General features: G+C 36.5%; 3 protein-coding genes and 1 pseudogene across 8 annotated transcripts; all 4 read right to left on the bottom strand.

The window, feature by feature from the left end:
• Positions 1-28,550: 28,550 nt before the first annotated feature.
• On the bottom strand, positions 28,551-37,127 carry TAL2 (TAL bHLH transcription factor 2). Of its 2 annotated transcripts, XR_013759656.1 has the most exons (3): positions 36,989-37,127; positions 31,016-31,922; positions 28,551-28,847 (listed from the first exon to the last, which is right to left on the bottom strand). XR_013759656.1 is itself a non-coding variant. In XM_079113323.1 (2 exons), exon 2 carries the CDS (start codon positions 31,910-31,912, stop codon positions 31,586-31,588), a length of 327 nt encoding a protein of 108 aa, XP_078969449.1. In that variant the 5' UTR covers positions 31,913-31,922; positions 36,497-36,592; the 3' UTR covers positions 28,551-31,585. The 2 variants fall into 2 exon arrangements, 1 of the variants encoding a protein (XP_078969449.1); XM_079113323.1 differs by lacking the exon at positions 36,989-37,127 and adding an exon at positions 36,497-36,592 and having other exon boundaries at positions 28,551-31,922.
• A 33,623-nt stretch (positions 37,128-70,750) lies between these two features.
• Positions 70,751-143,595, bottom strand: FKTN (fukutin). 3 transcript variants are annotated; one of them, XM_079113294.1, is made up of 10 exons: positions 143,525-143,595; positions 131,434-131,620; positions 116,743-116,802; positions 112,597-112,800; positions 104,098-104,375; positions 100,960-101,092; positions 95,244-95,373; positions 92,699-92,832; positions 91,274-91,401; positions 70,751-71,081 (listed from the first exon to the last, which is right to left on the bottom strand). In XM_079113294.1, the coding sequence occupies exons 2-10, from the start codon at positions 131,536-131,538 to the stop codon at positions 70,868-70,870; spliced, it is 1,386 nt and encodes a 461-aa protein (XP_078969420.1). In that variant the 5' UTR covers positions 131,539-131,620; positions 143,525-143,595; the 3' UTR covers positions 70,751-70,867. The 3 variants fall into 3 exon arrangements, with proteins under 3 accessions (XP_078969420.1, XP_078969421.1, XP_078969422.1); XM_079113295.1 differs by lacking the exon at positions 116,743-116,802; XM_079113296.1 differs by lacking the exons at positions 116,743-116,802; positions 131,434-131,620; positions 143,525-143,595 and adding an exon at positions 114,823-114,945.
• A 5,613-nt stretch (positions 143,596-149,208) lies between these two features.
• FSD1L (fibronectin type III and SPRY domain containing 1 like) lies at positions 149,209-227,856 on the bottom strand. Of its 2 annotated transcripts, XM_079113292.1 has the most exons (14): positions 227,715-227,856; positions 213,112-213,207; positions 208,755-208,886; positions 198,911-199,012; positions 192,902-192,924; positions 188,355-188,476; positions 179,434-179,643; positions 177,696-177,794; positions 173,559-173,688; positions 172,880-172,912; positions 165,859-165,959; positions 165,139-165,390; positions 162,165-162,253; positions 149,209-153,368 (listed from the first exon to the last, which is right to left on the bottom strand). In XM_079113292.1, exons 1-14 carry the CDS (start codon positions 227,727-227,729, stop codon positions 153,246-153,248), a joined length of 1,527 nt encoding a protein of 508 aa, XP_078969418.1. In that variant the 5' UTR covers positions 227,730-227,856; the 3' UTR covers positions 149,209-153,245. The 2 variants fall into 2 exon arrangements, with proteins under 2 accessions (XP_078969418.1, XP_078969419.1); XM_079113293.1 differs by lacking the exon at positions 172,880-172,912.
• LOC306645446 (heterogeneous nuclear ribonucleoprotein A1-like) lies at positions 179,663-188,342 on the bottom strand (annotated as a pseudogene). Its single transcript has one exon. The product of its transcript is annotated as a heterogeneous nuclear ribonucleoprotein A1-like (transcript).
• Positions 227,857-234,501: the final 6,645 nt, after the last annotated feature.

The raw sequence follows: 234,501 nt of genomic DNA, 5'->3' as shown, positions 1-234,501 counted from the left end.
CTTTTTCTATAAAAATCATTCACACCTCTAATACAAACAAACAAGCTGGGATGGTGGCATACACCTGTAATCCCAGTGGCTAAGGAGCTAAGGCAGGAGGATCACAAGTTCAAAAACAGCCTCAACAATTTAGCAAGGCTTTAAGCAACTTAGTGAGACCCTGTCTCAAAATAAAAAATAAAAAGGGCTGTGGATGTGGCTCAGTGGTTAACAGCTCTGGGGTTCATTCCCTGGTACCAAAAATATAAAAAGTTTCTTAAAAACTATTAAACTAAAAAATGTTCCCCATGTGCAACAAGTGCAAGTTTGCCTAATTAAAAACCTGTTGTTATCAAGGGGAATATCTAACTTTTATCAGTGAAGGACTGCCAACACTGCAGTCACTTGCCAAAGCCACAGCTGCCCATTGTCTGTGGTTATTGGCACTGCCGGTACAGTCTATCTCTGTTCGAGAGTAACAGGCATCATTAAGTCACAGAATATCAGAATTCAGGAAGTTCAATGGACACTTTAAAAATGTACCTTGGAATACAATAGAAAACCATTCTGAGAAGCTTAAGTCAAGTGAAGAATATACTGAAAGGCTATCTCAAGAAAGCAAAGAAGAATTGAGCAATCAAATACCAAGCAGAGCATTTCTGGGACCAGCAACAATGGGTGGGCATGGTCACTAATGATGCTTAATGCCAATATCCCTCAGCCTCTGGTCCCACTGTTCAGTACTGACATGGGCCAGATGTCCTCTTCTAGTTGATCAGCTCTGAGGGGAAGCTGGACCACATGGTTCAGATCTGAAGCATTCCTATGTATCCACACAATTTCCTGAGAAAGCAGGAAGCCAGGCAGGCATCCCAAGAGGTGTCCAATATAATCATTTTATTTAACCCATTTTAATGGCCAGAAAGAAGTTACAAAGGCAGTGAACAACAGACTAGAAATTTTTATTATGTTACAGTCAGTCTAGCCTAAGTACGCCTACTGGATTTTCTCTTTTTCAACAAACCTAAATATTTCTAAAGTTTTCCTACTGACAAATCTAGCATCCCTATAGCAAGGAAAAAGCCTTCCACCAGATAAGAGCTAGGAAAACAACTTAGTAATAATTGGTAATGTCATCCTATCCTTTTAACATTATCTCAGCAGATCTCATTGCTTCCTCATTATTTAAGATATTTTGAAAAGAAAAAAAAAAAAAAAAGACCAGCATAGTTAAAATGTTGATCTTCCATCCAATTTTAGAACTTCTCCCTTCCCATCAGCTACATCTACCTCTTCTAAAGACTCTCCTTTTTTGTTTTCTTTTATTTTGATTTGGTTTCGTTTGTGGTACTGGAGATAGACCCAGGGCCTCACACATGCTAGGCAAGTGCTCTACTACTGACCTACATTCCCAGATTTCCCCCTGAATTTTTTTTCTTTGTTTCTTTCTTTCTTTTTTTTTTTTTTTTTTTTTGAGACAGGTTTTCACTGATTTGCCCAGGCTGGCCTCCATATTTCAATTTTCCTGCCTCGGCCTCCCAAGTAGCTACAAATGTGCCTGGTCCAGAAACTTTCGGTGGGGGAAAAGTATGTCAAGCTTTTCAATTTTCCCCAATTTTGCCTCTTTCCACCTTCTATATTCCCTGTGGTCAGGACAGTAGGTGTGCTAGGGCAGAGAAAGTAGAAAAAAAGGAGCAAAGAGAATTTCTACTTGGCAAGTGTTGGTTATAGTTTTGAGTTTGAGTTTTTTATTTTGTTGTTTAAGCTATTGATACCCTTTATGGCAAGCCCCCATTGCTGCCTCGTTGATACCATGAACATCCACATAGCAAGGTTTCTTGACATCTACACTCCTGGCTGACACCATAAGGTGCCTAATGCACAATTCTGCTGCAATGCTTCCTAAAACAAAGTGAAGAACAAAGTGGGAGGCCTAACACTATCCAACCTCAAGGTGAATTATAAAGCTGAAAGAACAGAAAAATAGATCAATGGGGAAAAAAAAAAAATGTGACTTCCTAATAAAAGAGACCTATGTCCTTGACATTGGTCCTTTTCCAACCCTGGCAGGGACAAGCATCTTGTGACTGTGGAAGAAAATATTAGATAACCAAATTTGCCAGTTATGTCTCTCAGTATTTCTGTTATAAGAGAAAATAATCCTCCATGTGTTTTAAGTAGCTGGGGGAAGGGAAGCACATCTTTCCTCATAGAGAGAAAAGTAGAAAAGCAAAGAATTCTGCTCTCCGAATTCATTCCATGAATTCCCTTTCCATGTTTTAACCACTTGGGCTGTTAGTTGAAAGTGAACTTCTCTGGGCCAGTTGTTATCTTTTACTGAGTCCCATATAGACAGACTCCCTTCTCTTTTTAGAATATGGAAGTAACATCTTTTATCTTAGGGGTTCTAGCTGGAATTCTAAGATGTCATTATCATCTTACTACACCAGAAGACAGAACAGAGATTAGCAAACAAGGTAGGTGGATGAGGTTTGAAAGAAAATGTACATGAATGTGCCTGAGAACCCACAAAATGTCAGTGATTTGTGGAGGTGGCTTGATTACACAAACACACCAGTGATAGACTTAATGTTTGAGCAAACAAAAGAAATCCAACCTAGGGATTCATGAGGTATCCATATAACTAAATAATGCATCATCAGGAGGATCCATAAATACAGAGCAATCAAATGCAGCTGCAAGTGAGTTCTGGCCTGAAATGATTACAGAGGAAAATCACTCCAATGCAAGCTGTCTCTGTGACAATTGACAAATGACAACACATACTCCATTGCTTGAGCCCAAAGTTGCATAGCTTTCATACAGAGTGTGTCTGTGTTGCATACCTCCCAGGTCTATCATTAGTGTCAATGTTCAGTTAGTGGAATTGTGTTTACGTGTATTATGGACAAGGTCTTGTATATTACAAGGACTGCACCAATCACTGTATGGTTTGTTTGGGTTTTTGTTTTGTTTTGTTTTGATTTTGGATACTGCAGATTGATCCCAGTGGTGCTTAATCACTGAGTCACATCCCCAGCCCTTTTAATTTTTTATTTTGAGACATGATCTTGCTAAGTTGCTTAGAGCCTCACTAAGTTGCTGAGTCTGACCTCAAACTTGTGATGCTCTTGCCTCAGCCTCCCAAGTCACTGGGATTACAAACATACACATGTTTTTAAAGTCTCTGTAATCATGTAAGATATTAAATCTATTAAATTTAAAACTATTCATATTTTATTTATTACTTATGAAGTTTTGTACACAGAAGTTGGTGGTAAATTTCCTTAGCCTAAGAAAAATGCCAAGAAGAATATTTTTAAGGAGTACTTCCTATAGGTATTATGCTTACCTAAGGGATAATTTCCCAGAGTTATTTAACCTTAGAAATCTTTTGCCAACAGAGAAACAACATGTATCCCATTTGTTTACAATTAAAAAAAAAAAAAAAAAGAAAGAAAGAAATCTTTTGCTTCCTTCCAAATAATTCATGAAACTGGAAAAAAAAAAAAACTTGGATAACCCTGTGTAAAACTTCTATTTCCAGTATTTCAGCTGAGGTATCAGGTTATTTATAGCATTCATTTACTCCTTAAATATGTATCTCATCTTTCAAGTGGGGCCCACCAGTCATGACACTAAAGTTTCTTCCTCTACCTCTTCAGCTACCTCTGTTAAGCTTCCCCAGAATATTAGCAGCATATCGAATTGCCTTCCTGGCTACACCAAGGAGTGCATTTGGGAAATTTTTTCATCTCCAGAGGCAGTGCTGCATAGTGGTAATGTAAAACATACAGCGTGTCTAGACTCAGGCAGTTCTGTTGCATAACCTCACAGAAAGTGGTTGCTAAATCTCTACAAGCCTGAGTCACCCTTAACATAGGAATGACAGCATTGTTTCTAATGTTTTCAAATTAAGATATCATGCATAGAGATCAACTGGCACAGTGCCTGCCACATGCTGCATGCTTTATAAATCTTAGCTATCATTCTTCTCCTATGATACTCAGATCTCAAAGAAGTTCCTTTCCTTCTGCTTTCCAACTACTAATAGTATATAGGTTATGTGGATTTTAAAACACAGTGGTTAAGAATGCAGGTGCTCAAAGGTCAGACATCCCGACAAAAATTCTGACTCTTCCGCTTGCTAGCTGGATCATCTTGGGCAAGTTTCTCTGTGTTTTTCTGTCCCACTTCTAAAATGGCAAAAATAATATTCTAGACCCCATGGTTGTTTTTGTTTTTGTTTTTTTTGTGAAGATTAAGTATGTAAATGCATGTAAATAATAATGCATAGCACATAGAAAGCCCTCAATAAATATCAGCTATGATCAATACTTGACATCATGAAGACTTTCTGAATTATTTTCTCTTGTCATGAATAGAATTCAGTTTGGACCTAATTACATAGAAAATACCTGCCACATAAAGGTCTCAATTTTATATTCTAGTGTAGTTACCTGTTTGACCTGATTGAAATAATGAACAGAATGATCCATGTGCAATTAAAAAGGATGCTTAAAAAAAAAAAAAAAAAAAAGGATGCTTAGATACCAATAGACTTTTTAGGAAGTTCAGTAAAATAGGAAGTTCAGTAAAATTGTCTATAGCATTCCAAGATATGGGGATTTTTCCATGATTTTTCTCCCTTTTGCTTTAGCGTTTTTTTATTTTCATTTTCTTTTCATTGCTCTATGTGCAAATAGTGATATATGCCCAAACAGAAATAACAATAATATTCCCTAATACATGAGGATGATGCTTTTGCTTTGACTAAAGCCATGTTCTTGAGCTTTCTACAAGTTTTCATATTCTCTCAATTAGAAATCATCTATATTGATAAAACTAGTTCAGTGCAGACAAGTCTTTGACAGGGCCTCCGATCCTCTAAATTCACATAAGTTGTAGATGCCAAAGTGAAGAATGGGTTAGGCAGGGCTCATTCTAAATAAGGGGATGTTCCCTGCTAGACTAAGGGTAGGACAACTAGGCCAACAGGTGCTGCAAATTCATAACCAGAGAGAAGCTGATGATAAAATTAGACACAGGGAGGTGGAGACTGGCTAATTACAGGGGGTGGTTGGCAAGTTTGGTCAGTTAGATCACAGCTAAGACTAAGAAATCCAGCCAAACGACAGAAGAGGAATGGTCTGCTGGCTAAAGCAGAACAAAGTCATATGTTACCATCAAAGAAAAGTCAGGTGAGAAAAAGTCAAGCCAATAAAACAAGAAGATACCTCAACGACAAGGTTTGAGTCACAAAAAAACTACTGATGCTAGCTGATCCTTGGCATTATTCAAATAAGGATTTGTCCCAGACAGTAGAGTTGAGCCAACTCAAAACAAATGTTCACAAAAAACTGAGTCTTAGGAGAAGAAAAATCCATAAACAGGATTATATTAAAATTAAGAATTTCCAATTATCAAAAAACATTATTAAAAGAGTAAAAAGACAAGCACGACAAGCACAAAATAGAAGTGTGTGTGTGTGTATGTACATACATACTCTCTTCAACAAAGGACCCTTACCCAGAATATATAAAGTAGTCATATAAGTCAATAAATAAAAGATAATTAGCTTTTAAGAAAGCTTAATACAAAAATGAGCAAAAGACTTTAACAGGAATTTCACAAAAGAGGATATAAAAGCTGGGGATGTAGCTTAGCATTACAGGCCTTAGCATCATGAGAATCCTGGGTTCCATTCCCAACACTATAAAAAAAAAAAAAAAAAAAAAAAAAAGCAGAGGATATTCAAAAAACCAACAAAAATATAAAGAGGTCTTTAACTTCAGTAGTTATTATGAAAATGCAAGTTAAAACTAAAATAAGGTAGGTTTATCAAAATGGCTCAAATAAAGAAGGTAATACCAAGTACTGGTGAAATATAAAACAACTTGAACTCTTACACTGTTGGTGAGAATATAAATTGGTACAACCATTTTGGAAAGCTGGTGGAACCTGTTAAAAGTGAACATATACACATTCTCGCACCTAACAATTCCAATCCTAAAGGGGCATATGTTCACCAAAAACGTTGACACAAATGTTCATAGCAGCACTGTTTATATTAGCCCCAAACAAAACAACCCAAATGGTCATCAAAAGTAATATGGATGAATAAATTCTGGTGTAAACTTGCATATATTACATACACACACACGTATATATATATATATATATATATATATATATATATGAACACCCCACAATAATCCATGAGATTGAATGAAATCGTTGGGTCTTTAGGCCAAAGTAACCCCATTTTGAAAAACAGCACCCGCCCACCCAGGCATGACCTTCCCAGTAGGTCCACCTCAAAAGAGTCCCTAACTATCCAAACCACAGCAAAGATGTCAAGTAACAGTCACAGGGCCAGACTAGTTATTTTTTAACTACTCCATTGTATGTGACTATATAGTTTAGAAGTTTTCTCCTGCAGGCTGCTGCTCCTTGCAGAGAGGCAACCTGGAAGACTCTCTCTGTCAATAAACTTCTGCTTGAACTTAGAGTGGATATTTGCACCAGCTACGCTAACATTCGGGTGCCGAAACCAGGGACAGGATCCACGGTCATTGCCTGCTGGCTCTCCCCTCATGGGGATCTGAGCCACCTTGACCATGCCCCCTCCTTCCTGGCCGATATCCACGATAGTGCATTTCTGCCTCTTGCCCTTGCTGACCTCCTCGCCCACCACAGAATTCAACACTCGAAAGCCTTCTCTCTACTAGACATGAGTTCTCAGAGCTCTTCTACAGTGGCCCTCAACTCACACTCTCTTTTTCTCTCCCCCCCACCCCCCAGAAATCCCAGTGCTGGGTCAGGGTCTCCCTCTGCTTCAGTCACAGCCCTGTAAGGGACAGTGACGGCCCTCACTGACAGTCTGCTCCTATGTGGGAAATCAGAGAGGTTGTGGGGACACCCCTTCCTCTCCTGTTTCCCTTCTCCGGGATCCTGAGAACTTTTAGCCATGGGCTCAGCCCAATCTAAAATTCCCTGCAACTCCCCTCTTTGCTGTCTCCTCAAAAACCTTGGACCTCTCCATTTGACTCCAGATCTCAGATCTGACAAGCTCATTTTCTATTACAACACAGTCTGGTCCCAACATAAATTAGATAATTCATGGCCACAGAATGGGACTTTCAATCCCACCATTATACGGGATTTATACAACTTGTGTCATCCCAGCAGCAAGCGGATAGAGATTCCTTATGTTTGAGCCTTCTCTTTTCTTCACTCTCGCCCCTCTTTGTGCCAATCCTGCTCCCCTGTACAGGTCCTCCTTGCTTGTTCTTCCTTAACCCTTTCACCTCCCCATCCTAACGATTTTCTCTCTTTTGACCCACAGATCACTCTTCACTTTCTCAACCTTCGCTCTGTGCTTCTTCATCTGCTCTCCCAGCCTCACCTTCATCACCTCACTCAGTCACACTTTTCCTAAATAGGAAACCATCTTCCCAGTCTGGTCCTGTCCTTAACCCCCCTTCCCCTTCTCTTGACCTCGACACCACATCCCCCACTCCCGCCTCTCCTTCTCCTTTCTCTCCTCCTCATACCTGCTCTTGTGGGCCCCACCCAGATGCTCCAGCAGCCCCCCTCCTACCATTGCAGGAAGTAGGTGGAGCAAAAGGCATTGTGAATGTTCATGTTCCCGTCTCACTCGCTGACCTCTCCCAGATTGAGAAATATTTAGGTTCCTACTCTACTGATCCCGATTCCTATACTAAAGAATTCCAATATCTTACCCAGTCCTACGATCTGACATGGTACCACATCTATTATCATTCTCTCTTCTACCATCCTCCCCAATGAGAGACAGAGGATTTGGGCCACTGCCCAAGCACATGCAGATGAGACACGTAGAACCTAATGAGAATCCAGCCCAATTTCTCTCCCATCTTACAGAGGCTCTTCAACACTATACCAAAGTTGACCCACAACCCCCAGACAGCACTATCATCCTAATGACCGATTTTATCTCCCAATCTGCCCCAGATGTTCAGATAAAACTTAAGAGATTAGTGGAAGGCCCCCAAATGCCCCAGTCAACCATCCTTAATGCTGCCTTTAAGGTTTTTAATTATAGAGAACAACAAAAAATAAAGAGAAAAGAGATAAAGCCAAATTTCAACTTTTGGCACAGGCCCTGCATGGCAAACCCAAGGGTACAGCTTCCAAAGGGCACACTACAAGTCACCTCCTGGACCTTGTTTCAAGTACAAACAGGAAGGACACTGGGCTGCCACCCAACCTGTGCCCTAAAAGCAAAAGGGACGGACACTGGGGTGTTGATTGTCCCTCCACCCAAGGAGATGAGGGGCCAATCCTTCCCTCTTCCTCCTCCCTAAGTAACCTCATAGGGCTAGCTTCTGAGGATTGAAGGTGCCCAGGACTCTCCACCCCCACGACAATCACCCACTGGGAGCCCAGAGTAACTGCCACTGTAGAAGTTAGGACAATTTCTTTTCTCATTGATACAGGAGCAACTTTTTCAGCATTGCCAGAATTTGGGGGACCAACTTGGCCTTCCAAAACCTCTATAGTCAGGGTAGAGGGAATAACTTCCACTCACGCATAACCCTCTACTCGGCAGCATTGAAGGAATTCCTTTTCCCCATTCCTTTTAATTATACCTCACTCCCTTAATGGAAGAGACTTCCTCCCTCACCCTTCATTTCCCTTCCATAAGTTCCAATATGGAGCAACCCACCCTGGTGGCTATAGATCTCTCTCCCTCCTCTTCTTACCCATCCCCTGTTTTCCTCTGCACACATACCACTTGCTTCTTTCTTTGGTCCCTAGTAACCCACCTCCTCCACCCCCTCTGCCTCCACACTTGGTTGACCCTCAAGTTTGGGATCTGACAAATCCAGCTATCGCGGCTCACCATACGCCCATCCACATACCCCTGAAGGACTCCTTCTCTTTCCCATGTCAGCCTCAATACCCAATCTCCCCGACTCATCTCCGAGGGCTAAAACCCATCATAAGAGATCTTTAAAAAGGACTACTTTGCTCTACACATTCTCCTTTTAACACTCCCATCGTATCCATTAAAAAACCCCATGGAGCTTATCGTTTATAGACCTCCGCATCATCAACACGGCAGTCCTTCCAGTTCATTCACTTGTTCCCAACCCATACACTCTATTGTTTCTCACTGCTAATGACACCTCTTACTTTACAGTCTTAGATCCTAAAGATGCCTTTTCCTCTATCCCCACACATTCCGACTCACAATGTATCTTTGCCTTTACATGGACTGACCTGATACTCATTATTCCCAACAGCTCTCCTGGACAGTCCTCCCCCAGGGATTTTGAGACAGTCACCATTTCTTTGACCAAGCACTCCCTAAGGATCTCTCTTCTCTTTCTTCTTCTCTCTTCTACTACCATCTGTGGATGATCTCCTTCTTTGCAATCCCACCTTTCGGGACTCTCAAAATCACACTATTATCCTCCTTAACTTCCTGGGGGGAAAGGGTACATTGTTTCTCCATCAAAAGCACAGATATCTAGAACCTCTGTCCTCTACCCTGGAGTCCATTTCACTCCTCACGTCGAGAAATCACCACCCATCGCAAGTCAGCTATTGCCCACCTACCTATCCCCACCACAAAGGGAGACATACTTTCCTTCCTGGATATCTCTGGTTTCCTCTGCCTTTGGGTTCCCAACTTTGGCCTGCTGACCAAACCTTTATATGGGGCAGCAAAAGGAGATCCTACAGAGCCCCTTGATCCTTCTAAACCCATCTCCGCCCCATTCAAAGCCCTAAAGAAGGCCCTCCATACTGCACCTGCACTTAGTCTCTCCAATATCTCCCAACCTTTTTCTTCTCTATGTTACTGAGAGACAGGGCTTTGGGACAACAGAAAGAACCCTCCTTTGCCCCTGTGGCATCTCTCTCCAAACAACTCCACCAGGGGCTGGGCTCCCTGTCTCCATGCTCTCTCAGCAGCTGCTCTCTCAGCCCAGGAAAACAAGAAACTCACCTTTGGATAACACACCAGCATTCTCTCCCCGCATCACCTTTCTGACCTCCTTACTCATAGGCTCTTCAGGTCACAGTCCCCTCAGGCATTCTACTCCTCCTTTGTTGAAGACCCCGCACTGTCCTGCACTCTTGCCCATCCCTAAACCCGACTACCCTTCTTCCTAATCCTCAACTACCAGTTACACACTCGTGCCAGGAAGTCCTGGCTGAGTTTCTCCCTCAACCCTCCCACATACAGGAAGGAACCCTACTCAACCCCGACCTCTCACGGTTCATGGACAGGAGCTCCTTCACCCACCAAACACAGCGACATGCAGGCTAGGCTATTGTCTCCTCCACTGATGTTATAGAGGCACAGTCTCTTTCCGGGGGCACAACCGATCAAAAGGCTGAGCTTGTCGCCCTCACCCGAGCCTTAGGAAAATTCTATCGACATTTACATGGATTCAAAGTATGCTTTTCACGTTTTCCTATCACATTCTGCCATATGGAAAGAAAAAGGTTTCCTGTCAATCAAAGGCACTCCCATAGTTAATGGGCCACTAGTCCTTGAGCTGTTTAAAGCAGCTCACCTTCCTTCCAAAATAGGGATCATTCACTGTAAAATCACCAAACTGACTCCTCTCCTATTACACAAAGGAACAGCCAAAGCAGCAGCACTTTCTGATCCTCCCAGCACCCAACTCCTTCTCACTCCTTCAATAACCCTCATTACATGCCAGAGGAACACAATTTATACCAACAGCAGGGTGCCACAACACAAGGCCCCTGGTTAAAGATTAACGGAAAATATGTGCTCCCACAGGAACAACTTCTCACTATTCTCACTCAGATCCATAACTTGCTTCACATCGATTTCAAACCTCTCCTCTGCCTCCTTCCGTCCCTTTGCTTTTACCCCCAATTACTCCCAACTCTCCCTGAGGTTACTCAAAAATGCTCCCTGTGTGCCATCACATCACCACAAGGGGGCTCCCGACCTCCCCGCTTTCCCACCCATCAGGCCCGAGGCCATACTCCTGAAGAGGACTGGCAACTTGATTTTATTCACACGCCCTCCCACAAAAGGACCAAATACCTCCTCACTTACACTTTCGTCTGTACATTCTCAGGAGGGATAGAGACTTTCCCTACTAGCTACTGAAAATTCGGCCATTGTTACTAAAGTTCTTTTGGAAGAGATTTCCCCATATGTGGCCTCCCCTGCTCACTTCAGACTGACAATGGTCCCTCCTTCGTATCTCAGATAGCCCAACAGGTGGAATCCACCCTTAACATCTCCTGGAAGCCGCACATTCCCTATCATCCTCTGTTCTCAGGAAAAGTAGAAAAACCTAATTCTCTCCTTAAATCCCAGCTCACTAAACTGTCCTTAGAGTTAAAACAGCCCTGGACAGTTCTTCTACCTTTAACCCTAATGCATTTGACAGCCACTCCACATTCCCCTTCCTTTATTAGCCCTTGTGAACTTATGTACAGCAGCCCTTTTCTCCTGGAATCTGCCCCTGTTTCCCCAAGTCCTCTCAGTGACTACTTTCCCACTCTTTCCCTATTGAGGCATCTGCTCCATGAACATGTGGACAGGCTTCTAACCCACACCTAGACCCCCTCTGCTCACATTTCTCAACACAACCTTAGAACTCCTCAACAATTCTAACCCATACTACACTTCTCACTGCTGGCTCTGTGTCCCTCTTACCTATGGCTCATTGATAGCAAACCCTATCTCTTCTCCATGGACTACCAATCTAACTTCTCTCTTCACCCCTTCCTCCTACAATTCCTTGGAACCACTTTATTCCAATGTCTCCTACTTTGCTGCACCCTCCCCCACCCTATGTCCCTACCCCACAATGCTACCTAACAGTTCCCTATGCAACACAAAGTACAATGTCACTTGGCCACTCCAGAGCCAACCTGGCATCTTATTCCTCTGTGGAAGCTCCATTCTTCACAGACTGACATCCCCTACTTCCACTTTCTGCCTCCCTGTCCTTCTCACACCCAATATAACCATATACTCTGAGGGGGAGGTCAAATCAACCCTTTCCTCCCCCTCCTGGGTTCCATTTCAATGTTCCATATGCAAAAAAACAATCCTTGCTCCAATCATCCTTGGGTCAGGCATATTGGCAGCAGCAGCTACGGGGGTGGCAGGAATAGATACAGCCACCCATCTTTACTATAAACTCTCCCAAGAATTGAATGAGGACTTTGAACAAGTGGCAGACTCCTAGAGTGTCTTCAAATCCAAGTCACCTCCTTAGCCAATGTGGTTCTTCAAAATAGGAGAGCCATTGACTTACAAGCAGCAGAGAAGGGAGGCACTTATGTCTTTTTAGGAGAGGAATGCTGTTACTTTGCCAACAAATCCGGAAGAGTCCAAGGAAAAATAACAACTCCGGGAGAACATTGAGAAATGCCGCCAGGAATGGCAGCAGTTGCCTCTATGGAACCTTCTGGGCCGGACTCTCCCCTGGATCCTCCCATTGATGGGCCCTCTCCTTACAATCATCATACTACTCTTAATAGGACCTTGTCTTATAAATTACCTGAATTTTTTTTTTTTTTACAAGATCAAGTAAAGGTACTCACTAATCAGACTGTAAACCAGCCCTTTATGAACCAATATAGCTCCCTTCCTAAAGTTCTGGCCTAAACCTTCTTCATCTCTGTTCAGCCAAAGAAGTCAGAATGAATGAGGCCCCTAATGGTTATAAGACAAAAGACAAGAATGTTAGATCTTTAGGTCAAAGTAACTCCATTTTGAAAAACAGTACCTGCCCACCCAGGCATGACCTTCCCAGTAGGCCCACCCCCAAAAAGTCCCTAACAACCCAAACCACAGCAAAGACGTCAAGTAATAATCACAGGGCTAGACCAGTTATTTTTTAACTACCCCATCGTACATGACTACATAGTTTAGAAGTTTTCTCCTGCAGGCTGCTGTGCCTTGCAGAGGGGCAGCCTGGCAGACTGTCAGTAAAGCTTTGCTTGAACTCAGAGGTGTGACTCTTATGGATATTTGCGCCAGTTACCCTAACAGAAATAATGTCACCTACCTCAACATAAACGAATTTCACAAACTTAATGTTGAAATAAAGAAGCCAGAGATTTCAAAAGAAACAGTCAGCGTGATCCCATCTATAAAGAGTTCAAACAGACAAAACTAATCTTTAGAGCCGGAAGTCAGGATTGTGGCTGTTCTTGGAGGCAGGAGGGGGCTTCTGGAGCTTTGGTGCTGTGTCATGATGTTGGTGTGTTCACTTTATGAAATTCATAGATTTATACTTTTATGACTTGTACAGTTTTCACATATATATATATATATATTCTATACTTCAAAAGATATATACTTGACTTTTTAAAACTTTTATATTAAAAAAAAATTCATGAGAGGAGAGGAGATGAGATCTTCTAACAAACTTACCATGCAACTTGAAACTTGTAGGCAGTCTGACCCTACCTAGGATTTCAGTTTGTCCAGGGAGTAGCATAGTGAGCCAGGGGTAAGAGCCTATCCTAAATCATATTTGGTTTGTAATCTAGTCAAAGGCATTGTTATGTCATCGGTTCAGTCAGATATTTCTTCTGGAACCCTGAGACACAATAGCTAAACTACAGGTAATTTCCACAGTTCTGTACTCTCCTGGAGCCTATTTCTCAAAGAATTCCCTCCAGGACAGATGAGGTTAATAATAATCAGCCTGTGACTTGTCTTTAGGTGCCTGTAATCCAAGGCTTTAGAAATGATCAGTTTTTAGTGTCAATTGCTTTTTTCTTTCTTTCTTTCTTTTAATTTGAGGTGGCAGAGCTGTTTAGAAATTACAGGGGAGTATCAATCACCATATTGCCTCTGGATTCCTCAACTATATACCTGTGCAAGGGCTCTCCTCTTCTTCCTGAAAGGAGAAAATTTCACCTAAGCAGGAGTAAGGTTCTTGTCTGGTGGTGTTTCTTGAGCAAACATATAATTCGAGCTCCAGACATGTCTGGAAGTGCCTGGCTAGGAGCTGATATGTGTAATCTCACCAGAACTCAGGCATGGGTGGCAAGGCTATCTAAAACCAGGCTAACAATTCATTAAACACTTAATCTCCACTGGCTGCTTGGTTGTGAAGGTAGAGATGAAAACACATCAATTCCCCTAGAGACTGCAATTCAGAAGGCATGGCATGGCAAAATGTTCAGTGGTTATAGGAAAAATGACCTCCAACTTCACTGCCTACACTAGGCTCTTGTGAAATATTTGAGGGAAAATTCCAAAAGGCTGGTTCACGTGTCCTATCAACCTTTTGTCCAGATGAAGAACACCTCAAGGCACTCAGAAATCTTTGCTCTGGAAGCAGCAAAAAAAATGAACAAAGATTGTCTAACATAAGAAGTGCTAGAGTAGCAGGAAATGCACAGCATTGTAGAAGTTCTCAGAGGTTGAGCTGCTAACCTGAGTCAGAGGTGAAGAGAATCTGGGAAGGGGCTACGTGGCAAACGCACTAGAGTTAGAACCCCATTTTGTTAACCACAGTGGTTTGCCTGCTCTCCCTGGAGTTCAAGAGAATCTGGGAAGGGGCTACGTGGCAAACGCACTAGAGTTAGAACCCCATTTTGTTAACCACAGTGGTTTGCCTGCTCTCCCTGGAGTTCAAGCAGGGGATTTCTTTCAGGAGCCTTCTAGCAAATTACATGGCAAAAAAATTGACCACTAAGCAATAGACAGTCTCCCAGATTTTGATTCACAGGTACCTACCTCCCAACTAAATGGAGACACTTAGAAGTTGACCAGTTCTGTGGTCTACAAATCTTATAACAAATGTCTCCTAAAAGTTCAAGTTCAAGTCCATGAATGGATACAATAATTTCTGGTTAAAATATAAGTTGTCCTGCAGACAAGGTAGCCATTATTTGATGGACTATTCTCAAGTTCCTGTTTATTTACCTAACTACAGTAGCTTGGGCCAAACATCCCATGCATGCCTTCTCCCAGCATTATATTAGGAACTCAAGGCACATTCTTATATCCATTGGTATATCATGAGGCTCCTGGTCCCTGACACATGCATCTACCAAAGCCTAGGCTCAAAAAGCAGATAATCTTTTCTGTTCTTCAGGATGGTGAACAGCTCAAGAACTCCCCCTGGTATCAGAGCAACCACAGTTTTTAATGGACAGGGACAGACGATCAGGGAAATGATCAAAGAGTGAAATCAAAAACTTGCTGCCAAATTCTGCAATACCTTAGATATATGGCATCTTTCCACACCCACCTTCCCACAAAGTCTAAAGACCAGTTACTACTCAGACTGGAGAACTGGCAGAGGGTTGGAGGAACAGGGTGGGATTGCACATCAGTTCATAAAGTTGGCTCTTTGTGAATAATGAGAGAATCACAGAGATGGAACCCCATGTCTTTATAAGAAGCCTGAATACACTGTAGGGACACAAAGATGTAAAGGTCATGGCCAACACTCCTATAACAAAAGGCAGTTTAATGAGAGAAATACCTGACAAATTTAATCAAGTTTTATGTGACAAGAGAATTCAGAAATGAAGATCCAAAGACCCAGGGAAAACTGTCTGTTTTTATGCTTATGAAGAATGGTCAGCTGTACAGAAATTTGATTGGGCTGAAGGTACAATCTAATGATAACAGAAGGGGATGGTGATATCCAGCAAAACCTGTCCATCCTAACTCTTCTTGGCTTTTCTGTGCAGTGTTCCTTCCTCCAGGAAGAGAAAAGAGGACTGAGTTTTCTAAGTTTTATGCCTTGCTTTAGGGAGAGGGTTTATTGTTTCTTGGAGAAGAATTCTGGTTTCTATGATTCACTTGGCAAAGGAAGAGGGACAAGAGACAAAAGTGTAGGGGAAGGTCAGAGAGATTGTTTGAGTTAGTTTTTCATCACTATGACCAAAAGACCCACCAAAAACAATATAGAGAAGGAAAAGTTTATGTGACACTCATGGTTTCAGAGATCTCAGTCCTAGACAGCACAGCTCTGAACTAGAGGTGAGGCAAAACATCATGGTGGAAGGGTGTATCAGAGGAAACCAGCTCAGGACATGGAAACAAGAAAGGAGAGAGAGAGAGACAGAGAGAGAGAGAGAGAGAGAGAGAGAGAGAGAGAGCGTGCGCACTCCATTCAGGGACAAAACATAAACCCTAAAGGCCCACCCCCAGTGATCTACCCCTCCAGCCACATCCTACCTGCCTGCAGTTACTGCCCAGTTAATTCATATCAGTGGATTAGTTCACTGATTAGGGTAAGGCTATCATAACCCAATCATCTAACCTCTGAGCTTTCTTGCATTATTTCATACATGAGTTTTTGCAGGGGATGCCTAATATCTAAACCACAACTGACATCTTGCTTTTAAGGCCATCCAATCTCCTTTAGTACACAGTATGCCAAAGTGCCATACTTTGGGGTATCGTGTTCTAAGCCCCAACAACACTGTACCACTGGATCTGATAACCATCTGGTTTTTTCTGTTTGTTAGCTTTCTCTGGCTTTAATCCCAGATGTGACAATGAACTTCGATTCTTACATTGCATTTGCCTTTGGTAATTTCCATTGTGCTACCTAGAAACTGATCCTAGGCAAAACACCCAAGGTATTTGGACTTGCTTTTTGGCATGCTGCCCATTGTAACCCAATATATAACTCCTTTTTCATTATTTGTTTTGTCTGTATTGGGCTCATCTTAGTATAGTATACACTAAGTAGCAGCTCTTAAGAGAGTACAATGCTGTATAACTGGAGTAGGGAGGCTCATTCACAACATATTCTGCATTCAGTGATTGCTGGGTTCTGGCTTAGGGGGAATCTTGCCATGTACATGACACAAAGGGAATAAACTGCCAGAATAAATTCAGTAATATACTTTGTGACTTAATATTAATGTCTATTAAGTTTTATGAAACTACTAAACTTATGCAATATGAGCATTTTCTATTTATCAAGGTTTTTTAAAAATATTAGAATTTTAAATCTTCTAGGTTTAACAAAACTATATCACTACTGTTCTCATAAAGAAGTCATCTTTTTCACAAAGCTATGTCTGTGATAATTGGAATTCGGTCAAATTTGGAATTTGCATCTTGGCAAACTCCCAAGACCGCAGCTCACGTTTGCCAATCCCTAACCTTAGTTTATGAGGAGAATTTGACAAAAGGATGTATGTAGATGGAGCACCAGAAACCTGCCAGGGCAGCACTACATCTGCAAAACAAAGCCATTTTCAGAAAAAGGAACACTCAGACTTAGTTGTTCATGTTAGGTTGGAATTTGGGCGACTATATGAGGGAGAGTGGAGCAGCTGAGGCAAAGGGCAGCGCAGCACACGGCGACCAATCAAATGGGCAGGAAAACTCCACTGACCCTTACCTCCACCTGTCACTCAGCGGGACCCCCGCCCATTCTGGCCTATAAAGACCCTGGGCAGCAGAGACCATGTGCGATTTTCTCCGGCTCCCTACCCTGACCTGTACCCAAGCGGGCTGGGAATTTCGCCTGAGAGCCAAATTCTAATAAAGCTTGCTTCACAGCTTTCTGTCCAATTTTATTTGGCCACTAGTCGTGCCCCCGAGCTTATAGTTCAAATGGTCATTATTGTTTAGATTGCTACTATTAAACTAGCAACAAAAGAAGGTTTGAAGTTGACCCAGAATAGTCAACCATCTAAGGAAATTAATTTAATACAACTAGGAGATAACTTTTCAGACAAAAAACCATAAACAAAACAATCACACATACGAAAATTCCTCACTCAATTATAAATTTAATAAAGACATTTAAATGGTAAGAAAATATTTGGGTTCAACTGTAATCTTCTACCTCTAACTCTGCAGTTCCAGTCTTCATCCGAACCAGGATCTGAGGTTATGAGATTATAAAAATGTTTCCTAGCTTTATTTAAAGAGGGGAGGAAAGAGAGCAGAAACAAAATCGTCCTTTCTTTTCTTCTCTTGATGGGAGCTGATTATGTTGCATGTTCATTGCTGCCCATTTACCCTAATTATGGGTCAACCGAGTGAGCACCCAAGTGAGAAGTTCTCCCTCATTTATTAATTTTAGGATAGGTAATCTTTTCAGCTCCTTAAATGAACTGTGAATTACAAGAGTTTCTTGGAACAGATACTGGAACTCAATGAAAGGTCCCAGAGGGAATGGGGGCTCTGAAAAAGGGGCTTCCTCTGCAAGCTGTGACAGGGACAGGTGTGTGGCAGACAATCTCCAGGGACAATGTCTCCAACTGCTGAGGCTTTATCACCCAGTTTAGGAACGAATTAGCAAAGAGCTGGGGGGGTCTGGCTTAGTGGTAGAGTGCTTGCACATTGTGAGCCTCTGAATTCTATTCCCTGTACTGAAAAAAGAAAGAAAGAAAAAAAAAAAGGTAATTAGCAAAAGTGCTGAGCTCCAATCAGCCAAGACAGTAACAACCTGATGAAGTGTCAAGACTCCAGACTAGTGGCAGACATCAATTCAGGGAGTTTATTTTAACATCTTGACCAAGAGAAGAAGGCATCCAATGGTCTAAACACACAAGAATAGTGACTGGAAAGTTCAAGGCTAAAAGGGAGCTGAGGTTTATCAGAACACTTGTCTAGATCATTCCATTAGCACATTTTCACTTACCCATTTGACAAATGAAATTAGCTTTTTCAACTTCACAATGCATGAAGGTCTTTCAAAGGCTATTTGTCTAAAACTTTACCATTTTGTGTACAGTTCTACTCAGATGTGAAAGAATGTTGTTGATGTCCTAAGGTCTCCTCCAGACTTTTGTGAGAGACGGAGGAGTGTTAGATAGATATGGAGTCAGAAGGCCAGCTTCTAACTGGAGCATTCTTCTTGGATGAGCCCTTTAACATCTCTGAGTCTCCATTTTAATATTTGAAAGTAGGGGGTTGAAAATACCAGTCTCATTTATCTTACAATCTGTTATGAAAATTAAGTTATATACTAATGTTGTATATTTTGATGAAATATAAAACTTTATACAAACAATTTAAAAATCCATCTGTGGCAAATCATGGAGCATGGCTAACAGAGTCGACCAACATGAGGGAAAGAAAGCAGCGGAATAGCAATCACCACACTGAGGTGTTTTCTAACTTCTGTCCCTACAGTATCTTTCCTACTAGAGTATAAAGGCTGAGGCACAAAAGTAAAATCTCAGACAACTTCACACATCCCAGGGCACAAAGCATCATCCTTAATGGAGAGTAGCTGCCAATTAATATTTGTTGAATTGTAACACCGACTGACTGTACCTTCCACATTTTATGTTGATTAGTCAAGAGGGTAAATGTAAGGAAATTGGGAAAGGGAAGAAAAAAGGAACCTTACTTTATAACAGGGAAAAACAGCACTGTCATTGTGGTCCTTGCTGTACCCTGGCTGTGCGGCCTGTTCCTTCCTGAGGGCAGACAGCCCCGGCCACTCTAAACTGTCAAGAGCTCTGTAGGCTTCCCAGAGGAGCAGCTTTGTGCGGCTGAACACAGGACCTGCATTCTTCATGCCCTTTTGAGGGGTAGTTTTACTGACAAAGTCATTGTCCCTCTTTTCCTGGCCTTAGCTCTCTGCAGATCTAGTTATGCTGTTTAGGTTCATGAAGTACAAATTAGCATAATCCGATTAGATTAGCTGCTGAGGGGTCTTTGGTCTGAAAAGCAGAGAGAAGAAAAGTGTCTCACAAAGAGGGGAGCCTGGAGGATGGGGGGAGGGGCAACAATTGCTCCTGTGCCCCTGGCCTGAATGCTTGCACCTGCACAAGCCCTCTTGTAAATAAGGACTCTCAGATGGTATTAAACAGGGACTGAGGAGTCCAGGGAGCTCCAGGAGGTAAGCATGGTGCAGAGAAAGGCAAGACAGCAGCTCTGCATCCCATTAATTGATTTATCTGGATTGGCAAAGCAGGGGTTGCTGACAGAAGAGAATGTCCGTTTGATTCCTACTCAGCATTGAGAGTGGTCAGCCCCATAATCTGATCTATTGAGATAACATCTTAGAATCCCTGCAAGAGACTGATAAGGGGTTTACTTACAGGGAACAAAGTGCATTGGATGTTTGATTTCAGCACTTTCTGAATTGGACTTCTGTATCTTTCCTTTATTTCTGGAAAAGAAAAAAGAAAGCTAGGTGATGGTTAGTTGTTTTAGGCCTTTGGGTAACTTGTACTTAAATCCACAAAAGACAAACCCAACAATCAACTGTTAGGATAGGTGAAGCTGGGGAAATGTTTGACTGCCCTTATCTTAACTACAGTTTAAAGGGATAATTGAAGTTTTCACTAGTTTGAAAATAAGAAAAGAACTCTAACCTAGGTGTGGAGTAGATGTTGAGTTTCAAGCAAGTGGTTTTGTTTTTACCATCCTTAGTGAAAGACTTTTCTTCTCTAAAATCTTAAGGAGTCTTGAGATAGACTTGCTGGGGACCAAGCACCAAATGCAACTGTTTACGTGATTCTCAGGGAACATCTAAATGTGTCTAACTCCATGGGAGCAACTGAAGCCTTCTGTGAGGCCTGACCTATGAAGTGATTCACATCCAAAGTCAGGAGAAGAAGAAAAGGAGTCACCTCCAAGTAGAGAAGGCTCTTTTCTATTAAGCAATCTTCCTAAATGCCAGTCAAGGTCATTTAAATTCTGAGTGCAACAGAACCCATCACTACCTTTGGATAATTTTTCTTTTACCAAAACTTCCTCTGATAAAAAAGCCCAGAACACCAACTAGATTACTCAATTTTTTTTTTTTTCAATCATTGGCTGCCTGCTCTGAACATTTCTGTGACAGGTGGTTTCTATCCTTAAAGACAGAAGAAATAGTAAAGGAAATTTGGCTTTTGCTGCCCAGCAGACCTGGGTTCAGAGCCTAGCCTTCCTTTTCACTAACTGTGTGCTATCAGGTTTATCTCTAAGAATCTTCTAAGCCACAATTTCCCCAAATTGTAAGCTAAAGCAAATACCTCCAATAAATAGATGTTAGAAAGATTAAAGACTGCATTTATAAAATATCTGACCCAAAACAGACACGCAATGAATATTAACGATCCTCACTTGAGGCGTTTGTACTTTGACTTTCCTCTCAACCAAAACCTTCTATATTCAGATAAACACACGTCACATGTCCTAGAAAGTCTTACCCATGATACCAAGCACAGTGCACAGAGCTTTTTAGTTCCAAGGGCTAAGTTTTCTCTACCTTATCTTTCCTGTTGTTTTACCAGTACATCTATCCTTCTCAATTTCTGTGATGGAACATCTTTATTCCTGGAGTCCAGAGCCATACAGCCTCTTGGAGAAAAACAAAAGAGAGGTTGCAAGGTTGTTTCAAAAGGTCTAGAGCCTGGGGAAGATGTTTAGTCTGTGAAGCAGAGAGGAAAACAGTTTCTACCTGCTAAAAGCCAATATAGGCCTGTAGAATACCTAAGTGTGAGATGGGGGCCTTGAGACCTCATACCCAGAGGAAAGAATAAGAAGCAGACCAGAAAAAGGCTTGGGAAACTCATTAGCTCTAACAGCCCTTATCTTCCTTAGGCTTAGGTGAAACATTGCATTTCACGCATCCTCTTGTATAGAGCAGCTGGGTGGCATAAAAGGAAGTGGAGCAAGGTGTCCTTAGCAGACAAGGTACTCCACCTATATCAATTAGTATTGTGTCTTCCCACATAGATTTTACTAAAGTTCCTTGGCAAAAAGTCTAACTTTTAAGCAGATTTTTTTTTTTTTTATCATATTCAAGATGCAGAAGAGAAACATAATTTGACTCTATGAAAACCATGACCAAATAAGATTTACCTGAATGGTAAATGGAAATATACTAATATTATATATCTCATATCATCTGAATAGATATCAAACACCTTTCATTAAAATTCACTAACTAGTCCTTATTTGGGGGAGGGACCAGTGAAAACTGTCCTACTCTGTGCCCCAGGAGGTTGACCCATACAAACCACTCTAGCTTCCCTCAAAGACAGGGCCTAACAGCCAGAATCCAAAAGGACAAAAGTCTCAAGAGTGAAGGGGAACTTTCTAACTATGACTGAAAATACAAAACCATAAACTAGATAATTTTACTACATTAAAATTAAATTTGGGGTTTGTTTTGTTTTGGTACTGGGGATTTAACCCAGGGGCACTTAACTATTGGGCTATATTCCCTGGCCCCGGCCTTTTTTTTTCTTTTTCTTTTCTTTTTTTTTTTTTTTTTTTTTTTTGTGGCGCTGGGGATTTGAACCTGGGGCCTTATGCTTGTGAGGCAAACACTCTATCAACTAAGCTATATCCCCAGCACCCCCACCTTTTTTATTTTGACAGGGTCACTGAGTTGTTCAGAACCTTGCTAAGTTGCTGGTGCTGGCCTCAAATTTGCAATCCTCCTGCCTCAGCCTCCTCAGTTGCTGGAATTACAGGTGTGTGCCAACCAGCCTGGTGTGAAATTAAATTCTTATATATGGCAAACAAACACTATAAATAAAGATAGTCTGTAGAAACAGAAATTAAAGTGACCCATAAAGCCCCATTCATAATTTAATTTTTTAAAATTTATTTATTTATTTTTTTTGGGGGGGGTGCTGGGGATCGAACCCAGGGCCTTGTGCTTATAGGGCAAGCACTCTACCGACTGAGCTATCTCCCCAGCCCCCCCTTTCATAATTTTAAAAAATACAAATTAAAACTACAGTCAGATAACATTTTCACCTATCAGATTGGCAAGTATTCCAGTATTTGTCAACATACTCTGTAGGTGAATTTGTGTTTAAATAAGAATGCCCATAGTGGGGTGCCCTGGCACACGCCTGTAATCCCAGTAACTCAGGAGAATTGCAAGTTCAGGACCAGACTCAGCAACTTCACAAGGTCCTAAGCAACTCAGTGAAACCCTGTCTTTAAATAAAATACAGAGAAGGGCCAAGGATGGGACTCAGTGGTTAAGCGCCCCTAGGTTCAATCCCCAGTACCCAAAAAAAGAAAAAGGAAAAAGAATGCTTGTGTAGCTGCTAAAATAACCTAGTCTTACAGATATATAGGTATAGCACCTTCAAACTTGGAAATCAAATGTATTGAAGGATATTCATGACAGTAGTGTTATTGTTAGTATCAGCAAAACCAGAAATATCCAAAGAGTCCCTTAATGAGGGACTAGCTAACATGGTGCATCTACATGATGTAATACATATAGATGTTAAAAAGAATAAGAAAGTCTTCTATGACTTGGGAAGACTTCTAGAAAATAGCATTAGGAGGGATAAACGGCTGGGGATGTAACTCAGAGGCAGAGGGCTTGCTAGCATGCATGAGACCCTGGGATCAATTCCCAACTTGGGAAAAAAAAAAAAAGAAGAAGAAGAAGAGAGAGAAAGAAATGAGACTACATAGTTATATTTGCATAAAAAAAAACTGATGAGCAAAAATAAGGGTAGAAGAGGTAGGTTGGATGGATAAAGGATAGAAGTAAGATTTTTCAACATGTATTAATATCTTGGCATTTTGCCCAGGCCGACCTAGAACTCCCGGACTCAAGCAGTCCTCCAACTTCAGCTTCCTACGTAGTTAGAACTGAGGAACGCATGTATCCACCTGGTTTGGATCAAAAATTAGAGGTTTTGAAACATTTATATATTCTGTCATTTGTGGTTATATAGGTATACGCAATTAAAATGATTTCAGTTCTGTAAGATATAAAGCCATCTTTCTCTCCTGTGACAGGAATTTCCCACCTCCCAAGGATCTGTCAATCTGCATTTCCCCGCCTCTCACGTTTCAGGAATTTCCGGTTTATGTTGCTTCCTGCCTCCAGCATTACGTCCTAATATGTCATTGGCCCATCAGTCAGTCTGTAAGAATTCTCCTCCATGATTGGTTCCTCTCACCCAGAGAAATTCCTATGTCTGAGATGAACTGGGCGCCATTCTTTCCTTGCTTTTTCCCCTTCCCCTGTGCAGACGTGAACTCGTCTGCGCAAATAAATGGTTCCTTGTATGAGACCTGTATCTGTGGAGTGTTTCTGGGAGCTAGCGATGAACCATAACTGCGTGCCTCTTTTTTCCAACCTAACAAGTTCAACTGCCATGCTTCATAAATTATTACTTCAGCAGCGGGGGTGGGGGGTGACAGTGGTACCAGGGATTGAATTCAACCACTGAGCCACATCCCCAGTCCAATTTTGTATTTTATTTAGAGATAGGGTCTCGCTGAGTTTCTTAGTACCTCGTTTTTGCTAAGACTGGCTTCAAACTTGTGATCCTCCTGCCTCAGCCTCCTGAGCCACTGGGATTACAGGTGTGCGCCACCAGGCCCGCAAGAATATATAACTTTTAATTATTTATTTATATACTTTTGCGGTGCTGGGGATTGAACCCAAGGCCTTGTACTTGCGAGGCAAGCACTATACCAACTGAACTATATCCCCAGCCCAATATATAACTTTTTAACTTATACATTTAGACATTTGACACTTTTAGCTTATACATTTACACATTTGGCCCATCCACTTCAACATTTTACCTGACCAGATGACACTTATTTTACTTATTTAAACAGAAATACATAGGGGAAAAATGATGACAATTTTGAAAACTTTTTTTATTTTAAAGTTTTGCTTAGAAGTCCCCTTTTCAAGTATAAATGTGACTGTCTTCTGACACAATTTCCCAATTTTTTTTGCCTTTGGTAGTGCTGGGGATCAAACCTAGGGCCTGTCAAATGCTAGGCAATAGAACTACCACTGAGCCATATGCCCTAGCCAACCCTTATTCTAATATAGTTCTATAATCTATTTCCTATGTAAATATATTTTCATAGGGCTCCAGAGTAAAACTGGTTTTTAGAAGATGCCAGTCCCGATTGGGTAAATACTATGTTTATTTTGTCCTTAGCTGCCCCCTCCACTTCTTTTTTCAAAATCTACTCATCCAGGGACAGACAGCTAGAGCATGTTTGGCTTTACTCATATTCTAGCAGAAGACAAAGAGGAGCATGTCCAGGGCCTGTCCCACTGGAGTATTACCATGCCACACAATGAGACAAGCCCTGGGTTAAGGCCCACCCCAGGTTCCTTCTTCATGTGGGACTTGGATCTGGTGATAAAACTATGATCTCCATTGTCTTGGCCAGAATATTAAAAGAAACCAGGAAACGAGGTCTGAGCTCACCTGTTTCTCTTTTCTAACCTTCTCTAGTTACTCACTGGTCCTAACTGAAAGGAGGAAGGTGAATGCTGGCAGATTTCACTGATAAAACACTCACACTTCTCTTAGAGACTCAACAATCTCTTGTAACGTTCTGTCCAGTTCCTCCCAATTTTTCAAGCACCATTGTCTCATTGACATTTCCTTCAAAATTGATTCTCCGTGCAGTGCGTACCTGTAGTCCAAGGGGTGGTCTATCTATACATCCCCCTCAGAGGCACAATTTCTGGTGCAATTGTACCCTCACGAATGCACACTTCATAGGAGGAAAGAGAACATGGGGCACACCTATGCATATGCACACATCATAAGGTAAAATTGAGTCTTTATGTGTTGAGTGAAAGATATCAAAAAGACCCTGAGGCCATCTGCCTTCCGGAGCAGGTGCAAGCTGTGTCAGCACAGCACTCCACTTAGCTCCAGGTAGAAGAGGATATCCGTGGCCAGAAGACTGTGCAATGTACATAGTCTTGCTGAATCCAAGAGCTTACCTCCATGCTGTTTCCCAGTCTTTTTAGATCTGAGATTTGTAGATGACTATTTAACAAGTATTGATATAAAATGTCTAAACTGAACTGCAAAGAGAAGAATGCAATCCAAACCAAATGACTAAAACCCACTGGGTGCATTTCCTTAAGCCCTCATGCCTCCTCAACTCCAGAGGAGCTAAAGCCAGGAAATGTGGAGGAGCCAGGGTTGGGGTGCAGATGGGAATGAGATGAGATGGGCATTTTGAATTGGCCTGAATTGACCCATATACCATAAAGGGACAGAAAGGGAAGACTAGGTAGAGCATGGTAAATGGAGTCACTGAAACAAAAAACAAAAGACAAAGCTATTTCATGATGACAATCTACCAAATCCAGCCCATGGAACTAACCAGCTCCACTGACAGCCATCACATTCAGTGTGACTCATGAAGTCTCATTGTGGTGTTAACCCCAGCCTGGTGCTTCTAAACAGAGTCTCTTTTTCCCAGGTATTATGTTGTTTCTTTACCCAGTGGCAGTATTTGGGTAGCATACCTGGTCCATGAGTTTCCATTAAAGTGGTGGGAGTCAAATGGAATTAATAACTGATGTAAATAAAATTTTGACTGATTTTGACTGAAAACAACAGTGTCAAATGCTGATTCTGTAGTGGAAACTTGGCCAAGTTAGTTATCCTTCCATACTTCGATTTCCTCATCTGTGAAATGGGAACAATAGTGCTAATATGATATGCACATATAATTTATGTTACATGTAAAATATATTGTTATGAAGATTAGATAGGCTGATACACTGGACACCCTTGGTATAGTACCTGATAGACAGTAAGCACTATCAATCTTACTCTTAATAATTTCATTCATATTGTAAATAACTCTGAAATAGAAACTTAGGTACAAATATATCAGGGATTGGACTCAGGGGAACTCAACCACTGAGCCACATCCCCAGTCCTATTTTGTATTTTATTTAGAGACAGGGTCTCATTGCATTGCTTAGTGTCTTGCTGTTGCTGAGGCTGGCCTTGAACTTGAAATCCTCCTGCCTCAGCCTCCTGAGTCACTAGGATTACCGGCGTGTGCCATTGCACCTGGCAAGGCATATTTTTAAAGATTTTTTTTTTCCCTCCAAAGGCAGGGCCTCACTATATTGCCCAGGCTGGTCTTGAACTTGTGGGCTCAAACAGTCCTCCTGACTTAGCCTCCGGAGTAGTTGGGACTATAGGTGCATATCATGGCACCTGGCTCCTAATTCTTTGAATACTGATTCTTCCTTTATATTAGGTTCCTTGAAGGACAATTGCATAGGTCCAAGAATGTGAACCTGTTGACTACAGTCACCCATTTTTAAATTTCTTCAGTAAAGACAATTTAACAGCTTCATTCATTAATTTACCAGGGAATTCTTAGTTCTGAAAATTAAATTTTTAGCTTAAATGTTACTGGTAGATTATAGACCTAATTAAGGCTTGTGTAAAAATCTGGAGTGCTTCAAAATTTTTGTGATAATTTTTCAAAATTTTGTGATAAACCATTAGCATTAAAGAGAATATAAAATGGCAAGTCTCCCTGTTCCTATTTCAGTCCAGCAGGAGGTGGGCATGTGGCTCAGGAGACCTTGCCTCTTCCTCTCTGACCTCCTGTAATCCTTTAATGACACCATTCCTTGGCATTCCTTTCCTGACACCTGCTTTAAATCCCTCACTTTGCATTGCCATTGGACTTTCAGATTCCCTCCATATCTCTGACCTCTTTATCTAAGGATGTGACTTTCCACTAACCTTTGGCCTGAGGGTCAGCAGTTAAGCTGTCCATTCTCCAAACCCCTTTCATCTTCTGCCTTTTTAAGGACAAAGACAGTCGTGCATAACTTATACTTGATTTGGTCATCTCAAGCCATTCTTAGGTGACGAAATTTCATAAGGCAGGTGCTAGAGATTTCTTGAATGGAAATTATGAGAAAAAAACTTTTAAGAACATTATATAGACTTTGGGTTTCTCAGGAAAATTCAACCAGTTCAAGGTTCACTTTAATGCCATTTTTTTTTTTTTTTTTTTTTTGAAGGAGGCCAAAGAATACTCTTAATAGAATCAGTCTTGGTATTGTTTTAACATTTTTAAAGTGGGAACCATTTGCAGGGTTATGGTGAGGACTCGGTGTTAGAAACTGTCGCTGTCCTTAAGTAGATTTTAGCTTTTTAGGAGGAAAAAGAATATACACAGATGTCTATAACACAAGGTAGAGGAATTAAGGGTCAGAAGTCAGATAAGGAAATTCTAAGGAAAGAGAGATTAGATTGAGTAGAGACATCTAGGAGGACTTCACATAAGATACGGTATTTAAGATCCATCATGATGGTACAAGTCGAGGGGTGAGTAGGAGTGAGGATGGAAATATTTAATCCAAGCATTTGGAATAAGAAGAGTAAAGTCAAAAGTGGAAAATGGAGGCACAGTGGGTATCATCAAGTGGGTGCATGCAACCCACGTAGAATTGTGAACGGACAGGGAAGGGCACACTGTGGTTTCGTGGACCTGGTTTGCAGGGCTATGGTGTTTGTCTCAGTCTGAAGGTTTGGTAGCCAGGAAATGATCTGACCACAGCTGTGAAATGAGAACAGTTAGGAAGCTTTGTGAAAGGTGAAGTGAAGTGGGCAGGGGGAGAGAGAAGGGGAGGGATGCCAGGAGATGTTGGATTTTTTTCTAGACTAAAGACAATGGAAGTGGGGTTATCAAACCCAGGCCAGTGACCGTCCAGATGGAGAGAAGATGAATCTCCTTAGCAAACTTGTGAAGTTATTATTAAAAAGGAAAGAACAGTTTCTTTTCTTAAATAATTTATTTGCAATAAATTAACGATTAAATAGCAAATCATAATCAATGATTAAAAACTCACAAAATGCATCAACAAATAAAAATCTTTGGTTGATACATCTACTCACATATTACAAAGCACAATAATTCCAGTTCAATATATAGTCATATGAAGAAGATTTCTGAATGCTTTTGAAAAAAGGCAAGTATAATGATAAGGGCTTGTTCATTTTGAATCTCCAAATATTTGGTGGCTGGACAGGGCTGTGCAAAGTCCGCATGCAGGGTCAGGAGACCTGACTCTGCCTGGGGTTTCCACTCACTGTCCATGTGACCTTTGGAAAGTCACTTCAAACCCTTCTGGACCTGTTCTCTGTAAAATGAAGGACTGGAATTAATCAAGAACATGGTATATATAAATCCATGGGTCTCTTTCTGAAGTTTCCAGTGTTATCCATAGCATACCAAACATTTATTTTGTTCAAATAATAGGATGCATAGGTTAGACAGTTTGTCTAAACTGTTTTGTTGGGCTCAAATGAACTCATAAAAAGATGCACTATCCAGTGACCTACAATGTGTTTAAATCATAAATTCTTTTTGGGGGGTAGGGTACTGGGGATTAAACTCAGGGGCACTCATCCACTGAGACACATTCCCAGCCCAATTTTGTATTTTATTTAGAGACAGGGTCTTGCTGAGTTGCTTAGTGTCTCATTTTTGCTGAGGCTGGCTTTGAACTCGAGATCCTCTTGCCTCAGCCTCCTGAGCTACTGGGATTACAGATGTGCTCCACTATGCCTGACTGAACCATAAACTCTTATTACTGCAATTACCAAGCCTTAAGTATAGTCACCAAAGAAGACACTAGAATGATTTTTGAATTAATTTCCATTCTTATGGATACCTATGAAGGTTTTGGACTATATGTAATTATAATTCTTTTGGACAGTTACTCTAATATAATACAAATTGATATACAAAAATCCAAACCAATAAAATAAATATTTTAAGAAATGAATTGGAGTAACATTGTAAAGTTGTATTCATTTATCAAAGGATTTCTCGTCTTAACTATCCCCCTCACTCAACGTCCTCGTGTCTTTGCAAAATCTCTAACATTTCAGTGGAAAGACCCTCTTTGGGCACACAACTCACAGACCCAGCAGCGGGAAAGTGAACTCAATCTGAGTAGAGGAACAAAGTCCTAAATTCCGGCACAGAGGTGCTCTGTGCTTTCCTTGGCAACATGCTAAAATGAAGCCAAAATAACAAGTGTTAAAAGTGTTTTGATTTTATGCCAGATGAGAGATTATGTAATGTTACTCAACTGACCACTGTCCTCAAAACTTTGAAATCTAATTGCCTGGTAACTGTAGGACAAGCTTGAGTTCACCCAAGCTGGTGAAAAAGAAATGCACATTTGGGGGAAAGTCCCCTGGTCACTGCTTCTGTGTTTCCCTGAAATATACTGAATCTGGAAGCTTACCGAATGCAAGTTAAATAAAGAACGTAGGGCTGGGGTTGTGGTTCAGTAATACAGTGCTTGCCTCGCATGCGTGAGGCACTGGGTTCAATACTCAGCATCACATATGAATAAATAAATGAATAAAATAAAGGTCTACCAACATCTAAAAAATATTTAAAAAAAAAAAATAATAAAGAACCTAGAAGGAAACCTTACTAGTTCAGAAAAACCCACTGGGCTATAAGCACCAATTCTGTTTATACCAAATGACATGATGATCTTGCTACTTTGGGGAAATGAGATTGAGATTCTCACCCAGATTTCTTCTTGTCCTCAAAACAAGAAGGCTCATTTCAACCTTTCATTTACAAACTTCTTTCTAGAGTGGCAGGAAATTTAAATTCTTCTATTGTGTGTACCCTGGAAATTCCTAACCTCAAATCCATAGTTTTCCCACCCCTGGTTCAGAAGACTTTAAAACCAACACATGGACTAGAACTTTGGGGAAATAAAAAGTTCCGGAGATGATTCAATGACACTGTTTGCATTTCTGGGCTCAACTACAGGATTTATCTTTGAATTTAAGTGTCATCAGGATCAAGATGGCATGTGGTAATGAGTTCTGTAAAACCTACACTGTTTCATCGATTTGAGTTCCACACCCGTTCCTAGCATAAGACTGAGCTAACGCTCCAAAGCAAGGAAGGCAAATTACAAATTCATTTATTCATTAGAGTCTGGCATTACATTTCCATTGTTTACTCTAAATGTTTTGTTTAAACTAAACTCTGTTAAATGAGTCATTAAATGATAATGTTTGGATTTTCATAATTATAATAGAATCTCATGGTACTTAAGTCAGCAGGAACTCAGGCTGAATTAAAAGTTTTAATACCTGACATGTGAAACCAAGGGGTTTGCTAATTTAGTTTAGCTAAGTTTTTTTTTTTTAAATAAGAAAACTATGAACTCAACTCATAAATTATCAGGTCTTTCTCCTTTCACAGATATAACCCACTGTTTGACTTTAGGTATATCATATGTATTAATGGCTCAATATGAATAAAACTCACATTTCCATAGTGTTTAAAGGATACAAAACTCTTCCACAGCTATGCAATCCTTGCTCCTCAGGGGGGCTTTTTTCCAATGATTTCCCCACACGTCTCTCAAGTTGGTTCTTCAGGGGCTCTCTTTCATTCACCAGTCTTAAAATTCATTTTGTTTGTCCTTGACCAAATATGTCTCATTTTTCAAAACCTAACTTTTAAATATGTTGTGAGGAAAACATATTCTGTTCATTCATCTGAGATCCATTACAAGAAAACTTCTTTCTTCTTATTAAATATATTGAGTAAAACAGTGATTTTTAAATCCATGGTTTTTTTGCAAACATCCAAGGCAGAACCTGAATTTGTAAAACAGACGGAAGCACGGTTCGGCCTGAAGTTCTAGGGGCGATGGGTTCCAGGGAAACAGTCCTTGTGGCCTCCTTTCAGCTCCCTGAAGCTGTCTGTGAGCCACCTCCCTTGAGGCTTACTTCATGCCTCACATTCATGAGTTGACTCTGGAACCTGTATGAGGCTGTCCACAGTGGGTGACTCTGACAAGTGCTGCCCTGGGCGATGACAGCTGAAGTCACACTACGGAAGGTGGTGGTCTGGGCCAGGTGAAGAAACACAGTAGTCATCAAGGACAGTCCTGTTCTCCAGGCCTGGCAGGTGGGGTCCTGGGGGGAAGAACCCCAGAATGTTTCCTTGAGCAGCCACTCCTGCTTGCTGCAGGCTTTGCTCCCCCAAGACCTTGACCAAGAAGTTGATATACCTCATTGCCAGGCGAAGTGTTTCATTTTTGCTCAGCTTTTTGTCTGGAGGATGAGTGGGAATCAGTTTCCTCAGCTTAGCAAAGGCACTGTTGACATTTTGCTGCCTCCATCGCTCCCTGGTATTTGTGAAGATCTTCCTGGTCATGTCTGAGTTCCTGAGACGGGAAAGAGAAAGGGCCTGGTCGGTATCACATGTCCTGCCAAAAACCTAGGATGTTAGATCTTCTCCACTCAGCTCTTGGGAAATTCATTTCCTCATTTTTAGGTTTTTAGAATGTCCCTTTTTTTTTTTTTTTTTTGGTATTGAGAACTGAACCCAGAGGCACGTTATCACGAGCTACATCTCTAGCTTTTTTTTTTTTTTTTTTTTTTTAATTTTGAGACGAGATAACACTACATTGCTTAGGGCCTTGCAAAGTTGCTGAACCCAGCCTAGAACCCGTGATCCTCCTGCCTCAGCTCTCTCAATCACTAGGATTACAGGCACATCTGGCTAGAATCTTCTTTTTAATAAGAGAAGAAAGGGTAGGGAAAGAACAATGTCCTTCAGACTTTTTCTCTCTGTCTGATTTGAAGCCCCCAATTAAAAAGTTGCTTTATTCTAATACTTAGTCCATTTACTTCCTTTATAACCAACTCTTCTTAACTGATCAGTCAGGCATAGTATAGGATTGAGTACATGTGTGAATAGAATAAATCTGTATCTGTATTTTCATAATACAATTGATTCATACCCAACTCTCTATGGGTTTTATATTATACATAGTATGGTTACTATACTATATTACATATTATATGTAATATAGTATAGTTTATACTATATTACATATTTATATTATATAGCTTACTTAACATATATTATAACGTATGTATATGTGTGTATATATATATACATACATATAAATCCTATAGAGAGTTAGGTATGAATCAACTGTGTATTATGAATTCTTTGCAAGAAAGAAAAAGCTATGATCTCAGATTTTGTGAATATATTGAAATATGGACTGGCGAAGATAGGATAGCTCTTTTGCCAGTATTAGACCTCACCTAGAGGATTTGGCTTTACTCTGCAAGAGGTAAAATGTTGAGACTGCATCACATTTGGAGGAAGAAGAGCAGGATGAGGAAGGGTCTTGACACCCTGATGTATGAAGAACAGAATCAGGGATATTTAGCATGACAAAAATGAACAGACAAGAGGCAGGTAGGGACAATCTTTTGGCACACCTGCTATAGAAGACACCTGGGCTTCTTGGAGGTTACATCAGATGACCTTTCCAACAGTAGGAGAGTGGTTTATCATTCTATGCTGCCAAATCTTATTTTGTCGTCGCCATTAACCCTTAGCAGGTGGGCTCTTTTTCTCCAGGTGGCTCGGATTAACATGCATTAATGGATTTTTTTTTTTTTTTTTTTTTTTTTTTTTTTTTTTTTTTGTGGTGCTGGGGATTGAACCCAGGGCCTTGTGCTTGTGAGGCGAGCACTCCACCAACTGAGCTACATCCCCAGCCCTGCATTAATGGAAACTTTCAGCATACATTGGCAAACAAGCCAAAGCCCAGTCCAAGGCAGTTGAGTGCTCTTGGCTCACTGCTATCAGCCTGCTGCATGCTTCAGCCTCAGCTCTCCTGAGCACTGGGCCTCCTCTTATTCCTCCAAAGGGAAATATCTATTGCTAAGTCCATCCTTTCACACATGCCATTTTCTCTTCCATGAATCCTCTCGCCATACTCTCCTTAGCTATTTCTACACATTCTTTAAAGAGTTACTCTGTTCTTCCCTTTCTATCAAGGCCTAACTATATAGGAGTCTTCAGGCAGAGTACAATACTGTCTCTAAATGCTGGGCAGTGATACTGGACGGTAGACACCAGTCAGCCTCCTTATGACTAGGTTAAACAACCCATACTGCACAGTGTACTGTGTTGCCAGAATTTTTTAGATATAGGTGTTAAATAAATTGCACGAGATTTTTGACACTTTATTATAAAATAGGCTTTGCATGGACTTGGTGGTAGAGTGCTTGCCTAGCATGAATGAAGCCCTGTGTTTGATCCACACTAAAAAAAAACCAAAAAACAAAAAAAGGCTTCATATTAGGTGATTTTGCTCAACTGTAGGTGAATGTAATTGTTTTGAGCATGTTTAAGATACAGGCTAAGTTATGATGTTTACTAGGATAGGTGTATTAAATGCATTTTTGATTTACAATATTTTCAGCTTACGGTGGGTTAATTAGGACATAACCCCATTGTAAGTTGAGGAACAGCTGTATGGTACATTAGATGCCTGTGTTGAGATGGGGGAAGGAAACACAGGTCTGTAGGAGGGAAACAACACCTAACTAGGCACTCTAGTGGGCTTTCAGGCAGGCCATGTCTCCCAAACCTGATGGGGGGACCAGGTGATCCCCAAGGTCTCTTTCTGCTCTGAAATGCCACAATGTATAATGCCCATTGCCTTCTGTTTAACCTAAGTAGTTCTGAACATTCCAGTCTTTAGTTCTACAATAAAAATATGAGTGTTGTCAGAACTATACCCCGACTATACTTAAAATAGCAAAGTTTGAACCCAAATCAAGGGAATTTTAAGAGACAGAAAACTATCAAGTTTTGTTCATACTGAAACTGGCCAGGACTGTGGAGCAAAGTTACTTTCTCGCTTCTCTTGTGCAAAGAGAGTTTAGCTCATTCATGGAGTCAACTCTAATTCTGTGGGGGGTCTTCTTTCAAGCTGGGAGGAAAAAAGATTAGCCAGGATAAACTGACTGCGGTGTTCTCTTCTTAGTGTGTGCGATCCTATTGTACTAGAAGCAGACAGAAGAAACAGAAAGAAGAGGAGACTGGCTTCTAAAATGCAGCCTGCCATCCTAGGGGTGCTTGATAATTACTTGTTGATTTATCCTCAAGTGTATTACTCTCCTTCTCCACAGGGGGAAATAGAAATCAGTGATTTAACAAGCTGGAAAAGCTCAAAGTAGAGGTCACTGGAAAATTACTGAAGTACTTTTTAAATCAAAGGAAAATTGCATTTAGTGTTTTTCCAGTTGCAAGGACTGATTGCTGCTAATCTTGATTTCAGAATAATGTAAGAGCTAAAACACACACACACACACACACACATATACATGGAGCCCAGATGCCACAGAATCAGAACATTTTATAGATGCTTAAACAAGGTGAATTTTAGGTCACACAGGGAATCAGTGGCAGGGTCCCAAAACCCAAGCCTGGGTATTCACACTGAGGACTCCCACTAGGGTTCAAAACCTTGTTTTGTTCCATGGACCCTTCTGACAGTCTGGGGAAGCTTAGGGACATAATTCTCTCAGAACAATTATTTTAAACATATGAAATATAAAACCTTCAGCTCCCTTCTCAGAATAATGATTTTAATGTACATAGAAACTAATTAGTTATGCTTAGTATTTATTAAAACAATTAAAATGCAATGTGTTTCATTTTAACACTTAAATAACTAGACTTATTACCATAATTTCTAAGAAGTGATATTTAAATTTTTTTCTAAAGATTTGCAACATCTGTGATGTGAGGGGCAAGTACCTCTAATTTCTATTGGTAACAAATTCTCTGAACGACATTGTCTCAATACAATACTATATTAGTCTATTGCACTTTAAGTTATAACATTTTAATAACTGCTAAATATAATTGGTTATTTTTGTCTATGTATTTTAACTTATGAATTTAAAATTGTTACTTTTGAGAAGAGAACCAAAAGCTTTTTACTTTCTTTATTTAAAACCATGCTAATCCTACTGTACACTATTACTCATATTCATAAATAAAGCAAGTGTTATCTTTAAAGTTTAATGGAAACAAATATGTAATTTTTCCCCACCCAAATTCACAGAATCCCTGAAGTCTATCTATATATCCCTGGGTGGGTAGGGTTCTTGGACCCTAGTTAAGAATTGTATTGTAGTTAAGAATTGTATTGGAGGAATGTCATGGCAAATGCAGAAGGAATGTGGGTGTGCACAAAAGTCCCATCATCACTAGAAGTAACACACCACTCACATCACTGGAGAGAAGAATGACAGAGAAGGTGACAGATGCTATCAACAGGAGCTGCTGCTCCTTGGTGCCAGGTTTCTGAACAAAAAGCCCAGGTCAGCTAGAAAGGATGCAGCAAGGGTCAGCAGTTCACAGTCCTATGAGGTCCTCCTATTCCAGACTTTCAGACCCTTTTTTCATAAGACTTCCTATCTCTTTTACTACATTTGGTTCTGTGTATTTGTCTCTTCTTTCATCTTTCTCTTTCTTTTGAAACTAATTGAACACTGTCCAGGAAGAAAAAGACGAAGGACCTCCAACACTAAGCAGAACTCTGCCTTTTGAGGTTAGAAATAATGCATGCATATTTAAGCGAAAAGTCCAAGTACCCAAGTGCATGAAGTAAAACGTAAAAAACTCTCTACCCGCTTACCTAATTGGTCTCACTCCCTAGCCACAGCCAGTTTGGAGTACATATTTCATACGCATTTTTAAAAATCATTGTATGTACCATTATGCAAGTTACTTTTCTTAATTAGGAAACTTCACATGAAATATTCAATCAGTACACACATTATGAATATTGCTCTTTAGGAAGACCCCAAAGTAGGCATGCTTAGCCCAAGGCTATGCACGGGGGCGGAGGGAGCCACCTGTTAGAAGGTGCACTCTACACCTGCGCCTCGCGGCTCCGATCCACCTGAAGTAACTTACCCTGCTCTTCCCGCCCAGCCTGCTGGCTGCCCCGGCGGACGCTTCACTTCTTGACTTTTTCTTTTTTATTACTTTTGTTTCCCAGCAAATCACTGCCCTGCCTAATCAGTATTTCAGGAATCCAGTAAAGAATCTCGTGGTTGAAGTTTCGCATCTACAAACTGCCCAGGATCGCTCGCGGAGTCCCACGAGCTATCTAAATGTCTTGGGAGATGCACTTGGGAACTGGGGGCATGTCCCCCGCATCTCGTATGAAGCAGAAGCTGCTATAGCTACACCGATTTGGGTATCAAACTGATTCCCCGGATGCCGTGCCAGTCCCTACCCACCGAAAAGTTCCCAGGTCTTCCCAGCAGTCGCCTTGGTGTCCTACCAAGTCGCCCCTAAATGCCTGCCCTCTGGGGCAAATGGGGCTCGGAGGACCAAGCGAGGGACCTGCGGGTCCACAAACCTGACCCGGGTGGCGCCCACGTCCCCCTGGAGTCGACGCACCTTCTTGCCAAAAATCGGGAGCCAGCAACGTCGCCTTCGCTGTCGCAGTCGCCGGTCGTGTGCGCCCTCGCCTGGACGCCGCGTCTCTGCTGCCGCCTTTATAGGACACCGCCTTTGTCTCGCGGGGCACCAGGGCCCCTTCCCGCTAAGGACTCCCGCGGGTTCCTCCACACTTCCCGCGCCCTGGCTTCCGGGGACCAGTTCTCCCGGGTGCCTTGGAAAGGGATCAGAGGAGGAAGAACTCTGATTTGTTTAAAGCGTATTTGGGAGCGATGAGGCAGTGGTTTACCAAGCTCGCTCCCAAACATGGACAAACATCCTGGTAAAGTTCTTATCCCTTGTTAATACAGTTGTTTATTCAAGCCCCAGTGATTGTGGACTCCCAAGAACCACCTGCTTCCGAGGTATGGGTGGGGAAAGACAGATCTCAGCCCACAACCCAGGCTCTCTCAGGGTTTGGAAGGGTGGAGTCTGCAACCTGCATTTTATTAAGTACCCCAAAGTTGAACGATCATTGCATTGGATTCCCGGATTAACTCGTATCAGTTTCCACCTTGCAGGACACAGGACTTGGTTATTTCAGTGACGGAGGGGTCTCCTAGTTGGTCTTTCTGATTCTGCACTTGCCTCCTTCCATATGCACTCCTGCATCACCCAGAAACATCACATGAAATCCCAAGTCAGGCACCATCACTTCTTTGCTCAAAACCTGTGGGTGGCTCTCCATTTCACTCAGTTAAATGAAGCCTTTAAATGGCCCCCAAGATGCCCTTTATCCTCCTCTGACCTGTCTGTCCCTTCTCTCCCTGGGGTTCATTCAGTTCCAGCATTCTGGCCTCTTTGTTGTGTCAAGAACACACCAGACACCCTCCTATCTTAGGACCTTCATACTGTTTCCCCTGCCTGAAACACTTTCTCCAGGTCATCCACATAATTCCTTTACCTCCTCTTGTTCATCCAAAAAGTTATTCTAGAGAGCCTACAATGAGTCAGGCCCCATTCTAGATGCTTGGGACACAACTCCAAACAAAATCGGACAATTCCCTGCCCTCACATCTTACCTTCTCAGTGAAGAGCTTCTAACCACAGTTTCTAAAATCATACCCACACACATACTGCCTGCTGTATTCCTCTTCTTAGTGCTCACCCTCACTTAGTAATATTTACTTATTTATCTTGTCTGTCTCTTTTGCACCCCTCACTACCTCACTGATGAACATCAAATATTAGTTGCTAGCTATATCAACAAGTAAAGAATTTCTAGGCATCACTTTCTCTAAAGGACCCAGTATAGGATTTGGTGCAATAAATACACAAATGCATTTCAGCTTGGCGTATAAGAGCAAAGGGCTCTGAAATGTGTTACCCGGGTTGAATTACCTTGTCTATTCATATGTGTGATCCTAGGCAAAATTTTAATTTCTCCCTGCCTCAATTTGCTCGTCTGTAAAATGTGTACAATAATAGGACTATGGAGATCAAATGAAAAAACAAAAGAAACAGGTAAGGTATGTTGCTCAAGACCTAGCACATAGTTAGTATAAATTTTTATTTATATAAAATTTTTTTATATAGTAGTCTTATATAGTAGTTGATTATATTATTCTTACAACTATGTACTGACCCCCTACCTGTGAGATTATCTAGCTCCATCTATTGCCATGTGACTGGCAGTGCCTTCAGGTAGATGGAGGGTGTACACTTCCCTGCCCCATTGCCAGGCTTGGCCATGTGACTTGCATCAGCCAATGGAATGTGAAATTTGACATATGCCATGAGGGAGCAGAAGCTTTAGCAGGAGTCTTTGGGCCCAGCCAACCCAGGTGTCATGAAGCAAACTCAAAGCCAAATATAGCCTTCATATAACATGAGTGAGAAATAAATGTTGTTGTAAGCCACTGAGACTTTGGGGATGTTCATTACACCCCAGGCTCTCTTCCCACCCTACTCCACCCAAACAAATTAGTACAGTTTTATTACAAATCAAAAAACCGTTGTTTGAATTGCTAAGTTCTGGGTTGGGGGCAGGAAGGAGAAGAAAGCTTATATTTGCCTTCAAAAAGTTCATGACCTTGAGAAGAAAGAGGCCATGACAAATGGATCAAATACATGACAGTCTTGTATACCAGAGGATATGAAATTGGAGTTAGAGAGAGAGGGGCAAATGATTCAGACTAGAGGATCAGAGGTACTTATGAGAGAAATGGCATTTCAACTAGGCCTGAAGCATGGCTGTGACATTTGTGAGATCCAGGACAAAGTTACAAATGCAGACTACAGACCCATTCCATTTTTTCCCCTCTACCCTCAGCTCAGTTCTGTTTTGTAAAGGGCCTTGCGCATGTAATGTAGACTCCCAACCACCATGGACCTAAGGAAGGCCTTATGCAAGTCCTGAAAATGAACTCAGGGCCATTTGAACAGAAATTCACAGGTCCCAGATACCCATAGTGTGGTCTAGAAGGTGGGGCATGGCCATTGGAGGAGGCCAGAGCAGAGACATCTATAGCACAAGAAAAGTCCTGGGTGCTTGGGTTCTTCAGTAAAAGGGTGGTCAAGGCTGGGTAGGAAATTACAAATGTAAGGTGGAGGATAGGAAGATAACTGTGTGCTGTGATCATGAGAATAATACATATGGCTGCAGGTTGCAGGACTCATTCTGGTGACAGTACCGAGGATGGATTGGAGGGTGGATTGAAGAGAATTAACTTGTCAATTTGTGGATAGGAACATAATCTAATATTTGCAGTAACTCTTCTTTCTGCCCTTCTATTTTCTTCGTGTGCAGTGGTGTCATAGTGCCTGGGCTTTTTCTATCCTAGCCTATTCAATCACAACTCTGCTGGAGTACATGTTAGATTTTAAACCAACAACCTATATTACTCTTCATTTTAGGCCAAAACTATGTGAGGCAATGTATTTTCTCAATGGCATATTTTACAGTTGTGAAAAAGAATTGTGGCAAGTGGGTAGCAAGGGTGGAAATGATGTATGATGCTAAATGAAACAGTGAATTGTAAAATAAAATCTGGGCAAGTGGACAAGGACTGAGAGAAAGGACCGGACTACAGAGAAAGGAGCACTATTGCATTGGCACACTGGAACCAGGGTTGACTTCTTTTGTGAAACCTTCTTAAATGTTATTGTTGGCTTATACTTTTAGAAACAGTTTTGGTGCATAATTCCACTAGCGTTGACCCTTGAGAGTGATGGGCCACTCCCAGCCCCGTCTCCCAGTGTGTAGAGAATTTAGGGGCTACGTCCTGCAGGGGAAGAGGTTGAAGTAGGAATTTACATAATCCGATTATTGAGGGATTAGGTTTTGGCAGCTAAATGCCTCTATGTGCTTGAGCTAAAACCCTTACTATTCATGGCTCTCACTGACCCCTGGAGAGACTGCACCTGCAGGCTCCTGGGGAGGGAACAGGGAACTGGGGAGGGAAGGGCAAGTCCCTAGAAGAACTTGGGTGCTGTCAGGCTCTCAGTTTCTGCTGCTTTAATTGATCTGTCTGGATTAGCCTGGGAACACTGGCCCTCTAGTCCTCTATGCAGGGGTTGTCAGCTTCAGGAAGACCAAACCTGGAGATTTCCGTAGGAATATCTGCCAGCCCAGGTGGGTGTGGGCCAAGGTCATTTTGGCTAGAGGTCAAGCATAAGCCTCATCCAATCTTAAAACCCCCTTCCCTGTCCCTTCTTAAGTTTCCCCTATTTATCAATCCCCAATTCTGTGTATCAGACCTCAGTGCATTCATGCATATCTGCATTTATCCAGTTATCTACCCATCCTTTCTTCCATCCATCTATTTACATGTATTCAACAATTTATTCAGCATATAAATTAACTGGTTCTTGATATTTAATTTACTAGTACTAGGGAAATATTTTTACTTCATGTATTCTATATCTTAAATCAGTTTTGGTACTTTGACATAAATTTTTACATTTTCAGATTTATTAATTGAGTGTAATATACAGTTATTCAATTTTTAAAAACTCTATTATCCTTTTTCTCATGCTTCATGTTATGACCTCTCTCTCTCTCTCTCTCTCTCTCTCTCTCTCTCTCTCTCTCTCTCTCTCTCTCTCCCTGCTTAGTTTTATAGAAGTTTGTTCATTTTATTGCTCTTTAAAAAACCTGGCTGGCTCTGGGATTTATCATTTTTATGATTTTTCTAATGCATTAGCTTTGACTATATCTTCATTGAATCTGTCCTCTTTGGTTATGTTTATTTTACTGTTCTTTACCCTCCATTCTTGGGTTGAACCCTTGTTTTTACTATTTCTTCTTTATTAATGAATGCATTGCTTTGGGTGACATTCAGTGTTTGGGTTTGCAGTATCATTGCCATTAATTCCTAAAGTCTGATGTTTATTTTTTCTTTTTAGAAAGTGTTTTTGAAATTTCCTTATTGTTGTATTTTTGGTAGCTACTTGCTATTAATTTCTAATCTTACTGGGGTGTTGTCAAAGATTATGTGGTATGATTTTGTGCTTTGGCATATTTATTGAATTTTTTTCTCTTTGGTAGAGCATAAGACCTGCTTATATAAATACTTCAGAGGTACTAGAAAGGGAGGTATATCCCCTGTTTGAAAGGTAAAATGTTTCTGTACATATCCATTAAATCAGTCTTTTGTATTCTTAGAAGTTTTGGTCTATTTGATCTATTAAAAGAGAGTATGTGAAAATCTCCCTCTACTATCTTGTGTCTGTTTCTTTTTGTTTTTGCAGAAGTGTTTGCTTTAGATCTTTTTATCTTTTGATGTACTGCTTGTGAGGCATAAAGACTCAGAGAAGTTTAGTTGAGTTAGAAAAATATACCTTATGTCAATATACAAGCACCCTCTTTGTCTTGCTCTTTGTCATGAATTCCATTATATTAATATTACATCCCAGGTTTTAAATTTGCATTTTTAAAATTTTTTTTAAATTTGCAAATTAAACTGTCCCCATTATTTTACAGTTTATTAGTCAGGAGAAGGATGGCTCTTGGTCATATGACATTATTTTGTTAAATTTAAACTCCTTTTACTTTTTTTCCCTCCCCAAAAAGCCCCCATCTCCATGATCAGTTCTTCAAAACCTCATTTTACTTCACTCGTTACATTGCAAACTTCATGAAGGCAAAGACTTCAGTTTCGGTAATCACTAGATCCCAGGACCCTATGCTGTCTACGCATAAAACTGCTTCAGAAGACAATTGTTCAATAATGCAGGGAAGCTCTGGCTTTTTTCTCCAAACAGCTGCTTCCAGCCTGTCCTACTTTCTGTTAGCAGACACATAACTTGTTTCTGAGAGATGACTGTTTCCAAGGCCATCAAAGAGGTTTTGTGGTGAATGCTTGCTTTTTAAGAAGAGAAGAACATTTTGACTGCTGAATGGAGCAGGCAAGAAAATACACTTGGGGGACTAGTTAGGAGGCTTGACCTAGGTGAGTGGCACTGAGCACCAACTCTGGACCAGAAAACCTAATTCTCTACCCTTCATTATTTAACCCTGAGTACTAAGTGTTATGCTAGGCATTTCACCCAAGTTTTCTCATTTAGTATAAGAAATTACATATGTAATTTACATAATGAGTTATCATTGTAGTGAAAACAAAATATTGCTCCCAAACAAGTTAGATACTAAAACAAAGAAACAAGGCTCTGGCTTATAGCTGATTCAGTTTCACTAGTGGTTCTTAAATATTTTTCTACAGCAGCAGAGACTACAAATTCTTACAAATGTGACTGCTACTCCATTCCAAGTCCACAGGGAAACTTAGTGATTAGCTCACATTCTCAGAGGCTCTTCCTGTCTTCTCCCATTCCAGCATCCCCCAAATAAAACAACGGTCAATCAAGTAGCTTCAGTGAAAGCAGGTGACCCTGAAGACCAGGACATTTGGAAGACAGAAGAACACCAACATGGCCCACATCTCTGTGAGCATTGGGAGGGGAGTTGGAGGGTGAGATCTATTGCCTTCTCTTATAAGGAAAGGGAGATTTGCTTGTTTCATCATTTTCAGAAATCCCTGAGGTCATTCCCTAGTCGTCAAAGAGAAGTAGAGAGTGTTGAACTCCTGGACAGGTAGTGGTATCCTTCTGAGCTTGTTTCCTATAAGATGGGAATAATAAATATTCATTAATTTTCTAGGGATTGAATAAGATATTAAGAAATACCAAGCTGGGTGCGGTGGTGCATGCCTGCAATCCCAGCAGTTTGGGAGGCTGAGGCAGGAGGATCATGAGTTCAAAGCCAGACTCAGCAACTCAGTAAGGCCCTAAGCATCTCAGTGACACTCTGTCTCTAAATAAAATTTAAAAAGGGCTGGGGATGTGGCTCAGTAGTTAGGTGCCCCTGGGTTCAATCCCCAGTATCAAACCCCTCTCCCTCAAAAAAAGAAAAAAGAAAAGAAAGAAATGCCAAATGGTAGATGGGAGAAGACCTTTGACTAGTTTTTAGAGGCAGACTGACTGGTATTCCCCTACTCTGATACCAGCTGTCTTCCTGGGCAAATTACTTAACTTTTCCCAGTCTCAATTTTCTTGTAATAAGTTGTAAACAATAATAACTTCCTGAGTTATTGTGAAGACTCAGTGAGCTAATGTAAGTAAACTTAGTAATTTGGAATAAATGCTAAGAAGTGTAAGGAATAGACTTCTAATTAAACTATTGTTAATAGATATTTATTTTTCTTTTTATTATTGGAAAAAATTTTATCTAAAAACTACATGGGCAAATCTAAATACATGTCTCTAATTTTCCTCCAATCTAAAAATATACCTCTAATTTCCTCCAAAAGGCACTTTAATCGCTTTTTCATCTGCTCAATCTAGTATTCTGGCTCCCACCTATCTCCTTGGAGTTACTTTCATCCTGTGCTGCTAAGAAGCAATTATTTATTTCTTCCCAGTATTTGGAGCAAACAGAGCCCAGGACTGGATGAGGGAGATGTCAGAGGGGAAAGAAAAGCTTCTCATGAGCATCTGGCTTTTCTCTTACAATTAATGTCCACTCCCCAGCACCCTGGGCCCAGGATCCCTTGGTAACACGAACACCTACTCATACACAATTCTTCTGCACAACACCTGGTGTTAAGGCCAGCTGGGTGTTTCTGTACAGAGCAAATGTTGACCTTTGAAATAATAAAGTGCACCACATAACTGCCTCAAGTAGACATTTCTTCCATAGTTACCAGAGGGACATATAGCACTGGGTGTGCCCAGCTGCTGACCTCTTGAGACCAGGCTGGCTTGGCCTTGACTTTGTAGGCGTGAAGCTGTGGGTTCTTCTATTTTGAGGCAATAAACCCAAGGGCAGTGGGGAAAGCAAGAAGCGGGTAAGTTGGGCAGGACCAGGTACTGGAGTACAGAAAAGGGTGGGAGGGACTCCCTTTTCCCTCTTTATTCTCTGGTCTTTGTATAAGGGACATGACTCATCAGCGGTCCCCTAGACGAGGATTTAGATGTTCTGTGGGCAGCAGATAAGAATGCAGCCTACTTGCAGAAAGTAAATTCATTGAATATTCTCCATAAAGTCAATACTGCCAGGCTTATCAGCTGTCCTCATTTTCCACTCAGCCCTCTGGGGACCAGACTTGAAAATAAAGGGCACAGCTTCAGGGGCTGAGAGTTGAGGTGCTGATTGGGCTGGGGAGGGGCCTCTGCCCCGCTGAGCTACATTTCAGGCAGGTGGGGGAAATCTGCCGGGCTCAAGCCACCCAGAGTCCTCAGCTTTCCAGACTGACAAATCCCAAACCAAACACACACACCCAGGAGGGATGAAGGAGTCACCCCCTTATCCCTCAAATCCAGCAGATGTTTTCAGGAAGCTTCTTAGGAAAATTAGAAGATGTCACTTTAAATTCAACCAACAAAAACCTACAGAGGAAAACTTGTTTTCCAACCACTGTCCTCGCTTTTGCTTTATGTAACACAGATACTTCTGCATTACCTACTGAACAGCACATCCATCTTTTTAGCTAGTGAGGATTTGGCTTTTTTGCAAACTGTTTGAAATAAAGAGATTGTCAGTTGGGGTTTCAGATAGTTGAAGGAGAATGATTTAATGAAACACAACCTGTGCCTGGGTCCCTTCCCACTCACCCTATGATCTCTACAGGGACTCTAGGGTGGCCCACGCCTTGTAGGCCAACAGAACCTACTTTAGCTCTCTGGGTCAGGTAGCAGACTCTCAGGCTTGGAGGAAATGGGGAAGAATGTCTCTCTGATATGTGAATGCTAACACAACACGGGACAGGGAATAGAAGTTCAGTGGATTAGACAAAGGAGAATGAAAGGAAGGGAGGGGGATAGAAACAGGAAAGACAGTGGAATGAATCAGACATAACCTTCTTATGTGCACATATGAATACAACAGAATGACTCTCCACATCATGTACAACCACAAGACTGGATTCTTAATTAGAAAAAAAATACTCCATGTTTGTTTTAATATGTCAAAATTGACTCTATTGTCATGTACAACTAAAAAATAAACAAAAACAATGTTTTAGGTCATTCCTAGTTTAACTTTGGAATCTCCTATTTGTACCAATTCAATTTCCTTTGATTCCCCAAGCAAATAATTAGAAACTGGTTTTCAATAAATTATTTGCTTTTATTTAGAGAAAAAAAAGAAGAAATAGGGAAGAATGAAAACATGATGAACTTGCCCTACCTGATTTAGTATGGACCAGAAAGCTAGTGCAGTCCCAAGTCTTTTACTAGAAATAGAAGGTAAGGTAGGGGGAGTGGGTCATTGTTAACATAAGCTCTCCGCTTGGTACAACTAGAGCAATATTCCCTCTCCTCTTTCTCCCTGTGTGCTGGGGATCAAACCTAGAGTCTCACACATTCTAGGCCTGCACCCTAATACTGAACTATATCCCTACCTACAGCAACTCTTTTACCCTTTGGATCCCATTGTCTTGTGATAAACAAACAACAGGGAAATGAGGACTAATTAAGATCCAGAATTTAAAATCTCTTCTGGCTCATCCCCTTTCTTGGCTTCTGCTCTCCCCAGATCCCACAGTTAAGTTTTGTGGCATCCCCACCTGGAGAGTCCATCCTGTCCTGGTTTCAAGTTGAAGCAGCAGGTATCAAAGTGGCTCCAGCCTTTTCTTCACATCTCTCATATTGCCTACACCAAGGTGCCCAAACCTAGCATGGACCACTGGTTCCCATGAGTCTCCACTCCCCCACCATGTTCCAAAAATTGCCTTCATGTCTTCCTCAGAATCCAGAATCTCATCACTAGCTCTCTTGCCGAAATTCATCTAACTGAGCTTTTGTCATGACTTTCTAGGGCCTGTTCAAATTCACTGAAACCCTCTGGATAAGCCTTGCCTTATCCTGCCACACTTCTTTTTGGTGGCCTAAAGCAGTGCTCTTGAACTCTACTTGCCAGACCACCACCAGAGTGCTCCCTGTCTACTTGGTTGTGAGCACTTTCTGACCCTGGGCTCCCAGTGTATATGGCTGGTGCTGACTGGATATTTCTATAAGTGACCTTACCTGAGCCAACAAGGGTGCCAGTGCCCACCTGACTAAGCACCACATGGGGTTCCAGGTCTCTGGGATCAGTTTTGGCAAGCCTGAATCCTCCCACATCCCTGCTATATGGCCTTGAAGGGGCTTCATGAATGTTTGTTGAACTTGAGTCTTTAGTCCAGTTCCAGTGAGTAGTAAGCAAATACTAAAAGAAACATGTGCCTATTTACATCTCTTTTCTATTTACCTTTATCCAAACTTCACAGTTGGTGATTCGGTGCCCCCTAAGCTGCTCCTTGCCCACTCTTCTGTATTCATCTCTTATGTAGGCAGTTCAGTCTGACTGTCTCAGAAAGCTTACTGTGTGACTTCACCGCTTTCTTCAGGAATGCTTTCTTCCCTTTCTTCATTTATTCTCATTTTATGTTCTCTAAGTCCTAAGACTCAAGTGAAACTTTTGCTGCTCTTGTGCCTGCCCTCCTTCCTGGAGCTTTAAATAGTCTTTTGTGCTCAATCTGCCATCTACAAAGAATGGGGCCCTTGGTACCCTTGTCTAAGCCTGGCTTTGAGGCTCATTTCTGTTCTGTATTGTTTTAACCCTAAGTTCTTTCTCTCTGAATGACAAGCCACATCTTATAGCCAGTTCTCAAGATAAAGCTCTCTACCCAAGAGTGCTTCGAAATACCAATCTTACAGAAAACTGTTACATGGGATTATCATGAAAACACAAATTTATCACATTTATGCCAAAGGTAGAAATCAAAGTAAATAAAGAAAATACTATTAACAAATGTAAATAAAGTAAATACTATTAACAATAGCTATCATTTAACGTGATACACCAGATACTGCAGGTTTCCTATAATTCTTATAATACCTTTAAAGGTAGGTATTAATTTTAGACCCATTAGTTGAACGAAACAGTGGGAACTAAGAGTTTAAATAACTAGCCTAAGGTCATAAAACTCGGAAATAATGAACTATGAACCTGAGTCCATAACTTCAAATTCCTTGCCAACCCCATCAAACCCTCTAGGTCGGTGTTAAGTATGCTATTTAAATTTAAGTTTTTTAAACACTTGGTTATTCAGCTACACTTGCCACATTTCAAGTACTCAGTAGTCGTATGTAGCTAGTAGCTACATATGGTTCATTTCCTGTGTAACAAAATGCTCCAGATATTCTCTGGGTTACTGTGGCTCTTAGCACATTATGAGAGATATGACAAAAAGACAACGTCATAAGAGGAAAGTTCTACACTTTGTTTTTGAGATCACATGCCATGAATTTGGCTTTCTTGGTAAGCAGAATCTGGTTAGCTGTCATGGTTGCCACATTTAGGCTACAAAATAAATTCATGCACCCTAACTATGAGACTGTCATTCTTCTAAGACACCTGAAAGACATTTGGTGGCATAAAGTCTCCAGAAAATTGGCCACCCAACTACCTTTCCTACAAAATTCACTAGGAAATATTCTTCAAACTACTGAGACTAAGTAGAAAATATATATTTTGAATTTTATGATTTTTTTTTTAGTTTTAGAAAAAAACCTTGTAATAAATATTAAATTACTTAGTTTCAGAGTCTTAAGAACAATGCTGCTAAAAGTTCATTGCTAGTAAATATAATTGGGAAAAGCTCAACTACAAAGGAAACAAAAGAAAGAGAAAATAAAATTTTAAAAAGGTATTTAAATAGTAAATAACTGATGAATTGGAGGGGAAAAGGCGAAACAAACTAAAAACTAAAAACTTATGTTTCAAAGATTGAGACAAGATCATTTCCTTTGATTTTGTTATGAAGAGTGTTAGCTATTATGAATGTCTATAAAATGTTTAAGGAGACCCTTAAGTAAAATCAGAGTAAAAACAAACAACATGCGTAGTACACATTCAAAAGAAACCACAAAAGTAACAACTAACAGGATTTTATGTCATTGTTATTTTAAATTTTAGTCATTCTATTAAGTTTAATCTCATTGTGGTTGTAATTTGCATTTCCCTGGTTGATGATGTTGAACTTTTTTTTTTTTTCATGAATCTGTCATGTGTACATTCTCTTCAACAAAATGTTATCATTTTACTCATTTTCTAATTGCTTATTTTAGAATCTGTGGCATGTTTAGGTTCTTTATATGTTCTAGATATAGTCCTTTGTGAGATATGCAGTTTGAAAATATTTTCTTCTGGGTTTTCAAGATGGCGGCCTAGAGGGTGGCTGCATTTCATGTTGCTCCAGGACTCAGAATTCAAAAGAGGAGATATTGGGACACTTGGGACCAACTCAAAGCAGCCGGGTGAGTCTCTCCCGTTGGGGAGGTGTCCCGGATGGGGCGGTTGTCCTGGAACGCAGGGAACTTGTGAAGTAGAGCTGCCGGCGAGACGCCCCTCCCCCCGCTGGAGGAGTGAACTCAGACAACTGGGAGCATCGTAGAGGAGGCCGCTTAGCACAGCGCTGGGACTCGGAACAACCACTGGGGCTCTGGTGGCTGCCCAGGGGAGGAGTGGCAAGGAGAGCTGTGTGGACTCAGAACACCGGGGCCTGCCCTGAGGAGGAGGAGGAAGAGTGTGGCCGCTTGGATTCGGAGTGACTACACCAAAGCTACAGGCGGTTGCCAGAGGAGAAGCTCCATGGCGAGCTGTTTGGACTTAGAGCAACCGCTTCTGAACACTGGGGCCTGCCCTGAGGACGAGGAGGAGGAAGAGGAGCGCGGCCGCTTGGATTTGGAGTGACAGCACCAGAGCTACAGGCGGTTGCCAGAGGAGGAGCTATGTGGCGAGTTGTTTGGACTCAGACCACTTCTGAACACCGGGGCCTGCCCTGAGGAGTAGGAGGAGGAGGAGGAGGAGGAGGAGCGTGGCAGGTCGTTTGGACTCGCAGTGACTGCATTAGAGCTCCAGGCAGCTGCTCAGAGGAGAAGGCGATTGGTGAGTTGTTTGGACTTAAAGCGACAGCTCCTGAACACAGGGGGGCTGCCTGGAGGAGAAGCGTGGGGGGTCGCTTGGTCTCGAGTGGCCGCACCAGAGCTCCGGGCGGTTGCCCAGAGGACGCATGCAGCGGGTCACGTGGATTCAGAGCCACTCAGAGCGACCACTCCTGAACACCCAGGGGGCTACCTGGAGGAGGAGGAGGAAGGGGGAGGGTCACTTCGACTCGGAGTGATTGATTGCCCAGGGCTACGGGTGGTTGGTGGGAGGAGGAGGCAAGAAGTGAGTTTCTTGGACTCCTAGTGACCGCACTGGAATACTGGGCAGCTGTCTGGAGGAAGAGGCGTGTGGCGGGTCTCTGGGACTCAGAGCAATTGTATGGGGCCCCAGGTGGCTGCTCAGAGGAGGGGCCGCACAGCCAGGCAATTAGGTGCAGAGCAGGGTCCCAGGATCTAGGAGGCTTCTTGGTGAAAGACCGCACAGAGACACGCTTAGGGGCGGAGTGAAGGTTCCAGGACTGCGGGCAGATTCTCTGAGGAGGGGCAGCCTAAGGAGATTCATCTGCGAAGGGTGAGGCTCCCAGGCCCAGGAGGAAGGGCCGGGCCCCTGAGAACTTTTCAGAGGAAGGCAGCCCAGCCCAGGCGGTAGCTGTAAATTGAGGGGAACCTCTAGGAGGGAACTGACCAGCGAGACCTCCCCACCGGGTGAGTCTTCCCTGCTGGGTGAGGTTTCCCCACAAGGACGGTAAAACCAGAGACACAGGCCCAAACAGGCCTTGCCTCAGCCTGCAGCCTAGTTCCCCTTTGGATAACCACTGATCAACAAGTGGAGGCACCTCTGCCCACTAGCAAGGAATATACCCCACCTGAAGGCCACCACAACTAGAGAGGCAGCTTCCTTGTGGAGCACCGCATTATCAACTTCCTCCAAGACTTCAGCCTACTGAAGGCTAAGAGGGGATATATATAGAAATCTTCAGGGACATTGTAAGTCAATAGAGGAAATCTGCAATATCTCAGCGGTCCACTGATACCTGAACAATATGAGAAAACAAGGAAAGAAAATGCTGCAAACAAATCTAGATGTTACATCAATAAAACCCAATGACAGCATGGCAGAAGAAATGACAGAAAAGGAGTTCAGAATGTACATAATTAAAATGATCAGGGAAGCAAACAATGAGATGAAAGAGCAAATGCACGCACTGAACGATGAGATGAAAGAGCAAATGCAGGCACTGAATGATCGCACCAATCGACAGTTAAAAGAGCAAATACAGGAAGCAAAAGATCATTTCAATAAAGAGTTAGAGATACTGAAAAAAAAACAAACAGAAATCCTTGACATGAAGGATACAATAAACCAAATTAAGAACTCCATAGAAAGCATATCCAGTAGGATAGAACACCTGGAAGACAGAACCTCAGACACTGAAGACAAAATATTTAACCTTGAAAACAAAGTTGAACAAACAGAGAAGATGGTAAGAAATCATGAACAGAATCTACAAGAACTATGGGATATCATGAAAAGGCCAAATTTAAGAATTATCAGGATTGAGGAAGGTCTAGAGAAATAAGCCAAAGGAATGAACAATTTATTCAATGAAAAAATATCAGAAAATTTCCCAAATCTGAAGAATGAAATGGAAAATCAAGTTCGAGAGGCTTATAGGACTCCAAATACACAAAATTACAACAGACCCACACCAAGGCACATTACAATGAAAATACCTAACATACAAAATACAGAATTTTAAAGGCTGTGAGAGAAAAGAACCAAATTATATTCAGGGGGAAACCAATACGCATATCAGCAGATTTTTCAATCCAGACCCTAAAAGCTAGAAGGGCCTGGAACAACATTTTTCAAGCCCTGAAAGAAAATGGATGCCAACCAAGAATCTTATACCCAGCAAAACTTACCTTCAAATTTGACGATGAAATAAAATCTTTCCATGATAAACAAAAGCTAAAAGAATTTACAAAAAGAAAGCCAGCATTACAGAACATTCTCAGCAAAATATTCCATGAGGAAGAGATGAAAAACAAAGAAGCAAATCAGCAAAGGGAGGAATTATCCTAAAGGAATTGTCAAATAAAGGAGGAAACAAGTTGTGTCAAACAAATAAATAAACAAAATTTAAAAAATGAACCAAATGACCGGGAAACCAAATCATTTCTCTATAATAACCCTGAATGTTAATGGCCTGAATTCATCAATCAAAAGACATAGACTGGCAGACTGGATTAAAAAGAAAGATCCAACAATATGTTGCCTGCAAGAGACTCATCTCATAGAAAAAGATACCCATAGACTAAAGGTGAAAGGATGGGGAAAAACATACCATGCACATGGACTCAGCAAAAAAGCTGGAGTATTCATCCTCATTTCCGATAATGTGGACTTCAAGCCAAAGTTAGTCAGAAGGGATAAAGAAGGACATTTCATACTGCTTAAGGGAAGCATAAATCAGCAAGATATAACAATCATAAACATCTATGCCCCAAACAGTGGCTCATCCATGTATGTCAAACAAATCCTTCTCAATTTCAGAAACCAAATAGACCATAACACAATAATACTAGGTGATTTTAACACGCCTCTCTCACCACTGGACAGATCTTCCAGACAAAAATTGAACAAAGAAACCATAGATCTCAATAACACAATCAATAATTTAGACTTAACGGACATTTATAGAATATACCATCCAACCAGGAGCGAATACACTTTCTTCTCAGCAGCACATGGATCCTTCTCTAAAATAGACCATATATTAGGCCACAAAGCTAATGTTAGCAAATACAAGAAGATAGAGACACTACCATGTATTCTATCAGATCATAATGGATTGAAGTTAGAAATAAATGAAAGAGTAAAACACAAAAACTATTCCAACACCTGGAGATTAAACAATATGCTATTATATGATGAATGGATAACAGAAGATATTAGGAAGGAAATTAAAAAATTCTTAGAGGTAAATGAGAACAAAGAAACATCATATCAAAATCTCTGGGACACTATGAAAGCAGTACTTAGAGGGAAATTTATTTCATGGAGCGCATTTAATAAAAGAAGTAAAACTCAACAAATAAACGACCTAACACTACAGCTCAAAGCCCTAGAAAAAGAAGAGACCAGCACCAAAAGTAGTAGAAGACAGGAAATAGTTAAACTCAGAGCTGAAATCAATGAAATTGAAACAAAAGAAACAATACAAAAAATTGACAAAATAAATAGTTGGTTCTTCGAAAAAATAAACAAAATTGATAAACCTTTAGCCACACTAACAAAGAGAAGACGAGAGAACACCCAAATCACTAAAATTCGGAATGAACAAGGAAATATCACAACAGACAGGATTGAAATACAAAACATAATTAGAAGCTATTTTGAAAATCTATACTCCAACAAAACAGAAAATTTCTAAGACATCAACAGGTTTCTAGAGACATAAGAATTGCCTAAACTGAACGAGGAGGACATACACAATTTAAATAGACCAATTTCAAGTACTGAAATAGAAGAGGTCATCAAAAGCCTACCAACAAAGAAAAGTCCGGGACCAGATGGGTTCTCAGCCGAGTTCTACAAAACCTTTAAAGAAGAGCTCATTCCAATACTTCTCAAAGTATTCCATAAAATAGAAGAGGAGGGAACCCTCCCAAACTCATTCTATGAAGCCAATATCACACTGATACCTAAACCAGACAGAGACACATCAAGGAAAGAAAATTTCAGACCAATATCCTTAATGAACATCGACGCAAAAATTCTCAACAAAATTTTAGCAAATCGCATACAAAAACATATTAAAAAGATAGTGCACCACAATCAAGTGGGTTTCATCCCAGGGATGCAATGTTGGTTCAACATCAGGAAATCAATAAATGTAATTCACCATATCAATAGACTTAAAGTCAAGAATCACATGATTATTTCAATAGATGCAGAAAAAGCATTTGATAAAATACAGCGCCCTTCATGCTCAAAACACTAGAAAAAATAGGGATAGTGGGAACATTCCTTAACATTGTAAAGGCCATTTGTGCTAAGCCCATGGCTAATATCATTCTAAATGGTGAAAAACTGAAAGCATTCCCCCTAAAAACTGGAACAAGGCAGGGATGCCCTCTTTCACCACTTCTATTCAACATCGTTCTTGAGACTCTAGCCAGAGCAATTAGACAAACCAAAGAAATTAAAGGGATACGAATTGGAAAAGAAGAACTCAAACTATCCCTGTTCACTGATGACATGATTATATATTTAGAGGAACCTGGAAATTCCACCAGAAAACTCTTGGAACTCATAAGTGAATTCAGTAAAGTAGCAGGTTACAAGGTCAATGCTCATAAATCCAACGCATTTTTATACATAAGTGATGAATCTTCAGAAAGAGAAATTAGGAAAACTACCCCATTCACAATAGCCTGGAAAAAAATAAAATACTTGGGAATCAATCTCACAAAAGAGGTGAAAGACCTCTACAATGAGAACTACAGAACACTAAAGAAAGAAATTAAAGAAAACCTTAGAAGATGGAAAGATCTTCCATGTTCTTGGATAGGAAGAATTAATATTGTCAAAATGGCCATACTACCTAAAGTGCTATACAAATTCAATGTAATTCCAATTAAAATCCCAATGACGTACCTTACAGAAATAGAGCAAGCAATCATGAAATTCATCTGGAAGAATAAGAAACCCAGAATAGCTAAAGCAATCCTTAGCAGGAAGAGTGAAACAGGGGGTATTGCAATACCAGATCTTCAACTCTACTACAAAGCAATAGTAACAAAAACAGCATGGTATTGGTACCAAAATAGAAAGGTAGATCAATGGTACAGAATAGAGGACACGGACACAAACCCAAATAAATACAATTTTCTCATACTAGACAAAGGGGCCAAAAATATGCAATGGAGTAAAGATAGCCTCTTCAACAAATGGTGCTGGGAGAATTGGAAATCCATATGCAACAGAATGAAACTAAACCCATATCTCTCACCATGCATGAAACTAAACTCAAAATGGATTAAGGACCTCGGAATCGGACCAGAGACCCTGCATCTTATAGAAGAAAAAGTAGGTCCAGATCTTCAACATGTTGGCTTAGGACCATACTTCCTTAACAGGACTCCCATAGCACAAGAAATGAAAGCAAGAATCAATAACTGGGATAGATTCAAACTAAAAAGCTTTCTCTCAGCAAAGGAAACTATCAGCAATGCGAAGAAAGAGCCTACAGAGTGGGAGAATATCTTTGCCAATCATACTTCAGATAGAGCACTAATCTCCAGAATCTATAAAGAACTCAAAAAACTCTACACCAAGAATACAAATAATCCAGTCGACAAATGGGCTAAGGAAATGAACAGACACTTCACAGAAGAAGATCTACAAGCAATCAACAAACATATGGAAAAATGTTCAACATCTCTAGCAATAAGAGAAATGCAAATCAAAACCACCCTAAGATTCCATCTCACCCCAATTAGAATGGCATTTACCAAGAATACGAGCAACAACAGGTGTTGGCGAGGATGTGGGGAGAAAGGTACACTCATACATTGCTGGTGGGGCTGCAAATTAGTGCAGTCACTCTGGAAAGCAGTGTGGAGATTCCTTAGAAAACTCGGAATGGACCCTCCATTTGACCCAGCTATCCCACTCCTTGGCCTATACCCAAAGGACGTAAAATCAGCATACTACAGAGATACAGCCACATCAATGTTCATAGCTGCTCAATTCACAATAGCCAGACTGTGGAACCAACCTAGATGCCCTTCAATTGATGAGTGGATAAAGAAACTGTGGTATATATATACAATGGAATATTACTCAGCCATAAAGAATGATAAAATTATGGCATTTGCAGGCAAATGGATGAAATTGAAGAATATCATGCTAAGTGAGATAAGCCAATCTCAAAAAACTAAAGGACGAATGATCTCGCTGATAAGTGGATGAGGACGTATAATAGGGAGAGGGAAGGGTTAGTGTTAGGGTTAGAGTTAGGGTTAGGGAGGGGGGCAAGTATGGAGGAAGGAAGCACTGTATAGAGGTAAAAGAGGGGTGGGAGGGGTGGGGGAAGGGAAAAAATAACAGAATGAATCAAACAACATTACTCTATGTAAATGTATGATTACACAAATGGTATGCCTTCACGCCATGTACAAACAGAGAAACAACATGTATCCCATTTGTTTACATTTTCTCCTAATCTGTGGCTTGACTTGATCCTCTTCATGTGGGCTTTTGCAGAGCAGCAGTTTTTTTTAATTTGATGAAGTCCAGTTTTTCCACTTTTCCTTTCGTAGACTGAGCTTTTGGTACAAAGACTAAGAAAATTCTTTGCATAGACTGAAATCATAGAGCTCTTCTCCTATTTCTTCCTTAAAGTTTTACTAAGTTTATATTTAAACATGTGATGCATTTTAAGTTCACTTTTGTATTAGGAGTAAAGTTCAAATCAAGGTTTTTTTTTGTTTGTTTTTCTGTTTTTTCTTTTTAAACTACTATCTTGCCTATGGATGTCCAGCTGCTCTAGCATCATATGTTAAAAAGGCTATTTCTTCTCTATTGAAATGCTTTTGTGCTTTTGTAAAAAACTCAGTTGGGTTTATCTGTGTGAGTCAATTTCTTGACTTTTTTTTTTCCTTCATTGATCTATGTGTCTATCCCTTATTAATATCATAATGTCTTGGTTACTGCATAAGATTGTGAGGGCTGCCATATAAAGTACCACACACTGGGTGGTTTAAACAATAGAAATTTATTTTCTCACAGTTCTGAAAGTTAGAAATTCAAGCTCAAGGTATTGGTAGTGCTGGTTTCTTCTGAGGACTTTTCTCTTTGGTTTGTAGATGGCCATCTTCTTCCTGTCTTCACTTGATCCTTTCTCATCTCATCCTCCTGTTACGAGGACTTGCATCACCTTTGGAATGAAACTTACATGCATAACCTGGATTTACTTTAATTAGCTGCTTAAAGGCCCTATCTCCAAATACAGCAATATTGTGAGGTATTGAGGATTATAACAAACATTTGAATTTTGAAGGGTGACCATAACAATTAGTAAGTCTTAATATTAGGTAGTAATTCTTCTCACTTTCAGCATAAGAAGTTGGATTCAAGTTACGATTTTTAAAAAATTTTGTTTGTTTTTTCCATATTAGAAGTTAACTAGATTTGGCAGAGAGTAGTCACTGAATATCAAATTAGAAGACAAAAGTTTTAGATCTGTTAATGCTAAATAGTCACTTCCTCATCTGCAAAACAAAAGGTAATAACATCTACCTTATAATATCAGATACCAACTAGGCATGGTGGCACATGTTTATAATTCCAGTTGCTGAGACTTAAGAGCCTTAGGCAGAAGGATCACAAATTTGAGACCAGCCTCCACAACATTGAGATCTTCAGCAACTTAGTGAGACCCTGTCTCAAAATGAAAAATAAAAAAGGCTGGGGATATGGCTCAGTGGTAAAGTATTCTTGGGTTCAATCAACTGTACCAAAAATAAAATAAATAAAAATTTAAAAATCAGATTCTTATTAAATTATGAAGCCAAACACAGATCCACTGACTGCGAATTCTTCTACTACTTTTTTTTGGTCAAGATTGCTTATTTCAAATAAATAAATTCAGCACATGCATTTTAGAATAAAGTTTACAGAAAAATCTTGATAAGATTGTCATAGAAATTGCACTAAATCTATAGATGAACTTTTTGATAAATTTGACATCTTTATTATATTGAATTTTTCAATGCATGGACATGGTATGTATCTTGATTTATTCAGGTCTTCTTTGAATTCTTTCATCAGCATTTTTAGCATATAGATTCTTTCTATAATTGTTAAGTTTGTACCTAAGTACTTCATTTTCTATGAGTGACTAAATATAATTGTTTGTAATTTCAGTTTTCATGTTTGTTGTTAGAATACATGAATGTAGCCAGGAATGGTGGCATATGCCTGAAATCCCAGCAGCTTGGAAGGCTGAGAGGCAGGAGGCCTCCAAGTTCAAAGCCAGCATCAGCAATTTAGCAAGGCCCTAACCCTCTCAAAAAAAAAAAAAAAAAAAAAAAAATTAAAAGGGCTGGGGATGTGGCCGCTCAGTGTTTAAGTGACCCTGGTTTCAATCCCTGGTTTAAAAAAAAAAAAAAAGTGAAGTGTTGACTTTATTTTCTTCTAATAGTTGCAAAGTTTCTGGTCAGGTTTTTGATCCACTTTGAGTTGACTTTTGTGCAGGGTGAGAGATAGGGATGTAGTTTCATTATTCCACACAGGAATATACAGTTTTCTCAGCACCATTTGTTAAAAAGGCTGTTTTTTCTCCAACATATGTTTTTGGTATCTTTGTCAAGGATCAGGAGACTATATGTATTTGTCTCTGTGTCCCTTAATCTATCCCACTGGTCTATGAGTTTTTATGCAAGTACCATGCTGTTTTTGTTACTACAGTCGTGTACTATGATTTGAAATCTGGTTTTGTGCCTCCAGCACTGCTCTTGATTAGAACTGCTTTGGTTATCATGGGTATTTGGTTATTTCATACAAATTTTAGGACTGTATTTTCTAGTTCTGGAAAGAATGTCATGCTGTTTAGATGTGGGTTACATTGAATCTTTATAGATTACTTTTGTTAATATGGCCATTTTAACAATATCAATTCTGCCTATCCAAGAACTTGGGAGGTCTGTCCTCTAATGTCTTCAATTTTTTTCTTCTGTATTCTATCGTTTTCATTTAGAGATCTTTTACCTTGGTTAGATTCATTCCTAAGTATTATATTTTGGGGAGGGGGCTATTGTGAGTGGACTTCTCACTTCAATTTCTTCAAGCAGATTCATCACTGGTATATAGAAAATTTATTGTGTATTAAATCTGTATCCTTTTAAATTGCTGAATTTATCAGTGCTAAGAAGTTCTTTGGTACAGTATTTGGGTCTTCTTATTATAGAATCATTATCATCTGCAGATAGTGAAGATTTGACTTCTTCTTTTCCTGTTTTCCTTTTATTTCCTTCTCTTGCCTAATTGCTCTGGCTGAAGTTTTCTTTTCTCTTTCCCTTTCCTTTTCTTCCCCTTCTTTCTTTCCTTCCTTCCTTCCTCCCTTCCTCCATCCCTCTCTCTCTCTTTCCCAGGGATTGAATTCAGGGGCACTCAACCACTGAGCCACATCACCAGCCCTATTTTGTATTTTATTTAGAGACAGGATCTGGAATTGCTTAGTGCCTCATTTTTGCTAAGGCTGGCTTTGAACTCGTGATCCTCCTGACTCAGCCCCCAGAGCAGCTGGGATTCCGGGCGTGCCCCACCACTGGACCTGGCTCTTGCTAAAGTTTTAAGAATTACGTTTAATGGAAGTGGTGAGAGTGGACATCCTTTTCTTATTGCTGGTTTCAGAGGAAATGCTATCAGTTTTTCCCATTCACTATGATGTTGGCTTTGGGTTTGTCATGTGTATAGCCTTTATGATGTTGAGGTAAGCTCTGAATTTTGGAGATATTTGTGGTAGTATCTTCTTTCAAACCTATAATTTTTTTAAAATTGAGTCTTTTCTCTCTTTTGGTTAATTTGGCTATGAGTTTATCAATCTTGTTAAGAATCAACTCTTTGTTACATTGATCCCTGACATTGTTTTATTCTCTATCATTAATCTCAGCTATGATCTTATAGCCTCCCTATTCTTGGTTTTAGAATTGGTTTGTTCTTGTTTTTCTAAGATCTCAGGATGAATCATCAGGTTCCTTCTTTAGGATCTGTTATTGTTTGATTATACTGTATCCCTCCAAAGCTACTGTGTTAATGCATTCAGAGGTGAAATGATTGGATTGTGAGAGCTGTGACCTAACCAGCTTGTCCTAGTTTGAATGGACTAACTGGTGGTAACCATAGGCAGGAGGGGTGTGGCTGGAGATAGTGGGTCAGTGGGGTTGTACCATGGAAGGATTCATCTTCCCTGTGGGCCTTTCCCCGACCCCCTCTCTCTGCTTCTTGACTTCCATGGTGCTCCTCTGCCATGTCTTTTCACCATGTTATTCTTCCTCACCTTGGGCCCAGAGCAACAGAATTGATTGACTATGGACTAAACCTCTAAAACTATGAGCCCAAATAATTTTTCCTCCTCTGAGTTGCTCTTATTGGGTATTTAAGTCATAGCAATGAAAAATTATGCTGCTTTTTTAAAATGGGCACTCATATGCTTTCCTCTCAGGACTGCCTTCATAGTGTTCCAGAGATTCTTGTATGTTTATATTTATTCTCATTTGATTTGGGGAATTTAAAATGTTCTCACCTGATTTCTTCTATGATCCTTACATCAGTCTCTGTGTTATGTATGTTTGTATAGTTTTTCCTATAGTTTATTTCAATTCCATTCCATTTCTGTTTTAATAAGATGGGATTATATTTATTTTTGTATTTGCTAAGACTTGCTAGGTGACCTAAAATATGATCTCTTTTGGAGTAGATTCCATGAGCAGCTGAGAAGAAAGTGAATTGGACTACATTGGATTGAATATTCAGATGTCTGTTAGGCCCATTTGATTAACTGCAATTTTTTAGGTCTGAAGAGTCTTTACTGATTTTGTTCTAATAACTTTTCTATTAGCGAGAGAAGTATGTTGAAATCTCCCAGTATTATTGAACTTGGATCTGAGTCTTTATGTTGAGTAGTGTTAGTTTTATGTAATTAGATGCACTGAAGTTTGGGGGATAAATACTATTGGTCTATCTTCCTGTATTGTTCTCTGTGCCAGTATGAAGTTTGATCTTTGTCTCTCCTGATTCATTTTGGCTGAAGTCTGCTTTGTTGGATGAGCAGCCCTTCTGCTTATTTTCAGGCTTCATTTGCATGGAATATCACTTTCCATCCTTTCATTTCAGCCAGGGATGTCTTTGCCTGTGAGATGAATCTCTCATAGACAACACAATTGGTTATTATTTCTTAATCCTCTCTGCCAGTCTATGTCTTTTAATTGGAGCATTAAGACCATTTGTATTTGGTGTTCTTATAGAGAGGTTTATTAATTCCTGCCATTTTCATTTATTGCTCAAGTTTAATTTGGTCCTAATTTTTATTTGCTTAACTACTCTTTTAATGAGGCTCATCCTTTCATGAGCTCTGGAGTTTTTCAGTTCTGTGCATAGGATTTCTTTAAGTATTTTCTGTAATGCTGGCTTAATAACCATAAATTCTAGTTTATGATTAGCTTGAAAGGTCTTTATTTCTTCTTCAACTCTTAAGGACAGCTTTATTTGATACAGCAATTGTGGGTGGCAGTTTCTTCCAGGGCTTGAAACACATCTTTCCAAGTACTCCTGGATTTTAGTGTTTCTGCTAAGAAAGCAGAAGTTATCTTAATTGGTTTACCACTAAATGAAACTGGACAATTTTCTCTTGAGGCTTTTTAAAACTCATCCTTGTTCTGTACATTGTGCATTTTAATTATGTCTTGGAGAGGTTCATCTTTGATCTTTTCTATTTGGGGTTCCTAAATGCCTGTATTTGAATATCCATCTCATCCCAAGGCTTGGAAATTTTTTTCTGTTTTGTTTCTTTCAATGAAAAGGTTATTTCACTGAAAATGGTTATGCCTTTAGCCTGGATCTCAGTTCTCCTCTCAATTGCAATTATTCACACATTCAGTTTCTTAACCTTTCCCTAGATTTGTTATATATTCTGATCATGTTTCTTCCCCCACCCTTTTATTGTTGACTGAGTGTTAGAGTTCATATACCTTGACTTCAAGGTCTGTAATTCTTCCATCTCAGAGATCTATCTTACTGGTGACAATTTCAATTAAATTTTCAATTAGATTTATTGAGTCTTTCATTTCCAGGATTTGTTCTTTTTCAGAATATCTCTTTATTGACATCTCTTTCCTATCTTATCTTTTCTTAGTTTGTTCCTTAAATCTTCTTTTAGTTCATTGATCATTTTAACCATTAACTGAGTTCTCTGGGATTTCATCTACATCAACATGTATGCATTCAGTTTTTTGGGGGTTATACTTTTTTAGAGGTATCTTGTTGGCCTGTTACCTCATGTTTTATGAGGCTGTATATTTGTGCATCTGTTTCAACTCATCCTTGCCTGGCAGCCTCTGTTGGGGAAGCATTATCTTATTCAGAACAGACTTCATCCTCCAAATGGGTTTGTCGTTGTATCTGCGGGCAAGAGTATAAGTCTGGAAGGACTGCCGGTTAGTCCTCTTGCTTGCTCTCCCTATCCCCATCTGGATAATGTCACATTTCTTATTCTGAAAGCCTCAGTCTGTGTGCTAGGGGAAAGTTGTAGAATTTGACAGTCTTTACTCCAGCCCCTCTGGGCATGGGAGGGATTTATCCCGGGTGGGGGTAGATTTACCATTTTCTTTGTGACACTGATCCCAGTCTCCCTTCCCATCAGCCATACTCATTATCCCAGAGATTAGGTCACCACTTCCACATGACAGCACCTCTCACTCTTTTCCACTGTCTGATAGACCAGCAGCTGCAGCTGCAATGACTATCCTGTTTCTCCCAAGTTTGTGCTATAGTATCACTCCTGTTACAGACTGATTCAAGGAATGAGCACCCACAGATTCACTGAAAAGTACAGCCTATGGGCATCCAAAAAGCAACTATTCCAGGAACAAGACAAAAAAAGATAAAAAAAAAAAAAAAAAAAAAAAAAAAAGCAAAATGTGAAGAACAAAGGTAACATGCAAGGATTCTTACTCTCACTCATGAAGTCCAGTCTTTGTGATCTATTGCCACTTTATTTCCTCTGGTCAATGCTAGGGCTTTCTCCAGATGGAGAGTGCCAGGACTTTCTCCTAGACTGCTTAAGAGCATTGTGTTGGAGTTTATTTTCTGCTCAGAGTGGGAATTTGTTGGATAGATTTTTCTTAAACTTTCTTGGGAAAATTTCTTTTGGTTTTTTGGAGGGGAACTTCCCCTGTTCCACTGAGTCACTGCATGACCACCATCTATTGCTTTTATTAATTCTCTTTCTACTTTGGAAACATAGCATTGATTTTCATCTGGTCTGTAGCTCTCTGAGTTGCCTACTGACTTTTTGCTGGTCTTCCTACCTCCATTGGTCACTGCAGAACTGTTTTAATTCATTCCGGGTAGCTGCTACCTGGAATGAATCCACCATTTCTGCCTCTTCAAAATCAACCTTCTTTTAAAAAAAGTTAGTCATTGTTAGGTAGCAGCAGTCCCTTCCATGAGGTTGTTTCCTTTTTTAAATCTCATTTAAAAAAAAAGAAAAAAGATTCCTTGGTTTTATCTAGGTAGACAATCATGTCACCTGAAAACAAAGAGTTTCATTTCTTTCCAATTTATATTTTTCTTGCTTTACTGTAGTAGTTAGAATAGTATTAGATTGAATAAGATCAGTATGAGCAGCATTCTTGCCTTTTTCCCAATGCTAGTGGGAAAAATTCAATTATTTAGATGCTATTTATCAAGTTGATAAGTGTTTGACTATCAACTTGTTCTTTAAAAAAAAATTTTTTTTTTTTTTTAGTTGTTGATGGACATAATACCTGTATTTTATTTATTTATGTGGTGCTAAGGATCAAACCCAGGGCCACATACATGCAAGGCAAGCGTTCTACCAATGAGCTACAACCCCAGCCCCTCAACTTGTTCTTTATTGAGTTGAGGTCATTCCTTTTTTTTTATCTTACTATTTTTTTAAATTCACAAATGGGGGTTAGATCTTGTTAAACCCTTTATCTGTGTCTATTTATATGATCATATAATTTTCTTCAGCCAGTTGATATGATATATTATATTGACTGATTTACAGGTTGATATAGCAATTTATATCTGGAATAAATATTACTGGGCATAGTGTACAATTCCTTTTTAGACACTGTTGAATTTACATAAACTAAGACTTCAAAACTCCATGTCTTATGGTATTTTTTTTTTACAAGAATGTTCAGTATGATTTAATTTTAACACCCACAAATTGGAACAATCCAAATTTTCATCACTACATGGTCATATAAATGAGCTGTAGAATAGCAACAGAGTATAATAAAAGAGTGAGCTATTAATGGACATAAAAATATGGATAAATTTCAAAATAATGTCACTAAATCAAATAAATCATTTCAGAAGAGTTCTAGAATTCCAGTTATAAAAGCTCTAGGAAATGCAAACAAATCCATAGTTATAGAAAACAGGCCAGAAACTATTTCTGTATAGCAGAAATTGGCAGTGGCAAGGAAGAAGATAATATAAAAGAAAATTTTAGTGGTGCTGAATACTTTAATTATCTTAATTGTTGCATTAGTGATCGTGTGCTCTTTAACAAATTACTATAATGATCAGTAATTTGAAACATAAATCTTGATGTGGGTTAGCTAGGTTCTTAGGCTCAGGGTCTCTTCCACAGAGCAATCATGGTGTTATCAAGTGACACAGTCATCTCAAGGGTGAGTCAAAAAGGGATTGGCTTCTAAGCAAAGTTTGGTAGTTGGTGCCAGGATTCAGTTTCTTATAAATAGTTTGGCTGAGGGAATCAGCTTATTGTTGATGGTTGGCTGGAGGGTACCCTCTGTCCCTTGAAAACTGTGTATTTCCAAAGAATGAACTATTAAGAAAAGAGATAACCAAGAAGGAACAGTCTTCTTTCACAACTGTTGTAGTGATTTAACAACAGCACACATACCTACACTTCAAACTGTGTACTTTAATGATATTAAAAAAGAACCCTAGAGAAATCTAATTGGAGCAAAGAATGAGTCATGGATTATATAGCATTCAGATTCAGAAAAGTTACAGAGAACTCAATCTGTTTCCAACAACTCAGATGAGTTTTTAGCAGTAAAACATTTTAAATTAAGGTATGTAAATTTTTTGATGCAATACCATTGGACATTTAAAAAGCTAGAGGATAGTATAGTGTAAATATGCTTTTATATAAACTGGGAAAAATATGCAAGTTATTCACTTTGTTATCACATTGTTTACTTCAATGACCTGAAATGAACCCACATTGCCTGTAAATTGAGAAATCTCCTGATTGGGTACAGGTAGATATTTACCTAATTTGAGCAAGTTGTGATAAGGCATTCTCCATATTTGTGTGTGGTTGGATCCATTGACTTACCTGTGATTGGCTGAAATTCACCTGTTTATGAATGACTTAAATCTGGCTGTTATGAAAAAAAAAAATACAAAAAACATACTTCTAAATTAGTTGTAGTTTGTTATGAAGAAACTACATATATAGAGAGAGTCTCAGGATGGTGGTCTCCCTGTGGTATTTCTACTCCACCAGAGTTACTCTTCACAATTCTGTCTTTAGCTCAAATTCTATAAAAGATCTTTCTAGTTCTTTCCTTCAGAAATATGCTATGCTTCCCCATGGCAGGTATTTTCTTTTGCTACAAAGCTGATAAACCTTTGTGATTACAGGTGTCTTCATTCCTGGAGGTCTCTGGCTGGCAAACTTTATCCCTGAAAACTTTTAAATCCCCAAGTATATGTGTGCAGACCTCTGGACTTAATTTTTAGAAATACTGTGCTGATGGCAAAATTACTATTTTGCCAGACTATTTATGAAAGTTAGTGGCTGTTATTTTTACTTCAAGTTTTGAAAATAAATACGAGATATTTCAAGAGATTAGAAAAATTTTATTCATCACCTCAAAGTGAATTATATGTTACAAATTTTGGTCAAAATAATAATATTAAAGGTATTTTCAGTAGTACCACAAAGTATCTATACCGGAAGATAAAACCAAATAGTAAACTGGTAAGCATATCCTGAAATCTACTCATGTTTAAAATAATACTCTTTAGAAAATTCATACATGTTTTATAGTTATCAACTGGAAGGAACACACAAAGAGCTACATGATTTTCAAATAACAAACACATAAAGTATTCTCCATGCTCAGACTAAATCACTAGAAAGATGTAAAATTTTTCATTTTTCAAAAGGCATGTGAGACATTATCTCCTTTATACAACAAAATACAATATTTCCAGTGTTCTTTATAGCCCCTTTTCAACACTTTGGTGGGAGATGCTCATGAGTATATAGAAGCTTGGCTGGTTAAAGTCTTCTTACATACACTCTACTGGATTTAGGAGTTATGAGACTGGTGGGAATTCTATGCTAGATCTGAGAATTCAGAAACAGATTTCTCATTAGAAAATTTCTACTTGCCTTCTTAAGCACTGATTTTGTATAAAAGGTATCACCAATGAATTGATCTGCTTCACTTATAAATTATATTGATTCCAGTCTGATGTAGAGTAGCTTAAAATGGCATCATATACCCTGCTGATTCTTGCCTAGTTGAGACAGAACAAATTTTGAGGACAGTGAACATGAATATTTTCAATTCACTTTTATCAACAATAAAAAGGCATTGATTATCTCCCTACCCACCCCCCATGGTGCTGGGAATTGAACTCAAAGCCTCATACATGTTCTCGGCAAGCATTCCGTCACTGAGTCATACCCATAGCCCATCACAGATAATTAAATAAAACTAAATATTCCAAATTCATGACTTACAGTGTAGTGTTACTTCTGGGTAAAGCTAGAATATTGAAAAAGGAGTTCAGGTCAGAGCAGGCACTAAATCAAAGAAAGTAGAGTGAAGTGCTTGGGATCAAGGAAATAATTGCATAGGAGATAGTATTAGGTAATAATAGCTTAACCAACAAAATGATAATATAAGTTCTATTTAGAGAAGGAGGCAATGTAGTAATGTCTCTGAATTTCATAAACTACACAATTTAACTTGCATTGAGTAGAAAAAAATATATTTTTTCTTAAGCAAAATCAGTTATTTCATCTTCTAAGTAGGACAGTTTATCCTGATCTACAATTTCTATAATCCCATTTGAATAAGTAGAAAAAACAACATGGAAATAGGAAATGGCACATTTCTTGAATATTTACTTAATCCTAGGCCAGAGGCTAAGTTCTGCACATTTCATTTAATCCTTCTAAAAGCCCTTAAAATTAGGCATCATTTCCCCCAATTGACTCATATATAAGCAGAAGCTGAGAGCCCCCCGCCCCCCAAAATCCCACATAATAAAGCCAGGATTCAAACTCCAGTGGTCCTCAAAAGCTTGTGGTCTTTTTGTTATTATACCTTCCCTAAGTGAGATGATAGAGGTTACCCAGACAGCCCAGGTTTTAAAAATAGAGGAAGACAAGGAAGGTAGAGAAAGTCACTGTGACTTCTTTTTTGGACTTTTTATTTATTTATTTATTTTTTGTTGTGATAATTAGTATGTTTTCTTTTTCTTTTAAAGAATTTAAAAGAAAATTTGTTTTTATGTGGTGCTGAGGATCAAACCCAGGGCCTCACCTATGCTAGGTAAGTACTCTACCACTGAGCCACAACCTCGGGCCCGTTTTCTCTCAGTTTTTTTAAAAAAATTGTTCTTTTTAGATATATATGGCAGTAGAGTGTATTTGGACATATTGTATGCATGGTACATAACTTATTCTAATTAGGATCCCATTCTTGTGATTGTACATAATGTGGAGTTTTACTGGTCATGTATTCAAATATGAACATAGAAAAGTTATGTCCAATTCATTTCACTGTCTTTCCTGTGAAATTCTTTCAGTCAGTAACTGGAGTTATCCCATGCTTGTAAGCAGCTAAAATATGGGTATATGTTAGAAGGTGGGAATGCATAACTAGGTTTTTGAGATAAGACCTTCCCTAGGGATTTACAACATTTAGGATGAAGGAATTGTTTGTTTTTCAGAAGGAAAAAGTAGGGGAAACTTAGAAAAATTTGTAGGCTTAGGCTTGTGATATTGGATGAGATTTTAGACTGCAGTTGGGAACTCATTCCAAGTGTGTCTTTCAGATTTAAATTTAGTATCCAATATACAAACCCCTGCTTAGCTATGCAGTATTCTGCCTATGTGTCATTTGAAGCTTTGTTGTGTAAGAATCAAAGCAATGGTTTGGAGTCACAAATTTAAAAAGAAATGAGCAATGAGCACAATCTATTGTTAACTACTTGCATTCATAAGAGAGTTTCACTATAAATAACTAAAAACAGAAAGAAACTAGATACTTCAATTTCCTTTCCAGCCAAGAAGGGGTGGGGAAAAAAAAAAAAAGTCCTGAAAAGTGCAACGTACTCTGGTTACATTTACTACTGTTCTCTTTGGAGGGTAAAGATCTTTCAGGAAGAAAAGGGCCTGAGACAGAAAGAGCCTCATGAAAGGTTACTTCATGAAGGGGAGGGACTCTTCAGAGATGGGCACTTAGCAAATTGGTGCTGATTGTTCTCTGGGGAAATACAAGGGTAAAGTAACAATGGGATACGTCTTGATCTCTGGAGAATCTGGTACAGAAGGCTGGTATCTCCAGGCATGAACAGTTTTATTTTGGGGACATAAGGTATTTTTCAGATAAAGAAGGTAGTCTAAAAAATCTGGACAAGAAAGAAACATTCCTCCCTTAACCTCTTTGTCACTTCAGGATTTCAATCTGAGCAAAAAGATATTAATGAGGAATGGCAGAAATACCCTGACACTGTCTCACGGAGCACTGGGTAACTCCTCTGTCAGGCATCGTGAAAGGGTCAAAGATGTTGTACTGGGATGTAAGTAATGAAAGAAACACTGGATTAGATGTCATGGCACTCGTGTGTTTAAGCCTCAGCTGTTTCTTGCTCAGAATATTCCTTTCTCTGCTTATTTACTAGTTATAAAATAAGAGGGTCAAAATGAATATTGCACTAAAGTCCCATTTAGCTTTCAAGAGCAGGGTGATTTTTACTTAAATGTTAAGTTGTTTTCGGAGATGCTGGCATGTATTTTATTACCTAGTGGTCATTTTTCAGGGTTTGTAGCTAGGAAATTAGGGAAACCTGCATTCCCACTGCTCAGCTATTCTTAGGGATACTCAGTTTAGGAAACTACTGTTTTATTCCAGGGGCCAGGTGTCAGTTGCTGCAGTAGAAGGAGGATAAGGATAAATGCTCCAAGTTTAGAGAAGGACTGAATGGCTTTCTCAAGGACTGATTATCAACTTTCAAAGTCAGTTGACTGATCTTGCTTCTTAGGATCTCTCTAGAGACATTCACAGTGCCTAATTACCATTAAGTTAATATAAGAGGTCTTCTTCAAGCAAACCAGGCACACTGGACCTGAAAACAATCAGATTAGGAAAATGACTGCTGAAATACCTAGATAAGGAAAGAAAAGTGATCTGACGAGATATTGATGGGGGATACCCCTAACTCAGGGTCTCTGGACACTCAGCCGAGCTCAAATGTTAAGAAGCACAGATTGAAGTAAGGCTGAATCAGTATCAGAGGTAAGCCCAGCTGTCTTCATAGTCTGGGGAAAGGTTTTCATTTTCCCAAGTTAGAGTGAAGCCCAAGAGCTAAAGCCTATAAAAACAGAAGGAAGAAAAGAGAGAGATTTCAGCAGCCTGTCTCTGTAAGGAAGAATATGGAAAATCTGCCAACAGGACCAAGACATCTTTGATTTTGACATTTCCAGATCTCATATTTTTGAGACAGATACAAGAGAAACAACCTGAACAGGGTGGGTAGGATTTCCTAGCAAACAGTGGGAGCCCCAATTTGGGCAGGAATGTGAAGAATATGTAGTTCCAGATGTCAAGCACAAGCAAACATTACTCTCCAAGTAGGGTGGATTTTACCCAAAAACAATTATTATCTGTTATATTGTTTTGGGGTGTGCAATATGTGAAATTAGAGTCAGATATTTAAAATTTGGGTTTACAGTCTACAGGCTGATTTTCTAGCAGAGAGAAAGATGATTATGATGACCTGTCATTTGGGTACAAGTCTGCTAGTAATCTACAAAGATTCCCCAAAACCTATTTATTTATGAAAAGACCCCAACGATTTTGCATTGAGAATGCATCCTAAGAGAGACAGAATGTTGGTTACTTTTCATCAAAGAAAACTTTCATATTGTTTTTCAAATTGACTCATTATTCTTGTTTTAGAGAAAAGTCTACCATGCCAGTCCAGAAGACAGTCCTAAGTAGCACAATGAGATATAAGACTCAGCTTCTTTTCCCAGTGCTTCCTAGGCCTGCATTTCCCTTTCTCACTCAGTGAGAATACATAATTCAAGTGACTAGTAAAGAGACAGGGGAGACAGTCATCCCAACCCACTCGGGGGTGTATCTTGAGGGGAAAAAGAAAACTGAATGGTTCCAGAGTGGATGATGCTTGAGAAAGCAGAGAAGTCTGAGTTCTTGCCCCAGTGACACTGCAGATTGAACAATGAGAGAGGGACACAGCTTTATAAACACTACAGGCTGAGGGTGGGGAACAGTTCTAGGTTCATTGTTCACCTTTCATTTTGGAGATCTGAAGTAGTTTTAGAAGAGAAGTAACAGCTTTTTGCCACTTAAATTAGTTTATAGTCTATAAATTAAAGAGAAGGAGCTGTGATTGATGAATAAATACAAAGAAGAGTATATTTAGAAAAATTAGAGGTATTTCTATTAATATCTTAGGGTCAACATTAAATTGGGAATGCAAGGGTTATAAACTGAGAAAATATAAAATGTTAATGAATAGCTCATATTTTTAACCTAAGAGAGTGGTTGGGAATGAAATAGGAAATTAAGTTTTGTAAATCACATCTCTTCAAAATCACATCTAGTAGCATGGACTTGCTTGAATGATATGCCAACAAGTATACCAAAGGTCAATGAAAATATTCTCAACACAGTTGAAAATTTAAGCATCATAAAAACATCAGCTTTCTTCTCACTTCAAATATGAAAACAGTAAGTGTATGGAAAGTTACTTATATGACAAAGCCTGAAATAAGCTCCCACCTTCTCTTATAGAATAATGCCCTGTGCTCTAAATCAATTCACTTCAGAAAGCTTATCAAATGAGTCTGCTACAATCTTTTCCTGATGCACGTAAAGTCTGATCACTTGAAAATTAACTGAGACGCCGCATTCTTAAAGGTAGCACTATTACACCAGCTTCAACACCGAGGACAAGAATACATTATTCTTTTTCATGAGTATATCATTCGTTAGCTTTGCTGATGAGCTCATCTTCCAGCCTAAGAATAACTTAACATTTAAAAAAACCATTATAAAATATATTATATTTTACTTCAGCTCTTCAAAAGGTGGAGAGTTTCCATCAAAGGAAAACTGGGGTGCTTACCAGAGGGACAGGAACAAGGCAGGCATTTGATCATTTGTCTCTGCTTCTCCACTGTAACCTAGCATGTTACCTGACACACAGAAACTCAGTGAATGCTGAATGAGAGAATTAAATTGGATGGCTCAAAAGTCAGGATTCTTTCTGTCTTCAAACTTGTCACATTTTTCCTTTGGCTTCTGCTTATGTTTGATAAATAGACATGTAGTTTTTCAAATAGTTACCAACCTTTTTTTTTTTTTTTTTTCAGGAGAAAGTGTCTCCTATTTCCACTTATTATTTCAGTACAACTGGATGACCTCATCCCACTCAGAAATAGGCCAGATTCCATTGGACTGCACATTGGGGGGAGAGTTCTTCCAGTCCCACATCTTTACAGGAATCTTCCAGGTCTTGCCATAGTTGGCTTCAATGTATTCGATGGTTTCACAGGGCACATGGACCTTCATGTCTACAAACTCAGTCCAGCACAGTGTAAACTTGGGAAACAGGTATCTGTGGTAGAATAGAGGCAATGTGTGGAGGGGTTAGACTTCCACAGTGAAGGGTTCAGCTGAGAAACCCTAGGGCATTCTTGGTTAAAGGACAGCCCTTTCCTATTGAGCAGCTTTGGAAACACAGAGAGTGGACATTTAGTGTTTTTAACTATCCAACATCCCTTTCTCTTCAAATGCTAACACCACTTCAATTTTACTCCCCTATTCCCAGTCCATATACACAAGAGCTAACCCCTACTCCAAGATTCAGAGATGAGTAGGAAAAAACCCAATGGTAATTTATAGTAATTGGTTCAGAGATGGGGATGTATCCAAGTTATACAAAAGAAAGTCAGTCCTAGAATTTGTTGGGATTACTAGGGAAAGAGGTATCAAAGAAAAGTTACCAAAAGATAAAGGAAAATTATTATTTTCTTATACAACCTAAATTTCCTTAGGATATAGAATAAGCATAACTCCAAGTTGCATTCCCAGGTTTCTCCTGTGGTTCCATATCTTCATGATCCTACATGTAGTTTGTCTTCCTTACTTTTCCCTCAAATGCTACAAAACATCTTTAAACTAGTCTAAGGAATGTTAGTTATAATGAATATAAGTATATTTATTGCAGAACTACATCAATTAGTAGTTAAGTTTCAGTAATTAAACCAAAACATGTTTCTTAAAGGTATTTTGGATCAAGAAGATTAAATTCAATGTATTACAAAGGAAAGCAAAAACTAGAGGTCTAATTAAAGTAAGCTGTGTGTGTATGTGTTTGTGTGTGTGTTTGTATGTGTGTGTGTGTGTCTGTGTGTCTGTGTGTACACACACATATATCCCTATATTCTGTGTTGGCTTTTTTTCTGAGAAACGCTACTTCTCTTCACAACATGGAAGGAATTTTTATTAAGAAAGCTGAAGTGGCAACAGAAGAAATCACAGAAATTTAAAACATCAGAGGATTAGCCAGGCATGGTGGTATACCCCTATAATCTCAGCTATTTAGTAGGGTAAGGCAGGATTGCAAATTCAAGGCCAGTCTGGGTAACTATCTCAAAATAAAAGTTCAGCGATAAAAAGCCTCCTGGGTTCAATTCCTAGTACCATAAAATTAGAGGATTAAATGACATTGTGGGAACAGGACCTAACTGAGACGTTCTCCAAGGAGAGGTCATTTCTTGTATATTCTGCTTTTGAATATCATATTTTATCATGAAATGAACATAAAGTCATACAAGAAAATGAGACTGAACAAACTCAAAAGGCAGCAGTAAGTGCCTTCTACAAAAACCAATGGGTTTTGGCAGTTAAAGGGCTATCCCAGCTGTCTTCTGTGAAAAGATAGCCACAGCAAATCTCACAGCTGAGAAAGAAACAAGATACATCTTAGACCTACCATCTGCTTGTCCCAGTTTTACTCTGCACACTCATATTCAAGGAATTGCTTATTTTGTCATCAGACATTTCCACCCATAATTAACTTCCACCCTCCCCAATCAGATGCTGGTCAGCAGAATAGCCACCTGTCCTGTCCTATCAAGTTGTCACACTAAAATTGAGTTCAGGCAGAGATCATGGTCTATCTAGTAAGTTTAGTTCAGAATACTCTATTAAGTATTAGTTTCTATAGTCTCACCAAAGAGCTGGAAGAGAAAAATAACAGATGTAGGATAGAGAGGATAGAAGATAATGCTAAAGATTTTATAAAAGTCATGTTTTGGACAATGAAGGATTTGTGAGAATAACCACACCATTTTAAATATATAAACAATGTGAAAACAACGTGAAGACAATTTAACTCAAATGTTAATTTTTGTTCCCAAACAGAAATGCCTCTAAATTTTCTGTTTTTTCCCCCTAATTATTTTTCAATCCATTCAGAAGCAAAACGAAACAAACAAAAAAAAAAAAAACGAAAAAAAAAAAAAAAAAAAGAAAATCCCCTAGTTTCCTAGGAGAAGCGATAAACAAACCATAAAATTCAAAAACTCATCTTGAAATAGAATTGTTGAGAGGGAGTGGGGTGAGTGGCACAGAACAGTACATGCCACATACCCTGTCAGGTTACCAGCAAATAATGTCTAAGACTAAAATACACCATGGTCTGCAAGTCTGCAATATTACCTTGGGCTTTAAAGCTAGGATAAGTTTGGTTGATGAGTTTGTACTTTAAAGCTCTTGGACAGGATCCAAAATGTGATTTAAATTTAGAGTAAAGCGACCCTAAATGAGAAAACAAGTTTAGGGGATCTTACTATCACACACAAAAGAGTTTTTAATCTATTTTTTATTTCATACCATGTTTTCCTTCATTTGATTTTTGCTGAAAAGAGTAGTTAGAGTTAGAATCAGGACTGGAGTTGTGGCTCAGTTGTAGTCTTTGTTGGGCATGTGTGAGGCCCTGCGTTTGATACTCAGCACCACATACAAATAAGTAAAATAAAAAATCCAATGACAACTAAAAAAATATTATGACAACAAAAAACTGTTTGGAAAAAAAAAGAATTAAGAGTCAATTGGTGTAGAACATATTTTTTCTTCACAGATACTCTTAAAATTCATAGCTACTTTGTGATGGTTAAAGTAATTTCATCAGTTTAATTTTATAATATATGGACATAATTGCTAAATGAAAAAGAAGTTCTTCCAGCATCCTAGAAGACCACTGTTTACTATTACTAGTTAACTAAGCTAAATGAGATAGAGACTCCATCTGAACCTGACCTTTTTAAATGTTAGGTTTTCATTAAACTCTTGAGTTGGAAGAGCAGCCATATTTTCACAGGAATTTTCTGCAAAATATAGTTGGGTTATTTTCATTAGTGATCTTATCTCTTCTAACTCCTAATTTCTTTTCCTTGTGTTATTCCAGTGTCTAAACCCTCCAGCAAACTGTGTCAAACACAATGGACTAGCAGACACTCTGTTTTTTCTGATATCATTAAATATGATTGCTCACTCTAGGCTTTTGTTATATTTTCTTTATATGTTGAAATAAATTCTATTTTGTTTAAAATATTTTTTTATTTCTTTTAAGTATAAAACAAAAAAAATTTAATGTCATCTATTAAAATAATCATGCAGTTTTTTCTTACTTTAATGTTTTAATACTTTAATATGGAAGATTACATTAATATACACTGAAAAATTTTTTCATTCACTTAGGATATTTTCATCTGTGTTCTCTGGGATTATAATTTCCCTTAAAATTTTCTAGGTTACCCATGTTCAGAATTCAAATTAGTCTCATATAATGAGTTACTTAATTTTCTCTTATTCTATTTTCTGAAATAGAATATTAGGTTATTTAATATAGAATAGGTTAGAATAGGTTATTTAATATAGGGGTAACCTATTTTATGAAGGTATGGTAAGACTTTCCTGTACACTTTCTAGGTCTTCGTGTCTTTTAGTAGGAAAAAGGAGGGGAAAGAAGGATTTTTGATCACTAATTCAGTTTCTTGAATGAATATAGACTAAGTGAATCACCTTGAGTTGATTTTGGTTAATATTTTTCTAGAAAATTATACCATTTCACATTTTGCCTAATTGTTGCATTATTTTCTGAGAGTCGGTGTAAAAGAGTTAAGAACAGAAAGAGTAAGACATTATGAGTCTGAACACTGCATACTGTCTTTATTTTTCCTCTTTTCTTCTTAATCAGTCTTGCTACATGCCCATTTATTTTACTATTTTTAAAATTAAAATTTTAAGAACCAGTATTTGGAATTGTTGTTTTTTCCTATTTCATTAATTTCTTCTTTCGGCTTCTTTCTTCACTTTACTCAGGCTGTCTCTATTGTTACTTAATTTTCTCCAGGTGAAAGTCTTCATTTTTTTTTAATGTGTTTTTGACATTTAAGTGGTTTTAAGGCTATGAATTTAGTTCTACCCCTTTAACTATAGCTTGTACATTTTAATATACAGTACATTCATCATCTTTGAGTCCTAAGTGTTTTATAATTGCTATTATAATTTCTTTCTTAACACTTTAATTATTAAGGAGTGTCTTTAAAAGTTTCCCTCAACTTAAAAAATTGCCACAAAACAACAACAACACATCAAGGAAAGAAAACTTCAGGCCAATATCTTTGATAAACATAAAATTCTTAATAAAATACTGGCAAACCACACAGAAAAAGCCATTAAAAGGATACTGCACAATGATCAAGTGGTTCTCATCCCAGTCATGCAAGTTTGGTTCAATATGTGAAAATCAATAAATGTAACTTACCACATAGAGTTAAGAACAAGAATCACATGATTTTCTCAATAGATGCAAAAAAAAAAAAAAAACCATTTAACAAATTCTAATATTCATTCATCTTTAAAGCACTAGAGAAACTAAGGATAGAAGGAATTTATTTCAACATTGTATTGGTTATATATGACAAACCCAAGGACATCATCATACCGAACAGAGAAAAACTGAAAGTATTTCATTTAAAAACAGGAACAAGACAAGGATATCCACTCTCGCCACTCCTATTCAACACAGTCCTTGAAATTTTAGCCAATCAGACAAGGAAAAGAAATTAAAGAAATACAAATAGGGAAAAAAAGGGTTCAAACTATCCATTTGCTGATGATGTTTACATGATCCTATTATTTAATAGACTCAAGAAACTCCACCCAAAGATTCTAGAGGTGATAAACACATTTAAAAAAGTAGCAGAACACAAGATCAACATACATAAAGCAATTGCTTTCCTACACTCTAATAATGAATCTGCTGAAAAAGAAATTAGGAAAACTATTCCTATTCATAATAACCTGAAAAAACAAAACAAAAATGGGAATCAAACCTAATGAAGTACCTCTACAATGAAAACTATAGAACTCTGAAGAAAGAAATGGAAGAAGACTTTAGAAGATAGAGAAACTTCCATGTTCTTGGACTGGCAGAATTAATATCAAAATGGCTACACTAACAAAAGTGTTATACAGATTCAATGGAATCCCCATCAAAATATCCATGACATTCTGCACAGAATCAGAAAAAGCCGTACTAAAATTCATCTGGAAAATAAGAGACCCAGAATAGCCAAAGCAATTCTGAGCAAAAAGAGCAATGCTGGAGGTATCACAATACCAGACCTGAAATTATACTACAGAGCTTTAGTAACAAAAACAACATGGTACTGGCACCAAAACAGACAAAAAGACCAATGGAATAGAAGATACAAACAAACCCACAAGAATACAGTTATCTGATACTAGACAAAGCTGCCAAAAACACATTTTGAAGAAAAGATTGTCTCTATCAACTGGTGTTGGGAAAACTAGATATCCTTATGTAGAAGAATGAAGCTGGATCTCCTATCTCACTCAGCACAAAAGTCAACTGAATGGATTAAAGACTTAGGAATTATGCCAGAAATCCTGTAACTACTAGAAGAAATTGTAGACTCAACACTCCATCATATTGGCACAGGAATCAACTTCCTTAATAAGATCCCTCAAGTGCAAGAAATAAAAAAGTGGGATGCCACCAAACTAAAAAGCTTCTTTCTGCACAGCAAAGGAAAAAATTAGGAACTTGGAGAGAGCCTAGAGAATGGAAGATCTTTGTCACCTGCTCCTCAGATAGGGTATTAATATCCAGACTACATAAAGAACTCAAAAATCTTAACACCAAAAAAGCAAACTAATTAATAAATGGGCAAAAGAACTAAACAGACACTTCTCAAAAGAGGAAATACAATTGTGAATACATATATGAAAAAATGTTCAACATCTCTAGCAATTAGAGAAATGCAAACCAAAATTACATTGCGATTTCCTCTCACTCCAGTCAGAATGGCAATTATCAAGAATACAAATAAATAGTAAGTGTTGGCAAGGTTATATGGAAAAAGGTACACTTGTACATTATTGGTGGGACTGCAAATTAGTACAACCACTCTGAAAGGCAGTATGGAGATTCCTCAAACTAGGAATGGGATACTCTATGACCCAGTTCTCCCACTCTTTGGCATACAGCCAAAAAATCTAAAATCAGCATAATGTAGGGACTATATGACCCAGTTCTCCCACTCCTCGGCATATAGCCAAAAAATCTAAAATCAGCATAATGTAGGGACACAGTCACATCATGGTTTTTTTGTTTGTGTTTTTGTTTTGTGGGCTATTTTTGGTATCAGGGATTGAGCCACATCCCTAGCCATTTTTATCTTTTATTTAGAGACAGGGTCTTGCTCAGTTTCTTAGGGCCTTGCTAAGATGCTGTGGCTGGGCTTTGAATTCTCGATCCTCCTGCCTCAGCCTCCTGAACTGCTTGGATTACAGGCATGTGCCACCATATCTGGCATTACATCAGTGTTTATTGCAGTACAATTCACAGTAGCCAGACTATGAAACCTAGGTTCCCTTCAACAGATGAATGGATAAAGAAAATGTGGTATATATACACAATAGAGTACTACTCAGCCACAAAAAAGAATGAAATTATGTCATTTGCTGGTAAATGGATGGAACTGGAGACTATAATGCTAAGTGAAATAAGCCAGACTGAGACAGTCAAAGGCTGAATGCTTTCTCTGAGATGCAGAAGCTGGTCTAAAGTTAGGAGGAAAAGAGAGAAAGAAGGGGGGGAAGGAAAGGAGGGAGGGAAAGGAAGAGAGAGTAAAATGGGGGGATTCCATCAAAAAAAAAGAAAGATCTGGTGAGCAGAAGAAGGCAACTAGGGGGAAGGGAGGCAGGACAGGATAAGGGAAAAACAGTAGAATGAATCTGACCTAATTTTCCAATGTGCATATATGAATATACTATAGCCAATCTCTCCATTATGTATATCCATAAGGCACCAATTTAAAAAATGTAAATAAATAGATCCATAGAGCAAAGGAAAGGGAACAAGGGGAGAGAGGAAAGGAAGGGTAACTGTATCCACTAGAAAATATAATTGGAGCAATTATATTTCATGCTTTTATAGAAGTCAAAATGAATCCTAATGTTATGCATAACTATTATGAACCAATACAAAAACTGTCAACTTCTAATTTAATTCAACTGTGATATTAGAATATCATCTATTAAAATGATCAAGTACTTTTTTTTCCCCTTTAATTCATTCATTTGGAAAATTATACACATACACACAGAGGAAGAGTTTTATTCTTTAATACTTACTAAAATATCTTCATGATATAGTACATGATAAACTTTTGTAAATTCTGTTTATAGCTGACAAGAAACTATATTCACCATTGTTCAGTGAAAATTTTTATGTATCAAATACTAGCAAACTTGTAAACTTTGTATCATCAATATTTTTCTTCTTTGCTTGAACAAGTTTTAAAAATAAAGCAAAAAAAAGGCATATCAACATCTTCTACCACAATTATGAATATGCCAAATATTCATTAAATTTCATTGATATTTAATTTTTAAAGGTCATACTGATAATAAGCTCGTGAATAGCATTTCATCCTGGCAAACTGTTTCTTTTAAAGATTATATAATGGATCTTCTAATACTTTATTTTTCCCCCTTAATTCGATCTTATCTGACAACAGTATTATAGTACTAGTTTTCTTTGGTTAATAACACTACAGTATATCTTTTTCCATCCCTATAATTTTCAAACTTTCTGTGTGATTTTGTGTTGGGTATGCCTCTTAAAAGTATTATACAGCTGCATTTTGTTTTTCCATTTGAATAATCTTTGAAGTTTTGAACGTTATCTCAATCTGCTTACATTTACTGTACTAAATTATATAGTACTTATTTTGAACTAGTCTCATGCCAGAATACCTAGGCTCAAATTCTGGCTTCATCAGTAATTGTGTGACACTGGCCAATCTCTTTGTACCTTAATTCCCTCATTTATAAAATGAGGATAACAACAGTACCAACACCTCAGAGGGATATTAGTGTAGAATGAATAAATGTAAAGTATTCATCATGATATCTAAGACACTGTTGATTAATTATTTTTACATGTTTTCAGTTTTACTTTTCCTTTGATCTCCTCCTCTACTTTTCCTATTTTCATTTGGATTAATAAAGGTTAATATAGTCCCTTCTGTTCTTTGCTTGTTTGGACACTTTAGATAATTATATTCTAGTTACTAAAAATACTTACTTCACTATAACATTTTCTATTAAAGACCAAATTTATGTGGAATCTCTATCCTCTTCTTAAACATGGGACTTAGTGTATATACTTTACTCCTTGAACAATGACAAATCAACTCCTCCTTCTCCTCAACTTATTGTCAAGTGTCTTCCTTTTTGACCTTCTTCATTTTAATACATTAGTCGTTAATATAATTTTTATAGGCAATGGCAAACAAATTAATTGGCATATTTTACTCATTTTTTGGTTCACCACTATTTTATATGTATCACATCTTTCCTCTGAATTTGTTAGTATGTCTCTAAGTATGGGTTTATGAGGCATAAACTTTCTTAGTCTTTGTATATATGTAAATGTCTTTTTTTTTACCTCATACCCGAATGTTAGTTTTAACTATACATAACATTCTAAATTGGCGATTATTTCTCTTGACTTTTAGAAGATGTTACTCCACTATATTCTAGCCTCAGTTATTGCTAAGGTATACTTGGTACTTCTTTGTAAGCAATCTATTTTCTCAGGTAGCATGTATAAATATTTTTTAGTATTGGTTTCCTTAAGATGAATCTCAGGTTTATGATTTATTCTGCTAGTCTGTTTTTAATTTGAAAATTATATTTAAATACTACTTCATCATTATTTATTCTTTTAGCCCAGCTATAACCTTAAGACATATTCAGAGTGCTTTGTGTCTGCAGCAAACAGAGTATGACAAAGTGAAGTATTACTGTCACATTAATTATAAGTCATCACTCCAATCCTGCTCTTAAACAATCAGGTAAGAATTAAATTCAACTCCTGAAAACCAAAGTTATAGTATGCTGCCTTGTATTAAAAAAAATCATTCCCTGTACTAAATGCTCTGCAATCCCACCACAGACAACATAGAAGCAAAAGGAGTTATAGGGGAATTACTAACATACTTTGCAGAGTCTAGGCTGAAATATAGTATCTCTAAGATCTTTACTGATTTCATTCTCCATTTCTGTATCTGTATATATATATATATATATATATATATATATATATAAACACAGATCAAGGAGAGAATGGATGTGTTTTATATGGTGAATTTCTACCTAGTGAACTTCATTTTGCCACTGACTTCCACTGTAAATTGAATGGTCCTACCTACCCTACTGTCCAGTATGGAATCTGCATAGCAAACTCTGCTATGTGATCCCTTTATGACCTCTGCCCCAGGGATAGAATTAGTAGTCACCTGTGCTACAGGAGAAACAAGAAAAAATGTATATCAACAAGCAGACAAATTAAAGCCTTTAAAATTAGTTATCATTTAGTTACCTATTTTTACCTGAATGCAGATACATAACAATGACATTGAAAACAACTACTTTAAAAGGTACATAAAAATTAGTCTTCAGTGCCAGAGGACAAAGTCTCAGGACATTTTTATATCTGCTGCATAACTTCCAAAAACTGCATTTATAGCACATAAAAATCAGACTTCAGCTGTGTTTATTTTCCATAAGATAATTTTTATTTATTTATATTTTTGGGTACCAGGGATTGAACTCAGGACCATTCAACCACTGAGCCACATCCCCACACTATTTTGTATTTATTTAGAGACAGGGTCTCACTGAGTTGCTTAGTGCCTTGCTTTTGCTGAGGCTGGTTTTGAATTCACAATCCTGCCTTAGCCTCCTGAGCTGATGGGATCACAGGCAAGGACCACCGCGCCTGGCCTCCATAAGATAATTTTACTAGCATTTCTCTTAAGAGAAATAACTTAAATACCTGAAAAATGAGATTAAACTTATGACTTCAAATTTCATGCTAAGTACAAAAGGCTTATTTTGATATCAGATAATCCAGTTTATCTAATCAAATACAAAAATCTTGAAGTTTATCTTTATAGATAGGTCTCCCCTTATCAAATTCACTGTTTCTGGTCCCATATATCTCTGCATTTTAATGTAGATATCTTGGGCTGTTTTCTCTTAGTATCAAAGTAAAAAAATATTGTTTTATCTTTTTAACCTAAGTCAATTTTTGAGGTGTAATTTACATAGAATGATATGTACTCATTTGAAGTGATAAATATCAATAAATGTATAATCCTATGTTGCCACCACATTAAATCAAGATAGAGAACATTTCTACCACCCAGAGTTTCCTGTGCTCCTTGCCAGTCAGGTAGTCAACCCACCCCGTCCCTAGGCAACCTCCAATCTTACTATACTCATCACAGGTTTTGCCTGTGCTACAATTTTAAAATAAAAGTAAATACATAGTGTGTTTTGCTCCTGACTTCTTTTATTTAGCATAATATTTTGAAGATTCATCCATGTTAGTATGTCAGTAGTAGAATTCCATCATCTGAATATATCATAATTTGTATATCTGGTCACCAGAAGATGAGCATTGATTTAGGATAATGTTACTTTTTTTGCTAGTATGAAAAAAATTGGTAGGAACATCTGTATATAAGTATTTTAGTAGAAATGTTTTTATTTCTCTCAGGATACTACCTAACTTAACACCTTAGAGAATTATGTGCAAACAACAAAATATATATCAGTTTCAAAAAATGTAATTTTTACTTTACACAAATGAAAGATTTGCTGTTTATTCATTCCAAAGGCATCTTCTCTTAAAAAAAAAGAAACACCAAACTCACTATATAAGTAACTATCACTTCTTATGATGTGTAAGTATACAATTACCATGTAACACGCATTCACAGTTCTTCCCTCAACCCTCAGTTTTGCACCTGCTACTCACTAGCAGTTTGGAGGTGTAATTAAGGAGACCTAAGACATAATCTGTATGTTACAAAATATAAAGACATAGATAGGGAGGGAAGAATGAGATCATTTTAGGAAAGTCAATGTTTTAAATATACTCATTTAAAGAAATTATTCAAATTTGCCTTTTTAGCTCTATGTACTAGAGACAAATGTGATTTTTAAGAGCTATAAATATAGTAGAATAGTATCAATCTATAAAGCTGAGAGACAATGAGGGAGGACTCTACATCTAACTCAAGTCTTTGGAAGCAGAGCATGAAAATAACTAGTAACTTAATTTTATGGTTTTAATTTTCCAAAGGTGCTGGTTGGATCAAGTCATCAATCTGGTATCACCCTATCATCCTCACAAAACAGAGTGGAATAAACTTAAGAAGCTTTGATTTGCTTTCGAGTAAGGCTCAGGTCTCACTCAGTCCTACAGATATACAATGTACCAAGACTGATTTTATCTATCACTTAGAAAGACCAGACAAATCAGCAAAAGTACTTCAAGAAAGCAGGAGAGAGGCAAATGGGAAAAAAAAAAATATAGACTTAGAGCAAGAGATTACATCCAGATAGAGGTACCAAGGAGTAATTTAAAGGAGGGGCAATCCAATGCCTTTGACTGGGCAAACCTAGGAACTGTGATGATGGAAGACAATCTGGTACTACTAATGACTTATTTAAAATCGTGAACTAAAATCAAGTTTCAAAAGGTAGGGTGTCTAAAATGGACACTAACAGAAAACTGGTGAATACAAGTTGGGAGATTGATCTTTCTTTTTCTTTTTCTTTTTAAGTACTGGGATAGAACTCAAGGGTGCTTTACCACTGATTCACATCCCCAGTCATTTTTAGTTTTTTATTTTGAAACGGTCTCACTAAATTGCTGAGGCTGGCTTTGAACTTGCAATCCTCCTGCCTCAGCCTCCCAACATACTGGGATTATACCTGTGTACGAAGGCACCTGGCCTTAACTTGATCTTTACTTCACATAAAAAGGACACAAGAAATATCAACCATAAATATAATGACATACTGAACTACATTAAAATTAAGAACCTTCACTAAACAAGTTACCACTAAAAGAGTGAAAAGAAAAAAGAACAAATTGAGAGAAGCTATTTTCAATATAAGCTACAAACAGTAAGAAAAAGACTGACAACTCAAAGAACTGACAAGACATTTAACAGGTACCTCACAAAAGAGAGTAAATAAATAATCTATAAACATGAAAGAGTGATGGCCCTCACCAACTCATTAGGGAAATGGAAATTAAAACTATAATGTGGTAACACCACACATCCTCCAAAATGATTAAAATGAAAAAGTCTCACAATGCCAAGTGTTGGCAAGAATGTGGGTCAATGAAAGTACTATGATATATTAATGGAAGTGTACATTGGTACAAACAACTTTTGAAAACTATTTGTAAGCAAAAAAATTAATACTTGTATATCCTATGATGAAGCTATCCCACACTATATCACACTCTTGCTATGACCTGAATGTTTCTGTCCCCTCAAAGATCTTACATTGAAATCCTAACCCTCCAAGGCCATGGTACTAAGAGGTAGTAACTTGAGGAGATGACTAGGTCATATGAGTGGGTCACAGGGATTAATATCCTTATGAAAGAGGCCTGAGGGACCTGCTTGCTCCTCCCACCATGTGAGGACAGAGGGAGAAGCTGACAGTCTGCAAGCATGAGGAGAGATCTCACCAGGGTCCAATTATGCTGGAATTTGATCTTGTACATCAAGCCTCCAGAACTGTGAGAAATAAATTTGTTCTTTATAAGCCATCCAGTTTATTGTATTTTAAGGGGCTAAGACAAACATGCACAAGGGTACTGGAAGACTTGTGCAGAATGTTTACTACAACATCCAAAATAGCCTCAAACTGAAAACAACTCCAATAGCCAACTACAGTGGACTTCATGAATACTTATAGTACAGTCAGACAGGAAAAAAAATAACTGAACAATAGCAACAACATGCAAGAACATGAATGGGTCTCAAACATAATGTTCAGTGAAAAGACACCAGCAACACATGATTCCATTTATGCAAAGTGAAAAATCAGGTATAACTAAACTCATATTAGAAGATAGGATGGTTGCAACTTTGTGGGAGAAAGGAGCTATGATTGTGAGGGCAAATGATATAGGCCTCTGGGATGTTGGCAAGTATCTTTTTTTGTAGTACTGGGGATTGACCCCATGGCCTTGTGAATGCTAGGCAAGCACTCCACCTTTAAGTCACATCATCAGCCATTTGTATTTTGAGATATGATCTTGCTATGTTGTCCAGGATGGCCACAAACTTGTGATCCTCCTGCCTCAGCCTCCTGAGATTACAGGGGTACACCACCATGCCAGGCCCAAGTATCTATTTTTTGACTGCCTGATTGCTCATTTGATCATTCTTGGGGTTATATACTTTTTGTGTGTGTACCTTTATGTGTACGTGTTACGCTTCAATTAAAAAATTAATGATTATCTTCTATTTCCTAATTTTCTCCAGTTCTAAGATTATAAACTTATGTTTTACTTTGGATCCTTGGAGTTCTTGGATTCCCTTTCAGGTTGAAGACTCCCTTGTTCATAGCCAGGTACGGAGGGGGTTTTTGTTTTTGTTTTACTAATTTTTCCAATTACCTCCTGTTTAGCACGGGTTCTTATACACCTAAGTCTAGCTTACTATATCAGCTTTTTTTGTGGGTTTCTGTACTAACAGTCTTTCACTTCTTCATGCCTACACATACTAGCTATAACAATATTCCTCAACAGGGCTCGTCTTATTACATTCCCCACCTAAAGCCCTAAGAGATTCTATTGTTTATTACATTAAATCAAAAACTCTGCAGTCCAACATTAAGTCTTTCCATCAATTAACTGCTTCACCAACATTGCTCAACATCATCTTTCTACACTCAGATTAAATCTCCTTTCTTAAAGCCAACTCAATCTAATTTAATAGAAATCCTGTGTTCAACAATATTCATTCAAATTGTGCTGGCTCAACCCTTTCCTCAGCATTCTTTCTACTTGTTTTATTCTTACAAATTCTCTGCAATTACATAATAAGGTGTGTATTCATTTTTTATCTGGTAGGCTTTTATTCACTATAATGTGATTTTTTTTCTAATTACTACATGGCAATGAACCTTCCTAATTGAACTTCTAGGTTCTGCTTGCTTAATTCAGAATCAGTGCAACTGAGAATTTCTTATGTGCCAAGCACCAATTCAGGTGATTTCATGATATTATTTAATCTAAGCATTATATGCTACGAGGTATGCAGTGTTACGAGGTATGCAGTGTTATCTTCATTTTATGGAGGAGAAACCTGAAGCTCACTCAACTAAAACCACATATGTATAAATATTAAATATAGATATAAATCTCTAAATAATAAGTATCTAACAAACATTTTAAATGAGATATTCAGATATACTGCAATATTTTATAGCTGAATTTTGAAAATGTAACTGAAAGGTGGGGAAAAAGATGTGCTATGCAGCACTAAAAGCCAATGGATGTTTGGAAAAGTTAACAGAAAGGTAATATATGTTAATAACTTGCCACGAATGACTGACCCATTTTTATGATGCTTCAAAGATATATTGGATTAATGAAAAGAAGTGAAAAAAGTTACTTAAAGGAACTATCAGGGGAGTCATGAATGACTATAATTAAATTGCAAAACTCAGTAACATGCAGTAGTTGACACTCTCATTCATTGCTGATGACTACACAAAAATCTGTATTACTTTTTAGAAAGGCAATCTGGCAATATGCATCAAAGCTCCAAAAGGCTCACACTTTTTTTTTTTTCAGAATTAGTAAACATCAATCAATCCACATATACATTCATTAATTCATTTAACATATTTACTGGGCATGGGACTTAGCTTGGGGTAAATAATAAATGTGATATATGATTGCTTATGACCTGAGTGGCAAGGTTATAAAATTTCTATGTAGGATGATATGGCCAAAGGAAGACAACTTGACCTTATTTCCTTTTGTTTATTTTTATTAATGTATTAACTGTACATATTAGTGGAGTTCAGCATGATAGTTCAATACACACATGATGTACAATGATCAAACGTCGTCTCTCTTTATCCCCCACCTCTTTCCAAACTAGCATAATCAGTATTATACACTCAGGTCAACTTTTTTAAAACTTTCACATAAGCGAGAACTTGTCTTTTTTGGGTCTGGCTGACTTAAAAATATGCTCTAGTTCCATCTATTTTTTGTTACAAATGACAGGATTTCATTCTTTTAATGGTTCAATAATATTCCTGTGTGTATATAAATAATCCCTAATAAAGCTTTTATTTTATGTATAGAGATACTGTCAGACTTTATTAAATTTTAAAAAAAAGGGGAACAGAGTTGAAAAATAGTCAACTAAACCTATTATTAGGACTTCCTCCATATTCCTTCTAAATCTACCTAACCAATATGTTTTGAAGTCACACTTCCTTTGATGTTGTTTCTACATAGGGTTGATCCTGCACCTCAACTACAGATTGCACATAGCTCATTACTATACTGCTGATAGAGTATTTTAATGTTTGCTTTATGGTCTAGATTATGAGATCTTTGAGAGCAGAAATGAAGTTATATTTACATCAGTATCCTGAGAACACAGTAATTAGAAATAAGTTTTATAGAAATTAAGTAATAAATTACAAAGGAGTCACACTCAAATGTGAATGTAGTCCTCAGACTAAGAATCCAAATTTTCTGAAGATCTATCCAAGAGGCAGAAAATGAAAATGTAAGAAGGTATAAGGAACCCACTCATAGTCTGATAGGAGATTTCCTATTTGAGGATGTTGCAGTAGCTGTATTACTGCAACTATGTTTTCATGGAGGGTTTATTAATCATTTTACAGAGATCACAGTGACGCTAACAGCATACAGATAAGGGCATGGGCTCTGAGTGATACTGATCTAGGTCTGACTCTTAGCTCTAACTAGATTCCTTGTCTATTAAATAAAGATAACAATATTAAAAATTTCCCTTATAAGCCTATTTTGAGGGTTAAATAAGATGATGGATATAAAAGTGTGGTACAGTGTCTAACACACAGTAAGGATTCAATAAAAGTTAACTATCAGACTGGGGATGTGGCTTAGTGGTAGAGAGTACTTGCCCAGCATGTGCTCAAGGCCTTGTTTGATCCTCAGCATTACTTTAAAAAAAAAAAAAAAGTTTACTATTATGATTACCTCTAAAACTTATGCCAGCTGATTCAGATGGACAGGTAAGAAATAACCCCAAGAAACCTAAGCAGTAACTGAAGGAACTATAACTGTAAAGTTGTGGAATAAAAACTTCACATTCTGGAGGCACAATTTTATATTCATCACTTTTTATTACTAGTGATCTGAACTCTTGAGAAGACAAATAGATGTAGAAAATGAAGACAACAGTTAAAAACAAAATTTGGAATTTGGACATTAGGTTAAAGGAATGACTTTAAGTATAGGAGTAAAAAGAGTGAATAGAATGAGTATTATGACACCTATAAAAATTGTTTGCCCAGCATAAATACATTCATGTAGGCACTGTGTTGAAGTGCTATGTTTTGTGCCTATATGGCACAGCAGTAATTATAGCAACAGTAGTAATAGCAACATAGCAATGACGGTAGCAGCAGTACTAATACTGACACAGTACGTACACTGTGCCAGGTGCTATTCTAAATGCATTACATAGTTTAACTCGCTTACCCTATTAACTCTTAGCAGAAAGCATTTAGGTTTAAGATAAACAGATCTGAGATTAAATTTTGGCTCTGACATTAATGGCCAATGATTTTGAATAAAGTACTTTACTTCTTTGACTATAGTTTCCTCATGTCTAACAGTGGGTGAGAATATCTAACCCACAGTGACAATATACGGATTACCTAAAATTAAATACATAAAGTACCTATCATGGTGCCTGCTACCTAACAGATACCCTGCTAAGCTATATCTTTATTTTTGCTGTTGATATTAAAATTATTATTCAATCTTATGACCAAGACATCATCCTGTAGCATGCAGAGTAAAGTTTAAAAAGAGAAGAATCTTTCCCTTCCTGAGTTCCTTTCAGCCTCTTAAAAAATGGTACTCTATCTATGATTTTCCTCAGCATGAACTACACATGACTAAAAAATAGAGTATTATAAAGATAAAAAGACCCTTACATTAGTATTAAAGGTTTGGGTTTTTCCCCCCCAAGAATGGTAGTGTTAAAAATATATTTCCTTAAAGTAAATAGTGCTGAAAAGAATGAAAATGGCATATGGCTGAGGGAATCTTCCAAAGAAACTATTCCACTCAGCCATCTCCTGTTCTTTTCTCTGCCTTTTAAGGTCACAGTAACATGATAGAAAATCTGGGACTCACACCATCTGTCCAGACAGTTCTATCACTGCTCATTTCTCTTGTTAAATAGTTAGAACACTTCACACTTCCCAAACACTGCTACTATAAAGAGCAGTAGAAACAGAATGAAAGAAGCTTTTTCTATCCAGAAATGTAGTGGTTGGAAATGAATAGTTCTTTTGAGGTTTGTGAGTTTTATATCATGTCAGTGAAAAGAAAAATTCACCACTTAAGAGGAAATTTAAGAACAAAAGGACTCTAATACTAGCTCTAGAAATTATCTTTTTTTAAAAAAAGGGTGGCACTCTTATATGAGTTCTCTGAGAACAAATGTGGCACTTTTATACTGAGATAATTACACAGGTCTCCAATCTGTACATTGCTCATAAGACTAAGAGGAGGAATAGTTTACTACTATTACTACTACTACTGTAGTAATATTAATAATAGCAGGTAACAGTTACTTAGTATTCATGACACTTTATTTTTGATAATGGTGATTGAACCCAGGGATGCTAAGTCGTATCTCCAGCCCTTTTAATTTTTTTATTTTGAGACAGGGTCTCACAAAGTTGCTTATGGCCTCACTAAATTATTGAGGTTGGCCTCAAACTTGCTATCTTCCTGACTCAGCCTCTTGAGTCACTGGAATTACAAGCATGTGCCACAATGCCCGGCTACTTGGGACATCTTGTCATTCTTCAAAGGATTTTTGTGAATTACCTGTTTTAATCCTTGAAAAAAAAAAAAATCACTTTATGTGGCAATTTCTCATAATATTTTCATTTTACAGTTGAGAAAACTCAGGAAAAAGATAAAACAACTTGCTCAAGGTAATATAGGTGGTTAAATGTAGAGCTGGAGTTCTAAAGCAAGCACACTGGCTTCATGCAGTATTTATTTTTTTTCAATATTGTTAGCTGTAGATAGACACAATTCCTTTATTTTATTTGGTTTTATGTGGTGCTGAGGCTCAAACACAGTGCCTCAAATGTGCTAGGCAAACACTCTACCACTGAGCTACAACCCCAGCCCTAAGCACTATTTTTAAATGTTATACTTTAAAAAAATTTTTTTCAAAAAGCCCCCAATTATATTTTAAAATTGGCATCTCTATCATATTTTAAACAAATTATAGCTGAATGTCTAAAACATTAAACTCTCAGTTCATTTAGCCACAATTACAGTCAAATATTTACTCATTAATTTACTTATTTCTAAGTTTTATTAATTTACTCATTTCTAATTCTTCCAATCAGAGATTACCTAGCATAAAGGAGTTTGTTGTCATTTAGAAAGCAAAAACAAAACAAAACAAAACAAAAAATAAAAAAAACTTCAAGAATGTGCTCTGGGATTAGCATCAGTTTGGGGATACTTTATGACTCCAAAAATAGGTTTGGACTACTCTCAAACTTCCAGAACAAGTTTAATCTTTGATGGGGACTCCTTGCCTTCAGATAAAAATTCAGGGATCCCAGGAGGATGGGTCAATGTATTCAGGAGAAATTAGGATCAGTCTGGACATCCTTCATATTTATAGACTTCTCTTTTATGTTTAATGACTCAAATTTATTTACTAATAGAAGCCCCAATCTCAGGTACATTGCCATGATAATGGCAATAATGATAGTAACCACACTGTAATCATAAAATTAATAATATTAAATAACATCAATAAACCCTAAATACTGCTAACTTACTAAGTGCTAAGCATTATGCTAAGTGTTTTGTACTATCAGGTATGTAAGGGAGACTGTGAATAGTGGTTAAAAGTATGAACTCTAGACAGACTGCTCTCTGACTGTTTCACTAACTTGAACAAATAACATTTAAGTTCTCAGAGCCTCACAGATCATCTACCTCCTAAGGCTGTGTACATTGGATGGGTTGTACCTGTAAGAGTGCTATAGTAGGGTTCAGAATAGTGACACAGTAGTTTTTATATAAATTTAATAGATGAGGAACTTCATAGGCACTTCATTTTCAGAGAAGATGAATGTCAAAAATTAGTTAGGGTGGACAAGAAATTTCTCAGGTCTGTCTGACTCATGCCTATGCTCTTTGGGCTAGTGTGCTCATGTGCGTGCTTTCTCTTTCCCTCTTTCCATTCTACTCCACTCAGTGGATAAAGTGCATTATAAAAGAGAGCAGGTACTCTAATGTCTTTGTGTGTGTGTGTGTAGTGCTGGGGATTGAACCCAGGGCCTTGTACATGCGAGGTAAGCACTCTACCAACTGAGCTATAGCCCCAGTCCCTCTAATGTCACTTTTGTCTTATCCAAGAGTTTGAGTAGGAGAGCATTTTTAGAAACTTAGGTATTAGTAATACCAATCTAACATACTAAATTTCATCAATTCTGAACACATCTCTTCCCAACCTATGAAACATGTGTCTTATAACTAACTAGCAGTGTTTCTACTTTATTAGTCACACGTAAAATACTGTTACGTTATTCGTTTGATAAAATATGGTAGCTCTTATGCCCAAAGTATATTCTTTTTGTCTATATTACAGGCACATTTTTAAAGCTTTCCCAGCACTCATGGACTCATCCCCATTCAATCTCAGTTTCTTCACTTAAACTTCACCTTGACTATCTCCTTCTTAACAACCCTAATAGTTACGAGACTCCCATATAGTTATCAGACTCCTATAACTGTGATTTTCATTTTAGGCTCTGAGCTTGATTTTTGTGTTCCTTGCTTTGATATTCTCTTTTTGATGACTCAAGAGTTTTGACCATGACTCCTTCAACTGACAAACCTAGGAACATTTCCTCCTCCCAGACTGTCCCCATAGGAGGTTCTCACTTCACAGGCATAATTAGACTCTATGGGGTAGTTAGAAAAGCATTAGCTAAACAATGGAGCCTTGACAAATGTTCTTTTTTCTTTATGTTATTCCCCTATTTTTTCTTTCTAAAGTTATTTCTACAGCCCCTTCTAATAAGTACTTATCTGATTCGTACTTAAATTTTTTTCCTGTTTTGGCCTGAGTGCCTCCATTCCACATATGGTCAGTCTCTTCATAGAAGAAAAAAATGTCAAGTTTTACATCATCTTTTCCTTGGAAGGATAGTTCCAAGCTGTCTTCCACCTAGGGTGAAGATGAAAACCTTCAAAGATTGAAATAATAGTAATACATTTTAAAAAAATTTTTTACAAAGATAAAAGGATCCTTATCTTTACATGTACAGAGTATTAATTTTAAGATGAATGTTTTTTCAAGTTGGAGTACCTCTGAAATTAGAAGGTATCAGTGGCAATGATGTTTAAATTTTGATGAAAAATGTTTAATTTTTCATCATTTAATGAAAGATGTTTTTCTTAAATGCACATAAAAATAATGTTTCTTACAACAGATGACAACTCAAAGTAAATGACTTATGGTAGTTAAAATTATCACTGCAGAGAAAATGGAAAAATTCTGCTCCAGAGTCCCTTTCTGACTAAAGAAGGAAAGAATCCAAAGAAAAATTACATCTTTATATTACATCTTTATAACCAAGAAAAGCAATCAGGAAATAAGTCTCTCATCATAATCAATCGATAAATAAAAAAAGCAGTATTACACATAACCACATGCTAGCACAGATCATTACATTATATACATGATAGAAGAAGAAATAAAAAATTTAGGTACAGAAAAAAAAGCAAATTAAGAGCAAGATAATCACCAGGGATCATGGACTTAGGGGTATAGGAATCAAATTGTCTGGAGCAACATTTATCTATACCATAATGACCTATCTCTGGTAGACCTCTGAGGAAACTGCTATAACTTAGGACATGCAAGATAAACTAGAAACTGAAGTACTTCTTTACAATGATTCTATATTTCCACCCCCTAATAATCAATGAAATGTTTTGTGTTGATAATTATAATGATATCAATTCATAGGTAAACATAAAATTAAATAACTCACAAGAAATAATATAACTTCAGATAGGGTAGGTAGAATTACTTTTTGCATTAATTTTTTAACATATTATTGACTAGTAAATTAACAATAAATTTATTAACTAGAGTTCAAGATGCTTCTTTCCTCATTGATAGATTAAAAGCCAGATTTTCTAGCTTTTCCTTAAATAGTGCAGAAATCAGATGTGGTTGAACCCATCAATACTGAGTGATAAAATTATGTAAGCAGTGCTAGCTGCAATAGCACATATACTAAAATCAGAATGATACAGAGAAGATGAGCAGTTTTCTTAGGCAAATGTAGTGGTCTACTCAGACCAGGATCAACTATATTAAAATGTTTCACTCACTTCACCTATTTAAAAAATAAACTATTGCTATTAAAACAAAAAAATTATGTCTGAGTTGCTTTATATAAACTCTATAATTGAGACATGTCACTTAAGAAATAAAGCCAAGTTTTGTTACTGACCTTCCCAAACTTGTGTTTGAGTGGAAGTCCTGCATCCTGAAATGCTATAATAATATCAGATTTGTAATCTTGTATAAAAATCCCTAGGTCAACATCTTTGCTATAAGGAATAATATTGCACTGCCGATACCATCCTAAAACAAAAAGCATAAATTTTATTAAAAATTTAAATTTAAAAATTAATGATCTCTTTTAGCAATGAACTTTATTTCATAGGATTAGACTTAGGATACTTTACCAAAACCATTTTTTAGAAAATTAAATTTCAAATGAAAAGACTTGGTTATAGGAGTCTATCAATCTATTAGTCTGTCTATCTAGCCTATCTAAATTTTGTCACTAGTCTGAATACTCAGCTTCCTCCTAAGCTTTCATGACATACTTTAATTTCTGTATAAATTATTAGCTTTAAAATGTGTTAACTGGGTCATTCACTTTATATTCATTTTTAAAAAATGAGTAATTAATGGCCCTTTACTGAGTATCCAACCCATAATGGGCCATCCATTTAAAAAAAATTAAGTTGCTATTCAGAATGTTTAGTCATTGACATTTAGTGATGAATGCTGCCTTTAGGTGTGCTAAAAACAATTTTATTAATCATTATATCTTTCCTCAGTCAATATTTATAGAATTTACCAGTTCTGAATAGCTCATTCCTGATGGACAATATTAAAAAAGGAGTAATATTAGCTTCAATTTTCCACATACTACCAAAAGATATTTAAGTGTTTACTATATGTCCACTCACTTAGATATTAGAGCACTGTCCTAAAAAAATAAAACTTATATCTTAATATTACTATGAACTTCTGAGTTTTCCTTATTATCCTACTAATCTTTCCATCCAAATCATTTTAAAAGTAAACAATATTCTACATTTCCCTAGCAGACATTGCTAAATAAGTATTAACAATTATCCTAATAGGCATTGCTATAGGAATTCTAAAATAATTCTATTAAATAATTATAAACTATAAAAAATGGAAAGCTCATCTAATTCAACCCTCTTATTTCAAAAATGCCCTTAAATCAAGAAATCCACAGGCCTAAAAACTCAAAACAAACTATGACAAATGTTTGTTTTTGTTTTTTGAACCTAAGAGTACTTTACTACTGAGCTATATCCCCAACCCTTTTTATTTTTTATTTGAGACAGGGTCTCGCTTAGTTGCTGAGGCTGCTATTGTGCTTGCAGTCCTCCTACCTCAGCTTCCTGAGTTGCTAGGATCATATATGGGCTAGGCTACCATGCCCAGCTATGACAAATGTTTAAGAAGTGTATTTTTTTGCAGGGGGTGCTAAGGATTGAACTCAGGGGCACTCAACCAATGAGCCACATCCCTAGCCTTATTTTGTATTTTACTTAGGAGACAGGGTCTCACTGAGTTGCTAAGAACGTGTTGCTGAGGCTGGCTTTGAACTCTTGATTTTCCTGCCTCAGCATTCCAAGCCCGTGTGCACTACTGCACATGCCTTAAGAGGTCTTTTTAATGACACAGACTATAACACAACTTTGCTTCTAAAAAGTTAAATCTTTAAGCAAATATCACACAATTGTGTGAACAATGTTCCTCTTTGGGTTTATTCTAATTGTAAGCCTTGATAGGAAGAACTGTATAATCTTCCACATGTTCCAATGGAAGGATAACCCCACATCCCAGTCTATACCTGTTGTACCAGAATAAATAACTATGGCATTTCCTTTCACTTTCAGATTGAACAACAAATTATATGGCAACTCTTTATAAAAGTAGGAGCTGAAGTTACTTTTGTACAAATTTTTTTTGTAAATTTTCTTTTTTGTAAATTTTTTTGGTAGATTTTTTTTTTGTAAAATTTTGGACAGTTCTAATCAAGAAACAATGAATACAGCTATAATCAGCCATACTTTTAGTCAACAGGGAACAAACAAAAACAGAACATTTAAGATTCTAAATAATTCTAAATTCCAAAGAAGTTTGATCTAATGAATAGTTATCAGAAATCTAGAAATTTTTCTCAGATTCTAATAGCAACTTGTCTAAGGACTATAGAAAAGTCTGTAGTTCTCCCTCTCAGATGAAGAATCAGTAATATTCTGAATGATCTGGAAAAGGTCTGTGGTACCTTATGACACCCCTTTCAGTCTTCCTCTTATTAGAAACTTTTGGTGCAATGCAGACTGATTATATGATATATAAATTAAAAAAAACAGTTTTTTTTAAAGACAAAAATAGTCTTTGGGATAGAAATAATAAAATGCCAGTTTAAGGATTACCGAAAACCAACTATAGTCTACATATTCTGATGTAAATTTTCTACATATTACTTACACAGTTTGGTAAACACAAACATCATCTTCCAAAGATTCTATTCTATATTTCTGAAATTAATTTCTTTGAAAAAAAATCAATAGATCTTTGCTACATGCAGAAATGTTTACTCTGTCTGTAAATATTACACTTTGAATGTTACTGATGTTTTGTCAACTTAATTGGTCATCCCTAAAGACAAAATGGATAGATGAAATAACAAGACAAACATAAAGCAGCAAGAATTTTACCTAAACAAGTTCCACTGCTCAGCCAAAATCGTACTCCCAATTTCTTTAACGTTTTGGCTGCTAGTTGCAATAATTCCTTTGCACTCTTCCGAAAGGTCATAGCTTCCACAGTGTTATCATCAAGGTACTGCTACAGATTTAATAAACAGTAGTCAGCTACTGTTTATTTTCAAATTGCTGGAAACATTTCTGTGACATCTGAATTAAATCTGGTAATTAACGTCACATTATATACATTTTCTACAATAAATATCAAGTTTTACAGTTACTTCTTAGTCACACATTAAAATACGAATATAGGAGTATTTTCTAGAAGAGATCAGTTAAAAAAGAAGGAATACACTTACACCTTTATCAACTTCTCCCTGTCACAATTTAGCAGGCTGGGCAATTAGGAGGAAAGAAGGCTAATTACCATAGCTACAAGCCTAACGGAAACAAAATAAACTAAATGATGTTTCATCATTCATTGATGCTACTGTTCTTTATAAACAGTAGTAAAGTACAAAGAGCTGAGATTTTGAATCAGTTTATCTGTGTTCAAATTTATGATCATTACTTTTTAGCTATGATCCTGGGCATATCGTCTTGGAAGAAAATAAGCTCAGTGAAGGAAAGTTACTTTATGCTATTTATGACATATTTCCAGTGTCTAGAACAGAGCCTGCATTTTTGTTGAATCAATGACAATGAAAGAATAAACAAACCTCTCTTAGATCTAATTTTCTCCTTTGTAACTGAGTATAATAATTACACTGTGCATGATTGCTGAGCAGATTTAAGGAGGAAAATGCCTTGCAAAATATGAAGTTTTACATAAATATTATCATTTACTCAGTCATCTTGCTTTTCTGATTTTCTTCATTTTTAGAGTTTTAGAACTGAAGAAAGTTTTAGAACTGAATGAATTCTTCAGTGATGCTTCACTAACTAGGGGGACAAAGACCTAAATTATTTGGCCTAGGAGACAAGGACACTGTGTTCTGGTCCCTATTGGTCAGTCTCACCTCCACCCTCCTTACAATTCATTTTGCAGCAATAAAATGTAACTTTCCAATTATACTACAAGTTCTCTAGCCTCTGTGCCTTTATATATTTGCTTCCTTTGCCTGATATGTTCTAGTCCTCTTGAAAAAGAAAAAAATTAGCATCATAATTTAAATATGTCCTTTTGGGCTGGGGATATAGCTTAGTTGGTAGAGTGCACAAGGCCTTGGGTTCAATCCCCAGCACTACCAAAAAGAAAGGTCCATTTAATTTTTCCTGTTTAGCCAATGAATGGACAAGAATCCTGGGATCTGGAAGGACTCCTCCAAAATATCAAAGAAATATAACATGATAGGAAGTACCTACTCATTTCATAGATGAGGAAACTAAGGATCAAAAATTTAGTGAATGAAGGAGAAGAATATAGCTGTCTAGATATTCCTAGGTCAGGTATCCAGATATTTCCATACTCCCTTCTGGTTTCTCACTGAAATTCAACTGGTGAAGCTCATGAATTATTACGTAATGTGGTTCTTTTTCCCTGTGAAACAAAATCAAGTTCAGAAAAATGTATAGAATCCTACTTCTGAAGCTCGTGGTTTATTTATGAAAATAATTAAAAGTAAATAAAGTCAGGAGAAAACTTGCCATTCTTCCCTTCCTTCCTGAACCAATAAGACCAATTAGGTAGGGTGGAGTAATAGAGGTTTTTGTGCACAGGGGTGGCCTGGTATTATGGGATGTCAGAGCCAAGCAGGGTTGAGGAGAGTCTCCCTGCAGATGAGCAGACAGATGTAGGCATTTAGAGCCTTAGTAGGGTGACAAGGGTGTCATACAGGGGAGTAGCCCAACAAGGGTAGCAATGTCTATGCAGGGTGAGAAATACATCCACATGGGGAGGGGGATCTGTTGAGATATCGGTTACATATGGGAAGATTAAACAAATAATTAATATAGCTAAGAACAGTGGAAGTCAATTTTCTCAGTTTGAGAAGGGAGCCAGAAATATAAAAATGAACCCTACGTTGTTCGATTAAAACTTATAATGTACCTGGATATACTGTTACCTCTAGATAATGATGCAAATTCAGATTTCAATAGAAAAAGATAAAATATAGACATACACACCATATCCCTGTCCACTTAGAGGGCCTGTGTGCAGCAAAACCCCAATAGCAATGGGTACACCTGATTTCCAGATCTTGGCTTCTTTAATGAACAAGGAATCAGAGAAAAAACTGATCCCAGGATTGGGGAAGGGAAATTATATAATAAGCCTAGAACATCTTGTTATGTTAAAATCTTAAGAATATAATCTAATCCCTTAGATAAAATAGGAAACCTTGGATCCACACTGATAAAAACAAATGAAAGTTTGACAAGGAGGTCTGGGGATGTGGCTCAGTGGTAGACTGCTTGCCCAGCATGCACAAGTCCCTGGGTTCGATGAAAGAAAAAGTTTGAAGAGGAAAATAATACTTACATAGCTATAAAGTAATTTCACATTGAATACTTATTAAGTACAAAGAGAAAAACAAACAACGTAAGGCTGGCAGATAACAAATCAAGTGTGTGATAGGAACACCAGCAGTAATTGGACAAATCAAAATCAGGCAGCACCTGATGGCATAAAACAAGAGCACATCATCACTTCTGTGTATTCCTTTTAAAAATGTTTAATCTGAATCTAACATGAGGAAAAAAACAGATAAATTCCCAAATGAGGGATATTTTACAACATATCTGGACTATAATCTTTAAAAGTATCAAAGTCATAAAAGCAATAAAAAGACTGAGAAATCCCAAACAGAAGGAGATTAAGGAGACAGGAAAATTAGTACATGTGATTCTAAGTTCCTTTTTAATATAAAGGTCTTTATTGGGACAATTAGTAAAATTTCAGTGGGAGTAAGTGGTAATAATCTGGATTAATTTCCTAAAAATTTTTTTAAGGTAGTAGGGGGATTTAACCCAGGGGCACTTAACCACCAAGCTATATCCCTAGACCTTTTTTTATATTTTATTTAGAGACAAGGTCTCACTAGTTGCAGGGCCTTGCTAAGTTGCTGAGGCTGGCTTTGAACTCGTGATCCTCCTGCCTCAGCCCCCAGAGCCACTGAGATTACAGGTGTGCACCACCATGCCCAGCTATTTCCTAATTTTTATATTAGGAGTTATAGGAAGATGTTTTTGTTTTTAGAAAATGTTAAATTATTTGAGTTTGTACGGCATCTGATCCATAGCATACTCAAAATGCTATTTGTATTGTATTCACAACTTTTATCTAAGTCTAAAATTGTTTTAAAAAATCGTTTTTTAAAAAAAGAAATTTAGGAGGCAGCTGTGTAACTTTATTTTGATTGGTTCATTGCTTGTGTGTTTTATAGTGGGCATTATATATAAGACTATTTGGCGCCATCAAGTGTTGAAATACATACATGTACACTTCAATTGGAAAACAGACTCATTTTTTTAAATCATGGTTCTAACATAAAAATAATCAAGAAGGAAATATTTAAGAGGATAAGAATAAAAAAGGAGTTATCAACCCCATTAGGTATATCAGTAATATCAACACGCTAGCAGAAGAGGAAAACGAATTAGGAATCACAAGACTGCCTCACTGTGAGTGAATGATATAGAAAAAACATCGTGAATGAATACAGTTCCATCTGTTTGTGTCACAAATATGACCTACAGACAGCATTATAGTCTTGCTGTTGGATGGTACTTTAAACACCCAAAGGATAAGGCTATAAGCTGATTTGCACTCTGAGCATCCTTTATCCATGCTCTTTACTCAAATCCTGATTAAGTGTTCACCTTAACATTTCAAAACCAGGAATAAGAAATATAGACTTAGAAAGTATCAGCTGTAATCGCACACCTGTAATCCCACACCTGTAATCCAGTGGCTCAGAAGCTGAGGCAGGAGGATTTCAAGTTCAAAGTCAGCCTCAGCAACTTAGTAAGGCCCTAAGCAACTTAGTAAAACCCTGTCTAAAAATAAAACACAGGGCTGGGGATGTAACTCAGTTGGTAGAGCGCTTGTCTTGCAAGCATAAAGCCCTGAGTTCAATCCCCAGCACCACCAAAAAAAAAAAAAAAAAAAAAAAAAAAGGGCTGGTTATGTGGCTCAGTGGTTAAATGCATTTGGGGGTTCAATCCCTGGTGGTACCAAAAGAAGAAGAAAAAAAATGTATGATACTATCTACATGATATTTCAGTTATTTTGAATCATTTTGCATTTTATGCTGCCTTTTCACAAATTGAGAAGGGCAAATGCTTGTTAAGTAGTTCCAACCTTGCTGGTGAATTAGTTCTAATAAGTGTCCTCAAAAAAATCATTTGATTCATGGGCTGGGGTTGTGGCTCAGTGGTAGAGCACTTGCCTAGTATGTGTGAGGCACTGGGTTTGATTCTTAGCACCACATATAAATAAATAAGTAAAATAAAGGTACATCAACAACTTAAAAATATTTTAAAAAATCATTTGATTGAGATAAGCACTAATTCTTGATGCATTTTTGCATATTTTCTTTGTGCCACATACTGTAATAGATATTGGGGCTCTAGAGGTGAATAAGAAAACTGTCGTCAAGAAGAACACATAATTTTACTAAATCCCCTACTGGGTGACAAGACAGACATTTGTAATACACTGTGATAAATGCCATGACAGAGGTGACAACCACAGCAATTCCTTTAAGGCAGGAAGAGTGAGTGGTTGTTTAAGTACCAAACTCACTCACTCTTCTGCTTCTTGTTACCATGTGCTAGGATAATGCCAGGCAGCCCTTGCCTACTAGAGTAAGCCCAACCACACATATATTTTTCTAGCTTTTCAGCCAAGAGGCTCAATAAATTTTATAACCCTGCTGTTACAATTCTTAAAGAAGAGGGCTAGGAAGGTCCACTTAGGCCTAGGTTTGGGTGCCAGCAGATCATATCAGAGAAACCTGGCATTTGTGGTCTTAGGCACTTGGCAACAACAATAAAGCTGGTACTTCATTTTACTATTATGTTCCCACCTTGCACATGCAGCTTTTTTTTTTTTCTTTTGCATAGAACCCTAGAAAATAAAGGGCATTGGGGTACCAAAACCCCACTGTCATTTTGCCCATTTTCACTTTATCTCTGGTTTCATGTTAGCTCTTAAAGTTGAACTTTCATGCCCTTCAAAATCACCTTTATATCCCCAGGGCCACAAGCCTAGGAAACAGGCTTTCAATAAATGTTCATTGAACAATAAAGTAAAGTTCAAAAAGCACTTGGTCTTTGTGTAGCATTTGCCTTCAAAAACGCTTTATGAACACAAAAATTCATATTCAGCAGCAAACCTCTGAGAAAAATTATATTTTCCATGAAATATTTTCTAAATCTACATGGTCCATCTTCTATAGTAACCTCTTTCTTCCTAGATTGCTTCAAAAAGACAATCCACCATCTTCTATCAAGTTTATAAGCTATTACAACTAAAGGCAAAGACCAATAGTAACCCCATCAAAATCTACATGAATAAAACAGTAAGTACTTATTTATCTATTTAGGGATTAAATTGTTTTTTAGGTTAATTTTTAATCTTTTTTTTAATTAAAAGAACAGAAGCTAGAAGAAAATAGATGAATTGAAAAGATAATTTTGCTTATTGTCCTTCATTTCCCCCTAAAATATTAAAAATAAACATATTTCCTTTAATTTAAAAGTATATTATTTGGTTATCTCTAACCTGAAAGAATGCTCGAGCTTCTTTATACCTGCATTCAATAAACCTTGAGTGTGGTATTTCTTCTAGAAAGTGCACTGGATTTTTTGGAATACGCACTTTTAGTCCATCAATAGTAACCTGCTGTAACTCTGGCCTGAAAACAAAAGTTAAGATTTATTATAAGGAAATAATCCAGAATACTGGCAGCCTCTTTACAATATTAAACATTAGTAAAATAGCTAAATATCAAGTGTATTTTCTTTCTCAGATATCAACTAGTAACTTTAGTAAGACTTTGAGAATCTGACATCAATCAGCAACTGAGTTTTAAGTATTTGGTTCATATATTTTAAAATATTTTTATACTTGTTCATATATACTTTGGTATTTCAGGCAAAAAATAAAGCTTAATGATTTAATTTTAAACTACTGATTTACTTCTGAAGAAATAAATGTTCTTAACACTTAAGACAAAAGAGTAATTAAAAGAGTCTAGAACTCATTAACAGGCAAAATGCTATGTGGGAATCAATCATGTATATTTTGGATATCCCCATTCTAAAAATATTCCTTGAGTTTTTCCATTTCTCTTTATATAAAATATTACAATGTAGTGATGGTTTTTATCTATTGGCACACATTATCTTTAACAGGTATTTTCTGACTGACAATTTTGACCTTCACTAAATTATTAATGAAACACTGAAATAAACTCACAAGACTTTACGAAAAAGATAATGTTTTCCTAAAAAACTTATTTGAAATATATAATGAATAAAGTATGCATAGGAGTGGTAAGAAAACCATAAATTATTATTAGAACAATAAAAGGAGCAAATAATAACAACAAACTATTTTCCTCCACTCCTATAATATTATTGTTCATTTTATTACTAAAAACCTGGTTTGGTTTAGGAAAGATTTGACTTTATGTAAACAAAAAATGTAGACAGCTCCAGTTTTGAATACTTTTTTCAGTGGTTTCTCAAATACATGATTTTAAATACTAATAAGAGGGCAAGAATAAACACTCTGATAGTTCTCAAGTGTGATAGATAAGTATTGCCTCTCTGAAAGTTTCTAAGAAGGGTTTACAATTTGAAAATCCTTATAAGAATGTCAAACTTAAGGCAAATGATAAATATTTATTGCTACCTACACATAAGATTATGGTATTTAAAGCATCACTATTAGTGACTTCAAAAGGGGAAGAAAAGTGTAACTCTAGATTAGAAACTTCAAATTTATTATCCAATTTCAAGGGTTTTAATTTTCATTCTGTAATTGCCAATATCACTGTCAAATTTTACATGAATCCCTTCAAATAACTTTCTCATTAGAAACATTTTTATTACTGAGATAGCAAAGGACATACTTCTATACATAGTTGAACTGTAGAATGAAATGACCCTTATGTATATGTATATATATAAAGCTCCAATTAAAAAAAAAACCACAACAATAAATAAATAGAAGGAAGACTAGTAGTAGAGTAGAGTAAAGGGAACAGCAGGAGGGAGAAGGGGAAGGAAAGAGGAGGTACTTGGGATTGAAATGGAACAAATGATATATTCCATTCATGTATGATTAAGTCAAAATGAACCCCACTATTATGTACAACTATAATGCACTAATGCATACATAAAAATATATAAGAAATCACATAAGACAAAGGTACAAAATAATGAATTATAAACCCCCATGTCTCCACCACAGAAACTGAATCTTGCTAGCTTCCTGCAGTTCTCTATGTATCCAGTTCTCTATGTATCCTCTTCATTCATCTTAGAAATAAACTCTATCTTGTTTTTTTCTGGTACCTGTTCCTTATTCTTAATACTAAGTATAAGTAGTATTCTTTGTTAAAATATTTTTTTAGTTGGCAATGAACCTTTATTGTATTTATTTGTATGCAGTGCTGAAGAATCGAACCCAGGGCCTCGCACGTCCTAGGCAAGCACTCTGCCACTGAGCCACAACCCCAGACCACTGAGTCATACTAAGTACATATCCATGAACATAATTTAGCCTGTATTTGAGCTTTTTTTTTTTTTAAATCAGAGAAATAAACACTTCATTTTTTTATTTTTATTTTTTTTGCGGTGCTGGGGATTGAACCCAGGGCCGTGTGCTTGCAAGGCAAGCACTCTACCAATTGAGCTATATCCCCAGTCCAACACTTAAAAAAAAAAAAATTTTTTATAGACTGCATTGATTCACTGTACACAAATGGGGTATAAATTTCATTTTTATGACTGTATACAATGTATACCACACCATTCATGTAATCATATATGTACATAGGGTAATAATGTCTGCCTCAGTCCACTATCTTTCCTTCCCCCTCCCTCTTCCACCCCATTTTCCTCTAAACCATCCAAAGTTCCTCCATTCTTCTCTTGCCACCCACCTGCCACCCCTCTTTATTTATCATCATCTACTCATCAGAGAAAACATTCAGCCTTTGGTTTTTTGGGCTTGGTTTATTTCACTTAGCTTGATATTCTACAACTGCATCCATTTACCAGCAAATGTCACAATTTTATTAATCTTTATGGCTGAGTAATATTCCATTGTGTATATATACCACAGTTTCTTTATCCATTTATATTTGAGCTTTTTATACGTAACATTTGTATTCTTTTCTGCCTTGTCACTCAACATTGTAGGATTTAACCATGCTGATGTTTAGAGCGGTAGTTCATTTGTTTCTATGCTGTATAATACTTCATTGCATGAATTATAGACATAATACATATATACATAATACATATAAATTTATTATTTTATTGTTAAAGTATATTTAGGTTGCTTTTCATTTAGAAGCATTAAGAACAATGTTACTAGTTGGGTGCATGCCTGTAATCCCAGCAGCTTGGGAGGCTGAGGCAGGAGGATCACAAGTTCAAAGACAACCTCAGCAAAAGTGAGGTGCTAAGCAATTCAATGAGATCCTGTCTCTAAATAAAATACAAAATAGGGAGGGGAGGTGGCTCAGTAGTTGAGTGCCCCTGAGTTCAATCCCTGGTACCCTCTCCTCCAAAAAAAAGGTTACTATGAACATTCATGTGAATGTATTAGATTTCATTACAAAATGAAAAAAAGTATAAAAACTCACATGTGGACATTTCACACTTCCCCTTTTGGCTCTAAACTTACCTGTCAAAAGCTCCAGGATAACGACCAAACTGTAACTTTTGGAAAGGAACAAATTTCTTGTCAATGTGTCCTTTGAGTCGTAGATGGCCATGCCAGAGGTAGTTGCCACTCCTCTCATGAAAGACCACCAAATGAATGGCATGAGTGGCCAATTTACAAATATAGTGCAGGGGGATTTCAGTTCCAGAAAGTGAGTCTATCCCATCTAGCCGAGGATCTTTGCTTTCAATCTTCAGGCATTGAAATCCCATATTTTCAGCTATCCGAAACCAGCCTTCCTATGGGAATTGAATGAACATCAAGCATGATTATTCAAAACAAAATATAAGCAGCAATACTAAAGTGACTGTTACACTGAGTTAAGCCCTATTTTTGTGCTAATCTTCTCTTTGCCAGAAGATTTAGAAACGAGGATGTTTAACAGATTAGTAATTTAAAAAAAAATCTGTAGCATAGAAGTTATATTCAAGAATTCTATCTAAATTAATACATATTTCTTCCTTGGAATGAGAATGCTCATTCTAGTGTTCTCTGTTTAGTTTGTGTAAAGTAAACATTAATATTAGGACAGCTAAAATTAAACTTGCAATTCTTACATTCCAACATTTTAAAATGCTACAATAGAGCCCAACCTAATGCAAATCTTAAGAAAACAGACTGAAACATACTATAAGACAAAGCACATTTTCAACATCTTAAGAGTATAAATCTTTCTCTCTCTCTTTTTTTTTTTTTTTTTTTTCTATTAGGGATTGAACCCAGGGGTGCTGAACCACTGAGCCACATTCCCAGCCCTTTATATTTTTTAAATTTAGACACAGGGTCTCATTAAGTTGCTTAGGGTCTTGCTAAGTTGCTGAAGTTGCCTTTGAACTCATGATCCTCCTGCCTCAGCCTCCCAAGCCACTGGGATTACAGGTGTCCAACGTAGAATATGAATTTTACATAACAAGATTAACCTACATGGTAGATTTTTTTATGAATCTTAACAACCACTGTTATAGATGGTTAAATATTAAGAATATCTTACATTTAAATAGGCATTTATAATTTTCAAAGAACTTTCATTTGCATTATTGAGTTTGCCCATGATATCTACCTTATAAAGTAAGTAGCACAGGTATTATAGGCAACACGATATAGATAGACTCATAGCAGTTTTTCTGTCTAAAGAAACATAGCTAATAAGACCCAAAGCCACTATAAGCACTGAGGTCTTATCCAACAAAATTAAAGGTCCTTTCAACTATATAATATTACCTCTCTGGTTTATATAATGTGAACAAAGTTTATTAAATTCATCTTTCATTTGATATCCACAGAAACCATATAAGATCAGCAAGGGAGTATTTTATCTAGTCCATTATACAAGAAGAAAGAAGAATAAAGCTCAAAGAAGTAATGCCAGATATTAAAGTTTGTGATGATGTGCATCCTAAAGTTTGTCTTACTACCCATGGCATTCAGAAACATTTTTCAAGAGTGCTTTCTTTGGGTTTTTCAATGTTGTCATTTGAATTAGTTCTATCTTCATCTATGCTCTCATAAAATAAACCTCTATTGCACTACTTATTGTAATGTCATTTAATAGCTTCTTTAAATGACTAAATGCAATTAACAGACACAAACAAGTTCCTCTACCACAGGAATCAGCAGTGTCTAAATACCCAGAAGGTAGTCAAAAGATATTTTGTTGCTTTTATATTGTTAATTGAGAGAAAGTGATAAGTCTGGTACAGAATATTAACTAGTACCAATAATAAGTGTTCTCTCATTTCTCTATATAGAGCTAACTTGTGTTTTGGTCCAGTATCATACACCACTTCTAGGACTGGCCTCACAATATCCCAAAGGATCTTCCATGCACTTCTTCCATCTGCATGTGTGAAAGAAAAGAACTCCAAGATGAGAAAGCCACATAAATGAAACAGCCTGGATCCCTGAGTCACCAATGATAGGAAAGCTGCCTAGGAATACTCATGACCAGGAATATCCACAACAGATTTTGTATAAAGACAAATACTCTTTGTGCTAAAGCAATGAAATTTTAGAGTTGTTTTTTTCTTTTTCTTTTTTTTTTTTTTAAACAGCAACCAATGTAGCTTATCCTGGCTAATGAAATTGCACCTGATTTTCCTTATATTAATTAGAATTGTCAACTACAGAGCTCCTTTTCTTTTCTTTCTTGTCTTTCTTGGTATACCCAAGAACTGGAAAATACTGACAGAGGGTAAGGGTTGCCAATTCAAAGAAAAACACTACAGTATAGAAAGAAATTAAAGTATTATGAGTTGGTAAATTCAGGAAAAATTAAGTAGGTTAGCCAGATCTTAAAAGAAATCTGACTATGGTTGAGGGAAGAAAGGAAGACTGACAAACTAGGCAGAATGATAAGCCTTGCGTTTTTATAACCCTGGGAGAGAAAAGTGAAGAATAAAGTGGAGAGTAAAGGCCTAGGTCAAGACTGCTCTAAACAAAACTTCCATTTGCCTTGGCAACAGTTTGCTCACTTGGTAATGACATTAATAAAGAAAAAAAAAATCACATGTAAATGAAGTCCACAGTTAGTTCCATCTCAGGGGAAGTTTTAGGGAGGACTATCCAAGGGCTCTGTATGTCATCTGCATAAAAGGATAAACTTGGAATGGGGAACAGGTGTGCTTATTTTGCAAAGTTGACCTTTTGCTTCTTCCGTTGACTCTGATCATATCAGTTTTGCCAGCTGTAGCATATTTCTTTTCTTCCAAAGTAGTAGCTCTGAAGATATTAGATATTTTGGAAATTTGTGGGTATATTCCTGATTTATCATAATGGTAAATTGACATTTAAAGGCCTATGCCAGGAACACTAGACATTCTACCATCCAGAATATGAAAATCTATCTTGTGTCCTACATAATTTCAAATGTCCTATCAGATGATCACAGAAAACATGTTTACAATGGTCTGCCCTTATTTCTCAACAATACAATAGCCATTTTAGTGAAGATACAATTTTATTTTTTTGTTGTTGGAAATTTGTTCACTGCTTTGAAAAATCAAACTACTAACAACAATATTATTCACAGTAAGAGTTTGTATTTGTGATCCTACTTATAAATACAAGCATCTGAATTGTTTTATTATGTCTTACAATGTAGTCATGCTTGAGCATTTACACACTGAAACATACATTAGTTCTTTTAATTTCTACATTATATTAAGACATTAGATTGATTTGGGGGATTATGTGTATAGGAATTATAATGTCTACAAACTTCATTTTGGGAAAATAAAGGGACATTATAGAATATTCTTTGTATTGGCTTCTAAGCCTTGTAAAGCTTTTCTATGAGAAAATCAAATAGTCCAAGAGAAATGACCTACAAATACTGACATTTAGGAGTTTCTCCAATGAAAACATTAGTATACTCTTATTATTCCATAGTATAGTCCACTAGTTAATGAGGAATGACCATTAAAAAAAAGATTCCAATTGATTTACAATCTCTTATTTTTAAACATGAACAAAGATCAACAATTACATTAAATTTGTGTCATAAAAAAACACAAACAAAATAAGATAAAAATACCAGAAAACAAATATCCACAAAGATGGGATTTAGCAAAACAAAATGCAGCAGAGAGCAAAAAACATTTTAGAAAAACTAAAACTTTAAAATGCATAGTCCTGAAGCAAAAACAGAATGCCATAATAAGGAAAAGAGCCTAAGAAGCTTTTAGAAAACATGAATATTTCAAACAAAAATGTGACAAATCCAACAAATACATGAAAAAATGTTCAACATCTCCAGCAATCAGAGAAATGCAAATTAAAACTACACTGAGATTTCATCTTATTCCAGTCAGAATGGCAATTATCAAGAATACAAGTAACAATAAAGGATGGCAAGGATGTGGGGGAAAAGGTACACTCATATGTTGCTGGTGGGACTGCAAATTGATGCAACCACGCTGGAAGGCGGTATGCATATTTCCTTAGAAAACTTGGAATGGAACCACCATTTGACCCTGTTATTCCACTCCTTGGCATATACCCAAAGGACTTAAAATCATTATACTATAGTGATGCAGCCACATCAATGTTTATAGCAGCTCAATTCACAATAGCTAAGGTATGGAACCAACCTAGGTGTCCTTTGACAGATGAATAAAGAAAGAAAATGTGGTATATGTACACAATGGAATATTACTTAGCCAAAAAGAAGAATGAAATTATGTCATGGGTGGAACTGAAGACTATCATGCTAAGCGAAATAAGTCAGTCTCCAAAAACCAATGGCCAAATGTTCTCTCTGATGTGAGGATGCCAACACAAAAAGAGGAGTGGGGAGAACAGATGTTTATTGGATTAGACAAAGGAGAATGAAGGGAAAGAAGGGAGGATAGGCATAGGAAAGACAGTAAAATGAACTGGACATAACTTTCCTATGTTCATACATAAATACATGACCAATGTAACGCCACATCACGTACAACCACAAGAATGGGAAGTTATACTCCATGTATATAAAATATGTCAAAATACACTCTACTGTCATGTATATTTAAAAAGAACAAATAAAAATATGACAAAATCAATGGCACTATTAAAGATTCTGTTAAAAAAATACAACAGTTGGGAAAAGAGAAAATCACAAAGATAAGAAAATCAGAGGATCAATTCTGGAAGTTCAACATCCACATAAAAAAGTTTGGAAAGAACATATTTTCAACACAACTGCTAGAGATCCTACCTAAATCAGTCAAAAAAAAAAAAAAAAGACCAAGTTATCTGTCTGTCCAATATACTCATCTGATCAGTCTTGAGGGAGAGAAAGAGAGAGAAAATGTATAAACTACTAAAGCGTACCTACAGAGTTCAGATCAGCAGCTGGAAAACAAGATCTAGAAACAAAATCTAAATACAAAAGACAACAGCATCCCCCCACAATTAAAAACGACAAAGTAGCAAAAAATAAATCATACAAAAATGAGTAAAATCTCTAAGAAAATTATAAGATACTATTAAAGAACATAAAAGAATTAAAGGAGATATATTTAATGTTCATGAATGAGAAATACTAATGTTGAAACAATGTCAGGAAACCTTGCATGCTTTTGCTTTCTTAGTGCTTTGTGAAGAAGTTTGAACTAGCCTGGTTGATGAAAGACACGTGGCCCCATCACCTCCACTGCCTCATTTGACAGCCAGCCTTCCTGAAGCAGATACATGAGTGAGCTTAGCTGAGATCACAACTGTCCAGCTGAATCCTACCCAAATTGCTAGGTCACAGAATTTTGAATTAAATAAAAGGTTGCTTTTAGTCAGTAAATTTTGGAGAGGTTTGTTACACAGTAAAAGCCAAATGATACATAAATTAAATTAGAAATCAAATATGAAGGCAGAATAGAAACATTTTCAGAGATGTACGGTTTCAACCTTTCTTAGGAGATTATAAGAAAATATGCTTCCCTAGAGTGATGAAGCAAACAAAATCTAAAAAACAGACGTTTTTAACCCAGGAGAGATGAAAGGATTTTCTGGGAAGCTATGAAGGAGAATTACTGAACAACACTGGCACAGAAGACCAGTCTGCATTATAGTAAAAGGACCAAGAGCTCAAGGTGATGTCTCCAAGGGGAGGGAGGATCACCTGATATGTTAGATCTTACTGAGAGAGCTTTATGTTTCTGTTGCAAAGTTCACAGAAGGATTATTGATAGAATAAAAAAACTAGCAAACAAAAAAGAGAATAAAAGATTCATATGAAAAAGGAAAATTTGCCAGAGTGAACTAGGTGTCTTCCATATGAATCTCCACACATTCATAATATGATAAATACTGACCATTCATTTAACTACAAGATGTAGTCATTTTAAGATGATGAGCAGACATATAAGTGTATGTATGAGAGAAAAAGTAAATACAAGAGCTAAGCTCTTATAACTCATGATCAAAATGAGATATTAACAGAAATGTAAAATTTATAAATGAGAAGATAATCAGGGTATAAAGAGTTCAAAGGGGTTGGATCTAGGTGTGGGAATAAGAAGCTTTTTTATCATGAGCTTCGAGTTAAGTGACTTTTTTTTTCTTCTTTTTTTCAGTACTGGAGATTGAACCCAGGTGTACTCTACCATTGAGTGTCCTTTTTATTTTTTATTTTGAGACTGGCTGTCCTTGAACTTGGAACCCATCCGTCTCAGTCTCCTAAGTCACTGGAATTACAGGCATGCACCCCTACACCCCCCTCTACTATTTCTCTTTTTAAACTTAGTATTAGCATTATTTTGCTTAAAACCAAAAACTGAATTTAAATACCACATTCTAACTTTTTCATAAGTTTAACACTTTCAAAATATAAACTTAGGAGGAAAAAATAAGCAAGCAAACAAAAATGATGTATTTATCTATTTTAACACTTGTATCATTGCCTGGAAAGAACCATGGGCCAGAAAACAGACAATTCATTCTCCTGATGTCTTATGTAAGAGTTTGGGGCAATCAAGGGTCTGAGCAGCTTATAGTGTTTTTCCCAGATATCCCTATCACTCTGGAAAGTAAGCCCTGCCTACCAGGGGTCAATACAATCAAAACAGATCCCACAGTGGCTGACTAGTTATGTTCATTTAATCTGATACTCATTTTCTTATTTGCATAACTCCTAGGAATTAAGAACAAAGAAATCAGGAACTCAGAAGTTATATTAGTCTATTTTACATTACCATAATAAAATGTCTGAGATAGGTCAACTTTACAGAGCTGGTCTGTTTAACTCACAGTTATGGGAGCTAGAAGTCAAAATAGCATAGCTCTGGCTCTGACAAAGATCCCATGGCAAAAGACAAGAGTGTGTGTGAAAAAGAGAAAACATTATAAAACAGGAAGCCAGAGAGCTGGGTGGGGCCAGACTTGCCCTTTTTATTACAACCCTCTCTTAAACACTAATTCAGGGTCTCACAAGAACCACCTAATTTCTTCTGAGGGCAAGACACTCAATAATGCCCAACTAGGCCTGACCACTCAAAAGCTGCCCACCACACACATCAACACCCTGGAGATCAGGTTCCAAAACTTGAATCTCTTAGAAACACATATAAATCATATCCATACTATGTCAGAGATATTCCAAATAAAGAAGTAATCAAATTTTTGGCATATTTGGTCTTTGAGACTTTTTTTGCTGACTGCTATCTGACTTTAATTTTGTTAACCATAAAGCAGGTTAAATTCATAGTTTTGAGCACATCTAAAAAGCATTTCACTTGAGTATCAAACAAGTATTACACACTTACAAAATGGGAAGAATATAATCTTATGTCTACCTTATATAATATATACTAAAAATTAATCACCAAATCTCTTCCTGCTTGCCTACACTAATGGATACTAATGGATACTAAATTAAATACCCATATTTTAAGGCTCTCTCACAACTAGGTGACATAGGATTATAGTTCTGAATAGTGAGATATTAATGGTAGTTTATCATAAGCTTCTTTGAAACATTTTTTTTTTAAAGATGGTATTACCATTCTTTCCTCTCATTTTGAAAATGGATGTGATACCTGGAACTGTGATGTCAATCTTGTGATGATGAGGGAAAGAAAGGAAGACATTTAGCCCTGACATCAGCAGTCAGTAAAACTAATTGTTACTACCAAGATTTTACTTCTTGTTATTCAAGAAAAATAAATGCAATATTTGCATTAGCCATTATTAATTATATTCTATTACAGCTGAAAATATTCCTGATAAAATTTATCTTATTTTTGGTCCTAGGGATTAAACACAGGGGTGCTTTACCACTGAGCTATATTCTAGTCCTTTTTATTTTTTATTGAGAGATGGTCTCAGTAAATTGCCCAGGCTTGTTTCAAATTTGCAATCCTTCCAACCCAGCCCCCAGAGCTGATGGGTGAATGCCACTGTGCCCAGCTCCTCATACAATTTATACAAAGTTTTAAGAATGATTTTAGGTGTTTTACATTTTAAACTAGTTTAATTCAATACTATTTTGTAAGAGACAGAAGCCCTTTAATTGATGAATGGATAAAGAAACTGTGGTGTGTATATATATATACACAATGGAACATTAACTCAGTCATAAAGAATAATAAAATTATGGCATCTACAGGTAAGAGGATGCAGTTGGAGAATATCATGCTAAGTGAGATAAGCCAATCCCAAAAATCCAAAGGCCGAATGAGCTCTCTGATAAGTAGATGATGATACACTTATCAGAGGGAGACAAGAATGGAGGAAGGATGGATTGTATAGAGGAAAAAGATGGATGGGGAGGGGCTGGGAGAAAGGAAAAATAACAGAATGAGACAAACATCATTACCCTATGTACATGTATGATTACACAAATGGTGCAACTCTACTTCATGTACAACCAGAGAAACAACAGTTGTACCCCATTTGTGTACAATGAATCAAAAAATAAATAAATAAATAAAAAAGAAAAAAAAAAAAAGAAACAAATGTTACATTATCTAAATGCGATCAACTTACCTCATTCTTCCACAGGTGATACTGTAGTGCAAATGCAGTAAATTCTCTTGGAACACAGAAAAACTTGCATTCTGAAGTGAAGCCATGAGAAGTATTTTTGACTTGTTCGAAGTTTTTATTAATCAATTTCAGAATCAACGGATCAATAAGGAACACTGGTACATTTTGGTTGGATGTTAGCATAATAAATTTTTTAACTGCACGCTGTTTGAGAGGAAAAGAATACCCTCAATAACAATCAATACAACAACTTATTATATTAAATTTGTATTCATTGATTTTATATAGTGTTATACACTATACAGAGTGTTTACCCAATAGACACCATGTTTATCACTGCACTAAAAACAAACAAACAAATAAACATGATTCCTGGCCTCAAACAATATAGTCTTCCAGGGAAGATGAACAAATAGTTACAAGGTGAAACATGGTATAATAAAAACATAACACACACTATGAGTACAGAACAGTAAATCATTAATTAACATCAAAAAAGAAAATCTTCATAGAAGAAGTGGTATATTTCAGATGAAAATTTGAAGCTTAGAAATTATTCTCTTGGTTTTAGTTGAATTTTTCAAGCAAAACTCAGTGAAGAAATATCAGGTCTGTTTTTAGAAATCAGTAATGTCAGTCTTTCAAAACCAAAAATTTATTGTGTGTCACTTTGCTTCATATTTGTAATGCTGTTTAATAATATTTCTAAGCAAAAGATCCAGACCAAAACACATTACCTACTTGATCATCCCCCAATACAGTGAATTTTTTAACATCATGGCAATATTTTAAAATATAATATACTGCTGGGCAGTAAATAGGATCCTCTACTGAAAAAAGAGAATTTCAAAATTTGAATGAAAACAGACTAAATCACATTTAGGAGTAAATATCTAAGAGCAGCAAAGAGAATAACCAGTATACATCATTGCTAAAGACACTATTTCATTGAAAAGAATACTAAATTTAAAGAGATGTATGCACATCAAAAAGGTGTTTCATGGAATTAAAAATAAACTCTTCTTCACAATATCTGAAGGAACTTCTAAAAATACATATAAGATACCAAATATATAAGAATATCAAGAATTTTTGGACAGAAAAAAATGAGATATAGCTAGGAATCAGTTTCATCATTTGTTTTTAATGTAGAGTATTATACAAATGCCAAGAATATAATTATCTCTGCCTCAAAGAGGTTTGTTATCTCTTGGAAGGAGAGACATCTAGGTTAAAAGTTAGAATAAACAACTGTATGCCAAAAAATTCAACAACTTAAGTGAAATGGATATGTTTCTTTTAAAACTACCACAAGATGACAAGAAATCTGAATGGTCCTATATCCATTAAAGAAACTGAATTTGTTATAAAAAAAAAAAAAAAAAGCTGCCCTCAAAAGTACAAGAAAAATGTTATACTTAGATGGTTCACTTGTGAGTTCTATGAAAACACTTCCAAAAAACTGAGCTAGAGGAACTATTTTCTGATTTTCTGAGGCCAGTATAATACTAAAAGCAAAACCTAAAAGATATTACAAAAATAAAATAAAAAGAAAGAAAATTATAGACCACAATTACTCATGAACACAGATGCAAAGATACATAACAAAATATGAGAAAGTCAATTCCAGTAATTTAAAAAAAAGAAAGAAGTAAATATAACCAATGTTCATCACAGGAATTAGAGGTTAGTTTAATATTGGAAAGTCAATCAAAGAAATTCAACACATCAACAAAGGGGAAAACCTATGATAATTTCAATATGTAAAAAGCATTTGGCAAATTTCAATCCCTATTTATGATTAAAAACTCTCATAAAACAAGGAATAAAATACTTCCTCAATTTGAAAAAGGCTATAAATGAAAAAAATCTATTACTGAGTTGTAGGAATTCCTTGTTAATCTTTGATATCACTCTTTTGTCACCTGCATGTTTTGCAAATATTTTCTAGTCTATGGCATAAATGGAAGTTCTAAATGTTGATAGTCTATTGACTTTTTTTTCTCTTAGGGTTAGCTTTAGATAAGAAAAATGAAAGAGAAATGAGGTTTAGAGAAAGACAAGAAGATGACAGAAACTAGTACATGAAAAGTACTGAAGTGTTAAATGAATCTCAGGTTAGTATTAAAAATTTGATGAACACATTTATGGCTTCATTACAATTACTAACAAATATAGCTTAGGATAGGATCAAGGGGAGATACAATTTATCTTTTAAAAATATACCTTTCCAGTCATTATCAATGCAATCATCATTACTCCTTGGAAATAGGTATCCAATTGATTTTGAATCCAATTAATTCTAAATCAACATGACTATTATCACCCAGTCTTCAATAATTCATTTTATTTGTAAGAATGAAAAATGTCCTGTTGAAAATAGGATGTGCTGAGACCATAATATCCTATTCATCTGCCTGTGTATTAAAATTTTATCAAAACCTAAAAGAACTTGACAGGACTTGTTCTTAGGCAAGCATACTCTACCACTGAGCTATATTTTTAGCCCACAACTTGTTCTTCGCAAAAGTCTGGTTTCTAATTATCACTTTTCCCCCACTAAGTGTGTCAAGTCATCTGCTTAATTAAGAATTCATTCCAGAATTTTATCAGGACTCAATATCACACTATTAATCAGATTTCACTTTTTATTTCTTCAAAAAAAATAGGAGAAAGGCATTTTAATACTTCCCCCTTTCCTGTGATTTTGCAAATATTGTAGTGATTCAGTGACCATACTTAAAATACAAAGAGAACTCACAAAATGTAGTGAGCTGCTCTTTAATTTTTTTTTTTCTCATTTATTTTGGAAGTAAACCTTTAAAAAAAAACTGCTATTTTTCCCATCTCATGGGGTCACCCTACTAAGGTATGAGGATATTGTTAGAGAGCTGTCACTTAATCCATAAAAAGCAAAATCTTCTATCCCACTGAAGCCATTACAACTTTAAATTTTTCCTAAATATGCTCTTTCAGTGTACATATGAAGACTCTTAATAAAGGCAAACTTGAAAATTGTAGTTACTGCATCACCACATCATAGAATGTTAACATTTATGATAGACCATTCCATTGCCTTCAGATCTCATGCATATTCCACTGTTAAAATCTGAACTTTAAATCTCAATAAATTGTTTCATCCCTGGGATAATAATCTAGTTCAAGTAGTACATATCTATTTTTCTTAAGACTGAGAAGAAGTTAGAGAAGTGCTAGAGAGAAGTGTATGAAGTACCTCTTTTATTTAATTGAGACTCTTTATAATTGTGACAGGCAGTATCAATACTAAGAACATTGTGAGTCCCTCCCCGCTCAGATAACCCTAAATACACAGAGCAAAACATCTAAAATTTTTGATAAGTTTAAAGTTCATATTTATATTTCTAGACTAGATAACTAAGATGTCTGCTAAGAGGATGGCTCAGGCTTCACCTTTAAAACAGTAGTTCAAATCTAGCTGGTATCAGCAATGACTTAAAATACTTGGTTACTTGAAAATTCTAATCTAAAGTCTTTCACATCTGGGGTTACAAAGTGTATCCATAGGAAATATCTGGTCATTTTCCACAATGCATACAAACAAGATAAATAGGATTTTTGTTAGTTATCCAGCATTGCTTTTCATTCTAAGTTTAGTTAGAATAAAAGGTAAGAAAATACATTTTATAAATATGCAGGCTCTGAAATGAGTAAGACAAAATAAGGATATAATGCATGTATTACTAGTTTAGTTCATCTCATAAAGGAAACATGCTAAATAAATTTTTATTCCTGATCACTAATTTTTCCTTATTCATTGTTAAGTTCTGAAACATATTCATTCATTTGGGAAAGCAGCACAGTTCAGTGAAAGAGAGTTCTAGAGACAGGCAGTTAGAATCTGGGCTCAGTCACTTATTAGTCAACTAACTTAAATCTCTCTAAGATAAATCAAGAATAACATTATATATTGACTTGTTAAGGTTTCTATAAGGACTAAATGAGATACTCTAAGTACTTGGTATAGAACTTCCTCCTTCCTGGCCACTACCTACTCCATTCCCAAGGTAGCTTTGGTCATTGTATTCATTAAACAAATACTGAAAAAGAGTACATAAACGAATGAACTAAATGTACATTGTTAACAGGGAACTTTATTGTACATACCCACTGTATGCTATCAAATCCAATTCTGCCTCCTTTGGATTTTGATAAACCAATTCCATTCTAGGAAGATAATAAAAGAATATTTTAATAAATTCAAAGTCCAGCAAGAAACATGACATTTAGGGATGAATGTGAGAGTCAAAATACATGTTAGCTCATTGTCATTAGAAAGCATCACCCACAAACTTATTTTCATGTAGTCAGAAGCTAAGAATGCTATGATTTAAAAAAAAAAAATTTAGCTGTCGATGAACCTTTATTTATCTATATGTGGTGCTGAGAATTGAATCCAGTATTTCACACACGCTAGGCAAGTGCTCCACCCCTGAGCTACAACCCCAGCCCAGAATGCTGATTTTATAATACAAATACCTAAGATGTAAAACACCAACAGATTACATTAGTTAACTACATTATTAAATAGTAAAGTATATGTGGTCCAAATCTCAGAACAAATTAATGTCCACCAATGAACATCAAATTCTCTGCTCTCTCTCTCAAATTAGGGTTTGTCAATTTAGCTACATATTTCTAATTCAGCTTATCTTCATATACTGAATTAGTATTTGTAGTTCTTGGCAAAGAGATGAGAAAGTATAATAAAATTTACTGAGCAGCTCCTGAATGTCAGGTACTATATTTGACACATCTACATATGAACTATATACTTTTGTCTATCTCTTACAATAATCCTACAAAGCAAATATTATTATTTTTGGTTCACAGATAGCCTCAGTATCAATACTTTTCTAAAACACACCATAATTTAAAATGCTGAGTTATTTTAAAAAAATATTTAGGTCCAGAACATAAGAAGAAAGGTATCACTTTTCATCTGATAAGCTCCAAAATATTTTCAAAGTAACAGGAAAAAGAACATCTTATGGAATAGAGATAAGAGGAAGAATGTTTTAAGCTCAAAGAAGATTCAAAGGTTTTTATACCTTCAACATGGTGTTTTCCTATAAGCCATAAATGGTAGGATGCTGAAAAAAAATTTAAGTAAAAAATGTACTCCAAGTTCCAAAAAAGGAGACTCATCTTCCCACTATACCACACACTCAAGGGCAGGGACACAAATTTAGTCCATTTCTATATCACCACTGCCTATCACAGGGCTTGGTAGGTAGAAAATGCTTTATCCTTTACATCCCATCATCCTATATGGAATTGACAATTTGGGACTTACTGGTTTAATAAGGGTTCGTTAACTGGAGAAAGAAATGAGAAATATACTGAGATATATGAGAAATTAAGGTAGAGTCACACAAGCTCTGGAATTTAGCCAATAACATTTTAATATATGTAGATGTTTGGAAAAAAGCAACAAAGACACATGGTGGTAATCTTCAGCACCGAAAAAGAGACTACTGCAATACAGTCATTTGTTGCTCAACACAGCCTTATATTAGTAGAGAAGACTGAATTTCTGCACTGTTTAACTTATGGCATTTGGGACAGTGAACCAGTAGACTATTTTTATAATAGGTTCAATGAGAAATAGATCACATTACCATAAAAGCTACCTTTTTAAAGTGTAGAATTCAGTAATTTTTAGTATATTTATGGAGTTGTGTAACTATCACCACTATACAGAATATTTTCATCATGCTTAAAATAAAACCATGTTCCTACTAGAAATCACTTCCTAATCTCCCTCTCCTCAGTCCCAACCATAATGTTAATATATACTTTTTTCTCTATGGATTTACATCATGTGAACATTTCATAAAAATGGAGTTATAATATATGGCTTTTTGCATCTGACTTTTTTCACTTAACATAATGTAACAGTTCATCTATGCTATAGCATGCATCAGTATTCATTTATTTTTCCTGTGGCTGAGTAATATCCTATTGTATATTCAGTCATTGTTTGATGATCTGCCTATTATGGGTAAAACCAGCACAATGTTTTATATCATGCCTGACATGCCTGATTTGTACACTCATAATCTGCCTCTATTTTACTTCCATTTTCAACTCTCCACTTATTCTACACTTGCAACTGTGCAGCTAAACATGGGTACTCACTGGTGTCACTTTAGATTCATGACTACTAGCTTCCAGGAGGGTCTAAATTCTGCCAGCAATCATCCTACATTTCCCTGGTCTACTAATTCTCATTCTCCTAGATGATTTTTTCTGCTCCTTTCTCTTTTCAGCACCCCTTCCCTCTCTAACCTTCAACTTCTGGCACTGCTTTTCTATTTCCCAGAGAAAATAAAAGAAATCAGAGAAGAAACTTCAAGAACTTCTACCACATTTCTCTACCTAGTCAAACAATATCCCTATAGTCTACCTTACCTCCTCTCCTGATAGATGAGCTGCCTACATTCCTATTAAAAGTTAACCTCTCCACCTATATACTAAATCTTATCCCTCTTGCCTGGCCAAAGAAATAGCTTCAGCAATTTTTCTTTCTCTGTTGGATCATTTCCATCAGCATACAATGTGACAGTATTCTTCCTATCCTAAAAAATAATTAAGACAAAAACCTATTGGTTTCTCTTTCCCAGCATTTTTCTGACTCTCTTTACAGCAGACTTCCTAATGGGTTGTCTCCTCATTGCCCACAATTCTCCTGTGAATTCACTTGAACTTAAAATTACTTAGCAAGCATTCATCAAAAACACCGATAACCTCCACATTGCTAAATTCAATGACGAATTATTAGTCCTTGTCTTATTTGATCTACCAAGAATTGTTGAGCAACTTCTGCCTCACTGAAATACTTCATTCACTTGGTTCTCAAGATCCCCATGCTTCCAGGTCTCCTGCTATTTCTGTCTGGCTACTCGTTCTTAGTATCACTAGCTAGTTCATTCTACCTCTGACATGCTGCTGAAGGGTCTCAGAGCCCAGACCTTAAGACTTGCTTTTTCTCTTATGCTTTCTCTCTCTTAAATCTATGTTTACTTCCTTGGTTACCTCATCTAGTCTATGGTTTAAAAAACCATCTATCTGCTTACAACTCTAAACTCAAAATACCCCTTTGAAATAGATAATAGATAGATCCAATTATCTATTCACCTTGTTCATTAGGATAGGCACCTCAAAGCTACAATGTACCAAAAAAACCAAAACAAACAAGCAAAAACTGATTTTCACCATCCCTCAAACTTCCTCTTCCCTGTTTTTCTTATCTCAGTAAGCAACAACTTTCTCCTTCCAATTACCTAGGCCAAAAATATTAGTTACTCCTGATTCTGTCTATCATACCCCACATCTAACCCATCAATAAGCCCTTATAGCTCTGCTTTCCATTTCTCACCAATTTCTGTGTTCAAGCCATTATCATCTTATGTAAGAAATAAAAGCCTTTTAAATGATCTCGGTTTCAGACTTTACTCCAATATTTCATTTGCAACGAAGCAGCCAGATCACTTGTTTTAAAATAAAAGTCAGAGCATGTCAAAACCTTCCTATGATTCACAATCTTACTCAGAATAAGATTCAACCAATCTTTCTAATGGCTTAGGCATACAACAACATGGAACTCTCTGGTCTTACCCACTATTCTTCCCATCTCTTACTCCACTATAGTCACATTAATTTCTATGCTGTTCTCAAAACTGCCAGTTTATTCCTGGCTCAGGACCTTTGCTCTTCCTTGATTTCTAGTATGCTCCTCCTCTAGACATCCACATAGCTCATTCTCTTTGAATCGGCTGTTTCCTTTATTTGTAATGGACTTCTCATTCCCCAGTTCACCTGGAGAATTCCTACTCATTCCTAAAAGGACAACTCAAAACATCTCTCATCCCTGAACCAACCCTACTGCTCTGAACTTGAGGTGAGGCAGAACATCATGGAGGAGGGGCATATTAGAATAAAGCTGTTCAGCTCATGGTAGCTGGGAAGCAGAGACAGAGAAGAGAAAGGAAGGGAGGAAGAAAGGGACTTTGGACATACATAGTCCAATACCAGGCCCCCAGTGACCTACTTTCTGCAGCTATACCCACACCTGACTTCAGTTACTACCCAGCAGTCCCAATTATTAATCCAACAATGGATTAATCCACTGATGAGGTTATAGCTTTTATAATCCAATCTTTTTGCCTCCGAACATTGCTACATTGCCTAACACATGAACTCTTTGGGGGATATTGTTAGCTCTAAACCATAACACCAAATTTCCCCAATTTGTGAGTTCCTAGAAAGCAAGGATTAAACTTTGTCATTACTGTGCTTGAGTCATAGTAAGCTTTCAACAAATACTTGACAAATGACTGAACGTTCTGACAAAAAAAAAAAAAAAAAAAAAAAAAACCAACTATGCCATATAAAGTGAGTAGGTTAAAAAAGCCTAAATATATTCTAAAACATTTTTTATGGGATATTTATAGTGAATTTTAAGGGACAGGAATAAATGAGTGGATGGAAAGAATCATATATCAACAAGGACTAGAAGAAAAAATTTGGTGGTTACAGAATTCCACTGATAACTGAGTCAAATAAATATTGCCATAAAGGAAAAGCATTCCAAAAATAATAAGAAAAACATCTGTTATTTTCGAAGACAGAATTCAACAGCCAGTTTCTTACAGGAATCAAAATTCTTATTTCTTAATCTGTATTATCTTTAAACATGCCCATGTAGAATCAAATGCCAATATTTTTAAAAAAATCTAAAGTCTTCAATAACTGATTTTTTCATTTGTTCAAAAACTCTCAAACCTAAGGATAAGAAACTCTGACTATGGCGAATCCAACACGGTAGACTCCAGGTAGCCTTCCCCTTCTGCCTGTCAGTGCCTTTCCTTATGGTAGAAATACTCCTGAGCCACTGAAGTTTATAATGGACTAGACTCATAAATGTGATTTGGAATGGTGAGAAAACTATGTTTACTAATTGAAACTGTTTGGTCAGAAAACTTAATAATTTAGAATGAATTATTAACAATTATTAATAATTCTAATTATTAAAGAAAAATTTTCACATTTCTCCTGGACACAGTAAAGTGGGAAGGGTGGGAGATGAGGAGGGGAAGAAGTACTTATTAAAGTTTCCCATATTAAATCAGACTATTAAATATAATATTCTTCTTCCACAAATGACCTATTATTATTCTTCAGAGCAAAGTGGAACAAACAAGACAACAAAGATGATGGGAAAATCAAGTTTCTTAATTTTAATAAGTAACTAAAAATTCCAGAAATTTTTAAAATTCTAAAAATTTCAAGTTTGTTGCATATGATTTAAATGGCTATGAGATTAATTTTTATTTTTTTAAATTTTTATTTATTTAGTATTATTTTGTGTGTGTGTGTGTATGCTGGGGATTGAACCCAGAGCCTTGCGCATGTAAGGCAATTATTCTACCAACTGAGCTACATCCCCAGTCCTTAATTTCCATTTCTAATGATGACATATGAAATTGTTCTCTGTGAATGATAACTGCCAAAATTAAAATTCAAACTCCTCTTCCAACTCTCTCCTTCTAGACAAACACGTGGGTTTAAAATATAACACAGAGATATCTTAGCACACAATACTGTAAGTGGTCTCCTAAGTAGCTCATTACTGAAGGTACTAGTGTGGTTTATCTTGACTAAGTCAAGACAACATAAGGTTTGGATTACTCTCAGCTTTACACAAACATTGCTTTATCTTTCCTCCACCTAAGCATTAATATTTTATTATTTTCTGTTGTGCTTCAGCAATCCTTAAAGTCATCTCTTTTCATATCTTTTCAATCTTATGAGCAAGAACTTAATATGCTTGGGCCCTAGTTAACTCATTTATGAAAATGAGTTATCATTTATGAAAGTGATAAATGGAGGCTCCTAAGAACACTATAATAATTGAACTCAATTTTATTTATCAAACTGTGATTAAAGCTTAAAAGGACTAGAAAACACAAGCTATTAATAGTTATCTTCTAAGCATCTACCATATATCACATACATTATCTCAACCAGAGTTACTATTAGCCCCATTTAAAGAGACTGAGACTCAATACTTGTTGAAAGTCAAACAACAAACAAGGATTTGAACTTTCTAAACCCAGAACTATATAACCCCTCAAATCAAGAATTATTGCTATTGCTACATATATCAAATTACAGGTCTCTTGACCTTTGTTCCACTTATCTTTGTGTTCCTGCTAAGTATCCTGTGTATAACAACTGATCAATCAAAACAGTCTGAACGAGCACACAAAATTATAATCCAGATAGGTGCAGTAAAAATCAATGAACAGGGCCAGGTTGTGGCTCAGCAGTAGAGCACTGCCCTACCATTGTGAGGTGCAGGGTTCAATCCTCAGCACCACATAAAAATAAATAAATAAATAACTAGAGGTATTTTGTCCATCTACAGCCAAAAAAAAATTTTTTTTAAATCAATGACCACCTAATAATACCCTAGACAGTCCCAAAGACATGTCTTTGCCTTTTTGGTGTGAGATGAAGCCACATACCATTGGACTCCCAATTTATGATGGTTTGACTCACAATTTTTTGACTTTCTGATGGTGAGAAGTAATATACATTGTGTAGAAACTACTTCGAATTTTGAACTTTTCCCAGGCTAGCAAGATGCAATACTACATTGATGATACTTGACAGCTGTCAGTCATGTAACCTCAAAGATACACAACTGATGGTCTATTGTGTACTATTCTAGGCATATTAAAATGCATTTTTGATTTATAATATTTTCAACTCATGATGGGCTAATCAGAACATAACCTCGTTGTAAATCTGTTCTTGAAAGTTGGAGCCCATATATGTGCTCACAAGGCTACCATACTACAACAGTTTATACTTCAAACACCTGGAGGGTTATTCTACTCATCTACAGAATTTTAGCAGACCCAACAGTTATAGCAGTTAATCGTTTTTAATGTTATCAGATAACTGAATTATTCAGACCTCATTTAGTGGGTCACAGAGAAGCTAACCTTGTCTGACCAGCTAGGGACAAACAGATTCTGTGGTCAGACCCTAAAACAGACAGAAGTAGGTCTCCTTAACTAAAAAGTTAGCAAATACCTCTTCTTCCTTAACCAATGATAGATATTAGCATAACCTTTCCTGAAGTTCCTGAAAAGTATTATAGTCCTTCTCAACATGGTGGTGCTGCAGGCATTCACTATTACTGGAAAAAGCTATTAGTTTCCAAACATTATCTCTACTTCATTTCTGTAGATATAGAGGCCACTTATATTATTACTTTTCCCTGGTAGATTCTAAATTAAAGTGTACACTATAGTAAAATAATTTTGATAATGTACACAATTGCCACTGGATTCACTTAACTGAGATACTTTTTTTTTCCCTGCCCTTTCAACATAAGTTTTTTATTTTTTTATGACCTTAAACTTTAGGTGCTTGCACTAGTTACTTGTTAAATCCTTTAAGTAAACTATTATGTTTTTTTTCTTTTTTTTCTTTTATTTTAATTAAAAATCATAAATTTACATAGGGCAATGTTGTTTGATTCATTCTGTTATTTTTTTCCCTTCCCCCCACCCCTCCCACCCCTCTTTTCCCTCTATACAGTCCTTCCTTCCTCCATTCTTACCACCCTCCTTATCCCTAACCCTAAACCTAACCCTAACCCTAACGCTAACCCCTCCTACCCCCCCCTTATATGTCCTCATCTGCTTATCAGTGAGATCATTCGTCCTTTAGTTTTTTGAGATTGGCTTATCTCACTTAACATGATATTCTCCAATTTCATCCATTTGCCTGCAAATGCCATAATTTTATTATTCTTTATAGCTCAGTAATATTCCATTGTATATCTATGCCACAGTTTCTTTACGCATTCATCAACTGAAGGGCATCTAGGTTGGTTCCACAATCTGGCTACAGTTAATTGAGCAGCTATGAACATTGATGTGGCTGCATCTCTGTAGTATGCTGATTTTAAGTCCTTTGGGTATAGGCAAAGGAGTGGGATAGCTGGGTCAAATGGTGGTTCCATTCCAAGCTTTCTGAGGAATCTCCATACTGCTTTCCAGAGTGGCTGCACTAATTTGCACCCACCAGCAATGTATGAGTGTACCTTTTTCTCCACATCCTCGCCAACACCTATTGTTGCTTATGTTCTTGATAATCGCCATTCTAAATGGGGTGAGATGGAATCTTAGGGTAGTTTTGATTTCCATTTCTCTTATTACTAGAGATGTTGAACATTTTTTCATATATCTGTTGATTGCTTGTAGATCTTCTTCTGTGAAGTATCTGTTCATTTCCTTAGCCCATTTGTTAATTGGATTATTTGTATTCTTGGTGTAGAGTTTCTTGAGTTCTTTATAGATTCGGGATATTAGCGCTCTATCTGAAGTATGAGTGGTAAAGATATTCTCCCACTCTGTAGGCTCTCTCGTCACATTACTGATAGTTTCCTTTGCTGAGAGAAAACTTTTTAGTTTGAATCTATCCCAGTTGTTGATTCTTGCTTTTATTTCTTGGGCTATGGGAGTCCTGTTAATGAAGTCTGCTCCTAAGCCAACAAGTTGAAGGTTTGGACCTACTTTTTCTTCTATAAGATGCAGGGTCTCTGGTCTGATTCCAAGGTCCTTGATCCATTTTGAGTTGAGTTTTGTGCAGGGTGAGAGATAGGGGTTTAATTTCATTCTGTTGCATATGTTTTCCAGTTTTCCCAGCACCATTTGTTGAAGAGGCTATCTTTTCTCCATTGCATATTTTTGGCCCCTTTGTCTAGTATGAGAAAATTGTATTTATTTCAGTTTGTGTCCCTGTCCTCTATTCTGTACCTTTGATCTACCTGTCTATTTTGGTACCAATAGCATGCCGTTTTTGTTACTATTGCTTTGTAGTAGAGTTGAAGATCTGGTATTGCAATACCCCCTGCTTCACTCTTTCTACTGAGGACGGTTTTAGCCATTCTGGGTTTCTTATTCTTCCAGATGAATTTCATGATTGCTTGCTCTATTTCTGTAAGGTACATCATTGAGATTTTAATTGGAATTGCATTGAATCTATATAGCACTTGGCCATTTTGACAATATTAATTCTTCCTATCCATGAACATGGGAGATCTTTCCATCTTCTAAGGTGTTCTTTAATTTCTTTCTTTAGTGTTGTATAGTTCTCATTGTAGAGGCCTTTCACCTCTTTTGTGAGATTGATTCCCAAGTATTTTATTTTATTTTTTGATGCTATTGTGAATGGGGTAGTTTTCCGAATTTCTCTTTCTGAAGATTCATCACTTACATATAAGAATGCATTGGATTTATGAGCATTGATCTTGTAACCTGCTACTTTACTGAATTCACTTATGAGTTCTAAGAGTTTTCTGGTGGAATTTCCAGGTTCCTCTAAATATATAATCATGTCATCAGCAAACAGGGATAGTTTGAGTTCCTCTTTTCCAATTTGTATCCCTTTAATTTCTTTGGTTTGTCTAATTGCTCTGGCTAGAGTCTCAAGAATGATGTTGAATAGAAGTGGTGAAAGAGGGCATCCCTGCCTTGTTCCAGTTTTTAGGGGGAATGCCTTCAGTTTTTCACCATTTAGAATGATATTGGCCATGGGCCTAGCGTAGATGGCCTTCACAATGTTAAGGAATGATCCCACTACCCCAATTTTTTCTAGTGTTTTGAGCATGAAGGGATGCTGTATTTTATCGAATGCTTTTTCTGCATCTATTGAAATAATCATGTGATTCTTAACTTTGTCTGTTGATATGGTGAATGACATTTATTGATTTCTGGATGTTGAACCAACCTTGCATCCCTGGGATAAAACCCACTTGATCATGGTGCACGATCTTTTTAATATATTTTTGTATGCGATTTGCTAAAATTTTGTTGAGAATTTTTGCGTCGATGTTCATTAAGGATATTGGTCTGAAATTTTCTTTCCTCGATGTGTCTCTGTCTGGTTTAGGTATCAGGGTGATATTGGCTTCACAGAATGAGTTTGGGAGGGTTCCCTCCTCTTCTATTTCATGGAATACTTTGAGAAGTATTGGAATGAGCTCTTCTTTAAAGGTTTTGTAGAACTCAGCTGAGAACCCATCTGGTCCCGGACTTTTCTTTGTTGGTAGGCTTTTGATGACCTCTTCTATTTCATTGCTTGAAATTGATTTATTTAAGTTGTGTATGTCCTCCTCATTCAGTTTAGGTAATTCATATGTCTCTAGAAACTTGTTGATGTCTTCGAGGTTTTCTGTTTTGTTGGAGTATAGATTTTCAAAATAGCTTCTAATTATGTTTTGTATTTCACTCGTGTCTGTTGTGGTATTTCCTTGTTCATTCCGAATTTTAGTAATTTGAGTTTTCTCCCTCTTTCTCTTTGTTAGTGTGAGGTTTATCAATTTTGTTCATTTTTTCAAAGAACCAACTATTTGTTAATTTTTCCGATTGTTTCTTTTGTTTCAATTTTGTTGATTTCGGCTCTGATTTTAACTATTTCCTGTCTTCTACTACTTTTTGTGTTGGTCTGCTCTTCTTTTCCTCGGCTTTGAGCTGTAATGTTAAGTCGTTTATTTGCTGATTTCTACTTCTTTTGTTGAATGCGCCCCATGAAATAAATCTTCCTCAAAGTACTGCTTTCATAGTGTCCCAGAGATTTTGATATGATGTGTCTTTGTTCTCATTTACTTCTAAGAATTTTTTAATTTCCCTCCTGATGTCTTCTGTTATCCATTCATCGTATAATAGTGTATTATTTAATCTCCAAGTATTGGAGAAGTTTCTGTTTTTTATTCTGTCATTTATTTCTAATTTCAGTCCATTATGATCTGATAGAGTACAAGGTAGTATCTCTATCTTCTTGTATTTGCTAACAGTGGCTTTGTGGCATAAAACATGATCTATTTTAGAGAAGGATCCATGTGCTGCTGAGAAGAAAGTGTATTCGTTCTTTGTTGGATGGTATATTCTATATAAGTCGGTTAAGTCTAAATTGTTGATTGTGTTATTGAGATCTATGGTTTCTTTATTCAATTTGTGTTTGGACGATCTATCCAGCGGTGAGAGAGGTGTGTTGAAATTGCCTAGTATTATTGTGTTGTGGTCTATTTGATTTCTGGAATTGAGAAGGATTTGTTTGACGTACACGGATGAGCCAATGTTCGGGGGCATATCAACAAATGGGCTAAGGATATGAACAGACACTTCACAGAAGAAGATCTACAAGCAATCAACAAACATATGAAAAAATGTTCACCATCTTTAGTAATAAGAGAAATGCAAATCAAAACTACCCTAAGATTCCATCTCACCCCAATTAGAATGGCGATTATCAAGAACACAAGCAACAATAGGTGTTGGAGAGGATGTGGGGAAAAGGTACACTCATACATTGCTGGTGGGACTGCAAATTAGTGCAGCCACGCTGGAAAGCAGTGTGGAGATTCCTTAGAATACTTGGAATGGACCTAACATTTGACCCAGCTATCCCACTCCTCGGCCTGTACCCAAAGGACTTAAAATCAGCATACTACAGAGATGCAGTCACATCAATGTTCATAGCTGCACAATTCACAATAGCCAGACTATGGAACCAACCTAGATGCCCTTCAATTCATGAATGGATAAAGAAACTGTGGCATAGATATACAATGGAATATTACTGAGCTATAAAGAATAATAAAATTATGGCATTTGCAGGCAAATGGATAAAATTGGAGAATATCATGTTAAGTGAGATAAGCCAATCTCAAAAATCCAAAAGAGAAATGATCTCACTGATAAGCGGATGATGACATGTAATGGGGGGGTGGGAGGGGGGCAAGAATGGAGGAAGGAGGGACTGTATAGAGGGGAAAGAGAGATGGGAGGGGTGGGGGGGGAGAAAAAAATAACGGAATGAATCAAACATCATTACTCTATGTAAATATATGAATATGCAAATGGCATGCTGTTACTCCATGTACAAACAGAAACAACATGTATCCCATTTGTTTACAATAAAGATAAATTAAAAAAAAAGATATATGAAAGTTCTATAAGTGGACATTTGTATACCAATAGCAGTGTTGAAAGGAACCTTACTGGCATCCCATTTTTTTTTTAAGTCAAGGGGAATGACCCTTCAAAGGGGGTGATCCTCTGACCATGCTGACATGGCTCACTGATGCCAATTTCTGAAAACTGAATTATACTTTTCTAGCTTATAATCAAAATTGTGTTGTTCTTTAACTTTCTGCTCTTCAAATGGCATAAAGTATCAAATTTAATTGATCTCTTTTGATTGTCCTATAGTGTTGATCATCCTATACCTCAACACATCACAGCAACAAATAGCAAGAAAATCAAAATAACTACATTCAATGGAAAATGTCATATGTGACATTCTGACCACCTTAGTATCTCAAAGAAGTAAGATCTGGAGGTTGCGGCTACAACAGCAACGGAAATACATGTGTTGCTGTAGATTCAAAATGCTAAACAGAATTCTGATGCAGGGACCCCACAGAATTTGATCAAATGTATCCATCTGTTCACCTTCATGTAAATAATGCTCATGCAGCCAGTGCTGGGACCTCTCCTTGGACAGGCCTTGAGACTTTCATTACATCTGTCACTTGCCCTGTTTACAGCTGCCTCATCAGTAACTCATGGGCTTTTTTCTTAAATTCTCAAAACAGCATCCTGATTGACACAGTCCTAGGAAAAAGCTGTTTCTGTATTTATCTTCTCTCTTCTTGATTTCAGCCTCAGTAACTAATACAACTATCAAATATAATTGTTTTTCCTCCTAGTACTGGGAATTGAATCCAGAGCCCTGTACATGTTAGATAAGTGCTGTATCACTGAGCTACATTTCCTGCCCTTTTTAAAATTTCAAAACATTTCCCATGCTGCCTTCAAACTTGCAATCCTCCTGCCTCCAGACTACCAAGTACCTTGGATTACAGGTATGTGTCATCACGCCTGGTTTGTAATAAACTTTTCATGGAAGCATGGAAACACTTCCAGAAAGCCTGTCTGTTTATCATTTTCACTTCCAGAACTCAGAGGGGAGTGTTTCATGAGCAAAAGTGAACACCACTGAGAAAGTGGTGAGCACTCTGGTAAGCAGCCCTCTACTCCTCACATGTTGCCCAGAAAGTGAATCATCCAAATGCACAGTAAGAGCACCCAGCTTTAAACGGTCTCCACTGTTGACACTAACAAAACGCCTCAATGGGAAACAATAGTACGCTTTGGCCCTTATCTTTGGATGACCAGATTGGGTGGCTACATCTTGCTAATGGCAAACATGTGTCCTAAAAAGGCAGTGACCTCTCCTCCACACAAAGTAGTTCTGATCTAACAGGGATGAAGTAGACAGAAGGCAAGTGAGGTAAATCTCATCTATGAAAACTGAAGGTTGCCTTTTTCTGTGATCTCTTCTCCTGGAGAAAACAGTAGATCTTAACCTCCACAGAGGGTAAACAAAAACATTATATTTTCTAAATCTATTATAAGTTTTTTAAAAACTTACATGGATATGGCTGAATCTACAAAATGAATCTTTAGCATAAACACTGCCACACAGTATGGGAAACAGTCATGCTTTCTGGAGTTTGCAGGATTTTACATTAGTAATGATAAACCTCCTCCAAAGATTTCTCTCTCACTCTTTCTCTGAAAAGCCCTAATCTGAAAATCCAAAACTTTTTGAGTGACATCATGATATCAGTGGAAAATTCCACACTTGACCCCATATGACAGTCACAGTCAAAATGCAGATGCACCAAAAACATCATATAACATTGTCTTCAAGCTATGTGTATACAGTGTATATGAAACAAATTAATTTCATGTTTGGCCTTGGGTTCCAGCTCCAAAATATCTCATTATATATATATATATATATATAATTATTATTATATATATATAAAATATATAATAATATATATATAATATATATAATTATATATATATATAATATATATAATATATATATAATATATATATATAATTATTATATATATATAATTATTTGCATATATATATATGCAAATAATTCAGAAAACAAAACAAAATAAAATCTGAAATACTTTTAGTCCTAACCATTTTGAATAAAGAATTCTCACCCCGTCATACACTTACTATATATAGGTGTGTCTGCATGCACACGTCTGTATAAGTTCATTTATATTTATAAACCTATTTATAAGTTCATATATATATGAGCTCAACACACACATACATTGCCATTTAGTTTCTTCTACTGGCAGCCTTTTTTCCTTACTAATTGCATTCCTTTTATTGTATTCTCCTCTATAACAAACTAACATCCCCCCAATCTCTTGTGTAAGTATGCACATCTGCACATCATTTTTGCTACAACATAAGAAATTAAACAGAGGAATGATGCATGTACTGGCTATTTTAGGCACCCCAAAATGCTTTAATCCTGAAATTTGAAATTGCATGCATTGTATATATAGGATAAAGAAATTTGAAGGGCAAATTTGCTACAAAATGAGATACTTTTTGTAGCAGATAATTTTTATATATCAGAATATTTCAATAAACATCACTGCAACTTGGCAGCTTTGACTTCAGTGTGTAATTATGAAAACATTTAACTATAATTCTGAATTGCTTGCCACATTATGCAAAGATGGGAATCTCAGTAAGAGCTTGTTTCTCAGTAATACATTTTATTTCTGCAAAAATTGAAAAACTGATTAATTTATGTACTGCAAGAGAAATCTGTTAAGAAAATATACAACTAAAGTGAAGTCTAAAGATAAAAAAAAGGAAAAATTACCTTTGTTGATAAATAATGCTTGTAGTAGTATAACTGAAACAGCAGAAATGCCGAACTTGTCAATGTTAAGAGGGCCAAAATCACGTTCTTATTGATTCTACTCATTAGTCTGTGGTGTTCACTTGGTTGTCTTTTGAAAGTAGCCAGGTTGTTTTCATCTTTTTGGATAGGAAGATAATCTTGCTTTCTGTGAATTAAAAATGTATTTTTGAAGAGACCAAAGCCTGTATGTTATTTTTACCTTTAACAATCAGCAACAGCATAGGTAGTTACCTAAAGTTCCACAGAACATTCTGACCAACAGGAATTTGCAGGAGGGGCAAAGTTTCTGATCCAAGAGATTTGGTGTGGTACCTCTGAATGAGCACTCTGGTAAGTTCCTAGATGATGTGGATTCTCACCTGCTGCTTGCATGGGAAGGGAATAAGTAACCCTCAGAGGTATGGGCCAGCTAGAAATAAAAGGCTGGAAAAGTAGTATTAAGGACTAAAACAAAGGACACAAGAAATACATATATTGAAAGTGGCAGCTTTATAGGTGGAAAAGATGTGATAGATCTTATACTAACAAAAGGAAAAAGTCTGCAAATGCTTTATTTATTGTGAGGAGGGAGTTCTTCAAGATAAACAAGAAGCAAGAGGCTGTGGGGAAATTGGCCTGATTGGGGACTTATTACTGGCACAGTAATTCCTCCTCCAGGCAGCTGGCGCCACAAGTCTAGCTGGGCGCTCTGGTATCTCTCTCCACCTCTGGGGAGTTTCACGGAACCTGGGGCTGTCTGAGTCAATAATGCAGAGTCACAGAATTCTCGTTGAGCAGGAGGTTAGCCAAGGCAACAAAGTGGTCTCAGATGGCTGAGATTACACCCAGGGTTCTCTGAGGAGCTCAACTCCACTTAGAGATGGCTCAGACATGCCCACAGTTCATTCACAGCTTCCAACAGTGGACCATATTGAAATCCACTTCCATAGAAGAAATAGAAAATTTCTGGTCAAGGCACATATGATAGCTTTTTGAGATTTTTCTTTTCTTTTTTTTGTGAGTGTGGGACCTAGGATGTGCTCAGTTTTTATAAACATCCCATGTATGTTCTCAGTTTTTTGCAAACATAAAGAACACCAAGATAAACATTTTTGTTCTTTCATTTTGTATGCCATCTCTCATTTCTTTAAGAAATTTAATATAACCATATATCTTTCTACCCTTTCTCCAATATTTGCTTTTGATTAAATATAATTAGATTGTCTACTATTTATCTTCATTCCTTCAAATATGCTAACACCTCGACTACTTGATGTCTAAGTTTTATATGGCTTTTGTTTTCTACATAAAAAATAAAACATCGGCAAGTTTATATTACATTCTGCCTTCTTTCCTCTTTCAGTCCTGACTTTTATTAGTTATTTCTACTTTGTAATAGTACTACTCTATTCCATAACTACAAATCTCAGTCATTTTGTTTTTATTCCTACAATGTTCCCTGTCAGTCTTATTGCTGTATTACCTCTGTTCTTTTATGGAAGACTGATATCATCTTCTGGCAATTTATTAAAAAAAAAAAAACTTATTAAGGGTACTACTGGAGTTTTTGCATTGTTCAAACAATAACTGTCGATAGGCTGCCTGGGTTTGAGGTCACAGCTTATCTCCCCTGATAACTTCTAGGCTATTACATTATCTTGTAATGCTAAATATTCCCTTGAAAATATCTGATTCCCCAACCCCACTTATAGTTAATTTGTTAATGAGACAAGCAAAGGATGCATTCCTTACCTATGAAATTCAATTTTGTTAAGCTAGATTATGCAATGATATTGGTGACTGCATATTAGTTTTTCCTTAGTCTTTATGTGTATTTTCGGTGTGCTAAATAAAGATTTCTTGGCGGAAATTTTTCTTAAGTTACATGTTCAAACCTTTTTCAGTTCTCTATTTCAAGAACTCCAATTAAACATTTATTTCCTTTTCATTACATTTTCCTCAACTTTTAGGAGTCTGTCATCACCTTTTTCTTAGTTTTCCACATTAATATTCCTTTTTCCCGCCAATGTTTCATTTTGTCTTTCTTTCCTCTGCCAAACATGATTCATCATATGCTATTGTCTTACTATTTCTTTCCAGTTCTTGAGCCAATTAACTCTGCTGTTTATTTAAAAGACATACTTGTTTCAGCAATTTATTAAGGCCAGTACAGTTTTCTTGTGGGTTCACTATCACTTGTTTTCCCCCTCTTTTCTCTTTTATTCTTGTAGGATTTTTGTGTACTGTGTTCATTTCCTTTTTATTTTTATTTATCTTTGAATGACTTGAGTTCCCACTGGATCAGTTATTTGCAGGAATACTGTGGAAGGAAGAAACAAGGATGTGCTCTAGACTAGAAATGTCTCTAGCATACAGAAAAGCTCTTTCTGACAGAATGTTTTGTACAAGTGAATGTGAAAAAAGACAAGAGAACGTGTGTGAGAATAAGTGAGAGAAAGGTGTTTACACATTACTATGTATAAGTGTCAGAAACAGGTAGCAAAAGTCCACTTGACAATCTCTCCCTCTCTTTTGCTTTAGCAAGAGAGTGTCACCTGCAAAGACAGCTCATTTGTGTTCCATCTTATTTGCTCTTTCTTGCTGGTTCATTTTGCCAAGCAGTCCAAGGAAGTTCCCACAGCCTTCCTATGTACCCAGATCCCACTGTAAACACATCTTTCACTCTGCTCTGCCAGCTCTATCTGAGACTGCTTTCTACAAGGATCCCTTTTAATATCTTCCTGCCTACATTTGGCAACCATTTCTCAAATATTTAGATTTGGGCTTATAGGTCTTCTTGTCTCAGGGAAAATGTAATTACATCTCTCTCATTTTCTATTATTTCAGGGTAATTTCAGAAAGAAGAGGGCACAATGTCTTTGCTATTTTTAAAAGCAGAAGTCTTGGTTTGGAGTTTTAAAACAATTAAATGAGCTTACAAAGCTGAAGCCTATGTAAGCAAACACTCTAAGAAATTATATAAGACCACCAAACTACCTAACAGAAATGAATATCTATCAGAAGTGATATGGACAGGGTTTCAAGATGGCGGCCTAGAGGGTGGCTGCATTTCATGTTGCTCCAGGACTCAGGATTCAAAAGAGGAGGTATTGAGACACTTGGGACCAACTCAAAGCAGCCGGGTGACTCTCACACATTGGGAAGGCATCCCGGATGGGACGGTGGTCCCAGAACGCAGGAAACTTTGTGAAGTAGAGCTGCCAGCGAGACACCCCTCCCCCCGCTGGAGCAGTGAACGTGGACAACGGGGAGCCCCGTAAAGGAGGCCGCTTGGCACAGCGCTGGGACTCGGAGCAACCACTGGGGCTCCAGCGGCTTCCCAGGGGAGGAGTGGCGAGGAGAACCCAGGGGAGATGTGGACTCAGAACACCCGGGCCTGCCCTGAGGAGGAGGAGGAGGAGCGCGGCCGCTTGGATTCGGGGTGACTACACCAGAGCTACAGGCGGTTGCCAGAGAAGGGGCTGCGTGGCGAGCTGTTTGGACTCAGACCACTTCTGAACCCCGGGGCCTGCCCGGAGGAGTAGGAGGAGGAGGAGGAGGAGTGCGGCGGGTCGTTTGGACTCGCAGTGACTGCATTAGTGCTCCAGGTGGCTGCTCAGAGGAGAAGGCAAGTGGTGAGTTGTTTGGACTTAAAGCGACAGCTCCTGAACACAGGGGGGCTGCCTGGAGGAGAAGCGTGGTGGGACGTTTGGTCTTGAGTGGCCGCACCAGAGCTCCGGGTGGTTGCCCAGAGGACCTGTGCTGCGGGTCACGTGGACTCAGAGCCACTCAGAGCGACCGCTCCTGAACACCCCGGGGGTTATCTGGAGAAGGAGGAGGAACAGGGAGGGTCACTTCGACTTGGAGTGAGTGATTGCCCAGGGCTACGGGTGGTTGGTGGGAGGAGGAGGCACGAAGTGAGTTTCTTGGACTCCTAGTGACCACACCAGAATACTGGGCGGCTGTCTGGAGGAAGAGGCCTGTGGCGGGTCTCTGGGACTCAGAGCGATTGTTCGGGGTCCCAGGTGGCTGCTCAGAGGAGGGGCCGCATAGCCAGGTGATTAGGTGCAGAGCAGGGTCCCAGGATCGAGGAGGCTTCTGGGTGGAAGAGCCGCACAGAGACAGGCTTAGGATGGAGCGAAGGTTCCAGGACTGCGGGCAGATTCTCTGAGGAGGGGCAGCCTAAGGAGATTCATCAGCGAAGGGTGAGGCTCCCAGGCCCAGGAGGCAGGGCCGGGCCCCTGGGAACTTTGCAGAGGAAGGCAGCCCAGCCCAGGCGGTAGCTGTAAATTGAGGGGAACCTCTAGGAGGGAACTGACCAGCGACACCTCCCCACCGGGTGAGTCTTCCATGCTGGGTGAGGTTTCCCCACAAGGACGGTAAAACCAGAGACTCAGGCCCAAACAGGCCTTGCCTCAGCCCGCAGCCTAGGTCCCCTTTGGATGACCATTGGTCAACAAGTGGCGGCACCTCTGCCCACTAGCAGGGATTATACCCCACCTGAAGGCCACCACTCCTAGAGAGGCAGCTTCCTTGTGGAGCACCGCATTATCAACTTCCTCCAAGACTTCAGCCTACTGAAGGCTAAGGGGGGATATATATAGAAATCTTCAGGGACATTGTAAGTCAATAGAGGAAATCTGCAATATCTCAGCGGTCCACTGATACCTGAACAATATGAGAAAACAAGGAAAGAAAATGCTGCAAACAAATCTAGATGTTACATCAATAAAGCCCAATGACAGCATGGCAGAAGAAATGACAGAAAAGGAGTTCAGAATGTACATAATTAAAATGATCAGAGAAGCAAACGATGAAAGAGCAAATGCAAGCATTGAATGATCGCACCAATCGACAGTTAAAAGAGCAAATACAGGAAGCAAAAGATCATTTCAATAAAGAGTTAGAGATATTGAAAAAAAACCAAACAGAAATCCTTGACACGAAGGAAACAATAAACCAAATTAAGAACTCCATAGAAAGCATATCCAATAGGATAGAACACCTGGAAGACAGAACCTCAGACATTGAAGACAAAATATTTAACCTTGAAAACAAAGTTGAACAAACAGAGAAGATGGTAAGAAATCATGAACAGAATCTACAAGAACTATGGGATATCATGAAAAGGCCAAATTTAAGAATTATCGGGATTGAGGAAGGTCTAGAGAAACAAGCCAAAGGAATGAACAATTTATTCAATGAAATAATATCAGAAAATTTCGAAGACATCAACAGGTTTCTAGAGACATATGAATTGCCTAAACTGAACGAGGAGGACATAAACAATTTAAATAGACCAATTTCAAGTACTGAAATAGAAGAGGTCATCAAAAACCTACCAACAAAGAAAAGTCCGGGACCAGATGGGTTCTCAGCCGAGTTCTACAAAACCTTTAAAGAAGAACTCATTCCAATACTTCTCAAAGTATTCCATAAAATAGAAGAGGAGGGAACCCTCCCAAACTCATTCTATGAAGTCAATATCACACTGATACCTAAACCAGACAGAGACTCAAGGAAAGAAAATTTCAGACCAATATCCTTAATGAACATCGACGCAAAAATTCTCAACAAAATTTTAGTAAATCGCATACAAAAATATATTAAAAAGATAGTGCACCATGATCAAGTGGGTTTCATCCCAGGGATGCAAGGTTGGTTCAACATCAGGAAATCAATAAACGTAATTCACCATATTAATAGACTTAAAGTCAAGAATCACATGATTATTTCAATAGATGCAGAAAAAGCATTTGATAAAATACAGCATCCCTTCATGCTCAAAACACTAGAAAAAATAGGGATAGTGGGAACATTCCTTAACATTTTAAAGGCCATTTATGCTAAGCCCATGGCTAATATCATTCTAAATGGTGAAAAACTGAAAGCATTCCCCCTAAAAACTGGAACAAGGCAGGGATGCCCTCTTTCACCACTTCTATTCAACATCGTTCTTGAGACTCTGGCCAGAGCAATTAGACAAACCAAAGAAATTAAAGGGATACGAATTGGAAAAGAAGAACTCAAACTATCCCTGTTCGCTGATGACATGATTATATATTTAGAGGAACCTGGAAATTCCACCAGAAAACTCTTAGAACTCATAAGTGAATTCAGTAAAGTAGCAGGTTACAAGATCAATGCCAATAAATCCAACGCATTTTTATACATAAGTGATGAATCTTCAGAACGAGAAATTAGGAAAACTACCCCATTCACAATAGCCTCGAAAAAAATAAAATACTTGGGAATCAATCTCACAAAAGAGGTGAAAGACCTCTACAATGAGAACTATACAACACTAAAGAAAGAAATTAAAGAACACCTTAGAAGATGGAAAGATCTTCCAGGTTCTTGAATAGGAAGAATTAATATTGTCAAAATGGCCACACTACCTGAAGTGCTATACAAATTCAATGCAATTCCAATTAAAATCCCAATGACGTACCTTACAGAAATAGAGCAAGCAATTATGAAATTCATCTGGAAGAATAAGAAACCCAGAATAGCTAAAGCAATCCTTAGCAGGAAGAGTGAAACAGGGGGTATTGCAATACCAGATCTTCAACTCTACTACAAAGCAATAGTAACAAAAATGGCATGGTATTGGTATCAAAATAGAAAGGTAGATCAATGGTACAGAATAGAGGACACGGACACAAACCCAAATAAATACAATTTTCTCATACTAGACAAAGGGGCCAAAAATATGCAATGGAGAAAAGATAGCCTCTTCAACAAATGGTGCTGGGAGAATTGGAAATCCATATGCAATAGAATGAAACTAAACCCATATCTCTCACCATGCACGAAACTAAACTCAAAATGGATTAAGGACCTTGGAATCAGACCAGAGACCTTGCAGATTATAGAAGAAAAAGTAGGTCCAAATCTTCACCTTGTTGGTCTAGGATCAGACTTCCTTAACAGGACTCCCATAGCACAAGAAATAAAAGCTAGAATCAACCACTGGGATAGATTCAAACTAAAAAGCTTTCTCTCAGCAAAGGAAACTATCAGCAATGCAAAGAAAGAGCCTACAGAGTGGGAGAATATCTTTGCCAATCATACTTCAGATAGAGCACTAATCTCCAGAATCTATAAAGAACTCAAAAAACTCTACTCCAAGAATTCAAATAATCCGGTCGATAAATGGGCTAAGGAAATGAATAGACACTTCACAGAAGAAGATCTACAAGCAATCAACAAACATATGGAAAAATGCTCAACATCTCTAGTAATAAGAGAAATGTAAATCAAAACCACCCTAAGATTCCATCTCACCCCAATTAGAATGGCGATTATCAAGAATACGAGCAACAACAGGTGTTGGCGAGGATGTGGGGAGAAAGGTACACTCATACATTGCTGGTGGGGCTGCAAATTAGTGCAGCCACTCTGGAAAGCAGTGTGGAGATTCCTTAGAAAACTTGGAATAGACCCTCCATTTGACCCAGCTATCCCACTCCTTGGCCTATACCCAAAGGACTTAAAATCAGCATACTACAGAGATACAGCCACATCAATGTTCATAGCTGCTCAATTCACAATAGCCAGACTGTGGAACCAATCTAGATGCCCTTCAATTGATGAGTGGATAAAGAAACTGTGGTATATATATACAATGGAATATTACTCAGCCATAAAGAATGATAAAATTATGGCATTTGCAGGCAAATGGATGAAATTGGAGAATATCATGCTAAGTGAGATAAGCCAATCTCAAAAAGCCAAAGGACGAATGATGTCGTTAATAAGTGGAGGATGACACATAATGGGGGGGAGGGAAGGGTTAGTGTTAGGGTTAGAGTTAGGGTTAGGGAGCGGGGCAAGTATGGAGGAAAGAAGGACTGTATAGAGGGAAAAGAGGGGTGGGAGGGGTGGGGGGAAGGGAAAAAATAACAGAATGAATCAAACACCACTACCCTATGTAAATTTATGATTACACAAATGGTATGCTTTACGCCATGTACAAGCAGAGAAACATGTATCCCATTTGTTTACAATAAAAAAAAATACATTATAAAAAAAAAAGAATATAATGGCAAAAAAAAAAAAACTGGTAGTAGATGTCATATGCAAATGTGATGGAAAATGTATAGGATGAGAAGTTCAAAACTGTTTTTAGACTCTTTATATAGCCAACATCAGCACTGCATATTCTTTTAGTATCTCACTTGTCTTTTTACATTATCATTCTTTGAAGGCACCAGAATGAAAGACTTTGGCACTTGACATGAGACCCCTCCTGGCCCTCACATTTTGAGAACTGCGTGAGCAGGGGTCTGTTTGAAGGATTATCAATACTTTCTTTTTTTAAAAATTTTTATTTCACTCTTCTCCACTCCTGCATCTGGATCACCTCTCTTGATATCAGGGCCTCTTGGACAAGAACTGACTTGCCTTGACATTTAATTTAGGTTTATAACATCATGTGTTAGCCTGGACCTCTCAGTGCTGCTAGGTCCCAACTTATTCAGGGATATTGGGGAGTGAAAAGGAAGAATGGATATTATGAGCCAGTCAGACTGACAGCAAAATAAAAGAAGAAGCGGAACCACAGAGGGAAGAGAGTAATGCAATTAGGCAAAGGTAAGGTTAGGAGGCTGAGGTAACAGAATAGAAAATATAAAGAGAAAAAGATTCTAAAAATGTACTCAGAGGTAAGTCAACAATTTCCTGCTGTTGTCCGAAGTCAAAAAAGGCTTAGCTACTCTCCAATCTTCTCTAAATATTGCTGGTCTTCACGTTATTTTCCTTTCCTTTCATTGTTTCATTTCACTTCTCATAAGAGTGTCAGTAGCCTAGAAGCAAAGATGATATTACAAGGGATTAAGAAGTCTCTACCTACTTACTTTATTCACATTTTAATCTGTTGCAATATAAACTCTACCTCAATATGCTGACATTTGAAAATAAAAGTGTTTTTAAAAAGTAGTCTCTCTACTTTATGCTCCAGATAGTGTCTCCTTTCTGAATGGTTAGTGTAAGGGGGCGTGGGAAACGTGGCTGAAATCAAAGACCTAGATTAAAAAAAAGGTTGGATAAGAAAGGAAGTAAAGATAGTGGGGCTGTCTTTGGGACAGGAGGACTACAGATGCTTTTCTTTTTCTTTACTGATAGTATGTAAACACAATTAGTTTTGTAGTAAGAAAAACCAAGTAAGTTTTAAAAAACTTTAAAAACTCTCTTATGCCACAGCTCAATTAACAAATATTCACTTACTAGAATCCATACCTTATGAGTCTTAATTATGTCAACACTTTCCCATATTTGGAGTAATAGGATGGTGTTAAATCAAGTTATTTTTAAGTAATTAAAGTCTTTTCCTCAAGATGCAAGTACTGATTTGCTCAGTTTAAGACATGTGGATATATATCTCAGCAAAACTGCAAAGTTAACAGAATCAATCTCAGGGTTCCGGGTATGTCAAGTACTCAGTAGAACATTTAAATGTGAATATATGGACACATAAAATATGAATGGATTTTTGCCAATATTAACAATGGTTACCTCTGAAGAGAATTTTTACATTGTTCATTGAGCTTTTCTAAATTATCCCTGTAATTTTATAATGAGCATATATACTTTTCATAATGAATAAATTTTTTAAATTTTAAAATGGATGATGGATAATATTAATTGTCTTAATAATTTGACACATTTGGGAAACAGGATCTAGATTCTTGTCACTTAAAAGTATGATTATGTTGGTGCCTGTTGGATATAGAGAATTTTCAGGCCCAACCTCAGAATTAAATTTATAATGTAATTTTAAACAAAATCTTCAGAAGATTCATATGTACATTAAGCTTTCTGAAAAGCACTAATCTAGATAGTAAGGCCTTTACATAAAGGGACAATAAGAATAACGTCTACCTTGTTAATCATTTCCTAGCACCCAGCAGTGCCTGAAACACATATTTAGTGAATATGTAAATGATATAGCTTCTAGTTAAACAATCATAAAGGGAGTGTATAAATCTATTTCAATTACTTATTTTCTGCCAGATTTACCAGAAGTGGGTGTGGAATATTTGCCATAAATGCTATTTGTAAATTACTTCAATAACAATATTTGGCTCTCTAGAACCTATGACTACGTATAATTCTTTTTAAAAAGGAATCCTTACTCTTAGATCTGAGATCCACTTGCCTCATTCAATAATTTCTAGCCTCCTATGTATGGGAATAGCCTATAGTTCCTCTCTCTACAACCTCTCAAAATCCAATCTCAAGATTTTAACTACCAAATCCAAAAGAAAACTGTTTTAAATCCAGTCTATTTACTCTCTCTGCCTGTTTCAATTTTATATTCTACACCTCAAATTTAACATTCAAAGTTAATAATTTTATTCTTCAAATCTCTTCCTTTTCTACCTCCAGAAGGCAGTTCTCCATCCTCAAAGACTCAAGTTTTTACAGGTTTTAGAGAAGAGAGACTACCTGGCCCAACAACATCACTTTATAAAGGAGAGTAGGATCTAAAAGAATTAAATGGCAGTGAAGAGATTAGTTATTGGGGCAGATTTGTAATACAAACCACCTTATTCTACTACTACTACTGCAACACACTACTGCATGCTGGAATTTGACAGAATTCCCATCTTTGCCAATAGTACTTAGATGCACTTTTTAGAAACCCAAGTTCAAAACATCAATCATCTAGATCTATAAAATCAAATTCTGTGATCTTTTTTAAAAATTTGTTCTAATAGTTATACATGACAGTAGAATGCATTTTGACACATTGTACACAAATGGAGCACAATTTCCCATTCCTCTGGCTGTACATTTCTGTGTTCTCTTGATATTTCTCTCATGCTTATCATCTTCTTCATTTTCAGAACACTGCAGTTTCCATTTTGGAGTTCAATGCCATCCTTCCCAAATCCTCTATCTCACTAAGCCTATTTCTATGAATACACTCTGAAATATGAATTATATTCCTGGAGTTTTTATTTTTATCCTTGGTGCTCAACTAGAGGTGGTTCCTAATCATTCAAACCAAATCATTCCTCCTCAGAGTCCAACTCAATCAGAGCCTTTCTTCTGGGCTTTCCTCTTTTCCCAATTTTTAAAGAACCACTTTATCACTCACTGATATTTGTTCACAGACTGATTTTTACTCATTGGAAATCTGCCATCCTCAAAGGCAGAGACTTTGGGATATCATGTGGGTCATCCTTTTATATTTGAGAAAAATGGTCTCAGAGAAAAAGAGGCTTGCTTCATGTTCCTTGAGAACTTGGTGATGAAATTTTGTATGCATCCTTTGGACTCTTAATGGCCACCTCTTCACAGAACCACCCAATTTTCCCCTACATTTCCCAATTAGCAATGCAAACAAGACACACACCAAAGCCACATGAAACTTTATTTAGCGCACCCGAGTCCATACTATTATAAGCACACAAAAGGGATGCTTCAGCATATACTTCTCCAAGTGCCCTGAAAGCTGAATGGGGGCGGGAGGGCATCGGAGAGAGATGGTCAATTCATTGCCTCCTCTCTATAAAGCTGCTGCAGCTCTCTACCGCACAGAACTACTTTCCCAGCTGGACCCAGCCTCAGGGACCGCCACATTCCCGCCTTCTTTTCCCCATGGGCTCATTCCTCCAGCTACTACCCTAGTATGTATGCAAAGCTGCCCAAACCTGGCAGTTTCTGTCCTTCTCCCACGACCTGAAACGCTCTCTCCAGAGATCCTTTCGCCTCTTCCGGGTCCGCTCTCACAACCCGGCTCAAACCCTAACTCGGCTCCTACAAGCGTCTCGACAGCCCTCCCAAACTGAACTTGTCACAAGATGAGTTTAACCTGCTGGCACGCCGGCGAGCGTGGGAAGAGCTGGCCGAAAGAACTACGAAATGCTCAACGGACTCACTGGGAGAACCCAGCGCGACGCGCGCTCAGCCTGTGGCTGGCCCCGGCCTCCTCCCCGCCGAGAGGAGGGAGGGCGCCCAGAAGGGCGGGAGGCGCAGGCTGAAGGCACGCGAGGCAACTGCGAGACCCGTCCGAAGGCGCCCGCCCATGCCCAGTCATGGATGAGGTTCCCCGACACCTTACCTCCCTCAACAGCAGCGGCGGCAAGTCTGCTTTACGGCACTCACGGCAACCGCTGCAAAAGCGGCCGTCAAGCGCGGAGCCGCGGTAACTCGGAGGGGTGGGGTCGAACTGTAGGCGTGCTCATCGCACCGCCCCGGCTCGCTCACAGTCCCTGCCACCTCACCGCCCGAGGCTTACGGTGGCTTTAGAATCGAACCACTTAATCAGAGCCCCTCCATCCTTTGAGTAGGTAACAACTATAACGCACTGAGGCAACCTAAGATTTTAGGAAAACCTGAGGGGGACGATGACGTGAAGATGCACCAGCCGAGGGGTGTTCCCCATAGCGTGTGAGTTGACCAGAAAAAGTATAGACTGTTAGCTAAACGTAAACTTCAGATAAAGACCCAGTAATTTTGTAGTATATGTGCTAAGCAGAAAGGGAGTCAGAATAACTCCCTGAATTCTGGTTTGGGAACCGTTAGTTGAGTTGGGGCGTAGAGTGGGAATTAGCGGCTACGTTTAGTACTGCTCACAAGTTAAGTTGCCTGCAGGACACCGCGTTCCCGCAGGTTGTTGTCCTCCAGTTTAGGGCTGGAAATACATGCACATAGAATTTCGGACCTGACTAATTTTAATGGTGCAATCCAAAGTATGAATTTTTGAAAACTACGAAGCACAAAGCGCTAAGCAAATTACTGTAACTTTAAGCATGTTCTACAAAAGAATAAAAAAAAAAAAAAAAAAAAAAACCCTGAAAACACTCTGAGGTTTTGGGGGGTTGTTTCTTTCAGTACTGGTGATTGAACCCAGGGGCATTCTACCACTGAGCTAAATTATCAATCCTTTTTGTTTTTTGAGATAGAGTCTCACTAAATTGCCCAGGCCGACCCTGAATTTATAAGCCTCAGCCTCAAGAGTAGCTGGGATTACAGGTGTGTGCCACCACACGTGGCTCTAATTCCCTAAACTTTCTTTTTAAAAATTGTTAGGAATAAAAAGCCTTTCTTACTTAAGCATTTTTAGTTTTAGTATGGACCATGACATTAGGTAGTAGTTAAAAAAATTACTGCTAATTTTTCTAAAATTTTAACGGAATGTGGTTTCATTTAAAAAGTCATCATGAATGTGTACTGCAGTACTTACAGTGAATTTTTTTTAAAGAACGTAAACATGTAAAGTGGAAATTATAATTGAGAAAGTAGAAAAGGGGGAACGTATCCGGTTTTTATAAGTAAGTACTTTTTAAGCACATAGCAAATTTTGTTCTGCATCAACCTTAAAAGGCGGTGGGGGGGGGGGAGGGGGGAGGGCCGAGAGCCCAGTTAAAAGGAGAGCATTACCCCCTGGCCAATCTCATTTGAGCTAAATTCTTTTTATGTGCAGATCAACTTAAGTTTCTGTTTTTCCTACATAAACCACAGGCTAAAGTGTCATCTGTAACTTTTGGGTTTCTTTTTTTCAATAAAGCAGACCTTACGGTCCTCTGAAAGTGAAGGAACCTGAATTCAGAGTCCTGAAAAAAAAAATGGGGAGCTGGGTGTGCAATCCTCCTTTATTATTTAGTTTTCTTGGATACAACTAACTTGTCAGAAACTTTTTAAATTCATCTCTGAAGTTTTCCCCATGTTCTTATAAGTAACTTTTCATATTCTTTGCATTGGTTTATATATGTAAATTATAACACTGTCTGCCACTGTCAAACAGATCTAGGAACAGCCTAATGGAGGTAACTCTACAACTCAATTGGTAGCAGTATTTCTCAAGTATACTAGAACTATAGAGTCAGCCATGAGCCTTAAGCTCACCTCGTCAGTCAGTGTGCTTTAATCTGGTTAGACAATATAGTTGCAAGAGGGTACAAGGGTGGATAATAACAGCCTCCATTATAAGCTAAAACATCCATCTTTTAAAAACTGGCTCAAGATGTGTACATCTTGGCACATTTCTAACATTTGTGGGATCTCAGGCAAAAATACAAATGGAGGCCAACCCTGATGTTTGTGTCTTAAGTAGCTAGAGCTAACCATCAAATGTTATATCCATCTATCTTGATATCTCTTCAAGGAACAGAAATCCATTTTCAAATATGGAATTCTCAGATTTTTCAGATATGTACTGAAGAACAACAGCGCGAGTACTAGGTTAACCTTGCATATGTGGGCATCCCAGTCTGCACAGCCAAGCTCCAGTCACACTCCCTACAAACTGCCACTCACTAGGATATATTCACCTATATTATATACCTGTAGTACAATTTTTTGACAGGATGGACTTTGGGAAGAGACCTACATGTGTCCTGGAGGACAGCTTCAGGCTGATCAGGCAAGGAATTCTGAAGTGCTGGCTATCTGGAGTATAGTCTACAAGTGGGTAGAGGTACATAGACTCCAAGTAGACACAATTCCTTGACTCCAATTTTTTAATCCATGAAGATAGGCATAGTGACAATGTGGCAATCAGGCCATGATCTATTTCCTCTAACTCAATTCTGAGTGCATGCACACACTCATGGGATCATATGATGAACAATCATTTGTTTAATAATATGAATAACTTTCCATGAATAGGATATCTGTTATATGGAAGCACCATAATTAGTGCCTGTTGTGATGATCTTTTGTAAGTAGGCATAAATATGTCACTTGTATGCAATATAAATGTCAAATAAGGATAAGGGAAAACTTAGGCAGAAAAGTAGAGTGTACATGATTTCCCAAGCTCTTATCCAGATCCTAGCCAAGAGCAATAGGACTGGTATGCCAAGAAAAAGACTCCAGTGAGTAAGCCAACTCCCATAATGGATGGAGGGTGGTGTGCAGAATGTATCTAGATTACTACATAACAATGGTAGCTTGCTTTGATCCAGCAAGTTAGAAAAGGGGGGCCTTCAAAATTCTGATATCCCACTATTTTGTTGAGATAACTCAGGCTTATAAAGCCTAGCTATCAAAAAGGAAAATAAATTTCCCTCCAGGGTCATCAGATTCATTCAACTAATGGTCAGGTTGCTCATATTTTACTATCAAAATACTATAATGAATATTGACTCATTTTAGAGTGTTATGAGAAGTACTTAGAAAAGGAATGAATTTTTTAGGGAATGTACATTTAAAATCTTGACATTGCTAAATTGTTCTTCAGAAATGTATGCATTCATACTTCTTGATATGAAAGTATTTATTTCACGCTATCTTTGCCACACTCCTTTCCCCATAATAGAAGTCTATCCAGTCTCTTCATTCTTCTCAGTGAAAATAATCTTAGATATAGAAACTCTAGTTTCTTTTAGTCATTGTTTTTCTTCTCCTAAACTTGTTTTAAGTTAGAATACAAATTTTAAAAAGGTTTAGGTTCCGATTCTCTTAGTTACCGTCTACCGAAGAGTAACCTAGTAAGTGACAAACTTCAAAGACAGATACTAAATTCCTAATTTATATTACAGTTATGTATAGCTTGTTTCATTTTCCTTTTATAGCAGCATTGTGTACAACAGAAGCTACTAGCAACATGCACTTCTTTACATTTAACTAAAATTAAAAATTCAGTTACTTGGGACATTAGTCACTTAAGCTACCAGTAGGCTGTTATCACTAATATAGAACTTTCCATCATTGCATAAAATCCTGTTGAACAGTATTGCTCAAAAATGTTTGGGCAAAGGGATTATGACTTTTTAAAATACTCTCATTCCCAACAACCACACTGTAAACGTTATTTAAATACACATTGATAAAATCAAGTACTGAAGCAAAAGAAAGAAAAAAGTTTAATTTTTAGATGAGACGTTCCAGGTACTTTTGTGAAAACAACTAGGACATTCTACACAGAACATACGATTACTTAAACATACAAGTTATGTGACTTGGAACAACCTGTTTTAAATTTAACTATTTTAAAAGGTTTTGTGTTGTTTCTAAGGAAAATGAGGCAATATGTTTATTAAAACACTGTTGCAGCACTGAGCATGTATATAGTTTATTAATGGTCTTCATCCATAACTTAAAGGTTAAACCTAAGGAACAAGAATTTTTATTATCATAATTGCATAGCAAAACCATGTCCAGATAATAGACATACCAAAATCTGTAGATTAAGATAACTTGTAAAACATCTCCATTAATAAATCCAATTTAAAGCAAAATAAGTATGTCAGGAGGGATAATAAATGATATCCAAGTTAACTAACAAGGTTTTGAAATGCATCTTGTTTTTTAAAAGAGGAAAATGCAACAAAGTTGTCAAATGTTCATTGGGCACACAAACTGCTGAAGACCTATTTGGTTGTATGGGAAAAAAATTATTCAGGCCAAATTCACTTTTTGTACATGGCATGGAGTAGTCCTAAGTTGAAAGTTCAAATTCCTGGATGGAAAAGTAGTAGCTTGCTTAATTTGTTTCCTTATGCTACTGTTCTACACTGAAACGCTAATGCCATGGGAGAACTTTTACTATTCTAGAAAGTCTTGAAATAGATGAGGAAAAATTAAAAGGTCACATGTCATACACAAATTAATATTACATGACATCTTGATAAAAGGTTTTATTTTTAAAATCACATTTAAAATCACTGATGATACCACTTTAAGAACATGCTTTATATAAAAGTAATTGGCATTTAGAAGTATCCAAACACTTAAATCCACATGTTTACATAGCACTTTACTGTTGTTGAAGCAATTTCATATATTCCATTTTATTCCTCACAACAGCCCTGTGAGGTAGGCTGAACAAGTTACAATTATTTTAACCCACTGTCTCCTTGTCCTATGTAGAGGACATCTATAAAAACTTAAATTGAGTAATTCTACAGGTTTTTATAGGTGTCCTATATTTGGGACAATGAGACATATGGGTTAAGTAAGGCAACAGAGGCCCAAAGGTGATGAATGATTTACACAGTTGTCACAGATCTAGTATATGATAAATCTAGTATATGATAAATTTTAAATACTTTTGGAAAAGATGCCAAATCTTTTATTATCACATATAGGTATTTTAAAGACTAGTGGTTTTTAATATAAATTATATTACTCAAACATTAGCTATTATGTATCTTATAGTATGAATTAGTTATAAATTTGATTTTAAGGAGTCTCCCTTAGATTAGGTGAATTAGACTAAGTGCTTTGGTACCTTAGAGATATTGGAAATGTTTTATATACATATATATTTAAAAAGATGGATTCTCATATTCCTGTGCTCTCCAAAAAGTTCCAATATTAATAAAATGCCTTTTTCCAATCACTTACAATTTGACTTATTTTAAAGAAGTCCAAACTTAAGTGCCAAGCCAAAGCAAACACATTCACCTACCTTCTGCCCTACATACTGTGAAATCCTCTAAATGTTTATTCCTAAGGACTAACATATTGACTGGGTACTATTAATAAAAATATCACCTTAAACAAACAACTTAAATGATTATGAATCAAAAGTCAGTACCATATATTGACCCAGAAATAACAAATACTTTTAGTTTAATAATTGGGTGGTCCGAAGAGAAAAGTACCATGGCGATTTCTGGTATGTTTATCAAGCCAATACTAACCTTTATATGGCATGTCCAACAATGTCTTTGAACGAAAACAACAGATACCAAACGTATCCCATTTAGAACTCAACTAATTAAAAATGCTTACGTAAGTTAATCATACATCTCAGTATGTATGATTACATACTGAGTGATAGCAGATATCACTGCTATCATGTGATATAAAAAATAACAAATAATTGCAGAAATGTGAATACTGTTAAAAAACTCAAAACTAAAACTACCATGAACATGAGGTAATCTTGCTATGATGATTAAGAAAACATGATCTCTCATAGTATTCCAGTGCTGGCATTATGAAGTGTACATTTTGGTTAAAAATAACAAATAATTTTATGGTTACTTATTATACAGAGTGACCCTACACTGCTCTGAAAGACTGTATATAGTGTAAAAATAAACTCAAGAAAGAAGCTTTTCTGGACCTATGTTATGTGATTACATAAAAGTGAACCATATTATATGCACTTCATTTAAACTTTTCATAAGCTATAACAAACTTACTTTTTAACACTTCTGACTTTTTAGCAAAACATTGTTTTTAAAATGCAGTCTCAGTATACTACTCAAAACAGGCAAAACTAGCTGCACAATAAATTAAAATTCACTAGTTTTGGAAGTGTGAATACAAAGTAAAGTAGTAAAATTTTGACTGCCATATCACAGACACTCAAATATTTGTTTTATGAATTAGCCAATGAGTGAATGAACACAGATCTAATAAATACATTCTTTAAAAAATTATCATGATTTGAAAATAGCCAAATTTATTTAAGCCTGAAATTACATATTTCAGAGTAAGATGTTATACTTTCTTTTAAACTCTTTGGAATAATCATTTTTTACATATATCCTTTTCCAAAATTGTTTTTAAAAGCAATAATAATACACAAATAGCTATAATTTTATGAAACATTATGTAGAAAAAACCTAATTATTCTAGGTAAATCATGAAATAAAATATCTTAGCCTAATTAAAAGATTTTATCACAAATATTTACTTTTATTATTTATGCCACCAAGGATCAGTCACAATTCAAATTATACATGATACTGTTCATGCTTTAATTTCATAAATAAGAAAATAAATGCAAGCTAATATGTCACTTTATATAGCATAGGGAACGATTACTGTTTGCAGAACAGGATAAGCTGTATAGCAGTAGTTAATGGTTTGTCAAAATGGAACAGATGCCAGCAATTAAACCCATGTACAGACAAGACATGCCCCTAATACTTTTAATTAGTTCACTTATACCTGGAACATTCAAATAATTACTACATATTAATATGATATGTGCATTAGTTATTAAATGCTAGTATATACATATTAAAGATGTATGTGACATATAGTAAGCTGCAAATGTCAAAATGAATTGTAGAAAAATTCTTTTTCTAAAGTGCTTAAGGCAGCTCCTTCATTTCTATATCCAATTTAATACAACTGGCTTGGAATTCAACTGGTAAAAGGGAAATGCAATACTAAATGCATGTTTTTATAAAACATAATTTTTTACACCTTTGATATATCCATTATAGTCAACCTCTCATGCATTTCTTTTGTAGAAAGCAGTCATGTTTGACCTGTCAAAACAAAAGGTAAATAAAGCAATAAAGGATGTTTAAAAGTGGTTAGCAATTTTCCTTAATGTATTAAATTGAGCAAAAGAGCTCATTATAACTCAAACATCAATGAAAATGTTAAATATATCAAGTTAATAGTTACCTTATTTTGAGACTATTTAAATAGGCACTGTATTCAATTATTTTTTAGTTTTAAAATGAGGATGACAGACTTTTTCCATCCAACTTAACTAAAAAAATTTAAAAATTCTTAAACTAAAACACTTCACACTTTGCTCTTTAATTTGAGAGACCCAGCAGAGAAGGAAACCCTCAGATTCTTATTTTGATGTAATGACAGTGTAATTTAATACCAAGTGTTACATGTGACGTGAACTTAGGACTCCAGATTTACTGAATTTATTAGTATAAAGCTGCTAAGTAATTAATTCCCAGTGAAATTAGGACATTTTCTAAAAGAATATTAGAAAATTTTGTATGCAAATTCTCAAATGATGGCAGAACATAAGAATCATATGCAGTTCTCCAGCCCAATTAATATTTAATTTTTCCCATGGCCCTATAACAGAAGGCTCTCACTACTGTAATTTGTCCGGCTTAAATATCAGTTGACACTGCATGAGGTGTGGAGCAAGAGCATGCTTAGAGGCAAAAGGCACTGAATTAGTAAGAATTATATAATACATAAGAGTAAAAAAAATTCTATACAAGAACATCTGTTTTTTCTGTTTCATTTTTGCTAAAATATACTGTGCAGAGCTTTTCACATAGAGCCACTCCACTGAATTACTGCTCTCAAGCTGGAGTGTGAAAGGGAATAAATTCCTGTTTCTTTAGGTCCTGGAATAGCCCTTTATAGGGAACAGAACACCCAAAAATTTCTTTACAAATACAAGGAACAAAAACCAAAATTATATTTGGAGATTCAAAATACTATCTATTACATACTTTATTCTCTAAACTGCCTTACAGTCTTTAAAACTACCAACATGTTATTAGAAAATAGTGTGGATATTTGTCCTCTGGAAAAAAAATAATACCCCAGGTCAATGGAAGTCTTTGTTTAGATTTGTTTTTATCAATGGAACAAAACATCATATCAGTAAGCAGTAAATTTTAAGAGGGCAGGTCTTTATACAGAAAACAACTCAAATGTAAGCAACAAAGGTTACTTCTGGAAGAAGGCTGTCATATTACAAGATATTTAAAATGAGAATGAAAGAAATTAAAAATTAAGGAAAATGCAAATTTTAATTTCAAATGTTCAAGGAATTCTTAAATACTGAAATTATAACTTTTAGTTTGGCTCAAACTACTTGAGTAACAAATTTTAATCAATTTTTTAAGAATAGATTTGTTCTGTTCAATGCCACTCATTGTTTAACATATGTCCCCCACTCCAAGTCTGGGAAAGACGTGTATGTTGATTTTTAGAAGAAATAAATGACTTTAGCAAAAGGACTAATGGGGGGAAAAAAATCAAAACGTCTGAATGGTTGGTTGAAAAACTCACACCAATTAAGTCAGAGATATGCAGATTTTTTCCAGTTGTTTAAACCTTTCCCATATCTTATTAAAATGTAATTACTAAAGAATACTTTTAGGTACCTCCCTTTGTAACCTGCCCTTTTTAGATAAAAGCTGAGTACCGTATGGTTTTTCTACCCTTTATATAACCTTATTTAAAAACTTTCATTCCTATTAATAATGTTAAAATCAGCATAATTATAATCAGTGCCAAATTTGAGTGGGAATTTTATCAAAGATAACTACTAAAGGTAGGATTAAATTAGACAACAATACCAGAAAACATAAGGCTTTAAAAAATCTTAGTCAACATTCAAAGTGGTGGAATGAAAAGTAGTCTAATTAGAGCAAACCCTTTGCCATTGTGTTACTATAGTAGATACAAAACTGAAATTTGAGTGATTTTAAGCATTTAAAATTCTTCTTATCCCCTCTCTATTTGGAGTTATAACTATAAGAGAAATATCAATATATTCTGGAAAGTAGAAAATGATATACAATCTAGTAAGTAAATAGGCTAATTTAGCAAAACTCAACTTATTTATAAAAGGGGAAAAATAAACCATTGTAAGAAAACTTCTGTTGTCCCCAATCAGTGATTTCGATTTTTAGAAAACCCTGGTGGGGGAGTGGCTACATAATTTTAAAGAGTTAGTGTAAGAACTAAATAACAGGTAGTGATGAGATAGAAAAAATAAAGCATGAAGAAAGAAAAGCAAATTTTAAAAGCCTTTCAACCTCAGGTCCTAGGATTACCATATGCAATTAAACAGTTTAGAAGAGCAAAAGTAATCTAAGAAACACAATAACGAGTTTGTATGTAAATATTTAAACACTGCCTTCTTTCCCATTAACTCTTCAAAACATGAGTTTCTTGCTCCAGAACTGCTTGCTTCTATGATATTGCACAGTAGATTCCTGCAAATGCTTCATACTAGATGCTTAATCTAAAGAGATTCCAGGCCTTAAAGCAGAACATAGCAAACCTGATTTCCACCACTCACAAATTTCTGTGATAGGTAACTGCACAGAAAAGGCCACCCAGTCAAGAGGGAGGGTAAACATTCTGAGTAGGCATTACTGAGTAACATTGTTCAGGCTGCTAGCTGAACCTGTCATTCCATTTTCACTTTTCTGAAGTGTTCTCACAGCACTTGGAACCTGCATCCCAGTACTCAAAGAAAGTCCACCACACCAAACCTAAGAAAAAACAAAAATAAAGCCTCAGTCAGATTTAAAACCAAACCAGAAATTCAGTGATTCTTTGTTTGAAAGGCAAAATGCCATTTATATGAAATCAACAAATCCCAAACTGATAACCTTTGTATTTGAGCTGGGGGGAAGTAGAGAGGCTAACTCGGTATTCTTTTAGAGCCCACAAAGGCCAAAGGAAGTCTTTATGGTAGCTGAAGCCACCAAAGCTGTACCCAAGAATGGAAACTCAGGGCTGCAGAAATTTAGAGACTGAACTGGATCAATCTGTGCAAAAGAAACTATCATTACCAATGTTAACCTTCACAATTAAGGGAAGTATACAAAGAACCAACTTCCTTATTCAATGATTGCTTTTGGTTTTGATGATACTATAGGACTCTAACAACCCTCTGTTAACAGAATAAAAACTTCTGATTTCTTCCTTGTGTTTTTAACAATAAGAACTTGAATAATACTTATGAAAGAATTCTAAGAAAGATGCAAATGACAATATCCAGATGCACTTGCCATGTTCTATAAATTATCACAAATATGAATAAGTTTATGAAAGATATAACTGCTTTGCATGGGAAAAAGTACTGTGATTCAATAAATAAAAATGATTTGAAAAAGTCAAGACACTTAAAATATGGATCATTTAAATATCATCAGTTATTGTATTTAGCAGACACAAGCTCCAAAGCAAGGAAAATTCTCAAGTTCTTTAAGTATAACCACTCTCAATTATACCCTGAATTGTTCAGTATTTATTATCTAGTATATTTTACCAATCTCCTGACATGTAAAATTTATAACTAATATAATTAACATTCTGAAATTTTAAAACTAGCAGGCTCAGTAATGATAAATTCCCAAAATATAAATCAGTTCTCAAGGCATGCACAGTGGTTGTACACATCTGTAATCCCAGCAGCTCAGGCGGCTGAGGCAGGAGGATCAAGAGTTCAAAGCCAGCCTCATCAAAAGCGAGGTGCTAAGCAATTCAGTGAGACCCTGTCTCTAAATAAAATACAAAATAGGGCTGAGGATGTGGCTCAGTAGTAGAATGCCCCTGAGTTCAATCCCTGGTACCCCTCTCCCCAAAAAGAAAAAAATCAATTCTTAGGTTATAAAATTACTATGTTACTTTTTAAAAAATTATTTAATTGACTTAGAAAAATATTTACTCAAAATAGCACAAGGTGATAATGGAGAAAGTTAAGAAGGTGTTTTTCAATAAATGGTACAAGAAGAATTGGATATCTAATATACGACCTACTGTAAAACGTAAGGAAGAAACACAAGAGTTTTGTGGGGTTTTTTTTTTTCCCCCTTCTCATTTGAGAAGCCAGGGATTCGAACCACGGTCCTCACGCATGCTAGGCGAGCACTCTCCAAAAGGAGCTGTTTCTTCAGCTCCAAGAAACACAAGAGAAAAATCTTTGTGACCTGTGTTAGGCAAAGCATTATCCACAAATGAGAAAAAATTAGATAAATTGGGCTTCATCTGAAAATCAAAAACTCCACTTTGGGAAATGTCTAGAAAATGAAAAATCAAGTTATAATATCTGCAAAAACTTTTGCATTTATACCCAAAGTTTATAAAAAACTCTTAAAACAATAAGAAAATAAATAATACCCCAAGAAAAGTAAGCAGAGAATTTTAACACATACTTCACTGGAGAAATTATGCAAGTGGAAAATAAGCACATGTAAAAATAAACTCAACATCATTTGTCAATAGGAAAGTTCAAATAATAACAGGATGCAAAACCATTACATACCTTAAAATAGCTTAAGGACAACAAGAAAAATCTGATACCAAATGATACAAGGATATGAGAAACTTACACAGGGCTGGTAGTCGTGCAAAATATGATACAGCTACTGTGGCAAACATTTTAGTAGTTTCTTAAAAAGTTATGCATATACTTTTTTTAAGGAAATTTTTATTGGTTCTTTGTGGTTATATGTAATATTAGGATTCATTATGAAATAGTATAAAAGAATATAATTTGTTCTAATTCAGTCCTTAATACTTGCCCTTTCCTTCTCTTCCTCCCTTCCTTTGTTCCTTCCCTCTACTCTCCTGATCTATTTACTCAGTTTTTTTTTATTAATGTCTTGTGGATATACATGATGGTGAGATTCACTGTGGTATATGTACCTAGGAAAGTTAGGTCATATACATTCCACTGTTCTCCACTCCCTCCCCTTCATTACCCTTCATACAGTCCACTAATATTTCTTCAATTTTGATGGAATTCCCTCACCCTTTCTCTCCCTTGCCTTCCCTCTCCCCCTCCCTCTTATCCTTATTTTGGACTAGCTTCTGCATATCAGAGAAAACATTTGACCTTTGACTTTTTGGTCTGGGCTTATTTCATTTAGTATTATAGTCTCCAGTTCCATCCATTTACCAGAAAATGATATAATTTCATTCTTTCTTGTGACTAATACTCCATTGTGTATATACACTATATTTTCTTTATTCATTCATTTGTTGAAGGGGACCTATGCTGATTTCATAGCTTGGCTATTGGAACTGTAATGCTATAAACATGGATGTGGCTACATTCCTATAGTATGCTGAGGAGTGGGATAGCTGGGTCATATGGTGGTTCTATTCCTAGTTTTTTGAGGAATCTCCATACTGCTTTCAAAGTAGTTGATCCCACCAACAATGTGAGTATACCTTTTTCCTATATCCTCACCAGCACTTATTTTTATTCTTGATAATTGCCATTCTAACTGGAATGAGAGGAAATGTCAATGTAGTTTTGATTTGCATTTTCTAATTGCTAGAGATATTGAACATTTTTTCATATATTTATGGACCATTTGTATTTCCTCTTTTGAGAAGTGTCTGTTTAGTTTTTTGCCTATTTATTAATTGGGTTGTTTTCCAAGTGTTGTTTTTTGAGTTCTTTATATATTCTGGATATTAAGAGTCCTATCTGAGGAGCAGGGGCAAAGTTTTCCCACTCTCTAGGCTCTCTCTCCATGCGGTTGTTTCCTTTGCTGTGCAACAGCTTTTGAATTTGATGCCATCTCACTTACTGATTTTTGGTATTATTTCTTGCATTTTAGTAGTCTCATTAAGGAAGTTGGTTCCTGTGCCAACATGTTTGAGTGTTAGGCCTACATTTTCTTCTAGTAGTTGCAGAATTTTTGGTCTAATTCCTAGGTCTTTGATCCTCTTTGAGTTAATTTGTGCAGGGTAAGAGGGGTCAAGTTTCATGTGGAATTTCTACATGTAGATTTCCAGTTTTCCCAACACAATTTGTTAAAAAGGCTGTCTATTCTCCAACTTGTTTTTTCATCTTTGTCTAGTATCAGATAACTGTATTTATGTGGGTTTGACTCTGTATCTTCTATTCCAATGGTCTTCATGTCTGTTTTGGTGTCAGTACCATGCTGTTTCTGTTACTATTGCTTTGTAGTATAATTTGATGTCCAGTATTGTGATATCTCCAGCATCTCTTGGTCAGGATTACTTTGGCTATTCTGGGTTTCTTATTTTTCCAAATGAATTTTAGTACTGCTTTTTCTACTTCTGTGCAGAATATCATTGGTATTTCAATGGGGATTGCACTGGATCTGTATAATGCTGTTGGTAGTATGGCCATTTTGACAAAATTAATTCTACCTATCCAAGAATATGGGTGGCCTTTCCGTTTTCTAAGTCTTCTTGAATTTTCTTCCTTCCGTGTTTCATACTTTTCACTGTAGTGATCCTTCACATCTTTCATTAGGTTAATTCCCAAGTATTTTATTTTACTTCTTTTTCTAGGTTATTGTGAATGAGAATAGTTTTCCTAATTTCTTTTTCAGCATATTCATTATCAGAGTATAAGAAAATGATTGACTGATGTATCCTGCTACTTTACCAAATGTGTTTATCAATTCTAGAAATCTTTTGGTGGAGTTTTTTGGGTCTAGAGGATCATGTCATCAGCAAATAGGGATAACTGGAGCTCTTTTTTTCCTATTTGTATTCCTTTAATTTCCTTCTCTTTCCTGATTGCTCTGGCTAGAGTTTCAAGAACTGTGTTGAACAGGAGTGGTAAGAAGGCATCCTTGTCTTGTTCTTGTTTTTAGAGAAAATAATTTCCTAATTTTTCTCCATTCAGTGTGATGGTGGCCTTGGTTCTGTCTTATGTAACCATTACAATGTTGAGGTAAATTCCTTCTATCCTTAGCTTCTTTAGTGTTTTAAACATGAATGGGTGTTAGATTTTGTCAAATGCTTTCTTCTGCATCTATTGAGATAATCATGTGATTCTTGTCCTTAGCTCTATTTAATGTGGTGAATAACATTTATTGATTTGCATATGTTAAATCAACCTTGCATACCTGGGAATGAAAACCACTTGATCATGGTACAGTATTTTTTAAATGTATATTTCTATGTGATTTACCAATATTTTATTAAGAATTGTTACATCTATAAACATACACTTTTGATGTGATTCAGGAACCCTACCATTCTTAGATATTTGCCCAACAAAAATGAAACTGTGTTCACACAAAAACTCATGCGAATTTTACTGTGAGTTTATCCATAATTGCCCCAAACTGGAAAAAACCTAAATGTCCTTCTTCAGGGGTGAATGAATGAATAAACTGCAGTATATGCATACATGAAATCCCACTTCGCAGTTAAAAAAAAAAGAATGCTGACATACACAACAACATGGATGAATTTCAAATATAGCATTATGTCATAGCAACAAAAGACTATATACCTTATAATTTCACTTATATAACATTTATATAACATTCTGAAAAAGGCAAAACTACAGGGATTAAAAATGGTTTACTTATTACTAGGGTTGGATGTGATGGAAGTACACCTCGAAGGAACACAAGGGAATTTTCTATGGTGCTGAACATGTTCTATATCTTGATTATGATGGTGGTTTTGTTTTTGCATTTGTCAAAACCAATGGAACTAGGCCGACATGTTGAAGATTGGGACCTACTTTTTCTTCTATAATCTGCAGAGTCTCTGGTCTGATTCCAAGGTCCTTAATCCATTTTGAGTTGAGTTTTGTGCAGGGTGAGAGATATGGGTTTAGTTTCATTCTGTTGCATATGGATTTCCAATTCTCCCAGCACCATTTGTTGAAGAGGCTATCTTTTCTCCATTGCATATTTTTGGCCCCTTTGTCTAGTATTAGAAAGTTGTATTTATTTGGGTTGTGTCCGTGTCCTCTATTCTGTACCATTGATCTACCTGTCTATTTTGGTACCAGTACCATGCCGTCTTTGTTACTATTGCTTTGTAATAAAGTTGAAGTTCGGGTATTGCGATACCCCCTGCTTCATTTTTCCTGCGAAGGATTGCTTTAGCTATTCTGGGTTTCTTATTCTTCCAGATGAATTTCATGATTGCTTGCTCTATTTCTGTAAGGTACGTCATTGGGATTTTAATTGGGATTGCATTGAATCTGTATAGCACTTTTGGTAGTATGGCCATTTTGACAATATTAATTCGGCCTATCCAAGAACATGGGAGATCTTTCCATCTTCTAAGGTTTTCTTCGATTTCTTTCTTTAGTGTTCTGTAGTTCTCATTGTAGAGGTCTTTTACCTCTTTTGTGAGATTGATTCCCAAGTATTTTATTTTTTTCGATGCTATGGTGAATGGGGTAGTTTTCATAATTTCTCTTTCTGAGGATTCCTCACTTATGTATAAAAATGCATTGGATTTATGAGCATTGATCTTGTAACCTGCCACTTTACTGAATTCACTTATGAGTTCTAACAGTTTTCTGGTGGAATTTTCTGGTTCCTCTAAGTATATAATCATATCATCCGCAAATAGGGATAGTTTGAGTTCTTCTTTTCCTATTCGTATTCCTTTAATTTCCTTGGTCTGTCTAATTGCTCTGGCTAGAGTCTCAAGAACGATATTGAATAGGAGTGGTGAAAGAGGGCATCCCTGTCTTGTTCCAGTTTTTAGGGGGAATGCTTTCAGTTTTTCACCGTTTAGAATGATATTAGCCATGGGCTTAGCATAGATGGCCTTTACAATGTTAAGGAATGTTCCCACTATCCCTATTTTTTCTAGTGTTTTGAGCATGAAGGGGTGTTGTATTTTATCAAATGCTTTTTCTGCATCTATTGAAATAATCATGTGGTTCTTGACTTTAAGTCTATTGATCAACAGGACTCCCATAGCACAAGAAATAAAAGCAAGAATCAATAACTGGGATAGATTCAAACTAAAAAGCTTTCTCTCAGCAAAGGAAACTATCAGTAATGTGAAGAAAGAGCCTACAGAGTGGGAGAATATCTTTGCCAATCATACTTCAGATAGAGCACTAATCTCCAGAATCTATAAAGAACTCAAAAAACTCTACACCAAGAATACAAATAATCCAATCGACAAATGGGCTAAGGAAATGAACAGACACTTCACAGAAGAAGATGTACAAGCAATCAATAAACATATGAAAAAATGTTCAACATCTCTAGTAATAAGAGAAATGCAAATCAAAACCACCCTAAGATTCCATCTCACCCCAATTAGAATGGCAATTATCAAGAATACGAGCAACAACAGGTGTTGGCGAGGATGTGGGGAGAAAGGTACACTCATACATTGCTGGTGGGGCTGCAAATTAGTGCAGCCACTCTGGAAAGCAGTGTGGAGATTCCTTAGAAAACTTGGAATGGACCCTCCATTTGACCCAGCTATCCCACTCCTTGGCCTATACCCAAAGGATCTAAAATCAGCATACTACAGAGATACAGCCACATCAATGTTCATAGCTGCTCAATTCACAATAGCCAGACTATGGAACCAACCTAGATGCCCTTCAATTGACGAGTGGATAAAGAAACTGTGGTATATATACACAATGGAATATTACTCAGCCATAAAGAATGACAAAATTATGGCATTTGCAGGCAAATGGATGAAATTGGAGAATATCATGCTAAGTGAGATAAGCCAATCTCAAAAAGACAAGGGACGAATGATATCGCTAATAAGTGGAGGATGACACATAATGGGGGGGAGGGAAGGGTTAGTGTTAGGGTTAGAGTTAGGGTTAGGGAGGGGGGCAAGTATGGAGGAAGAAAGTACTGTATAGAGGGTAAAGAGGGGTGGGAGGGGCGGGGGGAAGGGAAAAAATAACAGAATGAATCAAACAACATTACTGTATGTGGATTTATGATTATACAAATGGTATGCCTTTGCGCCATGTACAGAGAGGCAACATGTATCCCATTTGTTTACAATAAAATAAAAAAAAAGAAAAAAAAAAACCAATGGAACTTTACAATACTATAAATTATACCTCATAAACCTGGCTTTAAAAATTAACCATATATGAAAATATTAATACTTATTTACTTGATAATAGGAGGACTTAAAAGAAAAAAACAAGATTAAAATAATTTCCTAAAGTATCTTATGACATTAATGTGCAATTAGTCTCATTATTTGGAATGAAAAATACAATGAATAAACTCAGTACCTATCTACATGAAACAGATTAATATTAAAAATGAAATATCTTTTACAAAAATATGTCTAAGAATTTAAAAAAAAAGTAACTCTGCTAAGTTCTATATGGTAAACAATTTGTCTCAAATTGACCAATTTGGAAAAGCAGCCCAAAACACCCAATACAACAAAGGTTTGTAGTGAAGTAAAAAAGAAGAAAAAAAATTAACAACAACAAAAAAGAGAAAGAATTCGTCTAATATCTTCTAAACATTTTTCCATGAGCAATAACTTTATTCACTATTTACTTTTGATTTTAGTAAAAACCCAGGAGTCTTTGTTAGCATTAAGTTTAATATTTTAGGGTATCTAGAATAAAAAATATTTATTGTGAGATTTAAAAGCAACTGTGTTTTCAACCCACATATATCCTGAATACTTCCTCTTTATACTGGGGCATGGTATTTAAGGGTGATCACAGAATACACATACAAAACATTCCACAAAACCTGCACTTGAATTATACCATCTGATTTGTATAGGGAGCCCCCAAATTAAGGAAAGTTCTAGCCAAAATAATGGTGACCCTTAACTGGATCCTGGAACTCCCCACAGTAGCCTAACTTTATGGAGAAATGTAGAAGGTTAAGGTGTTGGAAGGAACAGCAACATTTGCTTAAAAATAAGGAATTCAAATCCATGTTTCAATTTGTGTGGAGAAATATGAATTTTTCTTATATAAATCAGTCTACAACTGAGTAGATCTGAAATTATATACACATGTATACAGTCCCAAATGGAAACCACCCACATATTCAACTAAATTAAAATGAGTAAATTATTATATAGCCATATAATGGAAAGCTATACAACTGTGAGACTAAAGGAATTACAACAACATGGTACATAGATAAATCTCACAAACCTAATATGGAGGCACTTACTTAAAATACTGAAGAGGTGGCAAATAAATTTAAGGTATTTAAAGTTGCAGTACTGGTTACCCTTTGAGAAGAGCCTTTAGGAACTGGAAATGGGCACAGGGGCTTCTGAGGTTCTGGTGAAGTTCTATTTCCTACCCTAGGGGCTAGTTACAAAAGTGAATACAGTCCTATAACAATTCATCAAATTACATGCTTATGATTTGTGTACCTTTATTTATCAACACTGACTTTGACAAAGCACACTAAAATTGTACAGAAAATCACAGATTTTAGAGAATGCAATTGAGAAAGGGAGATGAATATGCAGAAAAAAACAGAATATCTTGCTCCTCAAATAATACAGCAAAAATATTCTCCTTAAAGTTGCCAAACCAAATAAAATATAAATTAGATACTAACCATGAAACCAGGCAGTACTGGCTGAGTAAATTTTGTCTTAAATGAATACAGTAACTGTTTTGAATTTGCATCATAAAAAGAAAGTTGACCTAAAAGGAAAAAAAGCCTTATTTATTATACATGAAATTATAACATTAAATTCAAGTCTAATTTATAATCATGCAAAAATAATAGAACTTATTTTGGCATTAATTTTTTATTACAAACTTTAAAGATTAGACTTAATTCTCAACAGAAAATCAGTAAACATGCTTAAGAAAATGCCCAAATCCAGTCTTCCCCTGGTTTTTAAGATCTCCATACTGTTTCACCATAATCTGACACTTGCTGTACATATTGAGATATAAACTATCATTATTTAACAAAAATTTTCATTAGCCCAGTTTAAAAAAAAAAAAAAACCAACAGTTTATTCCTCCTTATTTTTAGTTTACCTGAATCCTATCACCATTTAAGGTTTACAATATTAAACCTTGTCTTCTAACTACTGAAGGCCAGACTCATACTCCAGTCTCTGAAATCACAGTATATTTATCACTTCTTCAGCTTTGTAATTCTCAAGTCCCCTCACAATCTGTCTTTCAACAGGACCATGCCCTAAAATAACTGTCTGACCTCCTATCTAATCTGATCCGATGGCCTCCTTACAACTGTTAGTTCATAAAGCTCTTCTCTAATGACTATATTCTTGGTTTGTATTCTAACTCTAAAGATACCTTTCCTCTTCTCTTCCTTTTCCTCCTATTCTAAATGTCAATGCTTTGTCCATGTAAGAGAGCATTTATTAAGTGCTCTCTTAAATCAGTTGCTACCAAAGAGTAAGAAAAAGAAACTAACACTTATGCATACTATTGAAGTACCTGGTGCTTTATATATATGATTATATATATTCAAAACATTAAGCAACTTACATAATTGTAAAGTTAGTAGCAACAGTGCAGTAATGCTCAAACATTATTATGCATAATCTTTAGTAGTCACTGTGGTGCTGCTTCATATATTTAGCTTCAGCTCTGCTTCTGAGTTCAAGGACTGAATTTCTAAATGTTTGCTAACTATGTCACATGGTTGTCCTGCTATCATCTAATTTTTCCACTGGACTGTCTCTGTTCCTTAACCTGTTGACCACTGCCATCCTCTTCATCACGCTGGCTGGAACCTCAGAGCCTTCTTCCATTATTCTTTGTCTCTTCCCCCACATTTAGTTACCAAGTTCTATGAATTCTACTTTTACACCATCAATTTCATTCTTCTTGATTTTCAGCTGCTTGGGTTCTTGTTACTAATCACTTAAATACTTATTAGTACTGTGTGTTAAAAGCACTTAGCAGGCAATAACAATTTAATAGTTAACAAAATAAACATGGTCTTGCTGTACACTGCACAGACTACTTCCTAAAACATCACATGCTCTTTATACCTGTAAACTCTTCCATCTTTTAATCATTTACTTTCTAATATTTCTAATACTACTAGATTATCATCACATGACTATATTTTTCTAAAATGTACACAGCCAACCCTCCCCACTACTAAAGACTAATCTACAAACATTTTTCAAGGCTCTCAGAATCTGATTCCATTCTACATTACAACTTCCCCCTTTGTGCTCTACACTGTTACACTGTTAAGCTAAAATTACTTCTCCCTATCATCTATATAGAATAACAGTTTGGGAAAGTAGAGAGGAAGATGAGCAAATATTGTCTTTGTAGCTGAAAAAATTATTTTAAAAAAGTGCACCAATAAATTTGCCAGTCTGAGAAAAATGGTTTATTTAAAGCGAATAAATAAAAAACAATATACCAAATTGACATGTCATTACTAAAAGTAAATCAGTCCAAATTAATTTTTTTCCTTAAGTTGATAGCTCATGGGATTATTTGTACCCAATGTGACTTAAAGTGATAAAAATTTAATAGTTTTAGCTTAAAGTGAAAACTTGGAAAGAAACACTGTAGAACCAATGTTTAAGAAATGCACTGACATGGTATATATCACTTTAGGAGTTTATAAGGATTTGAAAGAAATGAATTTTGAGGAACAGCTAATAACAGAACAGAGACTAGAAAAACAGGGCAAGAAAAGCAATGTTAGTAGTTTTTAACAAATAAGAATTATGTGAATTAAGAAATATAATTCTGTTTATTCAGGTAGCAGACTTTAAAAGCAACACTTTCAGAAGTTAAAGATGAAGTGAGTTATTTTGTTTTTTTATCTTATTTATTATTTTATATTTTATTTTATTTATTATTTTATATTTTATTTATTTATATTTATTTTTTTGATACCGGGGATTGAACTCAGGGGCACTCGAACACTGAGCCACATCCCCTGCCCTATTTTGTATTTTATTTAGAAACAGGGTGTCACTGATTTGCTTATTAGCACCTCGCTTTTTGCTGAGGCTGGCTTTGAACTCTTGATCCTCCTGCCTCAGCCCCCCAAAACTGCTGGGAGTACAGTCATGCACCAACAAAGTGAGTCCGTTTTAGAAAAACCTAATCAAGAGCTACCCAAGAAACAGGACTTCTAAGACAAAGGAGCAAAGAAGTGGCAACTCCCTGCAGAGATAGTGTATCACAAATTTTATATTGTGTGAAAGATGGACTGGGTAAATTCTAAGGTTTATTCCAACTCAAAAAAAAAAATCTGACTTTACCACTGTTTACCAGTGGGTGATCAAACAGTAAGGAAGGAATTAAGAAAAATTTTTAGTCTTAAGATTAAAATTAGCAAAATCTTTCAGACTTAGCATATTATAAATGAGTGCTTTCACAGGGCTCCTGGCAGTTATCACATGCCCTTCCAGTCTCACTCTAGAACTGAGATTATGTTTGTGATCAAAGCCTAGTTGGCCAAAATGTCCCTACCACAATATTAATGGAAATTCTATATAGACGATTACCAATAAGAATTACTGAAATACAAGCAGTTATAATGAAATGACTTATGAAAACATAAGTAAACTTACCCCCATCAAAATCACAAAATACTCCTATTTTCTCCGGAACAGTAACATCCAAAGCTTTGACTTTATTATTATGTTTTGCTGCAAATGTATTTTGTAGCCAGTTGTTGACATGGATACACCAACTAGTATTTGTCTTTCCCAACTGGTCAAATTTCCCCAAAGTTTTGTATGCTACTCCCACACTGTAGGATTTACAGTCTTTCTGGGCCTTGACCTCCCAATAATGCTGTCCACTTTCAATAGCAGTGTCTCCTACAAAAGATCAGAAAGGTAGATTAAACCTAGATTTAATCTCTTCCCCAGGAGTTAACCAGATTCTTACATATCATTCGTCCTACAAATTTATTCAAGAAATTAAATTTAATTACTCTTTCTATGAAAATAATCATGTTAACATATACATACTAAATGTAGAGTACTTGGCTCAACTTTACTTTTGTATTTTTTTTTCTGAATACAAAATTCTTCAGAACTTTTCTTCCTTACCAACCTCTCAAGGGTTAAAAAGACATTAGGAATCACCAGGTAATTTAAATTAAGAGTTTTTAAAAGTATCAATAAGTAAAATTCAAAAGCCCCCAAGTAATTAAGCTTCAATAGGGATAAACCTTTGCAAAGATTCACTCAGTACACAGGAAGCAGCCCTTGATCTGGGGAGTTCATCAGTGTGGCTGTGATGCCTTTAATTTGAGATTGTAAAGAGCTATTGTTTTATCCTACCTAGCACTGTGTATGATTCCCCGGTGAAACGGTCTCTGCTGCCTCTTACTACTGGTGGCCTGGAACCAATAGATGTCCTTTTGGGGGATGGTGTACCACTTCTATATAAATAGGAACAAAAAGGAAAACAAGTGTTTTATGTTGGAAATGTTTCATAAACTAAAATTGCATATTCTTGAAATAATTTTTGAAAAAGATTTCTAATTATGTGACAGAAACAGCATCATTTAATTTGAATTATTATTGAAAAGAATTGCCAATTATAAACATTCAAATATAAGAAGCCATTAATACAAAGCAGGCTGAAAACACTAATGTCATGCAGACTGAGCAAGACTTATACAAAGAACAGAGTTGAAAGGAGAAAGAATGCCAAAATGAGAAGATTCACTAAAAGAAAAAAAAAAAAAAGATATTGGGTTACAGTTTATATATTTTGCAATTAAATTTAAATAAAGCAAAGTCAAGAACCCTTCGTGCTGTAAAACTAATATGCAATAATTAAGAAAAAGCAATGGCAAAACTAGACTTCTCAAAATCATAACTAAGTAATCTTTTTTATTAGCAGTAGATATTTTTGTTCTTGATCTTTTCTTCTTAAAAAGAGAAAAAGCACTTGTCTAAATCCATGTATAAGTATATCTGGTATTATAAAGTATTTTTGTTATTAAAATGGACAAGATCCAATCTGACCTCTTCTATCAAATGATATGATACGGTAAACTAGATAGGATTAGGCTTCTCACTTAACTCTCTAAGCCTCCAAAAAGATTAAAGCCCAAGCAAGTTTTTAAAATGATATTTAAATATACAAAATTGCTGCATTTAAAAAGCAATAATTTGGGGGGTAAGATTATGACAAAGTTATTCATGGGAAATGAAAATACCTATGTATATTCTTACTACTAATAAGAAAGGATAACACTTTTCCAATATAGTTGCATTCGAATTTTTCTTCTTCAGGGGAAATTCATTTAGTAAATTTTAATAAGTTATCAAATAACATAATAAAAATCCCATAAAGGCAAAATAAGAATAAAGATATAATTTAAAGTCATTTCACATGATTAAGTGACTATATTCCATTTTATTTAAATGCTGTCCTACTGTTAGTAGATTTATTAGGCAGTTTCAAAGAATTAAACAGTGAATTCAGGACCACACTTTGTCTACTTTCTAGTGAATGACATTAAGAACTTTACAGCTACTTTATTTACATGAATTGGTTTAATTCCTCCCAAAGATGGTAAAAGTTCTTTCTGTAAAATATTTCTTTAAAAAGATACTTAGGTAACTAATTATAGATTCTGCTTGAATAGACAGAATGAACTCAGGTGAATAAGAACAAGTAGATTAAAATTTCTTGGAAACTTGTGCTCAGGTAGGCAGTTAATAGTTGCTTCTTATTGGGAAAGGAGAAAACAGAAAATTTGATGGGCAGAAAAAAATCAAGAAGTGTTTTTGAGAAGTTCTCCAAAACACGGGATAAAAATAAATAAAAATGAAGAAAACTTTATACTCAATTATTCTGAATAAATGTATTTTTTAACTTCTTAAAGTCTGTTTTAACCAAGTTTTCTGAGTTAATACTTACTATATAATATTCTTAAGGGTCATTACTTAGGACACAGGGATTTAGGATGAAGAGAAGGAGATACTGAGTCTTAAAGGAAATGCCCACTAGCCACTGACATGCAGAAGAAACAGTTGTCAATCTTGAGCTACCTGCCCTTGGGTCCATGCCCCTGTAAAAGGGAAACTGGTGCAAAACTGTGTAGCTCTACCCTGCCTCCACCTCTAGTTCAACCTCGAGCACTGGCACTCTATAAACATGAGCACCCCACACCATGGGTTGCTGTCTCTCCCTCCGGAGACAACTTAAGTTGACATTAAGAAAAAAAAAAAAAAATCACAATTTTCTTTCTGATATTTTTCATATAAGCAGGTCAAAAATGTTAAAAACCTTCCCAGTTACTCCAGAGGTTGAGGCAGAAGGATCACACATTTAAGGCCAAAAACTTCATAAGACCCTGTCTCAAAAATAAAGGACTGAAGATGTAGCTCAGTGGTACAGCAACCCCAGGTTAAATTCTCAATATTCTTCCCCAACACACACAAAAGTCCTTACAAAAGGTCTGTATTTTTTCAAATATTTTATCTTGAACTAAGAAGAAAAGATAATACTGTATTTCTCCTGAAATTAAAAAATTTAGTAAAAGTAGCACTATTTTTATTATCTGGTGGGGGACAAGTATCTTCAAATGGGTACTTTTCAAACCATATCCTGAACTACAGATGCCACAGAGGCTACTGCAGGACTCTGGAAAGAAACCTGCTCTAGGACTCTTTCCCTACTTGAACCAGCTATCCTCTTCTCTTTTTAGGTCAGGCTTCTGGAAACATTTCATTTGAAAAAAAAAAAAAAAAAACACTGTGTTGTTTACAAAAAAAAAAGAAGGATGGAAACCACTGTTTTTGTTACAGTGCTAGAAACATATGAGAGGGAAGGGGGTAAAAAATAAGAGTGTCTTGGGCTGGGGTTGTAGCTTAGTGGTAGAGCGCACTTGCCTAGCATGTGTGAGGCACTGAGTTCGATCCTCAGCACCACATGAAAATAAATAAGTAAAAAAAAGGTATTGTGTCCATCTACAACTAAAAAAAAATGTTTCAAAAAGTAAGACTGTCTTAGCATGGTTTATAAATTGTATCAAAAAAGTTTAAGTCTTCAGAATATTTGTGTAATGTATGAGTTTAGTATGATTTACCATTATTCTCCAAAAGTTCATTGAAACTGGTTATCTAAAATGAAACTCTCCTCTAGAAAAAAAATGAGTAGGCTTTCAGGATAGCTCACCAAAAACTGCCCAATTCACAAAGTCACCAGACTATTATTGCACATTAATTTTCCTTCTCCCAAATTAATTCAACTTTTTTTTAAATGGTAATAGTAATCCCTTACTTATCAACAATCACCTTACACATAATGGAATTAACAATCAAAAGAGTAGCTGAATGGATTCAACTTTGAATGTTGATAATTAAACAAAATCAAAATCAACAGTTTTAATCAATCTCTTTTTTTTTTGACACCAGGATTGAAACGAGGGACACTTAACCTCTGAGCCACATCCCAAGCCCTTTTTATGTTTTATTTAGATATAGGGTCTTGCTTAGTTGCGTAGGACCTTGCTAAATTGCTTAGACTGACTTTGAACTTGAAATCCTCCTGCCTCAGCCTCCCAAGCTACTGGGATTATAGATGTGAGCCACCATGCCTGGCTTAATTAATCTTAATTGTAAGTATTTGTAGAAAATTAGTTTTGTAACTAGAAAAAGAGGAACATTAGCTCTTCATTATATCTAACTTGACTTCAATCCTCAGTACTTTTCAGTAATGGTGGTACTATCTTTACACATATATCATAACTACAACTGTTTTTCAACTGAAAGATGGAGCTAAAAAAGTCAAAAGTTTTGCTGTGAGTAAGAATCAAATGAAAAAAGATGAAAGTTTAGAGTAATGTGTAACTAGGGATGAGGAGGAATTAAATGAACCAAACCAGTGGTTCTCAAATTTGGGTACACATTGGAACCACCTGGGAAACTTTTTTTTCTTGCTATGAAAGGGATTGAATCCTGGGACTTGTGCATGCTGTATAAGCACTCTTACCACTGAGCTATGCCCCTGCCCACTTGGGAAACTAAAAAATGCAAATATTAGGCCTCACCACAGATTTTGCTGCCCAGTAGAGCTAGGAGCCCACTGAAGTTAATAAACACCTCCACTTACCAAGGGTGATGTTGAAAATATAGTTATATACAATCTACCATATTGGGCCCTTGGTACATGGCTGCTATGGCAAGTGAGAAACAGGCCATTGAGTAGCTGATGGAAGGGAAGTTAACAATTGGCAGGAACCATTATCTCATTTCTGTATCCTTAGTCCACAGTAGGCATGCAATATCTTGACTAAAATGAATGTAGGCACAGTAAGTAGAATATGTGATATTATTAACTAAGGACTATATAAACCTTCCAGAACTATAGTCCTAATTTGGAGAAACACAGGGATTTGGGATTTTGTAATAAATTATAAATCATCAACTGAGAAGGCACAACAAAATCAGAAGCAACCAAGAAACCTTTTCAAAATACAATGACAGAGGCTGGGGGCTGTAGCTCAGTGGCAAAGTGCTTGCCTAGCATGTATGAGGCATTGAGTTCAATCCTTAGCAGCACATAAAAATAAATAAAATAATTTAAAAAAACCACAACAACAGTTTCCCTTCTCAGTTGGTGGGACCAATTGTCTGCTTAGAAGAAATATGCATTTTCAAAAAGATTTCCCAAGTAATTCAGAGTAACAAATAGCAAAGGAAAGGCACAACGTATAAATAATCAGAAAATTTTACTTAGCACTGCTTTGAAATATGCTAAGAGCTCATCCAATAACAAGAAAAATAATTTTTTAAGAAAAAATTTGTAACTTACCAGTAGTAAAGAAATAAAGGGAAGCATGGAGAAAAGAAAAATAGTCATAACTATTGAGAATGACAGTTGAGTTTCAGAGGAAATTTTAAGGATAATTCTTCCATTCCGCATTCCAGCTTTCCAACTCTAAGTACATTTTTGCAAGAGGTGCATCATCTTACGCAAAAACATCTCCTTCCACTTCACTTCTTAAAGGCACTTGGACCAGATAATTTTACCAGTTTCCCAAATGTTCTCTCTACTACCCAATTCATCTTGTCCGCCATTGTAAAATAAACCTCGTTCTGATTCTCCTACTTTAAAATCAACATGTACTTCCATATTATCTACAAATGACTAAGTTTGGGCATTTAGGTTCTTGATTTAGTCCCAATTTGCCTTTCTACCCTTCTTACCCTTAGAGAGCATTACACAACCAAATGTACCAAAGTGTTCTTTAAACTCACTCAGTCTGCTTAAAGTGCTTTTCCTCTTTTTCCCTCTTTCACTGCAAATCTGAATATCACAAAATCTCCCTCTTCCTGAAGAAGGTCTTCCAAATCCTACCATGCTAAATAACTCTTCTGAGCAATATAGTCCAGGTCAAAATCCTATCTGTGATCTTTTATACCCAATCTTAGGCAATTACACAGGCTTTACCTGGCAGGATTTACAGGGGTAGGACAAAGGATAGGGTGGGCTGCCCTCGTTACACCAGACTTGGTGCACAGCTAGTGCACCATGATATCTACAGGAAATTGTAATGTCACCCTCTCCCCAACCATGAGCTGATCGGGTATTTGCATTCCTAGCCTTATCACCTCTATTCAAAGGCCCCCTATGGAAAGGGAAGCCCTATATACTGGTATTTTTTTTAGGTACCTTCGGAAGACCTCCTTAAGAGCAAGAAAGGGGCTAAAAACACTTCACTTAGTATGTTTCCACTTTTAACCCCACTCTTGTCCCTACCTTTTTATCCTTAAGTCCATAAAGCACAAGTCTTTGTTTGGCAGTGAGAAGATCCTCTACCTGTGATCTGTGTTGAGTCACCTGACCTCCAACCAGTGCCATCTGCTAGGAAAAATGCAGCACTGGAGGAGGCAGCACCTGTTCCTTCATGGCTTCTTGCTTACCACCATAAATCATAAAATCTTGACTATAATCTTTCAGTTTGGCTCACTGTTCTAAATGATTACCCCAATAACTGAGAGCTCTGGACATCTTTCCTCTCTGAACTCCTTTATTCACACTTACCCTTCCTTACACATGATGTTTACCTTGCTTTATTTTTGCTATCTTATCTACATAAGTTAAAGCAAATTTCTTGAGGCAGTGCTGAACAGTATTTATCCCTATAAACTCTAAAATACTCAGCAGACATTTAACAGTGAACAATTATGTATGAAAAAATATAAACAAATGTATGTAGGTTGAGCAGCCCTAATCCGAAAATCTGAAATGCTCTGACATTGGAAACTTTTTGAGCACCAACATAATCACAAATAGAAAATTCCACACCTGAGGTCATATGATAAGTTACAGTGAAAATAGAGGTACATTAAAAAATATTGTATAAAATTACCTTCGGGCTACATGTATAAGGTATACAAGAAATGTACATGAATTCTGGATTTAGAATTAGGTCCCCACCAAAATAACTAATTATGTATTTGCAACTATCCTAAAATCCGAAAAAAAAATCTGAGATCCAAAGCACTTTTGGGGTCCCAAGCATCTCAAATAAGGAAATCCCAACCTGTTTAACATTCCAAAAGTGGCCTACATATAAAATACCCTTAAAAGAAGAACAGAGAGAAAGAAATAATATAATCTGAATGCTAAATACAAGCAGTCTAAAAAATGTTCAACTAACCAAATAAAACTTTGTAAGACTCTACTAAGCCCAACAGCATTTTATAATTTATAGCATACTATGATATCACTTCTACCAATAGTAAGCAAATAAACTGAAAGGAAGAGAGGAGATAATTTTGAAAAGAACATATTCTGGTTTCTGGTAAAGATACAAGGTATCTTCAAGAAACACATTACTATCCATGTAATCTGAAATGATTCATTTTTTTCTGGCACTGTACTAATAATTTTCTGCAGTGACCTTTACTTTTTAACCTTGATACTTTGGAAACTGCACAATTATAAAAAAATATAGAACATCTATCTCAAACATGCCTCATGTCAAATACAAATAAAAGCAAAGCTGTAATGTTAGATACATTTAATTCAATACAACAAGAAAGATGCCAGGTATAAGTAAAGCAGGGAAAATAATCAGATGATGGAAAGTAATTCAAGAAGACTTTGAAGCACAGCTTATTTTGTTATCTTTATACAATATAATCCAAATGATAAGCAGCACACTATAATGCTGTGAATTCAAAACATAAGCTACCAATACAGACAGTCTACACAAAGCAATATTTTAGCTTTTGAAGGCTGCTGCAGTGGCTTGTGTTTACTGGTTAAAAGAAAAAATTACTCAGCCAAGCTAGATATACTAAGTCCTAGAACTAGACAGACATATACCATCACCTTGTATGTTTCTTCAGTGAAGTAACATGGACACTGTCAGATAAAAACAGGCAACTGTTAAGAGACTGCTTTAAAAATTAAATTTAACATTGTATAATAAAATTAGATTAAATGCCTGCTGAGGATTTTTTAAAATTCTTTGTTAGCACTCAAAAAGACACTCACCTTCGGTTTGTAAAAAAACCTTCCCGTGTAAAAAAAGAAAAAGGTTCCCAAATTTGACATTATCTAGGTAAGTTATGGCAATATCAAAAGTTTCTTAAGCCTGACTCTTGGATTCATTGGATTCCTCATCAGGGCCAAGTCTGTGGGGGCTAGAAACTCTAAAAGTTGTCATCTAATGCAGACCTTCAGGTAAGACAGGTGATCTATAAGCCCAATATTCAGAAATTATTCTAGGAACATTTAAATAATTCAAGTTGCTATATGTATAACTTTAACGAAGTGGAATACTAAAATAAAACGAATTGTATGAGGAGATTAGGAAAGAAACTAAGAAAAAGGAATGGGAAGATGTTAATAACAGCTTCATGTACTGATAATATATATTCTTCACTTTGGAATTACTAATGTATCATAAATCATACTGGTATAGAAAATAAGAATTTTAATGTTATCATCAGATAAGATCCAACATATAAGCTTTTATCCATATAACAGATTTAATGAGCTAGCTTACCTGCCCTTGTTTTCTTTTCCTTTAATTTTACTTTCTTGACCTTTTCCTCCAGTAGGATCCCACTCTACCAAGGTATCTTCAACTTTCAGGTTCAAATGGGATGATGAGTTATCCAAACTAAAATTAAGTGCTGTTTAAGACAATATAGAATGTTATATATCTCCACATTCTGAAGCTTACCTATCAGCAATAATTTTCCTAATCAATTGATTCAACACTGTTTATAGAGAATAAAGGTCAAATGACTAATCCTAGCATTTAAAGTTTGCAATGATTAGGTTATTAGGAATTTACAACTCCTTTCTTATTTTCCATTATTCTCCTCTAAATATCCTATACTCTATACAATGCAATATGCAGGGCCACTAAACACACAGTATCCTCAATTTTCTGCCAGATGGTTATCAGTTGATTGTTGTGAGTAAATAGGAAGGGGAACTGGTAGTTAAGGAAAAGAAAAAAAGTGATATAGTATAGAAAACCACAGTGTAAAAATGTGGCACACACACATCTTCTCTGACAGTCTAATACTTAATAATTTCATGTTTAAACTCTTCTTATTTCAAATTAAGATGAGTGCGAAGAAATTAGAGCCAGGTTGGCAGAAGCGAGGAAATTGATCCAGTTGATAAATGATCTATGTGGTAAAGAGTAGAAGGGTGAAAAGGGGTCTATTTAACATAAAAACTAACCAAACAAACAAAAAACCATGCCTTTCAGTTATGCCTTTCAGATTATTAGGTATTATCAGGAACTATTTTTACTATTCACAAGACTGTTTACTCAGACTGCTAATTTAGGAGATCAGTGTATCAAGCTTCCCTCTCTGAGAATTTAGGGTAAATCATTAAAATGTATTGATTAACAGCTGTACAATGAGTAGTTTCTTCTACTTTAAAATGAAATTTCTAGAATCTCTATCCTGAAAGGTATCCATCTATTTCACAGTTACCAACTCACCTGCTTCTGTTGTATTTTCCTTCAAAATTTAAATATCTGGTAATTATTCATTGAAGGAATATTCCTTACAATACTTCATTTCACTTAAGGATATTACTTGATTTAGTTAAGGCTTCAGTGTGTCCGTGAAGTGCATGTCACCAAACAACAAAAAAAGCATATAGAGTGTCTGAAGTTTACCTAGTTAATCAAGAATCCTTTTATCAACTCTACTGTTCTATAAAGAGCACTTTTAGTCAAACTATGTATCAGAGCTATTGTTCATTGTCTTTATTTATAAAACAACATTCTCAACACAAAGCTGACCACACAGCTTCTAGTAAATGTCATAATACACAAGGAAGTTAATAAATTGCAAAATCTTCATCTAAACAGAAATGAATTTAGAGAAAGAAGGAATAATGAAGCTTTTCAGTAAAAATGGAAACAATTTTTTAATAGGCAGCTTACTAAAAAGGTAGGATTAACACTGAAACTCTCAATTTCCAAAATGAACAGCCATTAAGAAAGCAGAGTTAACCTCTATATTTAAGCTATTACGCAATATGTGTGAGGCTATCTATATTTTTTTTTAAGAGAAAGAAAAATAGGCTTTAACTCTGAGGGTGCCATCAATTCTCAACTGCTTGTTAAAATCCTAAGGATAAAGAAAGAATCCTAAATTTGTTCCCTAATGTTTGTTAAAATGGAGGAAAAGTCATCAGCAATCTGGAGTCAAGGATAGCAAGAAAAAGTACTATCTCCAAACCACCTGTGACCAGACTTATCGATTATCTGATTATCACAGTATACAAACAAGGTGTGTAATTATGTCAAAATGAATCCTATTGCTATGTGTAACTAAAAAGAACAAAAAAAGAAAAAGAAAAAGAAAAAAAGAAAAGAAAAGATAAAACCAAGAAGGTACAGGTTTCAATACAAGAAGTATTAAAAATCTCTCTCTCTTTTTATGGGCACTGATCCTTTATTGGACCTCAGTAAAGTCACAGAGCCTCTCTAAGATAAGAGATAATGCTTTCATATATATATTTAAATCTTCTTCAAAAGTGAGATCCTGTCTCCTATATAAGCCCTGTAATACAGCTAGATATTAGTTTCTGTATCTTTAAAAGTCTGTGAAAACAAGGCACCAAAACTAGAATCCAGATGTTCTATGTTTAATTTGTTAGTAGCTGCTTTTGTGATACTGTAAAATTATATCAGTCATTACTATTTGAGGTTAGAGAATAATTCTGTGATAACATAATATCATTTATCTTTACAAGGAAGTAAATAATAATACATCTTAAAATTCTAGTCATTAAGAACTATTGTTACTTATCACTTTTGACAATTTTCATGATAAAACAAATATACTGAAGGAACAAATAAACAATGTTCATTATTTTCCATACCAAGAACTGTAAGTGGCAGGATATGAAACTTTGATAGGCCTCAACTATTTACTCTCCATCTTTCTTCCTTTCCCTTCAATCTTTGTCCACAGGCTTATTTCTATTGGTTGGCCAAAAAGAGCTACTGCAGGGCTGGGGTTGTAGCCCAGTGGTAGAGCGGTTGCCTGGCACGTGTGACGCCCTGGGTTCGATCCTCAGCACAGCATATAAATAAATAAATTAAATAAAGGTCCACCAACAACTAAAAATATATATATAAAAAGGGCTACTGCAAGTCAAATTACTAAACAATTTGTTCAATGTGCCACTTTTATAAAGTAGAGCTTTTTCTATGAAGCTCTTGTTCTTGTAGTGATGCCAATGGTATGAAAAAACTCCAGAAAATCCATGATCCATAGCCATGTAAAATTAATTTTATTCTGTTACTTCCTGAAGATCAGAATCAATGATTTAGTGGGCCTTGAGGTTGAGTTTCAGTTTATTTGAACCTCAGAGGGTTTACTCAACAGTGAAAAATGCTTAAAAGGAATATAATCAACTTAGTCCCCCTCTACAAATCCCAAGGCCAAAAGTGACAAGATCCAGACATGGCTAAAAGCAGCAGCTAGAGCAGCTATTCATATTTCTAAATTTAGGAAATGTGCATGTAAATCAACAATTTGCCACATTTAGGTCCAAGTTTGGTCACTATCTATAAAGGGTAAATGAAAACAAACAAAAGAAATACAAAGATGATGCTCCTAAGGATGAATATAATAGTAATGCAATTTTACCTAACAAGGGCTAAAAATAGTCCAAGTAAAAAAGATTCTCTACCTGTATGACAATACTTTGGTAAAAATCTCATTAAAAACCACAGTAGGGCCTGGGGTTGTGGCTCAGTGGTAGAGTGCTCACCTGGCACGTGTGAGGCACTGGGTTCAATCCTCGGCACCACATAAAAATAAATAAAAATAAAACCAAGGTATTGTAACATCTATAACTAAAAAATAAAAATAAACACGGTAACTTCTCGGTTTGATAACATGTAATTCAAAGTACTTGTATTTCTTGGTTATCTATAGTTCTCAAGTAAAAGCATTTGCTATTTCAAACAGTTTACTCAAATTAGATCTATTTTTTGGACATTTTCCTGAGTTGGTTTCATCAATAATTTATGAGCCTTGGGAGCTGGAGTAAAGTGCTTGCCCAACATGTGGAAGGCCCTGAGTTCAATTCCCAGCACTGTAAGAAACAAAAAGATTTATAGACCTCATAGATTGTTTTATTCTGAGATATTTTTATATCATCCTCCAAATCATATCAAATTTCTGGCATACAAATCTATTCAAATGCTGTATAAACTGAAGCCAATGCAAGCTCCAGGTCCCAAGTATCTACCACAATGTATAGAGTTTAGTCAATGACTGTGTTACAGTTGGGAAGAACTTTAGCATTATGGCCTTCAAATTAGTAAATGCCTAAAAAAGTTTGTGTTCAAATATGTTATACTAGGATGTTTTCACTAAATCTAAATTAGTGAGACTGAACAGTTCTGAGAGACAAGAACAACTTGGTTCTTAAAGACTATCATCTCAGTCTATTTTGCCCATATGAATACAATCATAAATGAAAACCACTACTGTAGTCCTATTTTCTCTGCCTTATAATTCCTATTGTGGGGAAAGTCAGAGGTGGGGTGGTAGAGGAGGTGGGGAAGGAATTCAGCCACACAGTGCTTCCTGTCACAAAGTCTTGAATAACTTCAGAAGTTTTATGTTGTATAAATAGCTACTAATCTTACCTTTGGTCTCTAAGGTCACTGGATCAGAATATTCTCCAGCCACAGCCTTGTTGCAAGCTCGCACTCTGAAATTCATATATTTTGAATCAAATTTTAAGCCTGAAAAAATGAAATGGTTTTCAGACACAAAAAGTAAAGGACGCATCCCCAAAAGTACGAGTATGAATTTTCAAACTATTTTTTTCTTCTTGGAAGTATCTTCTTATTTAGAAAAAAGTATAAATTTATGTTAAAATGGTTATAATGCTTGAAATAAGAGGAATCATGATTTACCTATTAGTTTCTTCAGAAAAAAATAAAATTAATACAATTTATCGTTTTTTTTTTTTTAACTCAGGAATTAAAAAGGCACCCTTTTATGATGCATCATAAAAAGCAGTACTTCATTTAAGGAGAGATCACAAATTTATAAAACAACACATTCAATTTCTAGAAAGTAGATGCTCTCAGGAATTTTTATATTCATGAAACATTGTCTTTTTTTTTTGGTGCCAGGGACTGAACCCAGGTGTGCTTCATCATGGAGTCACATCCCCAATGCTTTTTTGTATTTTATTTAGAGACAGGGTATTGCTGAGTTGCTTAGGGCATTGTTAAGTTGCTGAGGTTGGCTTTGGATTGGTGAACCTCCTACCTCAGCCTCTCGAGCTACTGGGAATACAAGAGTATGCCACCATGCCCAGATGAAACATTATCTTTTTATGTGAAAAATGAATTTAGAAAGTAAAACACAGAGATTAATATCCCAAAACTGCGACATTAGTTCTAGATTAAAATTTTAGTTCAAAATTTACTAGCTATGGAACCTTCAGTGATTTGACTAACCCCCAGTTTTCTATCTATAAAACAAATGATAAAACCAGCTTCATAATTATAAAGATTAAATGAAGGGGTTAGAGATGTGGCTCTGTGGTTGAGCACCCGCTTAGTATACAAGGCCTTGGGTTCTATCCCCAGCAATGGTCTCCACCAAAGTAACATTAAATGAGATGTAATATACTCATTAAATAAGGTATACTATATGTAAGACACTTAAGCCCAGCTCCTGACAGATAGAAAGTACTTAATTACAGTAGCTCCTAATATTACCGTTATGTATAACAAGTGTTGAGCATATCAGGCAGTATTTGCCCAGAAAACATCTGAAGTCCCCACTATACTGAGATATTTTTTGCTGTTTTTAACTATTATTTTCTGCATTTTTTAATTAATTTGTTTAAGTTATACATAATATTGAGGTTCATTTTCACATAATTGTATGAGCATGGAGTATAACTCTGGGATCTATTTTTACATGGTTTTCAAAAGGCCAACACAAAAATTTCTAATACCAAATCACAGTTCTACTTTTAAGTAGTAACATTAAAGTAAAATTAAAATAGTAAAAGCAATAATATTTACAGAACCAGTGAAATGTAGGGTACTGAGTACATCTAAAAATTAACAGGTTTTTAATATAGTCTGAGAACAAGGGAAAAATTAAGTGTTACTCTGAAATATTACTTCCAGAACACTCCTTCACATTTATTTTACATGTATCCTATCTTAGTAGGCTACAAATGTTCTTAAATAATTAAAATAAAAGTTTTCTTGATATTTTAAAAGAAATTCACTTCTATAATCAATATCTAAAAAGTCAGTTTGGATTAAAAAAACAATTTTATCCTTTAAAATAACAAAATATTTTTCATAATTACAACTATTTTCTAAGGAGATTGTTCAGATGCTGTCATTTTACCTGGTAATGTATATTCAGTACCCTTAATGTTATCAATTATCTCCCAACATCGCTCATCCTTTACACGTGGTAGTCCATCAAAATTAGTTTTTCTATATTCTAGTATGAAATGGTCAATCTTATTATCTTCTTCTGGCATTCTCCAAGCTACTGTTACAGAGTTGTCAGCCACCAAACATTCAACTGGGTCTATCTCTGGAGCTTTGGGAACTGTAGAGAAGAAACAAAAGTGTGTGGGGGGTTAATTCCTCATTTATTATAGCACTAATAAAATATTTATGTTTTCCATTCAAACTTTGCTTTTTCATCCTGCTTTTGAACTATTTAGAAGTAAATAAGTAAATCCAAAATAACTATCTTCAAAGCATCTCTTAAAGGTAGACTATAAAAAAATTCATAGTTTTTTCAGATCTTTCATAAACTCAATCAAATTTACTAAAATCTTAGATGGCAAAAGGCAGACTCCAAACATGCTATGGATAAATAATCAAGGATCTCATTCTTATAGTTGTACATGAGATGGAGTTTCACAGGTCTTATATTCATATATGTACATAGATGGATAGTTATTTTCAATTCATTCTACTGTCTTTCCTATTTCCATCCTCCCTCCCTTCCCTTCATCCCTTTATCTAATCCAATGAACTTCTATTCTTCCCTCCTACCATGTTGTACTTTTAAACCGTTATTTCAGATAGCTGTAGAATATACGTTAAATCAGTATTGATAAACAGAATTGCTTTGAATGATTAAAATAATTCAAGATTATATTTTTAAAACCTTGTTTACAGGGAGCAGGCGATTAAGAGAGGCTGGTTATCAAGAACAAAATCAAGCTGGGAGAATACAGCAGTGTTCTACACCAAGGAGGGTAACTATTATAAATAATAATTCATTATACATGTCAAAATAGCAAAAAATTTTGAATGTTTCCAGTACAAATGCTAAATGTTTGAGATGATGCATATGCTAATTACCCAGGGACTTCTAGTTTCTAATCTGGCACAAACATAAAAAATCTGGAAGTGGCCACTCCCTCTAACAACAAAAAAGGCTGAACAAACTGAAAAATCAATAATAATTCTTAGATCCATAAAGTGAGATTACAAGACCTCAGAATAAGAGACAAACAGGTAAATATAGAGGGTCACAATTTACTAGAGCAGACCTCTAAGCAGGAACCAGTGCTGAGTAAGGATATCTAAACAGTAACTGATAAATTGCTAGAGGCTCTGTGTGGAGGGATATGAGTCAAAAACCCCAGGTAGCTCCCGTTACAGAAGGGTACCCACTTAGTTGTGAATTTTACCTCTAGGAGTTCACCAGGAACAATGGAGAAAAATCCCTTTATACTTCCATCACAGGGAGGAGAAAAGGAACCATTTTGAAATATACCAGAGCTTATGTTTTCCTTAACAAGATCTGCCCTTAAAAGAAACTAACCAGAGTTTAACCCCTTAGGATTATCTGAGCCTAACTGAACTGGGTGAAAGGAAATACCAAACTCCAGCTGGCTACCCCACCAGAACAAAGGGAAATACCAGTCTCACCCCAGCCCACTCAAGCCATTTTGTTCTACCTAAGGGTGGGTAAGTGTGTGGAGGCTACTGAGAAGCATCTGTAAAGTTGATAGTCCAAAGACACAGAGTCACAAAAGGACTGAGACGTAATCAGAGCACTATAAAATGATTCTTCTCCCTGCATACCTTACCACCACATTATCAAATGTCTATTTCACAATAGTTTCTTTAACCTAATATATCATATGCAGCTATAAAGAAAAAATTACAAGTGTACTTTAAGGCAAAAAATACAGTCTGAAGAGACAGAGTAAGCATCAGAATCAGATATGGCAGAGATGATGGAATTATCAGACTAAGAATTAAAAAATAAACAGACTGAAGATCTAAACAGACACCTCACCAAATAAGATAGGCAGATAACAAGTAAGTATATGAAAAGATGTTCCACCCCCTCATGTGGAGCATGATTAAGGCAATGCAAATTAAAACAACAATGAAATAACACTACAGTACCAATGATGGCAAAATGTGGAGCAACAAGAACTTTATTCATTGCTGGTGGGACTGCAATATAATACATAAACTTTAGAAGGCAGTTTTGGAGGTTTCCTGCAAAACTAAACATAATCTTACCACAGCATCCAATAATTGCACTTCTTAGTATTTGCCCAGAGTTGAAAACCTTTGTCCACACAAAACCTGCCCATGGATGTTTATAGCAGCTTTATTCATTATTATCAAAACTTGGAAGCAACCAAGTTGTCCTTTAGTAAGTGAATACATAAATAAACCTGTGGTACATACAAATACTGGACTATTATTCGATGCTAAAAATAAATGGATTATCAAGCCATGAATAAACAGACATGGAGGAAATTTAATGCATATCACTAGTAAAAGCTACTATTCTGAAAAGGTTAGCTACTGTGTGACTCCAACCATAAACCTTTGAAAAAGGCAAAACTGTGGAGAGGGTGAGAATCAGTACTTGCTAGGGGTTGGAAGGAGAGAGGGTTAAAGAAGCAGAATATAAAGAATTTTTGGGGCAGTAAAAATAATCTGTATGACTATAATGTTGAACATACGTCATTATAAATTTGCACAAACCCATAGAATGTAAAACACCAAGGATGACCCTTACTCTAAACTATGGACTTTGAGGTGACAACAATGTGTCAATGTAGATCATCAGTTATAACATATGTACCACTCTGGTGGGTGATGTTAATAATGAAGGAGGCTAAGCATGTTTGGGGGTATATGGGAAATCTCCATACCTTCCACTGTTTCAATATGAACCCAAAACTGTCCTAAAAATTAAAGTCAATGGTTTTAAAAAGCTACAAATATATTATAAGAAAATATGCCTATTTTTATAATCTTGCAAAGAAACCACAAAGAAAAAGGGTGACATATTTGTACAAAAATTAAAATTTCTGCTAGGAAAAAGAATCACCCTAAAGCAATAGACAAATGACTACGGTGGGGAGTTATGCCACACATAGGACAAAGGCTGACCTCCTTAATATATTAAAAGGTGCTACATATCATTAATGATAATAAAAACAATTGCATAAAAAAGTGACAAATTATAAATAGGGAGTTCATTATTTAAAGGGGCTTATAAAGACAGGATAAATACATGCACACTTAAAAAAATGAAAATCAAAACAATCAATAACCCATTTGTCACTATTAGAATAGGAAGAAAAAAACTGAAAACTAGCTGTATAAAGAATACAGCTGGGCTGGGGTTGTACCTCATGCACTTGCCTAGCATGGGGGAGGCCCTGGGTTCTATCCTCAGCACCACATATAAACAAATAAAATAAAGGTCTATCAACAACTAAAAACATTTTTTAAAAAAGAATACAGATAGGGAAGTATAAGTTAGGAAATTTCCTTGACAATTTAAACATTTATTCAAATTTAAAAGACACATACACTTTCACTTCCAGAAATTTATCCTTGAGACATTGGTATACCATCTCTGCAAAATACCTAAACATTTTATTCATCACCTCATTGCCACTAACAGAAAAAGAACATAAACTTAAATATTCATCAAGAACAACTAATTAAATTCCTACTATCCAGTTTTTTTAAAAAATGAAGTAGATCTATAATAAGGTAGAATGAACTCCTACATATTAAGTGGCAAAGAAAAAGTATTTAACAGTATATATGTATGCTTCCATTTTTTAAAGGAGGTGGATTATACATTAGGCTTAATGAAAAAAAAATTACCATTTTTGAGGGTCAAAATTGCCAAAGATAGCAATTACCTGATTCTGCCTATATGTATAGTAATGCTTATATGGATTTAGACTGTTTCAGGGAAGGTAAGTGATACTAGTAACAGTGGTATCTTCTAGGGAAGAAAACTAAGTTTGAAATGAAAAAGAGCTACTTTTTTCTTTTTTATTGGTACATTGTAGTTGTGCATAATGGTAGAATCTGTTGATAGAATATAACAATATAATTTGATCAATATCCTTCCCTAGCACTTTCCCCTTCCCTCCCCTCGTCTTACCCTCTGGTCCCCTCCCTTTATTCTACTAATCTCCCTTTGCTTTTCGTGAGATCACCCCTCATCTTTTTCCTTGTCCTTTCCTGTTTTTTCTCTCTCTAGCTTCTACATATGAGAAAACATATGACCCTTGATCTTCTGACTTTGGTTTATTTTGCTTAACTTAATGGTCTCAAATTTCATCTTCCTGCAAATGACATAATTTAATTTTCCTTTATGACTAAATAAAAATCCATTGTGTATATATATAACACGTTTTCTTTATCCATTCATCTGCTGATGGAACCTAGGCTAGTTCCATAGTTTGGCTATTGTGAATTGTGCTGCTATAAAAACATGGGTATGAATGTATCCCTATGATATGATGACTTTAATTCTTTAGGATAAATACTGAAGAGTGGTAAAGCTAGGTCATATGTTGCTTCCATTCTTAGTCTTTTGAGGAACCTCCATACTGATTTCCAATAGTGGTTGTACTAATTTACAATCCCATCAACAGTGTGTTCCTTTTTCTCCACATCCTCTCCAGTATTTATTATTGTTTTGTATTCTTGATGACTGCCATTCTGACTGGTGTGAATGGCCATTTTATTTCTTCTTTTGTGAACTGTTTAAATCACTCGCCCATTAATTAATTGGGGTTATTTTGGTATGAGGTTTTTTGAATTATTTATATGTTCTAGATATTAATCCTCTGTCAGAAGTGTGGTTAGCAAGATTTTCCTCTATTGTGTAGGTTCTTTCTTCACATTCTTAATTGTTTCCTTTGCTGTGCAGAAGTTTTTTTTTTAATTTAATACCACCTCACATATTAACTCTTGGTATTATTTCCCAAGTTTCAGGTGTCCTAATGAGAAAGACACTGCCTGTGCCTTTATGCTGGAGTGTTGACCTTTATTTTCTTCTAGGAGTTGCATAGTTTCTAGTATAATTCTAAGGTCTTTGATGCATTTTGAGTTAATTTTTGTGAAGGGTAAGATAAGGGTCTAGTCTCATTCTTCTACATGTGGATAAACAGTTTCCGAGCACCGTTTGTTAAAGAAGCTGTCTTTTTCTCCAATGTATGTTTTTGACACTTTTTGTCAAGGATCAGAGGACTGTATCTGGATTGGTTTGTCTCTCTTTTATTCTGCAGCAGTGGTCTAAGTGCCCGTTTTTATGCCAGTACCATGCAGTTTTTGTTACTGAAATTCTGTAGTATAATTTAAGTCAGGTGATGCCTCTAGCATTTCCTTTTTGACTTAGAATTGTTTGGCTATTCTGAGTCTTTGATTTTTCCAAATGAATTTTAGGACTGTTTTTTCTGTTCTGTGAAGAATGTCATTAGTATTTTTTTTTAAAGACACATTTATTCAGCATCATGATCAGACTATTACATTTAGCAATCAACAGCATGGGTGCAACAACAACAACAAAAAGTCTACATTAAAACCCTTTGTAGAAATGCTTTATACTTTCCACAGAACAGAAACTAAAATAACCTGTTATACAATTAGTCACAAATACAGTCCTCAAGTGTTTTTGCCCATATACATGAGTATTGTCTAAACCATGTCTTCTTTGTAGCAGCGAGGCCCTGCCACCACTGTGCTTGGCTGAGTTCACAAATCTGTTGTAACCTGTATCTTCCCTGTCCCTTCTCTGGCTCTCCTCTCCTGCTAAGCTTTGTTTCCTGGCAGTATTAAAACCTTCGGCCACTGCCATAACTACTGCTGCTGCTGGAACTGCCATAGCCACCTTGGTTTCGTGGCTTGGCAAAGCATTGGCCTCCATCACCATAAGGTCCAGAGCTTCTGCCTCCAAAGTTTCTACCCTTCATGGGTCTAAAACTTGATGACTGATTGTTGTAATTGCCAAAATCATTGTAGCTTCCACCACCTCCAAAATTGCTTCCTTCATTACCAAATCCATTGTAGCCATCCCCACTGCCACCATGTCCACCTCCACCATGGCTGCCACCAAAGCCACCATGACCACTGAGGTTTCCTCCATGACCAAAATTGTCATTTCCACCAAAACCACCTCCACGACCACCACTAAAGTTTCCAGAACACTTCAACCTCGTTGACTAGATGAATCACTAGCCATCTCTTGCTTTAACAGGGCTTTCCTCACTTCACAGTTGTGGTCATTCACAGTATGGTATTTCTGAATGACAATCTTATCCAGAGTCATGGTCATCAAAAGTTTCGAAAACAAAGCCCTTCTTCTTTCCACTGCCTCTATCAGTCATGATTTCAATAACTTCAATTTTCCCGTACTGTTCAAAATAATCTCGTAGGTGATGTTCTTCAGTGCTTCTTTAATGCCACCAACAAAGATCTTTTTTCATAGTTAAGTGGGCCCCTGGTCTTTGAGAATTTTCTCTTGAGACAGCTCTCTTTGGTTCCACAGCTCTTCCATCCACCTTGTGTGGTCCTGCATTCAAGTCTGTATCCACTTCCTCCACAGTGGCATAAGTGACAAACCCAAAGTCCCTGAAGCACTTGGTGTTTGGGTCTCTCATTACTTACACAGTCCGTGAGTGTTCCCTATTGCTCAAAATGGCTTCTCGGACTCTCATCAGTTGTTTCAAAGCTCAGCCCTCCAATGAATAGCTTCCGCAGTTGTTCAGGCTCTTCAGGGGACTCTAAGACATGACAGCAGCAGGTAGAGAGACTTTAATGATGCTTTTGGTGGCGGTCACAGGCAGAAAGGAGTAAGCTAAGGATGGGGATTGTACTGAATCTGCATATTGCTTTTGGAAGTATGGCCATTTTAACAATATTAATTCTGCTAGCCATAAGCAGGGGAGGGGGAGGTATTTCAATGTTCTTGTGTCGTCTTCTATTTCTTTCTTCCATGTCCTACAGTTTTCATTATAGAGGTCTTTCACGTCCTTGGTGAGATTTACTCCCAGATATATTTTTTTCAAAGCTATTGTGAATGGGATTGTTTTCCTTATTTGAAAGAGAGCTATTTTTTATTTTATATTTTTTTAACTATTTCAGAGCTTTGTGCCATGTGCATATATTTATTTTTATTCAAAATATCCAATAAGACATTAAAGTAGCTTTTCTCTCTAGGCTACAATTTTTCTTTGTTCCTCCACTGAGGAACTATATTAAGGATTCTATACACCTAATATTATATGAGAAGGGTAAAATTTTAAAATTTTAGCATCATATTGACGGTAAATAGAGGCATATGGTCAATGTGACTCCTAAAAGTATTTTCTATTTCCTTTCTACAAAGGTTTTAAAAGATAATTCTTAAGAAAATTCACATTTTGAGATATGTTTCCTAGTATGAAATTTAAATCCCTGATCTACAAGTAAATATATGGGTGTTTCATTTAAAAGTAAATCCTTGCTTAACTGGTCACCAGTAGAATTTTGATATTACCACTATAAATTTTCAAAACCACAATAAAATCTAACCTCTTGCTAATGAAATCCTAAGTGTCAGATTGAACAGACCAAACTTTAAAATTCTCTGGTGTTTCTAAATAATACTGAAAAATGTTTATTTCCCCATTAATGTCAGTTTTATACTCAAGTAGAGCCCTGTGAATGAAAATATAGTACATACGCTCCTCAACTTACTATATCACATTAAGCCCACTGTCAAACTGAAAATACTTAAGTCAAAATTGTATTTCATAAACCTAACCTACAGAAAATCATAGGTTAGCAACATATACTATAACAACACAGCACTGGTTGTTTATCCTGGTGACACATGACTGATTGGTAGCTGTGGCTTGCTGTTGTCTCCAGCATCACAAGAACATATCATGTGCATATCATTCAAGAAAAGATCAAAATTCAAAATGTGGTTTCAACTGAATGTATATCACTTTTACACCAACATATCACAGAAAAATCTCAAGTCAGGGACAATCTGTAATTCTAAAAGGCCAATATACAGGCAGGTATCCAATGACAAGTATACTTTCTTCATCTATATCTACAGTTCCTTCTTTCATCTTTTGTTCTATAAATGCCTCTAAAACTTCTAATCTATATCCTACAATTTAATACTTCACTTGTGCTACCTTTACTAGGTTCCATTTTACTTTTATGACCCTAACCTGGTCTTTCCATCATATTATAGAGTCCCTGATGACACAGAGAACAAAGGAAAGTTTCATATGACCATTATTCCTTTATTTAAAACATCTCAAAAAAGAAAAAAAATTATAAATGAAACATTACTTTCAAAAGATTCCCTGATTGTAATATTAATTGGTGCTTAAAAAATACTAACCAAAAGTCCTATTTAATTGGCTCTTCAATACTGGGATATGTAGTTGGAACTCAACTTCAAATAATTTGGGCTGTTACCATATCCTTATACTGATACTCTAATAAACTAATATATTACTAGCAATAAAGTTAATCTGAGCCTGAAACAACCACAAAAATAGTAGTAATAACACCTAATATCTACTAAGCTTTAACTATGTGCCATATACTATTACATAAATGCCTCAGAAGTGTCAATTCATTTAATCCTCATAAAAAACCCAGAATAACATCAGATTCTAAAAAAGCAGAAATGAGGCAAGTTAAGTAACTTGTTCAGGATGACACAGCAAGAATGCAGCAAAATTCAAATCTAAAAAGTTTGGTCTAAAGACCACTAATAACTATCATACTACAATGCTTCTCTCTGCCAGAGTAGCAGTAAATCATACTCCTTAATGGGATCCTTAAAATAGGATCCTTACTGCCAGTAAAATAATTCTTTAAAAATAAAAACTAGCAAATTAACTATTCTTTAGCAGAATGAAGAAAAAAAAATCACACTATGCTTCTTTAATATTTATATACCAATGCAGGAAAATTTTTTTATTCAAAACTGTACACGTAATACATGTTGTTTACCTGGCAAAAACTTCAAAGTTTGCAGCATCTGTCTTTCCTGAGAGAAATCCACCATTAGATGAGTCATGCTGTCACTGACCTTTGGTTTCAAAGAAAGGCGAAATGCTGAAGCCATTGTGACTCTATGGTAAACACAAATATGCTTTTTAAAACAGAAGAACAAGGAGTATCAAATCATTTAATTTGTAAAATGAAAAGACAAAAATTATTTCATTCTAATGATTTTGGAGATGAGAACAAATATAAATTTGTCTCGTAAAAATCTGAAAAGTGCCTTTTAAAGACCTCTAAGATAACTTATAGCAATTCCAGTTTTATACAACTGCATAATATGCAAATATCAAATAAAAAAATCCCATACAAATAAACCTTACCAGACCCAACCTTCATCTTGACCTCTGTACACTCAATCTTACTGACCTCCTGATGCCAGCCCCACTCCTTTTCACATGCCAAATAGTGAACTGTATATACAACCTGATTCAAACATTCTCCCCTGTAGTCATAGCTACATCATGTGCCCTACAATAAGAGTTGAAGTAGATGGACCTAATATTGTATAGTATAGTAGTACTTGCTAAAGATAGGCCATGGATGAGAAAGGAAAAAGGTAGATCATGACCAATGAATATCATACCAGCAGAAGTTACTCTGATCTATCAGCATTAACGACACACATGGAAGGATACTATGAGATACCACTGCATGGAACTACATGCCATGGAAATAATAGTTCAAAAAAACACTTATTAGATGAATGTGAAGTAAAAAAACAAGCCAAAAAGAAAAAGAAATAAAAAACCCAAACCCAAGAATGAAGCTTAGACCTTACTTTATCAAAAGTATAGAGAAACTTTTCAATTAAAAGTGGAGATCAAAAGAAACCCTCTTACTCTATTATTAATTTATCTCAAAGTTCAATATTTCATATTACAGAAAATTTTCACAGGTATTACAAAGTCCCTATAATCTTTGATCAAAGAATGATACAGAAGAACTATTCACAAATGCTGCTCTCCCTATACACAATTTGGGAAAGTAAATAGAGCTGGAGGGACGAAGAGAATACCAGGCCAGGCCCAGTCAAATTTAACCAAGAGAGAGATGTAATCACTTATTTGGGAATGAAAAATGTCAAACTTTTGCTGTATTCAGTTATTTTACTTTGTTTTAGAACCAAACGAAGTAATCACTTCACAACAATGAGTGAACAGTTGACTTATTTATCAAAAAGAAAGTGCTACATTAAAATCAATTTATAGGGAAGGGAACTCACACTGACGGCTTACTGTATGCCAAATATAACACTACTATTCCACACTTATTACATTAAGCTGTTGATTTTCAAATAATAAAATTTCCAGTTATATCAATAAGTTAGAAATAAAGATTTAGTCTTATATGTTGCTCTTTATAGTCTCAAGTATCCTTTGATTTGACGGTATCAGTAAGCATTACATTAAAATAGGCTCTTACTAAACACTCTAAATCAGTGAATGGGTTTGAACTTGGTTCCTTCTAAGCCTAATAAATAATCTGACTATTTAATGAGAAGGGCTGAAGGAAAATATCTGAAAGTATTTTAGAGAATTTAAAACGTGAAACCTACAAAATCTATAAAATTTGATTTAATCACTATAAACATAAAAAGAAAATGAAAACTTAAAAGTTCAAATGTGCAACAATGCTATATTCTTTCAAAAAGTTTTATATTTTTAAACTGAATATATTTAGACAAATGTGCCTCAAAGCCCAAACTAAAAATCTAAAATGTCTAAATCATTCTCTAGAGATTTGTGTAGTCAGGCATGAGTTAATTCACCTTGACTTGCTTAGTTTATTTCTAATAGTAATAGCTGAATTCAAGGATCTCTTCCTCCTACTTTTATTTTTTCAAAGAGAAAACAACTATATAAACAAGAATACATTTAATTTTCTCAATCAATCTAATTTGCCTTTCCCCTTCATGATCTTCCTCTTCCAAAACCCAGTAATTCTCTCTCTTCCAATCTACCCCCACTCCCCCCGCCCCCTTTTTTTTTGGCATTGGGAATTGAACCCAGAGGTACTTTTCCACTGAGCTACATTACCTAGCTCTTTTTAAACTTTTTACTTTTGAGACAGGGTCTTGCTAAGTTGTGTAGAGCCTCACTAAATTGCTGAGGCTGGCCTCGAAACCATGATCCCCTCCCCCTTTCTCAGTGTCACAAACTGTGGGGATTACAGGAGTGTGCCACCATACCAGCAATAATTCCCTCCCTCCCTCTCAACTAATCATCTTCCAAAATCCCTGTTTCCAGAATTATCCATCAGTGATTTTAAAGTTTTGGAAATGTGCTATGTATTCCTTCTCATTCAGTCTTCAATATTCCTTCTCACTCCTGCCATTCTTTTCCCTTTAAGCACAGTAAATGATAAATACTGAAGCTTCAATAAACTTTTAGTTTATTTTAAAAATTTTTAGTGGGATTCATTGTTACATATTTTTGCATGCATACATATAACAATGTAATTTGACCATTTTTAAAAATTTGATTCCTTGCTCAGTTTAAACTCTTAAAATTCATCTTTACAAAAGAGATAATCCTTTCTTAGCTCAATGAAAACAAGATTTCATTATGACTATATTTTAAAACTGTTTTCATACTACAAAAGGTAATGATGGAATTCTAGAAATTCATTCCCAGAGTGATCAGAAACTGTATTAGGGAAATATGGTCATTATGAAGCTAAAATCATGTTTAAAAAATTAAGTTAAGACTCAGAAACACTCCTCAGGCTGGAAGCAAATATTTTGTGAGTAGTCAAAATAATAATAATAATAAAAAGTATAAACTTTGAACAAAACGAATTAAAAAGTGGAGTTTTCCCTAGCAGAAATAAGGAATCCTGGCTGGCTGGCTGAGAAGAGGTGGTAAAGTCAGGCTTCAGTTAAGAACACAGTCATGAAAGGTGCTTGTAAAATAAAATTGTGACAAGTCTGTACAAAGACAAAGAGGTCAGGAACAACGACAGGATTCTGGGAAGTACAATCATACAGAATCTTGAAGATTTTGCAAGGTCCCTCACAAGGTCTTTTGACAGCCCAAAGTCTGATTAGGAAGTGACTTCTAATACAAAAAATGAGGAAACAGAGCAGAACGTAATAGAATAGCAGCTAAACAGGAAGAGTAATCTAGCCAGGGTGGAAGATGAATTGCTCATAGCAGATTCCAGCAGACACAACTCTAATCTATCTCATCAACAAACTATGCTCAATTATTCATTACTCATATTGCCTATATGTTTCATGCCTGAACTCTCATCATCACATCAGGCGTGGTGGCATGCGCCAAAAGTCTCAACTACTTGGGAGTTGAGATAGGAGGATTGCTTGAGCCCAGAAGTTTGGTTCCAGCCTGGCCAACATAATGAGATCTAGCTTCTTTAAAAAAATAAAAAATAAAAAAATAAAAAATCTTCTCAAAACCTTCTTTTTATATCCAGTATGTATAAGAACAATCTACATCTTTAACTACTAGTTTAACCACTAACTGAAATAAAATATAAAAGATTAAAAAATTAAGATTGTTTTCTAAGAATGCTTTCACTACTAGGTAAATCTTGCCTCAAGTCACCCAGAATTGAAAATTTCTGCAAATATTAACAACAGATACAACGATTTTTCATACAAGCCAAAAGGAGTATTTTTCATTTCCATCTGATGAAGATGGAATTTAAGAATGGAATACTATGAATTTAAGATTCATAATATTGTTTCAAGAGTATCTTTCAGAGAGTCTCATGATCCTTAGATGAAGAACCTTAAGTTACTTACATATTCTCTACAGACAATGCTCAATGACTAGTCAAGCAGCTCAAATCCATTCCTGTTGTGTGACCACAATCCAAATGTAGCCAGCATCAACTTTAGCATTCTGATGTATTCATTTTAGCAACTATTAAATTTCCTTTATTACTGCCTCTACCAAAGAGAAAACCCTTCTAAGTCAAATCTTTAATAATTTTCTTGAATTTTCTCTTCCCACAGAATATAAACTAGATAGTGATGGCATTAGAAACAGAAAGAGATGGCACCAGGAACAGGATAGAATGAGAATACAAAGGTGTTAAAGAATGAAGTAGGAGAACTTTAGCTATTGAGGACTACTTAAAATACTGACTTCTCTGAAAATAAGATCTGCTTATATTTAAATTTAAGAACAACAAAAATGCATTCCAGGAATACATATTTTTAAATTATTCAAAATAGTTCCCTCTCCGCTAATACAACTAGTTAAGAACTTTTCTAAAACTAACTATATTATTATACCAGAAATGAAATTCTTTTAGAAGTACATAATTGTCCACAAATGTTCCTGAAACATATTTTTTTAAAAAAATCTTACTGATTACTCCAAGAAGATATACAGAGGGCATTATTTTGTAGAAATACTTGGCCACTAGGTATTTTTATTTTAACCAAAATTCTAAGAAAAAACTACTTATGAATTTCATTTCTGACTTCAATATTGATACTTAAATAAAATATAGTTTTTATACCATACCTATCCTTGATCTGTCTGGCAGCCTTGAAGCAAATCAGGGAGAAGAGAAAGAAGGTAGTTAGTGCTTTTCATGCAAGTTTCAATGGCAGTGACATGCAAGAAAAGTTAGGATATAAACCTTGCAATAGATTAGTTCTTCATATTCACCAAAACATAAATTACAGGAAATCTGTACAGTTCACATAAGCTTGCATGATGTGATGTTAGAACTGTAGTAGAAAACCCAGACCCCATATACATCCCTTAAAAGAAGGAAAATTTAACACTTCAAACTAATACTAAATGACTATAAATATTTTTTCTTACCTTAAGATCATTAAAACACAATCCACCTCATTCAGTCTGATATTTTTCAACTAGAATACATCTCTTTGATGGGACACACATTTCTGTGCAACCTAATGGTTTTCTTGTACATGTCAAATCTGTCCTCTAATTTTTCTTTAGAGATATCTGACTAGGCAAGAACTTCGCAATCTGGAGCTTGCCTGGTAACGTACAAAACTAGGCTGCAGTTTATGATCTTTTACCCCAAAGAACTGGGTTCTAATGGCAGAAATTCAGATGAGGAGAAACCAGAGAAAAACTTCTAGAAATGGGGTCTTTCCATAAGGTGATTTCACAGAAGCTGCAAACTTTAACCTATTATATATGTCTTTTTTTTTTTAAGTGCAAGTTTAACAAGGGGGCACAGTTATAACATAGTGTTGTCCAATCATGGAAAAACAATGAAAGTGCAAAACTACTGGCCCTTTACATTTGCATATAATATAATATAGCCAAAGGTTTTCTCCCACACTAATCAGCACAGTTAACAATATATCAAAAGTAGAAGAACATAGCTGTTCTGCTGAAAACTCTATCCCTAGTGCCAAGCATAATGCTTGGTACACAGTAATATTATTTAATTTAATTAGGTGTAAACAGCAATGTTCTTTGGCCTTTCACCTTCAATTATAACATCGGTACTACTTTCAGTCACTTTTATACCCACCCTAAAATATTTTGGTCTAAAACTATTCTATAAAAAAGAAAAGAGCTGAGATTTAAGAGATAATTATGTTACACAGTTCCAGCATTACCATTAACTAACTCTGTGACATTGTATACTAATCATTTTATTTCTTTACTAAGGGATTTTGATCCTTAATGATTCTAAAAATTCTTTCCAAGGTCTTCATTCTACAGCAAACTGCCTAATTCTGTGGCATTTATATGTGTTTTAAGGTATGAAACTAGTTTGAAACTAGGGATAAGAAATGTTAAGAAAGTTAAATATACTGATTTTTAAAAATCACTGTCAAGAGCTAGAATTACAAAACAAAGATCTTAATATAAGGGAGGGAAAGAGAGGGCTCTTCTTTGTACCCGATATTTCTTTACATATGGAGGAAATGCCATTAGCATGACTCCCTTAGCCTTTCTAGTTCCCCATTTCTTCTTGGTAAGTAATATGACTTTCTGACTATGAGTTTGAAAGGAGAAACTGGAAACAAGGAGCTCCGTATCTTCCACTTTTTTGGACAATCTGCTTGCCCACAGAGAATATATATTGTGTTTTTTCCCTCTGCTTTCAGTTTCACTATTCCCCATCCACAGAAACCTAAGGTAGACCCTGCTAGCCAAATGTGGGAAGGCTAATCTGTCTAATTCCAGATTCAGTATTAAGAAACTTGCCCAATGATATAACCCATATTATCCAACATTATTTTATCAGCAATTGCCCTTTTATCAGTTTTATTGTTTTACCTTAATTCCTAATTGGTTATGAACTTGGATGGAGGAATGCTACTTACCAATAATCTCTCTTATATAACCCAATGATATGAAGATCATTACTATTTTGTAAACTAACCACAATGATTCTTTTTTGTGTTTAGTGTTGCTTAATTTAGTAAGTCATTTTTCAGTATTTGCATGTGTGTGCATGTATGCATGCATGCAGTTTTCATGATATTATTTCATATACCACACTGTAAAAAAACAGAAATGGAATAGATGAAAAACCATATAATCTAGGAAAAAGGATTGTCCCATATATTTATATGTATTATATATTCAGTTGGCAAAATTGAAAATTCTGTGAGTCCTCTTCCATAGGTTCAAATTTTATTGTATATATACTATACAAATGCAGAACTTAAGAAATTATCTTATACAATAAGAAAGCAAAGTGTCAAAATCTAAAGATACTTCTCTAAAAGTGTTCAATTTTACAAAATGTCTTAAAAATGGAAATTTTTTGTGTAGAATTTCTTCTCCTAAACCAGAAAACTAACCAAAAGATACATATTACTACATAGCTTGATTCCTGTATTTCAATTTCAAGAGTGATATGTTTTATCAATTAAGCATCTGTTTAATAAATACCAAGTGATGCCAGGATTTACCATGGCTCTGCTGCTATGGAATTTATTTGTTATCTGCATAACTCCATTTAATGAATTACAAAAAAAGTCTCAGTAAATGCTTAAACTTATTTTAGGTTATGGAATTGCATATTACTGGAAAGCTCCTAAGAAGCATTAGTCATTCATCACATCACTGTTCAACATCACAATTTAGATCCTTTGAAAACTAAACACCTTTATTACTTCCATATTTCTTAATATTATCATTTTTCTCTTTTTACAGAAAAAGAGAGGGAAAAAAGAGATAGTCTCAAAATGCTATTAAAAAAAAATACTATTTTCCTTTAGGCAAAATCATAAACCTTCTGATGACTCCATACATCAAAAATACATCAAAAGTTTTACATATTTTATACAAGTATTTATCTGTTTGCAAGAGAACAGATAAGTGCATGTGTAAAAAATCGTGATTTTTTTAAAAAATCACAATCACTTTAAAAGTATTTGTCACAAAATCACAGTACATAACTCAAAATAAATTTTGAAATCCAAGACTGCATATAAAGGTGAAAACTACTTTGAGCTATGCATAATAAACATTTAATTTGTCTATAAATTGCCTTCAAAATGAAAGCATGTACTTGAAGGTCCTTTCCTCTCCCAGCATTCCTGGCTTCGGCTTAGATGAGGAGCTTCTGCCAATAATTCTCCCTTGAAAGTGCTGTGTGAGTTCTTTCCTTGTTTGCTCCTCCCAGTGGCTACAGCATGACATTTGCTGAACAATATTCCAGTAGTGAGTTGTTTTGAATCAGAAGGGAGAAATATATTAAACCCATTTTAATGTATTCATCTGTGGTAAAATGCAAAAGGCACTGTTCCCCTTTTGCCCTACTCTGCACTTTTTATTCTACTGTGGGCACTCATGGGTAGGCAACGCCCTTCTAGTCTGCCAACTGCACTGTAATGAGGTGGCAAATGAGTTATATTATATTGACTTGGAAACTGCTCTGCTGACCCAACTCTTTTCATAGAGAGAATTCAAGGTCTACATTCAGGGTCAGATTAAGAATATTACCTTAGGAAAAGGATTCAAGCAGTGTTCTACAGGCAAGTTATTAGCAGAGAAGCCAGATTTGGTAGAGCTTTCGCTACTTGTTCATCTAGGAATAAACCTAATAATTTGTATTCCTTTTTCTGGTGATCATTCTGCATATATTTACCACCAACCAAACTTTTATTAGGTTCTTTTTAAGTAAAAATACGTTCTAAAATCCTATCCTATTTGTGCTATTTCTACTTGTTTACTTTCAGATTATATAATAGTGATAAAGTAGCTTCATATTCTGTTCTCATGTTGAGGTAAGGCAACATGATAATTTAAATATTAGCTGTAAAAGACTCTTGAAGATAATGAAGTATGAAAGGACCCATTGCCTGGCTTTTACCTATGTCATTTGTTTCTGTTCCTATGAACTATTCATATTAATCTGATTTAAGCACTTTAATATTCAATAATAGTATGCCTTAAAAGAATTTCTTTTTCTAGATATCTAACAACATGCTGTTAGTCTAGTAATTAATCTTGCAAGTCCTCTCCTTATTTTGCAGCAACTAAGTTCTCCAAGCAGGCCTGCAGACCACTGCAGATGGACAGGAAAGTGAATTTAGAGTTTCTGATACAGAATCAAACCATCTGGGTGCTAAGACAATAATTTCAAGCAGTTAAGCATTTTTTCTTGAACAGTAAACTCACATTTCTGGCTATGAAAGACTGACAATTCATTTCACCACCTCTCCATGGTTTAAGACACAAAGGAGTACTATAAAATGCTGGGAGAAGAGACCAAATTAGATAATGAAAAAACAAAGTGGCGTATTAAGAAAATATTTTTAAACCACAATGTGATTTATCAGAATCTTTCCAATTTACAATTTGTTGGAAAAAAATTTAATGAAAACAAAGCTAGAAAGAACAAAGGAGAGAAAGAAATGTGTAGCATCTGAGGAAGGGGAGAAAACTACTCTGAAAATGACAACAGAAAGAGAAACTTTGAAATAAACGTTTATCACAGTTTTTCCAAATAAGAGCCCTATTTAAACACAACTGAGTACTTGTATCCACATTTTTTAGTTTTCCTGTCTTCCTCACTCTAGGGCTGACTCCTGCTGTGAGGATTGCACTTGCCAACTTGCCAGTAACAGCTACCCTACTCCACCAGATGGGGAATCTGTTGACAAGTAGGAAGTATTAAAAAAAAAAAAAAAAAAAAAAAAAACAAACTACAAATGTAGTAGTACCGTGTTCAAATTAAAGTCATCAGACTCTGAGTCATCATTGTGAATAGGGAATATTAATACCTGTCCATGAACTCTATGACAATGTTTTTGATGACTCAAAACAGTTTTACTTTCTGCATGTTTCTTGGTTATGTTCCAGATATTTAAATTTAATTCCCTCTAGATATGGAATGTCTCATATTATTAAAGTACTTTGAAGTAAGAAAAAATTTTCTCATAATTCCTTTAAGTCCTGCCAAGTGCAAAAGTAAACTTCGTACAATTCACCTACAAATTTAAGAATTAATTAGTGTACTAGTTTATTTTGATTTATTTTGTTAGAAGAATAAATTGATTTTTAAAGTTCAGCTTTAAAATGCAAAGATTTAGTACTGGTAAAAATGTTATCTTCTCAAGGAGTTTTTTCTACCTTCAAGTTCACAGAAAAGTCATAAAATGAAAACACTGACTAGATACAAATGGACTACAAAGGTAATTTTCTAACATTAATGCAGTTCACTGCACAGTCCACAAATAGGAACATCAAACTTAAATCTAATCCTGATAACTCTATACAGTGACATTTTGCTAATTATATAGCGCTATTTCCCACTCTTTTCACATCTTGTCTTTGTTAATTCTATATCCTTGAGTTTTAACCTAATAAACTGAAAATCATATTAAAAGAACTCCATTTAAAGTATTAGAACTCAGAATCTTTTAAATATGAGACTCTTAAGTTAAAATAGAAACAAGCTACCTGTTTTACTCCTTTCATCTTTATCCAAACACACCCTTTAACAAGGACTTATATTTTCATGTTTCATTAAGACATTCATTTACTTAAGCTAAACAATGGGACATTTGTCTCCAACAAGAAGTTTCACAGGGTTGCAATGCTTATATGTATCAACCGATAATGTTTTCCTAATCGGCTCTTAGAAAACTAGTTTTGAACCATATCAATGGTAATATACATCTTCTTTTCTCAGTCAAGAAAAGTCTGTAAGAAAGTTATGGCTCCATTCAAGCACATAAGTACCTTTAGATAATTACCAATAAGAGATATAACTAAAAGGAAAGTAACCTGACTCATTTGAATTGAGTATTAAAGAAAAATTAAACTAAAATAATTAACGTTTTCATGATTCCAAAGATACGTATTTTTCAGTGGCTGCTTTGAAACAAATGAGCAGCTTGCATTTTATATATCCAGAAATTTCAAGCTTGTTCAGTATTAGAAATGACAAAACAACAAAAACATTGGAAAAAAAAAGGAAAAAAATAAATTAAAAAAGAAATGAATAAACAAATCCAAAACTAAAGGGGTTGATTCCTTTATAAAATACATTAATTTTTTTCATTAGGGTTTTTTTTGTACCTTTGAAAAATCTTCAGGTTCCTTTATATCTAAGGACCTTGTCGCAAATTCTAGCAATTCTTCAGAATTCTCCAGGGCATTATTACATTGACTAAGCTGATTCTAGGGGGGAAAAAAACCTACATCATTAATATGAAGTTTCTTATTGTCATCATAAATTTAAAATATACATTGTTATAATGAATTTACAAGTTATTTTAATAGCAGTAATTGAAAAACTATGTCAGAGAGCTACTAAGGCAAGGTAATCATGATCAGTCATATAGTCAACAAATTTATATTATCTTAATACTTTGTATTTCTTTCCATAATTTATCTAAATTTAACTTTGTATGTATAAAGATATAATTTAAAACAAAGAATTATAAATAAGTGGGGCTAAATTTACTTGAAGATTCTTCTCAATCTAGGTTGTCAGATAGCTATCTACAATTTAAATTCAAATAACAATCTTCAGACAACATCCTCTTAATGAAGACTACATTTCTTGATGATATTTAACTATTTTAGCTAAAGTTTGTGAAATGAGGTACAGGTACATTCAAGTTGAGTTTCACTTATCACATTACTAAAATAATGTATAGTATTAAAAATCTTAATTTATAATTTCCAAGACTGGACAGACAGGAATTACAATTTAAGTACCTTGAGTTCAATATGAATAAATAAAAACAAAAGAGGGGAACTGTTATAGTGATATGCTCAGTCTTCATGATCACATATTAATTCAACCTAATATAGTCTCATTTTGTTTTCTCTCTTTCACTCTCTCTTCTTCCCTTCTCAATTGTAGGTCATGTGAAGACTGGTAGTGACACCATCATACAAAGAAATAAACCCACTTCTAGGCTTTGAAATGCATATAAAATTCTTCAGAATATTTAACAAATATCTATTCCATATTTTTCTTTTCCCTTAAGATTGCATTAAAAGTAATACTACCAAAAGTAATATCCAGATTCAGAGCAATCCCCTCAAAATATTAATGACATTGTTCACAGAATTAGAAAAAAATCCCACGATTATGCTAAATTCATTTGAAAGAATAAGAGACCCCGAGTAGTCAAAGCAATAATGAGCAGGAAAAGTGATGCAGGAGGCATCACAGTACCTGATCTGAAACACTACAAAGCTATAGTAACTGAACCAGCATGATACTGGCATTAAAACAAACATGAAGACCAATGGAACAGAGTAGAAGACACAGGGACAAAGCCATATACTTAGAGCCATCTGATACTTGACAAAGGTGCCCAAAAAATATTTTGGACAAAAGGCAGCCTTTTAACAAATGGTTCTGGGAAAACTGGATAGCTATGTGCAGAAAAATGAAACTAGACCCCTATCTCTTACCCAGTACAAAAGTCAAACTGAAATGGATCAAAGACATAGGAATTAGACCAGATAGACCAGAAACGTTACAACTGTTAGAAGAAAACATGGGTTAACACTCCATCATAAAGATGCAGGCACCACTTTCTCAACAAGACCCCTAAAGCTCAAGAAAAAAAAAAAAAAAAAAAGAATTAGTAAATGGGATGCCATCAAATTTAAAAGCTTTTTGCACAGCAAAGGAAATGATTAAAAGCATGAAGAGAGAGGCTACAGGATGGAAGAAAATATTGGCCAGCTACTCCTCAGATAGAGAATTAATATAATTAATATACAGAATATACAAAGAACTCAAAAAACACCAAAAACACAAATAACCCAATCAGTAAATAGGTGAAAGAACTAAACAGAAACTTCTCAAAAGAAGAAACATAAAAGGCCAAATATATGAAAAAATTTTTCAATATTTCTAGAAACCAGGGAAATGCAAATCAAAACTACACTAAGACTTCATCTTACTCTAGTCAGAATGGCAGTGATCAAGAATACAAACAATAACAAATCCTGCCAAGAATATGGGGGAAAAGGTACACTTGTACATTTGAGGTGGGACTGCATACTAGTACAACCACTCTGGAAAGTAGTACGGAGATTTCTCAAAAAACTAGAATGAACCACCATATGACCCAGCTATCCCACTCGGTATTTTCCCAGAAGTCCTACAATCAGCATTCCACAGAGATATTGCCACCTCAATAGCAGCACAATTCACAATAGCTAAATTATGGAATCAACCCAGATGCCCATTAAGAAATAAACAGGTTAAGAAACTATGGTATAGTATACAATGTTGTTCTACACCTCATCATAAAGAAGAATGCAATTATGGCATTTGCTGGTAAATGGATGAAAATGGAAAACATCAAGCTAAATGAAATAAGCCAGACTCAGAAACTCAAAGGTCAAATGTTTTCCCTCATATGTGGAAGCAAGAATAAAATAAAGGAGAGGAGGAGGGATGAATAGGATATCATAAAGATAGAGGTAATAAGATCAAAAGTGTGACTGACAGGCAGAGTGGAGGGAGGGAAAGGGGAGGCAATGTGGAATGAATTCTTTTATTTATTCTTTTTAGTTTTACATGACAGTAGAGTGTATTTTGGCAAATATACATATACAGAGTGTTAGTTATTCTATTTAGGATCCCATTCTTATGGTTGTACATGATGTGGAGTTACCCCGGTCACATATACAAATACAAGGCTAGGAAAGTTATGACCAATTAATTGTTTTTTCTATTCCCCTCCTCCTCCCTTTCCCTTCATTTCCCTTTGTCTAATCCAATGGATTTCTATTATTCCCCAACCTCCCTTGTTTGGGTTAGCATCCACAAATCAGAGAGAACATTTGGCCTTTCATTTTTTGGAATTGGCTCATTTCATTTAGCATGATATTCTCCAGTTCCATCTACTTTCCTGCAAATGCCATAATAATTTCATTCTTTTTTATGGCTAAGTAATATTCCATTTCTTTATCCATGCATCCACTAAAGGACACCTAGTCTGTTTCCATAGTTTGGCTATAGCGAGTTGAGCTGCTATAAACATGGATGTGGCTGCATCACTGTACTATGCTGTTTTTAAGTCCTTTGGGTAGTGAGATAACAGGGTCAAATGGTGGTTACATTCTAAGTTTTCTTAGGAATCTCCATACTGCTTTCCATAGTGACTGTACCAATGTGTAGTGCCACCAACAATGTATAAGAAACCATTCTACCCACGTCCTTGCCAACACTTATGGTTACTTGTACTCTTTGTAATTGCCATTCTGACTGGAGTGAGATGGAATCTCAAGTGTAGTTTTAATTTGCATTTCTCTACTTGCGAGAGATGTTGAACATTTTTTCTTTTTTTTTTTTTTTACCATTCGTATTTCTTCTTCTGTGAAGTGTTCGTTCAGTTCCTTTACCCACTTATTGATTGTGTTATTTATGGAAAAGGGGAGATAAGGCAGAATGAATTCTTAAAAAATCATAATATGTGCATATATAAGTATACCACAGGGAATTTCACCTTTCTATGTAAGTAAAAAGAACCAATCAGATATGAACTAATAGAAGAGCAAATGAAGTCTAGCAGAGTAGAGGAAGGAGAACGGGGCGGGGGTGGGGGGATAAAATTCAAAGAGCACTCATTTACCAGTTATTCAGAGGAATTAGGAGTAACTTTGTGAACCTAAAGGAAAAACAGAGATTCTCTTTAATCTCCAACTAAAGAAAGAAATGGCAATAGTAGCCAAGTGTAAGTCCCCTCTATAGTTGGTTTTTAAACTATCCCAAGAGAATTTTATGGTAGAATTTCCATTAGACTGATATTACCTTTCACTCATAACAAAAAAAAAGCTCACAAATGTGCAGTTATGTTCAGTTTGTGTTACAATAACTCAACTTTATTTTACAAATACCTGTGATATCCTAATATTTGTTGATCTCCCTTAGATATCTGTTCCTATAAAAAATTGTGAAATTTTTGTGGTATTGAGGAGAGACAAATATTAAAATTACACAGGAAAATAATGTATAAGGTAAAGAAGAAAAAAATCAATGTATTCACTAGAAAAAGTAGTTGAAATGGTGATACAATAGAAGAAGACATATTAATATCTTTGCTAGAACCATTTCAAATAGAATATAAGCTCCATTTCTTCCATGTTCTGCAACATTTTAAATTCCTCATTGATAATCAAGAGCTAATGATGGCTGGGCACTGTGGCACATGCCTGTAATTCCAGATACCTGGGAAGCTGAAGGCAAGAGGATCACAAGTTCCAAGTCAGCCTGGACAACTTACTGAGACACTTTCTCAAATTAAAATTTTAAAAATGTCTGGGGGTGTAACTCAGAGGTAGAGAACCCTTGGGTTCAAGCACAGTACCAGAAAAAAAAAAAGCTAATGACAAATTTTATAGGATAGTTGATCAAAAATCAGAGCAAAGTCATCCAATTTAAAGAGTCCAAATACAGTTTTAGTGGAAGACTTCCATTAAAAAATGGAAATTGCAAAAAACATTATGCTTACACTACAGTAATTAAGATTCACAAAACTCAAAGTGCATTCAGTACACCTGACACTGTAGGACAATAACAGTTTAGATAAATTTGCAAGATCCAATTATTTACTCCTTGGAATTTAGTCAACAACTAAAAATATAAATTCAATAGCTTATAAGACCAATAAACATGGCCTGTTCTAAAAGTACTGTAGATTTTACAGGCATATACATATATCTAGTTCTGTAAAAGATCATCAGATTGAATCTATTCCATTTATTGATTCCTGCTTTTATTTCTTGTACTTTGGAAGTCATGTTAAGGAAGTCTGGTCTAAGCTGACATGATGAAGATTTGGACCTACTTTTTCTTCTATTTGGTGCAGGGTCTCTAATCTAATTCCTAGGTCCTTTTGAGTTGAGTTTTGTGCAGGGTGAGATACGGATTTAGTTTCATTTTGCTGCATATGGATTTCCAGTTTTCCCAGCACTATTTGTTGAAGAGGCTATCTTTTCTCCATTGTATGTTTGTCTACAGAGTGGGAGAAAATCTTTGCCACATGCACTTCAGATAGAGCACTAATCTCCAGAATTTATAAAGAACTCAAAAAACTTTACACCAAGAATATAAATAACCCAATCAATAAATGGGCTAAGAAAATGAGCAGACACTTCACAGAACAAGATCTACAAGCAATCAACAGATATATGAAAAATGTTCAACATATCTAGTAATAAGAGAAATGCAAATCAAAACTACACTAAGATTTCATCTTACCTTAATTAGAATGTCTATTATGAAGAATACAAGCAACAATAGGTGTTGGCAAGGGTGTGGGGAAAAAGGTACACCCATACATTGCTGATGGGATTGCAAAATGGTACAGCCACTCGGGAAAGCAGTGTGGAGATTCCTTAGAAAACCTGGAATGGAACCACCATTTGACCCAGCTATCCCTCTCCTCGGTTTATGCCCTAAGGACTTAAAATCAGCATACTACAGTGATGCAGCCACATCAATGTTTATAGCAGCTCAATTCACAATAACTAGATTGTGGAACTAACCTAGATGCCCTTCAATAGATGAATGGATAAAGAAACTGTGATACATATACACAATGGAATATTATTCAGCCATAAAGAATAAAATTATGGCATTTGCAGGTAGGTGGACAGAGTTAGAGAATATCATGCTAAGTGAAATAAGCCAAGCCCAAAAAACCAAAGGCCAAATGATTTCTCTGATAAGTGGATGATGATACATAATAGGTGGGGGAGAATGAAGGATGGATGGATTGAGGGTTGGGGAGGGGTGTGGGGAAGGAATGATAATAGAATGAAACAAACATCATTACCCTATGTTCATGTATGATTACACAAACGGTGTGACTCTACTTCTTGTACAACCAGAGAATGAAAGCTGTACCCCATTTGTGTACAAGAAATCAAAATTTTTAAAAAGATTATCAGAAATAAGTTATAAAAAAAAAGAAAGCAATCAAATAAATAGAAGTTCTGACATGAAAGAAATATTACATTTAAACCAAAAATCCATAAAGGGTACAGATTATCTAATTACGAAAATCTCAAACATCTTGAATTAAGAAAGAAAAACAGACCTAAAAATCAAAACCCACATGTTAAATCAATAAATGGGCTAAGGACTTTGACTTTGCTTCAAGTTAGTTAGGCTCTGACTACTCCTGATTTTTTATTATATCAAGAAATGAACTACCTCCCATCTTTTCCCTTTACTAAGTTAAACATTCTTCTCTCAACATTCTTCAAAACAACCAACTTCTAAGCCACTGCTTCTTAATTCCCTGCCTGACCCCTCCTGTACTGTGTAAAGCCATATAGTGTACATTAGCAATATTCTTAAATCAGGTATTTATCTTATAGGTAATTTTGCTTACCCTTATAAATTCTAATCTCTTTGATAAAAAGATTTGATATTCCTTTCTTTTGCCTTCTTCCACATTACTTTCCATTAAGAGTGTGAACTCCATGAAGGCAGGAGCTGTTCTGCTTACTACCAGAAATCCAGAAGAGCAGTTTTCTACTGAATTACTCAAATTTAACTGAAAGAATGCATGAAAGCTAGATAATGAAAATCAAATATCATCATTGACTTACTCTATAAATCTGCTAATGAGGGACATTCTAAACTAGGTTTTTAAATATGAATTTTGAACATTAAAATATAGACATTTTCAAGGTTGTTTAATTACTATAATGCTAAAATTGTCTTTAGAGCAAGCACAGGAATACATGAAGTTGATGACCAAATTTTTGAAAATCCAACAGAGTAGGATAGAATAACAGGATGAAAGCAATTATTTTAAGAGCTGTGTTATCCAATATATTTTAATTCTGAGTAAAGGGAGATCAGAGAAAGGACCTAAAAGGAGCTAGTCAGTCAACTGCTAATAATTAAAAGTTAGCAATATTGTAAGATACATGGAGAACAGGTAGAAAGTGTTTTTCTAAACCTAAATGGCAAAGTTTCTGTTTCAAGATGGATGTTGACAATTGTTTAATTTTACCTAGCAAATTTCGAGTTTTTAAAAATGTGTCTAATGGATGCTTCCAGGTCCTCTACGAACAATGCCAGAAAACATACTGTGCATATACATTTAAGAAGATGATCCCCAAACACATCAAACAGGTATTTGGAGTTTAGAGTTAAGTCAAAAGAACATATTATCAATAACACTGTAAAATCACTCACCCCAGGATAGTTAATAGGGATAAGTAAAAATGCAAATATATACTCAATACATGAGATTTCTGAACCTAAGTGGAAGAGTAAAAGGCATGACTCATGGCCACTTTGGTGGCTGATTTAACATGTGGTATGGGATACAGAAATGTTGGCTGGTGGTAAATGAAGACAATTAGAGCTGCTCTACAGAGAAAAAGTATGAGAAGGGAGCGGGAAAGTTGGAGATTAAGTAATGGGATGCTTAAAGTCCATTTCAAACTGGTGCTGCGAGGAAGGATCTGGATTCAAGAGAAGAATGAAACACACACAGGATGAGTTGTAACTTAGATTTTCAGGGGAAGCTAAGTTTTCCTACCTTCTCCAGTGTTGTTTTTTTGATGAATGAACTACTTATTCACTGAAATTTATGGAAAGTTAATGATTAATTATCTTAGAATGATTTAAGAAATATAACCCCCCACTTCCAAATATAAACAAAAACCTCAACCTGGAAAGTATGAACATTCCTTTGATCCTTGGAAACTATGTGGGTGTATGGTGAGTGTTTAAGAAAGAAAGGGAATATTTGTATTGTTCCATACCTTTTAGATTTTCAAAAATATCTATAGCCAAAATCAACAAGCAAAAATTAACTAAATTTTTATATACCAATAATGAATAATTCAAGGAAGAAATTAAGAAAACAATCCCACTTATAAGAGCAGGAAATAAAATACTTTGGTGTAAATTTAACAAGAAGGCAAAAGACCTCGACAATGAAAAGTACAAAGTGCTGCTGAAAGAAATTAAAGACAATACAAATGAATTGTATTGTGAACACATCCTGTGTTCACAGACTGGAAGACTTAATATTGTTAACATCCATAATTCCCAAAGCAATCTACTAATTTAATGCAATTCCAATCAAAATCTCAATGACATTTTTGGCAGAAATAGAAAAAAATATTTAAGTTGATAATGGAATCTCAAGGGATCTCGGTTACCAAAATAATATCGAAAAAGCACCAAGTTGAAGTCCTCAACACTGATTTCAAAACATTAAACAAAGCTATAATAATCATAACTGGATGGTGTTGGCATAAAGACAGACACATAGAGCAACGAAACAGAATAGCTTAATCATAAACCCTCACTCCTATGGAAAAAATGATTATTGACAAGGGTGCGAGGATCACACAATGGAATTAGGACAACTTCCAACTAATGGAGTTAGCGAAACTGACCCTAACTTTATCCTTATACAAGAACTAACCAAAAAATGGATAGACTTACACATAAGCCCTAAAACTACAAAACCTCTAGAAAAAAACACAAGGAGAGGTTCATCACACCATACATTGCAGCACTGCATTTGTAACAAAAGCAAAAATAGACAAATGGGACTACATCAAACATTAAAACTTCTTCATAGTAAAAGAAACAACCAACAGAGTACAAAAGCAATGTACAGAATGGAAAAAAAAAAATAACTGAATTGCAGTAAGCTGCAATTCTGACCAGGGGTTAATATCCAGAATATAGGGTTCTGGGATGTAGCTTAGTACTATAGCACCTGCCTAGCATAAGTGAGGCTCTCCAGATAAATAAAATTAAATTAAAATATACCCAGAATATATAAAGAACTCCTACAACTTAGTCAGGCATGGTGGCATACACTGTAATTCCGGTGACTCAGGAGGCTGAGGTAGGAGGATTGCAAGTTGCTGAGACCAACTTAGTGAGACAAAATAAAAAATAAAAAGGGTTGGGGATGTGGTTCAGTGGTTAAGTGACCCTGGGTTCAATCACTGATGCCCCTCCCCACAAAAAAGAACTCTTACAACTCAACAACAATAAAAGTTACCCAATTAAAAGATGGGGAAAGAACCTGAATAGACATTTCTCTAAAGAAAACAATGGAGATGACCAACAATTCAAAAAGATGCTCAACATCTCTAATCATTAGACAAATGCAAATCAAAACTATAACAAAATATCTACTATTAAAAAATACAGAAAGTAAGTATTGGTAAGGATATAGAAAAACTGGAATGCTTGTGTTCTGCTCCTAAAAAGACAAAATGGTATAGCCACTATGGAAAAACAGTATGAAGGTTTCTCAGAAAACTAAAAAAAGAACTATCATATGATTAGCAATCTGACTTCTGGGTATACACCCAAAAGAATTAAAGGAGCATCCTAGGTTTATATTTGCACAACAATGTTCACCAAGGCATTATTCACAATAATCAAGAGGTAGAAATATCACAAATGTTCATGGACAGATGAATGGAAAAAAGAAAAATGTAGTACATAAATGAAATATTCAGTCATAAATACAAGGAAATCTTGGTACATGCGACAAGAAGGAGGACCCTTGGGGACATTATACTGAGTGAAATAACAGTGTCACAAAAGGACAGTCACTGACAATTCTCATGTGAGATTTCTAGAGTAATCAAAATAATGGAAGAGGAAATAGTATGATTGCCAGGAGCTGGCAGGAGGAGAAAATGAGGAGATTTTGTTCAAGAGACTCATAGTTTCAGTTCTTAAGCTGTTACTTATGATTACATTTAAAATTGGCTGGGAGTAAATTTTGTTATTTCTTAACCATAATTTAAAAAAGAAAGTTTGACCAAAGTTTAAAAACCATTCTTATATAAAAGTATAGTTATACTCACAAATTCACTAATTTTTGCTTTCGACAGATCAAGCATTAAATAGAATAATCATACTTAAATAGCTGCATGGTCTCACCTGTAACTCTTGCGATTTGCGAGCTTGTTCCTGCTTGATACTACTAATCATATTTTCTTTTACATCATCCAATATAGAGTACAAACTATCAAATTCTTCATCTAAGTCTGAAAGTATGTTAGAAGAATTTTCCTGTTTTAAAAAAAAACAGAACTGATATTACTGAAGAGTTTTCAAACATTTACCAACTGAAAGGTACATACAAAGGGGAGAACAGATTTCTATTATAAACTAGCCTAATGTAAAAATAACAAAATTCTAAATCTGACATAAGGCTTTAAAAAGAGATAAATACAAAAAGCTGGCTGCCAATGAGGAGAGTGGTGTTTTAGCTATGCTATGAGTTAGATTACCTTTTATGTACTAACCCACTCTTTACCTTTTACAGGACAAGAAATAGGTTGTTTTAAAAGTTCCCAACTTTGCCTAGACCTTCAGGCTCTAAGGCAGTTCCTAAGCCAGTGGTTCTTAACTTTTGAAGTCTATCAGTATGACCAACAAAGAATTTTAATAAAATATTCCAGAGATTTTAATTCAGCAACTCTGAAGAACAGTTTGGGAATACAGGAATGGAGCTGACTTTGTGTAAATTTTAAAATTCTTTAGGTTATCTAACACTGCATTTACGTAAAATATATAGAATTTAAAAGACTATAAAGCAATTCTCTACTAGAGCCTACAAGATGTATCAAACATTGAATTTTGTACTAGAAGGAATATAAGAAATAATCTAATGACTAGAATTTATAACTGAACTCCTACATTTTACAAACTAAAGTACAGATAAGTGACTTTTCCAAAGCCACACTAGTTATAGCTGCATCATCAATAAAGCATTACAAATCTCTTGACTTTCCAAAGTTCCTTATTGCTTCATTAAGCAGGATGACACTATTTCAACAAGAAATACCTTAATAAAATATTTGTGAAATCCCTAAGTAGCAAATCCACTCTTGCAACAATTATGAGAGAAGAAATTCTCTTAAGGCATTTTCAGCTTTGATAAATCATTCTATTAAGAGAAGCAAACCGGCACTGGTTAAGATGTATTGTGATATAATATATCCAAACTTTTGCTTATAATGTTTACAAAATTACAGACACCATCTCACTGGAATCTCATCAAAAATAGTGTTAACCATTTTTACTAGTTCATTTACAGTAGCAAAAACAAGGTATAGAAGAAGGCAGAAAACTTAAATCCCTCATTAACCACTAGTAATAGTGCAATCTTATAAAAGCCAGTTAAAATTCTGGGCCTTTATTTATTTGTAAAAAAGGAGCTAGACTACTCTTTTCCTCTCAGTCACCAGTTGGTACATTCTTTATCGACCACCACCCATATCCCATCTAGTGACAGGCCTATTCTAGCATAATTGTTCCTTTCTTTTTTTCTCCCCTGGGGCTAAGAAAGAATTCTAGTAATTTGTAAATCAGAAGACTAAATTTGCACCAGCTCTAACTTAAAACATCTTTTTCCAGATGTCAAATTTGATGATTCTTTTGTTCACTGATCAATAGTTTCAGACCCAGTAGCTCTTTGTTTTTATTGTCTGTGCTTTTGAGGTCCTATCCAAAAAATTATCATGCAGGTCAAAATCATGGAACTTCTTCCCTCTGTTCTCTTCTAGTAGTTTTACAGTTTCAAGTCTTATGGGTATATCTTTAATTCATTTTGAGTTGATTTTTGTATATGGTGCGAGAAATGGGTACAAATTCATCTTTTTCAATGTGGATATCCAGTTCTCCCAACACTTTCATTATTAAAGAGACCGTCTTTTTCCCCCACTGTGTGCTCTCAGCACCACAACTGGCCATAAAAGGATAGGTTTATTTCTGGGCTTTCTATCCTATTCTGTGGGTCAAAGTATCTGGGTTTTTTTGTTTGTTGGCTGGTTTTTTAAGAGGGATTAAACTCAAGGTGCTTAACCACTGAGCTACATCCCAGCCCTTTCTATTTTTTATTTTGAGACAGGGTCTCTCTAGGCTACTTACAGCCTCACTAAGTTGCTGAGGCTGGTTTCAAACCTGCAATCCTGCTGTCCCAGCCTCCTGAGCCACTGGGATTATAGGTGTGAGCCACCAAAAATGTCTGCATTTTAATGTCAGTACCATGATGCTTTGATTACAATAGCTTTATAATGTATTATGAAACCAGGAAGTATTTCAAAGCTTCCAGAAATTTTTTGCTCAAGATTACTGTGGTTATTCAGTCTCTATGGTTTCACACCAATTTTAGAAGTTTTTTCTATTTCTGTGAAAAATAACACTGGAATTTTGATAAGGGTTATACGGAATCTATAGATTGCTTTGAGTAGTCTAGACATTATAACAATAATAATTCTTCTAATCCGTGAACATGAGACATCATTCCAATTATTTATGCCTTTTTCAAATTCTTTCACCAAGGCTTTATAATTTTTAGTATACAGATTTTTCACTTCCTTAGTTTTACTCTTACTTTTTCTGATACTACAGTGAGATTTATTTCCCTTATTTTCTTTTTCAGATAGTCTGTTGTTAGAGTATACATACACTATCAAGTTTTGTGTTGATTTTGTATCCTACAATTTTACCCAGTTGATTGGTTTTAATAGTTTTTCAGTACAGCTTTTAGAGTTTGCTATACATAATTTTATATTTTTAATTCTACTTCTTCCCTATTTGAATGTCTTTTCGTTTTTCTTATCTAACTGCTCTGCTTAGGACTTCTAATACTATTTTGAATACAAGTGGTGAGAGCAGAGATACTTGTCTTGTTCCTGATAGTGGAAGAAAAATTCAATTTTTTATCACAGAGTTTAGATTAGCTGTGCACTTGTCATATGTGACCTTTATTGTGTTGAAATACATTCTTTATACACTTAATTTGTAGAGAATTTTGAATCATGAAAAGATCCTAAATTTTGTCAAATTATTTTTCTGCATCTATTGAGTTAATCATGTGGTTTCTGTCTTTCATTTTTATTAATAAGGTGTATCATATTTGTTGATTTACATATATTGAACCATCCTTGTATCCTACGGATGAATCCCATTTAGCCACAGTGAATAATCTTTTCAGTGTGCTGTTGCATTCAGTTTGCTAATATTTTGTTGAGGATATTTGTATCTATATTAATCAAGGATGTTGGTCTATAGTTTTCTCCTCTCGTTGTATACTTGTCTGGCTTTGAGACCAGGGTGATGATGGTTTTATAAAATGAGCTTAGAAGTAACTCTCTCCTCTTCAATTTTTTGGAAGTTTGGGAACTGTTATTAATTTTTCTTTAAATATTTGATAGAATTCAATAATGAAGTCATCAAGATCTGAGCTTTTTTCTTTTTGATGGAAGATTTTTTAAATTATTGATTAAATTCGATCCCCTTACTCACTGGTCTATTCAGATTTTCTACTTCTTCCTGATGCTGATGTAGGTTGCATGTTTCTAAGAATAATCAGTTTATCTTAAGTTTCCTTCCACAATCAACATCTGATGACAAAACATATGGATTATCTACTCAAACCTGGGACCACTTTCTTAGGTATTCCTCTTCCTCCTAATTGGGCACTTCAACTTTTTAAAAAATATATATATATGTATTTTTAGTTATCAATAGATCTTTTTATTTTATTTATTTATATGTGGTGCTGAGTATCAAACCCAGGGCCTCACATGTGCCAGGCAAGCACTCTACCACTGAGCCACAACTCAAGCCCTTTAACGTTTACTTTTATGTTTTACTTATTTTTTCAAGTGAGACCTCTTATCATCTACATTTTCCTTCTGCTATTTACTGTTAAAAAAAACACCAGCTTTACTTGAAGGTACTTTGTAAAGATACAATTTATTCCTAATAGGTATATTAGAAAAGAAAAATATCAAATACTAAAATATAAAAGTGAGCACTGTAATATTCCTTAGCAAATAGTACTCCAAAGATTTTCTCCTCTCTTACTATTTGATTTTTCCACGGATGAAACAGGAATGGCAAGGAAAGCATTTTTACTTTGTTTCCCATTTAAAACCCTGCTCTCGCTAAAGGCAGTGGTGCACACCTATAATCCCAGCTGCTTGGGAAGCTAAAGAACTAGTTCAAGGCCAGCCTCAGCAAAAGCGAGGCACTAAGCAGCCCAGTGAGACCCTGTCTCTAAATAAAATACAACATAGGGCTAGGGATGTGGCTCAGTGGTTAAGTGCCCCGAGTTCAATCCCGGGTACCCATACACAAACAAACAAACAAAAAAAATCCCTGCTCTCAGCTCCATTAGCAGAAGTATATTTGTATTTATAAAAATAAAGTATATTTATACTTAAGATTTGACTCAATAATCATTCATTGTGACATTTATATAATTTTTAATAAAGACTCGTACCTGAACTCCTCTTAATGTATGATTTAGTATATCAATAAAGTTCTGAATTTCATCATTTTTATTCGCCAGAGTTGAAATGATCCTTTGTAGAGCTTCCTAGGATTAGAAAACAATTAAAATATTATCTTTTAATGAAAAAGAACTATAAATCTCCTAACAACCATTTTCTAAACAAACTTTATATAATAGCCTATTACATAATAAATAGAAGCAATGTAAAGTTTCTTCTCATTGTTGCAATTTTCCTAAGGCCTATAATACAAAAAATGAGATATATCTGTACTATTTTAAACTCTCTAGGTATATACCTTAATCACCCTAAAGCCATTCAGACTGAAATGATCAGTATTATTTCCTATCAATATTATTATTTGAGGTTATAAGGCCATGGCAATGGAATACAATCAAATACTTAAATGCTGCAAAAACAAATAGAACTTCTAATACAGCATCAGGAAATGAAGAATAAAAGCAAGGAAACACTGAAATTTTAAAAAATTGCACCTATTTATAAAAATTTAAAAATTTTTTGAAATATTATTCTAGGTAGTAAATTTGCATCCAGAAAACTATTCATAGCAACATTTATAGATGCTATAGAACCACATAAAATAAGGTAAGCAATTTTAGTAGCAAATACCCAAGACTTTGATAACACTTCCTACTTAAAAGTGGGTTATTTAACCTCCTTAAACTTGAGTTTAGTGCTATTAAGTAAAATTTTCTGCTATGGCAGAAATGTTCGATATATGTGCTAATGTGGTAGTCACTAGCCACATACAGCTAATGAAGTCTTGAACTGTGGCTAGCACAACTGAGGAACTAAATTTATTTCTTAACTTTAGTTAATTTCTATTTTATATAGCCACACAGGACCAGTGCCATCAGAGTAGAAAGCACAAATCCAGATGCTCAATAACTTCATGGGCTGCAATAGCAAAATCCAACAAGGTACTTGCATTTTCAGTAAAAATCATATGTACTTTTTCCTTTAGAATTTTCCCAAAAGCAAAGGACTTCTTTCTGGAAGTACCTACAAGTTTATTTTAATACAGTCCATAAAATGTGTGGGACAAAGATTCTCCTCAAAATATGTCAATCAGGGCTGAGGGTGTAGCTCAGTGGTAGAGCACTTGCTTAGTACATGTGAGGCACTGGGTTCAATCCTAAGCACCACATAAAAATAAATAAATAAAAATATTATGTCAATCAAAGGTAAATATATAAAGAGCCCAGGAATAATCTAAAAGGAATAAAAGCTTTATAAATGTTTATACAGTATATTAGCAAAAAATTATGAATAATTAAAACAGGTCTCATTTAATTGTCAAACAATCATAAAGTTAAGGAGATGTTACCATCCCTGTGCTCATTCTAAGGGCTCTCTGTTGTACTCATTTATCTACACTATACCTTCTCATTCTCCTGTTTATGGTATTTTAATATAGTAACAGTGAAGATGTGCTATGAAAAAGATCAGTGACACCAAGAGTTAGTTGTTTATCCTGTCAGTGTTTTCCCAGAATTAATGCCCCAAGAGTTGAATCCAAAGACAAAAACAGAATGGCAGAGTGAAGCCAGGACTTTGGGGAAGGGTAGGCACAGTTAGAGGGTCCTTGTTGGTGATACTGATACTGAAAATGTAAGAGTATGTATTGGAGAAGTCTTCCAAGTACTCATCCAAGATAGGTTCTATATGTACTTACTTAAGAGCAACATAATGGAACAGTACAGACTGTTCTGCACAATCCTCACACCCTTTAAAATAGGCTTCAAGTGATATGATTGGTGTTACTGCTTGGATGTGAGCTGTACCCCACCCTCCAAAAGTTCAAGTTAGACAATGTATGAATATTCAGAGGTGAAATGGTTAGATTATGAGAACTGTAACATAATCACTGTGTTAACCCATTTGGTGGATTAATAATGTGAAAGGGCTACCATACTAGGTGATTAACTGTTGGCAGGGAGTATGGTTGAAGGAATTTAACTGGGGGTGTGTTCTTGGGGAGTACATGCCTTGTCCTGGTTCCATTTTCTTTTTCTCTGCTTCCTGGCAGCATATGCTGAGCTGCTGTCCTCCACTATGCCCTTCCACCATGATGTTCTACCTCACCTTAGGTCCAGAGCAATGGACTTGGCCAACCCTGGACAGAACCTCTGAAACCATGGACCCAAAATAAACACAGGTATTTTGGTCAGTGACCCAAAGCTGACTAATACAATTTGGTTAATTTTGGTTAATGTACCTGCCTCCCCTTCTGTTCCTCCCAATGACAGGGTCCACAGTTTGGATATTAACTGTTCCCAAAAGGTGCATGTGTAAAACGGTTTGCTCCCCTGAATGACATTATTGAGAGGTGGCAGAACCTTTAAGAGGTAGAGCCTAGTGGAATGTCTTTAGGTCAAAGAGGACACGCCCTCAGTGAGGACAATGGAACCTCAGTCTCTTCCTCTCTGACTTTTGCTTCTCAGCTGGGAAGTAAGCTGTTTTACTTTCTGCCATGATGTGCTACCTCACCACAGGGTTAAAAGCAAATGGGCCAACCAACCATGGACTGAAACCTCTAAAACTGTGAACCCAAATAAAACTTTTTTCTTGATAAGTTATCTGAAGTATCTGTTATAGTAATGGAAAGCTGACTAACATGGCAGGGCTACATTCATACAGTATAGATGAGAAAATAAGAGATTGAACTAGTTACCTAGTGACACTGCTGATCAGATAAAATATTAGGCTCAGATCCACTCCAAAGTCCATGCTTTTAACTGTTGCTTTGGAATACTGCCTCTAAATTCAGTCAATCACCCCATTATATGGTATCCTCATGTCATAAATTGTATATTCTTTATAAACATCTGGCTTGCTAACTTTTCAATGACATAGAAAACTGCTGGGAAATTGACAGTAGAGCATCACAGCTTGAGCTCAACTGGTTTGGTAGGCATACCTAACAGGCGGCAGGGTAAAGATGATAGCGCTGGACCAGAACAGAGGAGAGAGATTTTCTGGAAGACACCATATTCTATGAAAAAGAGGGGCCAGATCCCAATGAATTCAGTCCAATAACAAAATTTCAATCATCATGATGTGTGAGTTCAATAAAAACTGAAGGAAAATTAATATACACACATACAAAAAAGGTGAAAATTTGGAATGTAAGAGGCAGATCTACTTCAGAGGGGGAAAAAAATCTCCTGAATACACTATAGCTTCCCACTTTTACTTATCTTGTCTAAGTTTAGGAGCAAATTTTGTATTTGAAGAATTTGGTAGTAAAATACTCTGGAGACAGCTGAAGCATACTGTCCCAGCTAGGTAAGCTGTGAGCTCTAAAGATTTTTAATGAGAAGCTTGTTTTTTTAAAGAATCACTATAACTGTTATTTACAAGGTATAGTCAGATTTCTAAATGCTCCTTCATTGTTATGAGGTCTTCAAACTAATTCTTCTATACCATTATGAATTACCCATCTGCTGAAATTTAACAGACCCTAGTCTAATAGTGATGTTAGAAGTCAGAATACATCCTTTACCAATGGCAATGCTCTCTTCCTTAGAGGACAACTTTGTATTCAATAGAAATACAAAATGAGCCAATAGCACCTACATTAAAAAGTGAAAGAGAGCCGCATGTGGTGGCGCGTGCCTGTAATCACAGTGACACAGAGGCTGAGGCAGGAGGATTACAAGTTCAAAACCAGCCTTAGCAACTTAGTGAGGCCCTAACCAACTTAGTGAGACCCTATCTCAAAAGAAAAAATAAAGGGATGGGGATGTGGCTCAAGATTAAGTGCTCCTAGGTTCAATCCCCAGTATCTCCCCCCACCAAAAAAAGTAAATGAGAAACTGGTGAAATTAATTTTAATATTATTCTTAACCCAAGAGATTCAAAATATTATCATTTCTACATGTAATCAATATTTAACAATTAACTATCTAGCTGGGTGCAGTGGAGCATGCCTATAAATCCTAACTTCTTGGGAGGCAGAAGCAGAATCACTTGAGTACAGGAGTTCAAAGCCAGCCTGAGCAATACAGTGAGACCCTCAACTCAAAAAAAAAAGTTAACTATTATCAATGAGTTTCTTTCTTTTTAAGAGATGGGTACTACATCTTCAAAACTCAATGTGTATTTTTAATTCATAGCAGTTCTCAGATCAAATTAGTCACATTTCAAGTGCTCCAAAACTACATGTGGCTAGAAGTTGAACAATACAGCTTGACAATACAGATTTACAGACTTATTATACCATTAAAACAATTCATATAATTCTTAGAATGGCAATAGGGCAAAGATCCTCAATCAATATTAATTTGCTCTTAAAAACAAACAACCTAAATGTTTTCTGAACTTTTTTCTTAATGTATGTCCTATGTTATACCAGATTCTTAAATGAGTGCTCTCCTTTAAGATTCTTCTCAACACCACAACACAAGGGACAAAAACACTCCTCTTGCCTGTAAAATTTATATTGCTCATTAATACTTTTGGTTAGAGAAAATCTTCTGGAAAATTACAAAGAGTGTAAATACATAAGCAAAGGCTGGAAGATGATAAAAACAAAATTGTAACTGAGGACTGCTGACATGTAAGTTATATAAACTTAAAGAACCTACAGAATAAATGTCAACTTTATATGAAACTGTCCCATATCATCAAAAATTTAACATCTTTAGATTATAGTTAATCCTACCTTTACCCCTTTAATTCATTCAAAATTCTGCTATTGCCACAGATTAAAAAGACTCTTAAATTTGCATTGGCTGAAGAAGCACTAATAATAATACTTCTAGAAAGAAATCCCACAATGTGTGTGTTAAAAGCATTAGAGAATTTTTTTTTTTAATATGAATTGCCTAAGGTCTTCAAGTACTATGATTTTCCAGAATATGCTTGGGAAGGAAAGGTTTTTAAAGGCCAACATGGTATTTTTGAAACCATGGTCTCATTCTTTGAAGAAAGAACACTCTGGTTCATTTTGAATTTAACTCAAAGTTCCATAACAGCAGGAGGGTCTATCACACACACCTAGAAAAAGGACCCACATATTGAGGAAATCAGCTTTAACTTACCACCAAAGCTACAAAGACTAAAGGTCTAGATTATTTTCAAGGCATGCACTATGATATGTAGGAGGGGAGAGTTTCGAAGCCTTGGCTATAAGATACCACTGAGAAATTGTAAGAATAGATAAGCCAGCAGTAGAGGACTTTAGCACCCTAGTGTTTAAGATCACATATATTTTCTTTTTCTTTTTTGGTACTGGGGATTGAATCCAGGGGCGCTTTACCACTGAGCTACATCTCTTGCCCTTTTTCTTTTTTATATTGAGATGGAGTCTCAGTTGCTAAGGACTCCCGAAATTGCTGAGGCTGGCCTGGAACTTGGGATTCTCCTGCCTCAGTCTCCGGAGTTGCTGGGATTACAGACATGCGCCACCATGCCAGGTCCAGTCTCATATATTTTCAAAGCTACCAAATGCTTTATAAACTACTGAAGAAGCAACCACCCACATCAATAGGAGACAGAAACCCAAAGAAACCAATATGACCTTGGTAGTTAATGCAGATAAAGTGCTGCTTCCTTTTAAGCTTTTCTAAGCTTACAAGTTAAATGGGGGGGGGGGGGGGGGGTAGTATCTTGAAAGTTCCCCGAGGGCAGAGTGCTAAGCAAGAGCTCCAGAAGCTCTGAATTCACTTTCTCTTTAATCTGTTGTGGTGGGAAGAATGAGCAAATGCAATTTTAGTATTCTAAAATAGTGAAAATTCACTAGGAGGGCTGAGAAATTAACTAAGAAGGAGACCAAGGCTTCAACCATTCTGGCTCTCACAAGGATGGGGACTCACTGGACCTAGTGTGGAAATGGCATGAAAATAAAAAGAACTAAGGAACTTGGCGCTCAGTAGGACTTTATGAGAAATAAAAATAGCTAAGACAAATTCCCACCAACACCAAAACTTATAAAAAGTAAAAGGATTCCATGAGCTTAGTTCAGAAACTTAACTTTAGCTTGTATGACAGGAGGCTGAAGTTTTTTCAAAGGTGGCAGGAGTCAGGGAAGAGGTTTATATAGAGATAATATATGCCTAATCTTGGAGTATGCAAGGAGAGGCAGGCTGGATAGGTACCAAATCCAGCAGGTTTTAAGTATTTTTTAAATATGGTAGGCAACATGCCAGGGCAGGTATCAAATAGCAAATAGACACAGGTGTGTGTGTGTGTGTGTGTGTGTGTGTGTGTGTGTGTGTGTGTGTGTTTTCTTGAATTCACAAACTTAAAAGAGAGAAAAGATTGTAATGCAATAAGTTTTCTACCCAAGTCTATCTTTCCAGGGCTCTGAGTTTATTTAATCAATAGCTTTAATAAAGTAAACACTAATGATTGAGAACTAGATGTGGAAGCCAAAACCAGAAGTCTCAATGTATATGATATAACCTCTGCACAGAGCATCATGAGAGACAGGGCCATTAGACAGAAGTCTCTCCTCTGAATTCCAGACCATATTAATATAATTGCCTGCTTGAAATCTCTACTTGGGTGTCTCACAAGTCCTTCAAAGTCAACTTGCCATAGCCTTTCCCACTGTGCCTGGGTCATTCTCTAGAGTTCTATCTCTATACATGGCACTGTCAGCTTCTAAGCTAAAAATGTAGACTTCACCATTATCATCTTTCCTCTAATTTGTGCTTTATAATGTCGTCACAAAGTTCTATTAATTTTACCTCCTAAACATTCTAGAACCACTATTACTATCTTAATACAAGTTACTATCATATCTCAACCCATATTACAGCAAAATTTCTTAAGAGGCCTCTGATATATTATTTCTCCCCAATAATCAGTTCTCTACACTGCAGCTAGAGTTATATATCATCATACTCCCTGCTCAGTATTCTGCAATGGCTTCCCATTGCTCCTTGGATAAAGCTAAAAATCTTTAACCCAACTTTTAAGACTACATAATCTGCCTTGCTTACCTTGCCTGCTTTAACTCATAACAGACTTATTTTTTCTTGCTATATTCCACTTCCAGTAGCCTGCAGTTTCTCTAATAAGCTTTGTTTCCCACCTGGGCGCTCTCACATTTATCAGTTCCTATGCTGTAACTGCTATTCTAAAACATACACAATATGCTGTTAAAATAAGTTACAAAAAGTACTTATAAACTGAGTCCACTGTGACATTTGTGTCACTTACTAATGCCTCATGGGTGACAGAAAGCACCCATTATGAAAACGACTTTCATCTACTGCATGAGATTCTATCAACCTGAAAGGATGACGACAAGGGTGTCAATTTCATATCAGATCTCAAGTTTACCATTACCTTCCAAACACCAATGGATGAAAAGATAAATATAGATGGATAAAGGTAATATATATTATTTGAGGCATATCTAGATAATGATACTTTGTAAGACTTCAGGTGGCTGTAACTAGAAGTTCTAGGTGATACAGGTCTGAAGATATGTTCTGACATAAATAGGTCATATGTCTCCAGAGGACGGATATACAGGCTATCTTGGCCACTGTGCTTTGGTCATACAGCACGATTATCAACCTTGAAAAAGCCACTTCATCAGGAGTAAGCCTCTCACTGGCTTGACTGTGGATTTAGACTAAGGCAACTGCTATACAAACAAGAAAAAGGGGTTTTAAACACTCCAGGCAAGCAAAACTGCAACCATTCTCATGGAATAGATCAAAGTAACCTGGGACAAATAAGGCATAAGGCACTCTCTGCAAAGGGCAAACTTTAAAAGTTAGGCTTATAATCACTACTAATCATGTGAAGTAAACACACCACAGACTCTGACTAAATGACAATATATTTATACACTCAAGTACTAAGCACTATCTTAAGCTCTTTACATACTGTTAATTCATTTAATTGTTTCAAGAATTCTATATGGTAAGACATTATTATCCCCATTTTCTAATGAGGAAGCTGAGGCATGGAGATGTTAAATAGCTTGCAAAGAGATTCAGAGCTAATATGCCAGAGAATCAGAATTCAAGTGATGGCAGTTAACTGCTTTAAATATTACACTGTACTAACTGATATGGTAAAGATTAAAGGTTCATGAAAAGGCTATCACAACATTTAAGAACACCAAAAGCACTAAGATTTTAATTCAACATTGTAAAAAACTGGAACTATCAAAACAAGTTGTAACACAAACCACCTTAAAGAAAAAATTTATTTTGGCTCACAGTTTTACACGTTTCAAACCATGGTTAGTTGGCCTCATTGCTTTGGACCTGTGGCAGCACCTCATCATGGTGGGAGCTCAAAGAAGATGCTGGTCACTTCTTGACCAAGCAGCAAAAGAAAGAGAGGAAGGAAGGGGTTGGGGTCTCATCGTCCCCTTCAAAGGTGTGCCCCCAATAACCTGAAGACCTTCCACTAGGACTCACCTCCTAAAGGTTCCAACACCTCCAACTATGTCACAGGCCTTTGGGGGACATTCCAGACCCAAACTATAAAACCTTAGTATAGAAATATTACCTTGTAAGTCTGAGAATAAGATGATGATGTTCATCATTTTGAAATGGCATTATTCTACTGATTTTAACCTAATATGTGGTAAGATCTCAAATTCAAATACAGTCTTAATTTTGCTGCACCTAACAAACTGCCAACATGGACTACTTATCCAAAAACAAAGAAACAAGCCCCTGAAGTTATGATGCATATACTTCCTCTTTAGATTCAGTAGCCAAAAACCTTCATACCCGGGTTTTATGTGATCATTAGAACCACTGTAAGCACCACCAGTGGAGCTACAATTTAAGGGGGTCCAACTACTATAGCCAAATCAGCTATTATTTATCAAGCACTTCCAATGTGCTAGGCACTGTACTAAGCTACTAATATGAAGTATCTTTTTAATCACACAGCCTTCACACTTTTGGGAAGGTTTGAGAAATTAAGAAACTTGTCTTAGATCACACAGTCATCAGTTGGCAGTCACAACTCAAATTCAGGAGACTGCCTACAGAGCCTCTGCTTTTACATTGACCTTGCCTGCTTACCCTGTTGGAGACTACAAATAAACATAGGATTCCACCAACCAGAGCAAGGGGATCAATGAAATCAGCATGTAATATCCCTAGATAAGGCCTATCTGCCACTAGAACTGATGTCACTTGCATCACCCCACACCACAGACATCTCTCCTTTGAATGAGGTGACAAGAGTTGAAATCTAGAAAGCACTGTCCATCTGGTAAGCCAGACAATCAAAATCTTACAGGTGTCCAAAGCTATGGCAACATTTAACAGAAGTTTCATGCCCAGATGGAATGAAACCAGAAGGTGAAAAAAGAAAAACTAAGAAATTCAGGAACTTGATAATCATAAATGGTTTACAGGCATAAAGCTACACCCTCTATTAACAGTAAATCAGTTGTGAGCACTCCCTGAATATTGATATAACCAAGAATGAACCAATAATCAATTCTGCCCATCTAATTTATCACCTAAAAAGAATCTAATGCTAGTGAAAGAAGTGGTGCGAAATATTGCCTTTCCATCCTGAGCTCAGTTGTAAGATACCTAAGCTTTTAGAAGGCAGTCTCTCATCCAGGATTGGAGGAAACAGTATGTTAGATAGAGCTGAAGACAGAGCCTTAATCATGTGCAGTGGCCTTTGAACTGGTTGTTAACACTCAAGGAAGTTAAACGGGCATATATTCTGAAAGTAGAGGCAGAGTGTAAATGGAACACCCTCAGGTATTGCTGATAGTAGTATAAATACCCTTCTGAAAGGCAAGTTGGCAATATATATAAAAAAATATTTTTAAAGTTTATGCCTGTCAACTCAGTATTTCTTTCTATAAAAATTCTTCTAAGAAAATGATTAAGAATGTAGGCAATGTCTTGGCTACAAGAATGTCCATCTGAGTGTTATTTATAACATGAAAAGGTTGAAATCAACATAAACATACAAGAGAAATGATTAAATAAAATCAAGTAATATATCTACACATTCTGCTGAATCACTGAAAGTGTTTTAGAATGGCATTAATGTGGAAAAATGTTTGTGAAATGTTATGTAAAAGGCAAGTTGTTAAACAGTACATAGTATGATACCATTATTTTTAAGTTTCTATATGCATACAAAAGACTGGATTGAAATACAAATGTTGAATGAGATTATCTCTGGTTGGCAGGATTATGGGTGATTTTTGCTTCATTTGTATCTCCCATTTTCCTACAATAAACATTTATTATTTATAATGGAACAAAACTGTACAAACTGGCCATGCTAACACTTTTTTTTTATAAATTCAAAATATTAACTGTCAGTCAATAATCATCAAAAACTGAGATAGATTCTATCAGAATCTTGAGGCTGGGAAGAAATGCTGAGAGTGAAAACATACAAAAGAAGGCTGAATACAAACCACTAACTTCAAAACATTGTGTACCCTAGGTCAGAGTGGAATATCCATCACTATGGCAAACATTCAATATGTGTTTGCTGCATGAATAATCCTGCTTACATTCAGCCAAGCATTGAAAAAAAGCATTGTTAAAACTCAAAAAAAAAAAAAAAAGTCTGTTCACTATCTCATTTTTTAAAACTGCCCAATTCAGCTTTAGAAAGCTAAGACCTATCCTCAAAAAAGAAAGAGTTACAGGGAGGGGAGATAGATATACATTACAGAAAAATTAGTGATCTTATATGGGGTGGCAAGTAGGACCAAATTCCATGTTTCAATCTAAATCACATTCCATATCACCTACCAATTATTTTTCACTAGACTTAACTAGCTTAGAAAACAAAACAACTATTTTGTACAAGTTTATCCCTGCTAACATTTTAAGTTTTAATTAATCCTATCAGCATTTAAAAACAAAGAATTCAGGCAAGAGTAGTAACAAAAAAGCTTGGGCTATGAAAAAAGCTCTGGTTTGAAGCCATTTGTTAGCTGCTTTCTCTAAGCTTCACTTTCCATATATGTGCAATAGGAATAAGAGCTACTGTGAGATATAAAATATTCAATTTTTTTTCTCCTCCCTTTCCTCAGGAAACTTTTTTTACTGAGGGGTAATTGGAATACAGTATGGCTAGCTGATTATCTGAATTGAAGACAACCTCTTAACTGCTAGGGTAAAATTCAAAGGTGGGATAAAAAAAGCAAAAAACAGGGTAGAAGAGGAAACTGGGATACAGAACCAAGTTCAAACTTCCAGTCTAGGTTTGTCCAGTCTTTTTTTTTTTTTAACCCAGGGGTATTTTACTTCTGAGCTATATATGTAGCCCTTTTAATTTTTTTTTTTTTTTTTTTTTTTTTTTTTTTTTTTTTTTGAGATAGGGTCTCACTAAGTTGCTGAGGCTGGTCTTGAGTCTGAGCCTTCAGAGGCACTGGGATTACAAGAGTGCGCCACAGCTCCTGGCTGCTTTGTCCAGTCTTATACAGTAAAGGCTCACCTGTCATTACACTTTTCCAAGTAGGAAGTTAAGAATACACAGAAAAAAAGTTAGGACAACTAAATGACAATGTTTGCTCTTGGTAACTTCCTTCCTCTAGGATCTCTTTCCCTATCCTTTTTACCCTTTAATTATTCCTAAAGTATCTTTCCTAGAAACAATGATTTCTATGAATATGGGTGATCTACATAAAAATTTAACTTAAACTATCAAATTTCAATCTCCAAGATTCTAGAAAGGTGCAAATGTCTTGTTTCAATGTTTTCTTTGAACATGCACATTTCATTGGGTAAAGAAACCTTTGAGATATTATCTTAAAACCACTTAAGGACATAATCAAAAGGTTTGACCATCAAACAAAGCCACCTATCCATAACACATCCTGTTCACAAAAGTGCCCCAGAAACTTGATATAAACAGAATCCCTCTGTTTATTTCTGGGAGATAATACTGTGGTATTCTGTATCCAACAGTATGCCTTACATACCCAAGGCAATTATGTTTTCTTCCTCTACTCAAACAGAGCATCTGTTGCTAACAAAACACTGAAGTCCAAGTCATTTTCACAGACAAAAAAGCAGCTGGTCAAGCTAATCCATTTGCTCACTAGCCATCACCAAGTTTCTATACAGACAGTCCAGTTAACTTAACCTTTATTGTCAGATTACATGAGTCAGAACTTCCAATAGTCTTGCAATTAGGATTTAACAACACTTCTTTGGCATCACCATTTGAAATAATTTCTTACTACAAAAACAGAAAACATGCTTGAAGATAAAGATGTCCAAACTGGATTAGAAAAGAACAAAGTTATTTTGAGGTTGGGATTATAAAATTAATAACAATAGTTAACAGTATTAATTTATGCTAGGCACTGTTAAGAGGTTTTTAAAAATGAACACAATCCTTACAATAACCTTTTGAGGATTAAGTATAAAACTGTTATCTGAATTTTTAGATAAGGAAATAGAAACAAAGAACAAATTACCTAAGCTACTATAGCCTATAAAAGGCATGACTGAAGACCTGGCTCCAGAGTCATCTTTTTAATGACTTAAGCGTTCAAATCCTGACGCCTTACAAATAGGTATATATCCAGGTCATCCTCACCCTTTGCCACTTGCAGTACCCATTTTCCTTATATTAACTGAGGTACTATTCCTGCTGCTACTGTTTTTATTATAACATTTTACAACAGGAAATAGTCTTTTAAACTCATGCTGTCTTATTTAAAAATAAAAATAATAATAATCAGTTTAGTTCATTACTATTTGAGGCAAGTAATTGATTCTGCAGTAATTTATGAGAAAAGGAAGCTCAAATTCAGCAATTAAATGGGTTACAAGCATTAATACCAGATACTCTTTGTAAGCTATAAAACAACAGGGTATTTTCAAATTAGGAAAAGTCTCTTGATACCACCAGTGAAATTTAATATATTTTCAAATATTGAGAAGTGAGGTTAATACCTCAGTAAGATATAACAGTACCAACAGTAAAAGAACAGCTAATTATTTGCAATCTCTGAGAAACTGCCCATGGTACTCTGTATGTACACACACAAAAAATCACCTGAAATGAGAATAGGTTCAAAATAGCTTATCAGTATGACCTTTCAAGAGTCACAACCTCCAATCTTGATCCCTCAATAAAGTAAGGAATATACATTCGCTGATAAATTATAATGATCCACATTAAAACACATTTTCCCCTACAAAAATAGTTTTTTAATACTAATTTGTCAAACTTTAAAATGCCATGTGATTTCATAATGAATTATTTTATCAAATTTTTACAATAACACTATGAAATACTCTTATTTTTTAAGGAATAGATGAGAAAATAAATTAATCACCAGTGCATGACTTTGCTCTATATCACAGTCAATAAGTATTGCCCTGGAACCCAACTCTCTGAACTCCCAAGTCTTTGCTCTCCCATTTGACCTCTGCTATTGTCCATTCAAGTATCCGATGACTTTTATCTAATAAGCTGTGAGATATTTTACAAATTTAGGCAGAGATAATGTTTTAAACTTACACATATTCAAAACACATAAAATGGAATTTTTAAAATTACTAATAGTCTTGGAGATAATAATTGTGAATATATCCAATTGAGTTTCAAAACAAACGCATATAATGAACACATTTGTTAAATACTTTAACAGTCAATGCTTAACACGTGGCACTATTCTCTCATGCCCCCCCCCCCCAGTGCTCAAGAAGGTGAAACCCAGCAAAATTATAGAAAGTTGTTCTAATAAGTCTTTCCAGTGTTTTCTATCTAATTATAGAAAAGAATGGCCTCTAAGATATGCCCTTGTTTTTCCTTGCTGCATTATTAATACTGCTTGTTTTTCTTTCCTATACTGTACTATATTTCAATTACACTACAACAAAGAGAACCAGGCAGTTGATTTCTATACAAGGATTATGACCAAATGTTAAAAACTCACTGTTGTATTTAACATATTGGCTATGTTGTTTAAACATTTTTACTTAAGTCAAAAGGCAAGTTCTGTAAATTCTTTTCCCAACTTGTTCTGAAAGTATGAAACATTCCACAACCACAGCTAGGTAAATGTGACAAGCAACACCAACTGGTCAACGAGGGTGGGGCGGCTGCCCTGACAACTGTCTTTTCCCTCAATTAACAAACAGAGACCTGCTTATGAACAAGTCACGGGAAAGGGAGGGGAAGGGTACAAAGGAGACTAGGTCCCTGACCTAAAGAGCATGCACTGTGCCAAAAAAGGAGATTGTTCGAGGAAAAAGCATTAGCTCGGTGTCAGCAGAGAGACCCCCAAATCAGGTTGTGCCTCGGCTTCCACATCTGCTGGGGCGGGAAACACCCTCCCTAGCACGCAGGCAGACTGCAGGAATAAAAGGGGCCCAGCGCTGCAGAAAGTGATTGAAAGATGGGGACCGCTCCGGTGTCTTCTGGGGAGTCAGAGGCCAGTCCGGGTCACTGGACGCGGCTCCCGCATCCCGGCCAGCGCAGCTCGCTCCCGTCCAGGAGGGAGGCCCAGTGGCCTCGCCCTCCGCAGCCCGAGTCCCGCAAGCCGGTGCCCACCGCCCACCCGGCCCAGGGCGCCCCGCCCACCCACCCACCGCCGGCCCGGCCCGCATCGGAGGTCCCCGCTCCCCTCCCCGTTTACCTTCTGGGAGTCCATGGCGAGGGGCAAGCCTACCGGCTCGAGCCTGCCACATAAACCGCGCGAGGAGGCGCAGCCGGCCACACTAGACCGCTACCCGCCGCCGCCTCGGCCCGCACCGGCGCCGCCCGGCCCCGCCCGTCCGCGCCCAGCCAGCGCGCGCGCGTCGCCGTGCAGCGGTTGCCAGGGTGAAAGGGCGGCCCGCGGGAGGGAGGGGCGAGGAGCGCCGCGCCTGCGCGCTTCGTCCGGCCCGCCGGAGTTCAGGTGCCTGGGATCTGCGCGGAAGGGAGTGGACGCCCGTCGGCCCTCGCGGGCACGTCTGCAGCTTCTCCTCCCTTCTATCCTTTTTTTTCAGCGAGCGCGAGTTCTGCAGGCCTTGCCGTTGGCCACTCGGCATCCAGAAGCCGAGCCCTCGGGAGGGAAAGCCCCGTCCTGGAGTTCTACCAGTCCACTGTGCATTCCACGCGCACCTGAAGCATCTCCCCACACTAACAAGCCGTGGAGGGACATCCGGGCTAGACCAGGCCCAGCTGTCCAGTGAGAGGAAAAGGGCTAGGATGGGGATGCAGCAGAAACGTGGGTGTGCAACTGGGGTTTGGGAGCCAAGTAGAACTTTCGCGGAGAGCCCCCTCCCCAGCACCCTGCTATGAGAATGATCTTGAGCAAGTCACTGTCCCTGAGCCTGTCTTATTTTACAATTTGTGTAAAATAAGAGAAATAATGCAGACTGTGTAGAGGATTGTGAGGATTAAATAAGATATTTGAAGTGCGTTGTATAGCTTCTACTTAGTAAAATACATCTGTTATTGGTGGGGAGTTAGAACCTGCTCAGTCTGACCTGAGGGCGCAATTCAGGTAAGCTTGAAAATGTTCCTCCCCATGGAGAACTCATCCTCATTTTGGATCACCTGACAGGCTGAGAAAGTTCAACTGGGCAATCATTTATGAATACATGAAAGGGAAATATGTATCAAGTACCTATAGTGTACCAGTTCTACAAACTGAGAATTCAGTAGTGACAAAGTCCTGTTCTCACAGAATTTAAAATGCTTGGAAGACTTGACAAAAAGAATTAATGTATGAGTTGTATTATGAGTGATAAAAAGAAAAATTACATGGGATAAATGAACTTAAGAGAATTGGGAGTGCTCAGTTTCCCATAGGAAGGTCAGGGAAGGCTTCTCAGGAGTAACCTGATAAGTGGGAAGAGGATGAGTCATACAAGGATCTGGGGAAGGGCAGTCTAGTGGAAAGTAATAGCACATACAAAAGCCTGGGAGAAGGTGTGAGAAACTTTATTCTATAGTGCTATAATTATATCTACCCACAAATCTCTCCAACCCTACTGTGATTTCCTTGAGGGCAGAGACTTCTTTTCCCCATATCTGTATCCTCAACACAGGGCCTGCCATACAATCTGTATTTAATAAGTCCTTTTTTTAACTGCACAGAGATGTACAAGAAATGGGGTGAAGAGCACAAATGGGAAAACAACAATTTGGTTCAGACTAGGTGTTTGGAAAGCCTGGATCCAGGAAGAGCCTCTGTACAATTTTGTTCCTGCCAGCCGAAAGAAGTGGCATGCAGTCCTGCAGAGACATGCCCCTTCTCTTGGTACCAAGGGAAAAGAACCTTCTGGCCAAGCCTTTACAATTCCATGAGGAGCAATGAGAGCAGCCCAGCCACTAACCCACGGCTGCAGTTGCAAAGGCTGATCTTCACACCATGCTCTGTGCACTGAGGCTGAGTCAGTTCCCCAGGAGGGAGATATGCAGCCTGGGAAATGGAGAAGAACATTAGAGCAAACCACCAGACTATTTGGTTCCCGGTGCTACCCTTGCTTGTCACCTGGACTCCCACAAAAAGAAGGAAGGGGCGTTCGGTGCCATTCTTCCTCCTTTGGATGCAAGGGCTTCATGTCACTCCTATCAGAGGGTAACTCTTGGGCACTTTATGACTGACGGACAACACCACAGGAGGAGGAAGAAAGAGGCTTTAGGAGACAAGGAGTCGCAGCTGAAATGTGATCTCCAGACTCTGTACAGGTTCATGCTCCAGAAGCTCACTAGCTCACTCCTGGCTCCTTGCCTCCAGCTCTTCCAGTTCTTTCTCTGCAGCCCAGCCAGGAGCCTGCAGAGTTCTACCCCGTGTGACTTCTGCCCTCACCAGTCTGGTTCCCCTGCCAAACTCATCCTGGGTTTCTTGTTTCCCCTTGTTCCCAAACAGGAACAGATATTTCCTCTGGCTGTGACTTCTTTCTTCCCCAGTTCATATAGGTTCTGTCACCACAATCACTCACCAAAATGGGCGAACTCTGTACCCCAACCCACTCCACTCTCAGTGTCTCTTGCTATAGACAAATCCTTTTCTTTTTCTGCACTTACCTTTTTACGGCCATTTCAGGATGGAAATTTTCAAAAATAGCTTTACCAACAAAGTAGTAGTTCTTAAATGGGTCCCCTGTAGCAGCTGCATCAGTATCACTTGCTAACTTCAAAGTGCAAATTCTCAGGTTTCTTTCCCAGACCAACTGAATCAGAAACTCTAGAAATGGGTTCCAGTAATCTGTTTTAACAAGTCTTCCAGGTAATTCTGATGCACACCAATGCTTGCAAACTATTACATTAAGAGAAGTAAAATTGCCTTAACAAAACAAAAGGAAAAAAGAAACTACAGGGGAATAAAAACAGATGTTTCAAAACTTAGATTTCTGATTCTGATACAGTACATCTAGCCATAAGTAATTGAATTAGGCTTTTGGACCCCATGAATCTCTCTCAGAAAACTCCAAGTCAGGACAACCTTAGGGTTGTGCTTGCTAATGTCTGATGATCCCTCCCTGAATCCGGTTCTCTGACCACGCTGGGTAGTGCCAGGCATTGCCAGTAACCCTGAGATGCCTTGTGAGTCTAGGATTCCCTATCTGGTGAGAGAAAATGTCCTCCCTTTCTGTGTCTCCAACAGTCTTCTCCTTGGGTGTCAGTTTAGGGTCACTGGCGTGGAGTCACATGTCTGCATGTAAGGCCTGACACTGCCGCTTACCAGCTATATGGACACCAGTGAGCCTCTTATCCTCACTAAGCCTCAATTTCCTCATCTGTTATATAGTGATCATAATTCCCTTTTAGGTTGTTGTGAGGATTAAAGGAGATTATATATGTACAATGCCTGGCTTAGTAGGCATTTAGTAAGTGGAAGCAGTTAATGTTACTTCCTGTACACCATGTCCTTTCATGCCACTCTCACATGGTTCTTTCTCCCTTGGGATCTTTGGGGCCTTAGAAGATCTAGTTTTACCCCAACTCCCCTTTTCGCTTCTATGCCTGACTTTTCTGAAGCATCACTAGCCAGATGTTGCCCCACATCTTTACCCATTGCTCCCTGCTAACATCTGGCAAGGGTCTTAGCATACACTACCTAGCCTCTGAGGTTTCTCTAAGCCTTATTTTCTTCAGCTGTGAAGTAAGAATCATAGCTCTAGCACCTACAAGGGTTGTTGAGTGAATTAAATGAGATAATACCTGTTAAGTATTCAGGAGCATGTCTGGAGTATAGTAAGCATCCAAACAATTCGCCATGATCCTCTCTTCCCAACCATAAAAACCTAACTATGTTTTCTGCCCCCTTCTGATGGAGGATCAAACTCTCCCCAAAGTCCTGGAACCTCTTGGAAGTCAAGAGCACTAATTTCTGACCCTAGTCACTCTTTATGGACAGGGTCTCCTAGGAGGAAAAGGACAGTGCTGCCCTGAAGTGGGATGGCACTCTGGGGTGGTCTGGCTCCATACTTGGAGAGCTCTAAAGCAAGTGAGAAATGGTCACTGGACACAAACCTGATTGACCAACGGCCAGAAAACCGTGTGAGGGGAGACACAAACGCCTGTGTCTTCAGCCTGAAAGGGAAAATTCAGGGATGATGTAATCATTGACCTCAAGTCTCCCCAGGGCTGTTATGAGGACATGGGAGATGACATGTCTAGCATCCCACAGGTCAGATCAGACCCAACTGGTGGAAGTTCCTAGAAGAAAGATTTCCACTCAACAAAATGTCTAACTTTCTAAGACAGCCACACAGGACTGGAATAGACTGCTTGGTAGAGAGATTCCTATCAGTCCGGCTATCTGAGCAGAGGCTGGGCATTTGCTTAGAGCTGTCATAGTGGGATATGGGCACTGGAAGGGTGCCTGGTGGAGATAACTTTTAACGTCTTTCTGAACCCTGAGGTTCCATCGTTTCCTCAACTTCAGGCCAAAAACCATTTATTCCCTTTCAGACTTGACTGTGTAATTGTACTCACCTTGGGAAAGCTCTCTAACTTTCTTCTCCTCACCCTCCCATATAGTCCATTGAGAGGACCCCACTGCTTCCTAGAGAAGGACCTGAGAGGGCCAGTTCACTGAACCCTAGCTATTAGGGTGTGACTGTGTCATAAGATCATGCACGATGGCCTGTTTATTCTAGGCACTGAGGACACTGAGGTGTGTAAGTCCTGGGAGCCTCAGGTATCTCTGTCGTACTGTACTTTGACCCTGGACACACCTCAGGACTTACCATGTTCAGAGACTGATCATGAAGAAAATAAATTAATGTGTATAGACTAAATAAATGTATATAGAGTTCTTAGAATAATACCTGACATATAGAAAATGTGTAATATGTATTAACTATCTATTGTTATTTTCTGGAATAAACCACTCTCCTAAGGATATAGCGCCAGGAAATAGTAGTGTCTGTGTGTACTTTGCTACTGCATTGCCTTTGCTGTCAGGCTAAGATGGTACTATGTCAGCACTTCCTGGGAAAATAAGCTTCTTGAAATCCCTCTCTCATTCTGAAGGTCAATCTGTACTTTTCCATGACAAAACTGGCAGAGGCAGAAAGGTGACAGGACAACTGTAAGGGCAAGGTAGACAGGGTGTAATATTTGATTAGAAAATGTAGCCCATTTTTTTCCATCTCATTGGCTACACCTTGACCAGCAGCACTCAGGAAGGAAAGATAGGATCCTTTCCAAGTCAAGGTAAGAAATGATGAGAGAACAATTCCAAGGACTGAAAGTAGGAGATGACATTAATTGAATGGAGAGAGACACCTTCAATGGCTAAAAGCTGGAGAAGTTAGGAAAACTTTAGAACATAAAGGAGATGAAAAATACACAGTGATGTGAGAGAAAGCTTGTGAGAGTACAATCTTAAAAACAGCTAGAATTTTTAAAAATACAATTGAACAACATCTGTAGAAAGTAAGTAATACATTCATAAATTTTGCTTTTGGTTCAGATCAGGTATCAGGTATGAAATTTAAGCCTCGTTTCATGTTATCAAATACAGCATTGCTATGGTCTGAATACTTATGTCTCCCCCAAATCCTAACCCCATAGTGATGATATTAGGAGGTGGGCCTTTGTGAGGTGATTAGGTATGAGGGTGGAGCCCTGAAGAATGGAATGGAAAGAAAGGAAACCCCAGGAGGAACCTGGCTCCTTCTAGCACCTGAGGATGCAGTAATTAGGCACCGTCTATGAATCAGCGAGCAGGACCTGACCAGACACTGAATCTGCTGCCAGCACTTTGATCTAGCACTTCCAGGTGTCCAGAACTGTGAGAAATAAGTTTATAAACGACACAGTCTATGTTATTTTGTCATGGAAGCTTAAACAGACTAAGACAAACACCTATAAGTATGTAATTGTATTTATTTTTCTGTTGTCATAAAAGTGAATCAAAGACAAGTAGTTGACTTTGAAATATAAATTCAAATTTGGCATGATTTCTTCATGGTTAAAAAGAAAAAGAAAAAAAAGTGTGGGGGTTGGGAGAAGAGATTAGTAGACATCAGACCGTCATGGTCTTTGAATTCCTGACCAAGGTACTGGGATTTGAGCAAGTTGTATGTGGGAAGCCACTTACATGTTTATGAACCAAAAGTTATTTTAGGACACAATTTGGCAGGAGGAATAGGGAGGAAGTGAGTGGGAGGAGTCTGGGGTGAAGAGTTGAGGGGAACCAGGAGGCCCAGACCTCTCTAGCCCCTTCCTTTCCCTGGTTAGATCCTTATAGCCCCCAACCTCCATTCTACCACCACCACCACCACAACCATTAGAATACAGAGATTATCTAAGCATTATAAATCTTTAAGTAGTTTTCAGTCAAATGGAAAAAAATAACAAAATGGTCTTAATGAAAATCGATGACTTTCTTCCAAAGTCATTTAAATCAGGGGTCAGTAACATTTTCCTGAAAGGACCATATAGTCAATATTTTAGACTCCCAGGACTGCACGATCTCTGTCACAATGATGCAATTCCACCACTATAGAAAGAAAGTAGCCCTGCACGGTATAGAAAGGATTGGGTGTGACTGGGTTCCCATAAAACTTAATTTACAAAAATAGATTGGGGGTTGGATTTGACTCAGGCCATAAAAGAACATTAAGAAATGTTTTGTTTAGAATATAACCCTGTGATTCTTGTGCACCTCTAAGGTCTCACTGACTCTCCCTCCAAGATACTTCCCACACACATACACCACCATCCCCACCCTAACTCAGAGAGAAAGTGATACTTGTGATGATATTGTAGAGTAACTGTCTCTGAAACAATAATGAGCAAAGGAGGGACCTTGGAGTCAGACCTAGATTTGAATCCTACCCCTCACAACCTGTGATCTTACCATAGCACACAAACTCTGAGCCTCCATTTCCTCATGGGCAAAATGAAGATAATAGGCATAAATTTACAAGCTGTTGCAAGGACTAAATGTATAGAGAGCACTCATCCTAATGCTTGGC

This window comes from Sciurus vulgaris (assembly GCF_902686455.1).
Source record: "Sciurus vulgaris genome assembly, chromosome: 15".
Taxonomy (NCBI): Eukaryota; Metazoa; Chordata; class Mammalia; order Rodentia; family Sciuridae; genus Sciurus; species Sciurus vulgaris.
This window is presented reverse-complemented; position numbering and strand designations above follow the sequence as displayed.

Excerpts from the sequence above, each read along its gene's own strand:
- TAL2 (XM_079113323.1), bottom strand. The coding sequence starts at position 31,912 with ATGACCAGGAAGATCTTCACAAATACCAGGGAGCGATGGAGGCAGCAA.
- FKTN (XM_079113294.1), bottom strand. The coding sequence starts at position 131,538 with ATGAGTAGAATCAATAAGAACGTGATTTTGGCCCTCTTAACATTGACA. Across the intron at positions 95,374-100,959 it reads AAGCTCGAGCATTCTTTCAG|CAGTACCTTGATGATAACAC; the intron begins GTTAGAGATAAC and ends TTAAATCTGTAG. Across the intron at positions 92,833-95,243 it reads GAGCAGTGGAACTTGTTTAG|GATGGTATCGGCAGTGCAAT; the intron begins GTAAAATTCTTG and ends TTTTTGTTTTAG.
- FSD1L (XM_079113292.1), bottom strand. Across the intron at positions 192,925-198,910 it reads AACCTGAAGATTTTTCAAAG|GCTGCCAGACAGATCAAGGA; the intron begins GTACAAAAAAAA and ends ATTTGCTTCAAG. Across the intron at positions 188,477-192,901 it reads GCCAGACAGATCAAGGATAG|AGTCACAATGGCTTCAGCAT; the intron begins GTATGGTATAAA and ends TGTTTACCATAG.